General features: G+C 43.9%; 11 protein-coding genes across 18 annotated transcripts in view; 6 read left to right on the top strand and 5 right to left on the bottom strand.

Moving 5' to 3' along the window:
* Window positions 1-11,390: 11,390 nt before the first annotated feature.
* Window positions 11,391-50,627, bottom strand: LOC115126895 (collagen alpha-1(VI) chain-like). Its single transcript, XM_065027680.1, has 35 exons — window positions 50,474-50,627; window positions 49,841-49,949; window positions 46,709-46,838; window positions 42,151-42,357; window positions 40,468-40,624; window positions 39,796-39,909; window positions 39,620-39,640; window positions 39,405-39,425; window positions 39,206-39,250; window positions 36,932-36,985; window positions 36,725-36,769; window positions 36,382-36,408; window positions 36,192-36,218; window positions 36,021-36,065; window positions 34,947-35,000; window positions 33,793-33,855; window positions 33,638-33,700; window positions 33,444-33,497; window positions 33,224-33,259; window positions 32,164-32,289; window positions 31,924-31,986; window positions 31,757-31,819; window positions 31,625-31,675; window positions 31,438-31,473; window positions 24,473-24,535; window positions 24,258-24,323; window positions 24,040-24,075; window positions 22,006-22,042; window positions 14,888-14,896; window positions 14,218-14,351; window positions 14,026-14,132; window positions 13,741-13,927; window positions 13,380-13,551; window positions 12,713-12,742; window positions 11,391-12,545 (listed from the first exon to the last, which is right to left on the bottom strand). Exons 1-35 carry the CDS (start codon window positions 50,606-50,608, stop codon window positions 11,908-11,910), a joined length of 3,225 nt encoding a protein of 1,074 aa, XP_064883752.1. The 5' UTR covers window positions 50,609-50,627; the 3' UTR covers window positions 11,391-11,907.
* A 10,736-nt stretch (window positions 50,628-61,363) lies between these two features.
* On the top strand, window positions 61,364-108,417 carry col6a4a (collagen, type VI, alpha 4a). 3 transcript variants are annotated; one of them, XR_010465729.1, is made up of 40 exons: window positions 61,364-61,445; window positions 82,911-83,012; window positions 83,322-83,930; window positions 84,014-84,601; window positions 84,863-85,426; window positions 85,548-86,165; window positions 86,285-86,845; window positions 87,000-87,557; window positions 87,665-88,240; window positions 88,356-88,940; window positions 89,149-89,498; window positions 89,609-89,687; window positions 89,803-89,954; window positions 90,559-90,651; window positions 90,824-90,877; window positions 91,053-91,124; window positions 92,001-92,027; window positions 92,234-92,332; window positions 92,694-92,756; window positions 93,058-93,123; window positions 93,348-93,401; window positions 93,513-93,548; window positions 93,699-93,761; window positions 93,899-93,961; window positions 94,084-94,146; window positions 94,810-94,872; window positions 95,004-95,054; window positions 95,446-95,481; window positions 95,612-95,674; window positions 96,453-96,515; window positions 96,708-96,743; window positions 96,847-96,883; window positions 97,037-97,084; window positions 98,510-99,003; window positions 99,113-99,212; window positions 104,914-105,579; window positions 105,757-106,014; window positions 106,730-106,777; window positions 107,428-107,676; window positions 107,952-108,417. XR_010465729.1 is itself a non-coding variant. In XM_065027679.1 (39 exons), exons 2-39 carry the CDS (start codon window positions 82,937-82,939, stop codon window positions 107,616-107,618), a joined length of 8,187 nt encoding a protein of 2,728 aa, XP_064883751.1. In that variant the 5' UTR covers window positions 61,364-61,445; window positions 82,911-82,936; the 3' UTR covers window positions 107,619-108,417. The 3 variants fall into 3 exon arrangements, 2 of the variants coding, with proteins under 2 accessions (XP_064883751.1, XP_064883750.1); XM_065027679.1 differs by having other exon boundaries at window positions 97,037-97,048; window positions 107,428-108,417; XM_065027678.1 differs by having other exon boundaries at window positions 107,428-108,417.
* Window positions 108,418-111,466: 3,049 nt separating this feature from the next.
* On the bottom strand, window positions 111,467-130,715 carry pik3r4 (phosphoinositide-3-kinase, regulatory subunit 4). The gene is given in 21 exon segments (XM_065027672.1): window positions 111,467-111,936; window positions 112,120-112,240; window positions 112,439-112,628; window positions 112,729-112,860; window positions 113,040-113,251; window positions 114,522-114,686; window positions 118,658-118,823; window positions 119,032-119,254; window positions 119,399-119,496; window positions 123,185-123,205; window positions 123,425-123,626; window positions 123,764-123,967; window positions 125,709-125,854; window positions 125,965-126,138; window positions 127,026-127,247; window positions 127,372-127,506; window positions 127,629-128,109; window positions 128,111-128,248; window positions 128,377-128,510; window positions 128,679-129,422; window positions 130,271-130,715. Coding segments are annotated over 20 exon segments (4,053 nt in total). The 5' UTR covers window positions 129,397-129,422; window positions 130,271-130,715; the 3' UTR covers window positions 111,467-111,765.
* LOC135575165 (uncharacterized) lies at window positions 114,716-117,421 on the bottom strand. The gene is made up of 2 exons (XM_065027677.1): window positions 115,426-117,421; window positions 114,716-115,059 (listed from the first exon to the last, which is right to left on the bottom strand). The coding sequence occupies exon 2, from the start codon at window positions 115,046-115,048 to the stop codon at window positions 114,764-114,766; it is 285 nt and encodes a 94-aa protein (XP_064883749.1). The 5' UTR covers window positions 115,049-115,059; window positions 115,426-117,421; the 3' UTR covers window positions 114,716-114,763.
* A 65-nt stretch (window positions 130,716-130,780) lies between the features above and the next one.
* atp2c1 (ATPase secretory pathway Ca2+ transporting 1) lies at window positions 130,781-180,248 on the top strand. Of its 3 annotated transcripts, none has more exons than XM_065027675.1 (26): window positions 130,781-130,887; window positions 147,979-148,083; window positions 148,354-148,470; window positions 153,432-153,521; window positions 153,706-153,741; window positions 154,027-154,088; window positions 154,746-154,854; window positions 155,034-155,183; window positions 155,353-155,497; window positions 166,260-166,326; window positions 167,004-167,128; window positions 167,234-167,331; window positions 167,524-167,619; window positions 167,811-167,900; window positions 172,294-172,398; window positions 172,569-172,725; window positions 172,840-173,010; window positions 173,206-173,303; window positions 174,463-174,513; window positions 174,890-175,056; window positions 175,196-175,264; window positions 175,371-175,487; window positions 175,965-176,112; window positions 177,128-177,223; window positions 177,347-177,488; window positions 177,936-180,248. In XM_065027675.1, exons 1-26 carry the CDS (start codon window positions 130,864-130,866, stop codon window positions 178,067-178,069), a joined length of 2,769 nt encoding a protein of 922 aa, XP_064883747.1. In that variant the 5' UTR covers window positions 130,781-130,863; the 3' UTR covers window positions 178,070-180,248. The 3 variants fall into 3 exon arrangements, with proteins under 3 accessions (XP_064883747.1, XP_064883748.1, XP_064883745.1); XM_065027676.1 differs by lacking the exon at window positions 130,781-130,887 and adding an exon at window positions 141,967-142,074; XM_065027673.1 differs by lacking the exon at window positions 130,781-130,887 and adding an exon at window positions 141,973-142,092.
* Window positions 180,249-185,947: 5,699 nt separating this feature from the next.
* LOC115121330 (protein asteroid homolog 1-like) lies at window positions 185,948-188,807 on the bottom strand. The gene is made up of 4 exons (XM_029650388.2): window positions 187,433-188,807; window positions 187,136-187,349; window positions 186,874-187,045; window positions 185,948-186,745 (listed from the first exon to the last, which is right to left on the bottom strand). Exons 1-4 carry the CDS (start codon window positions 188,732-188,734, stop codon window positions 186,328-186,330), a joined length of 2,106 nt encoding a protein of 701 aa, XP_029506248.2. The 5' UTR covers window positions 188,735-188,807; the 3' UTR covers window positions 185,948-186,327.
* A 13,900-nt stretch (window positions 188,808-202,707) lies between these two features.
* On the top strand, window positions 202,708-206,884 carry aste1a (asteroid homolog 1a). The gene is given in 5 exon segments (XM_065027671.1): window positions 202,708-203,652; window positions 203,655-204,079; window positions 204,163-204,376; window positions 204,467-204,638; window positions 204,767-206,884. Coding segments are annotated over 5 exon segments (2,097 nt in total). The 5' UTR covers window positions 202,708-202,778; the 3' UTR covers window positions 205,179-206,884.
* A 9,193-nt stretch (window positions 206,885-216,077) lies between these two features.
* rpp25l (ribonuclease P/MRP 25 subunit-like) lies at window positions 216,078-217,807 on the top strand. 2 transcript variants are annotated; one of them, XM_065027668.1, is made up of 2 exons: window positions 216,078-216,183; window positions 216,810-217,807. In XM_065027668.1, exon 2 carries the CDS (start codon window positions 216,826-216,828, stop codon window positions 217,537-217,539), a length of 714 nt encoding a protein of 237 aa, XP_064883740.1. In that variant the 5' UTR covers window positions 216,078-216,183; window positions 216,810-216,825; the 3' UTR covers window positions 217,540-217,807. The 2 variants fall into 2 exon arrangements, with proteins under 2 accessions (XP_064883740.1, XP_064883741.1); XM_065027669.1 differs by lacking the exon at window positions 216,078-216,183 and adding an exon at window positions 216,189-216,267.
* Window positions 217,808-217,912: 105 nt separating this feature from the next.
* On the top strand, window positions 217,913-227,250 carry LOC115118521 (gamma-aminobutyric acid type B receptor subunit 2-like). 2 transcript variants are annotated; one of them, XM_065027663.1, is made up of 18 exons: window positions 217,913-218,717; window positions 218,916-219,053; window positions 220,779-220,949; window positions 221,130-221,231; window positions 221,359-221,424; window positions 221,616-221,804; window positions 222,002-222,244; window positions 222,373-222,433; window positions 222,515-222,592; window positions 222,710-222,854; window positions 223,032-223,164; window positions 223,268-223,375; window positions 223,494-223,616; window positions 224,803-224,913; window positions 225,006-225,230; window positions 225,433-225,603; window positions 225,753-225,913; window positions 226,357-227,250. In XM_065027663.1, the coding sequence occupies exons 1-18, from the start codon at window positions 218,469-218,471 to the stop codon at window positions 226,523-226,525; spliced, it is 2,643 nt and encodes an 880-aa protein (XP_064883735.1). In that variant the 5' UTR covers window positions 217,913-218,468; the 3' UTR covers window positions 226,526-227,250. The 2 variants fall into 2 exon arrangements, with proteins under 2 accessions (XP_064883735.1, XP_064883736.1); XM_065027664.1 differs by lacking the exon at window positions 226,357-227,250 and having other exon boundaries at window positions 225,711-225,827.
* Window positions 227,251-227,341: 91 nt separating this feature from the next.
* On the top strand, window positions 227,342-228,346 carry LOC135575163 (uncharacterized). Its single transcript, XM_065027670.1, has 4 exons — window positions 227,342-227,491; window positions 227,588-227,735; window positions 227,893-228,001; window positions 228,112-228,346. The coding sequence occupies exons 1-4, from the start codon at window positions 227,410-227,412 to the stop codon at window positions 228,232-228,234; spliced, it is 462 nt and encodes a 153-aa protein (XP_064883742.1). The 5' UTR covers window positions 227,342-227,409; the 3' UTR covers window positions 228,235-228,346.
* tmem116 (transmembrane protein 116) overlaps window positions 228,019-232,113 on the bottom strand; it is a 6,247-nt gene continuing 2,152 nt past the window's right edge. Inside the window, exons 3-11 of one of the 2 annotated variants that reach the window (XM_065027667.1) lie at window positions 231,722-231,785; window positions 231,384-231,512; window positions 230,722-230,826; window positions 230,565-230,614; window positions 230,277-230,360; window positions 229,882-230,023; window positions 229,652-229,796; window positions 229,447-229,523; window positions 228,019-229,362 (exon numbers count right to left, since the gene is read on the bottom strand). In XM_065027667.1, coding sequence (XP_064883739.1) covers window positions 229,147-229,362; window positions 229,447-229,523; window positions 229,652-229,796; window positions 229,882-230,023; window positions 230,277-230,360; window positions 230,565-230,614; window positions 230,722-230,826; window positions 231,384-231,512; window positions 231,722-231,785 — 1,012 coding nt within the window. In that variant the 3' untranslated portion in view covers window positions 228,019-229,146. Of the gene's footprint in view, window positions 229,363-229,446; window positions 229,527-229,651; window positions 229,797-229,881; window positions 230,024-230,276; window positions 230,361-230,564; window positions 230,615-230,721; window positions 230,827-231,383; window positions 231,513-231,721; window positions 231,786-232,113 lie in introns of both variants that reach the window. The other variant, XM_065027666.1, reaches the window with a different exon arrangement.

Genomic DNA, 232,113 nt, shown 5'->3' with positions numbered 1-232,113 from the left:
TGTTCACCTAATACCTTTTTTGCACTATTGGTTAGAGCCTGTAAGTAAGCATTTCACTGTAAGGTTCACCTGTTGTATTCGGTGCACGTGACAAATAAACTTTAATTTGATTTGAATCATTTGAATACCTAGGATAGGATAAAGTAATCCCCCCCCCCCCCTTAAAATATTTAGATGCACTACTGTTCCACTGGATGTCATAAGGTGAATGCACCAATTTGTAAGTCGCTCTGGATAAGAGCGTCTGCTAAATGACTTAAATGTAATGTAAATGTAATTTGATTTTCCAAGATTGACGTCGAATTTATTGTAAGTATGCATCCTAAAGCCACTCTAACAAGGTGCGTAATGGTGGGAATCTGTCATCAGTAACTACATTTATGTGGTGCCTGTAAGGAGCTTATTAGAGATTAACTGATTCATATTCATGTAGAGTTTGCCCCCTGATGTTTGTGTTGGCAGCATAATTCTGACAGATTACCTCAATATTTCAAGATCATTATTGTTCCCAAGGTTTAAGTTTGAATTATTATTTTTTTTTAAACTCTGTTATGAAATATCTGCTCATAGTGGCTTACAAATAAACAATCAATTGCTGTGTCACCTCAGAGTAAACACAGCTGTTCTAAGAAAGTTAAAAGGTAAGTGCATAAAATAGGCCTACATATCAAAGTCATCTGAGCATTTTTAGTCCCATGAAAAGACATGCATGTTTACTTTTGATCATCATCATCACCATCCTCATTACATTTAACATTTAAGTCATTTAGCAGACGCTCTTATCCAGAGCGACTTACAAATTGGTGCATTCACCTTATGACATCCAGTGGAACAGTAGTGCATCTAAATCTTTTAAGGGGGGTGAGAGGGATTACTTTATCCTATCCTAGGTATTCCTTAAAGAGGTGGGGTTTCAGGTGTCTCCGGAAGGTGGTGATTGACTCCGCTGTCCTGGCGTCGTGAGGGAGTTTGTTCCACCATTGGGGGGCCAGAGCAGCGAACAGTTTTGACTGGGCTGAGCGGGAACTGTACTTCCTCAGTGGTAGGGAGGCGAGCAGGCCAGAGGTGGATGAACGCAGTGCCCTTGTTTGGGTGTAGGGCCTGATCAGAGCCTGGAGGTACTGAGGTGCCGTTCCCCTCACAGCTCCGTAGGCAAGCACCATGGTCTTGTAGCGGATGCGAGCTTCAACTGGAAGCCAGTGGAGAGAGCGGAGGAGCGGGGTGACGTGAGAGAACTTGGGAAGGTTGAACACCAGACGGGCTGCGGCGTTCTGGATGAGTTGTAGGGGTTTAATGGCACAGGCAGGGAGCCCAGCCAACAGCGAGTTGCAGTAATCCAGACGGGAGATGACGAGTGCCTGGATTAGGACCTGCGCCGCTTCCTGTGTGAGGCAGGGTCGTACTCTGCGGATGTTGTAGAGCATGAACCTACAGGAACGGGCCACCGCCTTGATGTTAGTTGAGAACGACAGGGTGTTGTCCAGGATCACGCCAAGGTTCTTAGCGCTCTGGGAGGAGGACACAATGGAGTTGTCAACCGTGATGGCGAGATCATGGAACGGGCAGTCCTTCCCGGGAGGAAGAGCAGCTCCGTCTTGCCGAGGTTCAGCTTGAGGTGGTGATCCGTCATCCACACTGATATGTCTGCCAGACATGCAGAGATGCGATTCGCCACCTGATCATCAGAAGGGGGAAAGGAGAAGATTAATTGTGTGTCGTCTGCATAGCAATGATAGGAGAGACCATGTGAGGTTATGACAGAGCCAAGTGACTTGGTGTATAGCGAGAATAGGAGAGGGCCTAGAACAGAGCCCTGGGGGACACCAGTGGTGAGAGCACGTGGTGTGGAGACGGATTCTCGCCACGCCACCTGGTAGGAGCGACCTGTCAGGTAGGACGCAATCCAAGCGTGGGCCGCGCCGGAGATGCCCAACTCGGAGAGGGTGGAGAGGAGGATCTGATGGTTCACAGTATCGAAGGCAGCCGATAGGTCTAGAAGGATGAGAGCAGAGGAGAGAGAGTTAGCTTTAGCAGTGCGGAGCGCCTCCGTGATACAGAGAAGAGCAGTCTCAGTTGAATGACTAGTCTTGAAACCTGACTTATTTGGATCAAGAAGGTCATTCTGAGAGAGATAGCGGGAGAGCTGGCCAAGGACGGCACGTTCAAGAGTTTTGGAGAGAAAAGAAAGAAGGGATACTGGTCTGTAGTTGTTGACATCGGAGGGATCGAGTGTAGGTTTTTTCAGAAGGGGTGCAACTCTCGCTCTCTTGAAGACGGAAGGGACGTAGCCAGCGGTCAGGGATGAGTTGATGAGCGAGGTGAGGTAAGGGAGAAGGTCTCCGGAAATGGTCTGGAGAAGAGAGGAGGGGATAGGGTCAAGCGGGCAGGTTGTTGGGCGGCCGGCCGTCACAAGACGCGAGATTTCATCTGGAGAGAGGGGGAGAAAGAGGTCAGAGCACAGGGTAGGGCAGTGTGAGCAGAACCAGCGGTGTCGTTTGACTTAGCAAACGAGGATCGGATGTCGTCGACCTTCTTTTCAAAATGGTTGACGAAGTCATCTGCAGAGAGGGAGGAGGGGGAGGGGGAGGAGGATTCAGGAGGGAGGAGAAGGTTGCAAAGAGCTTCCTAGGGTTAGAGGCAGATGCTTGGAATTTAGAGTGGTAGAAAGTGGCTTTAGCAGCAGAGAGAGAAGAGGAAAATGTAGAGAGGAGGGAGTGAAAGGATGTCAGGTCCGCAGGGAGGCGAGTTTTCCTCCATTTCCGCTCGGCTGCCCGGAGCCCTGTTCTGTGAGCTCGCAATGAGTCGTTGAGCCACGGAGCGGGAGGAGAGGACCGAGCCGGCCTGGAGGATAGGGGACATAGAGAGTCAAAGGATGCAGAAAGGGAGGAGAGGAGGGTTGAGGAGGCAGAATCAGGAGATAGGTTGGAGAAGGTTTGAGCAGAGGGAAGAGATGATAGGATGGAAGAGGAGAGAGTAGCGGGGGAGAGAGAGCGAAGGTTGGGACGGCGCGATACCATCCGAGTAGGGGCAGTGTGGGAAGTGTTGGATGAGAGCGAGAGGGAGAAGGATACAAGGTAGTGGTCGGAGACTTGGAGGGGAGTTGCAATGAGGTTAGTGGAAGAACAGCATCTAGTAAAGATGAGGTCGAGCGTATTTCCTGCCTTGTGAGTAGGGGGGAAGGTGAGAGGGTGAGGTCAAAAGAGGAGAGGAGTGGAAAGAAGGAGGCAGAGAGGAATGAGTCAAAGGTAGACGTGGGGAGGTTAAAGTCGCCCAGAACTGTGAGAGGTGAGCCGTCCTCAGGAAAGGAGCTTATCAAGGCATCAAGCTCATTGATGAACTCTCCGAGGGAACCTGGAGGGCGATAAATGATAAGGATGTTAAGCTTGAAAGGGCTGGTAACTGTGACAGCATGGAATTCAAAGGAGGCGATAGACAGATGGGTAAGGGGAGAAAGAGAGAATGACCACTTGGGAGAGATGAGGATCCCGGTGCCACCACCCCGCTGACCAGAAGCTCTCGGGGTGTGCGAGAACACGTGGGCAGACGAAGAGAGAGCAGTAGGAGTAGCAGTGTTGTCTGTGGTGATCCATGTTTCCGTCAGTGCCAAGAAGTCGAGGGACTGGAGGGAGGCATAGGCTGAGATGAACTCTGCCTTGTTGGCCGCAGATCGGCAGTTCCAGAGGCTACCGGAGACCTGGAACTCCACGTGGGTCGTGCGCGCTGGGACCACCAGATTAGGGTGGCCGCGGCCACGCGGTGTGGAGCGTTTGTATGGTCTGTGCAGAGAGGAGAGAACAGGGATAGACAGACACATAGTTGACAGGCTACACAAGAGGCTACGCTAATGCAAAGGAGATTGGAATGACAAGTGGACTACACGTCTCGAGTGTTCAGAAAGTTAAGCTTACGTAGCAAGAATCTTATTGACTAAAATGATTAAAATGATACAGTACTGCTGAAGTAGGCTAGCTGGCAGAGGCTGCGTTGTTGACTATGTAGGCTAGCTGGCAGTGTCTGCGTTGTTGACACTACACTAATCAAGTCGTTCCGTTGAGTGTAATGTCATCACCATCATCATCATCATCGCCATCCTCATTGTCGTAGTCCTCATCATCATCATCGCCATCATCATTGTCGTCACCATCCTCATCATTGTCGTAGTCCTCATCATCGTCATCATCGTCATACCCATCATCCCCATCATCATCCTCATCATTGTCGTCATCATCATCCTCATCATCATCTTCCTCTCGTGGACATTGTAAACAGAGTAGTTTAGATATTGTGATATAGGGTTCCATTCCATTGCACCAGATAAGGAAAAAGAATGTCATTACATTAACCACTGATATGGAACTTCAGACGTGTCAGACGTAGATGTCCGCTGCCGCATGCATTCCCAATGATCAATCAGGATGGCAAAACAAGTGTGTGTGTGTGTGATTAATAAGACTGCTGGAGGGCAACCCTCTAGGGACCAAAGGTGCAGAGTCTAAACATTGTAATCCCTTTAATTTGGTCTCGGGTTATTTCTATAGCCTGTTACTGGAAGTGATGCTGTGGCATTAGAAACGCTCACTAGGGGTTGGAGGTGACTTAATACCTGCTAGGTCTCTGAACATCAAAGGTGACCTTAGTTGGATCAAAATGTATATTTCAGTCACCTGTTGACCCTAGTTAAAACAATTATTTAACATTTTAGGAAAAATGTCATTTCTGAACATGTAAAAAAAATATATTGGGTCTTCAGATCCTCAAAAAGTTCTACCTTTGCACCATCGAGAGCATCCTGACTAGTTGCATCACAGCCTGGTATGGCAACGGCTTGGCCTCCAACTGCAAGGCACTACAGAGGGTAGTGCGTACGGCCAGTACATCACTGAGGCCAAGCTTCATTCTTTCCAGGACCTCTATACCAGGTGGTGTCAGGAGGAAGGGCCTAAGAATTGCCAAATTACACTGCTGCTACTCTCTATTTATTATCACTTTACCTCTACCTACATGTACATATTACCTCAATTACCTCGACTAACCTGTGGCCCCGCACATTGACTCTACCAGTACCCCCTGTATATAGCCTCGTTACTGTTATTTTATTGCTGCTCTTTAATTATTTGATATATTTCTATTTAATTTTGTTTGACTATTTAGTAAATACTTACTTAAGACTTATTTTTGTTAGAACTGCATTTTTGGTTAAGGGCTTTTAAGTAAGCATTTCACTGTTGTATTCGGTGTGTGTGACAAATATAATTTGATTTGATTTGATTTTATGATTTTGGTTGAGCCAAATCAATGTTTTAGCGTCTATCCTATGGCTCCCCCTCCTGTCTGAATAGATTCAGTAATAATTTGAAACAAAACTTGAAACATTTAAAAACGTATTTTTACCCAAATAGCATTTAAGCCTTTATTAGATTCGTTTCTGTATATTATTTCTAAACAAGCGAGTATATTATACTGCTGTACATGTTTATAACATTGCATTAAACATTTGACAACAATAATAATACAGTCATTAAGCTCACACTTGATCCAATACAACTTACTGTTAAACAGGATATGCAATGGCTCCTTCTTGGCCTGAGCTGGAGGCAACAATATCATATGACTCTACAGACTTTCAATTATATTTCAAAAACCTAATCACATTAAAAGTTGATACTGATACAAGTGTTGTACCATGTGACTAAATTAAATAGTATGTCTGATTTTGCACATCATACCTCAGAACAATAAATATGTAGAAAGCTAAAAAGTGTTGCAAAAATATTGCCTTGCATTCCACCCAGAACCATCTCACCCACATGGCTACTGGTCGCCATAGAGACTCCTGCCAAAGGTATAGGCCTGCAGTCACCATTCTTCAATCTCTCAGGTGAGGGAGGTCTGAGTACCTGCATGTCTTAGCCTTGACAAGTGAGCATCTTCCTGCTGACTCCTCTATCACTGATTCTTCCTACTGAATTACTGGAGCGCCACCTTGTGGATCATCAAGCCCATTGATGTTTACCATCAAATTAGATTTGCAAAACTTCAGGAGAAAAGTTTCAGGCCACTCTTTCTGCGCCTCTGGGTGTCACCCAATGAAAAAAGCTTCCTTAGGTGGACAAATACAAAATGTTTCACACCGGCCAGCTTGGAGGAAGATATGGCAATGAACTCTGGAGGATTGGGCCTGTGAAGAGAGAGTTTAAAGGTTTGATGCCATTTTAATGGCGGACAAAAAAATTGTGATATTAAAGATACACTGTAAATGAGTTCTATTACATTCAACAATTCAAAATGTGCGCCATTAACTCCAAACATCTGTATATTACTAGGTAATAGAGTAAGATGTTTACCTTGGAGCTCTAGGCCGATTCTTGGCCTCTCCGACAGGCCTTTGGGTGATGAGTCTTCCCCTAGCTCGCAGTGGCAGGGTTCTAGCCTGTGAACTATGCCTCCTGGTGTAACTGGGAGCCATGACGTTCCTGGATAGAGCTGCCATGGACTCCCTGTAGACAAGGCCATGTCTGGAAGATATGCTGCAGTGGTGACACGTGGCCAACTGAGAGAGAGGTAAAATAAGGGCAGAGGTCAATGTAAAAGACACTGCCATAGGGGTTAGCTATTCAACGTTACAGACATGCTGAGACAATTCCCAAAGAGATTCAAAGAAGGACGTTGAGGAAAGTAAGTGAGTAAGGATGATAAACAAATCATTAAAACCAGGCCACGCTACTCCCTGTAATAATGAAAGTCATGTAGACCTGGTTAAAAGTAAACCAAGACCCTAGAGGCCTCTCTCCATAAAGAACACAAGGCTAAATTCAGATGTGATAACACACATGTTGGCCCTAGCACACTGTCAATTACTTCCCTCCACCAATAGGATATCAGGACAGCTCTCTAGAGTCTGGAGAGCATCACGCGCATCATAGCCCCACTTCTAAACCAGAACACGCTTATTTATTTTACAAGTTAATAATTTAGCAGACTCTGTTATCCAGAGTGACCTACAGATTAGTGCATTCATCTTAAGATAGCTAGGTGGGACAACATAGTAAGTCAATTGAATCTAATGTATGTCGCACACTAGATTAAAGGCTATCATCACATTATGTTGCCCACAAATTTTCTTATGACATTTCTATGGAGAACAGTGTTTCACTCTTTCTCTGCTTAGTTTATAAAAATAGTAGCGACAATAACCTGTGTTTTTATAATAACTATATGTTTTGGTTCTATGCATAGTATTTGTGTCACACATAAATTAAGCAAGGATAAGCATGATACATTCAGAAACTGTTACAGTAGCCTACAGTAATATGTTGTCTCTGTGGAAAGAGAAAGACATCGCTAAATTATAAGACTAGCCCTAAATGATTCCCCTCTTCTATCAGACATTCCTTAAATTTACCATGGAAACGATAAAACAAAGTATACATTCTTTACCTAGCACAATTCAACAATCTGCTACCACACTCCCAAATGATCAACTCACACACAATGTTGTATCAAAGCATTGAGAGTCAACAAAGTTGTGTAAATGCCTGGAAGAGAGGAACTCACTGAGACAAAGGCTGCCATGCTGTGCTGTTTCTGTTCCTCTTCACAAGAGTCACAATGTGTGACAGTCCCTCTAACACAAAACGCTCTGTCATCCTACATGTGGGTGGAGCCAGGGGGCGATGAAATAAATGACATCTCAGCCCACTGCTTCTTAAGGATGTCACCAGTACATGATTCCTGCCTACAGCCATAATCTATACTCTAGACTGTGGATTAGGGTCTGAAACAACCCCCACACCAAACCAATAGGGTTGTGAACAGGCTGTCCTATTTTAACCTGAATAATCTTGGAAAGTGAACCAAGCTGTCAGTGTTACATCAACAACAATTGATTTGTTGTTCTGTTCCGTGTTTCCGGGTTAGATAACGGGATATATCCTTTTGTGTGATTACACAACACTACAATTTAATGTCAGAAAAGGATATTACAGGATTGATTTTATGTCCTAAAATGTAATCTTGCCAAATATGTTTCTGATGTGTCTTGGCTGCCTATTTATAAGTTTGTGATCCAAGAATACCACTATGCAGATGGGTATCATGATAGAATACCACTATGCAGATGGGTATCATGATAGAATACCACTATGCAGATGGGTATCATGATAGAATACCACTATGCAGATGGATAGCATAATAGAATACCACTATGCAGATGGATAGCATAATAGAATACCACTATGCAGATGGGTATCATGATAGAATACCACTATGCAGATGGGTATCATGATAGAATACCACTATGCAGATGGGTATCATGATAGAATACCACTATGCAGATGGGTATCATGATAGAATACCACTCTGCAGATGGATAGCATAATAGAATACCACTATGCAGATGGGTATCATGATAGAATACCACTATGCAGATGGGTATCATGATAGAATACCACTATGCAGATGGGTATCATGATAGAATACCACTCTGCAGATGGATAGCATAATAGAACACCACTCTGCAGATGGATAGCATGACAGAATACCACTCTGCAGATGGATCCTATGATAGAATACCACTATGCAGATGGATACCATTATACAATACAACTTTGCAGATGGATACCATTATAGAATACCACTCTGCAGATGGATACCATGATAGTCTTTCATGGTTAAGGGTTGAGGAGAAATGGATTACTTCTCTTCTAGTCTTCTTAAGAAACATTTATGTTTGTATAATATTTATTCATATACTTCAAACAGACTTACAAACCCCACCATACATGCCTTTATGGTGTGTTTATGGTGATTTAATGCATCGCTCAGTTATGTATCAAATCAAATTGTATGGTCACATACACATACTTAGCAGATGTTATTGCGGGTGTAGCAAAAGGCTTGTATAGAGCCATGTCATGGTGGAATGCTCTGCCACCAGAGGTTACTCAGGCAAAAAGCAAGTTCAGCTTTAAAAAAACAGATACAGAAAACATCTTGCATCAAAGTGCCTCTCCTCTTTCTAAAGAGATATTGTAATTTAACTATACTGTATATAAGAATGAATATGGATATATAAATAGTGTGTAGATAGTATTTTTGTTGTCTCTTGGTGTCTTTCCTATATAAAACTCTTATGTTATTTGTAAACAAATATTTTAAATTTAATGTAATATATTATGTTGTTCTTGTCTATTTCTGTTGTGTACTTTGTAATGTATTTGTACGTTTTATGTGGACACCAGGAAAAATAGCTGCTACATGTGCAGTAGCTAGCTAATGGGGATCCTAATAAATTAAACTAAAGCATTTTAATCATTCTTCAGTCTCTTGATGATTAATGATGTTGATTGTTTTTAAATTGCTTGTTTTTGTTGTTGTTGCTTTGCATGGCTTTGAGATGTATTTATGTAATGAATAGCACTATAACAGTTAAATACATTTTATATTATTATTACTAATCTCCAGAACCATGAATGAATTGAAGTTCATCATCATACACAAAGAGATCATTATGACATCATTGCTTTTGGAATTTGGAATTCCAATCCATTCTAGAACATTTGTAAAACCACTTGACCCATTTTCTTAGCTAGGTTCTATTCCATGGTTCCATGATCCATTTATTGTAAAAAATGAAGTCCTCACAAGTTTTCTTAAGAGAACCTTTTGTCACTGAAAGGCTAAGGAAGAGAACGGGTAAGCGCTCTGAAGTATTTCTGGCAAACGTAGCACTATCATGACATATTTATTTACATCCCATTTGATTCACAGTAAATATGAATCAGGAATGCCATAGCGTGACAGCAGGACCCTATTCTTTCTCCAACACCAGGTACCCAGTGGAGTCCTTCTCATGCTCAGGCATTAAGAGCAGCAGAACCCCCTAGTATACTTGGCTCCAAAACACCTCACACTCTCTGCCCTCCCCTGAAGCCAGCAGACATCTCCTACAGACACACGGCGAGGAAGGGAGGCAGTAGGTCAGTGGAGCCCAAGGAGCCGTCGTACACAGACCGCCTGGACTTCTGCTTCCTCAGAGCCTCCTCTGCCCTGGAGAAGTTCAATGGGGAACTGCTGTATAAGTGTGCCAGCTGCTTGTGGTACTACCCCAGCCTGTCCTCTCTGCAGACACACATCACCCTGGGCTTTATGGAGGGCTTCAGCTGCAGGGTCTACTACAGGAAGCTGAAGGAGCTGCGCTGCAGGAACGACATGAAGAGGATACAGGTGATCTCTCTGGAGACCACAGCCAAGAGAGTCAATCGCTTCTCAGCAGGAAATAGGGTGGCAGAGGAGCTGAGGAACAAGAGCAGTGAGGATACAGAGAAGAAGAGCAGTGAGGAGCTGAGGAACAAGAGCAGTGAGGAGACAGAGAAGAAGAGCAGTGAGATTCAGAAGTGGCTTTCTGAGATAGAGGAACCCACTGATCATTACAGTCACTGAGATCATTATCCCTTTTTTCATTACAGATTCATTTTCACAGTAACAAAACATAGCTATATAAAATAAAACGCTTTCATGATCCCTGCTTATTATTTTTCTCAGAGTACAGTTGGAGCCAGATATACTAAATACATGCTATTTCATAAGGGAATTAATGAGTACACTGATTGGCATCTGGGATTTCAAACAGCTGAATATTTAACTCTGTCCATGGTGCTGAAGTTGGGTACATCCTGAGGTCAGTAGCCCAACACCCTCAGAGAAGTACGGAGTACAAGGGGAAGCCTAGTGTCTTTTTGGACCGATCTGTAAAAGGTCCTTCTACAACAACTATGTTACGCCCTGACCTGAGATATTTCTGTTTTCTTTATATTTTGGTTAGGTCAGGGTGTGACTAGGGTGGGTACGCTAGTTTTTGTATGTCTAGGGGTTTTGTAGGTCTAGGTGATTTGTATGTCTATGGTGGCCTGATATGGTTCCCAATCAGCGGCAGCTGTTTATCATTGTCTCTAATTGAGGATCATATTTAGGTAGCCATTTCCCTTTGGTGTTTGTGGGATCTTGTCTACAATTAGGTGCCTGTGTGCACACACTAGTAGCGGTTCGTTTGGTTATTTGTTGTTTTGTTTCGGTGAGTTTCAGTTGATTACATATATGTGGAACTCTATTCACGTGGCAAACTATCACTAATCACTATGTAGAACAGAATAGCAGTATTTTCCAAGTGTGTGTTAGAGCTCCTCTACTCAGCCCTCTTTTCTCAACACTCCAACACTGCCCTCTAGTGTATTGTATTGGCATGTCTGGCTAATTCTTTAACTAAATGGCCCTGCATATATTTGAAAATAATAAATTGTATTGTATTCAAAATTAGCGAGTTAGTTTGTCCAATATTTTATTTGTCAAGACCTCCAGAAAATTTGAGCAAAAGAAAACTGTTCATCTTATCACAAATTTACAGCGTAACGTTTATTAATCTACCCAAGTGCTTCTTATGACAAACATATTCATTTGATTTCACATGAAAAGCAGGAGGCCCTCAAACGCATAAGGAAAACACAAGAGTATAAAATGTGCACCGTATCTATCTACTTTCTTAATGGCCTAATACATGGCACAACAGGACAATTCATAGACAGTTCAGTAGTAGGGAGGTCTTTAAGAGCGTTAGAGAGCTCCAGAGAGCTTTGGAGAGCTTCAGAAAGCTTTACAGAGCGTCAGAGAGCTTTACAGAGCTTCAGAAAGCTTTAGAGAGCTTTACATAGCTTTAGAGAACTTCAGAGAGATTGAGATAGCTTTACAGAGCTTCAGAGAGCTTTACAGAGCTTCAGAGAGCTTTACAGAGCTTCAGAGAGCTTTACAGAGCTTCAGAAAGCTTTACAGAGCTTTACATAGCTTTAGAGAACTTCAGAGAGATTGAGATAGCTTTACAGAGCTTCAGAGAGCTTTACAGAGCTTCAGAGAGCTTTACAGAGCTTCAGAGAGCTTTACAGAGCTTCGGAGAGCTTCAGAGAGCTTTCTAGCCAGGCTCTGCATGACCACCCGTCTGGCCAGGTCACTGTACAGTGCCACTCGGTGAACACGACTATCCACGACGCGGTAATCAAACCCGTTCGCCTGTCCCGTCACCAGCTGGCACACGCCCGCTTCGTCAAAGCCCTCGCCCACAGTGATGGCCAGCAGCTGTGTGTTCTCTGCCAGAGCGGCGGCGGCGGCTCTGGGGATAGCAGCCCGGGCAGAGGCCACAGACCTGCCGTCTGTGAACACCACCACTTTCCTGGGGACAGCAGAGCGGCCCTCCCTCTGGAGGGTGGAGGTCAGGAAGGCCAGGGCAGCCGGTAAGTCGGTGGCCCCGTCCATATAGAGCGTAGCTGCTAGCCCCGTTAGCACATCATCAACCCTGGCAGTGAAGGGCACCTCCACTCTCTGCTGCTGCCCATCGCTGTACTGCATGACGGACAGGCGGAGCAGCCCTCCCCGGTCCTGTGACAGCAGCCTGGTGGCCATGTTCTCAACAAACTCTCTGGCTCTGTAGAAGTTGGCCTGGCCCACACTGGAGGAGCCGTCCAACATGAAGACTATGTCTGTAGCTTCCTGGAAGTTGGCTGGAGGAAGAGTAGACTATTTTAGAACAGCAGTTGGGATTCAGATACATTTACATACATTCCACTAAATCGTTAAATTGTAGTACTAGGCTGAATGCTAAAAAAATAACGTATTGTAATGCATAGGAAACTGTGACCATAAAAACAAGGGAGAGGAGCAGTCTTACCTGGACAGGTGTAATCAGGACATTTCTTATCTGTAAACACAACCCAGACCTTAGTTGAGAGCATAGGAACATAGCATGTAGCTAGCTCCTGATATTGTAAATTGGGGCTAGCCTGTACATAGACTACCTTGGCAGATGTAGCTAGCTCCAGATATGGTAAATTAGAGCTAGCCTGTACATAGACTACCTTGGCAGATGTAGCTAGCTCCAGATATTGTAAATTAGAGCTAGCCTGTACATAGACTACCTTGGCAGATGTAGCTAGCTCCTGATATTGTAAATTGGGGCTAGCCTGTACATAGACTACCTTGGCAGATGTAGCTAGCTCCAGATATGGCAAATTAGAGCTAGCCCGTACATAGACTACCTTGGCAGATGTAGCTAGCTCCAGATATTGTAAATTAGAGCTAGCCTGTACATAGACTACCTTGGCAGATGTAGCTAGCTCCTGATATTGTAAATTGGGGCTAGCCTGTACATAGACTACCTTGGCAGATGTAGCTAGCTCCAGATATGGTAAATTAGAGCTAGCCTGTACGTAGACTACCTTGGCAGATGTAGCTAGCTCCAGATATGGTAAATTAGGGCTATCCTGAACATAGACTACCTTGGCAGATGTAGCTAGCTCCAGATATTGTAAATTAGGGCTAGCCTGTACATAGACTACCTTGGCAGATATAGCCAGTAACGTTGTTGAAGAAGGAGTCCTCCAGCAGTTGCACGTGGTCTGTAATCTTCAGGTAGAGTCCAGGTGAGGCTGTGCCCAGACAGGTGATCTCCTCCAGCATGGTGGCGTAGGACGCCCGTCTGAAGATGTCACCTATGCCAATGCCCACCACCTAAGGAGCCAAGATGGAGGACATACTGAGGCTTTGCCACAAAATGGCAGACTTGGAGGAGAGATGGTTCTCTTTATGTCTAATGAAATTAACCCTTGGTCCTGACATCATCTCTTCACCCCCAACCTATACATGTCCTTCAGCCCACTCTCCCCCATCCCATTGCCCAGTCCCATTGACATCCCTCACCCTTATATTGGGCACAGAGCAGAGGGAGGACAGCGGTTTGGCGTCCCGGCGGGTGTCTGACCGTCCGTCTGTCAAGACTATGGCCACCTTTCGGTCCAGCTGGGAGCTGCCGAATGCCTGCCGGGCAAAATCCAGCGCCTCTCCCGTGTACGTACCACCGGCAATCCAGCGCATGTTTCTCACCGAGCTGCAAGTATGGGACATCAAACACAACAGTTAGTCAGTCAGTCAACTGATATCAGGTAACTGCTGTACTTTGGACTTTTGACTCTTATCTGGTCGGACCTTTTGAGCTGTGCTACTGTGGTGATCTTGGGGTCCTCCATAGATACCAGCTCCTGGGTGCCGTCATGGCTGTACTGAACTACACCCACTCGTGATCCTAGCTCCTTCTGCAAACAGAAACACACACAGAGAAACAACATTTAGTTAAGGCCCCTCTCTCACCCAGGGAAGTGAGGACAAATGTTCACCCACCTTGTCTTTGCTGAACTTGGTAATCTTGTTGATGATTCGAATTATAAACTCTTTTTCCAGGGTGAAGTTCTGCAGCCCAACACTCTCTGAACTGTCCAGTACAAAGAGTAGCTTCACCGGACCACACTCACACACTGTGAATGCCAGTTACATTATCATTATAATAATATCATGATATATTCTGAGCATCATAAACCATATGAATAGTACAGATGAAGGATCTTCATTTGATCACTCTTTTGTTGCTGAAAAATGTCCTGCACAGCAGGAAATGCAAACTTGTCGTGTGTTCGAGGTTTAAAAATGCTTCTAAAGTTTGTCATTTACACTTCAGAATGTCAGACTTGATTTGCCCTAATGAAAAATGTATCAACTCCTACAAAACAATCCCAGTTAACTATAATCCACATAATAATTCACATTCCCTGTTGCTGCAGGATTATTTCCTTGCTGTAGCAAACTGTCTCAAATTAAGATCGTACATCTGTATATCTATGTGACTATTTACAATACATGCTGTGGATGTAATTTGGTGCCTCTCAGAGTCTCTCACTGGCATACAGAGTGAAATTGAATCTTGAAAATTGAAACTGAAGGTCATGCAAGGATGTAAAATAATGCCATGTGTAACTGTTAAGCCATAAAACTTTGTATGGGTCCAGGAACTTACCACAGCATGCTACAAGAGAAAAACAAAGACATTACATCAACGATCCACCCTGATTGATATCTTAATCACAGCCCCATCATTTACAGTTTTCTTTTTTTTACAATCGCTAACATCCTTTTGTCCAATCTGTAGTCACATTTTCAAAACTCTAAACACGATTAGCACAACATCTGGCTGTTGTGGACCATACCAATAACACAATTCATGTTGTTTTCACAGAATATTCAGTTAATTAACACGTTTCTAAAATGCTTACACTTTCTTTACATACAAGCTTACCCAATACCATAATGAGGGATCTTTCTTGTCTTATTTATAAATGCTTGCACACAGTATGCCAGAAATGAACGTAATTTATGTAGACGAGGCAGGGTTTAACCTGGGAAAAACACGTCTGTGGGGAAGAATGGTTATCGGGAAAAGGGCCACCTTCGATGTCCCGGGTCAGAGAGCAAATATCACAATGTGTCCTGCAATCTCTCTGGTTCGGTCCTGCACAAATGCCAGATTGGTCCCTACAACACTGAGCTCCTTCTTCTGTTTTGAGATGACCTCCACAAATAACTGGTGCCAGAAGCAGAAAGAGAACAGGAGGGAGGAAACACTGAGCAATTATTTCTGCCTGGAGGTGGAAAGTGTATGATCAATGGCCACATGACCGTGATCTTACAGAATTACTCCACCTCAAGAATTGCATTTGGTGAAAGGCTCGGAACAAATAAGTGCACTCAGGCTATCCGGAAGGCCAATGTTAGTTACTTTAAGGAGCAGTTCTCTCTCGGTGGGTCTAGCCCCAAGAAGTTCTGGAGAACGGTTAAAGACATGGAGAATAAACCCTCCTCCTCACAGCTGCCCATGTTCCTTAAAGTTGATGATGTGGTTGTTACTGACAGTAAGCACATGGCTGAGCTCTTTAATCACCACTTCGTTAGGTCGGGATTCCTATTTGACTCAGCCACGCCTCCTTGCCCGTCCAACATTTCCTCATCTCCCACCCCTTCTAATGTGACTATCCCCGATGCTTCTCCCTCTTTTTCCTCTGCCCTGCAACAAAGTTTCTCCCTGCAGGCAGTCACTGAGTCCAAGGTGCTAAAGAAGCTCCTGAAACCTAGGTCAGATGGTTTAGACCCTTTCTTATTTAAGGTTGCTACCCCTTTTTAACCTTTCTGGGGAGGATCCCCTTGCTTGGAAGGCAGCCACGGTTTGTTCTTTATTTAAAGGGGGAAATCAAGCTGATCCTAACTGTTATAGGCCTATTTCTATTTTGCCCTGTTTATCAAAAGTGTTGGAAAAACTTGTCAATAATCAACTGACTGACTTTCTTGATGTCTATAGTATTCTCTCTGGTATGCTATCTGGTTTCTGCTCAGGTTATGGATGTATCACTGTAACATTAAAGGTCCTCAATGATGCCACCATTGCCCTTGATTCTAAGCAATGTTGTACTGCTATTTTTATTGACTTGGCCAAAGCTTTGATATGGTAGACCATTCCATTCTTGGGAGTTTTGGTGTCTCTGAGGGGTGTTTGGCCTGGTTTGCTAACTATCTCTCTTAAAGAGTGCAGTGTATAAAGTCAGAAAATCTGCTGTCTCAGCCACTGTCTGTCACCAAGGAAGTACCCCAAGGCTCAATCCTAGGCCCCACGCTCTTCTCAATTTACATCAACAACATAGCTCAGGCAGTAGGAAGCTCTCTCATCCATTTATATGCAGATGATACAGTCATATACTCAGCTGGCCCCTCCCCGGATTTTGTGTTAAATGCTCTACAACAAAGCTTTCTTAGTGTCCAACAAGATTTCTCCAACATTAACCTGGTTCTGAACACCTCCAAACAAAGGTAATGTGGTTTGGTAAGAAGAATAACCGTCTCCCCACAGGTGTGATTACTACCTCTTGAGGGTTTAGAGCTTAAGGTCGTCACCTCATACAAGTACTTGGGAGTATGGCTAGACAGTACATTGTCCTTCTCTCAGCACATATCAAAGCTGCAGACTAAAGTTCAAACTAGACTTGGTTTCCTCTATCGTAATCACTCATCTTTCACCCAAATTAACCCTGACTCAGATGACCATCCTACCCATGCTAGATTACGGAGACATAATTTATAGATCCGCAGGTAAGGGTGCTCTCGAGTGGCTAGATGTGCTTTACCATTCGGCCATCAGATTTGCCACCAATGCTCCTTATAGGACACATCACTGCACTCTATACTGCTCTGTAAACTGGTCATATCTGTATACCCGTCGCAAGACCCACTGGTTGATGCTTGTTCATAAAACCCTCTTAGGCCTCACTCCCCCCTATTTGAGATATATACTGCAGCCCTCATCTTCCACATACAACCCCCGTTCTGACAGTCACATTCTGTTAAAGGTCCCCAAAGCACACACATCCCTGGGTCCCTCGTCTTTTCAGTTCGTTGCAGCTAGCGACTGGAACGAGCTGCAACAAACACTCAAACGGGACAGTTTTATCTCAATCTCTTCATTCAAAGACTCAATCATGAACAATCTTACTGACAGTTTGTGGCTGCTTTGCGTGATGTATTGTTGTCTCTACCCCCTTGCCCTTTGTGCTGTTGTCTGTGCCCAATAACATTTGTACCATGTTTTGTGCTGCTACCATGTTGTGTTGTCATGTTTTGTTGTTACCATGCTGTGTTGTCATGTGTTGCTGCCTTGCTATGTTGTTGTCTTAGGGCTCTCTTTATGTAGTGTTGTGTTGTCTTGTTTTTTCCTATATTTATTTTTTCTTTTTCTTTTTTTAATCCCAGCCCCCGTCCCCGCAGGAGACCTTTTGCCTTTCGGTTGGCCGTCATTGTAAATAATAATTTGTTCTTAACTGACTTGGATGCTGGCTGCAGAGACATCTCAGCTGAAGACTGTCAGGGGTGGATGAGGCATGACAAGTGTTTCTATTCAGGTGCAGAGACATCTCAGCTGAAGACTGTCAGGGGTGGATAAGGCAGGCCAAGCGTTACTATCCAAGGTGCAGAGACATCTCAGCTGAAGACTGTCAGGGGTGGATGAGGCAGGCCAAGCGTTTCTATCCAAGGTGCAGAGACATCTCAGCTGAAGACTGCCAGGGGTGGATAAGGCAGGCCAAGCGTTACTATCCAAGGTGCAGAGACATTTCAGCTGAAGACTGTCAGGGGTGGATGAGGCAGGCCAAGCGTTACTATCCAAGGTGCAGAGACATCTCAGCTGAAGACTGCCAGGGGTGGATGAGGCAGGCCAAGTGTTACTATCCAAGGTGCAGAGACATCTCAGCTGAAGACTGTCAGGGGTGGATGAGGCAGGCCAAGTGTTACTATCCAAGGTGCAGAGACATTTCAGCTGAAGACTGTCAGGGTGGATGAGGCAGGCCAAGCGTTACTATCCAAGGTGCAGAGACATCTCAGCTGAAGACTGTCAAGTGTGCAGGCCAGACATCTCAGCTGAAGACTGTCAGGGGTGGATGAGGCAGGCCAAGCGTTACTATCCAAGGTGCAGAGACATCTCAGCTGAAGACTGTCAGGGGTGGATGAGGCAGGCCAAGCGTTACTATCCAAGGTGCAGAGACATCTCAGCTGAAGACTGTCAGGGGTGGATGAGGCAGGCCAAGTGTTACTATCCAAGGTGCAGAGACATCTCAGCTGAAGACTGTCAGGGTGGATGAGGCAGGCCAAGTGTTACTATCCAAAGTGCAGAGACATCTCAGCTGAAGACTGTCAGGGGTGGATGAGGCAGGCCAAGCGTTACTATCCAAGGTGCAGAGACATCTCAGCTGAAGACTGTCAGGGGTGGATGAGGCAGGCCAAGCGTTACTATCCAAGGTGCAGAGACATCTCAGCTGAAGACTGTCAGGGGTGGATGAGGCAGGCCAAGTGTTACTATCCAAGGTGCAGAGACATCTCAGCTGAAGACTGTCAGGGTGGATGAGGCAGGCCAAGCGTTACTATCCAAGGTGCAGAGACATCTCAGCTGAAGACTGTCAGGATGGATGAGGCAGGCCAAGCGTTACTATCCAAGGTGCAGAGACATCTCAGCTGAAGACTGTCAGGGGTGGATGAGGCAGGCCAAGCATTACTATCCAAGGTGCAGAGACATCTCAGCTGAAGACTGTCAGGGGTGGATGAGGCAGGCCAAGCGTTACTATCCAAGGTGCAGAGACATCTCAGCTGAAGACTGCCAGGGGTGGATGAGGCAGGCCAAGTGTTACTATCCAAGGTGCAGAGACATCTCAGCTGAAGACTGTCAGGGGTGGATGAGGCAGGCCAAGCGTTTCTATCCAAGGTGCAGAGACATTTCAGCTGAAGACTGTCAGGGGTGGATGAGGCAGGCCAAGTGTTACTATCCAAGGTGCAGAGACATCTCAGCTGAAGACTGTCAGGGTGGATGAGGCAGGCCAAGTGTTACTATCCAAGGTGCAGAGACATCTCAGCTGAAGACTGTCAGGGTGGATGAGGCAGGCCAAGCGTTACTATCCAAGGTGCAGAGACATCTCAGCTGAAGACTGTCAGGGGCGGATGAGGCAGGCCAAGTGTTTCTATTCAGGTGCAGAGATGTCTCAGCTGAAGACTGCCAGGGGTGGATAAGGCAGGCCAAGCGTTTCTATCCAAGGTGCAGAGACATCTCAGCTGAAGACTGCCAGGGGTGGATAAGGCAGGCCAAGCGTTTCTATCCAAGGTGCATAGCGAGAGACGACATAAGATGTGATGTGGACGAGAACATGTGGCCAAATGCTGAAGATGGTATAGATTAGAACAGGACGGGGCATTTTACTGTTTTTCCCTTCTGTGCCTTTTTTTACTGTAATTGTGTTTTATTTTTACACATTTGGAACCAAAGGCCATGTATGTTGGATGTGTTGTTGAACCAAAGGCCATGTATGTTGGATGTGTTGTTGAACCAAAGGCCATGTATGTTGGATGTGTTGTTGAACCAAAGGCCATGTATGTTGGATGTGTTGTTGAACCAAAGGCCATGTATGTTGGATGTGTTGTTGAACCAAAGGCCATGTATGTTGGATGTGTTGTTGAACCAAAGGCCATGTATGTTGGATGTGTTGTTGATCCAAAGGCCATGTATGTTGGATGTGTTGTTGATCCAAAGGCCATGTATGTTGGATGTGTTGTTGAACCAAAGGCCATGTATGTTGGATGTGTTGTTGATCCAAAGGCCATGTATGTTGGATGTGTTGTTGATCCAAAGGCCATGTATGTTGGATGTGTTGTTGAACCAAAGGCCATGTATGTTGGATGTGTTGTTGAACCAAAGGCCATGTATGTTGGATGTGTTGTTGAACCAAAGGCCATGTGTGTTGGATGTGTTGTTGAACCAAAGGCCATGTGTGTTGGATGTGTTGTTGAACCAAAGGCCATGTGTGTTGGATGTGTTGTTGAACCAAAGGCCATGTATGTTTGATGTGTTGTTGAACCAGAGGTCATGTATGTTGGATGTGTTGTTGAACCAAAGGCCATGTGTGTTGGATGTGTTGTTGAACCAAAGGCCATGTGTGTTGGATGTGTTGTTGAACCAAAGGCCATGTGTGTTGGATGTGCTGTTGAACCAAAGGCCATGTATGTTGGATGTGTTGTTGAACCAAAGGCCATGTATGTTTGATGTGTTGTTGAACCAAAGGCCACGTGTGTTGGATGTGTTGTTGAACCAAAGGCCACGTATGTTGGATGTGTTGTTGAACCAAAGGTCATGTATGTTGGATGTGTTGTTGAACCAAAGGCCATGTATGTTGGATGTGTTGTTGAACCAAAGGTCATGTATGTTGGATGTGTTGTTGAACCAAAGGCCATGTATGTTGGATGTGTTGTTGAACCAAAGGCCATGTGTGTTGGATGTGTTGTTGAACCAAAGGCCATGTGTGTTGGATGTGTTGTTGAACCAAAGGCCATGTGTGTTGGATGTGTTGTTGAACCAAAGGCCATGTGTGTTGGATGTGTTGTTGAACCAAAGGCCATGTATGCTGGATGTGTTGTTGAACCAAAGGCCATGTGTGTTGGATGTGTTGTTGAACCAAAGGCCATGTATGTTAGATGTGTTGTTGAACCAAAGGCCATGTATGTTGGATGTGTTGTTGATTACTGGCAGTAATTTCATGTTGCTAATAAAGCTTTTACTGCAGAAATTAGGTCACTTCATTTTTTTCTACTTTACATTCTATGAAGTAAAGATAACTCATTCACTTTTAGATAGTATGTTGCCAAAAAAGTACACAATCGACACTCAACCCAAAAATGTAGAGTAGTTTACAGTAAGAGGAAACTGAATTATAAAAACAATAGATTTCATATTGTCTAATGTATGCAAGTAGAACTGAAACATGAAAAGTAATGCAGTTTTTGTAATGCCATTAACTGTTAGTATTTTGAAAGTCATTGTGCTATGATTGACTATACGTTCCTCTTGGATAGAAAACATATGTTTTGACAGAATGATTAGATACTGTATTGAGTCGGGTTTGCCGACAGTAGAGAGTTTTTTTTAGAATTTTGAAATGTAGAGTTGGTATTTAATGTTTGTATTTGTATTTTGGTTTGAGCAGAAAATGTACTATTTGGCTAATTGTGTGATGTAGGGGTGTTGCTGTCTTAAGAGTTAATCATTTTAAGTATAAGTAAATGCTTGTTAGCAATTGTAAAACTTTAAAAACACTTGCATTCCAAACATACATTACATCTACAGCTGTCGCCACAATTTGTGTGTCCCTGAGTCTGTGTGTGTGCCTGCATATGTGTGCGTAAGTAAGTGTGTTTGAGAGTGTGTGTGTGCCTTCCTGCCTGCGTGTGTGTGTTTAAGTGATTGCGTGTGTGTTCGTTTGCATCTCTTTCACAAAGTTTGTCCCAAACTCAACCCAGGATAAATGATGCTTCAAATGAAGTGTTTAGCTAGGAAGATAAACTGTGTATTAGTCAGCTTTAATGGAGGCATGTTTAGATGACTAGTGCAGGGTACATTTCTAACAGTAGAGGTTGGGACTGTGTTCAGGCTCACTGATACATCTTCTAAATCTATGTTGAGTAAACTTATGTTTCACTAAAGGAACATGTTCGGCACAGCACAATGTTCATCTGGAAAATAACCAGTTTGACTGAATTTTGAGCACTCGATATACTTACAGCAGAGTTTCTGAATGACCTCCAGGATCTCACATTCCTAAAACAGGGAGATTTAGGAGAATCTTGTGACTGTCCATTTCCATATACAGTATTTGATGCACTGCAGGTTTTCCTACTACGTTTAGACCATGTAGAGGTCTGTAATTTTTATCATAGGTACACTTCAACTGTGAGAGACGGAATCTAAAACAAAAATCCAGAAAATCACATTTGTATGATTTTTAAGTAATTAATTAGCATTTTATTGCATGACATAAGTATTTGATACATCAGAAAAGCAGAACTTAATATTTGGTACAGAAACCTTTGTTTGCAATTACAGAGATCATACGTTTCCTGTAGTTCTTGACCAGGTTTGCACACACTGTAGCAGGGATTTTGGCCCACTCCTCCATACAGACCTTCTCCAGATTCTTCAGGTTTCGGGGCTGTCGCTGGGCAATACAGACTTTCAGCTCCCTCCAAAGATTTTCTATTGGGTTCAGGTCTGGAGACTGGCTAGGCCACTCCAGGACCTTGAGATGCTTCTTACGGAGCCACTCCTTAGTTGCCATGGCTGTGTGTTTCGGGTCATTGTCATGCTGGAAGACCCATCTTCAATGCTCTTACTGAGGGAAGGAGGTTGTTGGCCAAGATCTCGCGATACATGGCCCCATCCATCCTCCCCTCAATACAGTGCAGTCGTCCTGTCCCCTTTGCAGAAAAGCATCCCCAAAGAATGATGTTTCCACCTCCATGCTTCATGGTTGGGATGGTGTTCTTGGGGTTGTACTCATCCTTCTTCTTCCTCCAAACACGGTGAGTGGAGTTTAGACCAAAAAGCTCTATTTTTGTCTCATCAGACCACATGACCTTCTCCCATTCCTCCTCTGGATCCTCCAGATGGTCATTGGCAAACTTCAGATGGGCCTGGATATGCGCTGGCTTGAGCAGGGGGACCTTGCGTGCGCTGCAGGATTTTAATCCATGACGGCGTAGTGTGTTCCCAATGGTTTTCTTTGAGACTGTGGTCCCAGCTCTCTTCAGATCATTGACCAGGTCCTGCTGTGTAGTTCTGGGCTGATCCCTCACCTTCCTCATGATCATTGATGCCCCACGAGGTGAGATCTTGCATGGAGCCCCAGACCGAGGGTGATTGATCGTCATCTTGAACTTCTTCCATTTTCTAATAATTGCGCCAACAGTTGTTGCCTTCTCACCAAGCTGCTTGCCTATTGTCCTGTTGCCCATCCCAGCCTTGTGCAGGTCTACAATTTTATCCCTGATGTCCTTACACAGCTCTCTGGTCTTGGCCATTGTGGAGAGGTTTGATTGAGTGTGTGGACAGGTGTCTTTTATACAGGTAACGAGTTCAAACAGGTGCAGTTAATACAGGTAATGAGTGGAGAACAGGAGGGCTTCTTAAAGAAAAACTAACAGGTCTGTGAGAGCCGGAATTCTTACTGGTTAGTAGGTGATCAAATACTTATGTCATGCAATAAAATGCAAATGAATTACTTAAAAATCATACAATGTGATTTTCTGTATTCTTGTTTTAGATTCCGTCTCGCACAGTTGTAGTGTACCTATGATACAAATTACAGACCTCTACATGCTTTGTAAGTAGGAAAACCTGAAAAATCGGCAGCGTATCAAATACTTGTTCTCCCCACTGTGTGTGTGTGTGTGTGTGTGTGTGTGTGTGTGTGCATGCATGTGTGTGTGTGTCTGTGACTGTTATTTACGGGAGTGAAATATACACAGTTGTCATTCAGTGTAAGCAGTGTTGACTGCTGACCTGTTTGACACAAATCCCGATGACAAAGTTTAATACACACCCACTGTGACTAAGGAACAGAGGTCACATTTTTACCTCTGACCAACCTCCTCAAACCAGCCCACCCTACACTCGCCCATCCCTACGAGCTCCAAGTTCCAACCTTCCTCAACTCTTGTTCCTGCACTCCCCCATTACACACACAGTGATGAAAAGTGTGTTGGACTTTGGCTCCTTCCCATCACCCACAATTGCTCCATTATTTAAGAGTTACTCACGTCTGCCCCCGGATGGCCCACTGGGCCTGGGGATCCCTGTAGGGAAGGACATGAAGCCATGAGTCAGATAGCAGATTTTTCGTTGGTACTTAGTAGGTACTACTTAACATATTCATACAGCATAGGTCATAATAAAAGTCGAAAAATATGTTACCTATGTATTCAGAGCTGTGATTCTGTAATATTTACTGTGAACTCAATGTTGTTGTGGAACTTACATTCTCTCCTGTGAGACCAGGGTATCCTTTTGGCCCTTGGAGTCCTCCCCGACCTGGCTGGTCGTTCTGTGGAATCAATAAGGAAGGAGTATGAATGAGAAAACAGGTATTAGCTATGCTAGGCAATTTATACTATACAGAGACTACAATGGACCTGGTTTGGCCCTTTGGTGGCAGTGGACAGTGCTGAACTCTTTAATCTAAGGTCAACTTACATCATCACCCCGATCACCTGGCAGGCCGACATCACCCTTCAGCCCTGTGAATCCCCTGATGCCCTATGAGAGAGAGAGAGAGAGACAGAGATGGTTAGTGGCTTGTGCTTCTAGTTCTGACCGTGCAGTAATATCTAACAAGTAATCCAACAATTTCACAATAACTACCTTATGCACACAAGTGTAAGGGAATGAATAAGAATATGTCATATAAATATATGGATGGGCGATGGCCAAACAGCATAGGCAAGATGCAGTAGATGGAATAGAGTACAGTATATACATTTGAGATGAGTAATGTAGGGTATGTAAACATTATATAAAGTGGCATTGTTTAAAGTGTCTAGTGATACATTTATTACATCCAATTTGTAATTATTAAAGTGGCTATAGATTTGAGTCAGTATGTTGGCAGCACCACGCTGTTGCGCCTTCTTCACCACGCTGTCTATGTGGGTGGACCAATTTAGTTTGTCCGTGATGTGTACGCCGAGGAACTTAAAACTTTCCACCTTCTCCACTACTGTTCCATCGATGTGGATAGGGGCGTGCACCCTTTGTTGTTTCCTGAAGTCCACAATCATCTCCTTTGTTTTGATGATGTTGAGTGTGAGGTTATTTTCCTGACACCACACTCCGAGGGCCCTCACCTCCTCCCTGTAGGCCATCTCATCATGTTGGTAATCAAGCCTACCACTGTAGTGTCGTCTGCAAACTTGATGATTGAGTCAGAGGTGTGCATGGCCATGCAGTCATGGGTGAACAGGGAGTACAGGAGTGGGCTGAGAACGCACCGTTGTGGAGACCAAGTGATGAGGATCAGCGGGGTGGAGATGTTGTTTCCTACCCTCACCACCTGGGGGAGGCCCGTCAGAAAGTTCAGGACCCAGTTGCACAGGGCGGGGTCGAGACCCAGGGTGAACAGCATTCTTACATAGGTATTCCTCTTGTCCAGATGGGTTTGTGCAGTGTGATTGCGTCGTCTGTGGATCTATTGGGGTGGTAAGCAAATTGGAGTGGGTCTAGGGTGTCAGGTAGGGTGGAGGTGATATGATTCTTGACTAGTCTCTCAAAGCACTTCATGATGACGGAAGTGAGTGCTACGGGGCGATAGTAATTTATCTCAGTTACCTTCTCTTTCTTGGGAACAGGAATAATGGTGGCCCTCTTGAAGCATGTGGGAACAGCAGACTGGGATAAAGATTAATTGAATATGTCTGTAAGCACACCAGCCAGCTGGTCTGCGCATGCTCTGAGGACACAGCTAGGGATGCCATCTGGGCCAGCAGCCTTGCAGGTGTTAACACGTTTAAATGTTTTACTCACATTGGCTGCGGTGAAGGAGAGCATGCAGGTTTTGGTAGCGGGCCGTGTCAGTGGCACTGTATTGTCCTCAAAGCGAGCAAAGAAGTTGTTTAGTTTATCTGGGAGCAAGACGTCGGTGTCTGCGACGGGGCTGGTTTTCTTTTTGTCATCTATGATTGACTGTAGACCCTGCCACATATTTTTAATGTCTGAGCCATTGAATTGCGACTCCACTTTGTCTCTATACTGGCGCTTGTTTGATTGCCTTGCGGAGGGAATAGCTACACTGTTTGTATTTGGTCATGTTTCCGGTCGCCTTGCCATGATTAAAAGCAGTGGTTTGCGCTTTCCGTTTTGCGTGAATGCCGCCATCAATCCACGGTTTCTGGTTGGGGAAGGTTTTAATAGTCACCGTGGGTACATCATCACCGATGCACTTGCTAATAAACTCGCTCACCGAATCAGCGTATACATCAATGTTGTTGTCTGAGGCTATCCGGAGCATATCCCAGTCCACATAATAAAAGCAATCTTGAAGCGTGGAATCAGATTTCGTCGGACCAGCATTGAACAGACCTGAGCACGGGCGTTTCCTGTTTTAGTTTATAGGCTGGGAGCAACAAAATTGAGTCGTGGTCAGATTTGCCGAAAGGAGGGCGAGGGAGAGCTTTGTATGCATCGCGGAAGTTAGAGTAGCGATGATCCAGAATTTTGCCAGCCCAGGTCGCGCATTCGATATGCTGATAAAATTTAAGGAGCCTTGTTTTCAGATTAGCCTTGTTAAAATACCCAGCTACAATAAATGCAGCCTCAGGATATGTGGTTTCCAGTTGACATAGTCCAATGAATGAGTCCAATGAAGTTCTTTCAAGGCCATTGAGGTGTCTGCTTGGGGGGGATATACATGGCTGTGATTATAATAGAAGAGAATTCTCTTGGTAGATAATGCGGTCGGCATTGGATTGTAAGGAATTCTAGGTCAGGTGAACAAAAGGACTTGAGTTCCTGTATGTTGTTATGATCACACCACGTCTCGTTAATCATAAGGCATACAGCCCCGCCCTTCTTCTTACCGGAGAGATGTTTGTTTATGTCGGCGTGAAGAAACCGGGTGGCTGTACTGACTCTGATAACGTGTCCCGAGTGAGCCATGTTTCCGTGAAACAGAGAATGTTACAATCTCTGATGTCTCTCTGGAAGGCAACCCTTGCTTGAATTTTGTCTGCCTTGTTGTCAAGAGACTGGACATTGGCAAGTAGTATGCTCAGGAGTGGTGAGCAATGTGCCCATCTACGGAGCCTGACCAGAAGACCGCTCCGTCTGCCCCTTCTGCGGCGGCGTTGTTTTGGGTCGCCTACAGGGATCCGATCCATTGTCCAAACAGAGGATCCACTTTGGGAAAGTCGTATTATTCCTAGTCGTAATGTTGGTAAGTTGGCGTTGCTCTTATATCCAATAGTTCTTCCCGGCTGTATGTCATAAGACTTAAGATTTCCTGGAGTAATCTCTCTTTGACAGGCATGGTGCCAGGAGCTTGACCAATACGTGGGGGATGCTCAGAAAATAGTTGATTTTCATGACTTCAGAGTTATAAGGAAGTTCTCGTTTCTTCAATAAAAGCAGATATGGCACACAGCACATTCTATATAAATGTAGTTTAATTGAATTTGGCCAAAGAATATTAAACAAAATAGCTACAAGCCTAATACAAGTGACCACAAGGCAATGACAAAAACGTCTTTCACGTGCAAAGGTGCCAGACTTCAGCACGAAGCACTGCATGGGCGCTGTCCGGTGCTGAAGTCTTTCAGCAATAATAATACAATACATCCAAAATGCGACAACAGGAAGTGCATTTATTCCATATGCATAAATCAGACAACTGTGTGTTGGTAATAATGTTTCAGATTAAATGGCTATCAAGAAGTGCATTTACCCTATGTGTGTCAACTGTGCACACATGGTGTAAAACGAGCTGGCTATCATCACAATCTTAGCAATTATATTTAAATTGCAAAAAATACTTGTAGACCGACTGGCTGACAATATGCCTGTGTCTTCTTGTTCCATCCAGATCAGCATGATTAAATCATGTTTCCACCACCGGACAGGCGCTCTGTCAATTAAAAGACCTTTCAGTTACTCACCAAGTGTTGTTTTATAGAAGGACAACGTGTCTGTTGTTGTGGTTTAGTGCAAGTTAGTCTATAATCTTCTGGACATCCAGGGCCTTGGTTGTTTCTGCGTGTATGGACAGGCTTGGTTGTTTCTGCGTGTATGGACAGGCTTGGTTGTTTCTGCGTGTATGGACAGGCTTGGTTGTTTCTGCGTGTATGGACAGGCTTGGTTGTTTCTGCGTGTATGGACAGGCTTGGTTGTTTCTGCGTGTATGGACAGGCTTGGTTGTTTCTGCGTGTATGGACAGGCTTGGTTGTTTCTGCGTGTATGGACAGGCTTGGTTGTTTCTGCGTGTATGGACAGGCTTGGTTGTTTCTGCGTGTATGGACAGGCTTGGTTGTTTCTGCGTGTATGGACAGGCTTGGTTGTTTCTGCGTGTATGGACAGGCTTGGTTGTTTCTGCGTGTATGGACAGGCTTGGTTGTTTCTGCGTGTATGGACAGGCTTGGTTGTTTCTGCTTATGGACAGGCTTGGTTGTTTCTGCGTGGACAGGCTTGGTTGTTTCTGCGTGTATGGACAGGCTTGGTTGTTTCTGCGTGTATGGACAGGCTTGGTTGTTTCTGCGTGTATGGACAGGCTTGGTTGTTTCTGCGTGTATGGACAGGCTTGGTTGATGAGTCGAGGGTTTGCCATTTTGTTTCTCATGTAGATTTTTACACACAGCATGCTGGAAAAAATGCGCTCACATGACGTGGAGGTTACTGGCAGTGTGACAGATATGTGTACAAGTTTATAGATGTCCACGAAGGAGTCTTGAAGGGTTAAAGCATGGACAGGAACTCCAGTGTGCTGCTAACTGTTTTGCCCGTTTCTTTTTTTCTTTCCAAGAGCCGGCGCACTTGGTGCAGCAGACTGTCCTCTCTGATTCCATAGTGCTGTGCCATGGGCACAAGGCTCTCCTTTTGAAGGAATCTGGCATGCTTTGGGTTGAGGGCTGACTTTCCCATGAGAACTGTACCTGCTTCTGTGTAAAAGTGTTGGGTCATTTCGTTCACCAGTCGGTCAATGACATGAGAGGAGAGGACATGGATGGATGTTCAGTTTGAATTGGAGCTTCAACTATAAAGTCCTGTAGGTGGGGAGGATGTTGGGATTGTCTCTTCTCTTGTGGGGCGGCGGTTGTACGGCGAGATCGACCTTTGTGCACAGGGCCTCTGCCTTGCTCCATATGGCTCTCCAAGAGTCCTCCGTGTGCTTTTCTCTTATGCTCGTACTGTAGCCCCTCCTCCCTCCAAAGCATAGGCTACTGTAGCCCCTCCCCCCTCCAAAGCATAGGCTACTGTAGCCCCTCCCCCTTCCAAAGCATAGGCTACTGTAGCCCCTCCCCCTTCCAAAGCATAGGCTACTGTAGCCCCTCCCCTTCCAAAGCATAGGCTACTGTAGCCCCTCCCCCTCCAAAGCATAGGCTACTGTAGCCCTCCCCCTTCAAAGCATAGGCTACTGTAGCCCTCCCCTCCAAAGTATAGGCTACTGTAGCCCTCCCCTCCAAAGCATAGGCTACTGTAGCCCCTCCCCTCCAAAGCATAGGCTACTGTAGCCCCTCCCCTCCAAAGCATAGGCTACTGTAGCCCCTCCCCCTCCAAAGCATAGGCTACTGTAGCCCCTCCCCTCCAAAGCATAGGCTACTGTAGCCCCTCCCCTCCAAAGCATAGGCTACTGTAGCCCTCCCCTCCAAAGCATAGGCTACTGTAGCCCTCCCCTCCAAAGCATAGGCTACTGTAGCCCCTCCCCCTCCAAAGCATAGGCTACTGTAGCCCCTCCCCTCCAAAGCATAGGCTACTGTAGCCCCTCCCCTCTTCAAAGCATAGGCTACTGTAGCCCCTCCCCCTCCAAAGCATAGGCTACTGTAGCCCCTCCCCTCCAAAGCATAGGCTACTGTAGCCCTCCCCTCCAAAGCATAGGCTACTGTAGCCCTCCCCTCCAAAGCATAGGCTACTGTAGCCCCTCCCCTCCAAAGCATAGGCTACTGTAACCCCTCCCCCTCCAAAGCATAGGCTACTGTAGCCCCTCCCCTCCAAAGCATAGGCTACTGTAGCCCTCCCCTCCAAAGCATAGGCTACTGTAGCCCTCCCCTCCAAAGCATAGGCTACTGTAGCCCTCCCCCTCCAAAGCATAGGCTAGTGTAGCCCTCCCCCTCCAAAGCATAGGCTACTGTAGCCCTCCCTCCAAAGCATAGGTTACTGTAGCCCTCCCCCTCCAAAGCATAGGTTACTGTAGCCCCTCCCCTCCAAAGCATAGGTTACTGTAGCCCCTCCCCTCCAAAGCATAGGTTACTGTAGCCCTCCCCTCCAAAGCATAGGTTACTGTAGCCCCCCTCCAAAGCATAGGTTACTGTAGCCCCTCCCCTCCAAAGCATAGGTTACTGTAGCCCCTCCCCTCCAAAGCATAGGTTACTGTAGCCCCTCCCCTCCAAAGCATAGGTTACTGTAGCCCTCCCCTCCAAAGCATAGGTTACTGTAGCCCCTCCCCCTCCAAGGCATAGGTTACTGTAGCCCCTCCCCCTCCAAAGCATAGGTTACTGTAGCCCCTCCCCCTCCAAAGCAGTACTGACATTACAAGCATGATTCAGAAGATAGGGAGAGAGATTTAATTAGCTGGAGAATAATTAACTTTTACAATACTAGTTAAGGATTCTATAGGCCTAGTTATCACATTTCACATTGGATATGTTAACTACAAAAAGGAAAGGTGTTTTTAATTCAGCTGCCGCTCTGCACACACCAGCTTGTTAGCTCAAAGGACATTCAAAGTTCCTCCATAGAAGCTCCTCTTCCTAGATATAATTCTGTGGACCTAATTCAGATAACGCATGTCATAACAAGAAGCCCAGCGCTTCAAGCCTCCTCAACCTTCTCTCGCTCTCTCGCCCCTGCAAAATTTCAGTCGCCATAGGCTACACTTGTCTGTCCATCATGTATGTAAACAACTAGTTTGCCTGCTCTATCCGCACTGATTGACAAAGTAATCTACTGAGCTAAACCGGTTCACATCTTTATTTTTCTGGACGTAACAGTGGAATGGAACAAAAAGAATAGTGTTTCTGTTCAGAAAGAACTATTGGAAAATAATTTGGTTCCACACCCTGATGCAGACAGACAGACATTTAAACCTGCAGGTCCTCTCAGACCAGGGTATCCAGACAGACCTTTAAACCTGCAGGTCCTCTCAGACCAGGGTGGGCGGGTGGGTAGACAGACAGACAGACAGACAGACAGACAGACAGACAGACATACCTTTAAACCTGCAGGTCCTCTCAGACCAGGGTGGGTGGGTGGGTGGGTAGACAGACAGACAGACAGACAGACATACCTTTAAACCTGCAGGTCCTCTCAGACCAGGGTGGGTGGGTGGGTGGGTGGGTAGACAGACAGACAGACAGACAGACAGACAGACAGACAGACAGACAGACAGACAGACAGACAGACAGACAGACAGACAGACAGACAGACAGACAGACAGACAGACAGACAGACAGACAGACCTTTAAACCTGCAGGTCCTCTCAGACCAGGGTATCCCTGTAAGAAGATGAAAGAAAAATCTGAAATAGGCAAATGAGGTCCATGGACATTTTGTCCAGACAATGTTGATAAATCATACTTGTAACTAAGAATCAAAACATGAATGCCTACTTATTGCTCAGAAATTCACTGCTGAAGAAATACAGACCTGGAACCCTGGATATCCAGGTTGGCCTTCTCCTTGTGTTCCATCATCACCCTGAAGAGAGAATAAAGATAATATTGTGTATTCAGAATATTAGCCTCATGATAAATCAGATAAGCTCTTCAATACACTCACCCTTTTCCCAATGGGCCCTGCATCTCCCGGTGCTCCTGGAGGCCCCCTGGGGCCCTTAACACCCTGGGGGGAGAGACCCTGGTCAAAACATGTATTGTAGTTTGCATGTGTTACCACATGGTACAGCTGTGTCATCATCAAAATCATTAAATGACTGGCCATCGTACCGCAGGCCCGTAAGGTCCCGGCTCTCCTCTGTACCCTTTGAGCCCAGACACTCCACTCAGACCCTTTCAGGGGGAACAAATGAAGAGAGGCGGTGTGACAATGACTGGAGGTAAAACATCAACCTATATTTAGCAATAGCCCATGAGAGAGCTAGCCTGTTCCCCAAGAAGGTGTTGGTGGAACCATATAAGAAAGAACAAGTGATCACACAGAGTAATAGAGGACAGAGGGACACTCACCTGTGAACCCACGTCTCCAGCCTGACCTTCATGACCCTGTGCTCCAGCAGAGCCTGTGTCACCCGTCTCCCCTTGACCACCTCTTATTCCTGGAGCACCTCTTAGTCCCCTCTCTCCCCCTACACCCTTAAGAGAGACAAATAGGAAGAGAGAGGGAGAGAGAGTGTCAAGTGTGCTCCCTCTCCGGCCTCTAGGTCACCAGGCTGCTCGTTAAGGCGCACACCTGTCACCATTACGCGCACCTGCGCATCGTCAGACTCACCTGGACTCCATCACTTCCTTTATTACCTGCCCTATATATGTCACTCCCTTGGTTCCTTCCCCGGGCGTCATTGTTTCTATTTCATATCTGTGTGCTGTTTGTGTTTCTTGTTTTGTATTTAGTTGTATTTATTTATTAAACAACAGACTCCCTGAACTTGCTTCCTGACTCTCAGCACACGTCATTACAGAGAGAGAGAGAGAGGTCACCAGCTTGAATGTGAACAGCATTGTTCAGCTAAACAGCAACTTCCCATCGGTCAACAAGGCCATTTTACCATCATGTAAACATCAAAGTGTTTACAAAAGCTAAACCAACTTTTTTGATTCATTATATACTAATGTGTTTTCTTTTACAGTGATACAACTATTTAATTCAGCCATTTAGTCAATGTAGAGCAGGGATCATCAACTAGATTTCTTGAGCAGATTGTCGGGTGGCCGGAGCATAGTTACAAATAGACGGCAAATTGACCTCAAGAAGCCCTGCTTACATTTGTATTCAATCACGTTTCTCTCTATTATACGTGTGAATACTTGGGAACAGATTTCTTAAATTCCCTTGGAGCTGATTTCCTGTTGTCCAACAATAAAAAATAATATGTCACTTATTTTTTAGAAAACTTGGGGGGTCAAATAAAACCACCCCCGGGCCAAATTCGGCCCATGCGCCATCAGTTGGGGTACCCTGATGTTCAGTGATCTAGTAAGATATGTGTCTTCCTGTGTCAGATTATGTGGACAGTGTTCGTCCTGGTCCGGGTGTTGTATTGATTCTAGAACTAGCTGAGTTCCAAACCTCTGTGCCTGGCGCTCCAGACGGTCCAAAGTCCCCCTGTAAAACACAGAAAGGTGGACAGGTGCCTGAGGTCATTGTCCAAATGTTATTGGTTATGGCATCATTTTTCCATTCAACTATAAAAAATACACCTGTACATTTGTGCGTTTATCACAACTGGCAGTTATCAGAATCTGCAACTTATTGACGATAAGAGTTATTGAGGTGGTGGTGTTTTTACTTGGTCTCCTTGGTCACCCTTATTTCCAGGTCCTCCGATTGGTCCAAGCTCCCCCTACAGACACAGATGAAACAATACAGCCACACAGAAATGCTATCCTGTGTGATAGATGGATGGATGATTGAATGATCAAATTATTGATTGATTAATTGATTGATTTGATTAGTTGATAAACCAATAAATTGATTGATTACCTTGGCTCCGTTGGCTCCAGACACTCCAGGAACCCCTGGCTCCCCAGGTGTTCCCATCTCTCCCTGTGGACAGGAAGGTCAAATAGAAACTTAAGTCACTCACACATTAAATAATGCAGAACAGACAATTAAGGTGCTGGGTATGACAGAGTTACCTTTTGTCCAGGTAATCCATAAGATCCTTCATCTCCTTTCTGCCCCAGAGGACCTGGCTCCCCCTATCAGAGTAAACAGTCATTACCAACATCAACCAGTCTGAACTTAAATATGAATACTTCAGATATTACTAACGGCATGAATCTACTATTTATCTAGTATTATTCTATCCAAGTGGGTGACTGGTAAAGACTCCCAAAAGACCCCAAACAAATAAACTCCCACTCATACCCCAATCAGATATAAACAAACAAAAGGGTTGTTCTTACCCGCCTGGCTAATTACCCCAACCATGGCAGAAAAAACACACTCAAAATAACCCTGTCTCATCTTCTGATTTTGTTTGAACTGAATTGCTTTCAACCGCAGAATGAAGCACACCTGCTTTAACAGCAAAAAGGGGATGACTATGAAGTCTGCTGAGGACAGAGTTATGGGAATAATGTGTAGTATTGTAACTCCCTGTTTGCAGTACATGTCAGTCTATTGACTAGCTCTGGCTCCTAGAGTGCTATTGGCTGCCAAGTTGTTCTTGGCTGTGGGGGTAAAATTCTGGGAAATGATGAACGCTTGGTGTAATGCTCCCAGAGTTTCACTGTAACTAGTCTAGGAGGTCATGTATACAGTAAGCCGTGGTGTGTGTGGGTGTGTGTGGTGCGTGTAGTGTGTGTGTAGTGTGTGTGGTGCGTGTAGTGTGTGTGTAGTGTGTGTGTGTGGATGTGTGTGGTGCGTGTAGTGTGTGTGTGGGTTCGTGTGGTGAGTGTGGTGTGTGTGTGTGGGTTCGTGTGGTGCGTGTGTGGGTTTGTGTGGTGAGTGTGGTGTGTGTGTGGGTGAGTGTGGTGCGTGTGGTGAGTGTAGTGTGTGTGTGGGTTTGTGTGGTGAGTGTGGTGTGTGTGTGTGGGTGAGTGTGGTGAGTGTGGTGTGTGTGTGTGGGTGAGTGTGGTGAGTGGGTTTGGGTTTGTGTGGTGCGTGTGTGGGTTTGTGTGGTGAGTGTGGTGTGTGTGTGGGTGAGTGTGGTGCGTGTGGTGAGTGTAGTGTGTGTGTGGGTTTGTGTGGTGAGTGTGGTGTGTGTGTGTGTGGATGAGTGTGGTACGTGTGTGAGTTCGTGTGGTGACTCTGGCTACGTGACCTTGCATCACTCCTATAGACTTACCTCTGCCCCCTCGTCTCCTTTACAACCAGGCAGGCCCATAACCCCAGAGTCCCCCTACAAAGAGAGAAAGAGAGAGGGCGACGTGGGAGTTTACTGCACATTTCAAGGAATAATACAAACATGAGTGACCTCACTGAAGGTTTCCAGAGAAACAGAACTCTCTAATGTACTTTGTAATCTGGGCCTACTACACAGTTTTTTGCTCTGAAAAACATCTGCTCTGGTTTGAGAAACATGTCAAGGGATTCAAGGATCCGGGGTGGAGGTGGAGGTGGGGACTGTCTTTACATTAAATCTTAAATTTGAATAATTTTTTGGTAAATATTTTTTATTTATATATATATTTTAAATATATATTTTTTTTTTCTCCGAAAAAACAGTGTACAGACAAAAAGTATAGAAACCAACAATGATAACATATGCTTATTAGTGATAACATAGTTTTATTAGTGAAATTACATAGATGAATATGACATTTTTCCATTAGCGCAATTCGATTTATGAAGTAAAATAGTTTTTCTTTATCCTTTTCATAGTTAAGGAACTTCCTGTCAAATCTCCCAGGGGGGTTCTAAAGGGATGTGACCATGAGGCTTTAGTGCTGAACATTTAGTCTATAAAACACCTATATGATTCATCTGGCTCATATCCACCATACAGCACCTGGATCGGTTTTAAGATCATTTTTTTGGCACCCTGTTATACTCCATATAGTGCCTCACGGGGATGGACAAAAGTATTCATCTATACTGTATAATAGGTCCAGAGCCTATGGAAGAAGGTACAGGTGTTCCATTATACTAACAGCCTTCAGCATGGGCTGAGCCATCCTTCGTCTGTATTTCATTCTCATCTTGTTTTCCTCTCAACCCCTCTAATAATTCTGGAATATGGGTGTATATAAAGGGAGACCTGTGAGGGCGAAGCCTGCATCCCTGTTTAATTGGTCACTCACACTTTACGAGGCCTTGATAGCCTTGTTTTTCTGTTTGTAAGTTTACAGAGTGATACTCTTGTTAAACATGTAATAATGCGGGGGCTGGTTGTTGAGTAAGAGGTAGAAAACACACAAACCACAAGGCCATCCTTCCCGTCCACTCCATCCGCTCCTTTCTCACCCTAGAAACACATGGGCCACATGACTTCAATTGATTGAATTGGTGAGTATGTGACAATGTGCATGACTGAATGGATGGATGGACACATGAATGAATGAATGAATGATGCATAAGATCAACAGCATACCTTTTGTCCAGATGGTCCTCTTGGACCCTGTAGGGCAAAATAACGTTTGAACATTTTGACAGCTGAACCTATGGCTGTTGGATGATTTGATGTGATGTATTCTTTGTTTACATTATATACGTATGTACTACAAGGTTTATAAACACTATTATAATCACTATTACTCTCCACAAAATCGATGAGAGCTTACTCTGTCACCAGTAGGACCACGGTCACCCTGTAGAGAAAGAAAGTGACGAACATCAGGGTTTAGCTTCTAAGCACTTAATACGGATCTGGACAGTTAACATTCCTGGTGTTGGAAACACTGGGAACATATGACATATTTCAATACAGTTAAGTGAATGCTCATGGAACATTGCATTAGCTAACCTCATACAGCCAGACAAGTATGTCTCTAAATATTGCATTTACGCCATAGCTCTAAATTCTACCAGGCAATGTTACATTATAGCTAACCAGCATGTGTTCTGAATAATCTAAAACATTCAAAGTGGTACATATTTTTATTTTAGATAAATAATCACTCTGACCTTCTCTCCTCTGTGTCCTTGGGGCCCCTGGTCACCTGCAGTCCCCTAGGTGACAAAGATACAGTATGATCCACATGTGATCCACATATGATCCACATTGCCTGTAGCCATAATCTCTAGCATCAAACAGGCTACAAAGCATAATGTCTCCACAGTCTACAGTCAGCAGACAGACAAGCTCATGTTCTGTAATGTGTCATATACTACCTTTGCTCCCAAACTTCCCGGTCTCCCGGCAACCCCCTGACGTCCTGGAGTTCCCTGAAAAAAAGAATCATATCTATTTCTCATTGTCATCAGTCAACCTCTTCCAGTGTTAGTCATTCTGAAGCAGAGTCTGAGTGAAGCCGTTTGTATAAACTGTGTTAAGCTACAGGAAGCTTCTATCCCCAAGCAATACGAGTGATAAATAGCTAACAAAATAGCTACATGGACTATCTGAGTTAACTTTGTATCTATATTAACCTTTTATTTTTATTTGTGCACTGTCTCTGTTCACACGCACAGGGCCCTACACACACACACACACACACACACACACACACACACACACACACACACACACACACACACACACACACACACACACACACACACACACACACACACACACACACACACACACACACACACACAGGGCCCTACACACACACACACACACACACACACTGTCACTCCATCATCTGCTCACTCAGACATAATATGCACATTCATATTGACTCTACACACAAGCACAGCCACTCACATACAAGCTGCTGCTACTCTGTTTATCTTATATCCTGTTGCCTAGTCACCTTACCCATATATATATATATATATATATATATATATATATATATATATATATATATATATATATATATATATCTACCTCCAACACTCCAATGTTCCTGCACATTGTAAATATGGTATTGGAACTGACCCTGCATATAGTATGCTTACTTACTTACTTATTGTTAGGTTTTGAGTTTGCAAGAAAGGCATTTCACTGTACTTGTGCATGTGACATTACACCCTTTGGCCTAAAATTCCCATTGAGACAGAGAAGAAAGTCTTGGACTTGCCAGACTGCCAGAAGTTGTGCACAGAACACGGCACTGTACAATAGAATCAATCAAACGAAGCTTTTTCAGTTCCACTACCTCCTCGTCTCCTTAATGTATTTCTTGGCTGGAACACACAAGAGCTGTGTTGACTAGCAGTGGGCTAGGCAGGCCATCTGGACGCCATGATTAGATCAGACACAGAGAAGGCCAGAGTCATTAGTCCCCATCAGGTAAACAGGGGCCTGGGGGCACGCTCAGATCACACATAGAAATGTCTGTTATAGAGTGGACATGATTCCCTATTCCACATGACATAGAAGCATGGCTTTTCTATGTAATATATTTCTATCTCAATGTTCCATAACGCTGCACCCCATGGAATACAGTCCTGGTAAAGCAAAGATTGTCATCTCATTAGCATTCCATTGGATATTGGCGCAAAGCCACTCCCATCCTTAAAACCTTTGGTTTGAATCCAGACCACAGCAGGGGCAGCTCTGGATCCTCTGTAGACAAGTTACAACTGAATCAAGCCTCAGTCTTTCAATTGGTCTTACTCTCGCTCTCATCACTCTTATACACAGTCATGCACGCCTCCATCACACACACGCACACACACACACACTTTTCTCTTTCTCACATGTACATTAGCGAGGGAAACACGTCTCTTTGCCCTGATAGTAAAAGCACATGCCATGCAATCTTATTCTGTAACGGAAAACATCCCATGATACTGTAGACGACTGGCTTGAAACCCTTGACCTCCACTGGTTGAATCTCATGTTTATGGATAAGCCAGTCATTTCCATCTTTTCTTTTTTTCAATCAATCTGATTACAAACCAGTATCAGTACTTTCTGTTTCACTCATTCTTTCACTGTCCTGATATTGACCTTGTAATACTGTGTGATTATAAATGTCTGGTATATTTATAGTAATGTGCTCAAACGCACATGCACAAACGCACACGCACACGCACACACACACACACTCACTCACGCACGTGTTTACATTGTGAATCCTTACTGTATATGAACTGCAGTACGTGAGCCAAATCACCAGGGTTTGATTAACGTTCCTCAGGCCCCCTTCTCCACCCCCCCAATGCTTACTTATCCTTTATTTAGTCACTGAGAGTTGGAGCTAAGCAAACCATCAGTAATTTGAGGTAAGTATAAGGTAAGGTAAGTATATCTAAGAACGCAGCGATCAGCATTTTCAACATTTTCACCAATAGCTAAGGTGGGCGACAGATAGCCTAGCGGTTAAGAGTGTTGGGCCAGTAACTGAAAGGTTGCTGGTTTGAATCTGGCGATGTGCCCTTGAGCAAGGCACTCTAATAACCCTAATTGCCCCAGTAAGCTGCTCTGGATACGAGCGTCTGGTAAATCTGAATGTGGTGTTTTAACTAAAAGGAAAACAGAGAGCACCCTACCGCGCCCCCTCCGGCACCAGCAGGGCCTTGAGATCCCAGGGGAGCCTGTGAAACAAAGAACACTGATGAGAAAGACTTCTGACTCCACTGGACCCCATATTAAGACTATACTGAGATCAGATTAATCAAGACAAACAATCTGTAATGAAGTTTTCTGCGAGATCATGTTGAAAAGGGACGACAATGTGATCAGGCTTACCTTGCACTCGAACGAACAGCACTGAAAAATAACAACAAACATAAATCAACCTCAGTCATAATCACTGTTCATAAATAAGATCACAAACAACAATCATCACACTGTATTGGTCGGGAACTATCAAATCAAATCAAATTGTATTGGTAACATACACATATTTAGCAGATGTTGTAGCGAAATGCTTGTATCAAAAAGACTGAAGAAAAAAAACTCACCACAGATTCAGAATCTTTGTACTACAGATCCATAAAAGAAGAGACAGACATTTGGTTAGAATAGTCTGTTTGGGCAAAAAAAAAGAAGCCCTACAGTAAATTACATTTAGGTACAGGGCCTTGGTTTAAAAATGTCCGCTTGTATGATGGTAACTATGTGACGATGGTGTACTCACCATGGTAGACACTATGGAGCTGATGGTGTTCCTAACAACCTGCAGGTCATCACTAGTAGCAGACATGTTATGGGTGTGTTGTACATCTGTTGCTATGGAACCAAGTCTGTTGTCCTGCAGAGAGAGAGAGAGAGAGAGAGAGAGGAGGAGAGAGAGAGAGAGAGAGAGAGAGAGAGAGAGAGAGAGAGAGAGAGAGAGAGAGAGAGAGACTTAGAGACAGAGACAGAGACTGAAACACTGAAAAACTACAGTAAAAAAGGCTGTTTTAATTGTTTTAATTATTTTTTATTTTTTATTTAACTAGGCAAGTCAGTTAAGAACAAATTCTTATTTACAATGACGGCCTACCCCGGCCCAACCCGGACGACGCTGGGCCAATTGTGCGCCGCCCTATGGGACTCCGAATCACGGCCGTATGTGATACAGCCTGGGTTTTGGCATACCCACACATTCTTGAGGCGCAAGAGAAGAATGCAAAGACTACATATAAATATATAATATATCAAATACAGTGGGATCCTTGAGTTAAAAAAACTCAAGGATGTCAGACTACAGCCAATCCAGTTTGTTTGAGCAGTATTAGTTATTGTATTTCCATGACCACTACAGAGGGCATAGTTCTCTGTCTACAACCTGGGCCTTCTAGCCAGAGCTCTATTCCCTCTTGATTACCAGGTGATGTGGAGTGATAGCCACGCTGAAGATGTTAATGTTCATGGCTCTGGCCTCAGACACGGTGTATGCCACCCCGCCACACGGCTCCTTATAGCCGTCCAGCGGGTGGCCATCTGTCACCACCACCATGTACTTGTTGCCATGGAGAGGAGAGCTGTGGGTTGAAGAAAGAGATACAACGAAGCAGAACGTGTGAGTCAAACGGGATCCTTTCTGTATAATTGTGGAGCAGACTTTATTTTGTCAGAAGCTTTGTGGAGGAACTCCATCTCCTAGGAGAGGTTTGAATGTCTATCTGTTTACCCCTGCCAAGATGCAGGAAATGTGTTTTTAACTTGCCCCTGACAAAACGTTGAACTCTGCTCCAAGGTGTAAATATCAAAGCATTTTCCTAAGGGCACTATAGAAGTGAAGGAGGAACGTATTACACAATATCAACATATCATTCCCGGTATATTGGGAAGAAACACGTGTTTTAAGACACTCTCTCACACACGTCACATTTGAGATGGATACAGACAGACAGACAGACAGACAGACAGACAGACAGACAGACAGACAGACAGACAGACAGACAGACAGACAGACAGACAGACAGACAGACAGACAGACAGACAGACAGACAGACAGACAGACAGACAGACAGACAGACAGACAGACAGACAAGACTGACTAACTAATAACTGACTGATACTAACTACTCAATCAACCAATCTGCCACGCCCTGATCTGTTTCACCTGTCCTTGTGATTGTCTCTACCCCCTCCAGGTGTCGCTTATTTTCCACAGTGTATTTATCCCAGTGTTTCCTGTCTCTCTGAGCCAGTTTGTCTTGTATGTTTCCAAGTCAACCAGCGTGTTTCTCCCCGTGCTCCTGCTTTTGCTAGTCCTCCCGGTTTTGACCCCATGTCTGTTTTCTGGACTCCGTACCCACCTGCCTGTCCAGTCTGCCTGCCCTGACCTCGAGCCTGCCTGTCCAGTCTGCCTGCCCTGACCTCGAGCCTGCCTGTCCAGTCTGCCTGCCCTGACCTCGAGCCTGCCTGTCCAGTCTGCCTGCCCTGACCTCGAGCCTGCCTGTCCAGTCTGCCTGCCCTGACCTCGAGCCTGCCTGTCCAGTCTGCCTGCCCTGACCTCGAGCCTGCCTGTCCAGTCTGCCTGCCCTGACCTCGAGCCTGCCTGTCCAGTCTGCCTGCCCTGACCTCGAGCCTGCCTGTCCAGTCTGCCTGCCCTGACCTCGAGCCTGCCTGTCCAGTCTGCCTGCCCTGACCTCGAGCCTGCCTGTCCAGTCTGCCTGCCCTGACCTCGAGCCTGCCTGTCCAGTCTGCCTGCCCTGACCTCGAGCCTGCCTGTCCAGTCTGCCTGCCCTGACCTCGAGCCTGCCTGTCCAGTCTGCCTGCCTGTCCAGTCTGCCTGCCCTGACCTCGAGCCTGCCTGTCCAGTCTGCCTGCCCTGACCTCGAGCCTGCCTGTCCAGTCTGCCTGCCCTGACCTCGAGCCTGCCTATCCAGTCTGCCTGCCCTGACCTCCAGCCTGCCTGCCACTCTGTACCTCCTGGACTCTGGTTTTGACCTTTGCCTGTCCACGACCATTCTCTTGCCTACCCTTTTTTAAACGAATAAATATCAAATACTCAAACCATCTGCATCTGGGCCCTGAGCCCTTATACAATCGATGGACTCACCCTGTCATCAGCTGCCCAGTTGCTACGGAGATGGCACAGTCGGTGTGGGTTCCCTTGCCGATGTAGCGAATGTCCTGTATAGCTCTCTTCAGCTGCGCTCTTCCTTGGGCCTCCTTGGTGCTGGTCAGCTCTCTCATCACCTTTACCTCATCACTGTAGTGCAGCACTCCCACACTCCACGTCAGGTTACGCTCACAGCTGTAGTATCTAGATGAGTACAGGCAGAGCTATGTCACACAAAGTGTGACACCAAGCAAGTTACCTCTGATCTACATGCACTACAGGGACAATTCCCCTAAATCAGCAGTATTTAATTTACTGTCTACAGATTAGAAGGCAGGGAGTTCGCTCATGGGAATGATGTATTGATTCCCAGAGGGGAGAAAGTGGTACTAAAACCTGATAGAACAAATCTATTACAAGTTTGCTGTCTTGTCAAGCACATTTACACCCATCGTCCTCCTGCTATTTTCTCCAGTACCCAATCAAACCATCAGGCAGTTGCTATTCTGATGAAGTCAATGAAAGATACATAAATACTCAACCAACCGTGTCAGGAACCAGGAGCTGTCAATAACTAGGTGTTCTTTAGCTCTTTGAACTTTAGGCCAGTAGCATTTTGCATACTTCAGTAGGATCACATCACAAAAATATATATACTATTTTGGCTGTTTTGCAAAGAAGTTGTGCTGAGTCAGACACATTAGAGGATACATCATGATCTTTGGCAAATACTTGGACATTGAGCTGATGATATTTTATTGTACAACAATGTCTTGAATCACAGGGCTTCTCCAAAACATGGGCCCCAATTCAATAAATGTCAGATAATGACAAAGCTCACTGTGTCCCTGCATGACAAAGCTCACTGTGTGCCTGCATGACAAAGCTCACTGTGTGCCTGCATGACAAAGCTAACTGTGTGCCTGCATGACAAAGCTCACTGTGTGCTGCATGACAAAGCTCACTGTGTGCCTGCATGACAAAACTCACTGTGTGCTGCATGACAAAGCTCACTGTGTGCCTGCATGACAAAGCTCACTGTGTGCTGCATGACAAAGCTCACTGTGTGCTGCATGACAAAGCTCACTGTGTGCTGCATGACAAAGCTCACTGTGTGCCTGCATGACAAAGCTCACTGTGTGCCTGCATGACAAAGCTCACTGTGTGCTGCATGACAAAGCTCACTGTGTGCTGCATGACTGAAAGTGTTGTTCTCTTATATGTGTATTTCTTATCACGTGAAGACGTCATTCATCAGGTCCTCTGAACTTCAGGAGGACAACTCCTTAGCTGTAAGTTGAGACTTCGTTGGATGGAGATAACATATCAACCTTTCTCTCAGTCAGGAATGCAGCTCAGTGCCCCAAAGGTAAACCCCAAACATTTTCTGGGCGAATGATTTGGAATGGCTGCACTGAACAAACACGCAGTCACTCATTACCCTTGCTGCCTGTCTGAGCTTGTTAGTGAGTAACACACAAACACACACACACACACACACACACACACACACACACACACACACACACACACACACACACACACACACACACACACACACACACACACACACACACACACACACACACACACACACACACACACACACACACACACACACACACACTGACGCACACACAGGCATTCAATGATGAAACGTATCGGTATGGGCCACAGAAAACACAGCTCAAATATTTTAACCGTAATAGTTGCACTGTTTCCGAACAGTGGGATGGCAAAAGCAAATCTATTACGATTATAATAGATAAGTTGCAGCATCTGTATAAATGCCGCTGGTCTTGGTCAGTCAAATGACCAAATCGCCCTCTAGTGGCCTCATGGATGGAATGTTATTCATATTTGTCATCATTTCATAATGAATAAACGTTTCTTTTTTTTGTCAAACGATTTTGTTATATTTTTCTGTGATGTATATAAAGTGTAATAGTGGGATGCAAATTTAAAATGTAATACATTTGAACTCTATATCTGTTTCACCTGTCTTTGTGATCGTCTCCACCCCGCTCCAGGTGTCGCCCATCTCCCCCATTATCCCCTGTGTATTTATACCTGTGTTCTCTGTTTGTCTATTGCCAGTTTGTCAAGTCAACCAGTGTTTTTGTTCTCAGCTCCTGCTTTTCCCAGTCTCTATTTTTCTCCCCCTCCTGGTTTTGACCCTTGGCTGTCCTGACTTTGAACCCGGCTGCCTGACCACTCTGCCTGAGCCTGCCTGTTGACCAGTACCTTTGCCCCACCTCTGGATTATTGACCCCTGCCTACCCTGACCCTGAGCCTGCCTGCCGTCCGGTACCGTTGCCCCACCTCTGGTTTACTGACCCCTGCCTACCCTGACCCTGAGCCTGCCTGCCGTCCGGTACCGTTGCCCCACCTCTGGATTATTGACCCCTGCCTACCCTGACCCTGAGCCTGCCTGCCGTCCGGTACCGTTGCCCCACCTCTGGTTTACTGACCCCTGCCTACCCTGACCCTGAGCCTGCCTGCCGTCCGGTACCGTTGCCCCACCTCTGGTTTACTGACCCCTGCCTACCTTGACCTGTCTATTGCCTGCCGTCCGGTACCGTTGCCCCACCTCTGGTTTACTGACCCCTGCCTACCCTGACCCTGAGCCTGCCTGCCGTCCGGTACCGTTGCCCCACCTCTGGTTTACTGACCCCTGCCTACCCTGACCCTGAGCCTGCCTGCCGTCCGGTACCGTTGCCCCACCTCTGGTTTACTGACCCCTGCCTACCCTGACCCTGAGCCTGCCTGCCGTCCGGTACCGTTGCCCCACCTCTGGATTATTGACCCCTGCCTACCCTGACCCTGAGCCTGCCTGCCGTCCGGTACCGTTGCCCCACCTCTGGTTTACTGACCCCTGCCTACCCTGACCCTGAGCCTGCCTGCCGTCCGGTACCGTTGCCCCACCTCTGGTTTACTGACCCCTGCCTACCTTGACCTGTCTATTGCCTGCCGTCCGGTACCGTTGCCCCACCTCTGGTTTACTGACCCCTGCCTACCCTGACCCTGAGCCTGCCTGCCGTCCGGTACCGTTGCCCCACCTCTGGTTTACTGACCCCTGCCTACCCTGACCCTGAGCCTGCCTGCCGTCCGGTACCGTTGCCCCACCTCTGGTTTACTGACCCCTGCCTACCTTGACCTGTCTATTGCCTGCCGTCCGGTACCGTTGCCCCACCTCTGGTTTACTGACCCCTGCCTACCCTGACCCTGAGCCTGCCTGCCGTCCGGTACCGTTGCCCCACCTCTGGTTTACTGACCCCTGCCTACCCTGACCCTGAGCCTGCCTGCCGTCCGGTACCGTTGCCCCACCTCTGGTTTACTGACCCCTGCCTACCCTGACCCTGAGCCTGCCTGGCGTCCGGTACCGTTGCCCCACCTCTGGTTTACTGACCCCTGCCTACCCTGACCCTGAGCCTGCCTGCCGTCCAGTACCGTTGCCCCACCTCTGGTTTACTGACCCCTGCCTACCCTGACCCTGAGCCTGCCTGCCGTCCGGTACCGTTGCCCCACCTCTGGTTTACTGACCCCTGCCTACCTTGACCTGTCTATTGCCTGCCGTCCGGTACCGTTGCCCCACCTCTGGTTTACTGACCCCTGCCTACCCTGACCCTGAGCCTGCCTGCCGTCCGGTACCGTTGCCCCACCTCTGGTTTACTGACCCCTGCCTACCTTGACCTGTCTATTGCCTGCCCTGTTGGATTATTAAACCATTGTTCATTTGATGTGTCTGCACCTGGGTCTTACCTTCATACCTGATAATATCTGACATGGTACAGGTGTATTCTTTTTTTAAGCCCATAACCATGTGTGTGAGGTGTATAATTTTGTTTCAAGGTAGATTTGTTTAAGACTAACAAGAAACACTGTGTGACTCTGTTTTAGCCCACAGCAGTATGCTTGTGCTTTTCCAAGAGCATCATATTAACGCAACCCTGAGCACCATGTAAGGAGAGAAGCTGCTCTCATACACTACCTCTCAGCCCCGATTCATCACTGTAGAACCACAGTTCACACAGAGGTCAACACACAGCCGTGTTCATAAGACTGCATGTAGTGAGGCAGACCTCCTGAGATGATCATCAACAACACATTGTCAGGAGAACACTACTGCCCAGAGCAGCTATCAATGGTCATTCTGCATGTCACTTATCAGGGTGGGTCTGAGTGTGTGGTGAATAATACTGGTACAATATGACTGTATTTTGTAATAATGATCACAGAGGGGAGTTTAAGAAAGGAAACAGGAGGTATGCAGATGGAAGCCTCTGTAGGAGGATTGATATGGTTTGGTCTGCGCTAGTCTGTGGGGTGAATAAACAGTCAGGCGCGAGTTTCCCAGAAGCCTTGTCGCTAACATGACACTTGATTTCTCTTGGCAAGCTCGCCATAATCATTACTACGTAGCATTAATTACCGTTTAGTTGCCAAATGTCATGAATTGAAGTAAGGGACCTGGAAGCATCCATTGTTAACCACATCATTTCTTAATGAATACCAGTCATGTAGCTGAAACTGTCAGTATGGAGGTGATACACACCTAGTATTGAGCTGGTCCACAAAGTCCAGGGCAAACTGCTTGATCTGATCAACAAAGGAGCCGTAGGGCTTGGCCCTCAGTGCCACACTCTCTGAGGTGTCCAGAACAATGTACACATCCGCTGGGCAGTCTGGGGAAACAGGAAGGGGAGGATAATGTTACATTTGACATGGCATAAAATAAATGTACAAAATATTTTTTTAAATGGTGATACTGTGTTCAATATAGTTTTTTTTCTTCTTTTTCTTCTGGATACTGAAACAGGCTTATTTTTCATTAAACTGACTGGTTAAATTCAACTTCAGGACAGTTTTCAACACATATGATGAAAATGTACTCTGTTTTAGTCATTTACAAAAAGAAAGGAACTATGAAAAAAATCCATGAACAGACATTATGTGGAATTCCCACTGGTGAGCTCAATTCCCAAGAATTTCTGAAGAACTGCTTCTTTATAGCCAACTCAGCCAAGGATCATTTTCAAATGGGATGACATCTCCTTACAAAATATTTGATAGAAAATTATTCAAATAAAAGTGAAAGTCCCCCAGTAAAATATTACTTGAGTAAAAGTCTAAAAGTATCTGGTTTTAAATGTACTTAAGTAGAGTGGTGGAAAACATACTCATTGTCATAAAATTACAAAGTAAATGCTATACATCAAATTCCATATATTAAGCAAACCAGACGGCACAACTGTATTTTTTTAAATGTACGGCTAGTCAGAGGCACACTGCAACACTCAGACATAAATGACAAAGGCAGCATTTGTGTTAAGTGAGTCCACCAGATCAGAGGCTGTAGGGATGACAACGCATAGGTGAATTGATACAGTATGTGCGTAAATTGGATATTGCTGTCCTGGCTGAGCATTTGAAATGTAATACTTTTGGGTGTCAGGGATAATTTATGGGAGTAGAATTTACATATTTTCTTTAGGAATGTAGTAGAGTAAAAGGAAAAGTAGTCAACAAAAAAATATATAGATACTGAAGAAAAAAAACGACTTAAGTAGGAATTTAAAGTATTTTTTACATAATTACTTTACACCACTGGTCATTGCTATAACAACTAGAATGCTTTCTGAACACAAATCCAATTTTGTCACAGCGTTTGGAGAGTCAGTTTTCCAGAATGGATTTGAAAAGGAATTTGAGCATTAAGGCCTGCAGTGTGAACAAAGCTTTAGCCCTATACAGACACATAGAGAAATGGCTGGTTCAATCCAAAGATCTTAGGTCAAAGGTCTTTTTTCACAGGTACTCCATATATCAACATGTAGTAGAGAGATTACATGCAACCTCCTAACGACTGCTCAGAGGATATTGACTGACAACAAGATTTACTGACCTCCCTCTGTTTTCTATTACAGGGGTTGAGCACATTTGGGTTTGGTTAATCAATTTGGCCACTTTCCAAAATCATATATAATCTCCAGCATGGAAGAACGGTCTATTCAGAAAGTATTCAGACCCCTTGATTTTGTTACGTTACAGCCCTATTCTAAAATGTAGTCAATTATTTTTTTCCCGCAACAATCTACATTTTTGCAAATGTATAAAAGATAAAAAACTGAAATACCTTATTTACATACGTATTCAGACCCTTTACTATGAGACTTGCAAAAATGGGGAGAAAGGCCTTGGTCGGGGAGGTGACAATGAACCCGATGGTCAATCTGAAAGAGCTCCAGATTTCCTCTGTGGAGATGGGAGAACCTTCCAGAAGGACAACCAACTCTGTAGCACTCCACCAATTAGGCCTTTATGGTAGAGTGGCCAGACAGCCCACTTGGAGTTTGCCAAAAGGAACCTAAAGACTCTCAGACCATGAGAAATAAGATTCTCTGGTCTAATGAATCCAAGATTGAACTCTTTGGCCTGAATATCAAGCGTCACGTCTGGAGGAAACCTGGCACCATCCCTACGGTGAAGCATGGTGGTGGTAGCATCATACTGTGGGGATATTTTTCAGTTTCAGGGACTGTGAGACTCGTCAGGATCGAGGAAAATATGAACGGAGCAAAGTACAGAGAGCTCGTTGGTGAAAACCTGCTCCAGAGCACTCAGGGCCACAGACTGGGGCGAAGGTTCACCTTCCAACAGGACAATGACCCTAAGCACACAGCCAAGACAATGCAAGAGTGGCTTCGGGACAAGTCTCTGTATGTCCTTGAGTGGCCCAGCCAGAGCCCGGACTTGAACCCGATCGAACATCACTGGTGAGTCCTGAAAATAGCTGTGCAGCGACGCTCCCCATCCAACCTGACAGAGTTTGAGATTATCTGCAGAGAACAATGAGAGAAACTCCCCAAATACAGGTGCGCCAAGTTTGTAGAGTCGTACCCAAGAAGACTTGAGGCTGTAATTGCTGCGAAAGGTGCTTCAACAAAGTACTGAGTAAAGGGTCTGAATACTTATGTAAGTGTGATATTTCAGTATTTTTTCATTTGCAAACATTTCTAAAAACCTGTTTTTGCTTTGTCATTATGAGGTATTGTGTGTAGATTGGTGAGTTAAAAAATAATTTAATACATTTTAGTATAAGGCTGTAACAAAATTGAGAAAAAAAGGGGTCTGAATCCGAATGCACTGTATGTGAAAATTGCGCATTTATATGATCTGTGGTTAACAAGATAAGAGGAAAGAAATCCAAAGAAGTGCTTCTCTGACATCACAGGAAGGATACATTTATTTTTTTAAACGGTGATTTTCAAAACCTTCAACGAGTTTCTAGCCAGAGGGAGGCTATTTTTCTTGATCCCCTCCGCCAATCTCATAGTGTTCTAAAATCACTGTTTTTAAAATGTTGAAACTTTTGATGATGTCATCGTGTAGGATGTTTAAAAAATATATATATATTATACAAAAACGTGTTGACTATGTGTTGACTATGGTACGGTGCTGGAGATGATGAAAATGAGGTTGAAATGTGATGGAGTTGCCCTTTAAAGTGCATCTAAATTAATATGTACTACCCTTTCACTTGGCAACATTAAGGATTCTTGTGTTTTATGCTTTGCTTTGGCAAATGTTCAACAGATATTAAGCATTGGCATAACATCTTGCTAAGTAAAAAAAGAGTGGGCAGGAGAGCAAGGCTACTCAGCTACAGCTTGGCTTGATAGCCTACCATAGAGGTCTCCTCTGTTCCTCCCATTGAGAGAGCAGGCACCGTGGACTAGTGTCACCAACGAGAGAAGTAGAATAGCACCGGTCAGCTTCATCATGGTAGAGGCCCCCTGGAGACGCAGGGGAGAAGGGACTTCAGGAGAACCTAGTCCAAAGAAAATTATTCACTAAAAAGAGAATGTTTAAACACATCCAGCTTGGGTGGTCAAAGCCTGAAACCCCTCTTCACACCCAGCCTCCATACATCCTGTTGTAGGTCTTTGTAATCATCATCCAAATATAAATGCATCAGAATTTTCCTCAGTCAACATCAGTATCTACTACCTACCTTCAACAAGTCAACAAGAGTAAATGCTTTTCAAAAATAAAGTACAGTGTTTAAAAAAAACATGTATTGACAAATTATTTTCCAATACTGGTATTTCCAAATGCTTTGGTGTATAATGCTTATGACTTAACTTCAGATCCCATTGAATCCACACTTGACAACGGAGAGGTTTCCTTACCATTCTAAAGACAAGTGGCATGGTTCTAAACTGACAAATGGATTTGTTCCAAACTCTTCTAAAGTGACCAGTGGTAGGTTCTCAGCACTTTAGAATACCTATGTGTTTAATAAAGTGGTATTTCTTACCTTTCTCTTTTTTGCACATGTGTTCAAATGTGAATATCCCACAGATTTGGGTTGTCCAGGTGTGTTTGCTGCTCTCTCTGCTAGCAGTCTGTGCAACAGGAGAGGGTGGGGCTCACCTGCAAAGTATCCTCCCATCTCATACAGTTTACACCCCACACAATCCTTACTGCTACCTTACAGCAGCTTCTACTGAGGCCGATAGAGTAAATTACAGGGGATTTAATAAAGTAGGCTACACAAATACATAGCACACAGTGCAATCTTTGGATGAAGTATCGCTGTGTGTGGCCTACATTTTTTGCCAGTAGTGAAGATTCAAGGCCCTCTGAAGGTTCAATGTCCTCTTAGAGAAGTTTCTACAGGATGCACTTCCTCACATTATAACAGTTTCACAGTCTTCACCTCAGAATGACATGGAGGTCTGACTCAGTCAACTGAACAAGACTGTGCGAAGAATGAGAACACAGTTCTTGGCTAAAGTTGTTAGATTCAAGTGTCTGCAAAGTCCAATCTAAACAATGTAATGGATCTCAAATAGCATTTGGCTCTCCCCAGATCAGACCTGTAGGAGTCCTTTCATTGCAATAAACTTGGCCTTGATGGAAACATTGACGAGTCAAGCGCCCAGATACCTTTTCTATCTCACTCTTATGCAACACTGAAGCTAAAAGCTGTGTCAAAGTGTCCTGGTAAATTGTTTTTTAATGTACAATAGATTTCTCATTTCCTCAGACATGAGAAAAACAGAAATCTCTTGCTCTAACACAGAAGTTCGGTGGCACCTTAATTGGGGAGCTCGGGCTCGTGGAAATGACTGGAGTGGAATCAGTGGAATGGTATCAAACACATGGTTTCCATGGTTTCCAGGTGTTTGATGCCATTCCATTGGCTCCGTTCCGGCCATTGTTAGCAGCCTCCATTAATAATAAGTTCACATGCAGATAAGTGCCTGCAGCATGCAATTCAAATCTGATCTGGACTGGTCTTTGTCTCAGCTGGGCCTGTTTTGCCCTCAGGCTAACATAATGGAAGTCAGGAACTGCGAAGGCTAAACATGCAGATACATGCATCCCGCATGCAGCCTGGCTGCCACCACTGACAGACCATCATGCTCCTAAGTATGGATGGAAACGTTCAGCTTGGTGGGCTGGACAACAACATGGTAGACAGGGGCAAAGATTTCCACAATCACTCAAAGTCAATTGCACACTGGTTTTCTTGTTCAACATTTAGTTGACCAATAGATGATTGTATCTCCTAACTTGGTATAGGCTCTGAGATGAAATAGGCTATGAAGTCACTCTCCTATCTCACAGCAATAGGCTACTATAATAGGCTACTATACTATATATTTTAAATAGGCTACTGGTCTATTTACTTTCGAGGATGCTTATTGAATAAGAGACAGATCAATGGTAGCTTAACATTTGTTGTGTAGCGGTAATAAACCAGTCATGTAAGACAATAAGAGACATGTCCTGCTGTAACGATATGCGCTGAGAGTCGGGAAGCAAGTTCAGGGAGTGAGTGTTTTAATCAAATAAACATCATCCAAAACCAGAAACACTAACAGCACACAGACATGAAACTGAAATAGAAACAATGACACCTGGGGAAGGAACCAAAAAGACTGACATATAGAGGGAAGGACCCAAAGGGAGTGACATATATAGGGAAGGACCCAAAGGGACTGACATATATAGGGAAGGACCCAAAGGGACTGACATATATAGGGAAGGAACCAAAGGGACTGACATATATAGGGAAGGACCCAAAGGGACTGACATATATAGGGAAGGAACCAAAGGGACTGACATATATAGGGAAGGAACCAAAGGGACTGACATATAGAGGGAAGGAACCAAAGGGACTGACATATAGAGGGAAGGAACCAAAGGGAGTGATATATATAGGGAAGGTAATATGATATGATCAGGCTATGATTTAGGCCTATATACTGTGATAAAAGTAAAATAAATATTATACGACATACTATGTGAGATAGTAGACGACAATTTGTGCATAACCATGGTCTGAGCTGATTGTGGAAATATGCACACTTTCCAACTGACAAATATATAATCTACCAAGATTTAAAAATAACTGAAATTGGCACAAGATGGAGGTAATGTTGGAACAGCACTAACAAAATTACAGTTAACTAAAATGTACAGTTAATCCAGTATAAACTAATGTATAGAATTTAATACACACGAGACCTTCCGGGTTGGAGCGAGCGGTCGCATCCCCACTTCGGTCCGCAGGTAGTATAACTTTTTCATTACATTTCATTACATTTCATTATAGTACAACGGTTTGATTTGTCTAATCTTAGCAATTTCTTCTTAGCTAGCTACATAGCCGTCTTTGTATCAAAGATAATTGCGTAATTATCGTATTTCGTCGTCCTAACGTAGTCTACACTGCTATCTGCCCAGCAGCTAGCCAGCTAGCAAACGTCCACCGTCTACCGAACATTTCATTACATTTCATTATAGTACAACGCTTTGATTTGTCTAATCTTAGCAATTTCTTCTTAGCTAGCTACATAGCCGTCTTTGTATCAAAGATAATTGCGTAATTATCGTATTTCGTCGTCCTAACGTAGTCCACACTGCTATCTGCCCAGCAGCTAGCCAGCTAGCCAGCTAGCAAACGTCCACCGTCTACCGAGTAGCAGCACTGTAGAAACTATCACACTCAACTGAACGACTTGATTAGTGTAGTGTTAGTTAGCTAGCTACATAGTTGTCTTTGCTGTCTTCGTATCCAAGATAATTGTGTAGTTTAGAGTGTGTAGTTTTAGAGTGATTATCTTAATTTACCGAGGTTAGCTAGCCAGCTATTTGTCGTCCTTAACGTAGGAGACACTGCTAGCTAGCCAACAGCTAGCCAACGTCTACCGAATAGAACTTCCGCACTCGCTCCACAGGTAGTATCACATTTTCATTTCATTTCATTACAGTACAACGGTTTGATTTGTTTGATCGTAGCTAGCTACATAGCTACATAGCCGTCTTTGTATCAAAGATAATTGTGTAGTCTAGAGCGATTTTCTAGGTTAGCTAGCCAGCTATTGTCGTTCTTTTAACGCAACGTAACGTAATCAACACTGCTAGCTAGCCAGCTAGCCCCCGTATAGCAGCACTGTAGAAACTATCACACTCAACGGAACTCAACGGAACGACTTGATTAGTGTAGTGTCAACAACGCAGCCACTGCCAGCTAGCCTACAAAGTCAACAACGCAGCCACTGCCAGCTAGCCTACTTCAGCAGTACTGTATCATTTTAATCATTTTAGTCAATAAGATTCTTGCTACGTAAGCTTAACTTTCTGAACATTTGAGACGTGTAGTCCACTTGTCATTCCAATCTCCTTTGCATTAGCGTAGCCTCTTGTGTAGCCTGTCAACTATGTGTCTGTCTATCCCTGTTCTCTCCTCTCTGCACAGACCATACAAACGCTCCACACCGCGTGGCCGCGGCCACCCTAATCTGGTGGTCCCAGCGCGCACGACCCACGTGGAGTTCCAGGTCTCCGGTAGCCTCTGGAACTGCCGATCTGCGGCCAACAAGGCAGAGTTCATCTCAGCCTATGCCTCCCTCCAGTCCCTCGACTTCTTGGCACTGACGGAAACATGGATCACCACAGATAACACTGCTACTCCTACTGCTCTCTCTTCGTCCGCCCATGTGTTCTCGCACACCCCGAGAGCTTCTGGTCAGCGGGGTGGTGGCACCGGGATCCTCATCTCTCCCAAGTGGTCATTCTCTCTTTCTCCCCTTACCCATCTGTCTATCGCCTCCTTTGAATTCCATGCTGTCACAGTTACCAGCCCTTTCAAGCTTAACATCCTTATCATTTATCGCCCTCCAGGTTCCTCGGAGAGTTCATCAATGAGCTTGATGCCTTGATAAGCTCCTTTCCTGAGGATGGCTCACCTCTCACAGTTCTGGGCGACTTTAACCTCCCCACGTCTACCTTTGACTCATTCCTCTCTGCCTCCTTCTTTCCACTCCTCTCCTCTTTTGACCTCACCCTCTCTCTCACCTTCCCCTACTCACAAGGCAGGCAATACGCTCAACCTCATCTTTACTAGATGCTGTTCTTCCACTAACCTCATTGCAACTCCCCTCCAAGTCTCCGACCACTACCTTGTATCCTTTTCCCTCTCGCTCTCATCCAACACTTCCCACACTGCCCCTACTCGGATGGTATCGCGCCGTCCCAACCTTCGCTCTCTCCCCCGCTACTCTCTCCTCTTCCATCCTATCATCTCTTCCCTCTGCTCAAACCTTCTCCAACCTATCTCCTGATTCTGCCTCCTCAACCCTCCTCTCCTCCCTTTCTGCATCCTTTGACTCTCTATGTCCCCTATCCTCCAGGCCGGCTCGGTCCTCCCCTCCCGCTCCGTGGCTCGACGACTCATTACGAGCTCACAGAACAGGGCTCCGGGCAGCCGAGCGGAAATGGAGGAAAACTCGCCTCCCTGCGGACCTGGCATCCTTTCACTCCCTCCTCTCTACATTTTCCTCTTCTGTCTCTGCTGCTAAAGCCACTTTCTACCACTCTAAATTCCAAGCATCTGCCTCTAACCCTAGGAAGCTCTTTGCCACCTTCTCCTCCCTCCTGAATCCTCCTCCCCCTCCCCCTCCTCCCTCTCTGCAGATGACTTCGTCAACCATTTTGAAAAGAAGGTCGACGACATCCGATCCTCGTTTGCTAAGTCAAACGACACCGCTGGTTCTGCTCACACTGCCCTACCCTGTGATCTGACCTCTTTCTCCCCTCTCTCTCCAGATGAAATCTCGCGTCTTGTGACGGCCGGCCGCCCAACAACCTGCCCGCTTGACCCTATCCCCTCCTCTCTTCTCCAGACCATTTCCGGAGACCTTCTCCCTTACCTCACCTCGCTCATCAACTCATCCCTGACCGCTGGCTACGTCCCTTCCGTCTTCAAGAGAGCGAGAGTTGCACCCCTTCTGAAAAAACCTACACTCGATCCCTCCGATGTCAACAACTACAGACCAGTATCCCTTCTTTCTTTTCTCTCCAAAACTCTTGAACGTGCCGTCCTTGGCCAGCTCTCCCGCTATCTCTCTCAGAATGACCTTCTTGATCCAAATCAGTCAGGTTTCAAGACTAGTCATTCAACTGAGACTGCTCTTCTCTGTATCACGGAGGCGCTCCGCACTGCTAAAGCTAACTCTCTCTCCTCTGCTCTCATCCTTCTAGACCTATCGGCTGCCTTCGATACTGTGAACCATCAGATCCTCCTCTCCACCCTCTCCGAGTTGGGCATCTCCGGCGCGGCCCACGCTTGGATTGCGTCCTACCTGACAGGTCGCTCCTACCAGGTGGCGTGGCGAGAATCTGTCTCCTCACCACGTGCTCTCACCACTGGTGTCCCCAGGGCTCTGTTCTAGGCCCTCTCCTATTCTCGCTATACACCAAGTCACTTGGCTCTGTCATAACCTCACATGGTCTCTCCTATCATTGCTATGCAGACGACACACAATTAATCTTCTCCTTTCCCCCTTCTGATGACCAGGTGGCGAATCGCATCTCTGCATGTCTGGCAGACATATCAGTGTGGATGACGGATCACCACCTCAAGCTGAACCTCGGCAAGACGGAGCTGCTCTTCCTCCCGGGGAAGGACTGCCCGTTCCATGATCTCGCCATCACGGTTGACAACTCCAGTGTGTCCTCCTCCCAGAGCGCTAAGAACCTTGGCGTGATCCTGGACAACACCCTGTCGTTCTCAACTAACATCAAGGCGGTGGCCCGTTCCTGTAGGTTCATGCTCTACAACATCCGCAGAGTACGACCCTGCCTCACACAGGAAGCGGCGCAGGTCCTAATCCAGGCACTTGTCATCTCCCGTCTGGATTACTGCAACTCGCTGTTGGCTGGGCTCCCTGCCTGTGCCATTAAACCCCTACAACTCATCCAGAACGCTGCAGCCCGTCTGGTGTTCAACCTTCCCAAATTCTCTCACGTCACCCCGCTCCTCCGCTCTCTCCACTGGCTTCCAGTTGAAGCTCGCATCCGCTACAAGACCATGGTGCTTGCCTACGGAGCTGTGAGGGGAACGGCACCTCAGTACCTCCAGGCTCTGATCAGGCCCTACACCCAAACAAGGGCACTGCGTTCATCCTCCTCTGGCCTGCTCGCCTCCCTACCACTGAGGAAGTACAGTTCCCGCTCAGCCCAGTCAAAACTGTTCGCTGCTCTGGCCCCCCAATGGTGGAACAAACTCCCTCACGACGCCAGGACAGCGGAGTCAATCACCACCTTCCGGAGACACCTGAAACCCCACCTCTTTAAGGAATACCTAGGATAGGATAAAGTAATCCTTCTCACCCCCCTTAAAAGATTTAGATGCACTATTGTAAAGTGGCTGTTCCACTGGATGTCATAAGGTGAATGCACCAATTTGTAAGTCGCTCTGGATAAGAGCGTCTGCTAAATGACTTAAATGTAATGTAAATGAGACAACATTCACAAATTCTACAGCACAAGGCAGAGTAATGTCTTAAATGTAAAACTAACAATTACTCAGTAATCCATGCATTCTGGGAATGCTATAAAATCCCAAAGTTATGGGCGGAGTTAGGAAGTTGTCTGTCAGAAGTATTACAATGTAAATGTACTTTTAATCCTCCTGTCTTAATATTTCAAGACATGGCACATGAGCGTGGAGATACAACATAGATTGGACAAAATTTTACTTGTCAATAATCTTGAAAAAAAAACATATACTTAAAAACTGTAAATCAACCAATCTTCCAGCAGTAACACAATGGAAAGGTCGTTATTATCTAAATGTTGAAAGCGCGTGGGCGGCGACGGAGAGAAACAAAATGGTGCCGTTTGAGGCAATGTGTCGGAAAAAGAAATTGTTCAAAAAATGTAAGAAAATCACTTTACCATCAAGTTCCAAATGGATAAATACCAATCTTCGGGGAAAACAGGCGCATGCAAGGTTGAGTGTTTTTTGTGTGTACGCACCTGATAAATGATGGGAAAGTGTCCATGCATAAGCACGACTTCTAGTGGTTAAAGAATTGTATGGCAAGCAAAGATGAAAACATCTTTAGAGGGTTGAAGTTGAGGAATGTTTCGATAAGAAGAGCATGGCTACAGTGTGTCGCTGTCAAAATGAGGGTTACTTCAAGAGAGGTGTATTTAGATGCCCTTAAACTTCTGTACACACGTCATGCCATCAGAACGTACTGTACTGCCTCTGAGGCTGCTGTAAGGGGCTGTCTCTGAGGATGCTGTGAGGGTCTGTCTGTCTCTGAGGATGCTGTAAGGGCTGTCTCCGAGGATGCTGTGAGGGTCTGTCTGTCTCTGAGGATGCTGTAAGGGCTGTCTCTGAGGATGCTGTAAGGACTGTCTCTGAGGATGCTGTAAGGGCTGTCTCTGAGGATGCTGTGAGGGTCTGTCTGTCTCTGAGGATGCTGTAAGGGCTGTCTCCGAGGATGCTGTGAGGGTCTGTCTGTCTCTGAGGATGCTGTGAGTGGTTGGCTGTCTCTGAGGATGCTGTGAGAGGCTGGCTGTCTCTGAGGATGCTGTGAGAGGCTGGCTGTCTCTGAGGATGCTGTGAGAGGCTGGCTGTCTCTGAGGATGCTGTGAGTGGCTGGCTGTCTCTGAGGATGCTGTAAATGCTGTCTCTGAGGATGCTGTGAGGGTTATCTCTGAGGATGATGTGAGGGGCTGTCTCTGGATAGAGCCAGAGTGTTCAATTAATAAATGGGAGCTGAGTGAACGCAGCATGGTCCCGTAAAGCTACAGGAGGCCCTTCCCCAGGGCCAGGCCCTATGATTTATGACATGAACCAGAAATGGGAAGGGAGGGGAGTGGGACGGATGAAGAGAAGGGAAGTCTGTCTTCAATCAGACTAGATGCCTCTGGGCCATGTTTTACTCTAGATTATAGATTCTGATAACTCAAATGGTGAACATTATTTTCACAGAGAGGGAGGATTCCTGACAGATATAAAGCATGATGTCACATTTTCAACATGCACACTTGGACGTTCCTGTCATTCCTGTCTTGCAGGAAATCACGCACAGAATGAGCAGTATGGCTTGTGGCATTGTCATGCTGGAGGGTCGTGTCAGGATGAGCTTATTGTTTTGTTCTGTTGTGTTTGATTAAACATTATGGACACTTACCACACTGCGCATTGTTCCTCCGATCCTTCTCGCTACTCCTCAGAAGAGGAGGATGAGATCCGTTACATAGCTGGGGTAGCCTAGCCCAGCAGTTCCGAACTCCTCAGAAGAGGAGGATGAGATCCGTTACATAGCTGGGGTAGCCTAGCCCAGCAGTTCCCAACTCCTCAGAAGAGGAGGACGAGATCCGTTACATAACTGGGGTAGCCTAGCCCAGCAGTTCCCAACTCCTCAGAAGAGGAGGATGAGATCCGTTACATAGCTGGGGTAGCCTAGCCCAGCAGTTCCCAACTCCTCAGAAGAGGAGGACGAGATCCGTTACATAGCTGGGGTAGCCTAGCCCAGCAGTTCCCAACTCCTCAGAAGAGGAGGACGAGATCCGTTACATAGCTGGGGTAGCCTAGCCCAGCAGTTCCCAACTCCTCAGAAGAGGAGGATGAGATCCGTTACATAGCTGGGGTAGCCTAGCCCAGCAGTTCCCAACTCCTCAGAGGAGGACGAGATCCGTTACATAGCTGGGGTAGCCTAGCCCAGCAGTTCCCAACTCCTCAGAAGAGGAGGACGAGATCCGTTACATAGCTGGGGTAGCCTAGCCCAGCAGTTCCCAACTCCTCAGTACTCCTACATCCCGCGGCTATGCTCGCACATGTCTGAACAAACTAAGAAAGCCCACCGCAAAGTATTCATCAGACCATTAGCCCGTCACATCTATGACATCTCAACATGAGTTGCCAAATACAAGTACACTGGCAGTACATTTTTTATGTTGGGAAATCAGTCTTGTCATGTTTATTAAAAAGATGCAGGGTTGAGCTCAATTCCTAACTCACTCAGCTATTACATTCAGGGAGTGTAGACCAAAAACCAATGATCTGGAAACGAATGTATTTCATTGTTCAAGAGGCAGAGTGGCGTGGGAGGCAATTCATGCCTAAAATTGAATATAAAGAATAGTTATGTAAAAAGGGTTGTGTATGCTGCAGTTCTGTGGTGAGTTTTATAGCATGCTAAATGAGGCCATAAATATAACTAGGGGTAGCCTCGCCCAGCAGTTCCCAACTCCAGTCCTCGAGTACCCCCACAGCACGTGTTGTAGCCCAGACAAACATACCTGATTCAACTCATTGAGGGCCTGATGATTAGTTGACAAGTTGAAGTGTGCTTGTCCGGGGCTACAATAAAACTGTGTACTGTTGGAAATACTGGAGGACCAGAGCTGGGAACCACTGGCCTAAGCTACTATATGCCAGTGTGGGGTTGGCATGGTAACTGGACTGAGTTTAAACCTTGACAAGTGTTGCCCAAGGATAAATGTCTGCTGAGTGAAAAAGGTTTCAGAGTCAGACCTCTTGGCATCACAACTTTTTTTATTTAACTAGGCAAGTCAGTTAAGAAACAAATTCTTATTTACAATGACGGCCTACACCGGCCAAACCCGGATGATGCTTAGCCAATTGTGCGCTGCCCTATGGGACTCTCAATCACAGCCAGTTGTGATACAGCCTGGATTTGAAACAGGGTGTCTGTAGTGATGCCTCAAGCACTGAGATGCAATGCCTTAGACTACTGCACCACTCGGGAGTCCCAACTTCTTCTGCACTGGTGTCAGAAATGGGATGGAGTTCACTGAAGGTGTGTTTTGGAGTGGGGTGTCCTAGAGCAGAGAGGTGGTTATATTTCACCTGTCCTGCTAGGTCTGGATAGGTAACAGCAAAATCATCAAAGGTGTTAGTAATTGTCACTGAAAGTTACAGAAAAGCAAGACAAGGTTGTGAGGTTTGGCAAGGTTGTTGTAAGGTACTGGGTGTCGAGTGTGAAGTCAGGCGCAGGAAAGTTCAATATAGTGCTCTTTTAATGCACACACGGCCACCCCACTAAACACTGGGTGCTCAAAACAAAATGCCCCAGACACGGGGAACGAAAACAGTCCAGCACTATATACGAACATACACCAACACGTTCGTCTGTATTAAACACCAGGGTTACAATAATCAATCCCGCACAAAGAAACGGGCGGGCCGGCTGACTAATAAAGGCCAACTAATTACAACAAACTCAAAACAGGTGTAATCAATAAACACATAAGGAGAGGGCGAAAAGAATCAGTGGCAGCTAGCAGGCCGGCGACGAAGACCGCCGAGCGCCACCCGAAAGGGAAGGGGAGCCACCTTCGGTCGGAGTCGTGACAGTTGTGAGGTTTGTAAATCTCATTAAACGTTGAAGAGCATATAGCACTAGAGGCACATTCACGCTCCTCTTGCAAAACACAATCGTAGAAAACAAACGGTCCTCAATCAGCCGTTTGAATTTCCCCAGAGGCACCAATTCATCCAAATTGAGAGAGCCTTGCATAACCGATAAAGACCAACAACACTAGGCCTATATTGTAAAGGCTAATATTATAACACCAATATTTAATGGTGTTAGTCTCCTGGTACAAATAACCACTCCTGTTACATCACTTTACTATTTCTATCTGCTTCAGAATTTCCTTAGAATTCCGTCCCGTGGCTCCGAACATAAATTTTCCCGGTAGAACTAATTCAGGGGGGTGTAGGGGTGTGTATGACGCACAGGTCGTGTAGACTATACCGAATAGTAGCGGGATGAATACTGTAGGCTACTCTTTGCCTAACCATTCGAGATTCGGGGCGGGGTGTGAGGAGTGGGGGCGGGGTGTGAGGAGTGGCCGGCCGTCCCAATTTCTGCAGAACAAGATTGGGTTTTGGGTTCAATAAGGGAATGGGATTCCTGCCTGCGCGCACCAGATAGTGCATCAGCCACATTGTAAGTTTATACATTTTCCTCACGCTTTTTTTGTTTGTTGTGCATGCAAACCTAGTCTACATTTAAATAATACAAAAATGTTGTGATTTAACGAATTTGCTGACAATGTCTCAGTGTATATGCCTAATTATCCTTTTGAGGGACATACTTGGAAATATAATGTAGGTTTTTATAGACAAACTTTTGAATTCAATGGGTGGTTTTGAGGATGTTATTCTAAGTGCAAAGTTGTTAAGTACATTTTTTAAAATATAAAATAATCGTGTAGGCTAATAAAATAAATAGGCTGAAGTGAATTGATCACAAATCCCTCTAATGATGGTGTCCATTGGATAGGCCTACCTGTCGTCGCAGTTGTTCATTTAAGTTCAGCAAGTGAATAGTCTACTCTGAAATGTTAAACATTTAGGGCTACAAAGATAATACAGCTGCCTTGTTGATTATAGTTAGGCTATAGACAGCATGCGCAACTTGTATGTTCAAAATGTTTGAAGAGTGTATTGAACAAATTAATTAGGTTCAAATTATTATGGAAAATATATATCTTTGCCGTGGATAAACCGGATCAAAAATAAACAGTAGAATGGTATGTGTGCATGTGTGCTTGAAATTAATTGTAAGAAATTCTTGTCCGTTTGCCAAAATCATGTTCTGAGAACATTTGGATAACTTTCTCAAACATTCTGTGACAGTCTTTGTTCCCAAAATGGGTGTGTTGGTTGTAGATAAATGGTGTTCACTGGTAGTGGAGCCTCCTGCCAGCTGGATGCTGTAACAGTATTTCACAGACACTCCAGACTATTGCAGATCATGCTTATCATACTACCCACCATTAATCACCATGCTGTACAGTTGCATAATAGACCATTCCCCTGTTAAAGTACATTTCACTAATGAAGTTTGTCAATGGATGATGCCTTATGATGCTGGGATGTTAGTACCTTATGATGCTGGGATGTTAGTACCTTATGATTCTGGGATGTTAGTACCTTATGATGCTGGGATGTTAGTACCTTATGATTCTGGGATGTTAGTACCTTATGATGCTGGGATGTTAGTACCTTATGATTCTGGGATGTTAGCACCTTATGATGCTGGGATGTTAGCACCTTATGATTCTGGGATGTTAGCACCTTATGATTCTGGGATGTTAGTACCTTATGATGCTGGGATGTTAGTACCTTATGATGCTGGGATGTTAGTACCTTATGATTCTGGGATGTTAGTACCTTATGATGCTGGGATGTTAGCACCTTATGATGCTGGGATGTTAGTACCTTATGATGCTGGGATGTTAGCACCTTATGATGCTGGGATGTTAGTACCTTATGATTCTGGGATGTTAGTACCTTATGATGCTGGGATGTTAGCACCTTATGATGCTGGGATGTTAGTACCTTATGATGCTGGGATGTTAGTACCTTATGATTCTGGGATGTTAGTACCTTATGATTCTGGGATGTTAGTACCTTATGATGCTGGGATGTTAGCACCTTATGATGCTGGGATGTTAGTACCTTATGATGCTGGGATGTTAGTACCTTATGATGCTGGGATGTTAGTACCTTATGATTCTGGGATGTTAGTACCTTATGATTCTGGGATGTTAGTACCTTATGATGCTGGGATGTTAGCACCTTATGATGCTGGGATGTTAGCACCTTATGATTCTGGGATGTTAGCACCTTATGATTCTGGGATGTTAGTACCTTATGATTCTGGGATGTTAGTACCTTATGATTCTGGGATGTTAGTACCTTATGATGCTGGGATGTTAGCACCTTATGATGCTGGGATGTTAGTACCTTATGATGCTGGGATGTTAGTACCTTATGATTCTGGGATGTTAGTACCTTATGATGCTGGGATGTTAGTACCTTATGATGCTGGGATGTTAGCACCTTATGATGCTGGGATGTTAGCACCTTATGATGCTGGGGTGTTAGTACCTTATGATTCTGGGATGTTAGTACCTTATGATTCTGGGATGTTAGTACCTTATGATTCTGGGATGTTAGCACCTTATGATTCTGGGATGTTAGCACCTTATGATGCTGGGATGTTAGCACCTTATGATTCTGGGATGTTAGCACCTTATGATTCTGGGATGTTAGCACCTTATGATTCTGGGATGTTAGCACCTTATGATGCTGGGGTGTTAGTACCTTATGATTCTGGGATGTTAGTACCTTATGATTCTGGGATGTTAGCACCTTATGATGCTGGGGTGTTAGTACCTTATGATTCTGGGATGTTAGTACCTTATGATTCTGGGATGTTAGCACCTTATGATTCTGGGATGTCTTATGATGCTGGGATGTTAGCACCTTATGATGCTGGGATGTTAGCACCTTATGATGCTGGGATGTTAGCACCTTATGATTCTGGGATGTTAGTACCTTATGATTCTGGGATGTTAGCACCTTATGATTCTGGGATGTCTTATGATGCTGGGATGTTAGCACCTTATGATGCTGGGATGTTAGCACCTTATGATGCTGGGATGTTAGCACCTTATGATGCTGGGATGTTAGTACCTTATGATGCTGGGATGTTAGTACCTTATGATGCTGGGATGTTAGCACCTTATGATTCTGGGATGTTAGCACCTTATGATGCTGGGATGTTAGTACCTTATGATGCTGGGGTGTTAGCACCTTATGATTCTGGGATGTTAGCACCTTATGATGCTGGGATGTTAGTACCTTATGATGCTGGGATGTTAGTACCTTATGATGCTGGGATGTTAGTACCTTATGATGCTGGGATGTTAGCACCTTATGATGCTGGGATGTTAGTACCTTATGATGCTGGGATGTTAGTACCTTATGATGCTGGGATGTTAGCACCTTATGATGCTGGGATGTTAGTACCTTATGATGCTGGGATTTTAGCACCTTATGCTGCTGGGATGTTAGCACCTTATGATGCTGGGATGTTAGTACCTTATGATTCTGGGATGTTAGTACCTTATGATGCTGGGATGTTAGCACCTTATGATTCTGGGATGTTAGTACCTTATGATGCTGGGATGTTAGCACCTTATGATGCTGGGATGTTAGCACCTTATGATGCTGGGGTGTTAGCATATTGTGATGTCTTGTTTTCTAACAGTGTATATCTAAAACCTCAAAGGGTTCATCGGCTGTCCCCATAGAATGACTATTTGAAGAACCCTTTTTGGTTCCAGGTAAAAACTATTGAAGCCAACACTTTTAGGTTCCTTGTAGAACCTTTTCTACAGAGGGTTAATTTGGGAAAACTGTTTTTTTAAGACAGTGTGATTGTTCTTTGGCCCAGATGAATGTCCACACGTTTGATTCTGGATTTTAGATGAGCCCCCCACAATGCTTTATGAATAAAGGCAGCCAGCACTCAAAGATGGTACATTATTTTGTTTTACTCCATAGTTTGACTTTCCAGGAAACCATGAATCAAGGATTGAGGTTGAGCAGGTACAATGTTTGTGATGCTGGTTGTAAACTCAAGACACGATGTTGAGTCTTCGTCTGACCAGATAAACACAGTCAAGCACAGTTTATAGGTTACCGGGATCCTCATCTCTCCCAAGTGGTCATTCTCTCTTTCTCCCCTTACCCATCTGTCTATCGCCTCCTTTGAATTCCATGCTGTCACAGTTACCAGCCCTTTCAAGCTTAACATCCTTATCATTTATCGCCCTCCAGGTTCCCTCGGAGAGTTCATCAATGAGCTTGATGCCTTGATAAGCTCCTTTCCTGAGGACGGCTCACCTCTCACAGTTCTGGGCGACTTTAACCTCCCCACGTCTACCTTTGACTCATTCCTCTCTGCCTCCTTCTTTCCACTCCTCTCCTCTTTTGACCTCACCCTCTCACCTTCCCCCTCTACTCACAAGGCAGGCAATACGCTCGACCTCATCTTTACTAGATGCTGTTCTTCCACTAACCTCACTGCAACTCCCCTCCAAGTCTCCGACCACTACCTTGTATCCTTTTCCCTCTTGCTCTCATCCAACACTTCCCACACTGCCCCTACTCGGATGGTATCGCGCCGTCCCAATCTTCGCTCTCTCTCCCCCGCTACTCTCTCCTCTTCCATCCTATCATCTCTTCCCTCTGCTCAAACCTTCTCCAACCTATCTCCTGATTCTGCCTCCTCAACCCTCCTCTCCTCCCTTTCTGCATCCCTTGATTCTCTATGTCCCCTATCCTCCAGGCCGGCTCGGTCCTCCCTCCTGCTCCGTGGCTCGACGACTCATTGCGAGCTCACAGAACAGGGCTCCGGGCAGCCGAGCGGAAATGGAGGAAAACTCGCCTCCTGCGGACCTGGCATCCTTTCACTCCCTCCTCTCTACATTTTCCTCTTCTGTCTCTGCTGCTAAAGCCACTTTCTACCACTCTAAATTCCAAGCATCTGCCTCTAACCCTAGGAAGCTCTTTGCCACCTTCTCCTCCCTCCTGAATCCTCCTCCCCTCCCCCTCCTCCCTCTCTGCAGATGACTTCGTCAACCATTTTGAAAAGAAGGTCGACGACATCCGATCCTCGTTTGCTAAGTCAAACGACACCGCTGGTTCTGCTCACACTGCCCTACCCTGTGCTCTGACCTCTTTCCCCCTCTCTCTCCAGATGAAATCTCGCGTCTTGTGACGGCCGGCCGCCCAACAACCTGCCCGCTTGACCCTATTCCCTCCTCTCTTCTCCAGACCATTTCCGGAGACCTTCTCTCTTACCTCACCTCGCTCATCAACTCATCCCTGACTGCTGGCTACGTCCCTTCTGTCTTCAAGAGAGCGAGAGTTGCACCCCTTCTGAAAAAACCTACACTCGATCCCTCCGATGTCAACAACTACAGACCAGTATCCCTTCTTTCTTTTCTCTCCAAAACTCTTGAACGTGCCGTCCTTGGCCAGCTCTCCCGCTATCTCTCTCAGAATGACCTTCTTGATCGAAATCAGTCAGGTTTCAAGACTAGTCATTCAACTGAGACTGCTCTTCTCTGTATCACGGAGGCCCTCCGCACTGCTAAAGCTAACTCTCTCTCCTCTGCTCTCATCCTTCTAGACCTATCGGCTGCCTTCGATACTGTGAACCATCAGATCCTCCTCTCCACCCTCTCCGAGTTGGGCATCTCCGGCGCGGCCCACCCTTGGATTGCGTCCTACCTGACAGGTCGCTCCTACCAGGTGGCGTGGCGAGAATCTGTCTCCTCACCACGCGCTCTCACCACTGGCGTCCCCCAGGGCTCTGTTCTAGGCCCTCTCCTATTCTCGCTATACACCAAGTCACTTGGCTCTGTCATAACCTCACATGGTCTCTCCTATCATTGCTATGCAGACGACACACAATTAATCTTCTCCTTTCCCCCTTCTGATGATCAGGTGGCGAATCGCATCTCTGCATGTCTGGCAGACATTATCAGTGTGGATGACGGATCACCACCTCAAGCTGAACCTCGGCAAGACGGAGCTGCTCTTCCTCCCGGGGAAGGACTGCCCATTCCATGATCTCGCCATCACGGTTGACAACTCCATTGTGTCCTCCTCCCAGAGCGCTAAGAACCTTGGCGTGATCCTGGACAACACCCTGTCGTTCTCAACTAACATCAAGGCGGTGGCCCGTTCTTGTAGGTTCATGCTCTACAACATCCGCAGAGTACGACCCTGCCTCACACAGGAAGCAGCGCAGGTCCTAATCCAGGCACTTGTCATCTCCCGTCTGGATTACTGCAACTCGCTGTTGGCTGGGCTCCCTGCCTGTGCCATTAAACCCCTACAACTCATCCAGAACGCCGCAGCCCGTCTGGTGTTCAACCTTCCCAAGTTCTCTCACGTCACCCCGCTCCTCCGCTCTCTCCACTGGCTTCCAGTTGAAGCTCGCATCCGCTACAAGACCATGGTGCTTGCCTACGGAGCTGTGAGGGGAACGGCACCTCAGTACCTCCAGGCTCTGATCAGGCCCTACACCCAAACAAGGGCACTGCGTTCATCCACCTCTGGCCTGCTCGCCTCCCTACCACTGAGGAAGTACAGTTCCTGCGCAGCCCAGTCAAAACTGTTCGCTGCTCTGGCCCCCAATGGTGGAACAAACTCCCTCACGACGCCAGGACAGCGGAGTCACCACCTTCCGGAGACACCTGAAACCCCACCTCTTTCAGGAATACCTAGGATAGGATAAAGTAATCCTTCTCACCCCCCCCCTTAAAATATTTAGATGCACTATTGTAAAGTGGCTGTTCCACTGGATGTCTTAAGGTGAACGCACCAATTTGTAAGTCGCTCTGGATAAGAGCGTCTGCTAAATGACTTAAATGTAATGTAATGTAAATGTAATAGGTGCTTCACATCCTATACAGTTTATAGGTGCTGCACACACACACACACACACACACACACACACACACACACACACACACACACAGAGCAGAGTGAATACATCCATCAGTAGGTCCAACCCAGAGACCAGACCATCTAGTGACTGTTTATGGTTTCCTGTTTATATTGCTGTTGGGGCAAATATTTTTTTCATGTTCAGGAAATTGCTCCAGGTGTGTTTACAGGTTCTGTCACGCCTTCTTTGACACCACATAAAGGCTCCTCATCAAATCCATTCATTATAACCCACACAATAATTCACATTTCCTTTTGCTGTAGGATTCTTTCCTGTTGTGAGAAACTGGTGAAATTAAGATCCTGCACCTGTAACCATTATTCTGCCCTGCCCTCCACCTGTCTTTCCAAATAACCTTTTCATTTAGACGGGATACTTTTGTTATGACCAAGTTTGGATACTTTCTCATTATATCGTTCAGTGTTGCTCTATTTCCTTTCAGGATAAACACAGTGTTCTCTTCTTGTTGTGTCAGTCTGCATCACAATGCCCATGGACGTGCACCCTTCATTTGTTGTGGAATATCATAATGGGGATTTCCGCTTAATACACAGGACAGAGCCAATTAACGGGAAATGGCCTTTCAGACCATTTAGGGCAATGTGTAATTGTTTCATCCCCAGGCTCAGACTTGATCTTGCCAAAGCCACATATATGTCTGTCAAAAGTTTGCAACACAAACAATACCGTTTTTAGTCTTCAATGACATGCAAACCACAACAGCCACATCAATAAGTGCCCTGACTTAATTTCTCAGATGTACTGCATCATATCACAGCCAAATCAGAGAAGTGTGCTAAGTTTGAAGCCAATAACAGCCGAGCAATAACATCTAATCAGTGCTACTCCAACTGCTTATGGTTCAAGTAGCCTTACATATTGTTATAGTTAAGCAATCTGGTACAATGTGATCATTACAATATGAATTCAGTGTAGTGTTCTGTTCTATTGATGATCAAGGTCACACAGTACAATGTTATTAATACTGTGTAATTACTGCGGTTGTTACTGTACTGCATGGCAACACTATTGTAGCCAACACTACATTACTTAAATCTGCAACATTGGTTTGTTGAAACCTCAGCCACTGATAGATGTCAACTGCATCACTCACCAACCGCCACATTGTGAATAACAGTAAGACTGCAGAAACCACTGCTGCCAAGGTGATCTAACTCAGCTACATGACAAATAAGAATCTATAAGAACATATATTTTTTAAACAGGAACAGTTTCACAGGCTTCTGAATTGTCAATATGATTGAAATGAGCTGTGATAGTGGTTTTCTGGAAAAGCTGCTGCCACTCCCCCTGTAGAAAGCCTTTTGAGAAACACTCTGGCTGTGTAAACAAACTGACTGTGTTCACACAGCTACCCAAAGAACACAATTCACATTTTTTTTCCATATCCAATCTTTTTTTGAGTGTCTGTGTCCAGACATTTGACCCATATCAGATTTGCTCATTCACACAGATGTAGCCTCTGAAGTAGATGTCCGGGCGGGGTGGATGTGGAGCCAGAGAAAGCAGGGGTTCAAAGTGTAGAACACAGTTCCTACATTTGAATATAAAAATAGATTTGATCAAACACGACTATGCTACATTTTATCTCTGGGACCATCAGGATGACAAATCAGAGCCAGATTACTGAATGTAAGTCATTATTTACCTTCAGAGGTGAATATATCAAACCAGTTGCTGGGATAAACGTTTTGTTGTTGTGCACTCTCCTCAAACTATAGCATGGTATTTTTTCACTGTAATAGCTACTGTAAATTGGACAGTGTGTTAGATTAACAAAAATGTAAGCTTTAATCCCATATAAGACATGTCTATGTCCTGGAAAGTTTGCTGTCATGCAAATCACATTAGCGCACGTTAGCTCAACCGTCCCAGTATAGGGACACCGATCATGTAGAAGTTAAAATGTTGGGGTGGTTGCCATGGTAATGGCAGGTCATGTCCAAAAAAAGGAACACCTCAGAGTAAATCAGTTCTGATTTGAGCATCTAGACTGAGGTCACATATGTACCATCAGAATTGTGTCAGGATTGAGATCCACATACAGTATGGTGGTGGTATACAGTAAATCATAAGTCAAAAGATCAGATTCCATGTGTTTTTTGTTGTTGTTGTTTACACATTAGGGACAAGATCAGATAGGTATCAGATATGGAAATAATTGACATAAGATCTGAATTGGGCTGCCTGTGTAATGGCTCTCTTCTATCTCCTCCTCTGACGAAGAGGTGGAACAAGGATCGGACCAAAATGCAGCGTGATGATGATTCATGATATATTTTAATGAAGGGAAAACTATACATGCAGAAACTACAAAAATAACTAAATGAAATAACGAAAACCGAAACAGCCCTATCTGGTGCAAACACAAAGCCAGGAACAATCACCCACAAACACACAGTGAAACCCAGGCTACTTAAATATGGTTCCCGATCAGAGACAACGAGAATCACCTGACTCTGATTGAGAACCGCCTCAGGCAGCCATAGACTATGCTAGACAACCCTACTCAACCACAATCCCAATACCTACTAAACCCCAATACAAAAACACACCACAAAATAAACCCATGTCACACCCTGGCCTGACCAAATAAATAACGAAAACACAAAATACTAAGACCAAGGCGTGACAGCCTGTGTAAACACAGCCCCTGTGGTCCACAGCCAGACTAGCATGACCTGTAGTTCTGTACATTAAACAGCCAAGTTTCTTTGTTTACACCTCCTAAAGCCTCAACGTCTGTGTATAAAACACAGCCGGCACCAACTGTAAATGAAAAGTGATAAGATGTAAATGTTAGGCTTCTCTATTTAGAGAAAGAGGAGGGGTTATCCCATAGGTCTAGGATGTCTTGTCAGCAGAGCCAACAACAGCATACAGCTGTAGTGAAGAAATAGGATCCATTCACGTCTTCGGGCTTTATGATGATGATGATGATGATGATGATGATGATGTTTAATGGAACAGTCGTGCAGCTAAAGCAGTTAATAACTGATGCCTACCAGAACCCCACAGTCATCAGTTAACAGTCAACATGGATTGATAGGTAACAAACAGAAATTAAGTTTGAAATAAACCAGCCACTGAAACCCTATTGTTGATTTATATGTTACGTTAAAGAGTCAGTCTTGGATAATTGTACTGGACCGTTCTGACCATAGACAATCTTGACCTTGACTCGTCATGAAGAGGTAAACCAAATGTTGGTGGTGTAATCATTGTCCTGTAGAAAGCTTTAAAGTACTCCCTAAGTTAACAGATCCCTTGTGCCTGAATGTTCACGGTCAATCTGTGACCACAGTTTTGAGTGGAATAGATGTTTTGCCATTGAAAACAATGGGCCCCCACTTCTTTAGACCTCACTCTGTTGACTGGAAAGGAACTGCTTTGAACGATGCCTAAATAAACCGAGGTAGAGAACAGAGAGTGAAGGAAATGTGCATGGAGATCTGTTAGACCCAGATGTAAGTATATTCAGTGGACTCTGATCTGAACAAATGAAATGTCAAGACCGCCCTTTCAATCACTGTCATTCAAATGCGATTCTTGTTTGAAATGGGGGTCTGCAAATCCTGATTACGTCCAGATGCATCCGGTTAGGATGGACCCCCGTTTCCTGAATTTCTCAACTCATTGGGATCGGGCCTCAACAAGCAATGGTATAAGACTCTTAAACAACCAGACACATACAGTACACATTAACCAGGCACACACACACAGACACACTCTCTCTGTTGATACAGTCAGTTTTAATTGCTGAGTTGATTATTGTTGCGCATTCTGACTGAAAAACTGTACAGTATGTTCTAGCCATTTCCCTTACCTTTTCTCTGGAGTAAGTCTGACTGGACCCAAGCACATCAAGCATTGTTTTTTTAAAGGGAAACCTGTCAGAATTGTATTTTTATTTTAGGTGGCTTGCAAGATAGGACGCCATATTTGGAATCCATTTGGGAATGGTGGTCGAATCTACAGATAATCCATAGATAAAGTATTTTCAAAACGGCCTTTGTCCTAAAGACATTTATAGGCTGTTTTACATTAGCTGAATCCTGTCCTAAAGACATGTATAGGCTGTTTTACATTAGCTGAATCCTAAACACATTTATAGGCTGTTTTACATTAGCTGAATCCTGTCCTAAAGACATTTATAGGGTGTTTTACATTAGCTGAATCCTGTCCTAAAGACATTTATAGGCTGTTTTACATTAGCTGAATCCTGTCCTAAAGACATGTATAGGCTGTTTTACATTAGCTGAATCCTGTCCTAAAGACAATTATAGGCTGTTTTACATGAGCTGAATCCTGTCCTAAAGACATGTATACTTCCGGCGCCGACAAAGATGGCCGCCTCGTTTCGCGTTCCTAGGAAACTCTGCAGTTTAAAAAAAAAAAATTTTACGTGTTATTTCTTACATTGGTACCCCAGGTCATCTTAGGTTTCATTACATACAGTCGAGAAGAACTACTGAATATAAGAGCAGCGTCAACTCACCATCAGTACGACCAAGAATATGACTTTCCCGGAGCGGATCCTGTGTTCTGCCTTCCACCCAGGACAACGGAATGGATCCCAGCCTGCGACCCAAAACAACGACGTCGTAAAAGAGGCAAACGAAGCGGTCTTCTGGTCAGGCTCCGGAGACGGGCACATCGCGCGCCACTCCCTAGCATTCTACTCGCCAATGTCCAGTCTCTTGACAACAAGGTTGATGAAATCCGAGCAAGGGTAGCATTCCAGAGGGACATCAGGGACAGTAACGTTCTTTGCTTCACGGAAACATGGCTTACTGGGAAGACGCTATCCGATGCGGTGCAGCCAACGGGTTTCTCCACGCATCGCGCCGACAGAAACAAACATCTTTCTGGTAAAAAGAGGGGCGGGGGTGTATGCTTTATGGTTAACGAGACGTGGTGTGGTCACAACAACATACAGGAACTCAAGTCCTTCTGTTCACCTGATTTAGAATTCCTTACAATCAAATGTCGACCGCATTATCTACCAAGGGAATTCTCTTCAATTATAATCACAGCCGTATATATTCCCCCCCAAGCAGACACATCGATGGCTCTGAACAAACTTTATTTGACTCTTTGCAAACTGGAATCCACATATCCTGAGGCTGCATTCATTGTAGCTGGGGATTTTAACAAAGCTAATCTGAAAACAAGACTCCCTAAATTTTATCAGCATATCGATTGCGCAACCAGGGGTGGTAAAACCCTGGATCACTGTTACTCTAACTTCCGCGACGCATATAAGGCCCTGCCCCGCCCCCCTTTCGGAAAAGCTGACCACGACTCCATTTTGTTGATCCTTGCCTACAGGCAGAAACTGAAACAAGAGGCTCCCACGCTGAGGTCTGTCCAACGCTGGTCAGACCAAGCTGACTCCACACTCCAAGACTGCTTCCATCACGTGGACTGGGACATGTTTCGTATTGCGTCAGATAAAAATATTGACGAATACGCTGATTCGGTGTGCGAGTTCATTAGAACGTGCGTTGAAGATGTCCCCATAGCAACGATAAAAACATTCCCTAACCAGAAACCGTGGATTGATGGCAGCATTCGCGTGAAACTGAAAGCGCGAACCACTGCTTTTAATCAGGGCAAGGTGTCTGGCAACATGACCGAATACAAACAATGCAGCTATTCCCTCCGCAAGGCTATTAAACAAGCTAAGCGTCAGTACAGAGACAAAGTAGAATCTCAATTCAACGGCTCAGACACAAGAGGCATGTGGCAGGGTCTACAGTCAATCACGGACTACAAGAAGAAACCCAGCCCAGTCACGGACCAGGATGTCTTGCTCCCAGGCAGACTAAATAACTTTTTTGCCCGCTTTGAGGACAATACAGTGCCACTGACACGGCCTGCAACGAAAACATGCGGTCTCTCCTTCACTGCAGCCGAGGTGAGTAAGACATTTAAACGTGTTAACCCTCGCAAGGCTGCAGGCCCAGACGGCATCCCCAGCCGCGCCTCAGAGCATGCGCAGACCAGCTGGCCGGTGTGTTTACGGACATATTCAATCAATCCCTATACCAGTCTGCTGTTCCCACATGCTTCAAGAGGGCCACCATTGTTCCTGTTCCCAAGAAAGCTAAGGTAACTGAGCTAAACGACTACCGCCCGTAGCACTCACTTCCGTCATCATGAAGTGCTTTGAGAGACTAGTCAAGGACCATATCACCTCCACCCTACCTGACACCCTAGACCCACTCCAATTTGCTTACCGCCCAAATAGGTCCACAGACGATGCAATCTCAACCACACTGCACACTGCCCTAACCCACCTGGACAAGAGGAATACCTATGTGAGAATGCTGTTCATCGACTACAGCTCGGCATTCAACACCATAGTACCCTCCAAGCTCGTCATCAAGCACGAGACCCTGGGTCTCGACCCCGCCAGTGCAACTGGGTACTGGACTTCCTGACGGGCCGCCCCCAGGTGGTGAGGGTAGGCAACAACATCTCCTCCCCGCTGATCCTCAACACGGGGCCCCACAAGGGTGCGTTCTGAGCCCTCTCCTGTACTCCCTGTTCACCCACGACTGCGTGGCCACGCACGCCTCCAACTCAATCATCAAGTTTGGACGACACAACAGTGGTAGGCTTGATTACCAACAACGACGAGACGGCCTACAGGGAGGAGGTGAGGGCCCTCGGAGTGTGGTGTCAGGAAAATAACCTCACACTCAACGTCAACAAAACTAAGGAGATGATTGTGGACTTCAGGAAACAGCAGAGGGAACACCCCCCTATCCATATCGATGGAACAGTAGTGGAGAGGGTAGCAAGTTTTAAGTTCCTCGGCATACACATCACAGACAAACTGAATTGGTCCACTCACACTGACAGCGTCGTGAAGAAGGCGCAGCAGCGCCTCTTCAACCTCAGGAGGCTGAAGAAATTCGGCTTGTCACCAAAAGCACTCACTAACTTCTACAGATGCACAATCGAGAGCATCCTGGCGGGCTGTATCACCGCCTGGTACGGCAACTGCTCCGCCCTCAACCGTAAGGCTCTCCAGAGGGTAGTGAGGTCTGCACAACGCATCACCGGGGGCAAACTACCTGCCCTCCAGGACACCTACACCACCCGATGTTACAGGAAGGCCATAAAGATCATCAAGAACATCAACCACCCGAACCACTGCCTGTTCACCCCGCTATCATCCAGATGGCGAGGTCAGTACAGGTGCATCAAAGCTGGGACCGAGAGACTGAAAAACAGCTTCTATCTCAAGGCCATCAGACTGTTAAACAGCCACCACTAACATTGAGTGGCTGTTGCCAACACACTGTCATTGACACTGACCCAACTCCAGCCACTTTAATAATGGGAATTGATGGGAAATGATGTAAATATATCACTAGCCACTTTAAACAATGCTACCTTATATAATGTTACTTACCCTACATTATTCATCTCATATGCATACGTATATCCTGTACTCTACATCATCGACTGCATCCTTATGTAATACATGTATCACTAGCCACTTTAACTATGCCACTTTGTTTACTTTGTCTACATACTCATCTCATATGTATATACTGTACTCGATACCATCTACTGTATGCTGCTCTGTACCATCACTCATTCATATATCCTTATGTACATATTCTTTATCCCCTTACACTGTGTATAAGACAGTAGTTTTGGAATTGTTAGTTAGATTACTTGTTGGTTATCACTGCATTGTCAGAACTAGAAGCACAAGCATTTCGCTACACTCGCATTAACATCTGCTAACCATGTGTATGTGACAAATAAAATTGGATTTGATTTGATTTGAGACAAACTGAATTGGTCCACCCACACAGACAGCATCGTGAAGAAGGCGCAGCAGCGCCTCTTCAACCTCAGGAGGCTGAAGAAATTTGGCTTGTCACCAAAAGCACTCACAAACTTCTACAGATGCACAATCGAGAGCATCCTGTCGGGCTCTATCACCACTTTAAACAATGCTACCTTATATAATGTTACATACCCTACATTATTTATCTCATATGTATATGGATATACTGTACTCTATATCATCTACTGCATCTTTATGTAATACATGTATCACTAGCCACTTTAAACTATGCCATTTTGTTTACATACTCATCTCATATGTATATGTTGCTCTTGCTGCGGGCGATTCCCTGATCCACCTCTACGCAGACGACACCATTCTATATACTTTCGGCCCGTCATTGGACACTGTGCTATCTAACCTCCAAACGAGCTTCAATGCCATACAGCACTCCTTCCGTGGCCTCCAACTGCTCTTAAACGCGAGTAAAACCAAATGCATGCTTTTCAACCGATCGCTGCCTGCACCCGCATGCCCGACTAGCATCACCACCCTGGATGGTTCCGACCTTGAATATGTGGACATCTATAAGTACCTAGGTGTCTGGCTAGACTGCAAACTCTCCTTCCAGACTCACATCAAACATCTCCAATCGAAAATCAAATCAAGAGTCGGCTTTCTATTCCGCAACAAAGCCTCCTTCACTCACGCCGCCAAGCTTACCCTAGTAAAACTGACTATCCTACCGATCCTCGATTTCGGCGATGTCATCTACAAAATGGCTTCCAACACTCTACTCAGCAAACTGGATGCAGTCTATCATAGTGCCATCCGTTTTGTCACCAAAGCACCTTATACCACCCACCACTGCGACTTGTATGCTCTAGTCGGCTGGCTCTCGCTACATATTCGTCGCCAGACCCACTGGCTCCAGGTCATCTACAAGTCCATGCTAGGTAAAGCTCCGCCTTATCTCAGTTCACTGGTCACGATGGCAACACCCATCCGTAGCACACGCTCCAGCAGGTGTATCTCACTGATCATCCCTAAAGCCAACACCTCATTTGGCCGCCTTTCGTTCCAGTACTCTGCTGCCTGTGACTGGAACGAACTGCAAAAATCGCTGAAGTTGGAGACTTTTATCTCCCTCACCAACTTCAAACATCAGCTATCCGAGCAGCTAACCGATCGCTGCAGCTGTACATAGTCTATTGGTAAATAGCCCACCCATTTTCACCTACCTCATTCCCATACTGTTTTTATACTGTTTTTTTATTTATTTATTTACTTTTCTGCTCTTTTGCACACCAATATCTCTACCTGTACATGACCATCTGATCATTTATCACCCCAGTGTTAATCTGCAAAATTGTATTATTCGCCTACCTCCTCATGCCTTTTGCACACATTGTATATAGACTGCCCATTTTTTTTCTACTGTGTTATTGACTTGTTAATTGTTTATTCCATGTGTAACTCTGTGTTGTCTGTTCACACTGCTATGCTTTATCTTGGCCAGGTCGCAGTTGCAAATGAGAACTTGTTCTCAACTAGCCTACCTGGTTAAATAAAGGTGAAATAAAAAAATATATACTGTACTCGATACCACCTACTGCATCTTGCCTATGCCGCTCTGTACCATCACTCATTCATATATCTTTATGTACATATTCTTTATCCCTTTACACTTATGTGTATAAGGTAGTAGTTTTGGAATTGTTAGCTAGATTACTCGTTGGTTATTACTGCATTGTCGGAACTAGAAGCACAAGCATTTCGCTACACTCGCATTAACATCTGCTAACCATGTGTATGTGACAAATAAAATTTGATTTGATTTGTATAGGCTGTTTTACATTAGCTGAATCCTGTCCTAAAGACATGTATAGGCTGTTTTACATTAGCTGAATCCTGTCCTAAAGACATTTATAGGCTGTTTTACATTAGCTGAATCCTAAAAGACATTTATAGGCTGTTTTACATTAGCTGAATCCTAAACACATTATAGGCTGTTTTACATTAGCTGAATCCTGTCCTAAAGACATGTATAGGCTGTTTTACATTAGCTGAATCCTAAAGACATTATAGGCTGTTTTACATTAGCTGAATCTTGTCCTAAAGACCTTTATAGGCTGTGCTGTACATTAGCTGAATCTTGTCCTAAAGACCTTTATAGGCTGTGCTGTACATTAGCTGAATCTTGTCCTAAAGACCTTTATAGGCTGTGCTGTACATTAGCTGAATCTTGTCCTAAAGACCTTTATAGGCTGTTCTGTACATTAGCTGAATCTTGTCCTAAAGACCTTTATAGGCTGTGCTGTACATTAGCTGAATCCTAAACACATTATAGGCTGTTTTACATTAGCTGAATCTTGTCCTAAAGACCTTTATAGGCTGTGCTGTACATTAGCTGAATCTTGTCCTAAAGACCTTTATAGGCTGTGCTGTACATTAGCTGAATCCTAAAGACCTTATAGGCTGTTTTACATTAGCTGAATCTTGTCCTAAAGACCTTTATAGGCTGTTTTACATTAGCTGAATCTTGTCCTAAAGACCTTTATAGGCTGTGCTGTACATTAGCTGAATCTTGTCCTAAAGACCTTTATAGGCTGTGCTGTACATTAGCTGAATCCTGTCCTAAAGACCTTTATAGGCTGTGCTGTACATTAGCTGAATCCTGTCCTAAAGACCTTTATAGGCTGTGCTGTACATTAGCTGAATCCTGTCCTAAAGACCTTTATAGGCTGTGCTGTACATTAGCTGAATCTTGTCCTAAAGACCTTTATAGGCTGTGCTGTACATTAGCTGAATCTTGTCCTAAAGACCTTTATAGGCTGTGCTGTACATTAGCTGAATCTTGTCCTAAAGACCTTTTATAGGCTGTTTTACATTAGCTGAATCTTGTCCTAAAGACCTTTATAGGCTGTGCTGTACATTAGCTGAATCTTGTCCTAAAACACATTTATAAGCTGTGTTGTGCATTAGGTGAATCCTGTTCGGGAGTGAAAGAAACGAGGAAGAATAATTCAGATAAGCGGCCCTCTTCGACATGCTCTTGGTCTAGAATGTGGTGCACACATGCCATACTGCCAGGCAGGAAAATAACTATTCTGTTCCCTTAACATCAAAATAGATGGCACTGGCAATGTCTCAAATGGACACAAATCTCCTAAAAGTGTGATAGAGGACCAGTGTGTGTGTGCACTTAGAAAAAAGGCTTTCAAAAGGGTTCTTTGGATATCCCCATAGGAGAACCCTTTTTGGATCTATGTAGAAACCTTTTTGGTTTTTAGGTAGAACCCTTTTTCCATGTAGCACCCTCTATGGAAAGGATTCTTCATGGAACCCAAAAGGTTTCTACATGTAACCAAATAGGGTTCTTTAAAGGGTTCTCCTACACAGTATATTTATCTGAGTAAATTTTACTCAAATTGAATACAATTATACTCTACAAAAGATATAATTTGGTCCCAGTCTAAATAGAGTAAAAATAACTATTGTTGTAGAGTTCAATTTTCAGAGTTATTTCTACTCTATTCGGTGTTAATATTTAACTCTGCAAACTGTAATTTACTGCAATTTAGAGTAACATGGAAACAACTCTACTGCCAATTCACTCAATATAGAATTAAATATTATCAGTCAAGAGTATGTCAATCCAGTCAATCCATCAATCCAGTGTCATCGCCCACACTTCTGAGGTACATGCACACGCACACACACATGCATGTGCAATCGTGTGCAAACACACATAGACACACGCACACATTAACACAAACACGCACACACACACACACAAGCAATCAGGGACCTTAGATGTTGTCTGATGCACTGCATCTGGAACTGATTGGCTATCAATTTACAGAGCAGCAACCCAGAGAAATCCAGATGCTTCATGTTTGGCCAACTGTGCTCTGAAGTCATTAAATGTTTGACCTTGATTTTACTGTAAGATACACAAATGGTCACAGTACCCTTTCCTCCACCTCCACATTGCCACAAACTATTTAAAAAATGTATAATCTAATTTAGGCACTGATATGTAACCGGTGTGAAATAACTAGCTAGCGAGTTAGTGGTGCGCGCTAGTGGCATTTCAATCGGTGACAACACTCTCTCTGAGACCTTGAAGTAGTTGTTTCCCTTGCTATAAGTGGTCCCAGTACTAAATAGAGCTTTTGTAACTATTGTTGTAGAGTTCACTTTTTGAGTTATTTCCCTTAAGCGGCATTAGAAGAAGCCAAAAATGTATGTTACCAATTGATCGACATCTATTGCAGGATAAATCAATGTTAGTTTACATAGCTGGCCATATATGGGATGTTAAATTTTACTTTATGGGTTGGTTTTGTAGGCTTCTTCTAACCCATCACTTTCTACTACATATAATTATACGATTCAATTTTATTTTTACATTAAAAGTCTATCAGAATTTCAGTCATTCCAATAAATGTTATGCCCCTTGATCTTCAAGAATAGGACTTGGAAATATGAAAGTTTAGATTAGCCAAATTGTTTTATCTGAGCATGACCCCAAAATGAAGGACTTATTAGCCAGCCCTACTCTGTTGTTTATGATTTTGTTGTCATGGAGGATTGATTGGGCTCATTGATTTGAGTTGAAAGATGAATGCTGTGCTCATGGAATGGCAGGCTTTGAGCACTACTGAAAACTGCATTAATGGGAACAATGATTACATTTTGGTACAGGCCTTTGTTGACCTTTTTGTTGGTGACATTAGAAGATCTTGAAATATGTATGTTAAATGGCAAATCCACAGATTGAAACAATAAAAAATGTTAAAGTTTTGACAAAAAGCTGGCCATGGGCCTGGATGTTAACCACTTTTAGTTTTTATCAAAGTTTTGTAGGCTTTATTACGCGATCAACTGATTAATCATGTAACTGTAATTAACTAGGAAGTCGGGGCACCAAGGAAAATATTCAGATTACAAAGTTATAATTTCCTAATATAACTTTTCAAATATTTTATATCCGATCAATTAGTCTTCTAATTAATTAATTAATTATTTTACCTCACGTTAGTCTCATTCCAAACTTCGTAAATTGTTGCTTATCTGCATGAACCCAGTCTTTACTATGAGTCATACATCAATTGTCTTAAATAATTGATTTATTAACTAACTAAACAATCACAGAAGTGCATAAACAAACAAGTAAATATGTTTACAAGAAATGATAGGGGAATGTGCCCTAGCGGGCTAAACCGGCATGGCGACTTGTTAGACGAAAGGGGAAGTGGGGGTCAGCTGAGAAGTCACTACAGAGTAGATAATTATAACAATTGAAATGCTAATCCTTTGCACATGAACGCTCACTCATTCGGGAACAATTACAATCAATATATATATTTACGCTCAGTGTGTCGTCTTGATCACTGTTGAAAAGTTTGTTTCTTTTGTAGAATTGTCCGTCTCTCTCTCTCTGTCGTGGTTAGAGTGGATAGTTCAGAGTGACATTCATTCATGTTTCAGCGGTTGTCGTTCAATGATACCGAATTCCTAGCTGCAGACCAGTAATTAATATCAAAGACTTGTTCTTATTCTGTCGGTATCAATAGTCTTAAGAGTTTAACCACGTGGTATGGTTAAAAGATTCAGCAATCATCTGCAACCTTTGTCCTCTTGTGATTGAGAGAAAACATGGTCTGTTGAAAACTTCTCAAAGTTGGGGTTTTATTCGGGAGTTGCAGAAAAGGGCCTGTCCCAGGATGCCCGACCCTAACTTGGCTCATGGGCGGTCCTCTGATTTAGTTAAACTCAAAAGGGAATTGGAGTTTCCTTCATTAAACAGTCCAAAATCACATTACACAATTTTACAAACAGTATCATCCGCACTTGTTCATCTTATACAACAATTAGATGTAAACCTCATATCTGAGGCTATTATATTAACAGTGTTATGGTAATGTGGCCGCACCGTCTCTCATGAGTTTTACTAAGTTGTAACAAACGGACCAGTGCGTAGCTGGATTCTTCACCGATCTTTTATACCTTCTCCGGAACATAAATGTTGTTCGGACCTCAAGTTCTGTGAGGTGGAATAAATTCCTTTGTTCTGAAAATTTACACTGTCACTATACTGTGGCCATGAGGAGATAATCTCTTCCAGGAATTTACGACCTCTCTGACCACAGCAGCCTAGTTGTAGGAGGCAGGGAGAGGGGGATGGGGCTTGCTGTACCCAAAGAGGGCAACGTCATGACAAGTGTGACAGTTGAATTAAGCTCATGAGGCACATATACATACAATTTATAAGTCTAAAAATGGATGTAGCAACTACAGATCGTCCCTTGTAAGTCTATTAAAAGTGTACAAGGTTGAGCATGTGTCCATTAGGCCTATGGAATTTTTTTGATTAGCATGAATTAGATTGAGCAATAAAAGCCCCACCTTTATTCCATAGACTGGGATCCGCACTATGCAGATGTTGCAAGACCACATTTTTCACCGGCTGTCCACTGGTTTCAAAAACAATGATTGATAGGCAGCTTTAACTTCTTGAATTCAAACATTTATTGGGTTCAAATACACATCTAGATTTGTGAACAGCCATCCACAACAACAACAATCCATAAAGTGCAAATAGCTAAATGAGAGAGCAGCAGTGTGATTCACAGCAATGCGCTATGTAGATATCAATAATAAGTGATATCCGTATCGCCGTAGACTAGACCACTGCTGTCATCCTTCAAGCATTTATTCAAGTTGGATCATCTTTTGAAGCCGACAGCAGTCGCACCATTGGAAGACATAGATTTGATTGTAGACTACAGAAGCCCATTCCTGCTCTTTTCCCGCAATCCATCAAACACATTTGGTGTGCCATCATATTGGTCTCTGATTTGTGGTCAGACTCGCTCAGGTAGAACAAACTGAAACTTGCTCCTTTTTTCAATGCTGATTTGAATGTCATTGAAAAAAACAGAAGTGTTAGATTTGTTTATTTCGCAAAAACATCCTTTCTGAATTTAAAATAATCCTTGAAGTAATCATGACATTTTTCAGATGTATCTGTACATGTAATCCTACTCCCCAACCCTGAGCATGAGCATGAGTAGCGCAAAATAATCTGTTATCGTGTAAGAAAAATGTATAAATGAAGGCTAGGATGTCACAGGATGCTATGTTTAAATTAGATCTAACCACATTTCAGTTGAATCTGTTGTCAACACAACTTGATCTGATAAACAGCAACTTTCTGTGTTCCAGCAGTTGATCTGTCCATGTTTGTGTTCAAGGAGAGAGACTAGAGAAACGTTCCAACATGGAGGGGACACAGGGCCTCCTGGCCATCTTCACCATAGCAACATGTTTTCTGGTTAACGGAGCACAAAAAACAGGTAAGCATGTTTGTCTCCTGACATCTGAATCATTCCAGAATGCAGACCACAGTCCAGAATGGCATAAACATAGAAGTATTGAAGAAATACCACACAAATGCAAAATTATGACCAACTCTTTGGGGCTTTAGACTGCTGGGCAGTTATAAGAAATGGGTTTTTATAAAAGCACGCTAAAAATAATATTTGATTAATAGATTGATTTATTGATTAATTGCTTTCATTGCTCATCCCATGCACCAAAAACCTTGTGGTTTAGACACTTGTACGGAATTCCATTGGCTGACGACCATTTTCTTCCCCTCCCAGTCTGCAAGGAAGACGCCGTGGCCGACATCGTCTTCCTGGTGGACGGTTCATGGAGCATCGGCTCAGAGAACTTCAAACAGATTCGCCAGTTCTTGTACACGCTGGTTAACAGCTTTGACGTGGCCCCCGACCAGGTGCGCATCGGTCTGGTCCAGTACAGCAACACACCACGCACCGAGTTCCTCCTCAACACCTTCCAGGACAAACAGGACATGCTGCAGTACATTACAAACCTGCGTTATATGGGTGGTGAAACCAACACGGGCCTGGGCCTGGACTTCATGCTGAACGAGCTCTTTGTTGACAGCGCAGGGAGCCGGGTGAATGAGAAAGTGCCCCAGATCGGCGTGGTCATCACTGACGGTGAATCAATGGACAATGTGGGGCTGCATGCCCTTAAGCTGAAGAAGCAGGGCGTCACGCTGTACGCCATCGGGATCAAAGAAGCAGACGAAGATCAGCTGAAGGAGATTGCCACTACACCTCACAACCAGCACGTGTACAGCGTGTCAGACTTTGCTGCGCTGCAGGGGATCTCCCAGAGCCTCATCCAGGTGCTATGTACTACCGTAGAAGAGGCAAAGAGACCAATATCCAAAGTGGTACAAGGTACTATAACAGTGTATTTATTGTTTCAATTTGAAAAATATTCTTTATAAATAAATTACATTATTATTTTCCTTAATCTCCAGAGTGCCTCAACGCCACAGTGGCTGACATTGTGTTCCTTGTGGATGGCTCCAGCAGCATCAGCCCTACAAACTTCCAGGAGGTTCGGAGGTTTCTCCACAGCTTCATCGAGGGGCTGGATATTGGAGCGGACAAGGTTCGTGTAGGACTGGCCCAGTTCAGTAATGAGATCCAGAAGCAATTCCATTTGGGGGAACATATGGACCAAAGGGCCCTACTGGAGCAAGTGGACAGGCTTCCACAGCTCGGGGGAGGCACAGCCACCGGCAAAGCCATTACTGTCCTTCGGGAAGAGTTTTTCACCAAGGCCAACGGTAGCCGCGCTGATCAGAGGGTGCCTCAGATTGCTGTGGTGCTCACCGACGGGGCGTCTGCGGACAACGTAACGCTGCCAGCCAAGGCGCTAAGGCAGCAAGGGGTCATTGTGTTTGCTATTGGAGTTGGGGCAACCAACATCAACGAGCTGAAGTATATTGCTAACAGGCCCCATGAGCATTTCCTGGTCAATATAGAACGTTTCCAGGCCCTACAAACACTTTCTCAGGGTCTGCTGCAGACTGTCTGTGTCTCCATGGAGAACCAGAGGATGGGTAAGGGTCTTTTATAAGGAAACATACTGTATGTTGTAACAAATTGTGAATGTTGAACTTGCAAACTATGTAATCCAAGTGACTTGCCTTAGTTGTACCATGGGATACCATTCTAAGAAAAGTATGCAACCTTGAGAGGCAGACATTGGTTACGGCCGCTTGTGCCAACATTAAAGTCAACATTCAAAGGACCATTTCTAAAAATGAAAATAAAATATGATATACATTCACACTGTTGTCATAACAATTTTTTTTTTTCAGCTCTAATCCCCAAATTCGCTGATATCTTCTTCCTGGTGGACAGCAATATGATGCAGGCAGACTTCCAGCTGGTCAGAACCCTTCTGATGCGACTGGTCAACCAACTCAAACCGAGCACTAAAACGATGCGCCTGGGTTTGGCCCAGTTTGCCCAGGACACCAAGGTGGAGTTCTTACTGAACACCCACAACACCAAGGAAGAGTACTTGGCAGCTCTTAGGAAATTCAGGCTGCCGCTGCGTCCCAACAGGTCTCGTCACCTGGGCGATGCCCTGGAATACGCCCGTGCACACTTCTTCACTACAGCGTCTGGTGGCCGTAATGAACAAGGCTACCGGCAGTTTCTAGTCACGGTGACAGGGGGGGATTCGAAGGATAATGTGATGAAGGTGGCACGTACTATCAAATCTGAAGGGACAACCATTGTGTCTATCGGGTTGGGTGAATCTACACTTCCAGAACTAAAGTTAATGGCCACCTCGCCATTCTTTTACCAGACTACATCCATCACCTCTGTGCTAAAGACTGTCTTTGAGACTGAAGAGGTGGTCACTGTGACTGACGGTAAGGGCATTTGTGGATTTTTGCTGAATTAAGTGAATATCTGATCTCTTGAGAAATAGTTGCTCATTATACATAAAGGATAACAGATTGCTGTTGACTAACAATTTCCTCTCTATTGTAGATTGCAGTAAAGCTTCACTGGCTGACATTGTGTTTATAGTTGATGAGTCTTCGAGCAATAGAACTGCAAACTTCCAGCTGGTTCGTGGATTCATCCACAAGATAGTGGACGGCCTAGATATAGACTTCAACAGGGTGAGGGTGGGCATCGTCCTCTATAGCAACAAGGCCTCTGCCCAGGTCTACCTCAACTCCTTCCAAGAAAAAACAAATATCCTTCAGTTCATCAAGATCCTGCCCTACCGTCGTGGTCTCACATACACTGGCGAGGCCCTGAAGTATGCCAGGGAGAAGATGTTTATCAAGGAGAGGGGCAGCCGGAAAGAACAGGGGGTGCAGCAGGTGGCGATAGTCATCACCGGAAAGTCCCAGGACAACGTAACTACTCATGCCGCTGCACTGCGCAGAGCTGGTGTCACTGTCTATGCAGTGGGGATCAAGGATGCTGACGAGAACGAGCTGAGACAGATTGCTTCAGATCCCCCTAACAAGCACGTATTGCATGTGGACAGCTTTGCCAAGCTCAAGACCCTGGAGAAGAACCTGAAGAAGAGCGTGTGCTACAACATCCTTAAAAAAGCAGTCAAAGACAATGCAAGGACGTACACTGCCAAGCAAAGTGAGATCAAAATGACTGTAACAATGCTTCTTGTTGTTTAATTTGTAGAGGAATGTTGATACATACATAATGTGATCTCCGAGATGACACTAGTGCTTTCTTTTCTCTTTTGATTCTAGGCTGTTTGCAGACAGATGAAGCAGACATGTTCTTCCTGATCGACCACTCAGGGAGTATTGAATATCCAGACTTTTCTGACATGAAGACATTTATTAACAAATTCATAAACACATTCCACATCGGACCGCATCATGTCCGCGTGGGTGTGGTAAAGTTCTCTAATACATCAGCTCTTGAGTTTGATTTGACAACCTACCCTGACAAACCTTCAGTGGAGAAAGCAGTGGATGGTATCATCCAACTTGGAGGCGGGACAAAGACCGGATTAGCGCTGAACTCTATGGGTCCCCACTTTGATCGGGCTAAGGCCACCCGTAGTAACAAAGTTCGCCAGTACCTCATTGTCATCACAGACGGAGAGTCTGAAGACAACGTGAAGGATCAAGCAGCAAAGCTGAGGGCGCAGGGCATCACCATATATGCCATTGGGGTGAAGCTAGCTAACGATACACAGCTGCTGGAGATTGCTGGCAGCCAAGAGAAGAAGTTCTTTGTCAACAACTTTGACGCTCTGAAACCAATAAAAAATGACATCATCACAGATATCTGCTCCCCTGATAGTAAGGGCATCTCTATTGTTTTTAAGTGTTACATATTGTTTATTTTCTGATTTCAGTAAAAATATGAAACACCTTGTCTCTTGCCAGGGATTGATTATGAGCACACATTGAGTTATAACAACAGCTAAATTTAATATTTGTTCTCTATTCATAGTTTGCAACGACATGAAGGGGGATGTCCTCTTCTTGATCGACAGCTCAGGTAGCATCAACAACCCAGACTTCCAGAAGATGAAGGTCTTTATGCAATCCATCATCAACAAATCTGACATAGGCCTGGATAAAGTGCACGTGGGCATCATACAGTTCAGCACCAGCCAACAGGTGATCTTCCCTCTCAACAAGCATAATGATAAGGAAGGCATGTTGCAGGATTTACAAACGATGCAACAGATAGGCGGGGGCACACACACCGGCAAAGCCCTGTCCTACACCTCGCAGTTCTTTGACCCACCAAAAGGAGGGCGCACTAACGTGAAGCAGTTCCTGATTGTCGTAACCGATGGTGAGGCGCAGGATGAGGTAATGTCTCCTGCCAAGAAACTTCAAGACAAGGGTGTGATCATCTACGCTATTGGGGTGGTCAATGCCAACAATACACAGTTACTGGAGATCAGTGGCGCACAGGAGAGGGTCTACTCCGAGACGGACTTTGATGCACTCAAGGCTTTGGATAGCCAACTGGCATTGGCAATCTGTGATCCGGAGAGAGGTGAGTGCCACTTGGTTCATGAAACATTACTTAAAAGCAACAATGAGTTCACATTCCTTAGATTTTGACATTGATATTTTCCTCTATCTCTTCTTCTCTTCCACCAGAGTGTGTGAGGACGGAGATCGCAGACATAATTTTCTTGGTGGATGGCTCCACCAGCATCAGCTCAGATAATTTTGACATAATGAAAAACTTCATGATGTCCGTGGTCAATGAAACCTCTGTTGGGGAGAAGCAGACACGCTATGGTCTGATTGTCTTTTCAGACAACCCAGAGTCTAAATTCACACTCAACGAATACAAATCTAAGCGAGACGTCAATAGTGCCATCACAAAACTTAGAGAGCCCAGTGGAGACACCTACACTGGAAAGGCACTCAAGTATTCCTTGGGTTATTTTGGTGCACAGTACGGCGGGCGAAAGGCCCTAAATGTTCCCCAGTGGTTGATGGTGATCACAGATGGTGAGGCTACTGACCCCTATAGCCTAGCTGGGCCAGCCAAGGAGCTACGGGACAATGGGATCATAGTCTATAGCATCGGAGTGTTTAGAGCAAATAATCAAGAGCTTGAGCTCATGGCAGGGGACACGAATAAGGTTTTCTTTGTGGATGACTTCCATAAACTAGACACACTGCACAAAAATATTTCCTTTGAATTCTGCCAAACCAGCAAACCAGGTAAGACAGAATCCAACTGTAAAAACATCTAAGCTGAAAGTACAAAGCCTTGTAGCATAAGCATTTTGAAATGAGATGGTTCAACATGATCTGACGTCTTCTCTTCTCCTCTTAGTCTGTGAAAAAACGCAGGGGGATCTGGTCCTGTTGATTGACAGCTCAGGGAGCATCAGCACCACCGACTTCACTATCATGAAGAAGTTTGCCACAGACCTTGTTTCCAGCTTCAACATTGCAGAGCAGTCCTTCCGGGTGGGAGTCGCCCAGTTCAGCAGTGATCCTAAAAAGGAGTTCTTATTGAATGAGTATTACACAGAAGCAGAGGTGAACAACCAGATAAACAATATGATGCAGATTAGGTACACAACGAACATCGGAAAGGCCCTGGACTACGTCCGTACAGAGTACTTCCAACCAGCTAGAGGGAGCCGTATCAATGCCAAGGTCTCTCAGAACCTGGTTGTGATCACTGACGGACGTTCAGATGATGATGTTGTTGATGCAGCAGAGAAGCTCAAGGCCATGAACATTGAGGTGTTTGCCATCGGTATCGGGAAAGACCACAAACCTGTTGAGCTTGGGCAAATCACTCTCAACCCGGAAAGGGTCTTCTCTGTGCAGAACTTTGCCAGCCTGGACAAGATCAAGAAGAAGGTGGTGGATACTATATGCTCCTCCAAGGTACCACACACTCAAGCGGGTGAGTAAACCGTATGCACGTTTTATTTCTCTGTCTCTCCTGACTCAATGTAAAACCCTCATCAAAGAATGCTTGTTAGTGTTTGAAAAGGCTATTTTACATTGTCTCTCATATTATCCTTGAGTAAACCTAACACATAAAGCTTTTGAACTTGTTAAAGGGGTTCATTTGGATGATAAGTAATAATGAGTGTGTCTGTGTCCAATAGGCTGCACCATAGACATCGCCATGGGGTTCGATATTACACGCAGGGCCACCGCCCAGGGGCTCTTCGATGGCCAAGCCCAGCTACAGGCCTTCCTGCCACAGATCATCCGCTATGTGTCCAACCTGAAGGGCCTGTGCTGCGTGGCGGGAGATGGTTCCATTGAGACTAAGATTGGCTTCCGCGTGGTGGAGCAGGACGGAAAGGTTCTCGACGACTACAACTTTGTGAAGTACGATGAGAAAATTGTGGAGAAGGTTATGGCCCTGCAGACCTCCCAAACAACATACTTCAACTCCTTCCTCCTGCGTTCCTTCAGTGATAAGTTCCAGAAATCTAATGCTGGCGTGAAGGTGGGCCCAAACATGATGTCTCCTGTGTGGTTGATCACAGACTCCATAACATATATTTAGTTGGTTATTTCACATTGTAATAACAATGTCACAACTACTTTGTCCTTTAGGTGCTGGTGATCTTCTCAGACGGACTCGATGATGACGTGATGAAACTGGAGCAAGAGTCGGAACTTCTCCGCACTAAAGGTTAAAGAACCAGGGGCAACCCACCGAAACGGACAAATTTAAGAACATTCATGAGACAAAAATGAACATTAAAATCGGTTATACTTTTATCTCTGTCTTCCATGTCACATTTCAGGAAAAGGTATCAACGCCCTGCTTACAGTCGCCTTAGAAGGGGTCCAAAATGCCAACCTTCTTCAGATGGTGGAGTTTGGGCGAGGATTTGGCTACAAGCAGCCGCTCAACATTGGCATGCACAATTTAGGAAACACCCTGTTGACACAAATAGTAAGTGGTTCATCATTTTGTGACAACAGAATCAGAACAACCCTTTCAGTTGTATCTCCCTGTGTTGTAGTAATACTGTATGTCACTTAGACTGGCTAAGACTCTTTGGGCTGACATGTAAGTCCTTTATGTCTCTATCTACAGTAATTCCATTTCCAGTCATATTCCCAGCTGTAGGGACAGAGAAGTATTTCAGATATGTCTGAGTATTTTGGGTCATACAGTACAATGACAAATGTTTCTGTTTAAAAAAGCGGATTACGTGACATTGTTGAAGGATGTTGTCAGTCAGGTTGGAAGCATCAAAACTAGACCTCTGGGGTCATGGGAAATGGGATATAGTACACCATGAAATAGAGTCGTCACTTGCTAGAAATGTACTTAGCAACAGGAGCCACTGGAGACAAGAAAAACAGAGCAGTGACGTGATTGGTTGTTTTTAGATTGGCTTTTGAGATGAGTGCCTCCAAAGGTGTCTCCAATTATGAGGGTATGTCAACAAATGACATATTAGATTTAATAACACATGGTCTCATTCTCTCTCTTTCTATCCCACTCTCTACTTCTCCCCCTCTTTCTTCCCCCTCTCCCTTTCTCCCTCCAGGACACAGTGGCTGAGAGGGAGTGCTGCAATGTGATGTGTAAGTGCACCGGACATGAGGGTATCCGTGGCAACAGAGGACGCCCAGGGACAAAGGTGAGGCCCTCTGAGCCTTCTTTATAAAATGTTACAGTGTTTCAGATGTGACGTGACACAGTAATTTAACACTGTTAAAATACTGTAAAGAAGATGTGGGTCTATGTACTTCGTCAGTCCTCCCTTTGCCAGTTTCAGTTTCCTCATTTGCTTTTCGTTTCTCTCCTTACAGAGTCAGCCAGGACTGAAAGGACATCCTGGCTTCCCTGGCGAGGAGGGGGGAATTGTAAGTGTGTGTTTTCAGGGAGGGAAGAATAATTCTCAGTGTGGTATTCAGACATCTGACAAATCAAAACATATAAATCGTGGATGGTGGGCAAGGTCTACAAGTCAGTTTAATAACCTGTGACCTTTGACCTTAAAACCAATGACCCTTGTCCTCGCTCTCTAATTTCCCACAGGGCGAGAGAGGTCCACCAGGTCCCACTGGCCCACAGGGACTACAGGGCTGTTCTGGGAGGAGAGGCCTCAAGGTGAGCAGATGGACTACTGACTAACCAAAAATCTATGTTTATAGACCGTCTGGTCTGGAATGTTTCCCATTAATGTCTTCCCGACATCTGCTTTTAGATCACCTTTTACCATGACCCTTGGGCAGTTACCTGTCCAAAATAATCCCATCGGCCTCCCGGGTGGCGCAGTGGTTAAGGGCAGCGCCAGCTGTGCCATCAGAGTCCCTGGGCTCGCGCCCAGGCTCTGTCGTAACCGGCCGCGACCGGGAGGTCCGTGGGGCGATGCACAATTGGCCTAGCGTCGTCCGGGTCAGGGAGGGCTTGGTCGGTAGGGATGTCCTTGTCTCATCGCGCACCAGCGACTCCTGTGGCGGGCTGGGTGCAGTGCGCGCTAACCAAGGTTGCCAGGTGCACGGTGTACCCTCCGACACATTGGTGCGGCTGGCTTCCGGGTTGGATGCGCGCTGTGTTAAGAAGCAGTACGGCTGGTTGGGTTGTGTATCGGAGGACGCATGACTTTCAACCTCTCTCCCGAGCCCGTACGGGAATTGTAGCGATGAGACAAGATAGTAGCTACTACAACAATTGGATACCACGAAATTGGGGAGAAAAAGGGCTAAAAAAAATAAAAAATAATATAAAAAAATAATAATAATCCCATCTAATCTGACCTCTGAACCATGACCCTGGGGCAGTTACCTGTCCAAAATAATCCCATCTAATCTGATCTCTGAACCATGATGCGCTGGAGTTACCAGTCTAAAATAATCCCATCTGATCTCTGAACCATGATGCGCTGGAGTTACCAGTCTAAAATAATCCCATCTGATCTCTGAACCATGATGCGCTGGAGTTACCAGTCTAAAATAATCCCATCTGATCTCTGTTTTTTTCCAGGGCTCAAGAGCCTACAGAGGGGACAGGGTAAGTGTATGAAGCTGTTGATACCACGTTCACACAGCTAAATGTAGTGTACAGTAGAAACCTTTCTATGTGCAGTATACTAGGTATTTTGTCTTAACCGATGGAAAACCAGGTTTACCAGGGTGCTTTCTTTTTTTCATTGTGTGGATGTAAACGTCTGCTGTTGTTTAGTGTGTTGTGAATCAGTGTGCACATTACCATGGCAGGGTGATGATGGAGACCATGGCCTTGATGGGGTTGATGGTGAACAGGGTCTGATTGGAACAGCTGGAGCTGCAGGAGAGAGAGGAAACCCAGGAAGACCAGTAAACACATTTTCTCATATTTTACATATATTTCGCCAATATACTACTCCTAGGTCACTGATATACTACTTCTATGTCATTAATATACTACTGCTATGTCATTAATACGCTGCTCCTATGTCACCAATATCCTACTCCTGTCACCAGTATACTACTCCTATGTCACCAATATACTACTCCTATGTCACCAATATACTACTCCTATGTCACCAATATACTACTCCTGTCACTAATATACTACTCCTATGTCACTAATGTCATTCTCCTGTCACCAATATACTTCTCCTATGTCCCCAATATCCTACTCTTACTCGATTCTCTTCTCTAATGTCTAACCTATTGATGGTGGGTTCTCTTGCAGGGCAACAGCGGCCTCATAGGAGAGCCAGGAGTGAATGGGCAGCGTGGACTTAGAGGTGACCCTGTAAGTCACATAAACTATGGACACCATTTAACAGTGCAAATGATTTACGATGGTTCAGGGACCAGAATCTGCTGGTTTTAGGTTTTCCTTTCAATTAAGATCTAGATAACCAGACGAGGGCAGTTCCTCACTAATTAGTGACCTTAATTCATCAATCAAGTACAAGGGAGGAGCAAAAACCCACAGAGACTCGGAACGAGTTTGGGATGAGTTTGACAGTTGTGGTTTAGACTGTATCAAATGCTGTGTTTCTATATCTTATTTTCTAACTGCTACTAAAAGTTAGACTCTGGTGTTTTAGGGAGACTCTGGAGTGGACAGCATTGTCACGGGTCCCAAAGGAGGAAGGGGAAATCCAGGACTCCCGGTATGTAGCTTGTAGTTGGCCACTGTCAATGTACTGATCTAAGAATCACAATCACTTATTCACCAAGTTCATTTGCAAGTACCAGATCATTTTGACTGGCTCTTTCTAGTGAGTAAAGCAGGATTCCCTTACCGTCCTGGAGGGTGACAACACTGCTGTTATTCTCATCCTCTCTCTCCCTCAAAAACACCTTTTCTCTCTTGTCTCCCTTTCCACACCGACAGGGAGACCCAGGAGAAGAGGGCAGTCGAGCAGAAAGTGGAATCGTCGGAAACCCAGTGAGCGAAGTTTCATTTCTGCTAAGCTGTCCTTGTCCTGTTATACTGATGTTGTCTCACCTTTTTGGTCAATTGTCAAGTGATGATTATGTCCTGTGTCCTGCTTTGTAGGGTCCTCAAGGAAGAAGAGGTCTCCCTGGTCCAAATGTACAGTAGGCAGCATTATCAACAAAGCTACTTCATGAATAACAGTCCCTAGGATTACTATCTATATTTACTGTATGTACCCATTTCTGTGTTCTTTGTGTGTGTATGTGTGTTTTGTGTGTATGTTTGCCCGCGTGTGTGTGTGTCTAGGGAACACCAGGGGATCCAGGAGTTGTAGGCCTCCAAGGAATTCCTGGCTCTTCTGGACCACAGGTAAGTAATATATACCCATTCCCCTCATCCACAACTCCACAGTAATGTTACTACTGATGCACTTCTGTTGCATTTGGAACAGTCCCCCCAATACCTCAGATAATGTTGCTGAACATGTTTCTCTCCTGTGTGCACAGGGTATAAGAGGAGACTTGGGCCAGCCCGGACCCAGGGGCCTGCAGGGTTTACCTGGACCTCAGGTCACTTTTATTACCATTCTACTTCCATCCCATCTGACCACATTGAGGATGCCTGATACATAAATCCTACTGTTATGTGATGTTGACGTGTAATGATGGCGTATGAATGGATTTTCCCTCAGGGCACACCTGGAACTATGGGTGGCAAAGGATCAACAGGAAGACAAGGGATGAATGGACAGAAGGTGCATTGCCTTTGTTAGCAATTTATGCTATTCTTCAATAACACAAACTACAAAGCAAATCAGGGGGAGAAAAATAGGTTTATTTGAGAAGGATAAATCAAGATGTTATGCTGGGAGGTAGATGTTCAGATGTTCAGTCTCCCCTGTCCTCAGCTTTTCCCCACTGAACAAAGGAACAAGATCCCATTTAATAACCCCCATCCTAGTTTAGGGTTGACCAATCAGAAGTCCTTGCAGTACAACCTGGCCAATGGCCAAATAAATAGTATCCTGCCCCAGACTTCATGTACAGAACGTAGCACACGTCCCTCTGAGTTCAGGAGTGACATTTGACAGATTCTAAACAGATGTTGAACTGAAACCCAACTCCTATTTATAATTCCCTATTGACCATTAGGACTTTTAGTACGCTCGTCCTCTCAAACCCTCAAACTCTGCATTGTGTATTTATCTTCAAAATATTCTTCTACCTTTGACCTACAGTTATGTAATACATTACAATACAAAACATTAGCCATCTTGGTAGGACAATTTGTTACCAGGCCTAAAGAGCAACTGAAACATATTACACATAGACACATAAAAAGTATACTTAAAAAAATGTCTGTAAAATCATGTTTTATAGCCCTTCTTCCAACCCAATACTGTGTGGTTTCCTCACAGGGCCAACCTGGGGACCTCGGAGTCAACGGAGCCCTTGGAACACTTGGGCCAAGAGGGATGCCGGTAAGGTGTTGCCTTGTCATTACACACTTTACCTACATGCACACACACATGCTGTACACACACTGCAAGACTGTATGTTTTTGTAAGGTAATGTAAGAATGGGACGTGATGGTGTGTTTTCTTTAATACAGGGTCTTGATGGCAGTGACGGCCATGGGCCTCCCGGACCCCAGGGAATGAAGGTAAGGTACACTTACTCAGTACTCAGATCAACAGCTGCTGTCCATAGACATCCTAGTAGTTGATGAGGTTTTCCCCTTTGGAAAATATTGTTAATGTACTTAGTAGATTATAAAATGTCTCTTTTCATCTAAATGATGGTCGACTGACCGAAAGCTCAGCTAAATGAAATAAATGTGCATCTGACTGGAAGTGTTCAGAGACTTTTTCCTACTTCTCTAGTGTCGTTTTATTCCTCCAGCACCTTCTCTAATCAGATCTGGTTGTGTGCTAGATTCTGCCTATTATCTTTTCATTCAAATGAAAGGATTTTAATATACAGTAGATTTGTATTCCAGACATGTTTGATGGACACTAATAAATGATTCCTTGTGTTTTGTGATTACTTTAAAGGGAGAGCCTGGTTTCCATGGTTACCCTGGATTACAGGTCAGTTATTGATTTAAAATCTCCCCTTTCAGAATGGATAAGAGAACAAGGCTGGAATCCAATCATGGCACATTACATTCTGAAGCTCACAAAAAGTAAACAATCCCCTTTTCCTGTTTGTCATCTTCAGGGTGAAAGTGGTGATTTTGGAGTCAAAGGAGGTCCAGGCCCCAAAGGAAACCGAGGCAGAGGGGTGAGACTCACACACACTATCGCCAGGAGACCCCAGAGCGTCCTGTTGCACATGCATTGCTGCAACTGTTAAGTCAATACCACTACATTTTTAGTGCCCAGTCACACTTTATTTGGATAATCCCAGTGTACAAAACATTGACGCCTGCTTTTTCCGTGACATAGACTGACCAGGTGAATCCAGGCGAAAGCTATGATCCCATATTGATGTCACTTGTTAATAAATCCACTTAAATCAGTGAAAATAGGGTTAGGGTTAGGGTTAGAATTAGGGTTAGGGTTAGTTTTAGAATAAGGGTTAGGGTTAGAATTAGGGTTAGGGTTAGTTTTAGAATAAGGGTTAGGGTTAGAATTAGGGTTAGGGTTAGTTTTAGAATAAGGGTTAGGGTTAGAATTAGGGTTAGGGTTAGTTTTAGAATAAGGGTTAGGGTTAGAATTAGGGTTAGGAATAAGGGTTAGGGTTAGAATTAGGGTTAGGGTTAGGGTTAGAATTAGGGTTAGGGTTAGTTTTAGAATAAGGGTTAGAATTAGGGTTAGGGTTAGTTTTAGAATAAGGGTTAGGGTTAGTTTTAGCGTAAGGGTTAGTTTTAGAATAAGGGTTAGGGTAAGGGTTAGTTTTAGAATAAGGGTTAGGGTAAGGGTTAGTTTTAGAATAAGGGTTAGGGTTAGTTCAAACTTCAAACCTTGTGACATTTGCTTGGGCCACAGGTACTAATATGTGTTGACATGTATAAAACCTTCTGTTAAAATAGCCATATGTTACGATGTGATTGAACCAGGGGAACTCGGGCAGATCGGGTGAGTCAGGAGATCCCGGATCCATTGGACCACCGGGACACACTGTTAGTATTTCATTTGCGGTTTTGGATCTTTTAAAGGAAATTTACAAATCTCATGTATTAGTTGTTTTATTATTGTTATTTGTTTCAAGTGAATAATAGTAGTAGTTGTAGTTTTGGTTTTACAGTAGAAGTATTGGTAAGATATTCACTGTTTCCATGTGGATTTCTGACTAATTCTCTATTTCTATCTAGGGCTCTAGAGGCAGACCAGGAGAGAGAGCCATGTCTGTATGTGTATTCTGTCAGATTTTTTGTTCCAATTTAACTCTAAAACATTTTATGTAGAGAATCTTGAGAGCTATTTAACATGTTATTTTATTTGTCTCCCTAGGAATGCCAGCTGACCACCTATATCCGTGATAACTGTGGTAAGCTCTTGGTATTCCTACTCTATATTTTTTTGTAAGAAAAGATTCGCTGTGTCAATTGCTTTATTGCTGGTAAGGTCATGTTTTCATAAGCAAAGATGAATTCATTCCTAATTTTGTCTCTAAACTATGATATTTTTCTCCCCCAAACAGCATGCTCTCAAGGTATGTCTCCATTAACCCTTCATCGTCCAAATAAATGTATGTACTTGACTGAAGATTCTGGTGTAATCAAACCAGAACTCTTGGCAAAGTGATATTATGAATGGTTGTCATTAAAAATACCATTGCCCCCCTCTCCCCTACTCGCTCTCTGTACCTCTCTCCCTCTCCCCTTCTCTCTCTCTGTACCTATCTCCCTATCCCCTTCTCTGTACCGCTCTCCCTCTCCCCTTCTCTCTCTGTGTACCCCTCTCCCCCTCTCTCTCTGTGTCCCTCTCTCCCTTCCTCTCTCCTTCTCTCTCTCTGTCCGTCTCTCACTTCCTCTCTCCTTCTCTCTCTCTGTCCGTCTCTCACTTCCTCTCTCCTTCTCTCTCTCTGTCCGTCTCTCACTTCCTCTCTCCTTCTCTCTCTCTGTCCGTCTCTCACTTCCTCTCTCCTTCTCTCTCTCTGTCCGTCTCTCCCTTCCTCTCTCCTTCTCTCTCTGTGTCCGTCTCTCACTTCCTCTCTCCTTCTCTCTCTGTGTCCATCTCTCACTTCCTCTCTCCTTCTCTCTCTCTGTCCGTCTCTCACTTCCTCTCTCCTTCTCTCTCTCTGTCCGTCTCTCCCTTCCTCTCTCCTTCTCTCTCTCTGTCCGTCTCTCCCTTCCTCTCTCCTTCTCTCTCTCTGTCCGTCTCTCACTTCCTCTCTCCTTCTCGCTCTCTGTCCGTCTCTCACTTCCTCTCTCCCTCGCTCTCTGTACCTCTCTGTTCCTCTCTCCTTCTCTCTCTCTGTCCGTCTCTCTCTCTCTCCTCTGTCCGTCTCTCACTTCCTCTCTCCTTCTCTCTCTCTGTCCGTCTCTCACTTCCTCTCTCCTTCTCTCTCTCTGTCCGTCTCTCCCTTCCTCTCTCCTTCTCTCTCTCTGTCCGTCTCTCCCTTCCTCTCTCCTTCTCTCTCTCTGTACCTCTCTCCCTTCCTCTCTCCTCTCTCTCTGTCCGTCTCTCACTTCCTCTCTCCTTCTCTCTCTGTCCGTCTCTCACCCTCTCTCCTTCCTCGCTCTCTGTCTCTCTCTCTTCCTCTCTCCTCCTCCGTCCTTCCTCTCTCCTTCTCTCTCTCTGTCCGTCTCTCACTTCCTCTCTCCTTCTCGCTCTCTGTCCGTCTCTCACTTCCTCTCTCCTTCTCGTTCTCTGTCCGTCTCTCACTTCCTCTCTCCTTCTCTCGCTCTCTGTCCGTCTCTCACTTCCTCTCTCTCTTCTCTGTCCGCTCTCTCTCTCCTTCTCTCTCTCTGTCCGTCTCTCACTTCCTCTCTCCTTCTCGCTCTCTGTCCGTCTTTCCCTTCCTCTCCCCTTCTGTCTCTCTGTACCTCTCTCCATGTCTCTCCCCTTCTCTCTCTCTGTACCTCTCTCCATGCCTCTCCCCTTCTCTCTCCCTTCCTCTCCACTTCTCTCTCTCTGTACCTCTCTCCATGCCTCTCACTCTATCCCCCAGGCCAGGCAGCGTGCCCAGCCTACCCCACAGAGCTGGTCTTTGCTATGGATATGTCACAGGATGTGGAGCCTTCCACGTTTGAGAGGATGCGCTCCGCTCTCCTCTCCATATTGGATGACGTTGCCATCGCCGAGAGCAACTGCCCGACGGGTGCACGTGTTGCCGTGGTATCCTATAGTGCCAACACCAAGTACCTGATCCGATTCCAGGACTACCAACGCAAGCCGGAGTTGTTGGAGGCCATCCAAAACATTGCATTGGAACGAACATCCAACCAGCGCCATCTTGGGGAGGCCATGCGCTTTGTGGGGCGCCATGTCTTCAAGCGAACCCGTAAAGCGTTGACGATGAGGAAGGTGGCAGTGTTCTTCACCAACGGGCCCTCTGTGGACAGCGCTGCCATCGTCACGGCCGCCATGGAGTTCAAGGCCCTGAACATCGCTCCTGCTGTCATCGCCATGAGGAACTCCCCCGATGTTCAACGGGCTTTTGAGGTACAATTACTAACAGATGCTTTCTGGTTATGGGATAGTGAACAGGGCAGCAGAAAGGCTGGTGAATTGAAATGCAGCCCATGTGTGTTTTTGTTTTGTTGTGGCGCAGGCTGATGACACGGGCAGCTTCATCCTTGTTCGGCTGGTGGATAGGTCACAGGACCAAAATGCTGTGCTGACAAGAATCAAAAATTGCGTCATCTGCTACGGTAAGCACACAGGGACATAATAAAATATATTCTTATTTGGTATCAATGTACCAATATTCCCCTTGGGCATAAATAATTTTCTACTACTACTACACTATTACTGAAGCTACTGTACTACTAATACACTACTACTGATGATACTGTACTACTACTACTACTACACTACTAATGATGCTACTGTACTACACTACTACTACACTACTAATGATGCTACTGTACTACTACATTACTACTACTACTGATGCTACTGTACTACACTACTACTACTACTAATACACTACTACTGATGCTACTGTACTACTACTACTACTACACTACTAATGATGCTACTGTACTACACTACTGCTACACTACTAATGATGCTACTGTACTACTACATTACTACTACTACTACTACTGATGATACTGTACTACTACTACTGCTGCTACTGTACTACACTACTACTAATACACTACTACTGATGCTACTGTACTACTACTACTACTACACTACTAATGATGCTACTGTACTACACTACTACTACACAACTAATGATGCTACTGTACTACTACTACTACTGATGCTACTGTACTACTACTACTACTACTGATGCTGCTACTGTACTCTTCCTCCTACTACTACTACTACTGATTCTACTGTACTACTACTGATGCTACTGTACTACTACTACTACTGATGCTACTGTAATACTACTAATACTACTACTGCTACCACTGATGCTACTGTACTACTACTGATGCTACTGTACTACTACAATACTACTACTGATTCTACTGTACTACTACATTACTAATACTGATGCTACTGTACTACTACTACTACTACACTATTACTGAAGCTACTGTACTACTAATACACTACTACTGATGCTACTGTACTACTACTACTACTACACTACTAATGATGCTACTGTACTACACTACTACTACACTACTAATGATGCTACTGTACTACTACATTACTACTACTACTGATGCTACTGTACTACACTACTACTACTACTAATACACTACTACTGATGCTACTGTACTACTACTACTACTACACTACTAATGATGCTACTGTACTACACTACTACTACACTACTAATGATGCTACTGTACTACTACATTACTACTACTACTACTACTGATGATACTGTACTACTACTACTGCTGCTACTGTACTACACTACTACTACTACTACTACTGATGCTACTGTACTACTACTACTACTACTACTGATGCTGCTACTGTACTCTTCCTCCTACTACTACTACTGATTATACTGTACTACTACTGATGCTACTGTACTACTACTACTACTACTGCTGCTACTGTAATACTACTAATACTACTACTGCTACCACTGATGCTACTGTACTACTACAGTACTACTACTGATTCTACTGTACTACTACTAATACTACTAATACTGATGCTACTGTACTACTACTAATACTACTACTACTGATGCTACTGTACTACTACAGATTCTACTGTACTTCTACAGTACTACTACTGATTATACTGTACTACTACATTACTAATACTGATGCTACTGTACTACTACTAATACTACTAATACTGATGCTACTGTACTACTACTAATACTACTACTACTGATGCTACTGTACTACTACAGATTCTACTGTACTTCTACAGTACTACTACTGATGCTACTGTACTACTACTACTGATGCTACTGTACTACTACTGATGCTACTGCACTACTAATACTATTACTACTACAGCACTACTGATGCTACTGTACTACTATTACTGATGCTACTGTACTACTGCTACTGTACTACTACTGATGCTACTGTACTACTACTACTGATACTACTGCAGTACTACTGTACTATGACTGTACTACTACTACTGTGCTACTGTACTACTACTACTACTACTGATGCTACTGCACTACTACTGTACTACTACTACTGATGCTACTGTACTGCTACTGCTACTGTACTACTACTGTACTACTACTACTGTACTACTACTATTACTGCTACTATACTACTACTGTACTACTACTGCTACTGTACTACTACTGTACTACTACTACTGATGCTACTGTACTACTACTACTACTGATGCTACTGTACTACTACTGATGCTACTGTACTACTACTGTACTACTACTACTGATGCTACTGCACTACTACAGTACGACTATTACTGAGGCTACTGTACTACTACTACTGATGCTACTGTACTACTACTGCTACTGTACTACTACTACTGTACTACTACTACACTACTAATGATGCTACTGTACTACACTACTAATGATGCTACTGTATTACTACTACTACTGATGCTACTGTACTACACTACTACTACTACTAATACACTACTACTGATGCTACTGTACTACTACTACTACTACACTACTAATGATGCTACTGTACTACACTAGTGCTACACTACTAATGATGCTACTGTACTACTACATTACTACTACTACTACTACTACTACTACTACTGATGATACTGTACTACTACTACTGCTGCTACTGTACTACACTACTACTAATACACTACTACTGATGCTACTGTACTACTACTACTACTACACTACTAATGATGCTACTGTACTACACTACTACTACACTACTAATGATGCTACTGTACTACTACATTACTACTACTACTACTACTGATGCTGCTACTGTACTCTTCCTCCTACTACTACTACTGATTCTACTGTACTACTAATGATGCTACTGTACTACTACTGATGCTACTGTAATACTACTAATACTACTACTGCTACCACTGATGCTACTGTACTACTACTGATTCTACTGTACTACTACAATACTACTACTGATTCTACTGTACTACTACATTATTAATACTGATGCTACTGTACTACTACTACTACACTATTACTGAAGCTACTGTACTACTAATACACTACTACTGATGCTACTGTACTACTACTACTACTACACTACTAATGATGCTACTGTACTACACTACTACTACACTACTAATGATGCTACTGTACTACTACATTACTACTACTACTACTGATGCTACTGTACTACACTACTACTACTACTAATACACTACTACTGATGCTACTGTACTACTACTACTACTACACTACTAATGATGCTACTGTACTACACTACTACTACACTACTAATGATGCTACTGTACTACTACATTACTACTACTACTACTAATACTGATGATACTGTACTACTACTACTGTACTACACTACTACTACTACTACTACTACTACTACTACTGATGCTACTGTACTACTACTACTACTACTGATGCTGCTACTGTACTCTTCCTCCTACTACTACTACTGATTCTACTGTACTACTACTGATGCCACTGTACTACTACTACTACTACTGATGCTACTGTAATACTACTAATACTACTACTGCTACCACTGATGCTACTGTACTACTACAGTACTACTACTGATTCTACTGTACTACTACAATACTACTACTGATGCTACTGTACTACTACTACTACTACTACTACTATTACTGAAGCTACTGTACTACTAATACACTACTACTGATGCTACTGTACTACTACTACTACTACACTACTAATGATGCTACTGTACTACACTACTACTACACTACTAATGATGCTACTGTACTACTACATTACTACTACTACTACTGATGCTACTGTACTACACTACTACTACTACTAATACACTACTACTGATGCTACTGTACTACTACTACTACTACACTACTAATGATGCTACTGTACTACACTACTACTACACTACTAATGATGCTACTGTACTACTACATTACTACTACTACTACTAATACTGATGATACTGTACTACTACTACTGTACTACACTACTACTACTACTACTACTACTACTACTACTGATGCTACTGTACTACTACTACTACTACTGATGCTGCTACTGTACTCTTCCTCCTACTACTACTACTGATTCTACTGTACTACTACTGATGCCACTGTACTACTACTACTACTACTACTACTGATGCTACTGTAATACTACTAATACTACTACTGCTACCACTGATGCTACTGTACTACTACAGTACTACTACTGATTCTACTGTACTACTACAATACTACTACTGATGCTACTGTACTGCTACTAATACTACTAATACTGATGCTACTACTACACTACTACTACTGATTCTACTGTACTTCTACAGTACTACTACTGATGCTACTGTACTACTACTATGATGCTACTGTACTACTACTGATGCTACTGTACTACTAATACTATTACTACAGCACTACTGATGCTACTGTACTACTATTACTGATGCTACTGCAGTACTACTGTACTATGACTGTACTACTACTACTGTACTACTGCTACTGTACTACTACTACTACTACTGATGCTACTGCACTACTACTGTACTACTACTACTGATGCTACTGTACTGCTACTGCTACTGTACTACTACTACTACTGCTACTATACTACTACTGCTACTATACTACTACTGTACTACTGATGCTACTGTACTACTACTACTACTGATGCTACTGTACTACTACTGATGCTACTGTACTACTACTGATGCTACTGTACTACTACTGTACTACTACTACTGATGCTACTGCACTACTACAGTACGACTATTACTGAGGCTACTGTACTACTACTACTGATGCTACTGTACTACTACTAATGATGCTACTGTACTACACTACTACTACACTACTAATGATGCTACTGTACTACTACATTACTACTACTACTACTAATACTGATGATACTGTACTACTACTACTGTACTACACTACTACTACTACTACTACTACTACTACTACTGATGCTACTGTACTACTACTACTACTACTGATGCTGCTACTGTACTCTTCCTCCTACTACTACTACTGATTCTACTGTACTACTACTGATGCCACTGTACTACTACTACTACTACTACTACTGATGCTACTGTAATACTACTAATACTACTACTGCTACCACTGATGCTACTGTACTACTACAGTACTACTACTGATTCTACTGTACTACTACAATACTACTACTGATGCTACTGTACTGCTACTAATACTACTAATACTGATGCTACTGTACTACTACAGTACTACTACTACTACTGATTCTACTGTACTTCTACAGTACTACTACTGATGCTACTGTACTACTACTACTGATGCTACTGTACTACTACTGATGCTACTGTACTACTAATACTATTACTCCTACAGCACTACTGATGCTACTGTACTACTATTACTGATGCTACTGCAGTACTACTGTACTATGACTGTACTACTACTACTGTACTACTGCTACTGTACTACTACTACTACTACTGATGCTACTGCACTACTACTGTACTACTACTACTGATGCTACTGTACTGCTACTGCTACTGTACTACTACTACTACTGCTACTATACTACTACTGCTACTATACTACTACTGTACTACTGATGCTACTGTACTACTACTACTACTGATGCTACTGTACTACTACTGATGCTACTGTACTACTACTGATGCTACTGTACTACTACTGTACTACTACTACTGATGCTACTGCACTACTACAGTACGACTATTACTGAGGCTACTGTACTACTACTACTGATGCTACTGTACTACTACTGCTACTGTACTACTACTACTGATGCTACTCTACTACTATTATCTCTAAGCTGTCGTTCTGTGTGTCCATCAGACCACTGTAAACCAGCCCAGGGGTGTGATTTTACTGACGCTCAGCGGCCCCTGGTGGTGGATATGGACCTGACCCTGGTGGTGGACGGTTCAAGGGAGATCCGGGCCGATCAGTACGCTGGCGTCCAGGAGCTTCTGGGCTCAGTGGTGAAGCAGGTAGCCTGGAGCCCCAAACCCAGCGTGGCTGACGGCCGGGCCAGAGTGGCCCTTCTCCAGACCAGTGGTTCTCTGCTCCCCCAGACTTCCCAGGCCGTCAAGGTAGAGTTTGACCTGCAGAAGTACCACAACCACATTGGTCTACAGACACACCTGAGGAGCATGCAGCAGCAGGGAGGAGTGTCGTCTCTGGGGCAGACCCTGGAGTACGCTCTGAGCAAGGTGTTCCTCAAGGCCACCAGGCCCAGGAAGAGTAGAGTGGTGCTGGCTGTGGTGGGGGCCAAGACAGCCCACTGGGACCAGGCCAAGCTGGCCTACATTTCCCAGAAGGCCAAGTGTCAGGGCGTTTCCCTGTTTGTGATCGCGGTGGGCGACCATTACAACAGCACACAGGTGGAGGAGTTGGCGAGCACGCCGTCAGAGCAGCACCTGCTCCATCTGTGGCACGTGAAGGAGTGGGAGAGAGGCTACGCACAGCGCTTCTTCAGAGCCTTCCTCAGGGTCCTCAGCAGTAAGGAACACTAGCATGCTTCTTCATCTGGTTGTCTCTTGAGGGAGAGATAATTATGCCAGAACACATCATACATTTTAACATTTGCATTTGTATTTATTAGGGATCCCCATTAGCTGCTGCCAAGGCAGTGCTACTGTGTGTCCTAACTCTCTCACTTCTCCCTCACTATTTCAGAGGGAGGGAACAGCTACCCTCCTGCCCATCTCAAACTCAAGTGTGAGCTGATGCTGGGACAGGAACACGGACAGGGACAAGGACAGGCCGAGTGGGATGTGTGGAAAGAGGAAGAGGAGTACACAGATGAGGAGGAGTTCCTGGAGCACACTGGTGTATTTCCGACTCAGATAGCTCTTGACCAGGTTGACACTATAGATGCCTTCTCCAGGGGAGATGGAGCCACTTCACCCCCCCGGCCACAGCCAAACTCTAATGGTAATCAGTAACCCCACATTTATATCAGAACTTCTATTTCTCTCTCTCCCTCACGTTCCCTTGTCTCCCACTGCATGAGTAGTCTCAGTTTGCAACCTCATACTGCATGTCTTCCTCCCCGTTTACAAACCTGCTTGTTCTGCTTTTAGCCCACTGTAAATTGGATGTGGACAGTGACACTAACTGTGGGGACTATGGCCAGCGATGGCACTTTAACAAAACGCTCTGTGCATGCTTGCCTTTTTGGTACAGCGGTTGTGACGCTAACGCCAACCATTTTAGCACGGAAAACGAATGCTTTGAGACATGTGGCACTTCCAGTAAGTCCCCCCAGCCCTCTACTGAACATCATGTGGAGGTCATAGATGTAGAGCTCTGTTAGCCACAACCTGAATTACAACGACTGTTGTGATGTTTGTCAAATGCTGAATCACATAATGCTGCATGAGAAGAGAACACTAGTTGTTCTATTTGCATTCTCAAATCAGGAGGCTTTCAGTTGAGAGAATTCTAATGAGCTGAACCCTTAACATTAGTGACTGTAATATACCTTGTTTAAACAGTATGGCAATTGCAGGTTTGAAATGACAAAAGTTGTGATGCCATTTTTGTCAGTTGTCATGTTGTTTCATGTTGTCGTGTTGTCATGTCAGCTGCGAGGTCATCATTCACAGCACTACGCCAGAGATTTTCTTCTAATGTTATGTGTTCACAGATCACACAACCCTCCTGAGGACAGAGGAAAGTACAGTTCTTAACCAGGGTAAGGACCACATCTCTCTCTAATTTTGTATGCAATAATACATGTGAAAAGACAGCAGGGTCTGTACAATAGTGTAAAAGACATGAGTCTCAACCTTTGGCTTTGTCCTCTCCCCTCTCTCTTTCCTCTCCCCTCTCTCTTTCCTCTCCCCTCTCTCTTTCCTCTCCCCTCTCTCTTTCCTCTCCTCTCCCCTCTCTCTTTCCTCTCCTCTCCCCTCTCTCTTTCCTCTCCTCTCCCCTCTCTCTTTCCTCTCTCTCATCTCCCCTCTCTCTTTCCTCTCCCCTCTCTCTTTCCTCTCCTCTCTCTTTCCTCTCCTCTCTCTTTCCTCTCCCCTCTCTCTTTCCTCTCCCCTCTCTCTTTCCTCTCCCCTCTCTCTTTCCTCTCCTCTCCCTTTCCTTTCCTCTCCTCTCCCCTCTCTCTTTCCTCTCCTCTCCCTTTCCTCTCCCCTCTCTCTTTCCTCTCCTCTCTCCTCTCCCCTCTCTCTTTCCTCTCCTCTCTCCTCTCCTCTCTCTCTTTCCTCTCTCTTTCCTCTCCTCTCCCCTCTCTCTTTCCTCTCTCCCCTTTCTTTTGTTTTTTTTTCTGAATCCTATCCCCTTTTTTTCTATCTCCCATTTCCCTCCTTTGCCCCGTTTCCTCTCCCTCTTCCCCAGATGCATGTTTCTTCAAACAGGACAAGGGAAGTTGTGAGAACTACACTCTGAAGTGGTACTTCGACACGATACAGAGCGAGTGCTCCCGTTTCTGGTATGGCGGCTGTGGCGGCAACGGTAACCGCTTCGAGACGCAGGAGGCTTGCGAAGGCCTCTGTCTGAGGAGGAACTCCACAAATGTAAAACCCTGATTAGAGTGAATTGAAGAAGATCACGCCAGAAACCAGCCAAACAAATGTCTCATTCAAGGTGTGAACATCAAAAACAACACTGTCTGTGTAAATAACTCTGGCCCTTTAGCATTTAGTTGTTCTCCTTTTGGGTAAAAATGGAAATTACTGTAACAGAAGTATGAATATTTCTCTCTTTTATTCAAGTCTGTTCAAGCAGACCTAAGTAACGGATCTGACTCTCAGGCAGTCATGCAACAAACATGCATAAGGGCACTGATGCTTTTGTGAGAATGACTTTAACGCAATGAAATAACCTGTGTTGTCTCTTGTGGCTATTTTCCATCATCACAGATCAACAGCTACCAAACCAACTCAAGCACCAGGCAATGCACTGTTAACTTGGATGTTAACCGTAGATGTAAATTCAGGCTGGATGTCATCCGCTCAGTGTTTGTAAATAGGATTTGTTGCACTGTGTGTCTGTTTCCTCTAACTTGACCATTTTGTTTACATACCCTACATCTCATATGTATAAACTGTACTCGATACCATCTACTCCATCTTGCCTATGCCGTTCTGTACCATCACTCATTCATATATCTTTATCTACATATTCTTTATCCCTTTACACTTGTGTGTATAAGGTAGTAGTTTTGGAATTGTTAGTTAGATTACTCGTTGGTTTTTTCTGCATTGTCAGAACTAGAAGCAAAAGCATTTCGCTACACTCGCATTATCATCTGCTAACCATGTGTATGTGACAAATACATTTGATTTGATTTGGTGCTAAGTGTTGAAAATAAAACTCCACAAATTCCTTAGCGGTCAGTGTATTTTTGATGCTCTTATGACCTTATTCTACTGATATTGATTCTGAATGGATCCTGGGCCGGATGGAGAAATCATAACAATAGCCCAGGCCAATGAAGAGACACACAGATATGTCCAATATTAGAAGGAAATACATGCGTATGTATACATACAGTAAGTTACTCAATACAATTTTCCAGTGGAACACTGACTCACCTAGTGATGAAGATGAAGCCATGGGCTACTCATGGTGATGGCCCATGCACTCGTCGTCGTGGCGATAGCCTATCTCAAGATGAGCTACTTTTTAAAACAGTGCTGCTGTTCACAAAAAAAATGGGAGTTTATTATTTATTTATATTGGTTTTACAGGCTGATTAGTCTTCTTTCAGGTGTATGCATTTGCTTTCCAAACTGTACGTTTTTTCCCCACAATGTTATTTTTTAATCTGCAAAAGGCAAACCTACAGCAGCAACCTACCATAGAAATATAATCCATAGATGGCTGTTCCCATTCAAATCAGGACTGGCAGCTATTGCTAGTACCCATGAGTTTAACAGTCAAATTGCCAGGGTAAGAGATTCCAAAACTCTTCTATGGATTATCTGTCTATGGCCACAACAAGCTGTAACCTATATTTGGTGCATATGCTGCCCAAATTGTGCCCTTCCCGGCTGTAGGCATACCAGTAGCTGCCCAAATTAAGGAAACACTTGAGTAAATGAGGGATACAAAGTATATGTTATGGTGTGGGATGCGTTTTCCTGGCATGGTTTAGGTCCACTTCTAGAATCTATGCCAAGCTGTTCTGGCAGCTCGTGGCCTAACACCCCTATAAAATACTTTATGTTGGTGTGGGCTCCTGTGTTGGATTTCCTTTTTAAAGATTTACATTTTTTATTTGTATTTGTTTTTGCCTCTTGGGCCCAGCCCGACTCACACAAAGAAATGATGTATTAGTCAGTTACCCAATCAAGGCAGGACCCCCCCAGTTACCCATGTGGGCCCCCTACCTCCTCCCCTCATTTGATGATTAGCAGAGCGGCAGCAGGCTGTCTACACTCCTTGAGAGTGGGCTCCTGAATCATCCCATCATTGGCGGTGCCAGTAAAAAAAATACTAAATATATACAGTGGGGCAAAAAAGTATTTAGTCAGCCACCAATTGTGCAAGTTCTCCCACTTAAAAAGATGAGAGGCCTGTAATTTTCATCATAGGTACACTTAAACTATGACAGACAAAATGAGAAAAAAAATTCTCCAGAAAATCACATTGTAGGACCTTTTAATGATTTTATTTGCAAATTATGGTGGAAAATAAGTATTTGGTCAATAACAAAAGTTTATCTCAATACTTTGTTATATACCCTTTGTTGGCAATGACAGAGGTCAAACGTTTTCTGTAAGTCTTCACAAGGTTTTCACACACTGTTGCTGGTATTTTGGCCCATTCCTCCATGCAGATCTCCTCTAGAGCAGTGATGTTTTGGGGCTGTTGCTGGGCAACACGGACTTTCAACACTCTCCAAAGATTTTCTATGGGGTTGAGATCTGGAGACTGGCTAGGCCACTCCAGGACCTTGAAATGCTTCTTACGCAGCCACTCCTTTGTTGTCCGGGCGGTGTGTTTGGCATCATTGTCATGCTGAAAGACCCAGCCACGTTTCATCTTCAATGCCCTTGCTGGTGGAAGAAGGTTTTCACTCAAAATCTCACGATACATGGCCCCATTCATTCTTTCCTTCACACGGATCAGGCGTCCTGGTCCCTTTGCAGAAAAACAGCCCCAAAGCATGATGTTTCCACCCCCATGCTTCACAGTAGGTATGGTGTTCTTTGGATGCAACACAGCATTCTTTGTCCTCCAAACACGACAAGTTGAGTTTTTACCAAAATGTTCTATTTTGATTTGATCTGACCATATGACATTCTCCCAATCTTCTTCTGGATCATCCAAATGCTCTCTAGCAAACTTCAGACGGGCCTGGACATGTACTGGCTTAAGCAGGGGGACACGTCTGGCACTGCAGGATTTGAGTCCCTGGCGGCGTAGTGTGTTACTGATGGTAGGCTTTGTTACTTTGGTCCCACCTCTCTGCAGGTCATTCACTAGGTCCCCCTGTGTGGTTCTGGGATTTTTGTTCACCGTTCTTGAGGTCATTTTGACCCCACGGGGTGAGATCTTGCATGGAGCCCCAGATTGAGGGAGATTATCAGTGGTCTTATATGTCTTCCATTTCCTAATAATTGCTCCCACAGTTGATTTCTTCAAACCAAGCTGCTTACCTACTGCAGATTCAATCTTCCCAGCCTGGTGCAGGTCTACAATTTTGTTTCTGGTGTCCTTTGACAGCTCTTTGGTCTTGGCCATAGTGGAGTTTGGAGTGTGACTGTTTGAGGTTGTGGACAGGTGTCTTTTATACTGATAACAAGTTCAAACAGGTGCCATTAATACAGGTAACGAGTGGAGGACAGAGGAGCCTCTTAAAGAAGTTACAGGTCTGTGAGAGCCGAATCTTGCTTGTTTGTAGGTGACCAAATACTTATTTTCCACCATAATTTGCAAATAAATTCATTAAAAATCCTACAATGTGATTTTCTGGATTTTTTTCCCTGATTTTGTCTGTCATAGTTGAAGTGTACCTATGATAAATTACAGGCCTCTCTCATCTTTTTAAGTGGGAGAACTTGCACAATTGGTTGCTGACTAAACACTTTTTTGCCCGACTGTATAATACTGTATATATTTCCTTATTTTTGCTGCCTATTGGGTCCCCTACGGGCCTGGGTCCAGGGGCTTCAGCCCCAGTAAGCCCCTGCATTAATCCTGCCCTGAATGGATATGTTGTTGTTGTTTTGATATACAAATTAAACTTGCGACAGTCATTGATAACAACTATGGTTTGAGAATGTGGACACTGTTAATGCAAAGAGTTGGTTTAAGTCCTGGTCATGGCCTGGTTTGTTAACGTTTCAACTTTGAGACTATGAGAGAAGACTATAGTGCTCAATAAACACTAAAAACTATAGAGTTCATAATAGCAGTTCATAAAGGGTTCATTCATCATACCAAACTTTATTGACACTTGAGCAGTTTAACATAAACAGATATCAGGCATTGCATAATTGGGACTTCAGTGAATGTCATTACAAACAAAGGGTTAACATCTACTCGTATTTTGCGACAGGATTTCCAGAAGCTTCTCTTATATTAATTAGCTTTAAAATATACTATGTACAAAAGTCTACAACATAGATCAAAACTCTGGGGTGAAGATGTTGAGGACTAGTGTGTGTGGGTGGTTGGGTGTGTGAGTGTGTGTCAGCGAGAGTGCGAGGGCCTGAAAGGAGCAGTTTATTTCCAGACTTTGACGATGCCGTCTCTGGACGAAGTGACGATGAAGCCCTGTGTGGTCTGGAAAGTGGCGATGTCAGTGATGATGTCATGGTGGCCCACGGGGAGGGACTCTGGGCCCCTGCGGGGTGCGTCCTCTGTGGCTCCACTCTTCTGTTTGCTGTGGATCTCCTGACAGGACAGGGAATGTAGGTCAATCTCTACCTGTCTTGTGGTTTCTTATTCATACATGTTTATAACACTGCACATAAATTGCTCTCCCGGGGACAGAAATGATGTATTGAACACCTCATTGTAGGACCAGGTGCTTAGAGGAATACACTGAATACACTGCACCGTCCTATCAGGGCATACCTGTACAACCTCGGTGCCCTCGATGATCTTGCGGCTGTAGAGGACTGAGGGACAGTGCAGCGGTTCATTGGCTCCACCTGCCACGATGTAGGACCTCTCTGGGTAAGCCAAGTCCCAGAACCTGGTAATAACACAGAACACAGTATAGAAATAAGACTTGACTGACAAAACAAACAAGCTAACGCCATCCAACACACTTCTTGGCTAAGCCAAATTGTCAAACACAAACTTAAATGTCATCCGGTAAACATACATGGTCAGAACTGGGTTAAATATATCAGAAGGATGGTTAGTCCAGTCGAGACTATTGCAAACATACCTGATTCTCATGTCGGAGCCGGCTGTGAGGAGGAGGGGGTTCCCGTCTGCAGGGCTGCAGTAGAGCCCATGGACACTGTGGGGGGACGGCTGCATCTCTGAGAGAGGGGGAGCAGAGCTGGCCCACAGCGTGAACTTCCTGTCCCCAGTCTCCATGTCCCACATGGATACCTCATTGTTGCCCTGGACCGCTACAAAACAGCAACAAAACACACAAATAATAGTTTGATTTGCCCCTCAAAGAAAGGTTTTGTTAATAAAGATAAAAAATATGATGACATCGAGTCTCACCAGCAATGACGGAGGATTGGTAGAGCGGGTGCATGAGCAGCCGTCTGATTCGTGCTCGGGTAGGGTGGGAGTGGTTTGAGATGGGGAGCTGGAACCGCATGTCCCAGCATGCCATAGTGCCGTTGCTTGTACCTGTGTGTGGACGAATAAGAATAGGATTCAGTGGACTCCTGATAAGTGCATGTCAGATAAGCCCCTGTTTAAGTTTTCAATGCAGTTTTCAGACGAAATTCATTAAACATTTTGATACACACAACATGCACCACACATGACCCACATCCACCCACGTGCTCACAACAACACCCACGCACCCAGGCAGAGCCAGCACTGGTGCATGTCCACGGTGAAGGAGGTGATGAGGCCCAGGCGGAGGTCGTGGCGGAGGGTCCAGGCGTTGGAGTTGGAGCGCAGGTCCCAGCCCACCAGGGAGCCGTTCACCGTGGCGTAGGCCAGCACAGACTGGGCTCCAGAATTAAAATGGTGGACGTCCACCACGCAGCCGTCATCCTTCTGGTCCAGGAACCTGAGAGGACAGTCGATATAACAGTAAAATGTGGAGTAACTCATTATTACATTGTGGCATCAAAATGATACTGCAGTATTTACTGCATGATAATGATAACTACATGATACTGCAGTATTTACTGCATGATAATGATACCTACATGATACTGCAGTATTTACTGCATGATAATGATAACTACATGATACTGCATGATAATGATAACTAAATGATACTGCAGTATTTACTGCATGATAATGATAACTACATGATACTGCATGATAATGATAACTAAATGATACTGCAGTATTTACTGCATGATAATGATAACTACATGATACTGCATGATAATGATAACTACACGATACTACAGTATTTACTGCATGATAATGATAACTACATGATACTGCAGTATTTACTGCATGATAATGATAACTACATGATACTGCAGTATTTACTGCATGATAATGATAACTACATGATACTGCACGATAATGATAACTAAATGATACTGCAGTATCTACTGCATGATAATGATAACTACATGATACTGCATGATAATGATAACTACATGATACTACAGTATTTACTGCATGATAATGATAACTACATGATACTGCAGTATTTACTGCATGATAATGATAACTACAAGTCCATTGGTGGTGGATGAGGTGAGTTTCCCCCTACTATGTAAAGTTGATTTATTTTTAATTATTTTATTTCACCTTTATTTAACCAGGTAGGCTAGTTGAGAACAAGTTCTCATTTACAACTGCGATCTGGCCAAGATAAAGCAAAGCAGTGCGACACAAACAACAAAACAGAGTTACACATTAAATTAACTAGGGTACAGTCAATAACACAATAAAATAAAAAAGTCTATATACAGTGTGTGTAAATGGCGTGAGGAGGTAGGCAATAAATAGGCCATAGTAGCGAATAATTACAATTTAGCAGATTAACACTGGAGTGATACATGAGCAGATGATGATGTGCAAGTAGAGATACTGGTGTGCAAAAGAGCAGAAAAGTAAATAAAAACAATATGGGGATGAGGTAGGTAGATTGGATGGGCTATTTACAGATGGACTATGTACAGCTGCAGCGATCGGTTAGCTGCTCAGATAGCTGATGTTTAAAGTTAGTGATGGAAATATAAGTCTCCAGCTTCAAAGTGCTTTGTGTACCTCGGTAGAAAAGCGTTATATAAATCCAATAAATAATAATTATATCAACTACAGTAAATAAAACCAACTTTATGCTTGATCAACCCATGATGGATAGTACATACCTGGTCTGAAAGGGGTTCACTTTGGGTGATTTGGGGGGCTTGTTGGCCTCGATGGCCAGGAGCTGGATGGAACCGTTGTCTGAGGCAGCAGCCAGGTAGTGTGACCCCTGACAGAAGGTCAACGTCTTCACGTGGCCCCCAATGCGGGAGTACGTCAGCACTGACCTGTAAGACAGCATCAAAACATTCACACAGGTTGGATTGAGGCCTGTTGTTCATTAGTTTTTCCATCAACGTGTTGGTCATTTATAGCAGACGCTCTTATCCAGAGTGGCGCCCTTATCCAGAGTGACGCCCTTATCCAGAGTGGCGCCCTTATCCAGAGTGGCGCCCTTATCCAGAGTGGCGCCCTTATCCAGAGTGGCGCCCTTATCCAGAGTGGCGCCCTTATCCAGAGTGGCGCCCTTATCCAGAGTGACGCCCTTATCCAGAGTGACGCCCTTATCCAGAGTGACGCCCTTATCCAGAGTGACGCCCTTATCCAGAGTGACGCCCTTATCCAGAGTGACGCCCTTATCCAAGTGCATTCCAAGGAAATCTAAGATGGTCAACACAGGTAGAGCACATCAGTGAAAAGGTGAGCTCCTCCGATGAGCCTCTACTGACTCCCCATCCCGCATGCGGGAGCGTAATCATCGCCTGAAACTAATTAGCATAACGCAACGGACATAAATATCCCTAGAAAATATTGCTATTCATGAAAATCACAAATGAAATATATTGAGACACAGCTTAGCCTTTTGTTAATCACCCTGTCATCTCAGATTTTCAAAATATGCTTTACAGCCAAAGCTAGACAAGCATTTGTGTAAGTTTATCGATAGCCTAGCATAGCATTTTGTCCAGCTAGCAGCAGGTAACTTGGTCACGGAAATCAGAAAAGCAATCAAATTCAATCGTTTACCTTTGATGAGCTTCGGATGTTTTCACTCATGAGACTCCCAGGTAGATAGCCAAAGTTTTTCCCAAAAGATCGCAGTCACGAAAACGGCAAAAAAATATTCCAAATTAGCTCCATAATATCGACAGAAACATGGCAAACATTGTTTATAATCAATCCTCAATGTGTTTTTCTAATATCTATTCGATAATATATCCGTCGGGACAATTAGTTTTTCAGTAGGACCGATTGGAGTAATGGCTACCTCTGTATTTTACGCAAGAGTCACCCTGGGGTCATCAGGTGACCAGTTACGCAATGTAGCCACCTACGGCTATTCTTCAACATAAATGCGTAAAACTACGTCACAATGCTGTAGACACCTTGGGGAATACGTAGAAAGCGTAAGCTGGTTGATGGCACATTCACAGCTCAATAGGAACTCATTGGAACGCAGCGCTTTCAAAATATGGGGCACTTCCGGATTGGATTTTTCTCAGGCTTTCGCCTGCAACATCAGTTCTGTTATACTCACAGACAATATCTTTACAGTTTTCTATCCAAAGCCGTCAATTATATGCATATTCTAGCATCTTGTCCTGACAAAATATCCCGTTTAAAACGGGAACGTTTTTTTTCCAAAAATGAAAATACTGCCCTTAGAGTCGCAACAGGTTTTAATACACTTCCATATACAGTGCCTTCAGAAAGTACTCACGCCCTTTGACTTTTTTCACATTTTGTTGTGATACAGCCTGAATGAATTCTGAATGAAAAGCTGAAATGTCTTGAGTGATGAGTATTTCTGTCTGTAATAAATCCCTTTTGTGGGGAAAAACTCATTCCGATTGGCAGGACCTGTCTCCCCAATGGATGGGCCTGGCTCCCAAGTAGGTGGACCTATGCCCTCCCAGGCCCACTCATGGCTCCACCCCTTCCCAGTCATGTGAAATGCCATTCTGTACCATCACTCATTAATATATTTTTATGTACATATTCCTCATCCCTTTACACTTGTGTATATAAGATAGTTGTTGTGAAATTGTTAGGTTAGATTACTCGTTGGTTATTACTGCATTGTTGGAACTAGAAGCACAAGCATTTCGCTACACTCACATTAACATCTGCTAACCATGTGTATGTGACAAATAAAATTTGATTTGATTTGAAATTGGCAGGAAATAGTAATGAATGCTCATGAAATATACTATCATGTGCACATATCAGCACATTAATCTCTTAAGTGATCATATTTTATGTAAAATTATCTGAGAGGAACTAAAAATATCTAAAGAAATGTGTTTATGTGGAGGCTAACCTTAACACCAAAGGTTTTTTGCAGCTTGTCCACTAGTGGGAACTTAAACATAACTGTCAACAAAATATCTAATTGGTTTAGAATAAAAAAAGTTAAGAACATAACAACCAGATTAATTAGTTGAAACATTAAATCATTAAATCTTCTGACCCACTAGAATTGTGATACAGTGAATTTTAAGTGAAATAATCTGACTGTAAACAATTGTTTGAAAAATTACTTGCGTCATGCAACTTTGCAAAAGTATAGTTTGGTTTCAGCGTAGCCTAGTGTTTTGAGCGTTGCACTAGTAACCGAAAGATTGCAAGATCAAATCCCCGAGCTGACAAGGTACAAATCTGTCGTTCTGCCCCTGAACAAGGCAGTTAACCCACTGTTCCTAGGCAGTCATTGAAAATAAGATTTTGTTCTTAACTGATTTGCCTGGTAAAATAAAAAATAAATAAACACACACACAAACCAATCTGGACCTACCATCTACACACACACCAATCTGGAACTGCCATCACTCTACACACACACCAATCTGGAACTGCCATCACTCTACACATGCAGAGAAAGTCTCAAGATCCTTTGGAAGAACACTTCTAAAATACAACCCCTTCCACCATATGCTTCCACCCCAATGATGGTCTAACCCACCCCAATGATGGTCTAACCCACCCCAATGATGGTCTAACCCACCCCAATGATGGTCTAAGCCACCCCAATGATGGTCTAAGCCTAACCCACCCCAATGATGGTCTAACCCACCCTAACCCACCCCAATGATGGTCTAACCCACCCCAATGATGGTCTAACCCACCCCAATGATGGTCTAACCCACCCCAATGATGGTCTAAGTCTAACCCACCCCAATGATGGTCTAACCCACCCCAATGATGGTCTAACCCACCCCAATGATGGTCTAACCCACCCCAATGATGGTCTAAGTCTAACCCACCCCAATGATGGTCTAACCCACCCCACCCCAATGATGGTCTAAGTCTATGATGGTCTAAGTCTAACCCACCCCAATGATGGTCTAAGTCTAACCCACCCCAATGATGGTCTAACCCACCCCAATGATGGTCTAACCCACCCCAATGATGGTCTAAGTCTAAACCACCCCAATGATGGTCTAAGTCTAACCCACCCCAATGATGGTCTAACCCAGAGCCACTCCTTAAAGCTGTGATCTGCATAAGGTGAAGCAGCACCCCTGGTGGCCGCAGGCACGTTTGTTATTGTTTTTAAATGTGGCAGAGGAGCATCCTGCATCGTGGTGAACAAAAATCCCAGTACATAATCTGCTGTTCTGTCGCACGTTCAATGATGTGCAAAATATGGTTGAAGTAACGTCTTTGTTGTTGTGATACTGCGAGCGGACGTGTCAGTTTCACCGCTACAGATTCCAGCTTTAGCTAAACTGGAGCTGGTTAGTTATTGGTTATTACTTGGTTAACTGGTTGGTTGCTACTAGGTTAACTGGTTGGCACTTTGTTGTTGTTTTTAAATGTGGCAGAGGAGCATCCTGCAGGTTAACTGGTTGGTTATTGGTTATTCTGTCGCACGTTAATGATTGCATTGGTTGGTTACTTGGTTAACTGGTTGGTTATTGGTTGCTACTAGGTTAACTGGTTGGTTGCTACTAGGTTAACTGGTTAGTTATTGGTTATTACTTGGTTAACTGGTTGGTTGCTACTAGGTTAACTGGTTGGTTGTTGTTTACTACTTGGTTAACTGGTTGGTTATTGGTTGCTACTAGGTTAACTGGTTGGTTATTGGTTGATTACTTGGTTAACTGGTTGGTTATTGGTTACTACTTGGTTAACTGGTTGGTTGCTGGTTATTACTTGGTTAACTGGTTGGTTGTTGTTTACTACTTGGTTAACTGGTTGATTGTTGGTTATTACTTGGTTAACTGGTTGGTTATTGGTTACTATTTGGTTGGCGTACCTGGTGGTAGTGGTTTTGCCCTCCATCTTCTGGCTGTCCCAGACCTTGACGGTGCCGTCGTTGGAGGCCGTGGCGAAGATGGAGTGCTCGTCTGACACACGGATACGGTTGACAGCAGACTTGTGCTCATGGAGGTGGGCCACTAGAAGACCCTTAGGGTGCCACCCTGCAGAGCAAAACAACAACACAATGTGGATGTGGAGGGGCCCTGACTAACCCTACTGCTTGTTGACATTTCTGCTGTGCTTAGTCCAAATTGGCAAGAAACACACCTCTAGTGGTATATTCAACAATATAATGACCAAAAAAGAATACATTGTGGAGTCAATAGTTTGACTTTATTTTATTTTTACAGGGACATGGCACTACTTTACCTGGCGGAGGCGGACGACTCTCCCATTCAGCGCTCTCCATCATCTGCTTGGCCATGCGCTCTGCGCTGCACTGCTCCCTTTTCTGCTGCACCAGATGTTGAAGCTCCGCCTTGCACGTGTTGAGACGACGCTGATAGGTTGAGACTGCGCCTGCAGACTGCCCCACAGGGACACCAAGGGAGGCTGTGGTCTTCCTGGTCTGAGTCCCCGCCCCTTCAGGCACCTGGTGGAGTACACAGAGATAGAAGGTAGACTACCAGAGTGGACCAGGCTATAAAATAAATCAATTAGTATATCAATCAATAGATCATTCAACCCTCGTCCCCGCTTATTCTTAGCAGACATCATAGGTTAACCCCTTATGTACCGCAGGGAGCTGTGGTGCCGTAGCCGCTGACTCCTGAGAGCCAAACATGCTCTTCCACTCTTCATTCATGTTGGAGTCCTGTTTGGTGTGTTTCCGGGCTGAAGACAGAAAGAGAAATACAGAAAAAGCTAAGAAACACTAGTTAAGAAGCATTCAGCACTGGAGGTCAAAAGCTTGGGGACTGTTGGATTAAATAGCCATTACAGTTTTTCTCAGTCGCTTTGGTGCATTTCTTAGATCAAAAGTGCAATTCTTGATACTACTTGTACAAATTCCAAATCATCTAGTCACTTGTGCACATCATTAAAGCAATTTCTTATTCCTTTTGAACAAATTGCAATTGATAATGTACAAGTGTCAGCTTTTTTCCACATTATCAATTGCTCATGTCATGTTGATCAAAATATAGTAGATGGTTCTCTGTTGAATAGTCTTACCCCTCAAAACATCTAGGCATTAGTTCCTTGCATAAGCCATTACATGCAAAATTGTTGAACTATTTGTCATAAACTGTCAAGCATAGTTTTACACATTTCTATTAGACCTTTTGTACAAAAACATGAATTGATGAATCGTGCAGGTGAAATTGACCCTCACTCATGAAGGAATGTAAAGTGTTAGTTCAACCAACAATCAACCAGTTGTCTAAATTGCTCAAAGTTGCATCTCATGAAGAATCAATTGGCAAGCATATATAGACAGACCACAACACAGAGTTGCAATTTTCCAATAATGGATGGACCAGGAAACGAACAGGGTCAACAGCCAAGAGGAGGAAGAAGAGGAGCAAGGATGCGTGGTGGAAGGCAAAACAGAGGAAGAGGCAGAAGAGGACATAGGCGCATATCTAATGACATAAGGGCCACTATTGTAGACCATGTTGTCAATCATGGCCTTACAATGGCTGAGACGGGTCGAAGGGTGCAGACGAATATTGGGAGATCAACCGTGTCCTCAATAGTTCAAACGTTTCAAAGAGAGAACAGGTATGTCCACCAATGTACACTGCACTGTTACTGTATATACGCAGTATACTGTATACTTCCTACAATGCTTCATATTACGGTAGTCCACTTGTATTTCACAGCATACAGAAATATACTCTATACAGATACATACTGCACCTTACATGCACCCACCTGTATGTTTTACAGTAAAATGTGTGTTCGCATAGTTTTTGTCTATGTGAAAGTGTGCGATGCATCACTGCATTTCCCCACATAGGACTGCAAGATTACCTCAAACCGGTGGCAGAGGACGCCTTTTCACACCTCAACAGGAGGAGGCTATTTGCACCATGGTCCGAGTAAAAATGCCATGAGACTCAGGGAAATGACTAAGGACCATTATAGAAGACAACGATGTCTTTGAAAACATCCATACGGTTAGCATCTCAACCATCGACAGGGTGCTGCATAGAAACCAGATGAGTATGAAACAGCTGTACCGTGTACCATTCCAAAGGAATGAGGACAGAGTTAAGGAGCTACGGTACCAGTATGTACAGGTAAAACATATATCTATGCAACTACTTTACAGCAACATTTTATAGTGATACATAGTACAGTAAACATAAACTGCACACATTTCCATTGCTGTGGAAGGAACATGCAATATATGTACATTTTATGTCACTCTTCCTTACCAAAACAAATTCAACTGTGTGTTCTGGGATATAGCGTATAATGGAGTTGGAATCAAGTGAACCCTCTCACAACTTTGTATACGTGGATGAGGCTGGCTTCAACCTGACCAAATGCAGAAGGCTGGGTCGGAATATCATCGGTCACAGAGCTACTGTGGATTTGCCAGGCCAACTGGGAGGAAATATCACCATGTGTGCTGCTATTTCGGAGCATGGTGTCCTAACCCATATCCACCTTATAGGGCCATACAACACCCAGCATCTACTCAACTTTTTAGAGACTCTCTACAGGGCTCTCATCCCTGATGATGAGAGGGGTCTGCTTAGAGAGGATTTGCCAAAGTATGTGGTCATTTGTGATAATGTGAGTTTCCATCGATCAAACATCATAAGGCAATGGTTTGTGACCCACCCGAGGATGCTCATAGAATTCCTCCCACCTTCTTCACCATTCCTTAATCCAATTGAGTAGTTATTTTCAACATGGAGGTGGAAGGTGTACGATCGTCAGCCACACACACAGATGACCCTGCTGGCTGCAATGGATGCAGCATGTGAGGACATCACAGTAGAAGCCTGCAGAGGATGGGTTAAGGCATTCCAAAAGATTCTTTCCACGTTGCATTGGAAGGGAAAATATCCGGTGTGATGTGGATGAGAATATGTGGGCCGACAGACAGGAACGTCTGGATGTGTAGAGACAGCACAGCAGTGCTGCGGGCAAAGTTGTGCCTTAGGGGTGGTTTCCTGTGTTTCTTTCTAATTTAGTTTTTTTTTCCTTTGTGCCCCTTGGGTTGTCCAGTCTCTTTCAATCAATAACCCACATACAGTAATATGTAAATAGTACTGTTGAAATTGATATATGCCATAGAAGTGCAGCCTTGTGCATTTTCAATACAGTAACTGTCATCCAAACTGTAGCCTAAGTTTACATCAGGTAATACTGTCAAAGTACACAGTTACATTGACAACATGCCTAAACATTTTGACGACCTTGTTCGTGAACAATGACTCAATGACTTATCATTCTGATGACACTGACATGATCATTGGCATGAATATTTACTTTTGAGAGATGTACTAAAGATTTTTAGTGACTGACTAGCTTTAGAAACATATAGATTGTATATTGCAGTTTGTACAAATAGTTCTGAGAAATGCACTTATTATTTTGCACATGTTACGGATGATGTGAAAAATGCACCAAAGCGACTGAGAAAAACTGTAAGTTGAAGGGGACTCCCTATTTTCAGCTCTTCCAATAAGCCATGGAGAAGCACTACGGTTTCAAACATCTAATGAAAATACTAACGGGAGACGGCAGGCATTAAAAGGTGTTGAAGGCCAATGCAGATACAACAGGTTTTAAGACCACCAGACTACGTGAAGCCGTTGGGAGCTGGGAGATATGCTAATCACAGGACATGTTATAGTGAGTAGTTAAATGAGTCACCAGCAGCAGTCCAACACTCCAAAAGGACAGTTCCATGCGATTGAAACATACCAGCTGCAACACACAGTTACTTTTAGCCCATGGTAAATTGTGTCAGACAAGCTACTAACAGTGCCTATGAAAAAAACACTCCAAAACGCCAAACAGGTTAGATGTTAATATACTGTACCTGTTATCCTATGGCGTAGATACACAACACAATCTTTCAGTATGTCCTTGAATAAATACTTTCTATTGAATACCATGGAGTCTAGACCCATATGGGATTTAACTGGTATAGTATTACTTAAACAGACTAAGGGCCTTAGATCCATTGTTTACACTACTGCCAGAGAGCACACACGCTTTTTTAACAAATGTGATTTGCCCTAGGGGGAGTCTGCCTGGTATGTTATGGTAAGACCAGGCTGACATTTTATTTGACTACAGGGAAAAGAAGATGTTTGTGTGCTGCCGCAGGAATAGCCAAATAAAGGCTTGAACTGAACACTAACATGTCCTGCTCTGTCGTGTGTAGACAGCCACAGAGGTCATGAGAAAATGTGAAAACTCTGCTTGTCCTGATGCAGTTTAACCCATCTAGTGAATTAAATGTAATGAGGCGATGTGGGTAATCTGGGGAAATGATGTCTGTATGGGATTATTTGTTATGCACATCATTACAGGCTAAACCACACCAGCAATATACCAGATGCTGTGGCGATGAAGTCTGCAAACAGAAATTACAGGTCATTGATATCAAACATGGGGAAAATATAACAACTATAAATCAACCTATCCAATCTTTTCAGTGTTTACACACTAGTGTTTTTTTCTTCTTCAATAATTGGGAATTGGGGTGTCTGTGTAAATGCAGCCTTTGGGTTTGTGTACCCCTCTGCTATTACAGGGGTGTACTTTGACCACCAGGTGTCAGTGGAGTCCCTACCTCTCTTGTCCTCTGCCTCCTGTTTAGGTTTGACCAGGTCCACCTGGCGTCCCATGATGCCCAGCGTGGCCAGGTCAATGACCCCGCTCTGGACTGCCTCCCCCAGGTGGCTCTGGTCTCCCATGTTGGCCTTGGCCTTGTTGGACTTGAGCATGAAGTCCTTCAGTGCAAGCAGCTTGTCCTCTTCAGCCTCCGTCATCCCCTAGAATTAACAATTATCACCATCGTTGTGATCATCATCATCATCATCATAACAATAATGGTCAAACGTTGTGCATTATATGGAAACATTACATTTCACATCCATGTAATGTTGAGACATCACCCCCGCCCTCTGACCTGGGAGAGCAGTTTCTTAAGCAGCTGGGCAATGGCGGGGTCCTCCGGAATGGGGCATTCTGGGAGTGAGCCGCTGCGCTTCTTCTGCCGCAGCAGCAGGTGGCGGAAGAGGCTGGCGATGTCTTTGGAGCGCAGGGAGTAGTCGAAGATGGAGCGGCTCACTGGCTCCTTCAGCACACTCAGAAGTACTATCTCTTTATCAATCTGAGAGGAAACACAGCCTCATTTAACATAGCACAGTATCACACCATAACATAACATAGCACAGTATCACACAGTATCACACCATAACACAGCATAGCACAGTACACCATAACATAGCATAGTACAGTACACCATAACACAGCATAGTACAGTACACCATAACATAACATAGCACAGAACACCATAGCATAGCATAGTACAGTATACCATAACACAGCATAGTACAGTACACCATAACATAGCACAGAACACCATAGCATAGCATAGTACAGTACACCATAACACAGCATAGCACAGTACACCATAACATAGCATAGCATAGCAGTACAGTATACCATAACATAGCACAGAACACCATAGCATAGCATAGTACAGTATACCATAACACAGCATAGCACAGTACACCATAACATAGCACAGAACACCATAGCATAGCATAGTACAGTATACCATAACATAGCACAGAACACCATAGCATAGCATAGTACAGTATACCATAACACAGCATAGCACAGTACACCATAACATAGCATAGTACAGTACACCATAACATAGCACAGAACACCATAGCATAGTATAGTACAGTATACCATAACACAGCATAGTATAGTACACCTTATCATAGCACAGTACACCATAGCATAGCACAGTACACCATAACACAGCACAGTACACCATAACATAGCACACCATAGTATAGCACACCATAACATAGCATAGTACAGCACACCATAACATAGCACAGTACAACATAGCATAGTACACCATAACATAGTATAGCACACCATAACATAGCACACCATAGTATAGCACACCATAACATAGCATAGTACAGCACACCATAACATAGCACAGTACAACATAGCATAGTATACACTAACATAGTATAGCACACCATAACATAACATAGCATAGTACACCATAACATAGTACAGTACACCATAACATAGCATAGTACACCATAACACAGCACACCATAACACAGCACAGTACACAATGAACATAGCACACCATAGTATAGCACACCATAACATAGCATAGTACAGCACACCATAACAGAGCATAGTACAGCACACCATAACATAGCACAGTACAACATAGCATAGTATACACTAACATAGTATAGCACACCATAACATAACATAGTATAGCACACCATAACATAACATAGCATAGTACACCATAACATAGTACAGTACACCATATCATAGCACAGTACATCACACAATAATATAGCACAGTACACAATAACATAGCACAGTTTAACATAGCACAGTATAACATAGCATAGTATACACTAACATAGCATACCATACCATAACACAGCACACCATAGCACAGCAGACCATAACCCAGCATAGCACAGCATAACATAGCACAGCACACCATGACATAGCACAGCAGACCATAACCTAGCATAGCACAGCATAACATAGCGAAGCACAGCACACCATAACATAGCACAGTACAACACAACATAGCACAGTACAACACACCATAACATAGCACCTCATAACATAGCGAAGTACAGCACGCCATAGACTAGCATAGTACACCATAACATAGCATAGCACAGACCAGCACACCATAACATAGCACAATACAGCACACCATAACCAAGCATAGCAAAGTACAGCACACCATAGAATAGCACCACGTAACATAATTTAATAAGAGTCTGGGAGATTCTTTCAAGGTGTTACACGTGAAGATGGTAAGTGAGCGTGTGTGGAAGTCTTACCTGTATGATGGGCTGGGTGATGAAGGGGTTGAGGTGAGGCATCAGTTTGCAGTAGACGTCTGCTATGTTGAGATGCTGGGCCACCACGGTGATGAAGCCCACCGCCCCGTAGCGGATCCACAGGTTGGGGTGGCACAGGAATGGGGCTTTCAAAATAAGGGGAAAAGTTCATCACAAAAAGTGCCTTTTATACATAGTATAGTAACAACATTATCCTTCTCCTGCCGTCTCTAAGCTCCTCTCTACCCCATCTCACCGATGTCACTGACAAACTCGTAGATGTGTGGTTTCTGCAGCAGGCCCAGCTGGCACATGCAGGTGAGAGAGTTGAGGGCCTTGTAGATGACAAACTCCTCCGCATCACTCAGACCCTGCTGCAGGAGGGGCTTCAGGATGGATGAGCTCTGCCAGCCCACGTACGCCGCCACACCTGGAGGAAATGGAGAGAGAGAGATGGAAAGAGATGGAACGAGAGGGAGAGAGTGAGAGAGATGGGAAGAGAGAGAGATGGAAAGAGATGGAAAGAGAGGGAGATGGAAAGAGAGGGAGAGAGATGGAAAGAGAGAGAGATGGAAAGAGAGGGAGAGAGATGGAAAGAGAGAGAGAGATGGAAAGAGATGGAAAGAGAGGGATAGAGATGGAAAGAGAGGGATAGAGATGGAAAGAGAGAGAGAGAGATGGAAAGAGAGAGAGAGAGATGGAAAGAGAGGGAGAGAGATGGAAAGAGAGGGAGAGATGGAAAGAGAGGGAGAGATGGAAAGAGAGAGAGATGGAAAGAGAGAGAGAGAGATGGGAGAGAGATGGAAAGAGAGGGAGAGAGATGGAGAGAGAGATGGAAAGAGAGGGAGAGAGAGAGAGAGAGATGGAAAGAGAGAGAGAGATGGAAAGAGAGGGAGAGAGATGGAAAGAGAGAGAGAGATGGAAAGAGAGAGAGAGAGATGGAAAGAGAGAGAGAGATGGAAAGAGAGAGAGAGATGGAAAGAGAGATGGAAAGAGAGGGAGAGAGATGGAAAGAGGGAGAGAGATGGAGAGAGATGGAAAGAGAGGGAGAGAGATGGAAAGAGAGGGAGAGAGATGGAAAGAGATGGAAAGAGGGAGAGTAAAAGATAAAAATAAAAGACAGAGACCAAGAGGAAGTGGGGAGGAGGGGGAGGCAGGGAGAGAGTGGAAAGCGAAAGACGGGTCATTGAAGAGAAAATACATTCTAGGATCTCTATATCTCGGAGACTTCCTGCATGTTCACATCCAGCTTGTCCATTAGCATATTTGAGTGATTAAGTGTGGGCACCGTGTCTGTGGCACAGTCCTGCCCCTTACCCACGATGCTGTCGAAGAAGGCTCCCCGGAGGTGCCAGTCATTCTTGTCGTTCAGGAATGTGATCATGTGGGACAGGAGCACGTCGTTGGCCTTCTGCCGGCCGAAGAAGACGCAGAGCCGCGTGATGCCATTCTCCATCAGAGACTGCTTGACGATGTTCTCAGAGTCGCTCAGTAACGTAACCACCTTCTGCTGCACCATCTCATGAAGCGCCTGCAGCTCTGTCAGGAGGAACAGGAAGTCAGAACAGAATATAATTTCGGGTGCGGCATTCAGTATCCATGTTTCGGTGATAAACCTCTACCTCCAATCTGATATTTGAGAGAGAGGAGGCCTTAAAATTACCAGAGTCATAGTTCTCGTTGGGGTGGAGGGTCTCCTCTGTGTCCTCCCCATTCAAGTCGTGCTCCATATTCAGGTTATTCTCCTGAACGAGCTCTAAAAAACGCAAAGCTGTCTCAGCCAGGTGGGCTATGTTCTCTGAGAAAAGGAGAGAGGTGAATGGATAGGCATTACAAACAACATAAATACTGTCAACCTTTGGACAATTAAGTGTGTAATCATATTTAGAGCGACCCGTGGTCATTGTCAGCCCAACTGACCTGCGTATGCCAGCCTGACGATGGTGGCGTCGTCCTGCGCCAGGTGGGCGATGCCTGGCAGGATGTACTCTGGGTAGATGTTGACATCGTTACGGGGAACCTCCTTCACCAGCGCCAGCACCTTGGCTAGGGTGCGCACGGCCTGGGCCCTAACCCGTGGCGCCAGGTCACTGCAGAAGTGCAGCAGGTATGGCGTGATGCGGTCCAGCAGCGTCTCCACCCTGAGGCGGCCCGCCAGGTGCAGCACCAGCTCCAGAGCGGCCAGCTTAGAGTCGCACGAACGCAGCGTCTGGAGGCAGGAGGTGATGACAGACACCAGCACCACCAGACCCTGCTCCTCCTTGGTCGACACCACACTCGACTCCTGGTCCCCCTTCTCAGGCTTCTCCGTCGACCCACCTGACCCTCCCCCGCGGAGGTTATGGAGGATGTTATCCAGGTCCTTGCGGATGACCAGCACACGCTCGTCTGCCGACTGGAAAGGTCTCCTTGGCAAACTGGGCCATGTAGGGCTGCAGAAAGGTATAGAAGATGTCTGGGAAGGCGTTACCTCTCTGCTGCTTCAGGTACTCCTCCGCAGTCAGACGCTTCTCCGGCTCCCGCTGCACCATCTGGGCCACCTAGGAGGGGAAAATAGGGTTTTGGTGGTTACCAGGAGACAGCGGTACACTTAACAATTGGTGCTCAGGATGAATTTAGTATTTCACAAGAACATCTTCACGTGAAGATAAAACATATAGACTATTACTAGTTCTCTGATGTAATGGTCTTCTATTTTCATGAGAACATGCTCTGTCTGGAAGTGTCCTTTGCGATACGCCAGAAGTTGGGAGAGATCAAACAGTGGTACTCCCTCTGTGAAGAGTTCTGCGATCACACAACCTAAAAAACACATGAAATAACAGCCAGGGAAGGGGAATGTACATTAGATGTTTAAACACTCTCAATGTCGATCATACAACTACTCGTAATTGGACGAGTCCATGGCATCCACTTATCTCTCTCTCTATTGCCCCTAAACAGAAAATATCTTTCAGCTATGAAAGTTACCTGCTGAGAAGATATCCATTGCCTGTTTGAGCTCTCCCCTGCTCCTCTGGCTGTTGCTGGTGAGGTCCACCAGAGGGGTATTCTGGTCGCTCTCTGTGGTGAACATACTCCCATCCACAAACCTCTCGGGGGCGATGTAACATGTCCTCCGTCGAGACGTGTCAAAGAAGTAATTAAAGTCTGCTGGGTTGTCCTCAGGCAGATAGGTGGGCTTGAAGCTGGCAAAGTCTGTGAGCAGCACCCAGTTCCAGCTGGTCACCATCACGTTTTCTGTCTTGATGTCACCGTGGCGCACGCCCGATTTGTGCGCCTGGTCTACGGCGGTGAGGATCTGGAAGGCTAGCCAGCGCTTCTCCACATTGTTGAGGAAGGGTCGCGTGCTGATGCGATCGTACAAGTTGTCCCGGACATACTGGCGGAAGAGGATGGCTGCTTTCTCAGTGAGGGAGGCCTTCTGGAAGGGCAGGCAGTTCTGGCACGAGTGCAGTCTGATCTTTAGCTCCTCCAGCTCCTGCTTGTAGCTGGTGAGAGGTAGAGATGGGTCCTGGATGGCAAACACCTTCACCACCACCAGGCCTTCCCTGTGCTTGGCGCGGGCCACCTTAAAGAAGCGCGTGCTGCCCAGGCTCTTGTCGTACTCGTGATCATGGATGTCAGAGAAGTAGCTGTCGACAGATAGGATCTGGGCAGGAGCGATCCCTGCCAGCTGATTCCCCATGGTTCTGCTTCACTCTGACCAGGGTCCTGGGTTGACATAGACATGAACAATCAAAAATAAGAAAAACTAAAACAAATTCAATGATCGTAACAGTTTGTGAATGGCTCTCAGATCAGCCAATACAACCTAAAGTAATTTCCCACCTATTGCATAATTAAGCAATAAGGCCCGAGGCGGTGTGGTATATGGCCAATATACCATTGCAAAGGGCTGTTCTTATGCAAGACGCAAAGCAGAGTGCCTGGATACAGCCCTTAGCTGTGGGATGTTGGTCATATTCCACAAACACCCAAAGTGTCTTATTGCTATTATAAAATACTTACAAACATAATTAGAACAGTAAAAATAAATGTTTTGTAATATCCATGGTATATGGTCTCTCATACGCACGGCTGAATGCTGTTTTAGCCAATCAGCCTCCAGTATCCAAACTAACCGGCTCAAAATAAACAATACACCTAGCCGGAAACCCTTCCCATACAATAACAATTGATTTGCTACACAGTTACAGAGAGCAACCACAAAGGTGGGCTATCAAATCCAATTGTATTTGTCACATACCCGCAATAACATTGCTAAACATGTTTATGTATAACAACAACAACGGTATGTATGAATGTAAATAGCACAGCTAGGTAAATAATAACTGTGGTTTACAGTACTGGCTACAAATTGATATCTAGTTAGCTGCTTTCAAACTCGTTAAGTGCTACTTACTCTGCCATGAAAATGGGATCAAATGCATTGCCTCATCATGTAAGGACCGTACACTGTGATGATGACAGTGCAATAACATGCGCATGAATGTCAGTCTACTAAACAAAGAAAAAAAATGCATAAAAACCGAATAGTACATACAGTTTGATATACTTACAACACAAATGGAACACAGAATGCACGTGACGTTGATGAAATTACAGTGCAGGGTATTGTTTACCAGATGGTTGAGATGCGGTGTAGTGCTGTTTGGCTTCGTATCTGGTTAGCATCTAGCTAACTTCATCGGTTCTAATATGTCATCCCCATGCATTTTGCTAAGACGACTCAATTTGAAAAAATATATAAATTGAGCCTCAAGATTTAGCTTATTCCGTGGGTTCAGCTGACAGTTGAAGGAAAGTAGCATTTCCTGTAAAATCCAATAAGATAAAAAAATATATATATAATATCCCTCCGCAGGATGCATAGACACGTAAACAAGCGTCACTTCCGGTTCTAGATTTCACTTTCAAAACATAAACTAGATGCGAAAGCATATGTGAGAAGCCTAACGTTACATGTTTTTTTGTTTGATGCTTTCGTCTGAGAAGTTGCCTAATGTCAATGAACGAGAAAAAGGGACGAGGAGAGGAACTGTTTAGATTATTCAAATTACAGCCCTTTATCCCCGCCCCTTCTACGCGACTAGCGTGCTGATCTCACCGGTGACGGTCCGTCAGAGAGAAGCGACAGTGGATTTTACGGAAGATGCTGAAGAAACAGGAGCGGCTGGTAAGTATCCGGAATTCTGAATGTTATATTCATATCTTCATATATTTACAACATAGTATATACCCAATAGTGAGTTGTATTTAGATATAAAGCAATGTGTTGACAATGGTTTTGTTCTAAAAGGACAGTGGGGGGAGCTGGCGCAAGGGAAAGACAATGTAACGTTAGCTAGCTACAGTACAGTATAATGTTACTGTCGAGAGCTCCATGATCACGAGAGGTGAGCGTGGTGTTGTGTCGCTAAAAATACTGTTTACTTGCCATGTATAAATTGCTGTCATACAGGATAACGTTAGTTGTTTGTTGTCACAGCGAACTTTGAGCTGGTTCAGGGATACATATGCAGCTTCATGTCAAAGAACAACAAAACCAACAATAGCTATCTAGGTACAAGAACTTGTAGTTTGCCATATCCCAACAACCATATCCTCGTAACTATCTATGACGGTTATATAAAGTAAAGTTAGCGTTATATTGCCCTGGCCGGCCCACTTTATTGCTGTCGTTTTCCACTAGCACGGAACGGCGACGTTACTAACCCCCTGGTGATACTACCTTAAATACACGAATAGTTTTGATCTTCTTACAATTTTAAACAAATCTATTTGCAAGCAACTAAACAACATGTTGAATTTTGCTGATCAATAAAACGTGTCAATGCAATAGTATGTAGAGCATTGACCTAGATAGCGCAACACACACTAACCACGAGGGTGTAGCTTTGGCTAAGCCTTGTTGCATTCAGTGTTCACGGTGTCGTTGTTATCGAGCATTGTGTTTTTGTTTCTGGTTCAGGTTCATAAAGTTGACTGAATTTAATTCAGGGGATGTTGACTGAATTTAATTCAGGAGGTGTTTGCTAATCGACTGAATTAAATTCAGAATCCAGCAAGGCAATGCAACCAGCCACGTAAACAAACACGAACAATTAGCCACAGACACACATACTACAACAGAGGACCACCCATTACTACAACAGAAAAATGTTCAACTAGCGTGGCGTGCACAGTAAGCCAACTGCAGACTAGGTTAAGTGCTGTAGCTTCAAAATTGCCTTGACGATGTATATAAATACTTTTGTGATGCATTTAGACTGTGTACTTAGCTAAACTGTGTTTATAATTAGGCCTGCACATCTGCAACACTTCCAATGACCAGTTTGGCAATAGCTAGATGTACGTGTTGGTGTGTGCACCATTTACATTGATTAACGTCATATAAACTAGACATGTGTTAATAACTGGGCCTATAAACGATGGACAAGAGTTCATATTGACCTTTTTGAACTTTGATTAGCCTATCCCACAACGTTTTTAACCACAGCCCCTCTATTGGCTGCAGAGACAACATCTTTCTGTTTTAAATCTAATTTCCTACACATCCTACATAAGCCATTTTGCCATGGCTTATGTCATGTTCCTATGCTATCTGAGTGACTTAAACATAACAACATCAATGGGTCCCATGCCATGCCATTTTTATTTTATTTTTATTTTTAAATACATTTTAGGTTCTCCCTGAATGTCTAGTTTAACCATTTTTGTGTTGTTAGTTCTCAAAGACAATCTTATTTAAAAATATATTGTTCAATTATATTTTTGACATAATTTATATCTGGTTTTAGTCGTTTTGAAGTTTAAACTGAAAACATTTTACCATCCGCTAATTGCATGTAGGGGAAACACTGAACACACATGCACTACTTTGTGTGGGAAACTTCGTTTTCTTTATTGGAGGAGGATAAGAATATTATGTCCCAGAAATGACCTTCCCTAGTATGCATGCCATCTGTTACTGAAGTTGATTCAGTTGAGTAGACTAAGCTACCTGGTGTTTCTGAGAGGGTCATGTACCAGGTTAGTCAGGGTGTTTGTTCTCTGATGTAAAGAGAGACAGTATTATGAAATCTGCTCAGTGCATGTTGCCTTGGTGATGAGTTTACGCAATATAATGAAATAGTTATGAAACAGGCATTAACAGCCATAGCCTACAGTGGGTGTCTAAGATAATCACTTGTCCTGAAAAATTACACCATCTCACAGACATCATAAAAAGTGGTTTAGTTCATTTCCACTGCAAAATTTTGTGAGTAATGCCAGAGCATTTCAGACAGAAACATTGTTTCTGTTTAACGACAGAAACATTTTTTACTGGTTTAGGATGAGAATGGTGTCCTTAAAATGAACTGGGCTGTGTCAATGCCCACTGTAAACTCAAGTTGTTCAGTTGAGTATGCTAGGCTACCACCTGTGTTTATTCTTCGATGCAGTGTTATGAAATCTGCTCTCTGCAAGTTGCCGTGGTGATAAGTTAACACAGCGTCATTGGATGGTTACAAAAGCAAAATAGTAGGCGGCTAGGCACCTATAATAAAGTCAACCATCCTTGACCCTGTGAAGTTATTCAGTTCAGATAGGATGCCGGGCAGGGAGGGGGCTGTATCCGTGTTGTTGGGAATAGGTGTGGAGTTAGTGTGTTTGCTCTTTATGTTTGCCTGTCAAAGGGAGGGAGAGGGGTGTGGTGGCAAAGTGAAACGGGAGGCGGGACTGGTACACCCATTGCCCAAGCCCCCTCCCTCTTTTTGCTCTGTCTGTCCTCGCTCTCTTTGCTCTGTCTGTCCTCGCTCTCTTTGCTCTGTCTGTCCTCGCTCTCTTTGCTCTGTCTGTCCTCGCTCTGTCTGTCCTCGCTCTCTTTGCTCTGTCTGTCCTCGCTCTCTTTGCTCTGTCTGTCCTCGCTCTCTTTGCTCTGTCTGTCCTCGCTCTCTTTGCTCTGTCTGTCCTCGCTCTCTTTGCTCTGTCTGTCCTCGCTCTCTTTGCTCTGTCTGTCCTCGCTCTCTTTGCTCTGTCTGTCCTCGCTCTCTTTGCTCTGTCTGTCCTCGCTCTCTTTGCTCTGTCTGTCCTCGCTCTCTTTGCTCTGTCTGTCCTCGCTCTCTTTGCTCTGTCTGTCCTCGCTCTCTTTGCTCTGTCTGTCCTCGCTCTCTTTGCTCTGTCTGTCCTCGCTCTCTTTGCTCTGTCTGTCCTCTTTGCTCTGTCTCTCTTTTTGCTCTGTCTGTCCTCGCTCTCTTTGCTCTGTCTGTCCTCGCTCTCTTTGCTCTGTCTGTCCTCGCTCTCTTTGCTCTGTCTGTCCTCGCTCTCTTTGCTCTGTCTGTCCTCGCTCTCTTTGCTCTGTCTGTCCTCGCTCTCTTTGCTCTGTCTGTCCTCTTTGCTCTGTCTGTCTCTTTGCTCTGTCTGTCCTCGCTCTCTTTGCTCTGTCTGTCCTCGCTCTCTTTGCTCTGTCTGTCCTCGCTCTCTTTGCTCTGTTCTCTGTCCTCGCTCTCTTTGCTCTGTTCTCTGTCCTCGCTCTCTTTGCTCTGTTCTCTGTCCTCGCTCTCTTTGCTCTGTTCTGTCCTCGCTTTCTTTGCTCTGTTCTGTCCTCGCTCTCTTTGCTCTGTTCTCTGTCGTCGCTCTCTTTGCTCTTCTGTCTGTCCTCGCTCTCTTTGCTCTTCTGTCTGTCCTCGCTCTCTTTGCTCTGTTCTCTGTCCTCGCTCTCTTTGCTCTGTTCTCTGTCCTCGCTCTCTTTTCTGTTCTCTGTCCTCGCTCTCTTTTCTGTTCTCTGTCCTCGCTCTCTTTGCTCTTCTGTCTGTCCTCGCTCTCTTTGCTCTGTTCTCTGTCCTCGCTCTCTTTGCTCTGTTCTCTGTCCTCGCTCTCTTTGCTCTTCTGTCTGTCCTCACTCTCTTTGCTCTGTTCTCTGTCCTCGCTCTCTTTGCTCTGTTCTGTCCTCGCTCTCTTTGCTCTGTTCTCTGTCCTCGCTCTCTTTGCTCTGTTCTCTGTCCTCGCTCTCTTTGCTCTGTTCTCTGTCCTCGCTCTCTTTGCTCTGTTCTCTGTCCTCGCTCTCTTTGCTCTGTTCTCTGTCCTCGCTTTCTTTGCTCTGTTCTCTGTCCTCGCTCTCTTTTCTGTTCTCTGTCCTCGCTCTCTTTTCTGTTCTGTCTGTCCTCGCTCTCTTTGCTCTTCTGTCTGTCCTCGCTCTCTTTGCTCTTCTGTCTGTCCTCGCTCTCTTTGCTCTTCTGTCTGTCCTCGCTCTCTTTGCTCTTCTGTTTGTCCTCGCTCTCTTTGCTCTGTCCTCGCTCTCTCGCTGTCCTCGTTCTATTTTTCTCTCACCTCCCCAGGCCCACCATATTCTCTCGCTCTCACTGTCCCTCTTCCCCTCTCTTGCGCTCACCACATCTCTCTCTCTGTCCATCTTCTCTCCCTGTAACTCCATGTCTTTAGAGCTTAAATTGTACATCTTTATCCTCACTCTCACAATCCTTCAATCCACCCCTTACCACCTGTCTAATCACAGTACCCCTCCCTCCTCTCTCTCTGTTCTTTTTCTGCCACTCCCTTGTGGACTGACATGTCTCTATTACCAGTCCTGTCTTTCTCTTTCCCAGCCTGACTGCTGTCACTCACTGTGGCCTTTTAATAAACCCACCTCTGTTCCAGACCCCTGTTCCAGACAACAGCACCTAGAACTTGTGTTAGGCTTTGGTGGGATACCGTATATACAGTGCGTTCTTGACTTTGACTTTTTCCACGTTATGTTTCAGCCTTATTATAAAATGGATTAAATTAAAATTAAAATCCTCATCAATGGACACACAATACCCCGTAAGGACAAAGCAAAAACAGTTTTTTAGAACATTTTGCAAATGTATAAAACATTTCAACCTTCCCTTATTTACATAAGTATTCAGACCCTTTGCAATGAGACTCGAAATTGACCTCTGGTGCGACCTGTTTCCATTGATCAGCCTTGAGATGTTTCTACACCTTGATTGGAGTCCACCTGTGATAAATTAAATTGATTGGACATGATTTGTAAAGGCATAAACCAGTCTATATAGAGTCCCACAGTTGACAGTGTATGTCAGAGCAAAAACCAAGCCATGAGGTCGAAGGAATTGTCCGTAGAGCTTTGAGACAGGATAGCATCTTGGCACAGATCTGGGGAAGGGTACCAAAAATGTCTGCAGTTTTGAAGGTCCCCAAAAACACATTGGCCAGGGAGGTGACCAAGAACCCAGTTGTCACTCTGACAAAGCTCAGAGTGACATTGCGTTCTTCATTTCAGCTGTCACATTATTTAACATTATGACGCTTACCGTAGTTCCCCAGAACAGTTGAGCCAGTCCTGTGTTTGCTTGTAAATAACACAATGGGAGGAAGCAGGTCAATGTGTTCTATATCTATCAGTCTCTCTTCTGCAGCGCACATGAGATGAATTTACACTACAATTCACTATTAAATGTTTGCCATCTGATATCTTATGTCTTTCTGCCAGAAATCAAAAAGTTCTGGGTGAGTTATCTGTACATTGCCATTTCTCCCTGTGCTTCCGACTTGTTTTTTTCCCTCCTCTGTTCTTCTTCCCCTCTACTCTGTTTTTAAAAAACTTTATTTAACCAGGCAAGTCAGTTAAGAACAAATTCTTATTTACCATGGTGGCCAAACCCGACCGACGCTGGGCCAATTGTGCTCCTCCCTATGGGACTCCCAATCACGGCCAGATGTGATTCAGCTGGGATTCGAACCAGGGACTGTAGTGTCGCCTCTTGCGCTGAGATGCAGTACCGCTGCGCCACTCTGGAGCCACCCGAAAACACACTGCTCTTCCTTCAGAAAAGCCTTCATCACAACTTTGTTAATTTGCACAATTTCTCTCATTCACTCTTGCTTGTAAATGACATTCGGTAGCTACTGGCTTGTATAGCATTATGAGCTGGATTTTCCTGTCTTTGCAAGTAGTTTGTTTGTTTTCGTTCGTTAACATTTAGCTAACAGCGTCTGTGATTTCGCTATTAGTTTGTGCAAATTTTGTTAGCATTCTGGTTATAGAGGCCCAATTTGCCTTTCTTTCTTTTTTTCTGCCGCCCAACCCTCCCCCCATGCCAGTAAATCCCAGGGTGAGAGAAGGACGGTAATAGCCTGTGGTCTAATCATTTATCTGGCCCTCAAGCATTGAGTCTATACACTGGACCAGCAGACCCTGCCCAGTGTCCAAGATAGCCCACGTTCTATTATTAACCTAACTAGATTCAGCAGCACACTATTTTCATGCCCCCTCAAGCAGACGGTGATCATTTGCACCACAGATCAACATTTGTCATCACCTGTTTCTGTTCTACACATGTAGGTAATGGGTAGGCTGATGCCAGCGACTTCCTACAGTAGGTAATGAGTAGGCTGAAGTCAGGGACTTCCTACAGTAGGTAATGAGTAGGCTGAAGTCAGGGACTTCCTACAGTAGGTAATGAGTAGGCTGAAGCCAGGGACTTCCTACAGTAGGTCATGGGTAGGCTGATGCCAGCGACTTCCTACAGTAGGTAATGAGTAGACTGAAGTCAGGGACTTCCTACAGTAGGTAATGAGTAGGCTGAAGCCAGGGACTTCCTACAGTAGGTAATGGGTAGGCTGAATGTAGGTAATGGGTAGGCTGATGCCAGCGACTTCCTACAGTAGGTAATGAGTAGGCTGAAGTCAGGGACTTCCTACAGTAGGTAATGAGTAGGCTGAAGCCAGGGACTTCCTACAGTAGGTAATGGGTAGGCTGAAGCCAGGGACTTCCTACAGTAGGTAATAGGTAGGCTGATGCCAGCGACTTCCTACAGTAGGTAATGGGTAGGCTAATGCCAGCGACTTCCTACAGTAGGTAATGGGTAGGCTGATGCCAGCGACTTCCTACAGTAGGTAATGAGTAGGCTGAAGCCAGGGACTTCCTACAGTAGGTAATGGGTAGGCTGAAGCCAGGGACTTCCTACAGTAGGTAATGGGTAGGCTGAAGCCAGGGACTTCCTACAGTAAGTAATGGGTAGGCTGAAGCCAGGGACTTCCTACAGTAGGTAATGGGTAGGCTGAAGCCAGCGACTTCCTACAGTAGGTAATGGGTAGGCTGAAGCCAGGGACTTCCTACAGTAGGTAATGGGTAGGCTGAAGCCAGGGACTTCCTACAGTAGGTAATGGTTAGGCTGAAGCCAGGGACTTCCTACAGTAGGTAATGGGTAGGCTGAAGCCAGGGACTTCCTACGGTAGGTAATGGGTAGGCTGAAGCCAACGACTTCCTACGGTAGGTAATGGGTGGGCTGATGCCAGTGACTTCCTACAGTAGGTAATGGGTAGGCTGATACCAGCGACTTCCTACAGTAGGTAATGAGTTGGCTGAAGTCAGGGACTTCCTACAGTAGGTAATGAGTAGGCTGAAGCCAGGGACTTCCTACAGTAGGTAATGGGTAGGCTGATGCCAGCGACTTCCTACAGTAGGTAATGAGTAGGCTGAAGCCAGGGACTTCCTACAGTAGGTAATGGGTAGGCTGAAGCCAGGGACTGTAGGTAATAGGTAGGCTGATGGGACTTCCTACAGTAGGTAATGGGTAGGCTGAATGCCAGGGACTTCCTACAGTAGGTAATGGGTAGGCTGATGCAGTAGGTAATGGGTAGGCTGAAGCCAGGGTAATGGGTACTGAAGCCAGGGACTTCCTACAGTAGGTAATGGGTAGGCTGAAGCCAGGGACTTCCTACAGTAGGTAATGGGTAGGCTGAAGCCGGCGACTTCCTACAGTAGGTAATGGGTAGGCTGAAGCCGGGGACTTCCTACGGTAGGTAATGGGTAGGCTGAAGCCGGGGACTTCCTACGGTAGGTAAATGGGTAGGCTGAAGCCAGGGACTGGGTAGGCTGAAGCCGGTGACTTCCTACGGTAGGTAATGGGTAGGCTGAAGCCAACGACTTCCTACGGTAGGTAATGGGTAGGCTGAAGCCAACGACTTCCTACGGTAGGTAATGGGTAGGCTGAAGCCAACGACTTCCTACGGTAGGTAATGGGTGGGCTGATGCCAGTGACTTCCTACAGTAGGTAATGGGTAGGCTGATACCAGCGACTTCCTACAGTAGGTAATGGGTTGGCTGAAGCCAGGGACTTCCTACAGTAGGTAATGGGTAGGCTGATGCCAGTGACTTCCTACGGTAGGTAATGGGTAGGCTGAAGCCAACGACTTCCTACGGTAGGTAATGGGTAGGCTGAAGCCAACGACTTCCTACGGTAGGTAATGGGTAGGCTGAAGCCAACGACTTCCTACAGTAGGTAATGGGTGGGCTTTTTCTGAAACCCTTGTCAGGTTGCGTATCTCACTCGCTGTTGTCTTGTTCAACAATGGCCCTTCTGAACACATTGTAGAAGGACATAATAAGGCCTTTCTTAAGGGCACCTGAGTCCCTGCCTCTGTATTGCAAGGTCAGAACATTAATGATCCTAGTCATTTTCACTTTGTGACCCTGTGTTGTGTATAGGAGTGTTTTGCTATGTATAAAATGTTGGATGAAATGTTTTTTTCTTTGCAAATCCTTAAGAATGACCTGCAAGGTGAGCTCTTTCATAGGCTGAAGAGTTAGGCTACAATCTTCATTGTTTGCCTGCTTACCTGGCACACCCATCAGCTGGCACACAGCATTATTCACACTGATGTGACGGTAAATGTTATAACGCCCATGTTATTGTGTTTTTTTAACAATAGCATCTAGTAGAGGTCGACCGATTTTAATTGGAATGGCCGATTAATTAGGGCCGATTTCAAGTTTTCATAACAATCGGAAATCTGTATTTTTGGGCTCCGATTTCCGATATTTTTTAAATCTTTTTTTTATACCTTTATTTACCTAGGCAAGTCAGTTAAGAACACATTCTTATTTTCAATGACGGTCTAGGAACGGTGGGTTAACTGACTTGCCTAGTCATTTCTCTTGCGTTCATTGCATGCAGAGTCAGGGTATATGCAACAGTTTGGGCTGCTTGGCTCGTTGCGAACTAATTTGCCAGAATTTTCCGTAATTATGACATAACATTGAAGGTTGTGCAATGTAAGAAGAATATTTAGACTTAGGGATGCCACCCGTTAGATAAAATACCGAACGGTTCCGTATTTCACTGAAATAATAAACATTTTGTTTTCGAGATGATAGTTTCCGTATTTGACCATATTAATGACCAAAGGCTTGTATTTCTGTGTGTTATTATGTTATAATTAAGTCTGATTTGATAGAGCACTCTGACTGAGCAGCAGCAGGCCCGTAATCATTCATTCAAACAGCACTTTAGTGCGTTTTGCCAGCAGCTCTTCGCAAGCACAGCGCTGTTTATGACTTCAAACTTATCAGCCTGATGGCTGGTGTAACCCATGTGAAATGGCTAGTTAGCTGGGTCTGCACTAATACCGTTTCAAACGTCACTCGCTTTTAGATTTGGAGTAGTTATTCCCCCCGCGGCTTTTGTGGAGCGATGGGTAACGATGCTTCGAGTGTGGCTGTTGTCTATGTGTTCCTGGTTCGAGCCCAGGTAGGGGCGAGGAGAGGGACAGAAACTATACTGTTACACTGGCAATACTATAGTGCCTATAAGAAGATCCAATAGTCAAAGGTATATGAAATACAAATGGTATCGAGAGAAATAGTCCTATAAATACTATATTAACTACAACCCAAAACCTCTTACCTTGGAATATTGAAGTCTCATGTTAAAAGGAACCACCAGCTTTCATATGTTCTCATGTTCTGAGCAAGGAACTTAAACGTTAGCTTTTTTACATGGCACATATTTTACATGGCACACATTTTTACATTTCACATATTGCATATTGGCACATATTACTTTCTTCTCCAACACCAAATTGAACATGTTTCATTATTTATTTGAGGCTAAATTGATTTTATTGATGTGTTATATTAAGTTAAAATAAGTGTTAATTCAGTATTGTTGTAATTGTCATTATTATAAATAAAATAAATAAAAAAATAGGTCGATTTAATCGGTATCGGCTTTTTTGGTCCTCCAATAATCGGTATCGGCGTTGAAAAATCATAATCGGTCGACATCTAGCATTGTTCTGGGTGGAAACAAGCGGAAGTCATGCGATTTGTAGGAATTTTCCCATCTCTTTCTCCTCTTCTGTCTTGACTGCAGACTTACCCACAAGTAACAGTGACAGTCCCCAGCAGCCCTCTTGTCGGTGCAAAGAGCAGTCTTTGTTTGTTCATTGGCATGGCTTCTATGTTTTGCTGAGTCACTATGAAAGTATAGCATCTTAGCCTGGCTAGCTGTTATTGAAATATTCTCTGCACACTCCTTCTCTCTACCTGGAACGTCTGGACAATGTCAGATAATAATATTTGTATCTTTTAGTACAAAACATTCCAGTATAGAGCTGGGACGGTAAACCAAAAATGATCAACACCGATCACTTACCGCAGGCATTTTGCTGATATTGTTAATTTACGAGCCTATACTAGAAACATTTGAAGTTTGAAATGAAGTAAGTTTACTAATATGGGTGATTGTTAATGGGACAATTGATGGCTACAACCATCAAACTAGTATATCATTTTTAAACCTATTCTATTTATCGTTATCTCATCAATTCAGGGCAATTTATTGCGATATGGATTTTTGTCCGTATCGACCAGCTCGATTCCTGTAGTGTTCCAAACACTCCTGGCCATCTCTTGAACTCTATTGCATTCGTGTGGTGTTTCCATTGACCTCTCACAATGTCTTATTTGATCTGATCTCTCCTTTCCATTGACCTCTCAACAGGTCTTGTTTGATCCGATCTCTCCTTTCCATTGACCTCTCAACAGGTCTTGTTTGATCTCATCTCTCCTTTCCATTGACCTCTCAACAGGTCTTGTTTGATCTCATCTCTCCTTTCCATTGACCTCTCAACAGGTCTTGTTTGATCTCATCTCTCCTTTCCATTGACCTCTCAACAGGTCTTGTTTGATCTCATCTCTCCTTTCCATTGACCTCTCAACAGGTCTTGTTTGATCTCATCTCTCCTTTCCATTGACCTCTCAACAGGTCTTGTTTGATCTCATCTCTCCTTTCCATTGACCTCTCAACAGGTCTTGTTTGATCTCATCTCTCCTTTCCATATTTGAGCTGATTGCTCCTCTTTGATCCTGGTACTCCTCCTCCCCTATGGCTACTCAGTAGGTGTGTGTTAAAGTAGGCGTGTGTTGACCATGTTCAGATCAGACCCTGTGGAAGCACAATACTCCGATTGTACCTATTGCCTCTTATTAGCTTGAGAGAGAGAGAGAGACAAACTAATTCATCCAGTCAACCTGTTGATATTGACAGCAGCCTGATCTACAACGATAATGGCCATCCAGGACCCGGACCCGGTAACTACACCTATAATAGTATGTGCAGTCTGTCAAGTCTAGCCTGTCTTTTTGTGAGAGAGGGTGTGTGTGAGACAATTTGCAGCTGTGTGTTTGGTTCTCTGTGTGATAGGCCACTGATTTTCTCTTTGTTTGCTTGAGAAAGAGGGAGAAACAGATTCCCCAGACTGTGATTCAGCCACTCAACCTGTTTATATTGACAGGTAGCAGCCTGATTTACAAAGATAATGACTGACCTGGACCAGGAAACAACACCTGTAGTGTGTTGTTCTCTCACCTAGCTACCTTGTGATGAATGCACTACTGTAAACAGACCAGGGTTTAAATAACATTTAGGCTATTTCAATAAGGCCTTATTTCAAAGACATTTTGTAAGTATTTAGATATTTTCTCTTTGAAAATACAAGTATTTGAATATTAGAATGCATTTGTAAATAAACTTGATGTTTGGGCATGTATTTGAAAATACTCAAATACACAGACACATTTTTTTTTTTTTAATACAAATATTTAAATACTCTGCATTTGAACCCTGGCCTGCTTGGTCCTATAATGGACCTGGACCCAACACCGTGTGTGTGTGTGTGACAGATTGCATCTGTGTGTTTGGTTCTCTGTGGGCTAGGTTACTGGGTTCTCTGTGGGCTAGGTTACTGGGTTGTCTTTGTTTGCTTGGTGGTAACATAGCATGAATGCGGTTTGCCAATGGGTTAGAAAGTTTAGTCAAATTAACAGCACTGTTGTTGCACTGTGTCCATAGGGTTAGTCTGTCACTGTGTCTGTCGGGTTAGTCTGTCACGGTGTCTGTAGGGTTAGTCTGTCACGGTGTCTGTAGGGTTAGTCTGTCACTGTCTGTAGGGTTAGTCTGTCACTGTGTCTGTAGGGTTAGTCTGTCACGGTGTCTGTAGGGTTAGTCTGTCACGGTGTCTGTAGGGTTAGTCTGTCACTGTGTCTGTAGGGTTAGTCTGTCACTGTCTGTAGGGTTAGTCTGTCACGGTGTCTGTAGGGTTAGTCTGTCACGGTGTCTGTAGGGTTAGTCTGTCACGGTGTCTGTAGGGTTAGTCTGTCACTGTGTCTGTAGGGTTAGTCTGTCACTGTGTCTGTAGGGTTAGTCTGTCACTGTGTCTGTAGGGTTAGTCTGTCACTGTGTCTGTAGGGTTAGTCTGTAGGGTTAGTGTGTCACTGCGTCCGTGGGGTTAGTCTGTCACTGCGTCCATGGGGTTAGTCTGTCACTGCGTCCGTGGGGTTAGTCTGTCACTGCGTCCGTGGGGTTAGTCTGTCACTGCGTCCGTGGGGTTAGTCTGTCACTGCGTCCGTGGGGTTAGTCTGTCACTGCGTCCGTGGGGTTAGTCTGTCACTGCGTCCGTGGGGTTAGTCTGTCACTGCGTCCGTGGGGTTAGTCTGTCACTGCGTCCGTGGGGTTAGTCTGTCACTGCGTCCGTAGGGTTAGTCTGTCACTGCGTCCGTAGGGTTAGTCTGTCACTGCGTCCGTAGGGTTAGTCTGTCACTGCGTCCGTAGGGTTAGTCTGTCACTGCGTCCGTAGGGTTAGTCTGTCACTGCGTCCGTAGGGTTAGTCTGTCACGGTGTCCGTAGGGTTAGTCTGTCACTGTGTCCATGTAGGGTTAGTTTAAGACAGGTGTCTCCAACACGATGGATTGACAAGGGGATGTGGAGTGAAATTTGATGGATTGACACAGTCAGGGACACAGGATGGAGTGGATGAATTAACTTGTGATCAAATTGTTATAGGGAAAATCCTTCCTCCTTTGTCTTCCTAATCACAGTTGTTCTGAAGCGAGAGTAGGAACGCTGACGTAGAGCTCCGTTTCTGTTTGATTTGACTCTGTGTTTACACTAAGAAGCTGGTAGTGAGCATAGGGGAAGGTGAGTCAGCGTACAGCAGTAACCTAGCCCTATCACCACCCTCATCTTTCTTTCAAAGCCCCTTTCTCACCGTATCAACAGGAGGGTAGCTGTCCAGGAACAGGGTTGGAGTGAAAACCTACAGGAGGGTAGCTGTCCAGGAACAGGGTTGGAGTGAAAACCTACAGGAGGGTAGCTGTCCAGGAACAGGGTTGGAGTGAAAACCTACAGGAGGGTAGCTCCCCAGGAACAGGGTTGGAGTGAAAACCTACAGGAGGGTAGCTGTCCAGGAACAGGGTTGGAGTGAAAACCTACAGGAGGGTAGCTGTTCAGGAACAGAGTTGGGGTGAAAACCTACAGGAGGGTAGCTCCCCAGGAACAGGGTTGGAGAGTAGTGCTGAGTGATTTGTGCTTTTTGAGGTCTGTTCGATTTCGGTTCGATTTAAAAGAAATAATAATCAAGTTTTTAAAAAATTTTTTTTAAACAATATTAAATGCACTATGCATTATGTGGGTTGAAATGCTGTAACAACACAGAATAAAACAATTAATAAAAGTCCCGTGATTTTAGTGACTGTCCATTACTGCTTATCAGTTATTCACAACACTTTACTTTAATAAAATATTAGTCTATATTACACTTTTTTTATTTGAGGACTTTATTATTTCATTCCAGGTCATCTCATCTCTATAGAGATATTTGAGTAGTTATTCAAAGTAAACAAGACATACTTTAATGACTGCTGACTATCAACTATCAATCACTTAGATGATACCTCGCGATGCAACAGCGGCTCTCTATATAGTGCATTCTTCTCCTGTAGCAGGTGTAAAATAAACACAGACCGGACAAGAAGATGAGCAATGGATTATGGTCATTGTAGTTAATTACCACATTTTATGCTCTAAACTATGTAGAATATTGGCCTGTGGGAAACTACAACCCCCTATTACATCGCACGGTTCAGACTTGGATCTGATTCATCTCTAGAGAAATTGTGCAATGTGTGCATTGAGCTCACAGAAACAATCGACAGGTCAATTAGTTGTTTAAAAGACATCTCTCAGCACTATTGGAGAGCTTTGATAGATTGTGTGTGTGTTAGGGTGTATTCAATTGTATGTGTCTGTTAGGGTTTGCATTCACTTGGTGTAATATAACCTTTCTGTGGATGTTCCCCTGGTATAAGAAGGACACTTCATCTCTTCATTTAGCTAACTATAGTGTCTTTCTGTGTAAAATAGATAAACGTTTGCTTTGTTGGCTTTTTTTGATTGATCGAGCAGTAGGTTTTTGACTTGCCTCATTATTCTAAATCTATAGATGAGAACACAACTTGTTTGGAAGACCTATAGGCCTATCTGGCTGGCCAGGAAATGAGTAACCCTGTAGAGTGGGAATTTCTGCCTCTTGTCAGAACCTGAGTAGGGGGAAGACTAAAGAGCGGTTGGAAGATGGTAAAGAGAGAGGAAGGACGAGGAGAGGAGGAGCGAGGCTTCTCTACTCATTCACTCCTCCATGCCTCTAGGCCCTCTCCTTCTCTACAGCTTTTCTTCTAGAGCTCTTCAGTTCCACAGAAAGAAGTGTGACCTTTTCATTCATTATTCTACACCAAGTGGAGTGAGGGGGGGAGAAGGGGAGTGAGGGAGTGAAGATGAGGGGAGACAGACAGAGATAATCTGATCCAGGTTTAAGCTCATGTCACTCTTAATTAGATGGAATCCTCTCAGGCTAACAGAACACTCTCCAGCCTCCTTACTTATGTAAGATACTTTGTCTCATCTGAATGGCGGAGAGGAGTGGGAAGACACCAGGCGAGGGAGGAGAAGGAGTGGGAAGACACCAGGCGAGGGAGGAGAAGGAGTGGGAAGACACCAGGCGAGGGAGGAGAAGGAGTGGGAAGACACCAGGCGAGGGAGGAGAAGGAGTGGGAAGACACCAGGCGAGGGAGGAGAAGGAGTGGGAAGACACCAGGCGAGGGAGGAGAAGGAGTGGGAAGACACCAGGCGAGGGAGGAGAAGGAGTGGGAAGACACCAGGCGAGGGAGGAGAAGGAGTGGGAAGACACCAGGCGAGGGAGGAGAAGGAGAGGGAAGACACCAGGCGAGGAAGGAGTGGGAAGACACCAGGCGAGGGAGAAGGAGTGGGAAGACACCAGGCGAGGGAGGAGAAGGAGTGGGAAGACACCAGGCGAGGGAGGAGAAGGAGTGGGAAGACACCAGGCGAGGGAGGAGAAGGAGTGGGAAGACACCAGGCGAGGGAGGAGAAGGAGTGGGAAGACACCAGGCGAGGGAGGAGTAGGAGTGGGAAGACACCAGGCGAGGGAGGAGTAGGAGTGGGAAGACACCAGGCGAGGGAGGAGTAGGAGTGGGAAGACACCAGGCGAGGGAGGAGAAGGAGTGGGAAGACACCAGGCGAGGGAGGAGAAGGAGTGGGATTTTGGTTGTTCTGGGGGAGTTGTGAGACACACAGACAGATGTTGGTTGGATACCTTTTTAGCAGTAGATGTTCCGGGCAGGACCAGGAGGTGCGGCCGGGGGAGATGAAGAGGCACAGAACAGGTCATTCATCCCCCTGCCTGTCATACGGTTACTGTGTTACTGCCTGCCTACAATCCTCTCTACGGTAACAGAGTGAGATGATTTGTTTGACGAGGAGGGATGACGAGTAACCACAGGTGTTGACTGTCTATGTTGGCAGAGGGAGCACAGCAGACTGCCTTTTGCTGGACCTCAGTTGATGGATTAGATAACCTAGCTCTGCATTGCAACCAGTTGGCACATGGTACATTGTTGTGAAGTACTCTTTTTCCCAGCATGCTTATTTTGTCTTTTGAAAAAACGATCACAAAAAAGCTGTTGATTTGTTGATTGTCATGAAACATGTTTGTGCCTTAGTCCTGGTATGCCTGATCTCGGTGACATCGTATGAGTGATATTGTTTGGCTGCCTGGTGAACCTGGGGGTCAGTAGAACATCTGACCTAATGGCAGAACATCAGCATAGTGGAGCGAAGTGCAGCCTTCATCTTCAAGCTATGATATAGCAAAGGCTATGGCGTGATGAGAAGGGCTACCATCTAGTCTCTGTGGGTGTAGTTTTAACATCATGGTGCCTGGTGAACCTGGGGGTCAGTAGAACATCGGACCTAATGGCAGAACATCAGCATAGTGGAGCGAAGTGCAGCCTTCATCTTCAAGCTATGATATAGCAAAGGCTATGGTGTGATGAGAAGGGCTACCATCTAGTCTCTGTGGGTGTAGTTTTAACATCATGGTGCCTGGTGAACCTGGGGGTCAGTAGAACATCGGACCTAATGGCAGAACATCAGCATAGTGGAGCGAAGTGCAGCCTTCATCTTCAAGCTATGATATAGCAAAGGCTATGGTGTGATGAGAAGGGCTACCATCTAGTCTCTGTGGGTGTAGTTTTAACATCATGGTGCCTGGTGAACCTGGGGGTCAGTAGAACATCGGACCTAATGGCAGAACATCAGCATAGTGGAGCGAAGTGCAGCCTTCATCTTCAAGCTATGATATAGCAAAGGCTATGGTGTGATGAGAAGGGCTACCATCTAGTCTCTGTGGGTGTAGTTTTAACATCATGGTGCCTGGTGAACCTGGGGGTCAGTAGAACATCGGACCTAATGGCAGAACATCAGCATAGTGGAGCGAAGTGCAGCCTTCATCTTCAAGCTATGATATAGCAAAGGCTATGGCGTGATGAGAAGGGCTACCATCTAGTCTCTGTGGGTGTAGTTTTAGCATCATGCTGCCTGGACTACACTAAATATGCAAGGGATTACATTTTTGATTGTGTTAAGTCAAATCAAATTGTTTGTCACATGTGCAATACAACAGTTGTAGACTAAATGCTTACTTACCAGCCTTTCACTAACAATGCAGAGTTTTTAAAAAGTAAGAAAAATTAGCTAAATAAACTAAAGAAAATAGTAACATGATAAAATACCAATACCGGGGCTATATACAAGGATAATGGATATGTCTTGTTTCTCCTAATGTTATTGTCTGTCTGTTGCAGCTTTCTGAGAGACAACCCCAATGTGAAGATGAGACCATGGTTCCAGTACTAACTTCAAAAAAAGCCAGTGAATTACCAGTGAACGAAGTAACGTGTGTCCTGCAGGTACGTATGGCACAGTGAAAAATGTACAATTTACGAACATTTTATTCCATTACCATTAGTGCATAGACATTTGAGTCGTTTAGCAGACACTCTTATCCAGGCGACTTAGTTAGTGCATCCATCTTAAGATAGCTAGGTGACACAAGTTATGCTTAGTCAGCATCACTGAACTGTCAAACAGCACCGGCACACTGAAGGGTGAGCCCCTCATCTCATCACACGCTAGTCACCTGACACCGTTGTTGTTGGTAACCATGCTCCTTCCCTCAGGCTGACCTGCAGTACGGCCTGACCCACAGTGAGGTCACCCGTCGCCGTGCCTACCATGGCTGGAATGAGTTCGACATCAATGAGGAGGAGCCTCTGTGGAGGAAGTACATCTCCCAGGTGAGTGGCAGATAGAACTACAAATCCCTTGTCAAGCTGAAAAAGTACAACTCCCTGGAGAGTGAAGGATAGAACTACAAATCCCTTGTCAACATCAAGCTGAAAAAGTACAACTCCCTGGAGAGTGAAGGGAAGCTACCAAAAGCTGAAATTCATACCGTTATTATAGCGTTGTAGTACATGTGTGTGTGAAGCCTAAATAAGCAGAAAGGGGAACACCCTCACACCTGATACATCCTGGCTTTGATACAGGAGTTCTAGCACAGCATCCCACCACTGACAAGACATTTCCAGCGAGTGCCGAAGCTGCAGTAGGGATTCAGGTTTCAGAAGCAGCTCCCTACATGCTGTAGTGTTTAGTACATGTGAAATATCACAGATCACCTGCTGTCCTCCTCCGCCCCGCTCTTGGATTGCTCTTGACTTCTTTTGCAAGGACAAAAGCTCCCAGTGTCCTCTGGGGTAGGAGGGAGGGAGGGAGAGAAGAGGAGGAAAAAACTGGGCCGCTCTATTCTGCCTGGTTTCTGTCTTCCATGGCCAGAAGCAAAGTGATGAGCGGTCGGATAAATATAGAGCGGCCGCCCTGAGAGGCTGTTTTTCTCCTTCACACTGAGAGATGGAGAGAATGAGGGATTCTGCCCCCCTCTCTCTCTCTCATTCCCCCCCTCTCATTTCTCCCCCCTCTCTCTCGCTCTCTCTCCCCGTCTCTCTCTCCCCGTCTCTCTCTCCCGCTCCCCTCTCACACCCCCTCTCTCTCTGTTCCTTCTTGGTTTCACCCCCTTTGACACCCTGCTGAAGATGAAAGATCAGCCACTTACTCATCACGTGGTTGACGTGAGATGCACCCTCCTGTTGCCATGGAAACATATAGAAAAATACGTAATTATGCCATAAACCATTGGTTTAAATTGCAGGGGGGAAATCCTTTAAAAAAATATATATATATATATTTTAAAGTACTGATCATAATTACAGAGGCACTTTGGATCTAGCCAGATTGAACCAGAACAGCCTCTGATCTGGTTATCAGTAGCACCATTTTCCATTCTCCATTCCATATTTTATGGTATTTAACACCATTTGTCCCAAAATGCTTAAGACCCAAACCTAACTCCCCTAGGTGACAGGGTCAGCGTCCATAGAAAGGCAGTACTGCCCAGTACAGGGCACTACTCAAGATTACATAGAACAATTATCTAGAATATTAATCAGGGTATTCATTCACCACTATTGTATTCATCCCTCCCTATCGTCTGACTTGGGAGGGTGCCATTCCCCCACTCCCCTGACTCCCCTGTTGTCAGATCAGATTTCTCCTCTGTTGTCAGATCAGATTCCTCTGTGTAATGGCTTGAGGCCTGACATGCCTTTACTGAGTTACTGAACTACCAGAGCTAGCTAATTTGTTTGTGTGTGTGTGTGAAATCTGTCACAAGCAGTATTGACACACACACACACACTGAGTGAAGAGCTACAAGCATTCGGGTCTTTAATCTTTCACTAGTTTGGGCTGTGCCAGTCAGGCAGGTCCACCATCAGCTCAGCTCCATCTCTCCGTTTCTCCTGGAGGATCCCACCATCAGCTCAGCTCCATCTCTCCCTTTCTCCTGGAGGATCCCACCATCAGCTCAGCTCCATCTCTCCCTTTCTCCTGGAGGATCCCACCATCAGCTCAGCTCCATCTCTCCCTTTCTCCTGGAGGATCCCACCATCAGCTCCATCTCTCCCTGTCTCATGGAGGCTCCCCATCAGCTCAGCTCTGTCTCTCCCTGTCTCCTGGAGGACCCCACCATCAGCTCCATCTCTCCCTGTCTCCTGGAGGATCCCACCATCAGCTCCATCTCTCCCTGTCTCCTGGAGGATCCCACCATCAGCTCCATCTGTCTCCTGGAGGATCCCACCATCAGCTCCATCCTGTCTCCTGGAGGATCCCCCACCATCAGCTCAGCTCCATCTCTCCCTGTCTCTGGAGGATCCCACCATGTCTCCTGGAGGACCCCACCATCAGCTCCATCTCTCCCTGTCTCCTGGAGGATCCCACCATCAGCTCCATCTCTCCCTGTCTCCTGGAGGATCCCACCATCAGCTCCATCTCTCCCTGTCTCCTGGAGGATCCCACCATCAGCTCCATCTCTCCCTGTCTCCTGGAGGATCCCACCATCAGCTCCATCTCTCCCTGTCTCCTGGATGATCCCACCATCAGCTCCATCTCTCCCTGTCTCCCATGTCTCTTGGATGATACCATTATCAGCTCAGATCCACATTTTGTGTGTGTGTGATCTTCTCACAAGTATTTTTAGCAGCAAAGTGAGAAAGCAGCACAAGGCTTTAGTTTGGCATCATCATCATTATCTCCCCCGTCGCTGCACCTCGTTGCCGCTACAGATTTTCATCCATTTTTAGCATCCCAAAGGATAAACTGGTGGCGTGAAGTCATTTATCACTGTTATCAGACTGCGCTCTAAAAAGCACTGTACCTATTGGTGTTGAATCCAGCTCTCTGAGAGGCCGACAGTGGGTACATAGTGGTGTTGAATCCATCTCTCTGAGAGGCCGACAGTGGGTACATAGTGGTGTTGAATCCATCTCTGAGAGGCTGACAGTGGGTACATAGTGGTGTTGAATCCATCTCTCTGAGAGGCCGACAGTGGGTACATAGTGGTGTTGAATCCATCTCTCTGAGAGGCCGACAGTGGGTACATAGTGGTGTTGAATCCATCTCTCTGAGAGGCCGACAGTGGGTACATAGTGGGTACATAGTGGTGTTGAATCCATCTCTCTGAGAGGCCGACAGTGGGTACATAGTGGTGTTGAATCCATCTCTCTGAGAGGCCGACAGTGGGTACATAGCGGTGTTGAATCCATCTCTCTGAGAGGCCGACAGTGGGTACATAGCGGTGTTGAATCCATCTCTCTGAGAGGCCGACAGTGCGTACATAGCGGTGTTGAATCCATCTCTCTGAGAGGCCGACAGTGGGTACATAGTGGTGTTGAATCCATCCATCTCTCTGAGAGGCCGACAGTGGGTACATAGTGGTGTTGAATCCATCTCTCTGAGAGGCCGACAGTGGGTACATAGTGGTGTTGAATCCATCTCTCTGAGAGACCGACAGTGGGTACATAGCGGTGTTGAATCCATCTCTCTGAGAGGCCGACAGTGGGTACATAGTGGTGTTGAATCCATCTCTCTGAGAGGCCGACAGTGGGTACATAGTGGTGTTGAATCCATCTCTCTGAGAGGCCGACAGTGGGTACATACATGGTCAAAGACTGTGATGTCCTTGTGTTAATTCATGTGAAAGGCAGAACAGACAAGTAACTGCAGAGCAGTTGAATTCCAGATGCTAGACTACAGGGAGCCCTACTGACTACAGAGGTAATTGTGTGTACAGGATAAGTCCCAGAGTGTGATGTCAGCATTTAGGAAGGTAATGGGCCTATAGGGGGATCTTGTTCCTGTCAGAAGTAACCAGGAAACCAGGGCTCTGGAGGCCTTTAATCAAATACGGTCACTCCTACCTGATCTTGTTCCTGTCAGAAGTAACCAGGAAACCAGGGCTCTGGAGGCCTTTAATCAAACACTGTCACTCCTACCTGATCTTGTTCCTGTCAGAAGTAACCAGGAAACCAGGGCTCTGGAGGCCTTTAATCAAACACTGTCACTCCTACCTGATCTTGTTCCTGTCAGAAGTAACCAGGAAACCAGGGCTCTGGAGGCCTTTAATCAAACACTGTCACTCCTACCTGATCTTGTTCCTGTCAGAAGAAACCAGGGCTCTGGAGGCCTTTAATCAAACACTGTCACTCCTATCTGATTTTGAACCCCATGTAAGTATTGAACACAATTACTGTAGACTCAGCGCTTTGTCCGCTCGCCATGCCGCCTCAATTATCCTGGCAAAGGGAGCGACAGCGCCATTGGCTGGCTAATTAGTGTCTTGCCCAGACATGACAGATTGGACCTGTCCTCCCACTGTGCAGTCAGTGGCCGTATTTGAGAGCATCAAAGCCATGATGTATAATGGGTCAATTGTGACCGACTGGCTGATCTGCAAATAATATTAAGTAGTTATTTATGATGCAAGGTGATTTGTAGATTAGTCAGTCTCCCCTCGCCTCTAAAGCCAGCCTAAAACCCCAAACATCAAGCAATGCAGATGTAGAAGCGTGGTGGCTAGGAAACGCTCCCTAAAAAGGCAGGATCCTAGGAAGAAACCAGAGAGGAACCAGGCTACATTCAGCCATTACACTCTCTCTCGCTCTGTCTCTGTCTCTCTCTCTGTCTGCCAGAGGAACCAGGCTACATTCAGCCATTACTCTCTCTCTGTCTCCCTTGGTCTCTCTCTCTCTCTCTGTCTGCCAGCCAGAGGAACCAGGCTACATTCAGCCATTACTCTCTCTCTCTGTCTCTCTCTCTCTCTCTGTCTGCCAGCCAGAGGAACCAGGCTACATTCAGCCATTACTCTCTCTCTGTCTCTCTCTCGCTCTCTCTGTCTGCCAGAGGAACCAGGCTACACTCAGCCATTACTCTCTCTCTGTCTCCCTTGGTCTCTCTCTCTCTGTCTCTCTCTGTCTGTCAGAGGAACCAGGCTACATTCAGCCATTACCCTCTCTCTCTGTCTGCCAGAGAGGTTTCACATGTAGAGGAGATGTAGTTTCTGACTGTGTTGGAGGTTTGCCGTGTCATTGAAAGTATTACTGTGTCATTGAGATACAGTATACCTTATGTGTGTGTGACAACCTTCCGGCAGCTTCCAGGACCTTGTTTGACAAATGAATGGGCTTCTGACTTTCTCTGTACAGAGACCCTTATTCTGTGTCTCTTCTATATAGTCACACACTCACTCATTCAGTCACACACACTCACACAAGTCACTACGGATCACATCAGATGTGGAACATTGGTATTGATCGTGCAGGGCAGCAGCTCAATGATGGCATTCTCTCTCTCCCTCCCCCAGTTTAAGGATCCTCTCATCATGTTGCTACTGGCCTCTGCTGTCATCAGTGTGCTCATGCACCAGTTTGATGATGCCATCAGCATCACAGTGGTAAGGAACCCCATCACCACACTGGTTATTTATAGTATACCATTTAGTCATGTGAGTAATTCCATGGTGCTCCAGAAATGTGTCTGACAACGGATTAGACTGGGTACTACAGAGAATGGAGAGTTAAGCGCTAACCTATTATATCTCTCTCTCTCTCCCCCATCCCTCTTTTTCTCCTTGACAGGCCATTATAATAGTGGTTACAGTTGCCTTTGTCCAGGTGAGACTTCTTTATTTGCCTTCACTCTGTGAACTGTGTTAGTTGTGACAGGGAGTCGGTCAGTGTGTTTCTCTGCAGATGTCATGGTGTATTCTCAGAGCACAAAGCCAGATGCCAAATAGATCACAGTGGAACAGAACAGACGGGTGTGTGTGTGTGGGGCTCGTCTCCGTAGAGAGAACATTGGAAATGCATTGCTGTTCCATCATTTATGAGGGGCATGAGAACTGATCAAAGACATTCGTAGAGAGTTGTTTCAGCTATGCTTGCTCTGTTTCTCTGAAGGAATACCGCTCCGAGAAGTCCCTTGAAGAGCTGGGAAAACTTGTGCCTCCAGAATGCCACTGGTGAGCACTGCCTCTCTCAGCCCCAATGCTCTGCTATGTTTTTCTTACTCACCCATCACTAATTGTATCTACATATGGAATGACAGTCAAACATGACAGTGGAAGCAGCTTAGGACCATCGTCACTCCCATAGACTTAGTGCACACATCCTGGGATAAAGAAAGCACTGGTGCCTCCTGAAAGAAGTGTAAAGGGGACATGGAGATATGGATGTAATTTCCACTTCAAACAGGATCCAGAGGGCCAGATTTGCACTTCAAACACAAGATCCCCCCCTCCCCTCAAAATACTCACACACACACACACACTCTCTTCCATATCCCCAGGCTGCTACAAGCTGTTGCCCTTGGATGCTGGTGGTGGAACTAGCATAGTGCAGGATAGCTTGCATACTGTAGCATTAGCATGGTCATTGCTGATTACAGTTCAATTCCCTGTCCTCTCTCTCGGTCTCGCTTTCTGTCTCTCTCTTGTCTTGCTCTCTGTCTCGCTCTTTCTTTATCTCGTCCTCTGTCTCGTTCTCCCCGTTTGTCTGTCTCGCTCTCTGTCTCGCTCTCTGTCTCGCTCTCTGTCTCGCTCTCTGTCTATCTCTCGTCTCGCTCTCTGTCTCGCTCTCTGTTCTCCCCGTTTCTGTCTCTCCATCTCTCCCCCCTCTAGTGTGAGGGAAGGACATCTGGAGCACATGCTGGCTCGGGAGTTGGTCCCTGGAGACACGGTCTGTCTCTCTGTTGGGGAGAGAGTCCCGGCTGATCTACGACTCTTTGAGGTATGTTATACACTCACACCTGTTCAGAAGCTGTAAAAGATACTGTCGTCCTCACTCTTACACATAAACATAGATCTGCAAAGGGTGAGACTTCACTAGCTCTACTCAACAACAAAAAGCTGGCAGCAAAAGAATTGTTGAAGTGACTGGCAACCCTTTCACCCCTGTCTCTCTCCCAGGCCACTGACCTATCAGTGGATGAGTCCAGTCTGACGGGAGAGACCACGCCCTGCTCCAAGTCCACGTCCCACCAGCCCACCAACAATGACATCACCTCCCGCAGCAATGTGGCCTTCATGGGAACCCTGGTGCGATGTGGCAAAGCCAAGGTACCTAGGATGTCTGTTGAAGGTCATGGTTGACCACAATGTCACATAACCCATCCCAACAGTTTACCAATAAGTTATGGAGCAGCACTTCTGTCTGGAAATTAAAGTTACAGATTGTGATTAATAACGTCTTATATCATTGTGTAACTTTTTTGTTTTTGTCTTATAGGGTATCGTCATAGGAACAGGAGAAAATTCTGAATTTGGAGAGGTTTTTAAGATGATGCAAGCAGAGGAGGCCCCTAAAACACCTTTACAGAAAAGCATGGACCTTCTTGGAAAACAGCTATCGCTTTATTCCTTTGGAATCATAGGTACTACATATTTTTTGTTGTTCTCAAATGTGCACATGTTCTCATGGTCCTGAATGGCTCAGTAGGTAGAGCATGGCGCTTGCAACACCAGGATTGGTGGGTTCGATTCCCAGGGAACACCCATATGTAAAATGTATCCACGCATAACTGTAAGTCGCTATATATATATATATATACAGTTATCCTCTTGGAGAGGCAGACAAGAACATGCAATACCCTTTGGTAACGTGTGTGTGTGTATATATATATATATATATATACACACACGTTACCAATGTTCTTGTCTGCCTCTCCAAGAGGTATTTTCTATAGACATACTGTATGCTCCAAGCCAGTTTATACTGTCTATATATACTGCTCCAAGCCAGTTTATACTGTGTCTATATATACTGCTCCAGGCCAGTTTATACTGTGTCTATATATACTGCTCCAAGCCAGTTTATACTGTGTATATATATACTGCTCCAAGCCAGTTTATACTGTCTATATATATACTGCTCCAAGCCAGTTTATACTGTCTATATATACTGCTCCAAGCCTGTTTATACTGTGTCTATATATACTGCTCCAAGCCAGTTTATACTGTGTATATATATATATATATATATATACTGCTCCAAGCCAGTTTATACTGTGTATATATATACTGCTCCAAGCCAGTTTATACTGTGTATATATATACTGCTCCAAGCCAGTTTATACTGTGTCTATATATACTGCGCCAAGCCAGTTTATACTGTCTATATATACTGCGCCAAGCCAGTTTATACTGTGTATATATATACTGCTCCAAGCCAGTTTATACTGTGTCTATATATACTGCGCCAAGCCAGTTTATACTGTCTATATATACTGCGCCAAGCCAGTTTATACTGTGTCTATATATACTGCTCCAAGCCAGTTTATACTGTCTATATATACTGCTCCAAGCCAGTTTATACTGTGTCTATATATACTGCTCCAAGCCAGTTTATACTTTCTATATATACTGCTCCAAGCCAGTTTATACTGTGTATATATACTGCTCCAAGCCAGTTTATACTGTGTATATATATATATACTGCTCCAAGCCAGTTTATACTGTCTATATATACTGCTCCAAGCCAGTTTATACTGTGTATATATATACTGCGCCAAGCCAGTTTATACTGTCTATATATACTGCTCCAAGCCAGTTTATACTGTGTCTATATATACTGCTCCAGGCCAGTTTATACTGTGTCTATATATACTGCTCCAAGCCAGTTTATACTGTGTATATATACTGCTCCAAGCCAGTTTATACTGTGTCTATATATACTGCTCCAAGCCAGTTTATACTGTGTCTATATATATATATACTGCTCCAAGCCACTTTATACTGTGTCTATATATACTGCGCCAAGCCAGTTTATACTGTGTCTATATATACTGCGCCAAGCCAGTTTATACTGTCTATATATACTGCTCCAAGCCAGTTTATACTGTCTATATATATACTGCTCCAAGCCAGTTTATACTGTGTCTATATATACTGCTCCAAGCCAGTTTATACTGTGTCTATATATACTGCTCCAAGCCAGTTTATACTGTGTATATATACTGCTCCAAGCCAGTTTATACTGTGTCTATATATACTGCTCCAGGCCAGTTTATACTGTGTCTATATATACTGCTCCAAGCCAGTTTATACTGTGTATATATATATACTGCTCCAAGCCAGTTTATACTGTCTATATATACTGCGCCAAGCCAGTTTATACTGTGTATATATATACTGCTCCAAGCCAGTTTATACTGTGTATATATATATATACTGCTCCAAGCCAGTTTATACTGTCTATATATACTGCTCCAAGCCAGTTTATACTGTGTCTATATATACTGCTCCAAGCCAGTTTATACTGTGTCTATATATACTGCTCCAAGCCAGTTTATACTGTGTCTATATATACTGCTCCAAGCCAGTTTATACTGTCTATATATACTGCTTCAAGCCAGTTTATACTGTGTATATATACTGCTCCAAGCCAGTTTATACTGTGTATATATACTGCTCCAAGCCAGTTTATACTGTGTATATATACTGCTCCAAGCCAGTTTATACTGTGTCTATATATATACTGCTCCAAGCCAGTTTATACTGTGTCTATATATACTGCTCCAAGCCAGTTTATACTGTGTCTATATATACTGCTCCAAGCCAGTTTATACTGTGTCTATATATACTGCTCCAAGCCAGTTGAAGTTGGAAGTTTACATACACCTTAGCCAAATACATTTAAACTCAGTTTTTCACAATTCCTGACGTTTAATCCTAGTAATAATTCCCTGTTTAAGGTCAGTTAGGATCACCACTATATTTTAAGTGTGAAATGTCAAAATAAAAGTAGAGCACGATTTTATTTCAGCTTTTATTTCTTTCATCACATTCCCAGTGGGTCAGAAGTTAACATACACTCAATTAGTATTTGGTAGCATTGCCTTTAAATTGTTTAACTTGGGTCAGATGTTTCGGGTAGCCTTCCAGAAGCTTCCCACAATGTTGGGTGAATTTTGGCCCATTCCTCCTGACAGAGCTGGTGTAACTGAGTCAGGTTTGTAGGCCTTCTTGCTCGCACACTCTATTTTTCAGTTCTGCCCACAAGTTTTCTATGGGATTAAGATCGGGGCTTTGAAATGGCCACTCCAATACCTTGACTTTGTTGTCCTTAAGTAATTTTGCCATAACTTTGGAAGTATGCTTGGGGTCATTGTCCATTTGAAAGACCCATTTGCAAACAAGATTTAACTTCCTGACTGATGTCTTGAGATGTTGCTTCAATATATCCACATACTTTTTCTACCTCAATATGCCATCTTTTTTGTGAAGTGCACCACTCCCTCCTGCAGCAAAGCATCCCCACAACATGATGCTGCCCCCCCGGTTTCACGGTTGGGATGGTGTTCTTCGGCTTACAAGCCTCCCCCTTTTTCCTCCAAACATAATGATGGTCATTATTGCCAAACAGTTCTATTTTTGTTTCATCAGGCCAGTGGACATTTCTACAAAAAGTACGATCTTTGTCCCCATGTGCAGTTGAAAACCGTAGTCTGGCTTTTTTATGATGGTTTTGGAGCAGTGGCTTCTTCCTTGCTGAGCGGCCTTTCATGTTATGTCAATATAGGACTTGTTTTACTGTGGATATAGATACTTTTGTACGCGTTTCCTCCAGCATCTTCACAAGGTCCTTTGCTGTTGTTCTGGGATTGATTTTCACTTTTCGGCACCAAAGTACATTCATCTCTAGGGGACAGAACGCATCTCCTTCCTGAGCGGTATGACGGCTGCGTGGTCCCATGGTGTTTATACTTGCGTACTATTGTTTGTACAGATGAACGTGGTACCTTCAGGCATTTGGAAATTGCTCCCAAGGATGAACCAGACTTGTGGAGGCCTATAATTTTTTTTCTGGGGTCTTTGCTGATTTCTTTTGATTTTCCCATGATGTCAAGCAAAGAGCCACTGAGTTTGAAGGTAGGCCTTGAAATACATCCACAGGTACACCTCCAATTGACTCAAATTATGTAAATTAGTCAGAATCTTCTAAAACCATTACATAATTTTCGGTAATGTTCCAAGCTGTTCCAAACAGTCAACTTATTGTATCTAAAATTCTGACCCACTGGAATTGTGATACAGTGAATTATAAGTGAAATCATCTGTCTGTAAACAATTGTTAGAAAAGTGACTTGTGTCGTGCACAAAGTAGATGTCCTAACTAACTTGCCAAAACTATAGTGTGTTAGCAAGAAATTTGTGGAGTGGTTGAAAAATTAGTTTGAATGAGTCCAACCTAAGTGTATGTAAACTTCTGACTTCAACTGTATATACTGCTCCAAGCCAGTTTATACTGTGTATATATTCTACTCCAAGCCAGTTTATACTGTGTATATATTCTACTCCAAGCCAGTTTATACTGTGTGTGTATATATACTGCTCCAAGCCAGTTTATACTGTCTATATATACTGCTCCAAGCCAGTTTATACTGTGTATATATTCTACTCCAAGCCAGTTTATACTGTGTTTATATATACTGCTCCAAGCCAGTTTATACTGTCTATATATACTGCTCCAAGCCAGTTTATACTGTTGTCTATATATACTGCTCCAAGCCAGTTTATACTCTGTCTATATATACTGCTCCAAGCCAGTTTATACTGTATATATTCTACTCCAAGCCAGTTTATACTGTGTGTATATATACTGCTCCAAGCCATTTTATACTGTATATATTCTACTCCAAGCCAGTTTATACTGTGTCTATATATACTGCTCCAAGCCAGTTTATACTGTGTATATATATACTGCTCCAAGCCAGTTTATACTGTGTGTATATATACTGCTCCAAGCCAGTTTATACTGTCTATATATACTGCTCCAAGCCAGTTTATACTGTTGTCTATATATACTGCTCCAAGCCAGTTTATACTCTGTCTATATATACTGCTCCAAGCCAGTTTATACTGTATATATTCTACTCCAAGCCAGTTTATACTGTGTGTATATATACTGCTCCAAGCCATTTTATACTGTATATATTCTACTCCAAGCCAGTTTATACTGTCTATATATACTGCTCCAAGCCAGTTTATACTGTGTCTATATATACTGCTCCAAGCCAGTTTATACTGTGTATATATATACTGCTCCAAGCCAGTTTATACTGTGTATATATATATACTGCTCCAAGCCAGTTTATACTGTGTATATATACTGCTCCAAGCCAGTTTATACTGTGTCTATATATACTGCTCCAAGCCAGTTTATACTGTGTCTATATATACTGCTCCAAGCCAGTTTATACTGTCTATATATACTGCTCCAAGCCAGTTTATACTGTGTGTCTATATATACTGCTCCAAGCCAGTTTATACTGTGTGTCTATATATACTGCTCCAAGCCAGTTTATACTGTGTGTATATATTCTACTCCAAGCCAGTTTATACTGTGTGTATATATTCTACTCCAAGCCAGTTTATACTGTGTGTATATATTCTACTCCAAGCCAGTTTATACTGTGTGTATATATACTGCTCCAAGCCAGTTTATACTGTGTATATATTCTACTCAAAGCCAGTTTATACTGTGTGTATATATACTGCTCCAAGCCAGTTTATACTGTCTATATATACTGCTCCAAGCCAGTTTATACTGTTGTCTATATATACTGCTCCAAGCCAGTTTATACTGTGTGTATATATTCTACTCCAAGCCAGTTTATACTGTGTGTATATATTCTACTCCAAGCCAGTTTATACTGTGTGTATATATTCTACTCCAAGCCAGTTTATACTGTGTGTATATATACTGCTCCAAGCCAGTTTATACTGTGTATATATTCTACTCAAAGCCAGTTTATACTGTGTGTATATATACTGCTCCAAGCCAGTTTATACTGTGTATATATATACTGCGCCAAGCCAGTTTATACTGTGTATATATATATACTGCTCCAAGCCAGTTTATACTGTCTATATATACTGCTCCAAGCCAGTTTATACTGTGTATATATATACTGCGCCAAGCCAGTTTATACTGTCTATATATACTGCTCCAAGCCAGTTTATACTGTCTATATATACTGCTCCAAGCCAGTTTATACTGTGTCTATATATACTGCTCCAAGCCAGTTTATACTGTGTATATATACTGCTCCAAGCCAGTTTATACTGTGTCTATATATACTGCTCCAAGCCATTTTATACTGTGTATATATATACTGCTCCAAGCCAGTTTATACTGTGTATATATATATACTGCTCCAAGCCAGTTTATACTGTCTATATATACTGCGCCAAGCCAGTTTATATTGTGTATATATATACTGCTCCAAGCCAGTTTATACTGTCTATATATACTGCGCCAAGCCAGTTTATACTGTGTATATATATACTGCGCCAAGCCAGTTTATACTGTGTATATATATACTGCGCCAAGCCAGTTTATACTGTGTATATATATATATATATACTGCTCCAAGCCAGTTTATACTGTGTCTATATATACTGCGCCAAGCCAGTTTATACTGTGTCTATATATACTGCGCCAAGCCAGTTTATACTGTCTATATATACTGCTCCAAGCCAGTTTATACTGTGTCTATATATACTGCTCCAAGCCAGTTTATACTGTGTCTATATATACTGCTCCAAGCCAGTTTATACTGTGTCTATATATACTGCTCCAAGCCAGTTTATACTGTGTCTATATATACTGCTCCAAGCCAGTTTATACTGTGTCTATATATACTGCTCCAAGCCAGTTTATACTGTGTATATATATACTGCTCCAAGCCAGTTTATACTGTCTATATATACTGCGCCAAGCCAGTTTATACTGTGTATATATATACTGCGCCAAGCCAGTTTATACTGTGTATATATATATACTGCTCCAAGCCAGTTTATACTGTCTATATATACTGCTCCAAGCCAGTTTATACTGTGTCTATATATACTGCTCCAAGCCAGTTTATACTGTGTCTATATATACTGCTCCAAGCCAGTTTATACTGTGTCTATATATACTGCTCCAAGCCAGTTTATACTGTCTATATATACTGCTTCAAGCCAGTTTATACTGTGTATATATACTGCTCCAAGCCAGTTTATACTGTGTATATATACTGCTCCAAGCCAGTTTATACTGTGTCTATATATATACTGCTCCAAGCCAGTTTATACTGTGTCTATATATACTGCTCCAAGCCAGTTTATACTGTGTCTATATATACTGCTCCAAGCCAGTTTATACTGTGTCTATATATACTGCTCCAAGCCAGTTGAAGTTGGAAGTTTACATACACCTTAGCCAAATACATTTAAACTCAGTTTTTCACAATTCCTGACGTTTAATCCTAGTAATAATTCCCTGTTTAAGGTCAGTTAGGATCACCACTATATTTTAAGTGTGAAATGTCAAAATAAAAGTAGAGCACGATTTTATTTCAGCTTTTATTTCTTTCATCACATTCCCAGTGGGTCAGAAGTTAACATACACTCAATTAGTATTTGGTAGCATTGCCTTTAAATTGTTTAACTTGGGTCAGATGTTTCGGGTAGCCTTCCAGAAGCTTCCCACAATGTTGGGTGAATTTTGGCCCATTCCTCCTGACAGAGCTGGTGTAACTGAGTCAGGTTTGTAGGCCTTCTTGCTCGCACACTCTATTTTTCAGTTCTGCCCACAAGTTTTCTATGGGATTAAGATCAGGGCTTTGAAATGGCCACTCCAATACCTTGACTTTGTTGTCCTTAAGTAATTTTGCCATAACTTTGGAAGTATGCTTGGGGTCATTGTCCATTTGAAAGACCCATTTGCAAACAAGATTTAACTTCCTGACTGATGTCTTGAGATGTTGCTTCAATATATCCACATACTTTTTCTACCTCAATATGCCATCTTTTTTGTGAAGTGCACCACTCCCTCCTGCAGCAAAGCATCCCCACAACATGATGCTGCCCCCCCGGTTTCACGGTTGGGATGGTGTTCTTCGGCTTACAAGCCTCCCCCTTTTTCCTCCAAACATAATGATGGTCATTATTGCCAAACAGTTCTATTTTTGTTTCATCAGGCCAGTGGACATTTCTACAAAAAGTACGATCTTTGTCCCCATGTGCAGTTGAAAACCGTAGTCTGGCTTTTTTATGATGGTTTTGGAGCAGTGGCTTCTTCCTTGCTGAGCGGCCTTTCATGTTATGTCAATATAGGACTTGTTTTACTGTGGATATAGATACTTTTGTACGCGTTTCCTCCAGCATCTTCACAAGGTCCTTTGCTGTTGTTCTGGGATTGATTTTCACTTTTCGGCACCAAAGTACATTCATCTCTAGGGGACAGAACGCATCTCCTTCCTGAGCGGTATGACGGCTGCGTGGTCCCATGGTGTTTATACTTGCGTACTATTGTTTGTACAGATGAACGTGGTACCTTCAGGCATTTGGAAATTGCTCCCAAGGATGAACCAGACTTGTGGAGGCCTATAATTTTTTTTCTGGGGTCTTTGCTGATTTCTTTTGATTTTCCCATGATGTCAAGCAAAGAGCCACTGAGTTTGAAGGTAGGCCTTGAAATACATCCACAGGTACACCTCAATTGACTCAAATTATGTAAATTAGTCAGAATCTTCTAAAACCATTACATAATTTTCGGTAATGTTCCAAGCTGTTCCAAACAGTCAACTTATTGTATCTAAAATTCTGACCCACTGGAATTGTGATACAGTGAATTATAAGTGAAATCATCTGTCTGTAAACAATTGTTAGAAAAGTGACTTGTGTCGTGCACAAAGTAGATGTCCTAACTAACTTGCCAAAACTATAGTGTGTTAGCAAGAAATTAGTGGAGTGGTTGAAAAATTAGTTTGAATGAGTCCAACCTAAGTGTATGTAAACTTCTGACTTCAACTGTATATACTGCTCCAAGCCAGTTTATACTGTGTATATATTCTACTCCAAGCCAGTTTATACTGTGTATATATTCTACTCCAAGCCAGTTTATACTGTATATATTCTACTCCAAGCCAGTTTATACTGTGTGTATATATACTGCTCCAAGCCATTTTATACTGTATATATTCTACTCCAAGCCAGTTTATACTGTGTGTATATATACTGCTCCAAGCCATTTTATACTGTATATATTCTACTCCAAGCCAGTTTATACTGTGTCTATATATACTGCTCCAAGCCAGTTTATACTGTGTATATATATACTGCTCCAAGCCAGTTTATACTGTGTATATATATATACTGCTCCAAGCCAGTTTATACTGTGTGTATATATTCTGCTCCAAGCCAGTTTATACTGTGTGTATATATTCTACTCCAAGCCAGTTTATACTGTGTGTATATATTCTACTCCAAGCCAGTTTATACTGTGTGTATATATTCTACTCCAAGCCAGTTTATACTGTGTGTATATATTCTACTCCAAGCCAGTTTATACTGTGTGTATATATTCTACTCCAAGCCAGTTTATACTGTGTGTATATATACTGCTCCAAGCCAGTTTATACTGTGTATATATTCTACTCCAAGCCAGTTTATACTGTGTGTATATATACTGCTCCAAGCCAGTTTATACTGTCTATATATACTGCTCCAAGCCAGTTTATACTGTTGTCTATATATACTGCTCCAAGCCAGTTTATACTGTGTCTATATATACTGCTCCAAGCCAGTTTATACTGTGTCTATATATACTGCTCCAAGCCAGTTTATACTGTGTCTATATATACTGCTCCAAGCCAGTTTATACTGTCTATATATACTGCTCCAAGCCAGTTTATACTGTCTATATATACTGCTCCAAGCCAGTTTATACTGTGTATATATATATACTGCTCCAAGCCAGTTTATACTGTCTATATATACTGCTCCAAGCCAGTTTATACTGTGTCTATATATACTGCTCCAAGCCAGTTTATACTGTGTCTATATATACTGCTCCAAGCCAGTTTATACTGTGTATATATTCTACTACAAGCCAGTTTATACTGTGTGTATATATACTGCTCCAAGCCAGTTTATACTGTGTGTATATATTCTACTCCAAGCCAGTTTATACTGTGTGTATATATTCTACTCCAAGCCAGTTTATACTGTGTGTATATATTCTACTCCAAGCCAGTTTATACTGTGTGTATATATTATACTCCAAGCCAGTTTATACTGTGTGTATATATTCTACTCCAAGCCAGTTTATACTGTGTGTATATATACTGCTCCAAGCCATTTTATACTGTATATACAGGTATATTGTATACTCAGAGTTCCCCCCCAAAGAATGTAAGACGGGCAGTGTGCCACCTTCCAGACTGGCAGCGCCACTATATAATCATAAAAATATATCATTATTTATATATATTTTTTTACTTTATTTGATATCATTAAGGCATTTTTTTTGCTCTAGATTGCATGAAATGGCAGTTACAGGTGTTGAAAAAACACCACCTTGTTAAAAATCCTGTGGATAACCCTGAGACTGTTAAAGCGCCCAGCCAGTTAATTATGTGTGTATATATATATATATATATTGTGTGTGTGTGTGGTCACTTAGAAATGCCCTTGTTTTGTCCATTTAAAATTGATCAGAAATGCAGCATAGACATTGTTAATATGGTAAATGACTATTGTAGCTGGAAACGGCAGATCATTTATGGAATATCTACATAGGCGAACAGAGGCCCATTATCAGCAACCATCACTCCTGTGTTCCAATGGCACGTTGTGTTAGCTAATCCAAGTTTATCATTATAGAAGGCTAATTGATCGTTAGAAAACCTTTTGCAATTATGTTAGCACATCTGAAAACTGTTGTGCTGATTTAAAGAAGCAATAAAACTGACCTTCTTTAGACTAGTTGAGTATCTGGAGCATCAGCATTTGTGGGTTCGATTACAGGCTCAAAATGACCAGAAACAAATAATTTTCTTCTGAAACTCGCCAATCTGCCATTTCCAGCTACAATAGTCATTTACAACATTAACAAGGCCTAGACTGTATTTCTGATCAATATGTTGTTATTTTAATGGACAAACATGTGTTTTTCTTTCAAAAAGGACATTTCTAAGTAACCCCAAACTTTTGAATGGTACTGTATCTATAGTTAATGCTCCCAGCCGGTTAATGTCTATATAGTGTTAATACTGTCTATATAGTGTTAATACTGTCTATATAGTGTTAATGCTCCCAGCCAGTACATGGCTAACCACCACTAATGATTGTTGCCGTGGGTTTCAGGGGTGATCATGCTGGTTGGTTGGCTCCAGGGGAAACGCTTATTAGACATGTTCACCATCGGTGTCAGGTGAGCCCCAATTTGTATATTCCATATATGCAAATAGTACAGTGTTTGTATAAAAGATGTGTTGCCGTTGTTTCTGTCATTGTCAACATATCCCAATATATGGTCATATTCTCTACCATAGACGTCTAATCCAACAACACAGTATGTTTAGTGTTCCCCAGGGCGGAATGCCATGTGAAACATCTTTTGATAACACTAATTTATTCAGTGTGACATCTGAGTAGTTTAGCAGAGAGTAATGGGGGATTTGATGGTTGTTGTCATGTGCCTGGTTACGGAGGTGAGCGCAGTAGTGTAAGGGTTAAGATTACACTTTCTGTCATGTCAGTGCATTTTGTTTTGTTTTTTTAAGTAAAGAAAACAATGTAATACAGCCACACAATTGGGGTCACGTCATTGGTGATTTTAGCAAGACAGTGATGTTATCAAGAGATCAGAGACTTTATCGTTCCATATCTCTTCTTTGCACCGTCAGTACCTCGGGGTGAGCAGCTAACCTTGTTAACCTGTATTTACATTACAGTCAAAGTGTTCTTTTCTCACACCTGGAAGGTGAAGTGAGGTGTTGTGAATAAAGTTGGTAGGAATGCCAATGTACACACTGTGCACTCTCTTCAAGTAAAGACTTAGCTGTTTTCCGCTCTCGTCTCCTCCCTCTTCCTCCCCTCTTACCCCAGCCTGGCGGTGGCCGCCATCCCGGAGGGTTTACCCATCGTGGTGACGGTCACCTTGGCCCTCGGAGTGATGAGGATGGTCAAGAAGAGGGCAATTATCAAGAAGCTGCCCATCGTGGAGACACTTGGTAGGGTCTGGCGGAGGTGAAATGAGCCGAGCTCTGCCTTTAACACTCAGTTTGGTGTGTGTGTGTCTAGTTTAATTTGACCCCATCACTTCCTCCATCATCCAGGCTGCTGCAACGTCATCTGCTCAGACAAGACGGGGACTCTGACCAAGAACGAGATGACCGTCACTCACCTGTTCACCGCCGATGGACTTCATGTTGAGGTGCACTGTGTGTGAGGCTAGTTCCTCCTGCCTAGTTTAGGACTGTTATTTAGTCACCTGGCAAGGTCCTTACTGTAAATCAGAGTGTGTTCACAGTCAATTTATCTTGTGAAATGAAGGTTTACATATTTTGGGGGGGATGTTTGTTGATCTTCATTGTTTTGCTGTGTCCTCCATGTTGTCCTCTGCCAGGTGACAGGCGTGGGTTACAACGGAGCCGGGGAGGTGTTACTGCACGGGGAGGAGATCCACGGCTTCTCAAACATCTCCGTCAGCAAGATTGTAGAGGTGAGAAACTGGGACAGATATGTGGTCATTGGGGTAAATCTCAATACTCTGAAGTGACGACTTGGTCTGCACTCATTTAATACCGCTGGAGAGACACAACATGTGGTGAACTGTCCCTCTACGACGGCATGGGTAAAGGATCTGGGCTAGCATCTGATGTCATCACCACCTGTCCTTCTGCTCTCTGATAGGCTGGTTGCATATGCAATGACGCTGTCATCAGGAACAACACCCTGATGGGACGCCCCACTGAGGGGGCCCTCATCGCCCTGGCCATGAAGGTACACATACATACATTACATTACATTACATTACATTGCATTGCTAGCCGACGCCGTTAGCACCCTGGCCACAAAACAGTAAGCACACACAAGTGTTATGTGTGTCTGTGAGAGCCCTTCAGATTATTAACACAGGGGTTATATGTGTGTCTGTGACCCCTTCAGATTATTAACACACAGGGGGTATATGTGTGTCTGAGAGCCCTTCAGATTATTAACACACAGGGGTTATATGTGTGTCTGTGACCCCTTCAGATTATTAACACAGGGGGTATATGTGTGTCTGAGAGCTCTTCAGATTATTAACACACAGGGGTTATATGTGTGTCTGTGAGAGCCCTTCAGATTATTAACACACGGGTTATATGTGTGTCTGTGAGAGCCCTTCAGATTATTAACACAGGGGTTATATGTGTGTCTGTGACCCCTTCAGATTATTAACACACAGGGGTATATGTGTGTCTGATAGATTATTAACACACAGGGGTTATATGTGTCTGTGACCCCTTCAGATTATTAACACAGGGGGTATATGTGTGTCTGAGAGCTCTTCAGATTATTAACACACAGGGGTTATATGTGTGTCTGTGAGAGCCCTTCAGATTATTAACACACAGGGGGTATATGTGTGTCTGTGAGAGCCCTTCAGATTATTAACACAGGGGTTATATGTGTGTCTGTGACCCCTTCAGATTATTAACACACAGGGGTTATATGTGTGTCTGTGAGAGCCCTTCAGATTATTAACACAGGGGTTATATGTGTGTCTGTGACCCCTTCAGATTATTAACACGGGTTATATGTGTGTCTGTGACCCCTTCAGATTATTAACACAGGGGTTATATGTGTGTCTGTGAGAGCCCTTCAGATTATTAACACAGGGGTTATATGTGTGTCTGTGACCCCTTCAGATTATTAACACACAGGGGTTATATGTGTGTCTGTGAGAGCCCTTCAGATTATTAACACACAGGGGGTATATGTGTGTCTGTGACCCCTTCAGATTATTAACACACAGGGGTTATATGTGTGTCTGTGAGAGCCCTTCAGATTATTAACACACAGGGGGCATATGTGTGTCTGTGACCCCTTCAGATTATTAACACAGGGGGTATATGTGTGTCTGTGACCCCTTCAGATTATTAACACACAGGGTATATGTGTGTCTGTGAGAGCCCTTCAGATTATTAACACAGGGGGTATATGTGTGTCTGTGAGAGCCCTTCAGATTATTAACACACAGGGGTTATATGTGTGTCTGTGACCCCTTCAGATTATTAACACACAGGGGTTATATGTGTGTCTGTGAGAGCCCTTCAGATTATTAACACAGGGGGTATATGTGTGTCTGTGAGAGCCCTTCAGATGATTAACACACAGGGGTTATATGTGTGTCTGTGACCCCTTCAGATTATTAACACAGGGGTTATATGTGTGTCTGTGAGAGCCCTTCAGATTATTAACACACAGGGGGCATATGTGTGTCTGTGAGAGCCCTTCAGATTATTAACACACAGGGGGTATATGTGTGTCTGTGACCCCTTCAGATTATTAACACAGGGGTTATATGTGTGTCTGTGACCCCTTCAGATTATTAACACACAGGGGTTATATGTGTGTCTGTGAGAGCCCTTCGGATTATTAACACAGGGGGTATATGTGTGTCTGTGACCCCTTCAGATTATTAACACACAGGGGTTATATGTGTGTCTGTGAGAGCCCTTCAGATGATTAACACACAGGGGTTATATGTGTGTCTGTGACCCCTTCAGATTATTAACACACAGGGGTTATATGTGTGTCTGTGAGAGCCCTTCAGATGATTAACACACATGGGGTATATGTGTGTCTGTGACCCCTTCAGATTATTAACACACAGGGGGTATATGTGTGTCTGTGAGAGCCCTTCAGATTATTAACACACAGGGGTTATATGTGTGTCTGTGACCCCTTCAGATTATTAACACAGGGGTTATATGTGTGTCTGTGAGAGCCCTTCAGATTATTAACACAGGGGTTATATGTGTGTCTGTGACCCCTTCAGATTATTAACACACAGGGGTTATATGTGTGTCTGTGAGAGCCCTTCAGATTATTAACACACAGGGGGTATATGTGTGTCTGTGACCCCTTCAGATTATTAACACACAGGGGTTATATGTGTGTCTGTGAGAGCCCTTCAGATTATTAACACACGGGTTATATGTGTGTCTGTGACCCCTTCAGATTATTAACACAGGGGTTATATGTGTGTCTGTGAGAGCCCTTCAGATTATTAACACACAGGGGGCATATGTGTGTCTGTGACCCCTTCAGATTATTAACACAGGGGGTATATGTGTGTCTGTGACCCCTTCAGATTATTAACACACAGGGTATATGTGTGTCTGTGAGAGCCCTTCAGATTATTAACACAGGGGGTATATGTGTGTCTGTGAGAGCCCTTCAGATTATTAACACACAGGGGTTATATGTGTGTCTGTGACCCCTTCAGATTATTAACACACAGGGGTTATATGTGTGTCTGTGAGAGCCCTTCAGATTATTAACACAGGGGGTATATGTGTGTCTGTGAGAGCCCTTCAGATGATTAACACACAGGGGTTATATGTGTGTCTGTGACCCCTTCAGATTATTAACACAGGGGTTATATGTGTGTCTGTGAGAGCCCTTCAGATTATTAACACACAGGGGGCATATGTGTGTCTGTGAGAGCCCTTCAGATTATTAACACACAGGGGGTATATGTGTGTCTGTGACCCCTTCAGATTATTAACACAGGGGTTATATGTGTGTCTGTGACCCCTTCAGATTATTAACACACAGGGGTTATATGTGTGTCTGTGAGAGCCCTTCGGATTATTAACACAGGGGGTATATGTGTGTCTGTGACCCCTTCAGATTATTAACACACAGGGGTTATATGTGTGTCTGTGAGAGCCCTTCAGATGATTAACACACAGGGGTTATATGTGTGTCTGTGACCCCTTCAGATTATTAACACACAGGGGTTATATGTGTGTCTGTGAGAGCCCTTCAGATGATTAACACACATGGGGTATATGTGTGTCTGTGACCCTTCAGATTATTAACACACAGGGGGTATATGTGTGTCTGTGAGAGCCCTTCAGATTATTAACACACAGGGGTTATATGTGTGTCTGTGACCCCTTCAGATTATTAACACACAGGGGTTATATGTGTGTCTGTGAGAGCCCTTCAGATGATTAACACACAGGGGTTATATGTGTGTCTGTGAGAGCCCTTCAGATGATTAACACACAGGGGTTATATGTGTGTCTGTGAGAGCCCTTCAGATGATTAACACACAGGGGGTATATGTGTGTCTGTGACCCCTTCAGATTATTAACACAGGGGTTATATGTGTGTCTGTGAGAGCCCTTCAGATGATTAACACACAGGGGTTATATGTGTGTCTGTGAGAGCCCTTCAGATTATTAACACACAGGGGTTATATGTGTGTCTGTGAGAGCCCTTCAGATTATTAACACACAGGGGTTATATGTGTGTCTGTGAGAGCCCTTCAGATGATTAACACACAGGGGTTATATGTGTGTCTGTGAGAGCCCTTCAGATTATTAACACACAGGGGTTATATGTGTGTCTGTAACCCCTTCAGATTATTAACACACAGGGGTTATATGTGTGTCTGTAACCCCTTCAGATTATTAACACACAGGGGTTATATGTGTGTCTGTGAGAGCCCTTCAGATTATTAACACACAGGGGTTATATGTGTGTCTGTAACCCCTTCAGATTATTAACACACAGGGGTTATATGTGTGTCTGTAACCCCTTCAGATTATTAACACACAGGGGTTATATGCTGTGTTGTCTCTCTTGTCGTGATGTGTGTTTTGTCCTATATTTTTAATTTTTAATCCCAGTCCCCGTCCCCGTCCCCCGCAGGTGGCCTTTTGCCTTCTGGTAGGCTGTCATTGTAAAAAAATAATTTGTTCTTAACTGACTTGCCTAGTTAAATAAAGGTAAAATAAATATGTGTGTCTCTGAGACCCCTTCAGATTATTATTACAGTATCACAGACAAAAGCATTAGACTAGCAGGACCTAGTCAGGACCTCATGCCCTGTGGGAGCGACTGCCTTGGTAACAGTGTGGGACTTGACAACGCCGTCATAATTACAATTGGAGATGGAAACATGTATGTGGGTGAGACACTTCCAGACTCGGTTCGATGACTGTGTGTCACCAACGAGAATACACACTCCTACAGGTGTGACTAGAAAACTAACCAGTCCCCAGAGGGAGAAACTATCACATGCTCACTCTTTCTGGCACACACACACACACACACACACACACACACACACAAAGATGAACAGAAGCCGGTCACTAAAGTATGTTCCCTGCAGATGGGTCTAGAAGGGCAGCAGCAGGAGTATGTACGTCTGGAGGAAAACCCTTTCAGTTCAGAACAAAAGTGGATGGCCGTCCGCTGTGTCCACCGCACTCAGCAGGTCAGTCAGTCCAGAGCGCCAACACCCTTACTCCTTTCCACTTTCACGGTCTCTTCTACGTAACATGGACACAGCGAAGAGCCATTCTATCTGTAGTAGTGTTGTCCGACGCGGTTCAGTGTGATGAATGTGTCATGGTGTTTTCTGTCCTTGATGATGTGTTACCTCAGGACCAGCCAGGTGTGTATTACATGAAGGGGGCTTACGAGCAGGTCATCCGATTCTGTAGCTACTACCACAGCAAAGGTGCAACACTACCTCTCAACCACCAGCAGAGGGAGCTCTACCAGCAGCAGAAGAGTTACATGGGATCCTCAGGCCTCAGAGGTAAAGGGGGGTTGGTGTCATTGGCCCGATTCCAAGTAAAGCCCTACCTTTTTTTCTCCTTCGGGGTCGCTAAAGTAACAACAATGTAATCTTCTGTCTTGTTTTCCGGTGCAGTTCTGGCTTTTGCGTCGGGTTCGGAAATGGGCAACCTGTCGTTCCTGGGCCTGGTGGGCATCATCGATCCGCCCAGGTCAGGGGTCAAAGAGGCTGTGGGCACGCTCATCAGCTCAGGAGTGGCCATCAAGATGATCACTGGAGACTCCCAGGAGACCGCTGTGTCCATAGGTGAGGCACGCTTTTTTCCTCTCGATCTTCATCTCTCTGTCCCTCTTGTAATTTATAATCTCCCTTTAGTAATCTCTCTCTTGTAATTTGTAATCTCCCCCCACTTGTAACTTGTAATCTCCCTCTTGCAACCTCCGTATGATGAAATGGGGATGCAATATCTGACCCTGCGTGTGTGTCCTTGTGTGTCCTCAGCGGGCCGTCTGGGAATCTACACCAAGGGCTCCCAGTCTCTGTCTGGAGAGGAGGTGGACCAGATGGACCTCCAACAGCTGTCTCAGATGGTGCCCAGGGTAGGAACATATCAACACACGCAGGCTCTAATACACTGTGACTTTCTCCAACTCACAATCCTTATTCTTTAAATAGTACAGAGTGTACCGTCTTCACATAGTAATTGTCCTAAGTGGGCAAATTAAGTTGTTGGATTTGAATTGAATAGCTTCATCATTATGTTCGCATCAATGAACAGAGAAACCCACACGCTGCTCTTGCTGATATCACTTAGTTGTGTTAAAGCTTACATGTCGCCCTCTTGGCCTTCGTCAGAGCTTTTATTAAATGTGAACATCATCCTTATCAAGCTGTAAAACACTCAAACACAGGGCTGGGTGAACAGGGTGATGTCTAACAGGGCTGGGTGAACAGGGTGATGTCTAACAGGGCTGGGTGAACAGGGTGATGTCTAACAGGGCTGGGTGAACAGGGTGATGTAGAACAGGGCTGGGTGAACAGGGTGATGTAGAACAGGGCTGGGTGATGTCTAACAGGGCTGGGTGAACAGGGTGATGTAGAACAGGGCTGGGTGATGTCTAACAGGGCTGGGTGAACAGGGTGATGTAGAACAGGGCTGGGTGAACAGGGTGATGTAGAACAGGGCTGGGTGAACAGGGTGATGTCGAACAGGGCTGGGTGATGTCTAACAGGGCTGGGTGATGTAGAACAGGGCTGGGTGAACAGGGTGATGTCTAACAGGGCTGGGTGATGTCTAACAGGGCTGGGTGATGTCTAACAGGGCTGGGTGAACAGGGTGATGTCTAACAGGGCTGGGTGAACAGGGTGATGTAGAACAGGGCTGGGTGATGTAGAACAGGGCTGGGTGATGTAGAACAGGGCTGGGTGAACATGGTGATGTCTAACAAGGCTGGGTGAACAGGGTGATGTCTAACAGGGCTGGGTGATGTAGAACAGGGCTGGGTGATGTAGAACAGGGCTGGGTGAACAGGGTGATGTCGAACAGGGCTGGGTGAACAGGGTGGTGTCTAACAGGGCTGGGTGAACAGGGTGGTGTCTAACAGGGCTGGGTGAACAGGGTGGTGTCTAACAGGGCTGGGTGAACAGGGTGGTGTCTAACAGGGTGGTGTCTAACAGGACTGGGTGAACAGGGTGATGTCTAACAGGGTGGTGTCTAACAGGGCTGGGTTAACAGGGTGATGTCTCTGCCTCCTCCAGATCGTGGTGTTCTACCGGGCCAGCCCCAGACACAAGCTGAAGATAGTCAAGGTGAGAACCCAGCCAGCTGGCATGAGATGATGTGTGAATGCCCGTTCTGCGTAGGCAGGGCCTGGCAGCATGTGGCTCCAAAGCCCTGGGAAGTCTCTAGAAACTCTACGATATAAGTGTCTACGGTATACCTGGTGGTTTCCCAGTCGCTAGTGTTGCGAGTGCTAGTGAAGAAAATGAAAATCACACAATTATTAGAAAATACACTCCATCATTTCAGATCCCTTTAATCTAAAGGAATGAGTTCAACCAAGATCAGGGAACTCGATTCATTAACTAAAAACTGTTGTGTTCTTTCAGGAGTTTAATTCATGACTATAATGTGTATTTATTACAAGGGTTGACTGTTCTATCTGCTCGCTCCCTCTCATTCCAGTCTCTCCAGAACATTGGTGCTGTGGTGGCGATGACGGGTGATGGTGTGAATGATGCCGTAGCGCTGAAAGCAGCAGACATCGGCGTTGCCATGGGCCAGACTGGCACTGACGTTTGTAAAGAGGCAGCAGACATGATCCTAGTGGACGATGACTTCCAGACCATCTTGTGAGGAAACAGTTTGCAGTAACACTTTATACTGTTACCCTGTTTGCTAATTATTTTGGGCTTCAAAGCCATCATGATTTCTAGAAACGCGTCTTTAGCAAAAATGAGTTAATATTTCTGTCATTCTGTTTCGTCCTAGGTCTGCCATCGAGGAAGGGAAAGGCATTTACAACAACATTAGAAACTTTGTCCGCTTCCAGCTAAGCACGTGAGTGATGGAGAGCTACCTTTTTGATAAAGAGATTCCTTGAAACAATGCTATATGGGCCACTTTCTTGTAAATATTATTAAATTGGCATTATTGTGTTTCCTAGGAGCATTGCAGCGCTCACCCTCATCTCCCTGGCAACGCTGATGAACTTCCCCAACCCTCTGAACGCCATGCAGATCCTGTGGATCAACATCATCATGGACGGACCTCCCGCTCAGAGGTGAGACTACACAAAGCATTATGGGAACTGTATTCTTTTGTCATGAAAATCGTCTGCTCTCAGTTTCACAAGATTTTATATAATAATAATAATTTAAGAATTTGGTGGGTGATTTATATCTGTCCTGTTTCACACATGTACAAGTGTGTATTATACGCATTTGTGTGAAATGGAAATGTATTTTTTGCATATCCCAACCCTCGGAGAGTGGGGTCACGGCCAGGGTCAGCCATTTATCCACGGTAACCCTGGAGCAATTAGGGCACATCAACAGATTATTTTTTTTCACCTTGTCAGCTCGGGAACTCAAACTAGCGAGCTTTCGCTTACTGGCCCAAATCTCGAAACGCTAGGCTACGTGCTGCTTTCATATTTAAATCTACCAGATTTAAAGTCACAATTACTGATCCTTTGTGTAAAAATAGTTTGTGGTAATTACCGTAGATGGAAATCCATGTAATCCTCTGTCATCCTTAGTCTGGGAGTGGAGCCAGTGGATAAGGATGTCATACGGAAGCCTCCGAGGAATGTGCGGGACAGCATCCTCACACGCAGTCTGTTAGTCAAGGTGCTGGTGTCGGCACTCGTCATCGTATGTGGCACCCTGTTCGTCTTCTGGAGAGAGGCAAGTAGTTCTAATCATAGTAGTGTTCTTCATCGTTCAGGGAAATCAGTATTATGACTGGCCTGTTACAATCAGTAGTATTATGACTGGCCTGTTACAATCAGTAGTATTATGACTGGCCTGTTACAATCAGTAGTATTATGACTGGCCTGTTACAATCAGTAGTATTATGACTGGCCTGTTACAATCAGTAGTATTATGACTGGCCTGGCCTGTTACAATCAGTAGTATTATGACTGGCCTGTTACAATCAGTAGTATTATGACTGGCCTGTTACAATCAGTAGTATTATGACTGGCCTGTTACAATCAGTAGTATTATGACTGGCCTGTTACAATCAGTAGTATTATGACTGGCCTGTTACAATCAGTAGTATTATGACTGGCCTGTTACAATCAGTAGTATTATGACTGGCCTGTTACAATCAGTAGTATTATGACTGGCCTGTTACAATCAGTAGTATTATGACTGGCCTGTTACAATCAGTAGTATTATGACTGGCCTGTTACAATCAGTAGTATTATGACTGGCCTGTTACAATCAGTAGTATTATGACTGCTGTGTAATGTAATGACGCGGTCTGCTGTGTACTGTAATGACGCGGTCTGCTGTGTACTGTAATGACGCGGTCTGCTGTGTACTGTAATGACGCTGTGTACTGTAATGACGCGGTGTACTGTAATGACGCGGTCTGCTGTGTACTGTAATGTCGCGGTCTGCTGTGTACTGTAATGACGCTGTGTACTGTAATGACGCGGTCTGCTGTGTACTGTAATGACGCTGTGTACTGTAATGACGCTGTGTACTGTAATGACGCGGTCTGCTGTGTACTGTAATGTCGCGGTCTGCTGATTTACTTTTGATGTGGAACGTGTGTTTTCAGATTAATAAATGTGTGAACCCAAAAAATAAAACACACTGATCACATTTAATAGTGAATCGAAGCCAATCCCCACCTATTTCCTGTATCAGTTGACTTCTATTTCCATCAATGTGTTTGTTTCTCCGCTCTCAGCTGCAGGACAATCTGATCACTCCCAGAGACACCACCATGACCTTCACCTGTTTTGTGTTCTTCGACATGTTCAACGCCCTCAGCTCACGCTCACAGGTGGGTGCACTGCCGTGCCCTGTACAGGAGGAAGGATCTGAGAGATTAGTGGGCAGAAACATGTCACCTAGGATCTATTGTTGATTCATGATGACGGTCTCTGTTTCTCGATCTCTCTGTCAGACTCGTATGGTCCATGAGATGGGCCTGTGCAGTAACAAGATGTTCTGCTACGCGGTGCTGGGTTCCATCATGGGCCAGCTGGCGGTCATCTACTTCCCTCCACTGCAGAGTGTCTTCCAGACAGAAAGCCTCAGCATCTTTGGTAAGAAATACATGTTAGCCCACTGAGCTAAAGATTAAACCTAAGCTTTCAGGGCCTGTATTCATAAAGCATCTCAGAATAGGAGTTCTGGTCTAGGATCAGTTTAGCCTTTTTAGATCACAATCATTTCGAGGGTGCTTATATTTGTCCTGTTACACAAGAGTGTGAAATGGAAACCATTGTACAGCGCCCCTGGGAGAAAATTAGTTAAGTGCCTTGCTCAAGGGCACAGCGACATACTTTTCACGGTATTCAAACCAGCGACCTTTCGGTTACTGGCCCAACACTCTAACCTCGGCTTCCTGCCGCCGTAATGAATGGACGGGGGGGGGGGGGGCCTGATCCCTACATCAACTCTCCTGTTCTGAGATGGACCCTGGTCTGTTACTGATGGATGTGATGGTTTATATGTGCTATAGTAACAGTCCATCTCTTCTTCCCTTCCAGACCTGCTGTTCCTGGTGGGCCTCACGTCCTCTGTCTGCATGGTCTCTGAGGCCATAAAGTGGGTGGAGAGGTGGAGAGCGGTGAGGGAGAGGAGAACCACAGTGGCTGAAGAAGACTCCTTCCACGATGTATGACGCACATTGCGTTCTGTGTGACAGAGGGGAGGGGGCGGGGCTGGGTTGTTTGTGGGTGGGGGGTACATGTAGATGGGATGCAATGGTTATTTGGTCTGAACACAGGGACTGGAGAGAGAACTCAAACAGTCGCTGTCCCTCGCTGGTATTCACTGTTCAGTCATGGATTGGAAGTGGGCGAGGAGGATCTCAACCTTACAGTGCCCCCCTGCCCTCCACCTCTCCCCTGCGAGAAGCATTGGCGTGCTGCTTTCAGACTGTACCATCCTCCAGGAACTCAGGAGGGGATTTATTTATGAGACATTGTAACTGTTGTTCATGTGGCAACTATTCATGTCTATGGTGTCGTGATCTGAGAGGACAATGTTACTGCTCGTAGATCAACTACTCACGTCTAGGTTTTAAGACCAATTAAGGACAGCATAATTGTTTGTAGAGCAACTATTCATGTCTTGGGGTTCATGAACATAAATGGAATTTTGTAAGTGTTCTTATTCGTCATCACCTTGCTTCGAGTGCAGGTAGCTAACCATACCTTTGTAGAAGTCTAGAGATGTTACTTTCATGCATTCCAGCTTTTCATGCTAGTAGCAATCTTACCATCAACTTCGAACCAATTTAGGATTGATAATTGTGAGCATACTTTTTGTTTTGTTTTGGTATAGACTTTAGGAAGAGTTGACCACTAAACCGTGTTATTTTGGTGGATGAATATAATACATTTTCTTCAGAAGATAAGTTTGGTTTGGTTTTTCTCACATATTAGGGCTGATGGCCTTCATTTGGCGTTTCATTTCATTCCACTCCGGCTATCTATTTAGTTGCCCCTGGAGACATTCTGTGTGTTGGACCATCACTCAGCAGTTTATTTTCCTAGTGATCAAGCAGTACTATACAGTTAATTCTATCCCAGTCCCCACCCTCCCAGCCACGGTCTGCCTCCCCAAAATCTTTCACTTGCCCTGTATCAAACCTACATTATTTTTTCCATTTAGGGAATTAACTTTTTGCATTGAATGAAAGGCACAGAGGTATTTGGTCCAGTGCTGTCAAAAATGTTATTTTTCCTGTGTTTTATATGTATTTTCACACTATGAGGTTGGAATAGTACTGTGAAATGATGATAATGCCCTTTTCGTGTAAGAGCTGTTTGAAAAATGCCAGCCTGTTTTGGTGGAATGGAGTTTTGGCCTGCATGATGACATGCCAATAATAGCTGGTTTTCAGTTTTCCCCTCCCCACTCAGCCACTCCTAGACAGTCATAGCAACATTTTTGCTTGGGGAAATTCCTCTTGCTAAGAAGCTATTTTAGTTTGTTTTTGACTGCTTTTTGATTGAAGAAGGTCACTTTAAGGTACTTATTTGTTACCCAGAAATGATTTGATATTGAGATTAAAAAAACAGCCGCAATGGGCCTTTTAATATTCTGCCTCTATTTTACACACTGTAAATTAAGTGCAAATATTTATCTCCATGACAACCATTTACTGTACATGCACTGTTCATATACATTTTGCTTGTATCTTGGGTCAAAAGTGGCCATTTTAAGCACATTTTTCTCTTCATGCTCTTTCCAGAAGCATCCGAGGCCTTGATTTGGTACAGCTAGACATACCTGGGTTTTATTTCACAATGCAGAATCACTCAATTAACAAGCTTGTTTTGATAATCATTTACATTAAATATAATCGAATTCCCAGGTTTATTTTTAATTTTAATTTGACCTTTTATTTTACTAGGCAAGTCAGTTAAGAACAAATTCTTATTTTCAATGACGGCCTAAAGACAGGTTCAGTTGATAATGGGTTATTTGAGTCATACTCATTCCAGGTTTATTTATTTATGAACCAGGAGATGGAGTTGTTTCAGCATTTTTAGGCCTGGGAGCTAATTCATTGATGTTGCTTTCCAAATGAGTTTTTGTCTGTGCTATGGATGGCAACAGAAGTCCTCTACCTACCGCAGCACCTAGCGGGTACAGGCTAACATCGCCAGATCTTTCTATTAGACATGTTCTTTATTTTACAAGAGGTTATACTCTCTGCTTTGGTCCATTTAACAGGCCAAATCAGCTACAATTATTTTAATTTTTTATTTATGATTTGTTGTGTGTGTTGCACAGCTGAAGACAGTACTCTGTTGTGATGGTATGAGAATAAATCTGTACATTAATGAAAATGTGTGTGTCTGTGTATGTATGTATATATATTTGAAGTGTGTTTTAACTGGGTGGAGGGTTTGTGTCATGTTTTCAGTGTCACTGACACCGATTCTGATCATCTAATTTTTGCTCAGATTGAGCTAAAAATTACAATATCTGTTTGTTTATTTCAGTTTAAGATTTCAATATAAAATATACTGCCAAAGCAGAGAGAGGCTTTAGTGTGTATACCCAATAATTCTCAACAGCTGGTTTAAATGTTATTTTTCATTTAGATGATAAAATATTTCCAGTGCAGCTGTAATATAATAGTAACAATACATGGGATTTATAGATCTATTTTCATGGCCCAAATACACTACAGCAACAAGCAAAGAACTAAAAGCAAATTTAACAAAGTCAAACTTATCATGAGCATTTTATTTATAAACGTTTCTGTCTTTATCATTTTATAATCTACATCTATCTTTTATAAACTTGTTTTTAGCATTAACTATAAAATATGTCAATGACAGCCATAAAATGTACACAAATAAGAGGCAGGTCTGGTGGGGGATGGGCATGCCTCAACCAATGGCAATGTAGACTGACATAAGGTCTCCAAAAACACCTCAAGCTGCACTGACCTTGGAGCCTAAGGAACAGAGCAAGAGATTCAATTTGAGAATCAACAGCAGTATGTTTCAATACACTGTATACTATATCATACACATGTATACGTACCTGATGCAGAGTGTCTAACTGCTTCTGTTCTGCAGCACTGGGCAGGACGGCTTCAACCATGCAGCTGGTCAGGCTCTTGCCTTCCCTATAATACTCCTCCACGTCATCCACTGGGGGTCTCTGACTGCTGTGGTCTGCCCTCCTCCCACTCAGCAGCAGCCCGTAGAGTACCTGGCGTACTACACGGCAACAAAAACAAACACCTACCAATGTGATGGACCGTATGAAAATGAAAACAAATATGCCAGTAATGCTCAACTGGAGGAGTATCTGGCATGTGATCACTTATGACAGTTTCCTTTTGATCTTATTTAGTAAGGAAACTTCCAGCGATATAGATAAGCTTAGTAGACCAGATACAATGCTATTTTACAGTAAACAAATTGACAACAGACCTTCAGCACACTTATAAAGGAGAGTCAACAAGCACAGCACTTGACCCTAGCCCCACACAAATGACTGATGATTGTCTGAGAGAAATTGATGATTGTGGGGGCTGTTTTGTGCCGTGGTGGAGATCTTTGTGGGCTATGCTCGGCCTTGTCTCAGGATGGTAAGTTAGTGGTTGAAGATATCCCTCTAGTGGTGTGGGGGCTGTGCTTTGGCAAAGTGGGTGGGGTTATATCCTACCTGTTTGGCCCTGTCCGGGGGTAATGTCGGCCTGGGCCACAGTGTCTCCCGACCCCTCCTGTCTCAGCCTCCAATATTTATGCTGCAGTAGTTTATGTGTCGGGGGCTAGGGTCAGTCTGTTATATCTGGAGTATTTCTCCTGTCTTATCCGGTATCCTGTGTGAATTTAAGTATGCTCTCTCTAATTCTTTCTTTCTCTCTCTCGGAGGACCTGAGCCCTAGGACCATGCCTCAGGACTACCTGGCCTGATGACTCCTTGCTATCCCCAATCCACCTGGCCTGCTGCTGATCCAGTTTCAACTGTTCTGCCTGCGGCTATGGAACCCTGACCTGTTCACCGGACGTGCTACCTGTCCCAGACCTGCTGTTTTCAACTCTCTAGACATTAGGAGCGGTAGAGATACTCTGAATGATCGGCTACGAAAAGCCAACTGACATTTACTCCTGAGGTGCTGACCTGTTGCACCCTCGACAACCACTGTGATTGTTATTATTTGACCTTGCTGGTCATCTATGAACATTTGAACATCTTGGCCATGTTCTGTTATAATCTCCACCCGGCACAGCCAGAAGAGGACTGGCCACCCCTCATGGCCTGGTTCCTCTCTATGTTTCTTCCTAGGTTCTGGCCCTTCTAGGGAGTTTTTCCTAGCCACTGTGCTTCTACACCTGCATTGCTTGCTGTTTGGGGTTTTAGGCTGGATTTCTGTACAGCACTTTGTGACATCAGCTGATGTAAGAAGGGCTTTATGAATACATTTGATTGATTGACTTTAGTACGGCTTTTGAAATTATCGATCATAGTCTGGTGCTGGAAAAACGTATGTGTTATGGTTTTACACCCCCTCCTGGCTCAAAGTGGAGGAGAGATTGACTTCATCACTACTTGTATTTGTGAAAAGTATTGACATGTTGAGTGCACCGAGCTGTCTGTTTGAACTACTGGCACACAGCTCCAATACCCATCCATACCCCACAAGACATGCCACCATGTCTCTTCACAGTCCAGAATAGAGTTCAGAATAGACTACGGGAGGCGCACAATACTACATAGAGCCATGACTACATAGAACTCTAGTCCACATCAAGTAACTGATGCAAGCAGTACATTTTTTTTTTTTTTACCAGATAAAAATACATCTTATGAGCAGCGGGGACTGTGAAGCAACACAAACACAGGCTCATTCACAAAAACACATTTTGCTTACTGTATTTCTGCCTGGTTTGGTACACGAGACATACGTGGGTTATATTTCACAATGCAGAATCGATCAATTAACAAGCTTGTTTTGATAATCATTTGGATTAAATATAACTGAATTCCCAGGATTATAAAGACTGGTTCAGTTGATTATGGGTTATTTGAGTATTGAGTCATACCCATTCCAGGTTGACCTTTAGATATGAACCAGGAAAGGTAGCTAATTCATTGATGTTGCTTTGAGAAATTCGTTTTAATGGCTAAGGCAACAGAAGTCCTCTACATATAGTACAGTCGTGGCCAAAAGTTTTGAGAATGACACAAATATTAATTTTTACAAAGTCTGCTGATGGCAATTTGCATATACTCCAGAGTGTTCAGATGAATTGTAATTAATTGCAAAATCCCTCTTTGCCATGCAAATGAACTGAATCCCCCCAAAAACTTTCCACTGCATTTCAGCCCTGCCACAAAAGGACCAGCTGACATGTCAGTGATTATCTCGTTAACACAGGTGTGAGTCTTGAAGAGGACAAGGCTGATTGAGTTTGAATAACAAACTGGAAGCTTCAAAAGGAGGATGGTGCTTGGAATCATTGTTATATCCTTCCTGTTTGGCCCTGTCCGGGGGTGTCATCGGATGGGGCTACAGTGTCTCCTGACCCCTCCTGTCTCAGCCTCCAGTATTTATGCTGCAGTAGTTTATGTGTCGGGGGCTAGGGTCACTTTGTTATATCTGGAGTACTTCTCCTGTCCTATCCGGTGTCCTGTGTGAATTTAAGTATGCTCTCTCGAATTCTCTCTTTCTCTCTCTCTTTCTTTCTCTCTCTCGGAGGACATGAGCCCTAGGACCATGTCTCAGGACTACCTGACATGATGACTCCTTGCTGTCCCCAGTCCACCTGGCCGTGCTGCTGCTCCAGTTTCAACTGTTCTGTCTGTGATTATTATTATTTGACCATGCTGGTCATTTATGAACATTTGAACATCTTGGCCATGTTCTGTTATAATCTCCATCCGGCACAGCTAGAAGAGGACTGGCCACCCCACATAGCCTGGTTCCTCTCTAGGTTTCTTCCTAGGTTTTGGCCTTTCTAGGGAGTTTTTCCTAGCCACCGTGCTTCTACACCTGCATTGCTTGCTGTTTGGGGTTTTAGGCTGGGTTTCTGTACAGCACTTTGAGATATCAGCTGATGTACGAAGGGTTATATAAATAAATTTGATTTGATTTTGATTCTTCCTCTGTCAACCATGGTTACCTGCAAGGAAACACGTGCCGTCATCATTGCTTTGCACAAAAAGGGCTTCACAGGCAAGGATATTGCTGCCAGTAAGATTGCACCTAAATCAACCATTTATCGGATCATCAAGATCTTCAAGGAGAGCGGTTCAATTGTTGTGAAGAAGGCTTCAGGGCGCCCAAGAAAGTCCAGCAAGCGCCAGGACCGTCTCCTCAAGTTGATTCAGCTGCAGGATCAGGGCACCACCAGTACAAAGCTTGCTCAGGAATGGCAGCAGGCAGGTGTGAGTGCATCTGCACGCACAGTGAGGCGAATTTTGGAGGATGTCCTGGTGTCAAGAAGGGCAGCAAAGAAGCCACTTCTCTCCAAGAAAACATCAGGGACAGACTGATATTCTGCAAAAGGTACAGGGATTGGACTGCTGAGGACTGGGGTAAAGTCATTTTCTCTGATGAATCCACTTTCCGATTGTTTGGGGCATCCGGAAAAAAGCTTGGCCGGAGAATGAGTGTGTTAGTTGACTATGCAAACAATTTGGAATTTCCAAAACATGAATGTTTCTTATAAAAACATGAAGTGATGCAGGCAGTCTTTTCTCAAGAGTGTGCAGCTGTCTTCAAGGCAAAGGGTGGCTGCTTTGAGGAATCTAAAATATAAATTATATTTTGATTTGTTGTTAGGGAAGTGCTTCCCCTGTGGGAATCGAATTTGCGGAAATTTCAAGTGCACCACGCATAGTTTATGATAAAAATCAAAATTTCATAAAAATTGACATCCAATATACCAAATTAAAGCTACACTCGTTGTGAATCTATCCACCAAGTCAGATTTGTAAAATGCTTTTCGGGGAAAGCATGAGACGCTATTATCTGTACCATGCAGCCTCACATACCGCAACGTCACAAAACGACAGATTTTTCGTTAGCGCTCGCAAACGAAAAGGCTTAAATAAAATATAAAACATTCCTTACCTTTGACGAGCTTCATTCTTGGCACTCCTAGATGTCCCATAAACATCATTTAGGGTATTTTTTCGATTAAATCGGTCCATATATAGCCTAGATATCGAGCTAGGAATACCTTGGAATTAGAGGAAAAAATTAGCATTTCATAACGTAACGTCATTTTTTAAAATGCCAAAAGTCGACGATAAACTTTCACAAAACACTTCGAAATACTTTTGTAATGCAACTTTAGGTATTAGTACACGTTAATAAGCGATAAAATACCTCAGGAGGCGGTGTGAAATCGTTAGCTTGTCCGTGGAGAAAAAGATGTTTGGAAATGGTCGTCCCAAAATCTGGGCGGTGCCAGTAGGAAAGTAGTTCCCTTGTTTGGGTTAGACCAAGAATCAATTGCGAAACTAATGACGTAACTCTAGACAGCATGGGGAAGCTGTAGCCAATGAGAACTCGGCTCTATTTAATTCCATTCGCTGTTAACAATTGTCTGTAGTCGCGGAAGGATATATGTTTCCATTTTCAGCGAACAGAATTTCATGCACTTTTCGATGGAACGCTAGTTCTGTAAATGCCACAGGCGTGATTTAAACAGTTTTGGAAAGGTCTGAGTGTTTTCTATCCATACACACTAATCACATGCATATGCTATATTCCTGGCATGAATAGCAGGGCGCTGAAATGTTGCGCGATTTTTACAAAAAAGCTGCGAAAAGTAGCGACTTCCTTAACACTTTTTTTGGTTACTACATGATTCCATATGTGCTATTTTATAGTTTTGATGTCTTCACTATTCTACAATGTAGAAAATGTAAAAACAAAAATGTTAAAAAACATTGCATGAGTAGGTGTGTCCAAACTTTTGACTGGTACTGTATAATTAGTTTAGGTGGCATACGTTTTCAGCGTCACTGAAGTAACACATTTTTTTCTCATAGAGGTAAAAATGACAATCTAAGATTTGTTCAGTTTAAGAATTTAATTTAAAATATACTGCCAAAGCAGAGATAGACTTTAGTGTGTATACCCAATCATTCTCAAGAATAGCTGGTTTAAATGTTATTTTTCATTTTGATGATAAAATATTTCAAGAGCAGCAGTAATATAATGGTAACAATAAATGGGATTTATAGAGCTATTTTCAAAGACCAAAATACGTTTTACAGTAGAGAGCAAAGAAATAAAAACTGATTAAACAGTCAAACTTATCATAACTTCTATTATAGTTAATGCTAATAAAATGTCAATTAAGTCTTAATAGGTACACATAAGATCAATAAAAATATTAAAGAGTTGAGCAGAACGTCTCTATATATAAACAGTTATATAATGGTCCCTCCCTATTCCCAGCCGATCCGCCCCTGCTTCCGGGAGAATTCTGGATTCCTAGATCGGTTGAATCTGTCCTTGCTCTTGTGCCGGGTCCGCACTGAGACTAAAGTCCAACCCAGATTGTCCTCTGGCTTGGCCTTGCTCCCACCTCCAGCACCATCATCATCATCTTCTTCCAGAGCCAGAATGTGTAGACTGGCCGTCAGATTGTCCAGTGGCTGTGTCAAGGAAGGAGGTGTGGCCCACTGCGGCCCAGACACCAAGGGGATGACAGCTGCCTCATGAGAATCATGGGAGTTGAGTATGGCTCCCAGCATGGCCCTATACAGCTGTCCAGAGCCAAGGTCTCCCATCAGGAGAGAATCTGGGGTTAACCCCCCTCTCAGTTTGGTCACAAGCTGGTGCACCAGAGTGCCCTTGTACAGCCTAGACGCCACCCAGGAAACAAAAGATGGTTGAATTAGCTCTGTTTCTGCTGGGATAAAATACAATGTGAATGAATCCCACTGCTCTAAGTTTAGGGGCAAGGGTTGACTTAGGAAGGGACACTTTACCAGGCACACTGAGGCTCGGCTAGAGGGAAGCACAGCAGTTGGTTGAGGTGAAGGCTTTCTTTCAGGCAGCACTGCCACTGGCTGTAGGCGTGGGCCACACCCAGGTCTAGGCTCCTTCTACCTCTCTGAATCAGCCCTCTCAGCCTCTCCAATACTGGTCCCTCCCTAAACCCTGTTACACAAAAAGGAGGAGTCAGTGGCTACACTTCGATATTCATCCATTCTAAATTGTGTGTTTTCTCGTAGATGCTCTGGGCCATACCTCTTTGGCTCTTCCTCTGTCTGCAGAGCTCTCCGTACACCAAACCTAGTAGCAGGGCCTGCAGGACAGGGAGTTCTGGAGGGGGATGGGCGTGCCTCAGCCAGTAGCAGGTGACAGCCACAGGAAGACGCAGATGAGGCGGGACACCGCTCATAGTGGACAGGGACACACCAAGTGTCTCCAAAAACACCTTAATCTGCACTGACCTTGGAGCCTAAGGAACACAGCAAGAGAATGAGAATCAACAGTAGTATGTTTGAATATACTGTATACTATATCATACACATGTATACATACCTGATGCAGAGTGTCTAGCTGCATCTGTTCTGCAGCACTGGGCAGGACGGCTTCAACCATGCAGCTGGTCAGGCTCTCGCCTTCCCTGTAATACTCCTCCACGTCATCCACTGGGGGTCTCTGACTGCTGTGGTCTGCCCTCCTCCCACTCAGCAGCAGCCCGTAGAGTACCTGTCGTATGGACCGAGAGGTGTTGTTCCCACATGGCAAGCGGGGATCTTCCACCTGGGCACCCTGCATCATCCTTCCCAGCAGCAGCACGTCTACCATGCAGGAGGGAAGTCTACCTTCCATCAACGGCAGCAGGGTCCAGTCTGGAAGGACCCTCAGAGGCTCTGGGAGACGACCGGGCCCTGGTCCCACTCCATCGTTGAAGAACCGCTCCAGGCAACTAGGGGGAAGATGGTACTCTTCTATGCCCAGGGAGAGGCCCTGGAGGACAGCATCCATTTTCTGTCTGTTGTTACTATGACTGATGAGCCTGAGCACAGATTCCAAGGCCTCCTTCTGCCCAGGGAAGTGGGTCAGCCAATTCAGCAAGCCGTCGAAGCGGGCAAACCTTCCTTTCATTGACGAGTATTCTTCCCACCTGAGGGAAACACCCATGTTATGCAACTTGACGTAGTCGTTTCCTAACATGGCAGCGAAGACTGGGAGAACCTGTCTGTTGATGTTGAAGTGTCTGCAGAAGCTTGTTGTGGTGTACTGCTTGCAGGGAATGTATCTTATAGAGCTCCCGCGTTGCATAGATACTTTCTGCCAGTGAAAATGGGAGGTGGGCAGAAATCCTGCCTGGATGTCAAAGATATAAAAGTCACTGTCATTGGACAGCACTGGACAGTTCCAACTTCGAGCCAGGGAAGCTACATCTTGGTCTGCCTCACAAATGCACTGTGCGTACGGTACCTTCAGGCTGATGAGGATCTGTTTGAAGACATGTTTGATGAGGGTTGGTAATACACCACCGCTCCCCTGAAGCCCCATGGACAAGCTTTTCGCTCTGTTGATCCTTGATTGAGCTCGGGTTTTTTTTGTTTCAAACTTTTTGTCGGTGTAGTCGGAGCCCCCATCTACAATCACAAAGGGGTCAATGTCGCAGTCTCTCAGAGCCTTAAAGAACTTGCAGACCTGGTCCTCAAAAGCATCATAATCCCCTCCATGACTCTGATCCAAACCTGAGTCAAAATAAAGCAAGTTGAACAGATTACTACCATCGATAATCAACTTGCTGTTTCTGAGGTGAACATCTTTTAAAATGTTTCCATTCTCCTCCATAAAGCTGGTCAATCCCTGGACGCCCATGGTGTGCTCTGTCTGGGATGTGATGTCTTTCTTAGTGAAGACTTTCAGCAGTCATGGGACTGACTGAGTGAGGCTAGTATTATTACAATGTATGAGTTTATCTTTCCTTAAGTTTCACTTTCCTTACCTCATATCTGTCACTCCCATATTGTCTCTTGTCACAGAAGGTATGTAATAGTTCATGGGACTTTAAAAAGGCAAAACAGCATAGCTAATTGAATCAAGGGGAACTACAATCCAACCAGTAACTATGACTGTATGCTGATAAGAAGTGATCCTATTAGATGTGATGAGGAACATAACTTTTATACACTGTATGTAAAGCTTTTATCTGATAAGAAATCTGACAATGATTAACCATTATCTAATGAAGAATACACTCTCTAAAATGGACTGCTACACCAGGTCATAATCTACCCCCTAATGGAAATAAGCTTGTTAATACGGTACCAATAGTATGCTCCATATTCTCACCTAAAACTTAACTAAACCAGGAAACACTATGGACAATAAATCAGCTACATTGTGTATAAAATAACTGTTTCTATAGAACAATATTAGAAACTGGAACAGAATGACTGATTTTTTTTTTTGAGTTTCTTTTGGGACACATCAATGATAAGTGATAAAAAAAAGTGATTAAAAAAAAACCGAAATATTAACAAATGAGTATCCTTGATAATAACAGCCCCAAAATAAATGGTCTGATAAACAAAACAAAAAACATGTGACAATAATATCGGCCTATAAAACAATTAAACTGTGGTTCAGCTTGTTTTGTTCATACTGCATTGAGCTGCCAGTAGCCAACCATTTTCATTGGTAAAGCAGTCAAACCAAAACGATTAGTCTAAAACCATTCAAACATTCCTCAGTCATCGGTACAAACATTACTCAGTCATCAGTACAAACATTACTCAGTCATCAGTACAAACATTACTCAGTCATCAGTACAAACATTACTCAGTCATCAGTACAAACATTACTCAGTCATCAGTACAAACATTACTCAGTCATCAGTACAAACATTACTCAGTCATCAGTACAAACATTACTCAGTCATCAGTACAAACATTACTCAGTCATCACTACAAACATTACTCAGTCATCAGTACAAACATGACTCAGTCATCAGTACAAACATTACTCAGTCATCACTACAAACATTACTCAGTCATCAGTACAAACATTACTCAGTCATCAGTACAAACATTACTCAGTCATCAGTACAAACATTACTCAGTCATCAGTACAAACATTACTCAGTCATCAGTACAAACATTACTCAGTCATCAGTACAAACATTACTCAGTCATCAGTACAAACATTACTCAGTCATCAGTACAAACATTACTCAGTCATCAGTACAAACATTACTCAGTCATCAGTACAAACATTACTCAGTCAAACAAACATACTCAGTCATCACTACAAACATTCCTCAGTCATCACAAACATACAAACAAACATTACTCAGTCATCAGTACAAATATTACTCAGTCATCAGTACAAACATTACTCAGTCATCAGTCACAAACATTACTCAGTCATCAGTACAAACATTACTCAGTCATCAGTACAAACATTACTCAGTCATCACTACAAACATTACTCAGTCATCACTACAAACATTACTCAGTCATCACTACAAACATTACTCAGTCATCAGTACAAACATTACTCAGTCATCAGTACAAACATTACTCAGTCATCAGTACAAACATTACTCAGTCATCAGTACAAACATTACTCAGTCATCAGTACAAACATTACTCAGTCATCAGTACAAACATTACTCAGTCATCAGTACAAACATTACTCAGTCATCAGGACAAATATTACTCAGTCATCAGTACAAACATTACTCAGTCATCAGTACAAACATTACTACAAACATTACTCAGTCATCATTACAAACATTACTCAGTCATCACTACAAACATTACTCAGTCATCATTACAAACATTACTCAGTCATCAGTACAAACATTACTCAGTCATCAGTACAAACATTACTCAGTCATCAGTACAAACATTACTCAGTCATCACTACAAACATTACTCAGTCATCAGTACAAACATTACTCAGTCATCAGTACAAACATTACTCAGTCATCAAACATTACTCAGTACAAACATTACTCAGTCATCAGTACAAACATTACTCAGTCATCAGTCAGGACAAATATTACATCAGTCATTACTCAGTCATCAAAACATTACTCAGTCATCAGTACAAACATTACTCAGTCATCAGTACAAACATTACTCAGTCATCACATACAAAACATTACTCAGTCATCAGTACAAACATTACTCAGTCATCAGTACAAACATTACTCAGTCATCAGTACAAACATTACTCAGTCATCAGTACAAACATTACTCAGTCATCAGTACAAACATTACTCAGTCATCAGTACAAACATTACTCAGTCATCAGTACAAACATTACTCAGTCATCAGGACAAATATTACTCAGTCATCAGTACAAACATTACTCAGTCATCGATACAAACATTACTCAGTCATCATTACAAACATTACTCAGTCATCACTACAAACATTACTCAGTCATCATTACAAACATTACTCAGTCATCAGTACAAACATTACTCAGTCATCACTACAAACATTACTCAGTCATCAGTACAAACATTACTCAGTCATCAGTACAAACATTACTCAGTCATCAGTACAAACATTACTCAGTCATCAGTACAAACATTACTCAGTCATCACTACAAACATTACTCAGTCATCAGGACAAATATTACTCAGTCATCAGTACAAACATTACTCAGTCATCAGTACAAACATTACTCAGTCATCAGTACAAACATTACTCAGTCATCAGTACAAACATTACTCAGTCATCACTACAAACATTACTCAGTCATCAGTACAAACATTACTCAGTCATCAGTACAAACATTACTCAGTCATCGGTACAAACATTACTCAGTCATCAGTACAAACGGTGACAGTTGGCTTAAACAGCACAATCATTTGAAGTGATCATTTTGTGCATCATTCTTACAAGCATACAACGCTTTGTCATTACAATACATTGTATCTAGGCTTACATGGCACCTACATCATCTGTTTAAAAACACAGATCAGCAAGAGACACTATGCTGGCTGATTCTTGAATTTGATAGGCTTATGGCTGATAATGCACAGTGGGATGTACTGCTGTCCATTGGGATGGCATCCGATGTGTACCGGGGGTTATAGCTACAGCAAATGAGCCCTTTCAGCATGAAGCCTTGTTAAGTACTGGAATATGCATTACCATAGTAACCATACACCAATGTATTATTGGACCACTACATTTAAAGTTATAGGACAAACATACTCTGTATCTCATTGTCATTTTGGACCACTACATTTAAAGTTATAGGACATACAAACATTACTCAGTCATCAGTACAAACTCTGTCATCTCATTGTCATTTTGGACCACTACATTTAAAGTTATAGTACATTACTCAGTCATCAGTACTCTGTCATCTCATTGTCATTTTGGACCACTCAGTCATTTAAAGTCATAGGACATAGTCATCAGTACAAACATTACTCAGTATCTCATTGTCATTTTGGACCACTCAGTCATCACATTTAAAACATTATAGTACATAAAACATACTCTGTATCTCATTGTCATTTTGGTACAAACTACATTTAAAGTTATAGTCACATACAAACATACTCTGTCATCTCATTGTCATTTTGGACCACTACATTTAAAACATTACTCAGTCATCAGTTATAGGACATACATTACTCAGTCATCGTAAACATTACTCATCACTACAAACATTCCTCATCATCTCATTGTCATTTTGTCATCAGACCACTACATTTAAAGTCATATAGGACATACAAACATTACTCAGTACTCAAACATGTATCTCATTGTCATTTTGGACCACTACATTTAAAACATTATAGGACAAACATTACTCAGTCATCTCTGTCATCTCATTGTCATTTTGGACCACTACATTTTAAAGTTATAGGACAAATATTACTCAGTCATCAGTACAAACATTACTGTATCTCATTGTCATTTTGGTCACCACTTACATTTAAAACATTATAGGACAAACATTACTCAGTCATCAGTCTGTCATCTCATTGTCATTTTGTCATCAGGACCACTACATTTAAAGTTATAGGACATTACTCAGTCATCAGTACTGTATTTTACATTGTCATTTTGGACCACTACATTTAAAACATTATAGGACATACAGTACTCTTTGTATCTCATTGTCATTTTGGACCACCTACATTTAAAAACACAGTTATATTCTTGGACATATAATGCGTGGGATGTACTCTGTATCTCATTGTCATTTTGGACCACTACATTTAAAGTTATAGTACATACATTTAAAGTTACTCTGTATCTCATTGTCATTTTGGACCACTACATTTAAAGTTATAGGACATACATAATTGTACTCTGTATCTCATTGTCATTTTGGACCACTACATTTAAAGTTATAGGACATACGTACTCTGTATCTCATTGTCATTTTGGACCACTACATTTAAAGTTATAGGACATACGTACTCTGTATCTCATTGTCATTTTGGACCACTACATTTAAAGTTATAGGACATACGTACTCTGTATCTCATTGTCATTTTGGACCACTACATTTAAAGTTATAGGACATACGTACTCTGTATCTCATTGTCATTTTGGACCACTACATTTAAAGTTATAGGACATACGTACTCTGTATCTCATTGTCATTTTGGACCACTACATTTAAAGTTATAGGACATACGTACTCTGTATTTCATTGTCATTTTGGACCACTACATTTAAAGTTATAGGACATACGTACTCTGTATCTCATTGTCATTTTGGACCACTACATTTAAAGTGGAAAGACACATAAGCGGCAATATAATCAATTTAATATTAACAATATTACATATTTTTTCTTAAGATTCTCAGATCAACAGGTGCCACTCTGACAGCAGGTAAGTTAAGTGTGATCCTGTAATGTTTACGTACACTATACATCAGGGTTGGGCTCAATTTATTTAAATTCAGGCAATCCAGGAAGTAAACTGAAATTACAATTACAATTAACAATGTTCTCAATACTTTTCAATGAGAATAACATTGTGAATTGGAATTTACTTCCTGAATTGACTGAATTTAAATGTATTTGGCCCCAATCCTGCTATAATGGCCTGTGGTAAGGCAGCAGAATTTGACTTGGGGCTAGTGCTACAGAACAGCCTAAAAGAGCTCAGCACAGAGACAAGAGAGAGCAACAGTTCACATTCCCACCCAGAGACACTAAAGTACTTTCTAAATCGTCATACGGGACAAGTGTAATTTAAGTACTCAAAGCCCCATGAGACTTTGGCTCTATTAACTACCCAGTTCAGTCAAAAACTAGATTTCCCTGTGTTTTGTATATTTTCCAGGTTGGAATTAATACTGTGAAATTTGGAAAATTATGATAATGCTCTTTTTGTCACGACTTCGGCCGAAGTTGGTACCTCTCCTTGTTCGTTCGGCGGTCGACGTCACCGGCTTTCTAGACACCACCGATCCATGTTTCATTTTCGTTTTGTTTTGTCTTGATCATACACACCTGGTTTACATTCCATTAATTATGTTCCTTATTTAACCCTTTGACTTCCCTCTCTGTTTTGTGTGTTATTGTTTGTCATGTGGGTTCGTGTTGTTAGTGCTCTGGATTATTGTGTTTGTTCCTTGTTGGAACTTTACTTATTTTGAGTCAATTTTGGACTATTACTCATATCTGTGTCCTGAGCCTGACTGCATTTTTCCATTCACCAACATCCTCACACTTTTAGTGTTTGAATAGACCGTCTGGAATTTCAGCCTGTTTTGGTGGGATCAGGTGACATCACCAGATGGTAAATTATTTAATAGACGAATAAGAAGGAGTTCTAAACCTCTCTGCCAATAACAGCTAGTTCAGTTTTGGTTGAATCATCAGCATAAATGGACACACATGCTTTGTTTAATGACAGTCGCAGGTCATTGCTAAAAAATAGCAAAGTATAAGGGCACAGGTCGAGACCCAGATGCAGACACGGGAGGCAGATGGTTCGAGTCTCCGATATTTATTAGTAACCAAGGGGCAGGCAAGAGAATGGTCGTGGACAAGCAAAAGATCATGACAAGGTCAGAGTACAGGAGGTGCAGGGTGGCAGGCAGGCTCAAGACAAGGCATAAAGTATGGTCAGGCAGGCGGGTTCACAGTAGAGGCAGGCAAGGGTCAAAACTGGGAGGACTAGCAAAAACAGAGAAAAGGAAAAACAGGAGCACGGAAAAACCACGCTGGTTGACTTGACAATACAAGACAAACTGACAACAGACAAACAGGAAACACAGGAATAAGTATTCAGGGACTAATGAGGAAAACAGGTCACACCTGAGGTGGGTGGAGACAATCATAAAAACAGGTGAAACAGATCAGGGCGTGACAGTACCCCCCCCCTCTAGGGAAGCACCTGGTATCCTACCTGGGCGCATACCTGGCTGACCGGGGTGTCACCGGTGAAAATTGAGGGCCGGTTCCAGGATGTCTTTAGTGGGAACCCAGCACCTCTCCTCCGGACCATAACCCTCCCACTTAACCAGGTACTGGAATCCCCTGCCCTGTGGTCGAACCCTCTCACCGTGTACACTGGCTGGCCAGCGGGGGGGAGGGATGGCCTAGAAATAGAAGACAGAGGACTGTGAGACAAGGGCTTCATCCTGAACACATGAAAAGTAGGGTGAACACAGAGGGTACGGGGCAACAGCAGGGGGACTAAGGACTCTAGAAATGGGGAAAGGACCAATGAAATGGGGGGAAATTTTGCGGGATTCCACCCGGAGGGGCAGGTCCCGAGTGGACAACCATACCCTCTGCCCGATACGATAGCGGGGAGCCGGAGTCCGGTGGTGATCTGCTTGTCGACGATACCTGGAGGGGGTTTTGAGAAGAGCCGCCCGAGTTCTTTTCCGGGTACGCCGACAGCGGTGGACGAACATCTGGGCTTGAAGGTATGTTGACCTCAACTTCTTTCTCTGGGAAGAGCGGAGACTGATACCCCATGGAAGGTTTGGAAGGGGGAGAGTCCAGTGGCCGAGCAGGGGAGAGTGTTCCTGGCATATTCCACCCAGACCAGTTTCTGACTCCAGGTGGTGGGGTTTTACTGGCAACGAGACACCGGAGTGCCGTCTTGATTGGCTCGCTCCGGCTGGCTGTTGGATTGGGGATGAAACCCGGAGGACAGGCTGGCCGACTACCCAATAAGGGTGCAGAACGCCCTAAAATCGAGACGAAAACTGGGGACCCCGATCCGAGACAATGTCGACCGGGAGTCCATGGATTCGGAAGACGTGCTGCACCATGAGCTGGGCCGTCTCCTTGGCTAAAGGTAACTTAGGAAGAGAGATGAAATGGGCGGCCTTGGAGAACCTGTCAATCACCGTCAGGATGGTGGTGTTCCCATCTGATGGAGGAAGCCCAGTGACATAATACAGGGAAATATGGAACCAGGGGCGATGAGGAACCAGGGGCGATGAGGGACCAGGGGCGATGAGGACCAGGGTCGATGAGGGACCAGGGTCGATGAGGGACCAGGGGTGATGAGGAACCAGGGTCGATGAGGGACCAGGGGCGATGAGGAACCAGGGGAGATGAGGGACCAGGGGCGATGAGGGACCAGGGTCGATGAGGGACCAGGGTCGATGAGGGACCAGGGTCGATGAGGGACCAGGGTGATGAGGAACCAGGGCGATGAGGAACCAGGGTCGATGAGGGACCAGGGTCGATGAGGGACCAGGGGTGATGAGGAACCAGGGTCGATGAGGAACCAGGGTCGATGAGGGACCAGGGGTGATGAGGGACCAGGGGTGATGAGGGACCAGGGTCGATGAGGGACCAGGGTCGATGAGGGACCAGGGGCGATGAGGGACCAGGGGTGATGAGGGACCAGGAGGGATGAGGAACAGGCAGTGGCTGAAGGAGGACAGATGGAGCTTGCCGCGGAGTCTTGCTTTGAGCAGCGGCAAAGGCTGAGACATCAGACGCCATGGTGGGCCACCAGAAGTGTTGTTGGAGGAAGCCAGGGTACGGCGAGCACCAGGATGACAGGTAAGCCTGGAGGAGTGAGCCCTTTCCAAGACTTGAGGCTGGGCCGAATCAGGAACGAACATCCGGTTAGCCGGGCCCCCCCCTCGCCAAACATGAAGCAGGGAGGATGGTCTCTGATTCAGAGGGTGTGGCAGAGGAACTGTACAGGCGGGAAAGGGAGTCCGGCTTCACATTTTTGGACCCTGGGCGGTAGGAGATGGTGAAATTGAACCTGGTAAATAACAGGGCCCAACGGGCTTGCCTGGAGTTAAGGCGCTTGGCAGTGCGGAGGTATTCTAAATTCTTCTAGTCAGTCCATACCAAAAATTGATGTTCCGCCCCTTCCAGCCAGTGTCTCCACTCTTCCAGAGCCATATTATCCATTAGGAGTTCCCGGTTCCCAACGTCATAGGTCCTCTCTGCAGAGTTGAGACGATGGGACATGAAGTCACAGGGATGCAGCTTTTGGTCCTGGACGGATCGCTGGGAAACCAGAGTTTGGCCCCTCGGACAATGTTCCTCTCATCATTATCTATACCTGAGCCATCTCTCCCTGGTACCTTACAGAACACAAACACCAACTCATTCTATGGAATGCATGCTTTAGGTTTTGTCACCAAACCATTCATAAATCAATTGTCAGTGTTGAGCCTCAGGTTCACACAGACACAGATGAGAGAGTACTAATAGAAGCCTATTCTATTGCATAAAACTGACTGTGCCTTTAACCAGCTTGGAAAATTCCAGAAAATGATGTCATGGCTTTAGAAGCTTCTGATAGGCTAATTGACATAATTGGAGTTAATTGGAGGTGTACCTGTGGATGTATTTCAAGGCTTACCTTCAAACTCAGTGCCTCTTTGCTTGACATCATGAGAAAATCAAAAGAAATCAGCCAAGACCTCTGAAAAACAATTGTAGTACTATTGTACAATAGTACGCAAGTATAAACACCATGGGACCACGCAGCCGTCATACCGCTCAGGAAGGAGACGCGTTCTGTCTCCTAGAGATGAATGTACTTTGGTGCGAAAAGTGCAAATCAATCCCAGAACAACAGCAAAGGACCTTGTGAAGATGCTGGAGGAAACAGGTACAAAAGCATCTATATCCACAGTAGAACGAGTCCTATATCGACATAACCTGAAAGGCCGCTCAGCAAGGAAGAAGCCACTGCTCCAAAACCGCCATAAAAAAGCCAGATTACGGTTTGCAACAGCACATGGGGACAAAGATCGTACTTTTTGGAGAAATGTCCGCTGGTCTGATGAAACAAAAATAGAACTGTTTGGCCATAATGACCATTGTTATGTTTGGAGGAAAAATGGGGAAGCTTGCAAGCCGAAGAACACCATCCCAGCCGTGAAGCACAGGGGTGGCAGCATCATGTTGTGGGGGTGCTTTGCTGCAGGAGGGATTGGTGCACTTCACAAAATAGATGGCATCATGAGGTGGACATTTATGTGGATATATTGAAGTAACATCTCAAGACATCAGTCAGGAAGTTATATCCCATCGCAAATGGGTCTTCCAAATGGACAATGACCCCAAGCGTACTTCCAAAGTTGTGGCAAAATGGCTTAAGGACAACAAAGTCAAGGTATTGGAGTGGCCATCACAAAGCCCTGACCTCAATCCTATAGAACATTTGTGGGCGGAACTGAAAAAGCAAGTGCGAGCAAGGAGGCCGACAAACCTGACTCAGTTACACCAGCTCTGTCAGGAGGAATGGGCCAAAATTCACCCAATTTATTGTGGGAAGCTTGTGGAAAGCTACACAAAATGTTTGAACCATGTTAAACAATTTAAAGGCAATGCTATCAAATATTAATTGAGTGTATGTAAACTGACCCACTGGGAATGTGATGAAAGAAATAAAAGCTTAAATAAATCATTCTCTGTACTATTATTCACTTTTCACAGGTAATTTTTACTTGGATTAAATGTCAGGAATGGTGAAAAACTGAGTTTAAATGTATTTGGCTAAGGTGTATGTAAACCTCCGACTTCAACTGTAGATTCTTCGAGACTTTTGATAAAATCATGCAGGGCTTGACATTAACCCGTTTATCCACTTGTCCTTCAGACAAGGAGATGACTGAAAATGTTATGTTGTTTGATGCAAGAAACCAAAGGAAACCAAATGCATTATTAATCCCATACCATTACTACAGAGAATCAGACACATTATGCTACCCTCTGCCTATTGGCTTCAATCTTATAAGAAGCCTGTCTCAAAATACAACACTGCCCCTTTAAGACATAAAAAAGCTCTTTACCTGAATTGCTTTTGTAAAACTGACCCACTGGGAATGTGATGAAAGAAATAAAAGCTTAAATAAATCATTCTCTCTACTATTATTCTGACATTTCACATTCTTAAAATAAAGTGGTGATTCTAACTGACCTAAGACAGGGAGTTTTGACTAGGCAGGAATTCAGGAATTGTGAAGTGTATGTAAACTTCCGAATTCAACTGTAACAAAGTGCCATTTTCACATATGTTGATGTTGGTCAATATGAACTTGAACATTTTTCAAATGTCCCTTTAAGCATAAATACAATATGGGATGCAAACATGTACATCCTCATGGATAAGCTACTACTCCATTACCCATCAATGAAAAACCATGCGCTCCAAAGTGCCCCATTTGCCTGTCAATTCTCTGAACAGGAAATGAACACAACCCTCATCAATAAACGAGGAATAGAAGGGAATCATTTACAATTCTGAAGATTCACCTTAACATTTCAATTGCTAAACATGATCACATTATAGAGGTAACTTCTGACCATTTCATACATAATTAAAGAAAGAGTAACATTTTATAGAGAGAAGCACAACGGTAGGTTTCGGCACTAAACCATATGTTGACACCAAACTCAAATACACATTTCTCATCTTTTACAGGTGACCAGCAAGAATCAAGAGGACATTTCTAACCCAAATTATTATCCATAAATACATGTGGTTCTCATCAATGGTAAATAATCGTCAGTGTTCATATTTTATTTCGATCAATGGACGGAGTACATGAGACGATCATCGCAGGGACTAATGATTCATAAAAAATAAAAATAAATATTTATTAGGATCCCCATTAGCCGATGTCAATGGTGACAACCAACTTTACAGGGGTCTGACACAACGAAAAAGACATTACAGACCAAATACTTTACAATTTACATACATTTAAAAACATTAACATAGTGTGTGTGCGTGCATTACACTCGTCAGTACATTTAAAAACATTAACATAGTGTGTGTGCGTGCATTACACACGTCAGTACATTTAAAAACATTAACAGTGTGTGTGTGTGTGTGTGTGCGCGCATTACACTCGTCAGTACATTTAAAAACATTAACAGTGTGTGTGTGTGTGTGCGCGCATTACACTCGTCAGTACATTTAAAAACATTAACAGTGTGTGTGTGTGTGTGTGCGCATTACACTCGTCAGTACATTTAAAAACATTAACAGTGTGTGTGTGTGTGTGTGTGCGCATTACACTCGTCAGTACATTTAAAAACATTAACAGTGTGTGTGTGTGCGCATTACACACGTCAGTACAGTACATACACACAACAAGTAGGTCAAATGGGGGCGAGGCGTTGTGCCATGAAGGGTTGCTGGTGGCATGTCTGGTGGGGTTAGTGTGTGTGTGTCAGTGCTGTGTGTAAGTTGACTGCAAACAATTTGGAATTTACAACACATGAATGTTTCTTATAAAAACAAGAAGTCAGTGTTTCCTCAACTCTTAGCCAAGAGAGACAGGAATGCCAAGAGTGTACAAAGCTGTCATCAAGGCAAAGTCATTTGTTTAACCATTTTTTTGGTTACTACATGGTTCCATATGTGTTATTTCATAGTTTTGATGTCTTCACAATTATTCTACAATGTAGAAAATAGTAAAAATAAATAAAAACCCTTGAATGAGTAGGTGTGTCCAAACTTTTGACTGGTACAGTGCATTTACATTTTTGTAATTATTTTTAAGTGTCTGCTAACTGGGGAAGGGTTTGATAATAATCAATAATTCTCAAGAACAGCTGGTTAAAATGTTATTTTTCATTTTGATGATAAAATGATGATAAAATATTTCAGGAGCAGTAGTAATATAATCATAACAATAAATGGGATTTATAGAGCTATTTTCAAAGACCAAAATACGCTTTACAGTAGAGAGCAAAGAAATAAAAACACTTTAAACAGTCAAACGTTTTTAGATATATATTTTTTATTTAATTATATTATAAACTTATATTATATATATTACAAACTTTAATGTCTTTAAACATTTATAAAATCTACATCTATCTTTCATAAACTTATTTTATAGTTAATGCTAGTTAATTCTAAATACAAATGTAAATGAAGTCATAAAATATATAAGAACAATAAAAACAATACAACAGAACAATAAAAACATGAAAGAGTTGAGCAGAACGTCTCTATATCTAAACAGGAAGATGCAGATGAGGCGGGACACCGCTCAAAGTGGACAGGGACACACCAAGTGTCTCCAAAAACACCTTAAGCTGCACTGACCTTGGAGCCTAAGGAACACAGCAAGAGAATGAGAATCAACAGTAGTATGTTTGAATATACTGTATACTATATCATATACATGTATACATACCTGATGCAGGGGGTCTAGCTGCATATGTTCTGCAGCACTGCAGCACTGGGAAATCCCTGCACACCCATGGTGTGCTCTGTCTAGGATGTGACGTCTTTCCTAGTGAAGAGTTTCAGCAGTCATGGGACTGACTGAGTGAGGCTATCCCTTTCCTTAAGTTTCACTTTCCATACCTCATCTCAGGCACTCCCATGTTGTCTCTGGTCACAGTAGGCATACACTAGCTCATTGGACCTTATATGACAGTCATGGGAATGTGTTTAGATGTTTCTTTGTTGCAATTTAGGTAAACGTTCCACGAAGTCTCGCAATAGTGCGTCTCTGGTTTTTGAAACTCTGTGCCTCATGCCGCGTTCAAGGAGCTAGTCAGAACTTGGAAACTCGGAAATTTCAGACTTGGTTGTACGTATACATGTGCCGCTCTCAACCAGTTAACAAGTCGGACATTTCCGAGTATCCTAGTACTGATTTGCATATGAACGTGGCATCTCTTCATAGGTCGTTGTGTAGTCACGTGGGTTGCGAGTCAAACAGGCTAAACGAAACCTAGATAAACTGATAAACTTCACATGAAGAAAACCCAACGGGTGTTATTTAACCCCGAGGAAATTGCTTTATCAAACCATACAACTAAAAAACATTATAAAACATAAAACCATACAAAAACATTTATCTTAAACATAAAAAACAACACTTGGGAATATTTCCTTATTATTATTATTATACAAAAACACTTAAACCCTATAAATGTAATGTAGGCTACAAAACATACAATGTTGCCCAAACCTAGTCCTTCCCCAACCCGCCTGAATCAATTCTCAAAAGAAAGACAGGCTCTGGATGAAAATCTGCATTTTCACATTATTATGTTTTTATGGGGGCAAGAGAATTGACAAGGAGTCAACTTGATTTAACTCTGATCGCTGTTATTACTCAAATTTGACAAACATTGACAATTATTTTTCATGCCATGAGAGGCTCAAATTAAGCACAGATTCGAATGCATAAGATAAATGCTGAACATAATTTTACTATAATTGCAAAAAAACATCTAAAACACATTTCCACCCTTATTACCATCATATAATGTCCCATTAACTATTATATGCCTACTGTGACAAGATACAATATGGGAGTGACAGATATGAGGTAAGGAAAGTGAAACTTAAGGAAAGGAAAACTCATCCATTGTAATAATACTAGCCTCACTCAGTCAGTCCCATGACTGCTGAAAGTCTTCACTAAGAAAGACATCACATCCCAGACAGAGCACACCATGGGCGTCCAGGGATTGACCAGCTTTATGGAGGAGAATGGAAACATTTTAAAAGATGTTCACCTCAGAAACAGCAAGTTGATCATAGATGGTAGTAATCTGTTCAACTTGCTTTATTTTAACTCACGTTTGGATCAGAGTCATGGAGGGGATTATGATGCTTTTGAGGACCAGGTCTGCAAGTTCTTTAAGGCTCTGAGAGACTGCGACATTGACCCCTTTGTGATTGTAGATGGGGGCTCCGACTACACCGACAAAAAGTTTGAAACTCTCAAAAAACGAGCTCTATCAAGGATCAACACTGCCAACAACTTGTCCATGGGGCTTCAGGGGAGCGGTGGTATATTACCAATCCTCATCAAACATGTCTTCAAACAGGTCCTCATCAGCCTGAAGGTACCGTACGCACAGTGCATTTGTGAGGCAGACCAAGAAATAGCTTCCCTGGCTCGAAGTTGGAACTGTCCAGTGCTGTCCAATGACAGTGACTTTTATATCTTTGACATCCAGGCAGGATTTCTGCCTATCTCCCATTTTCACTGGCAGAAAGTGTCTATGCAACGCGGGAGCTCTATAAGATACATTCCCTGCAAGCAGTACACCACAACAAGCTTCTGCAGACACTTCAACATCAACAGAAAGGTTCTCCCAGTCTTTGCCTCTGTGGCAGGAAATGACTACATCAAGTTGCATAACATGGGTGTTTCCCTCAGGTGGGAAGAACACTCGTCAATGAAAGGAAGGTTTGCCCGCTTCGACGGCTTGCTGAATTGGCTGACCCACTTCCATGGGCAGAAGGAGGCCTTGGAATCTGTGCTCAGGCTCATCAGTCATAGTAACAACAGACAGAAAATGGATGCTGTCCTCCAGGGCCTCTCCTGGGCATAGAAGAGTACCATCTTCCCCCTAGTTGCCTGGAGCGGTTCTTCAATGATGGAGTGGGACCAGGACCCGGTCGTCTCCCAGAGCCTCTGAGGGTCCTTCCAGACTGGACCCTGCTGCCGTTGATGGAAGGTAGACTTCCCTCCTGCATGGTAGACGTGCTGCTGCTGGGAAGGATGATGCAGGGTGCCCAGGTGGAAGATCCCCGCTTGCCATGTGGGAACAACACCTCTCGGTCCATACGACAGGTACTCTACGGGCTGCTGCTGAGTGGGAGGAGGGCAGACCACAGTAGTCAGAGACCCCCAGTGAATGACGTGGAGGAGTATTACAGGGAAGGCGAGAGCCTGACCAGCTGCATGGTTGAAGCTGTCCTGCCCAGTGCTGCAGAACAGATGCAGCTAGACACTCTGCATCAGGTATGTATACATGTGTATGATATAGTATACAGTATATTCAAACATACTACTGTTGATTCTCATTCTCTTGCTGTGTTCCTTAGGCTCCAAGGTCAGTGCAGCTTAAGGTGTTTTTGGAGACACTTGGTGTGTCCCTGTCCACTATGAGCGGTGTCCCGCCTCATCTGCGTCTTCCTGTGGCTGTCACCTGCTACTGGCTGAGGCACGCCCATCCCCCTCCAGAACTCCCTGTCCTGCAGGCCCTGCTACTAGGTTTGGTGTACGGAGAGCTCTGCAGACAGAGGAAGAGCCAAAAAGGTATGGCCCAGAGCATCTACGAGAAAACACACAATTTAGAATTGATGAATATCGAAGTGTAGCCACTGACTCCTCCTTTTTGTGTAACAGGGTTTAGGGAGGGACCAGTGTTGGAGAGGCTGAGAGGGCTGATTCAGAGAGGTAGAAGGAGCCTAGACCTGGGTGTGGCCCACGCCTACAGCCAGTGGCAGTGCTGCCTGAAAGAAAGCCTTCACCTCAACCAACTGCTCTGCTTCCCTCTAGCCGAGCCTCAGTGTGCCTGGTAAGGTGTCCCTTCCTAAGTCAACCCTTGCCCCTAAACTTAGAGCAGTGGGATTCATTCACATTGTATTTTATCAGATCAGAAACAGAGCTAATTCAACCATCTTTTGTTTCCTGGGTGGCATCTAGGCTGTACAAGGGCACTCTGGTGCACCAGCTTGTGACCAAACTGAGAGGGGGGTTAACCCCGGATTCTCTCCTGATGGGAGGCCCTTGCTCTGGGCAGCTGTATAGGGCCATGCTGGGAGCAATACTCAACTCCCAGGATGCTGCTGTCATCCCCTTGGTGTCTGGGCCGCAGAGGGCCACATCTCCATCCTTGACACAGCCATGGGACGATCTGACGGCCCATCTACACATTCTGGCTCTGGAATATGATGATGATGATGATGGTGCTGGAGGTGGGAGCAAGGCCAAGCCAGAGGACGATCTGGGTTGGACTTTGGTCTCAGTGCGGAGCAGGCACAAGAGCAAGGACAGATTCAACCGATCTAGGAATCCAGAATTCTCCCGGAAGCAGGGGCGGATCGGCTGGGAATAGGGAGGGACCATTATATAACTGTTTATATAGAGACGTTCTGCTCAACTCTTTCATGTTTTTAATGTTCTTATGTGTACTGTCGTTTCTGAATCAGAATTAGTTAGGTAACATTGATAAATAAGTTGTTTTATTTTTTCTCATAATATGCTTCTCTAGGGAAAAGTCACTTGGGGCCCAGAGAGGGGAGAGGTCAGGCTTGTCTTTTACATGTCTGGTAATAGGCAGAATATCAGAAAGGGAGAAGTCAGGGTTGAACATTGTCTTCATAATGAATATATCTGTGAAACCATGTGAAGGGCTCCACTATGTCTGTACTCCAGTCACTCCCTCCTTTTCCCATTGGGGGGAGGAGTATGGCAGTGTCTGGAACCATTGTATGTCCCCTCTGATGTTGAAACTTATCTTTCATAGCTCCTCAGGGAGCTTGTCCAGGGGTGGCTTGTATTTGAGATGGGAGTATCTAGAATTGACAATTGATATATGCCATTGGCTGAGGTAATGTTTTGGTAATAGGAAGTACCAAGAACGAGAAGTAGAACCTCGTCTTAGAGAGCAAAGTGAACAATAATTTATAGCTAATGCTATCTGGCTATGGGATACTCCTCTTTCAAGTAAAAGGCCCTTTGTGAAGTTCCTAAGATCTGTGATTCGTCATTGTGACTTGAGAGGGGTGTACCGATGACTGAGTAATGTTTGTACCGATGACTGAGTAATGTTTGTACCGATGACTGAGTAATATTTGTACCGATGACTGAGTAATGTTTGTGCCGATGACTGAGTAATGTTTGTACTAATGACTGAGTAATATTTGTAGTGATGACTGAGTAATGTTTGTACCGATGACTGAGTAATGTTTGTACTGATGACTGAGTAATGTTTGTACTGATGACTGAGTAATGTTTGTACCGATGACTGAGTAATGTTTGTACTGATGACTGAGTCATGTTTGTACTGATGACTGAGTAATGTTTGTACTGATGACTGAGTCATGTTTGTACCGATGACTGAGTAATGTTTGTACCGATGACTGAGTAATGTTTGTACTGATGACTGAGTAATGTTTGTACTGATGACTGAGTAATGTTTGTACTGATGACTGAGTAATGTTTGTACTGATGACTGAGTAATGTTTGTACTGATGACTGAGTAATGTTTGTACTGATGACTGAGTAATGTTTGTACTGATGACTGAGTAATGTTTGTACTGATGACTGAGTAATGTTTGTACTGATGACTGAGTAATGTTTGTACTGATGACTGAGTCATGTTTGTACTGATGACTGAGTCATGTTTGTACTGATGACTGAGTAATGTTTGTACTGATGACTGAGTCATGTTTGTACTGATGACTGAGTAATGTTTGTACTGATGACTGAGTAATGTTTGTACTGATGACTGAGTAATGTTTGTACCGATGACTGAGTAATGTTTGAATGGTTTTAGACTAATCGTTTTGGTTTGACTGCTTTACCAATGAAAATGGTTGGCTACTGGCAGCTCAATGCAGTATGAACAAAACAAGCTGAACCACAGTTTAATTGTTTTATAGGCCGATATTATTGTCACATGTTTTTTGTTTAGTTTATCAGATTATTTATTTTGGGGATGTTATAATCAAGGATACTCATTTGTTATTATTTAGTTTTTGTCACTGAAAACATCACTGATGTGTCCCGAGAAATGTGTAATAAATGTATCATCAGTCATTCTGTTCCCGTTTCTAATATTGTTCTATAGAAACTGTTATTTTACACAAAATGTAGCTGATTTATTGTCCATAGTGTTTCCTGGTTTAGTTAAGTTTTAGGTGAGAATATGGAGCATACTATTGGTACCGTCTAACAAGCAATGTCCTTTCTTCATTAGATAATGGTTAATCATTGTCCGATTTCTTATCAGATAACTTTTATACACTGTATGTAAAACCTTTATGTTCCTCATCACATCTAATAGGGTCACTTCTCATCAGCGTACAGTCATAGTTACTGGTTGGATTGTAGTTCCCCTTGATTCAATTGGCTATGTTGTTTTGCCTTTTTAAAGAGTAATGGTAATTCTACAGGGTTGAAGATAGACTGTCATATTGGGTTTATAACAAAACTCCTCATTATATCCATTATCCTGGTTCCATGTGTCATACAGTCGGCCTACATCTCTCTCTACACATGATGTCTTCAACAATGATCCTCACGGAAAAAAGATCATAATCTGTGATCATTTGTGTTCATGTTTAAATAAATGGAAACTATGAAATGATCCTCAAGGAGGAGATGAAGGAGTTGGCATGCCAAGATCATTGTCATGACGTGTTTTAAATAAATGGAAACTATGAAATGATCCTCAAGGAGGAGATGAAGGAGTTGGCCTGCCAAGATCATTGTCATGACATGTGTTTTGCATACAATGAGAGATCAAGGATGGATTTTGGATCTAGATGTTCATACTTTAGTTTTTAGGACCCGCATGTATTGCCTGCTTTAGCTGTAACTGGATATTAAAATAGAAGAACTACGATCATGTATATCCTACCAACGGGGCATTAACAACTGTAATATCTTATGTTTCACTGAGTCGTGGCTGAACGACGACATGAATAAAATACAGCTGGCGGGTTTTATGCTTATTCGGCAGGATAGAACAGCAGCCTCTGGAAAGACAAGGGTGGCGGTCTATGTATTTTTTGCAAACAATAGCTGTTGCATAAAATCTGAGGAAGTCTCCAGGTTTTCTCGCCTGAGGTAGAGTATCTCCAGATAAGTTGTAGACCACACTACTTACCAAGATAGTTTTCATCTATATTCTTCCTAGCTGTCTGTTCACCACCACAAACTGATGCTGGCACTAAGACCGCACTCAATGAGCTGTATACGGCCATAAGCAAACAGGAAAATTCTCATCCAGAAGCGGCGCTCCTAGTGGCCGGAGACTTTAATGCAGGGAAACACAACTGCACTGTCCGATTTACAGTAGCTATTACAGTGATTATTGTTTGAGGTTGCGCCCCACATCAAAATATTTTTTCCATCGGCACAGATTTCATACATTCACATATAAAGACTAAATATTCACTTACTTTTTGAAAATCTTCCTCTGATTTATCATCCAAAGGGTCCCAGCTTTTTTATATCCCAAAAAGTCTGTTTAGTTGGCGCCATCAATTTGAGTAATCCACTCGTTCAACTTGCAGAGAAAGAATCCAAAAATCTACCCCTAAACTTTGTTTGAACAAGTCAAAATACGTTTTTGTTTACTCCTCAGACACCCTAAAATGTAATCAAACTATAATATTTATTTAGGAAAAGAAGTATGTTCAATAGGAAACCGATTTTAGCAGGTGCGCAACTTCATCATGTCACGCAGAAACGCGGATTTCCCAAAATCAAAATCAAATCAAATCAAATGTATTTATATAGCCCTTCGTACATCAGCTGATATCTCAAAGACCTGTACAGAAACCCAGCCTAAAACCCCAAACAGCAAGCAATGCAGGTGTAGAAGCACGGTGGCTAGGAAAAACTCCCTAGAAAGGCCAAAACCTAGGAAGAAACCTAGAGAGGAGCCAGGCTATGTGGGGTGGCCAGTCCTCTTCTGGCTGTGCCGGGTGGAGATTATAACAGAACATGGCCAAGATGTTCAAATGTTCATAAATGACCAGCATGGTCAAATAATAATAAGGCAGAACAGTTGAAACTGGAGCATCAGCACGGCCAGGTGGACTGAGGACAGCAAGGAGTCATCATGTCAGGTAGTCCTGTCCAGACTGTGTCCTCTTACAAAAACTGTTATTTCTTATTTGTTTTTGAAGTTACACGCTTGAAACCTTAAACATAGACTGCTGACACCCCGTGGAAGCCATAGGAATTGCATCCAGGGAGCTATTTTACAATCTGACCTTTCTCTTCCATTTCTAAGAGGATGTTCTCTCTCAAAAATAAATTCTGGTTTGTCTTTGGATTTTCTCCTACCATATATATTGTGTTATATTCTCCTACATTATTTTAAGATTTCTACAAACTTCAGAGTGTTTTCTTTCCAATGGTGCCAATTATATGCATATCCTGGCTTCAGGGCCTGAGCTCCAGGCAGTTTACTTTGGGCACATCATTCAGACAGGAAGTGGAGAAAAAAGGGGCCTATCCCTAAGAAGATTTATCATTGTTGCATTGGATTAGATAAAATTATCTAAAATGAGAACAACATGTCTAGACTTTGGTTTCTCACTCTACTATCTCAGCCTTGAGGCTGCATGACTATCTGCAGGTGCAAGCAGTTCTCAGCCTGAGAACTAAAGCAGTACATCTCCATTACCCAGTACTTTTCCATCATTACGCATTGCAAGCATACAAAGGTTATCACATAGTAATCATGGCACTGTGAATATGTGTGTTTTCCCTCTTCACAAAGCAGAAAGACTCCATTTAATCAGTGGACACCACTCGTTTTATTACAACACACCTGGCATCATTGTTCTCTTTACTAAAGTAGAGGTTTATTATTGCTAAAGGTCCTGCATAGGTGTAAACATGTTTTTTTGCAAGAGATAGCACATGTGTAGCCTAAGAAAGTAGCAGAAATGTGCAGAAAGTAGATCTGAATGCATTTTATTGAAGGTAAACAATAACAGTCTTGACATTTTTTGGCAACATAGTGATATATTCTTATATACTGTACAATGAGGAATTCAACTACAAAATACTAGTCTTCTCCCATTTTTTAAAACCATTTCCCCCCACCCACAAGGTATATAAACAACAACAATAAATAATAATAAAATAAGATACTAGATACAATACAAAAACGTGAAGAACATAAATCAATCAACTCTAATTAGCACATGAGGGACAGTATGCAAGTGTGTGTGCATGGACTTGCAGATGTATTTCTCCCATGTGCAGCACATATGCAGCCTGTGCAGCCTGCCCCAGCTGCAGCCTCCGGTGGATCAGGACAAGATTCAGCCCCCTGAACAGCTCTCACAAGCGCTGCAGAGGCTGCTGTGCAGGGGAGGCGCTCCCTTCTTTGATTGTTTGGGGTTACATGTGCCTTTCCCAGCTGCTCCAGGAACACTCTCCTCTTGTTCCGCTTATCAGGCACCCAGGTAGGGTTGATCTTGTTCTATATCACAAAGGCATTTTATGAGGACACATCAATGATGTTATGAAAGATGACCAGGGGCCAGCGGGCAGTCATCCTCCTGCAGCTGTAAGTTCCAATCACCTTGTCCAGGTTGTCCACAACTCCTTTGTTGTGGTTGTAGTCCAGGATGATGACTGGCTTCCTGTCCTCACGATCACTGATCTCAGCCGTTTTGTGCAGTGTGCTCAGGAGGACCACATTCTTGTTCTTTGGGAGGTAAGAAACTAGAGTGGTGGTGGGGGTGAAGGCAAACTTTGATGCGAAGTCCTCTCTCACCTTTGTTGCGAGGAGTGCAGGGGGGAGCTTAGGCTTGTTCTTTCTAACTGTGCCAATCACGGTGATCTTCCTCTTCAGGAGCTGCTGGCTGAGCTCATAAGAGGTGAAGAAATTGTCACACGTGACATCGTGCCCCCTCAGTCCATCTGTCACATCAAGCACAACCCGCATCCCCTGGTTCTTCTCCGGGCCTCCACTGGTCGGCTTCCCTGTGTAGACTTGAATCTTCCAAGCATAGCTGGATGTGCATCACAGGCCACCCATATCTTGAGGCCATACTTTGCTGGCTTGCTGGGCATATACTGCCGGAAAGGACAGCAACCTTTTGACAAAAGAGATTACTATCAGTAATTAGTATCAGTGTCACTGAAAACAATCACATAAATCAATGATATTATAGCAATACATAATAAAATTAACAGTGAAAATCACTTACATTACAGATATGAGAATAAAAATGTACATCTGAATGGAACCAGTTGCTTATCCACTGTTACTTCAGGCCCAGGGTTGTAGAGGTATGGCAGACACTCCACCCACTTCTCCCAGACCTCTCTTATGACTCCATTCACTTCTCCCAGACCTCTCTTATGGCCGCCAGTTTGTCTCTCACACGTCTTGCAGGTCTTGACTCACGGTTATCAAATTGTAGCATTCTTGAGAAAGTGTGAAAGACTTTCAGTGGCATCGTGGCATGGAAAATCACCCTCCACTCTCTGCATCCCAGAGACTACATGTAGCCTCGCCTCGGGACCTATACACAAGATTAGCAGCCCTATGTAGGTACGCAGGTCAATCTCATCCATCCTTTTCCAGTTGTCTCCATATTTATGGAAATCCTCCAAATTTGTCATCTCCAGGATGATTTTTCAATGGCTGGTGTAATGAACATGTAGAATGTTGAGGCGATGTCCTGGGCAACTGCATGTATTGTGGGCAATGAGGTCATCCTTATGACATTTTGTGCTGTCATCCTGCCCTGGTTGTCATATGGTGACAAGGACCATGTTATTTTGCTGTTATTTGACAAAATGTCTCTCTTTCAGCTTGGGGGATTTCTTCTTCATCTGAAGACGATGCATCGTGCTCTGGGTTGTATTCTTCTTCAGATACCTCCTCCTCTTCTAAATCATTGTTCTCTTGTTCCTCCTGGACATCTGAAAAAATCAGATATACGACCTGTTCTGCACTGAAACATGCACTCATGGCTTCAGCAGAGAGAGAACTGGGAGGACTGCCATCTGCAGCACCTTTATAGAGGTGGGAGGACTGTCATCTGCAGCACCTTTATAGAGGGGGGAGGACTGTCATCTGCACCACCTTTATAGAGGGGGGAGGACTGTCATCTGCACCACCTTTATAGAGGGGGGAGGACTGTCATCTGCACCACCTTTATAGAGGGGGGAGGACTGTCATCTGCACCACCTTTATAGAGGGGGGAGGACTGTCATCTGCAGCACCTTTATAGAGGGGGGAGGACTGTCATCTGCACCACCTTTATAGAGGGGGGAGGACTGTCATCTGCACCACCTTTATAGAGGGGGGAGGACTGTCATCTGCAGCACCTTTATAGAGGGGGGAGGACTGTCATCTGCAGCACCTTTATAGAGGGGGGAGGACTGTCATCTGCAGCAGCTTTATAGCCTCTGACTGCATTCCCCATTAGTAAACAACGCTTTCAAGAAGTGACCCACTACTATGTGGAACTTTATTCGTAAATCCTAGTGGTTAGAGAGTTGGACCAGTAACCGAAAGGTTGCTGGATTGAATCCCCGAGCTGACAAGGCAAAAATCTGTCATTCTGCCCCCTGAACAAGGCAGTTAACCCACTGTTCCCCGGTAGGTCGTCATTGTAAATAAGAATTTAACTATGACTTGCCTAGTTAAATAAAGGACACATTTTTTTTAAATACAAAAAATGTCTTCTGTACTTGTGGTGGCCTTAACTTCATGTTGTTTTGCAATTATAATATTGACAAAGTTCCAGTGAAATTCTCTGCTTTTCATCGGCAGGTTTTCTTGTCGAGGTCCTTCCTTCAAGCATAATTTTTCTCCAGACATATAATATATTGGGACATACTGTATAAAAATACTTCTTTTGTTTTTAGAATAATGGTTCCGAAATAATATCTTATTTGTGAGCCAACTTGTAAATGCAGAGGGGCTTTTACTTAATTATAAGGAATTCTTATCACTTTACAAGATCCCTGTAACACCTAAAGACTTTACAATTGCTTTAGATGCCATTCCCTCAGGTGTTGCTTTATTATTCAGGAAAGTGTCAAGACCTGACCCTCAGAACATACCTACAACTAACCCGTTGACTCATCAGTAAGAAATATTTGTATTTTATTCCATTCAACAACAGAGCTATAAGAGCCTTGTTTCAACAGGATGTCATGCCTTATAGGAATGGTTTTATTGATGTCTGTTGGAAAAAAGTTTGGATGTTACCACACACATACCTACTTATTAACAGAATTATGGAAGTTTATGCCAACCACTATTTGAAGAGGTTAAAAAATAACACATTCAAATTGTACCTTTTGTAATGGCCACCCAAACAGTGTTGCATCTTTTTTTGGCATTGTATTCATGTAAGGAATCTGTGGCAAGACATCAGCAGATTTATCATTTAACACATTTATGAAGATTTTACACTATTATTGTCACATTCGTCATAGTGAGGAGACCAAGGCACAGCGTGATAAGCGTACATCTTCTTTTAATGGACGAAAGACCACACCGCTATATCACACGAGTGCTGACATGCAACTACACATAGACAATAACCCACCAAACCAAAATGGTAAATGGCAACCTAAATAGGATCCCTGATCAGAGACAACGATAAACAGCTGTCTCTGATTGGGAACCAATTCAGGCCACCATAGACCTACATATACCAAAACCCCATAGAATTACAAAAACCCTAGACAAGACAAAAACACACATACCACCCTCGTCACACCCTGACCTAACCAAAATAATAAAGAAAAAAATGACAAACAAAACACCACATTTCATGACCTTGCAAAAAGAAATTGAACTATATTTTAAGACAATTAAAAATGTGTGTATGTCCCTTAATGTCCTTGTGTAATGTGATATTGTACCCCCTAGCCCCGCCCCTAGCCCAAATGTCCTTTGTATATTCTTTATATGTACTTGTGTTCCCCATGTACTTTTTGTATTGATTTGTTGTTAATATATATATATATATATCGAAGGAGTGCCTTTAATGGCCTGCACATGCACAGTTCGGCGCCAGGCAACCTTTTTAATCTATGGTATAATGTCGTTCGCAACATTCGGATGTGCATTCTGCCATCTACTGTGCGGGAGGATAATAAGGAGGGAGGGGGGGAATAAATAAAATATCATACAAACTATCAACAACAAAAAATACTAAACAAAAACAACCTGCTTTTCTGTAAAAACAAATTCTAATCAGGCTCAGATTACACCATTTTTTTGTATTACTTTCATACACGATTTCTATAGGAATATAAATTTGAGAACACTACTGGTCAAAAGTTTTAGAACACCTACTCATTCAAGGGTTTTTCCTTATTTTTATTATTTTCTACATTGTATAGTTAAAGTGAAACATCAAAACTATGAACTAACACATATGGAGTCATGTAGTAACCAAAAAGTGTTAAACATATCAAAATATATTTTAGATTCTTCAAAGTAGCCACCCGTTGCCTTGAAGACAGCTTTGCACACTCTTGGCATTCTCTCAAACAGCTTCACGAGGTCGTCACCTGGAATGCATTTCAATTAACAGGTGTGCCTTCTTAAAAGTTCATTTGTGGAATTTCTTTCCTTCTTAATGTGTTTGAGCCAATCAGTTGTGTTGTGACAAGGTAGGGGTGACATACAGAAGATAGCCCTATTTGGTAAAAGACCCCTAATTTGGCAGCAGCTACTCTTCAAATCAAATCAAATTGTATTTGTCACATGCACCGAATACAACAGGTGTAGACCTTACAGTGAAATGCTTACTTACAAGTCCTTAACCAACAATGCAGTTAAGAAAAATACCTAAAAAAGTAAGAAATTAAAGTAACAAATAATTAAAGAGCAGCAGTAAAATAACAATAGCAAGTCAATGTGTAGAGTACAGAGTCAATGTGCGGGGGCACCTGTTAGTCAAGGTAATTCAGGTAACATGTACATGTAGGGAGAATTATTGAAGTGACTATGCATAGATAATAACAGAGTAGCAGTGTAACCGGTGTGAAATGGCTAGCTAGTTAGCGGGGTGCGCGCTAATAGCATTTCAATTGGTGACGTCACTCACTCGGAGACCTTGAAGTAGTTGTTTCCCGTAGCTTTTGTGTAGCGATGGGTAACGATGCGTCGTGGATGTCAGTTGTTGATGTGTGCAGAGGGTCTCTGGTTTGAGGCGAGGAGAGGGACGGAAGCTATACTGTTACAGCAGCAGCGTAAAAGACGGGGGGGGGGCAATGCAGATAGTCTGGGTAGCCATTTGATTAGACGTTCAGGAGTCTTATGGCTTGGGGGTAGAAGCTGTTTAGAAGCCTCTTGGACCAAGACTTGGCGCTCCGGTACCACTTTCCATGCGATAGCAGAGAGAACAGTCTATGACTAGGGTGGCTGGAGTCTTTGACAATTTTTAGGTCCTTCCTTTGACACCGCCTGGTATAGAGGTCCTGGATGGCAGGAAGCTTGGCCCGGTGATGTACCTGGCCGTACGCACTACCCTCTGTAGTGCCTTGCGGTAGGTAACCGAGCAGTTGCCATACCAGGCAGTGATGCAACCCGTCAAGATACTCTCGATGGTGCAGCTGTACCTTTTGAGGATTTGAGGACACATGCCAAATATTTTCAGTGTCCTGAGGGGGAATAGGTTTTGTCGTGCCCTCTTCACGACTGTCTTGGTGTGCTTGGACCATGTTAGTTTGTTGGTGATGTGGATGCCAAGGAACTTGAAGTTCTCAACCTGCTCCACTACAGCCCCGTCTTCCTGGGGTCCAGAAATATCAAGGCAGTTATACAATTTTAAAATCATTACAATACATTCACAAAATATTTCACAACACATTAAGTGTGTTCCCTCGTGCCCCTACTCCCCTACCACATATCTGCAACACAAAATCCCTAATTGGTAACCTACATTCGAAAACGAACCCTAACAATGTGACGTAGCCTAATGACGCTTTAGCTGAGGAACACAAACGGTGTGTCTGGCACACATAATCACTTATGGCATCTTTGGCAAGTGTCCCTTATAATCATTTGCCAACGAAACCTGCTGCAATATAGATAACCTGAGGAAATTGCTCTAGCAAACCACTAAAACATATATTTTCTCTGAGACAACTTATTATTTTACTTCAAACACGTCCAGCCTACTAATGTGGTTATGTCAAAGGTGGTTTAGTATGGTTTTAGAAACACTGTTGTTATTTCCAGTCAGTCATGTTTTAAAAAGTAAAGGATTGCATACATATATCTACTACAACTCCCAGAATGTACCGGGGCTCTTTAATGCTTTTTGCAGCAGCGGCGAACGTCATACGATCAGAGCCCTTTGCGACATACGGATGTCCTATGTTTTCGGGTAAGTAATAAACTGTTTATTTGACTGTGTTAACCGGGCTGATCAGAACACACCCGATGCTTAAGACTGGGTTTTTGTAAATACGTGAGTTTTATAACAAAGTTAATCTGAATTAGATAGCATATGTCTATTCATGGCTACCTAACAGTAGCTAGTCACAGCCAGAGTTTGCCAAGTAGGCTACATCAACTCTACGGAGTTGAGCGACGTTTTTTAAATGAAACTCCGTCTCCTTCGATTCGCTATGTAGTCGATACTTCACATTTTTAAAATTATTAAACCCTTATCGTGTACCTATATTTGTCCTCTGTTGTGTGCCTTTTTTGTTTGCTGAAATCCATACCTTTTTTTAATATAAAACGGTAATCAAATACAACCACATACTATTTCTCATTGTCGTTGCTCTAAAATGTTAACACGGCGCGCATGTGGCCATTGAATCTCAACGAAACCGTCAGTGGTTGTATTTGATTAGTGAGGTACTTGGCCAACTACAGACAGAGTATTTAGCTAGAGAATTAAGGGATATGGCAGCAAGATTATTATGTAAAAGTCTGAGGCTACTGTACGCTAGTTCTAATACCGTGTTGATCAAATATTCTGTACGTGTGTCTCTGTCTACAAAGATAAGGTACAGGTGACATGGAGAACTACAGTAAGGCGCGAACGGTGGAACAGCCCTGCCCCTGCCCATTCCCTGGCCTCTCCAGCGACACCAATGAGGTTAGAGTGAAGGATGGCAGCAAGATCCGCAACCTCATGCGCTACGCCCTGAGCCGCATGGAGGTCAAGCCCAGAGCGCTGGAAGGCGAGGGGGGGCAGCCTAAGAGCGAAGAAGGGGGTAGCACCACCGAGGTCCAGGAAGCACCATGCTCCCAGGCACTGGAAAAGATGCCTAGCCGGCAGATAGTATTCACTGGGATGGGGAAGGGGGTCTCCAAGGCCATCACGTGTGTGGAGATCCTGAAGCGCCGTGTGAAAGGCTTGCACCAGCAGACCAGGCTGCTCTTCAGCACTGTCCTGGAGGTGTGGGAACCCCTGGAGCCTGCGGCAGGCCTGGACAGCCTCACCGTCAGTAGGAACATACCTGCTATCTGGGTACTGCTCTCCAGAGACCCCCTGGATGCCAGCCTGCCTGGATACCAGGCTCCAGGGAACTTTGATGCCCTGTGGGCACAGGCTGCCAAGGAGGATGCAGGGGTGGCTGGTGGACAGAGACATGGGGGTAGGAGGAAGAGGGGAGGTGGTGGTGGCAGGGGTAAGGGACCAGGAGGCCCTGTCAGACAGACTGATCGATCCAGAGAGCCAGGAAAAGGCCAGAGTCGTGGTAAGGGGGCGCTGGCAGGGCAGGAATGAGATGTGTTCTGTGTGTGGAAGAGGCCTTTGGACCAACCTGTTATAAATCACAAGACAGTCCCCCATCGGCCGATGAGTGCACAAAATATCAACCTTTCCAACTTTTCCGTTATTGTGTTATGACTCACTTTCTGGGAGAGAGGATGTGAGCGAGTGCCTAAGTTCATAGGTCAAGCCTGAGAATTTTCAGACTTTTTTTTTGTGCTCTTATATTTAAGTTCAATATTTTGTCTCATTTATAAGTAAATAAAGTGTAGCCTGTACATAATTGCACTGGTCATTTTGATGTTTTATTTTTTTATAGAAAATGTATTATAGCTTGTTCTGCAACTACATGCAGAACAATAACACTTTCAAATGAATGAATGTTATTGCTGGATAAAGGAGTTAATTGAACGTTCTGCTTGAGCTCTTTTGAGAAGTTGAACAACACTGTCACCTTGTGGTGATAATGTAATGATGCCAGAGTTTGAAGGTTTGAGCGGTCTTGAACATAAAGGTATTCTTTCCCTTTAAAAACATCAGCTGTCAATCACAGACCATTTCTTTAACCTATATACGTCTGATTGTGGAGCTACATTTTTTCATAATCCACAGGGGAATAACCTACATTGTAAATGTCAAAATATTGAGAAGTTATATTAAAAGTTCCTTCTAGAATAAAACCAGAGCATAGCAATCAGTGAATGTGTGCAGTGGGATCAGAGTGACAGATGTAGGTAACCTCGTCAGTCACTGCCAGCACCTTATCCCTTTATCCTCTTCAGTGGATTCTCTTGAGGGAGCAGCTGCGGTGTGTGGAATGGCCTGGCTGGAACAGACGAGGATTAAGGGGTCTTAACTAGGACCTGACTCCATTACAGGAGGTGTGCTAGTCAGGAGGAGAAATGCACCAGGGAGTGGAGACTGGGAAGTGACAGGGAGAAAGGATGAGTGGTGGTGGACGGGCAAGCTCAGGACAGATCCTGGTTCTCTCATGGCTGGTCGTTGTTCCTTCTCTGTCCCAGGTTCGCCACTCTCTGCCAGTGTTGTGGATCATGCCACTGACAGACAACCCAGGGCGGGGAAACCTTACGGCGTCCGTGTTGCCGGCTGTCCAGCTCGCTCTAGACGACCTGAGCAGGCAGCAGACTCCTCTAAGAAACTATGAGATCAATTTTCACGTCATAGATTCAGAGGTAACGTTTGCTGGTGTGTTAGTGGACTGGAGTTTTTGGACCAACAAGCCTCTGTTAGTGGGGTGTACATTCTTTATGTGGAGAACAAGGTTAAAAGTAGTGTATTTGAATGCAAAAAAGGACATGTAAGCTGTTCAGTGCATTTGGAATCATAATGGAGTGAGACAGTTCACTCTTTGTTTTCTCTTTGTCTTTTAGTGTAATATTGCCAAAGGACTTAAAGCCTACTTTGATGCCATATGCTTTGGGCCAAAATACTTAATGATCTTTGGAGGTGTGTGTCCATCAGTCACATCCGTCATTGCTGAATCACTACAGGGGTGGAACCTTGTACAGGTATCTTTTTTACTGTATTGTAGGCACTGAGCAACCATTTTACATCACACTGTATTGTATGCACTGAGCAACCATTTTACATCACACTGTATTGTAAGCACTGAGCAACCATTTTACGTCACACTGTATTGTAGGCACTGAGCAACCATTTTACATTACACTGTATTGTAGGCACTGAGCAACCATTTTACATCACACTGTATTGTAGGCACTGAGCAACCATTTTACATCACACTGTATTGTAGGCACTGAGCAACCATTTTACATCACACTGTATTGTAGGCACTGAGCAACCATTTTACATCACACTGTATTGTATGCACTGAGCAACCATTTTACATCACACTGTATTGTAGGCACTGAGCAACAATTTTACGTCACACTGTATTGTAGGCACTGAGCAACCATTTTACATCACACTGTATTGTAGGCACTGAGCAACCATTTTACATCACACTGTATTGTAGGCACTGAGCAACCATTTTACATCACACTGTATTGTAGGCACTGAGCAACCATTTTACATCACACTGTATTGTAGGCACTGAGCAACCATTTTACATCACACTGTATTGTATGCACTGAGCAACCATTTTACATCACACTGTATTGTAGGCACTGAGCAACCATTTTACATCACACTGTATTGTAGGCACTGAGCAACCATTTTACATCACACTGTATTGTAGGCACTGAGCAACCATTTTACATCACACTGTATTGTAGGCACTGAGCAACCATTTTACATCGCACTGTATTGTAGGCACTGAGCAACCATTTTACATCACACTGTATTGTAGGCACTGAGCAACCATTTTACATCGCACTGTATTGTAGGCACTGAGCAACCATTTTACATCACACTACATCACACTGTATTGTAGGCACTGAGCAACCATTTTACATCACACTGTATTGTAGGCACTGAGCAACCATTTTACATCACACTGTATTGTAGGCACTGAGCAACCATTTTACATCACACTGTATTGTAGGCACTGAGCAACCATTTTACATCACACTGTATTGTAGGCACTGAGCAACCATTTTACATCACACTGTATTGTAGGCACTGAGCAACCATTTTACATCACACTGTATTGTAGGCACTGAGCAACCATTTTACATCACACTGTATTGTAGGCACTGAGCAACCATTTTACATCACACTGTATTGTAGGCACTGAGCAACCATTTTACATTTTACACACTGTATTGTAGGCACTGAGCAACCATTTTACATCACACTGTATTGTAGGCACTGAGCAACCATTTTACATCACACTGTATTGTAGGCACTGAGCAACCATTTTACATCACACTGTATTGTAGGCACTGAGCAACCATTTTACATCGCACTGTATTGTAGGCACTGAGCAACCATTTTACATCACACTGTATTGTAGGCACTGAGCAACCATTTTACATCACACTGTATTGTAGGCACTGAGCAACCATTTTACATCACACTGTATTGTAGGCACTGAGCAACCATTTTACATCACACTGTATTGTAGGCACTGAGCAACCATTTTACATCACACTGTATTGTAGGCACTGAGCAACCATTTTACATCACACTGTATTGTAGGCACTGAGCAACCATTTTACAATAGAGCATGTTATTTAATAGGTGACATACATGCAAATAACACAATTGGTAGTACTTCAAATAATGATTTAGTGCTCTTCAAGCCTAACGTTATTGCGCATTCAATATTTCAGCTGTCTTTCGCTGCAACAACGCCTGTTTTAGATGATGAGAAAAAATATCCCAACTTCTTCCGAATGGTCACCTCGGACAACACAGTCAATCAGGCTGTTGTGAAGATCCTACAGAACTACAAGTGGAGACGTGTAGGGACGCTGACCCAGGATGTACAGAGGATCTCAGAGGTACCACTGACCGTGGTAACGCTTTCTGTCACATGCCTGTTTGGTGTACAATGTAGCTGTTATCGCCATTTACAAGTAGGGATACAAGGGTATCCGGCATTAACCTATTGATTAAGACTGCTGACAACTATGCTGTCTTATGTATGAATTGTAAAGTCTATATTGTCCTGTCTTTGAAAGATAAGGAGAGATCTGACTAAACAACTGAGTAAGGCTGATGTTATGGTTGCTGTAACTGAAAGCCTGTCCACTGACCCATGTGTCAATGTAAAGAAATTGAAGGTGAGTAATATGCCCAAATCATCTTTACTTACAAAGTTAGAATTTGTCACTGAATTGCATTATTTCAGAAAATTGCAGATGCATCCTCAGCGTGTCAATCTGTTTTGTATCATGTCCCTTTCGACAGGATATGGATGTAACGATCATTATTGGGATGTTTGACGAGAATTCAGCCTCCAAAGTATTTTGCTGTGTGAGTACATAACCAGAAAACCTACATTAAAATATGATGCGATGCAACACAATGCCATCATTAATGATTAGCACTTGTTTGAGACAATTATTAATAGCAGTTTAACAGCGCATTCATCATACAATTACTTTTGAATTAATGTTATGATAACCATTTGTGTTTGTAATTACCATATAACCTTTGTCTTCTAGGCTTACAGCCTGAACATGTTTGGCGGGAGGTATCAGTGGATCCTCCCTGGCGGTTACCAGGGGAGCTGGTGGGAGGAGGCCGACTCCTCCAACTGTGCTTCAAACAACCTGCTGACTGCAATGGAAGGCTACATCACTGTGGACTTCACACACCTCAGTAACAGACAGATAAAAGGCATCTCAGGAAGGGTAGGTACTGAGGTTTTCAGCAAGGGACAGCATATTCTGTCGATACTGTACCATGCTCTCTCCAATGGATAACTTGTGTTTATAACTAAAAAAATTGACGTAATGTTGAAAACTTCAAACAGTGTATTTGCAGTGTAGCAACGGTAATGCAAGACCATTAAGAGAAGTCAAACAAACACCTTTGTGTTTCTGTTTAGACCCCAGAAGAGTATGACGAGACTTACAACAGAGAGCTGCTGCAGAGAGGGTTGGTTGCCAGCAAGTTCCATGGGTTTGCCTATGATGGAGTTTGGGTGATGGTGAAAGCATTGACCAGGGTCATTGAGTCTGTTCGTCACAGAGAGAGATATGACATCCACCGGAACTTCACAGTCAGCAGCAAGGAGATTGGACAAATGGTCCTGGATTCCATGAAGGAGATTTGCTTTGAGGGTGTAACTGTAAGTTAGCATGACTGTTGTGTTAACGTTCCATTTTAGATGCATCGTTGCTCCAAAAGAATAAAGATAAGATGTGCTTTACAAATATTCTTGTCAAATTGAGTTTCTTTTCCTCTTCTTTTTTTTAGGGTCAAGTTATGTTTAGAAATGGAGAACGCATGGGAACTATTAAATTAAGCCAATTTCAAGGTAAACATTACATATGTGTATTTCCACGAATTTAGAGAACATTCTTTGTGAAATATTTATCAACTGCATGTGTTTCCACAGAGGGCCGGGAGGTTAAGATAGGCCAATATAATGCTGAAGCAGAAGAATTAGAACTCAACCACTTAATCAAGTTTCAAGGTAGGTGGCCACACTATTAGGACAAGGCATTAAGACATCTGATGATAACACCTCAAGCACACAAAAAATGTTTGTTTTTGTAAGTCTTTGCATTCTACTTTTTTGTGCCTTTCATAGGCATGCAGCCGCCTAAAGACCGGGCACACTCCCAGCGGTGGGATGTCAGTGTTCCCCTCTACATAATCTTGTTATCCACCACTGGCCTGGCCATGCTCATGGCACTCTTCTTCCTCTTCTTCCACATCAAGCATCACAACCATTGGTATGATCATTATTCCAAGCATCTTGTATTGGCTTGTTATTGAACTAGATACTTTTTGAGGTAGCTTTCATCGAAACACAAGGTTGTTCTCTCTTTCGTTGTTATCCAGTTTACTTACTCACATGCTCTGCTCAGACAAGGCTGCCTGTTGATCTCAATATTTAGTTTTTCCCATAGGGTCATGAAGAAGTCCAGTCCGTCCATGAACTACCTCATTATCCTGGGTACGATGCTGGCCTGTACCTCCGTCTTCCTCTGTGGGCTGGATGGATCCCTTGTGACTGACAAAGTGTTTGTTATGCTTTGCCCTGTGAGGACACATGAGTTTAAACGTCTAAGCATTTCAGTGATAAGGAAGGAACCCCTTGTTTCAAGGGATGCACATTGTTTCATTTGTTTTCCTCTTGTCACAGATTCGCACATATATTCTTTCTGTAGGATACACCACAACCTTTGGGGCATTGTTTGCGAAAACTTGGAGGGTCTGGACAATTGTCAAAAATAAGGAGATAATTGAAAAGGTAAACTCAAAGTTCAAAAGATCAAGTTAAAGAAACTCAAAAAGTACAGGCCTCTTAATCACCATCTCTACTGTCTAATATTTAATACTCATCCTCTCCCTCTCTGTTCTTTCTTCAGATTATTAAGGATTACCAACTATGGATAATTGTCGGGGGAATGCTGCTAATCGATCTGTGTCTGTTAACCTGCTGGCAGATGGTGGATCCACTCAGACGAACAGTGGAAGAGTTCAGCCAAGAGGTAACACTTCAGTTACATTTTCTATTTTAACTTTGGTCTTGCTCTCTTATCTTTTGTCGTGTAGGGGATGCAGACGTTGTTGAAGTTAGCCTTTCAATTTTAACTGTCTTTTTGATTACCTTGTTTATGTGAATTACTCTGGTCTGGAGTCGACCGTGTGGTGGTAGTGAATGGCTCTGGTCTGGAGTCGACCGTGTGGTGGTAGTGAATGGCTCTGGTCTGGAGTCGACCGTGTGGTGGTAGTGAATGGCTCTGGTCTGGAGTCGACCGTGTGGTGGTAGTGAATGGCTCTGGTCTGGAGTTGACCGTGTGGTGGTAGTGAATTACTCTGGTCTGGAGTCGACCGTGTGGTGGTAGTGAATTACTCTGGTCTGGAGTCGACCGTGTGATGGTAGTGAATGACTCTGGTCTGGAGTCGACCATGTGGTGGTAGTGAATTACTCTGGTCTGGAGTCGACATGTGGTGGTAGTGAATTACTCTGGTCTGGAGTCGAGCGTGTGGTGGTAGTGAATGGCTCTGGTCTGGAGTCGACAGTGCGGTGGTAGTGAATTGCTCTGGTCTGGAGTCGACCGTGTGGTGGTAGTGAATTACTCTGGTCTGGAGTCGACCGTGCGGTGGTAGTGAATGGCTCTGGTCTGGAGTCGACCGTGCGGTGGTAGTGAATGGCTCTGGTCTGGAGTCGACCGTGCGGTGGTAGTGAATGGCTCTGGTCTGGAGTCGACCGTGCGGTGGTAGTGAATGGCTCTGGTCTGGAGTCGACCGTGTGGTGGTAGTGAATTACTCTGGTCTGGAGTCGACCGTGCGGTGGTAGTGAATGGCTCTGGTCTGGAGTCGACCGTGCGGTGGTAGTGAATGGCTCTGGTCTGGAGTCGACCGTGCGGTGGTAGTGAATGGCTCTGGTCTGGAGTCGACCGTGCGGTGGTAGTGAATGGCTCTGGTCTGGAGTCGACCGTGCGGTGGTAGTGAATGGCTCTGGTCTGGAGTCGACCGTGCGGTGGTAGTGAATGGCTCTGGTCTGGAGTCGACCGTGCGGTGGTAGTGAATGGCTCAGTTCTGGAGTCGACCGTGTGGTGGTAGTGAATGGCTCTGGTCTGGAGTCGACCAAGTGGTAGAGTCGTAGTAAATGTGAACCTCGGAGGGAGATCAAAAATATTAAAGTAGTCTTTCCTTTTTGTGGTGTTTCAGACTGCTCCTGGTGGTGAAGATGTTAATACAAGGCACTTCCTGGAGCACTGTGAAAGTACAAACCTGACTAAATGGCTCGCCATTGTATATGGCTACAAAGGGCTTCTAATGGTGAGAGAAATTGCCAGAACCATGTTCAACACCCAGGATCCTTTTCAAACAAACTTGATAATCTAGTTGATGGTTTTCCATATTTTCTTTAGTTTCTTGGATGTTTCCTGGCCTTGAGAACAAGGCATGCACATATCCATCTCCTCGATGACAGCAAGTACACAAGGCTGAGCATGTACCACGTGACCGTCATGTCTATCATTGGAGCATCAGGGTGCTTCCTGACCCAGTATAACCCTAATGTGCAGCTCTTCATCATGGCTTTGGTGGTGATCTCCTGCTGTACCTGCACTCTGTGTCTGGTGTTCCTGCCCAAGGTGTCACCTGCCTCATCTCTGAAACCTCCTCTTGTATACATGTTGAGCTCTCATGTTCAAATATCTAATTTATCTCAATGTTCTCGTTTTACTTGCATTTCTCAATGTATATTGTTTACAAATTGGTGTATATGCTAGATGATGTTGGATGTAAACACTCGTCTTGAAAAATATAATTGAATGCTTCTGTCTTGTATCCTAGCTTGTAAAAATCCGAGACAATCCCAACCAAGTGGATCCAACTAGCTGGTTACAATGTGATCTTCACAAGGAGGATTCGGAGACGTCCAGTTCCTCTAGCAGTCTCAATCAGGGCAGATCTCTTGAAAGCCTGCGGACTGAAAACCAGCAGCTCCGGAGGAGAATCACAGAGGTGAGTTCTGACCCCTTGTCTTGAGTCTAAACAATTCACAGAACTTTAACCGTTGTAGGTTGAACACCCATCTGTTGTGGAGCTAATAATCATTAATGCCATTTCAGATGGTGGAACTTTGGGAATGAACATAGAAATGGTCTTTGCAGATTGGTGACCAGTTGGAGGATGTTGCCATGCAAGTACTAGAGGAAGAGCTGAGTCCTCCCAGTCCACAGGGCCATGAAGTGAGACTGAGAGCCCAGGTGTGCTCTGAGGATGTGCCCAGGATGAACAGGGAACTCTTTGATGACATCAACTCACCTGAACAGTACAGGAAAATATATTACTCTGATACTAAAAGATACATTATGTAATACAAATATTTTCTATACTTTCTATATATACACTGAGTATACAAAACATTATGAACATGTGCTCTTTCCATGACATAGACTAACCAGGTGAATCCATGTGAAAACTACGATCCTTTATTATATTGTTAAATGGTTCACCACCCAAAGGACATCCAGCCAACTTGAAATAATTGTGGGAAGCATTGGAGTCAATATGGGCCAGGATCCCTGTGGACCACTTCTGACACCTTGTAGAGTTCATGTCCTGACGATTGATGGTGTTCTGAGGGCAAACTCAATATTAAGAAGATGTTCCTAATGTTTTGTACACTCAGTGTATATTTAACTATTTTTTATAGAAATATCTACTATATATATTTTGAAATGAAACATCCTACACACTTGTTTTCCTTTGCAGCATCCAACGAAGACGGTCCTTGCAGCTGCCAATTCTTCACCACGCCTACATGCCAGCCATCGGGGGAATGAGTGCCAGCTGTTCCAGCCTTCTGAGAAGTCCAGATGTCCCCAGTGCCCAACAGAGACATATGCCACCATCGCATCGGGTCATGGTCACCGGGCTGTGACTGTATTTCCCTCTACAGTGAGTGACAATACGCTGGAAAAGTTACAATATTCATTGAACTGCCTCTGGTTCCACTGGCAGATGGAAGTCAAAGGACCTTCCTTTACTTGGACTGCCACAGCATCATTCACATCTGAAGTCATGTTCACGTCCAGACAAGTTCTACATACAATGTGGTGCTGACTAAAGTTGTGTGGTAAATTACAATAGCTGCTTTCTTTATGGATTTTTAGTAGATTGATTGCAGTGCAACTCATAGAAGTGGTCTCCTGATGGAAAAACAAATGTTGGCCGTTCCCCCTGTTTCCCAACATGGGAGTATCCTGTATTGCAGCAGGATACTGGCAGTAACTGTATTTGCACTCTTGGTAACTGCTCTGTGCTGTGGTATTGCTCTCTGGTACTGCTCTCTGGTACTGCTCTGTCATGTTGTCACTCTGGGAATTTCCTGGTTTGCTAAAGCCCAGGAATGAACTTTAAACTGTGTTCCAAGGCAGAAGTTAACCCTTTACAGCAGTCAAATAAATAATTGATTGTCTTTCCAAACATTGCCTGTGTCCTGGAGAAAACAACATCTTGGCTATGTCTAGGCAAATTCAAGTTTATGTTATCAGTCTTTCAAAGATGATGAATAATCGGTTTGAGAGTATAACCTTTAAATGTGCATATTTGTAAAAAAAAGAAATATCTATATAAAAGAAAGTGCTACAACTATTTTGCAATCAACTGTTGTGTGCCAGACTACTTTCTATTTGAAGAGAATGTGCTGCAATAACAAATAAGGGAGGAGTGTCTCAACTTGGGGTTTATAAAAAGGTAAATGTATCTCACTGCAGAAAGTGTATTAGGTATCCACAACAACATCCTTGGGAAAAGGATCCTGCCATGTTCTCCATCAGGACCACATTCATCCTGCCAGCTCTTCTGGCCCTTTTGCTTGTAAATGTGGAATCCTCTTTCAGTGGTGGTAAGTTTCAACAACTATTTTGTAGAAATATCTATGAATACAGTATTATGGTGTTATTGTTATGTTGTTCATGTGTTATTATAACGTTTCTCATAGGTGGTGGAGGATCCTACAATTATGACATATCTAAAATGTCTGACCTGAGGAAGCTGTACAACTCCAAGGTGTATGAAGCAGACAGAATGAGGAGACCCCTTGAAGGCATGTCCTTTCAGGTGGGGGTTCTCAGCCACTCAGGAGTCAGGTGAGTAACATCATATTATCTATGAAATGCGTATGATATTTATAAAATAAACCCACAAAAGTCAGTTGTATGTTACTGCATATCTAGCAACATGTTTATTAATTTAGAAATGGCCTAAACTACCCGCTATGTCTAATCCTTCGTTGTTGATCCACAGAGTGACTTTGGCTGATGGCTCCCAGTGGCTTGTCCATAAAGGGGATGGATTTGGCATCAGCTCTCAGACTGTAGTGGTGGCTGCACGCCACATGGGTCGAGACTGGAAGGCAAGTATTCAATCAGCTTTCTTTCATAAGCATCTTTTATTGAAATGACTCTGTAATGGCAAATACACAGTCGTTCAGATTAAAACATTGTTTTTTAACACTTTTTGCAGAAAGTTGAAACCAAAAACTTTAAAGGGAGTAAGACGGTCTCTGATTTCGTCAAAGCTGGAGGCACCGACTACAGCCTCATCTTTGATAACTGCCATGATGCAGCTGGTCGGATGTGGGAGTGAAACAATATTTGATTGTTTTGATGAGGCTGCAGCAGTTACTATATTTGAGCTGCAATGGCCATTTCATATTGATGGATTGAGTTAAACAGAAATAAAGTCCAATGCATTGACAGCCCGGAAATTCACGTTCTTTTCATTCAGTTTCATTTGCATCTCAGAAAAAAAGAAATTGTATGTTGTGGTGATGTATTTATCCTGTTCTCATGCCTCATGCAAGGCAATAATTGTCCCCTTTGATAAAAGTTTAGAATTGAACTCAAGGAGTGAGCATAAACCTACAGTCACATTTCTGTGACCAAGCCCATGCAGGGCGAAAACTAAACATTGCACACACTTGCGTATCTACGACCATCACACAACACCACGGGCCAAACTTGTACGTCAAGCAGCATCTCTGTGAATGGAGGGCCTTTGTTCCATCAAGATGAAAAGTGACAGGCGGCTCACTGTTTCCACACGGTTGGGCTCAATCAGGGCCCCTCTAAATCAAAGACATGCCAGTCAGTTACAAAGCCTTTCACAAATATCCTCGGCTGTCCCCAACTACTGTGGGAAATTCTAAACACTAATGTAGAGACAATGTTTGCACGAGCGATGCAGTCAGAACAAGTGAGGGAGGGAGTGACTCTGATTCCTATGAAAGTACAGAGCTCTCAGATCCTGTTTCAGAGCTGCTCTTCCTCTCCTTGTAAATTCCCTGGTTCTTCCCTTTTCTACGCCTCAGCAGTTCAGCCTCTGTCTGGTTGGACCCTGCTGTCCCTTGTGTACAGCCGAGGGTGTTCTTGCTTCATTGGTATAACAGGTGCTTCCCAAGGTACTGTCCCCAAGATTCAAAACCAAACCGTCACTCCCAGTCTGGCACAAAAGGCTTTGTTTCATTTCTTTTGCCAGTGTCACAACCACCATAGTAAGTTAATGTGGTGTCGGTAGAATACCAGATCCTTCTATATCATCTGGTTTGGGGGATGGTGTTGACCATAGAGTTTTATAGCCTTTCTTCTGAGATCTCAGAAGTGGCGTCTGAGTGTCCATGTCCCTTAGAGCATCTTTGCTAGCTGAGCGGAAGTGTGTCTGTGTCCAGCCGTACACCACACAGTTCAGAAGGCCTTGAGAGGATGAGGTGAAGGCCTGGGATGAGGAAGTAGAAGTTAAGCCATGGACTGAGGTTGCACACGTCTTGGATGTAGGTTTCAGAGCAGCTGGCAGTTTTACCTGTAAGATGTAGAGAATGACGCCCACAACTCCCTCCACTGATTTGGGGTTGTACAGAATCATGGCTGCCAGGAACACTGCTGAAATGAAAAGGTAAATAAGGCAATATATCAAAAAGGAGAATGTGATTTTCAGCTGCTACAAATCATTTAGCAAGCCGGGGGGGGCCTAGGATTCTGAGCTGGGTGAACAGTACTGTAGTTACCTGGGCCCCAACAGAAGAAGAAGACAGAGGGGTAGAGGAGCATGTGTCGGTCCAGAACACGAAGCGACGCCCACTGCCTGTCGCCAAGGAAACCGCTAGAACTCACACAACGTCTGTAAACAGTGCGGGCTTTTCCCATGAGCACCTGGTGTAGACAAAAGACGTGTGAAGCCAAGATACGTTTGAATAAAATAAATATAAGCTGGTAACCATGGGATAGGCTGACTCACCACAATGCCAACAAAGGTGAGGAGGAACACTGCCAGGAAGACAGCAATACTGTACATGTGTCCCAGGCGGCAAGCTGAGTCCACCTCCATCTTGCTCAAGTCAGTGGACATGAAGAGTGCCTCCGTGTGCATTAGAAGGCACCTAATATGCAGGGAGAGGGACTTTAGTCAAACCGTTATGCACCTCAAATCAACAAGAGATGTATAATAAAAAAACACATTAAAAATGACGATTAAATCATATTAATTGACCAAACATTTAGCATGGAAGTGCTTGATATGAATTCTGATTGCCTTACTAAAACTGCAAACCTTATTGACACACAATTATCTCTATCCCAAAATAAACTCTCTCCATGATAATATTCCTACTTTGATGCATGCTACAGACCTACTTGTAAGGCTGGCTGAAGTTTGTGTAACAGTGGTCCATGTTTCCTGTTACAAACACTGGCAGCATCAGCAGCACGGGGAGTACACTGGGAGGAGAAACGGGGACAGGACATGTAGCATACTCCCTCTATTGGATGTATAATGGCATCTACTGAACTTTAAATAGGTCAAGCATATACTAGGCCATCATTGTAAATAAGAATTTGTTCTTAACTGACTTGCCTGGTTAAATAAGGTTAAATAAATACATGTAAATGAAATACTCTTTCTGTGAAATAGTCCATGCTCACCATGACAGGACTGCAGCAATCTTGCTGAAACTTCTCAGTTTGGTGGCGCACTTCAACAAAACAGAGGCCAGACTTTAACCAAACAGTTGAATATGGGGAATTACAGACAACCAAATGTGTCAGACATCAAAACGATAATGTGTCAGGTAGCACCTACTTGGGCTGGGTATCCATGAAGGCTACTGTAGAATCTGTTATTTAGCCCAGAGTACAGGGTCCATACATAGTTCAATGTGTAGAAGAACGAGGTCATATACAGGATCTGTTAAAAGACAGGGGTTCTCCGTCAGTGGTCACCATGAGTCAACCAACATTGACTTCTATTTTAGTGGTGAGAAGCGTGGTATGACGTGTCAATGAAATGGTGTTCCCTTTCTGCGTATCCATGACGATTAGATATCTAGGACCATCATTGGTTTTGTTGTGGGGTTATATATCATGTTCCCTTTCTGCGTATCCATGAAGATTAGATATCTAGGACCATCATTGGTTTTGTTGTGGGGTTATATATCATGTTCCCTTTCTGCATATCCATGAAGATTAGATATCTAGGACCATCATTGGTTTTGTTGTGGGGTTATATATCATGTTCCCTTTTGGTACAGAATATTCCAGTGCACAAGTACAAGGGAAATGGGTCAGCCACATCCAGACTCCTTTGTCCCGATCTAACAGAATTGAAGAGGCGTCAAATTGGGCTAGATTTGCTGCTCTACTTCATTTGGGCCGGATCTAGATCTGCCTTGGACATCTATTTCTCAGTGAAACATTAAGTCAATTCTTAGTGTAAATGAATGTATTATATGTCTGTGTACATACCTGTTCAACGATGTGTAGGTTGTAGCAGGTGGCATGGCTATCACAGTCCTGGGTGAACAGTACTGCTCCTACCAGCCAGCTGACTGCCAGCAGCAAGTCTGTCACACTCAGTAAGAACAATGGCTGGATCTGCAGAGGAAGTGGTATTGGCCATTGTTTTGGAGTCTAAAGCAGTCATGGTATTGTAGGTAGGTTAATAATATTGTTATTATTAACAAAAACCGATTGGATTTATATAGCGCCTTTCTACCAACTAAGGTAGGGTATAATATAGGCTTAAATGTGGAAACAATTAAAACCAACTGTAGAGGGGATCATCTGTAGTGTTTGTAACTAACCTCAGGTGTCCTTATAAGGTGTTGGAAAGTTGCATAAACAATTATGGAACCTGAACCGACAATGCTGCAAACAACAAGAAGAAAAAGCACATTGGGAAGAGCTCCTCATTTGACCCGTGTGATCACCACATTGGGAAGAGCTCCTCATTTGACCCGTGTGATCACCACATTGGGAAGAGCTCCTCATTTGACCCTGTGATCACCACATTGGGAAGAGCTCCTCATTTGACCCGTGTGATCACCACATTGGGAAGAGCTCCTCATTTGACCCGTGTGATCACCACATTGGGAAGAGCTCCTCATTTGACCCGTGTGAATCACCAGATTGGGAAGAGCTCCTCATTTGACCCGTGTGATCACCACATTGGGAAGAGCTCCTCATTTGACCCGTG

Source organism: Oncorhynchus nerka, linkage group LG14 (assembly GCF_034236695.1).
Source record: "Oncorhynchus nerka isolate Pitt River linkage group LG14, Oner_Uvic_2.0, whole genome shotgun sequence".
NCBI lineage: Eukaryota > Metazoa > Chordata > Actinopteri > Salmoniformes > Salmonidae > Oncorhynchus > Oncorhynchus nerka.
Note: the sequence above shows the minus strand (reverse complement) of the source record. Positions and strands in the feature narration are given on the sequence as shown.

Bases quoted from the DNA above. Each gene is read 5' to 3' on its own strand.
- LOC115126895 (XM_065027680.1), bottom strand. From the start codon at position 50,608: ATGGGAGGATACTTTGCAGGTGAGCCCCACCCTCTCCTGTTGCACAGA. The intron at 40,625-42,150 runs GTGAGTCCATCG...TTCAACCCACAG, and splicing joins ACTGGGCAGCTGATGACAGG to CTCTCCTCTCCATGGCAACA. The intron at 36,066-36,191 runs GTATGCTGTTGA...ATGTGTTTCTAG, and splicing joins GAGGACCATCTGGACAAAAG to GGTGAGAAAGGAGCGGATGG.
- col6a4a (XM_065027678.1), top strand. From the start codon at position 82,937: ATGGAGGGGACACAGGGCCTCCTGGCCATCTTCACCATAGCAACATGT. The intron at 86,846-86,999 runs GTAAGGGCATCT...CTCTATTCATAG, and splicing joins AGATATCTGCTCCCCTGATA to TTTGCAACGACATGAAGGGG. The intron at 93,402-93,512 runs GTGAGCGAAGTT...CCTGCTTTGTAG, and splicing joins GTGGAATCGTCGGAAACCCA to GGTCCTCAAGGAAGAAGAGG.
- LOC135575165 (XM_065027677.1), bottom strand. From the start codon at position 115,048: ATGCACTTGGATAAGGGCGTCACTCTGGATAAGGGCGTCACTCTGGAT.
- atp2c1 (XM_065027673.1), top strand. From the start codon at position 142,051: ATGGCCATCCAGGACCCGGACCCGGTAACTACACCTATAATA. The intron at 177,224-177,346 runs GTGGGTGCACTG...TCTCTCTGTCAG, and splicing joins CCCTCAGCTCACGCTCACAG to ACTCGTATGGTCCATGAGAT. The intron at 177,489-177,935 runs GTAAGAAATACA...CTTCCCTTCCAG, and splicing joins AGAAAGCCTCAGCATCTTTG to ACCTGCTGTTCCTGGTGGGC.
- LOC115121330 (XM_029650388.2), bottom strand. From the start codon at position 188,734: ATGGGCGTCCAGGGATTGACCAGCTTTATGGAGGAGAATGGAAACATT. The intron at 187,046-187,135 runs GTATGGCCCAGA...TTTGTGTAACAG, and splicing joins ACAGAGGAAGAGCCAAAGAG to GGTTTAGGGAGGGACCAGTA. The intron at 186,746-186,873 runs GTAAAGTGTCCC...GGTGGCGTCTAG, and splicing joins GCCGAGCCTCAGTGTGCCTG to GCTGTACAAGGGCACTCTGG.
- rpp25l (XM_065027668.1), top strand. From the start codon at position 216,826: ATGGAGAACTACAGTAAGGCGCGAACGGTGGAACAGCCCTGCCCCTGC.
- LOC115118521 (XM_065027663.1), top strand. From the start codon at position 218,469: ATGAGTGGTGGTGGACGGGCAAGCTCAGGACAGATCCTGGTTCTCTCA. The intron at 221,425-221,615 runs GTGAGTACATAA...TTTGTCTTCTAG, and splicing joins CCTCCAAAGTATTTTGCTGT to GCTTACAGCCTGAACATGTT. The intron at 225,914-226,356 runs GTACAGGAAAAT...TTTCCTTTGCAG, and splicing joins GACATCAACTCACCTGAACA to CATCCAACGAAGACGGTCCT.
- LOC135575163 (XM_065027670.1), top strand. From the start codon at position 227,410: ATGTTCTCCATCAGGACCACATTCATCCTGCCAGCTCTTCTGGCCCTT. The intron at 227,492-227,587 runs GTAAGTTTCAAC...CGTTTCTCATAG, and splicing joins GGAATCCTCTTTCAGTGGTG to GTGGTGGAGGATCCTACAAT. The intron at 228,002-228,111 runs GCAAGTATTCAA...CACTTTTTGCAG, and splicing joins ACATGGGTCGAGACTGGAAG to AAAGTTGAAACCAAAAACTT.